A 264,142-nucleotide genomic window follows, 5' to 3' on the forward strand; every position below is an offset into this window, starting at 1 on the left:
AGTTCGATCCTCCTGTGCCTCCATTGCAAAAAGATTCTCTACGACGCTCCGTTCTCCGCTCAGTAGCTGAGTACTCCGAGACCAGCGGACCGTGCCTCCTTACGCCTCAACGGGATAACCTCCACCAGATCGACGCGGTGGATGGGCCAGCCGCATTCCTGGATATCCTGGCACCTCCGTACGATCCGGACGATGGACGGGATTGTCACTATTACAAAGTTCTGCAAATCCAGGTTGACCCAGGAACAGGTGAAAAGGGTAATCAGGAGCATCAGGAAGACCAGAAGGGGAGAGAAAATGAGATGTGGCTTTTAGAAATCTCTCAGCCAGAGGACTTCTGGTGTGGAGGAGAACCTTACCCAGGTCCTGTCGTCTCGGTTTGAAACCTCAAGACCGTTGGAACTATATGGTGATATCCTAAAGCACTGTAACTTACTCCTCAGCAGAAATTCAACTCAACTTCCTCAAGTGGCTTAGTAACAGATTATATCGTTATGTCGTTTTTGCTTGTAGACTATGTTGCCTTGTACAAACATGGGAATGTAATCAGCCGACTAGCAATTTGAAAATGTGACAGAATGGCGACAGAGGTGTATAAAAGCCAAAGAGTTTTGTAAATTGTGGTGGCGGTGGCTCAGGAGGTCAGAAACCGGAAGATTGGCGAGTCGATCCATCCTCACTCCCTCCACCCAGTCACTGTTGTTGTGCCACTGGGCAAGACTCTTAACCCACCTTGCCTCCAGTGCCACCTACACTGCTGTATGAATGCAAAGGAATGTTTAGTGGTGGTCTGAGAAGCCGTAGGTGCAAATTGGCAGCCATGTTTGCGTCACACTACACCAGGGCAGCTGTGACTACAGATGTAGATTACCACCACCAGTGTGTGTGACTGAGGAGTGAATGAATAATGGCTTCACTTCATTGTGAAGAGCTGCATAAATCTAATCCATTATTATTATTATTATTAAATGAATTAAGAGTATGATTGTAAGCATATTTAATCTATACCACATACCGAAAAATCAAAGCATTAGTCCACTGGACAAAAAACACACTCAAAGCCAAAGCTTTAAAATAAAATAGATGCAATTATTAGTATTAATGTAAGTTTTTTTCTCTTTACATTGTGTATTCCATTTGCTGTATTTCTATTATGTGGCATCGGCCAACAATAAACAAGTGTTTTAATTGCACCAGCAGTAACCTCTTTATCTCTCGTTAAAAAAACTAGTTAGAATATAGAACCAAAAAAAGCAGTTTTGTGTGTGTTAATGATCCGTTGTCAGGATCAGGCACAAACATAATGACATGAAGTGGCTCATCATGCACATCATGTGAGGAACACCGTCTTCACTCTAACATTATTCAGGACAACTCAATATTGTCAGCGTTATTCCAATTATTGTACGACATGACTTATATAATTCTGTGAGTTTCTTGTGTTTTTGTAGTCCTTGCTTTTTGGATGCGCAGTAGAATTAGTGTGACGGCTTGTCTGTCAGCTTTCACACAATGATGAGATTATATATCTGTGTTTTTTTTGTTAAAATATCAATGTATAACACCTTCAACTCTTCTTATGCACACGCTGTACACTGTGTTTACTTGCGTTAAATATTTGGCTGCAGCAGTAACATCGCTACATTTCCTTAGCATTCTACACTGTAAATATAACCATTAAAGTAAAGCTTTAAACCGGACTCAAGTTGTTGCGTTATTATTGTCATTGTGTTAAAGCCATCAGGGACTTTTTATGGTATTATACTGTAGAACCTTGGTTAGCGTCATTCATTTGGTCAGACCTTTAAACCATGACTTTATGATCACACCACACGGCAAATAAGTACAACATTTAAAACATATTTTTACATTTCACTTCTCTGCAACTGCAATTATAAGGTATTTTTCTATCATGCACATAAACATTATTCTTATAATGCGCAATAATAATAATAAATCCTGTGTATGAAGCATCCCTTTAATATATCTCCAACACACATTACAACACACTGCAGTATGTATGAGTTGTGTATTTACACACCATTTTTGTTGTTTTACAAGTCCACATGTACAGTATTTTATTCAACACAAGACAAAATGAGTACAAAAATAGAATGTCTTTACATATTAAAAGGAGAAATATACATTGCATTAGAAGCGTCCTTAAATGAGAAGACACAACAAGGCACTGAAGGGGGAAACGTGTGTTAGAAGCAACACCCTTAAATAACTTCAATTATATATTTTTTTTTGCCAAATGTTAATTCCCCTTTCTTTGTTAATGATTGGCTATTGTATGTTCAGTAGACTGTGCGGGCAAAGTGCAATTGTGACAGTCGTCCTGTCATTTTGGAGCAAGGGTTGTGCGCAATTACGCGCCTGAGTCTGAGCCGCGTGCGTTTGGCGAGAATAGTTTGATGACCGAACCGCTGATTTCTTGTTTAATTGGTCTGGTGAGGTAGTGCGTAAAATATCCCACCTAGGAACAAACCGCATTGGTTGCGCCGATGCCGCCTGCGCGCTCCAACGCCGAGTTCCCGCAGGAGGACGACGAGGAGGACACGGCAGAGGACTTTCTCTCCTTTTGCCTCAGGTGGATTTTCGTGTGCCTTTTCCGCTCGTCGCTACGCGCGAACTTGCGTCCGCAAAAGTCGCAGACAAACGGCTTCTCCCCCGTGTGCGTGCGTATGTGCGTGGTGAGGTGGTCGCTGCGGCTGAAGTTGCGCATGCATATCCGGCACTGGAAGGGCTTGTGTCCGGTGTGGATGCGAATGTGTCTGGTGAGCTCGTCGGAGCGGGAGAAGCGCCTGTCGCAGCCCTCCGCCGGACACGGGTACGGACGCTCGTGGATGGGCGTCTTGCTGGGTCTGTTCGGGTATTTTCTAGGGCGCAGAATGGGCCTCAGTGGCAGGTTTTGGGGGCTATATGCGGTGGGGAGCCTTGGTTGGGCTCCGGCTTCTGTGCTCGGACCACCTAGAGTGTAATTTCTGATCGTGTTCAGCGGGGTCAAGGGTGGCGGCACACGGAATGTATCGAGCGGACATGCGCCGAATGGTTTCCGGTCTTGGATGCTTGGAGCGTGCATGTCTCGCTGACAAGCCGGCTGGAAGAAGCCGGGGTAGTCGGGGATAATCGGGAAGAGTCCCGGCGCCTCTTGACCGCCGTGCGGCTTAGGGGAGGAGTACGGTGGCGGGTATGAAGTGGAGAGGAACGCCGATGGATCCTGGTACACTTCCCCGCAAGCGGAGGAGGAGTACGGCGGTGGAGGGGAGTAGAGCTGATGGTGCTCCATCTCGGCTTGGTTGTGGTGGGCCGCAGCCATGGTGCAACTTAAATTCCCGCCCGAAAAGTGACCGGGGGATCCAGCGGAAGCCGGGGAAGCGGACGACGAGGTGGATGGAGGAGGAGGAGGAGGAGGATGGGCGACGTTGAAGATACCCGAGACGATGTTGATGACTCCTTCGGGCTTCCAGTTTGTGGGATACTGGGAGTCGATGGAGAACTTCCCCATGTAGGTGAAAGTCTGGTTGCGGTGTGTGGAAGAAGAAGAAGTAGAAGAAGAAGAAGAAGGCTGAGGGAAGCCGCTGGCGTATGATGAGAGGTCCAAAGAACGCCTCTCTGCGCTCATTTCTGCGCTCATTAGGGAATCTGCGGACCAAATGAGGTCATTAGCGGAACATCTCGATGATGATGAATGACACCGGGAGAACTTTGAGGTGGTCTTACCTGCAGTCACGTTGATCTGGTCGTAATGGGCCCCCAAGTCAGAATTGGGAAACACAGCCACCGAAGTGGGCAATCCGGTGGTCATGTCCTCCACGGAGTACACGCTCTCGAACCCTCCGAGATTCAGAGGCACCTTCTCCAGAGTTTTAGCCGTCATCTTGGAGCAATTTTTTTTTTTGCTGTGACTTTAAGGACGCCGCTGCACGGCTCCGTGGATCTGACACCAAACTTGAAGACAAGTCCTATTATTATTGGGGACAGCCGGCCTGACTCCGGCGCGTATAAAAGGGAACCCTTTTCAATGTCCTCGCTACGTCATTTACCAAATTTGGAGTGGGCGTGGGGGGCGGGACTGCGGGTGCTGATTGGAAGGGAAGCTCCGTGACGATTGAGAATAAAAAGAGCCACTTCCACGTCCACGCAGGACGTTCCAGACAGCAAAATAAACACAATTAATACTTCATAGAAACCCACAGCGATTCATTGATTTATATATTACTTCTGAGTTCTTCTCCACAAGACACTCGGTAGCTCTAAAAAGTCCAATTCCGGTCCAGTGTTCAGCCCATAAAAGGTTAAATCCGTTGCGACGCCTCCCTATTTGGTTTCGATTCCGGACTGTCATCGTCGGAAAGTGACGAGTTCTGCCGAGTGGAGCGAGAGAGAAAGCCCGTCTAACCACAGTCAAATTAGACGGACACATGAATGGAACTTCTTGATGTTTGTGTCATCTGACAGGAAATAAAATGTATGCTGTTTTGTTTTTTTTGTAACCATAAATAGAGGGAGGGGTAGAGCTATTTATAGCTGATAACTGTGGCTTTCAACAGCGAGTATAGCACCGAGGTTACAATAATGTACTCATTTTCTGTAGTTTGGTTGTTGTTTTTCTAACTGATTTAATGATAAACTATTTGTACACACACACACATACACACACTTCACCCTGGTAAATTCCCTTAGTAGGTGGAGAAGCCACATATCACCATACAGAACGCAGTGTGGTGAGTGGTGTTGTTTCCATGTTGTGTTTGCGTACACTATGTTTGTGTCGGCCTCATTCCGCACATCAAGCTATTCAAACTGTTTGTTTGTGTCAAATTCACTTAGTTAGAACATCAAACTATTGTAACTAATTTGTTTCTTAAAAAAAGATAATAATAATATGCTTCCTTCCCTAAGAAAACCAACAAACAAAAGTTGAAAATGCTTAAATCCTGGTTTTGGCAGCCATGAAGTGTTCATGTAAATGACTGCTAGCACATTGGCCGGCCATATTAACAAAGGTGTCCCATTGTATTGATGGGCCAATGATGCTTCGCACCTGCAGGGGGCGCCAGAGAGCCTCCCACGTTGACAGACACCCAAGCCTACAAACACTATTCCTCTTTGGGACTTTTTAAAGGGAGCTGACAGAGTTTGAGGAATTACAATGGAGTCAAGAAAGGAAGCAAATGGGATGCAAAGTCTGCTTTGTTCATCTGCTCAATTTTCCTGGTAATTATGTTGTGTTATTATATGAACATTTATGGAATACTTTGATGTAAAATAATCTATTTTCAAACAATCATTAAAGTTTTCACTTTTGGAAACACTGTTTATCACACAGGGTTTCCAAAGGGCGACCCGAGGGCCATTTGTGTGTTTTAAAAAAATATATAATTTCAAACAAACAAAAAAACAATATAATGAGAATATAATAATAATGATATTATGAGAAACAAAGAAAACAAGAAATAAACATGCTTGGGGAAGTGGTTATAATTTAACGCAAATAAAGCAGAAACAGCAGGAATGGTGAAAAAATGCTGTAATTTTTATAAATCGTAATATTAAGAGAAACAAAAAAAATAGTTATAATTTTTGTAAAAGAGATCTAACATTATGGGAATAAAGTAGTGACGTATGTGACGTGAATACTAACATATGGATAATTCCGATAGCAGCTCTTCATGCTCTAACGGTGATCCTCAGTTTGATACCCAACAATTACATATTATTTGTTCAGATTTTTGTCATTTGTTATGCCAAGTTATGGACTGCACAAGAAGGGGACAAAGGTCAACCGAGCCTGATTGGTCTGTGGGAAGAACTCCAGTCATGGGAAACAATGAATAGATCAGCCTTGCTGTCATTGTACGACCTGGTACAATAAAAGGTACATTTGTTTGGACAGATATCATGATGATAACTAAAATAGCCCATAAGCGTTTAGTGGGTGTTTACATCAATAGCAATATACAGTAGCTTTGTACAGGAGATACAATCATGTTTGCATGAATGCAATGGTGCATGGGACCTGTTGTGAATAGTGTAGTACTTTGGCTTGACTGCAGCAATGACCATTGTTGCTCTGATTGTTCTTAGAATTCAAATACCGCAACACCTTACCTTGATACTGCGCCAACGAGGATAAGGGCTTGCCAAGTGGGAACCGTCCAAGATTCTTGACAGTCCAAACATACATAAGTCACTTTAATGACACAGGAGAGGTAAGTCTGTATTAATAGTAAGAACGCACTGCGCATTCTGTCCTTCTATGAACCATGGCAACACATCCGGTATTGTACTAAGCGGTCATCTACTGATGAAGTTCCATTTCTAAATGAAGAACAACCACCCAAATCCTTCACTGCGGATCCTTGATCCTTTTTTTCCCAGTCATCTGCAAACACTTTGATGTGAAGCTAAGATTTACAGCAAATGGCAGGTATTTCAATGTTCAACTTTCAAACCGTGGCACCCGTGACCTCAGAACACACATTTTGTACCCCCTTTATACCCCCCTTCAATACTGCTCCCAAATTCATAATACTTCCTTTTGAGTTGCTGTCCCGCCACCATGACTGTTAGCTTTGTGGCGTCACAGACCGACAGCTTTCATGGCTTACTGTCTGCCACATAAAAGCCAGGGAACCGCTCTGATATGGGTCCAAGATAGAGAAGATAAAAGAAGAGGGTGACGGGAGCCACGGCTACATGAGTGGGAATCTTCTCTTCTATAGACACATGCATTGTTTCGCATCGACTGAATAACAGGCGTCGCCTCATAATGGACGACTGTAACTTTTGCGGCTAAGGTCTTACGACAGGCGGCCTCGTGCACTTGATGTTGATGTTGTAAAACCTCAACCGGAAATTGTCAGACATGAGGATGCTGGCTGAAAATCTGAGAATTTCCTTGTGCTTTTGGTTGGAATTGTTTCTGAACGCTATACTCTACGGACTCTATGGACCTTTGAAATACTTGACTGAAGTCTGATGGCACATTGACCCAGGACCCTGTCTGGGCCCTTGGCCAGATTCATAGGGCATTGGTATTATTGGGTCGGGACAAAATAGAATTGAACAAAGAAGCAACAGCATCAAAAATTGCAGCAGCCGTTTTACATGACGGATGGATGGATGGATGACTGTAGGTCATGAATGGATGGATGGATGGATGACTGTAGGTCATGAATGGATGGATGGATGGATGACTGTAGGTCATGGATGGATGAATGGATGACTGTAGGTCATGGATGGATGGATGGATGACTGTAGGTCATGGATGGATGGATGGATGGATGACTGTAGGTCATGAATGGATGGATGGATGGATGACTGTAGGTCATGGATGGATGGATGGATGACTGTTGGTCATGGATGGATGGATGGATGACTGTAGGTCATGGATGGATGGATGGATGGATGACTGTAGGCCATGGATGGATGGATGGATGGATGGATGACTGTAGCCCATGGATGGATGGATGGATAGATGGATGACTGTAGGCCATGGATGGATGGATGGATGACTGTAGGCCATGGATGGATGGATGGATGGATGGATGACTGTAGGCCATGGATGGTTGGATGGATGGATGGATGGATGGATGGATAGATGGATGACTGTAGGCCATGGATGGATGGATGGTTGGATGACTGTAGGCCATGAATGGATGGATGACTGTAGGCCATGGATGGATGGATGGATGGATGGATGGATGACTGTCGGCCATGGATGGATGGATGGATGGATGGATGGATAGATGGATGACTGTAGGCCATGGATGGATGGATGGTTGGATGACTGTAGGCCATGGATGGATGGATGACTGTAGGCCATGGATGGATGGATGGATGGATGGATGGATGACTGTAGACCATGGATGGATGAATGGATGGATGGATGACTGTAGGCCATGGATGGATGGATGGATGGATGACTGTAGGCCATGGATGGTTGGATGGATGGATGGATGACTGTAGGCCATGGATGGATGGATGGATAGATGACTGTAGGCCATGGATGGATGGATGGATGGATGGATAGATGGATGACTGTAGGCCATGGATGGATGGATGGATGGATGGATGACTGTAGGCCATGAATGGATGGATGACTGTAGACCATGGATGGATGGATGACTGTAGGCCATGGATGGATGGCTGGATGGATGGATGACTGTAGGCCATGGATGGATGGATGGATGGATGGATGGATGACTAGGCCATGGATGGATGACTAGGCCATGGATGGATGACTAGGCCATGGATGGATGGATGGATGGATGAATGACTGTAGGCCATGGCTGGATGGATGGATGGATGACTAGGCCATGGATGGATGGATGGATGACTGTAGGCCATGGATGGATGGATGCATGGATGGATGACTAGGCCATGAATGGATGGATGGATGACTGTAGGCCATGGATGGATGGATGGATGGATGGATGGAAGGATGGATGACTGTAGGCCATGGATGGATGGATGGATGGATGGATGGAAAGATGGATGACTGTAGGCCAGCTATAGCTGGCCCTGTGAGGAAAATCTAAAATCTGATGGGTTTAAAGAAACAGAAACTTTGCTAATCGGGTTTCAATGACATGGGCCAGCACTTATGATTCTGAAGGCCCCCGGGCAGCACATAGAAACTGAAATCTGATTGGACAAAAAGTGAAACATACACATAGACTACTGCAGCAGTGCAGCCAGGAGACATGCTATGAAATGAAGATTATAGGATGAATACTACTGTCGGTAAAAGAACAAAACAATGTAGGTCAGTGCTTCTGATCGTGTTTGAGCCAGCAGAGAAGGCTTTGCTGGCCCGGACTGCACACCAACGACAAAGCTAGTGGTCGTCGGAGACTTTTTTCCAAGGCTCGCTACTGTTTGTTTATAAATTCTTGTCTGATTAAAAATAAAGCACGTGGGCAAAGAAGTTTCAGAATGAGTTGTCGGCGCTTTAAGGGTACAGTCATCGTCTCCATCACCATCCACCTCTGCTGCACACAAGACCACATCACTGCTCTGAATGACGCCGTATCATACCTTCGCTGCTCTACTGCGGAAATACTTCTTTTGTGTACTTCAGTCCTTCAGGCTAATGTACTTTAAATTGGGACGATACAAGAAGTGAGACTTGTGGGAGTTGTATCTGTGTAAGTCATTGTCTCAAGTTATGACACATTCGGTAGAACGCGTTTCAGGGTGGGAAAATGTAGCACATACACTTGTACTTTTATGCGACCCGGGGTCACTTTAATAATGAGTCCAACATTAATAATATATTTATTGTGTCTCCGCAATAAGATGAGTGTGAAATTTGAATGCGTTGAACGCCTCAGCTGGACATCACAGTTTGAATCCCAGTCTGTGAATAGCACTTAATTTGCATGGAATGATGTATATAATATTTCATACATACAGCTCTTGACCACAAAAGAAACTTAAAGTCGGGATAATGGAGTTGAATTCCTTTGTTGGTTGTTTTTTTCCTCCACAGTAGAAAGCATCACATGGTAAATACCGTGTACTGTACAATGTGTCATTGACGGCGGCGTGTTTAAATCACCACAGGCCCTGCTTAGTTAAAACATAGATGATGATTGTGTAATATCGCCGCCATCACAAAACTTTCCTCGGAACAATGACAGCGTTTGAAAAAGCCCAGCGTTAATAAGACTCATCTGCATGATTCACATTTTTTAGGAATGCTTCTTGCCCGCCTCCACAAACTCTGATGAGGAAATGGTTGGGCTTTGGGGACGTCCTCGGATAATGTGGGCTGTTTTTCTCTTGTCTCGCCCACGGATGCAAAAATGTTTGCACATTGTGGCGGAGAAGCGGGACATGAGTGAAAGCTCTGCATAAAAGACAGAAGAACGAGACGATGGGGTGCAAGAGGGGAAGGAGGGAGATGGAGAGACCAGAGAAGGAAAGACGATAAGAATTCACGGAGAGAAAGTCAGAAAAGGGAAGTGGAGAAGAAAATAGAAATGAAGAAGATGAAAAGAGATGCCTACAGATGGCAAAAATGACAATGGCGACAGATAAAGCACAGAATTCCAAGGTCAAAAAATCCTAATTTTGATCAACACAAACTTCCGCATTATGCAGTGTATCGACGTGAGTACGTACCGGGCAGTAATATTCACATTTTGGAAAACCCTGAAGGTGAGCCACATTAAAGGCCAAGGCAACAAAATGTCACATAAGGCAAGCATTTTTTAGGATTTGTGGAAATAATACAACATTCCGCATCTACCAACCAATGGTGAAAGTCTGCAAGTACTTGATACTCGATATTTATTTAGTCATTGGTGAGCTAATAAGTTGCTAATAGCCTTTCCCCACCACAATCAGTACCCAAGTTTTTAACAAACATGTAATGATCACATTTATTATCAACACCTATATGGACAAAATTAGAAACTGGGGTTCGGCAGCTGTCCGGAAGTCCTCGGGAGCCCTTCGGATTGTGACCAACCACAGCGAAATGGGTGTGCCTGGAGGGTAGTATCGATTTAAACAGAGCATTTTCCCGGGAAGCAGGAAATCCAAGGAAATTAAATTATTGAATAGGTGCAGATTCTGGAAGATCTAATAATCTTTCTACAATATGGATTTCCACAAAAAATGTAATATGTAGATTTTAATATGTATCATTTAAAAACTGCATTTTGTGTTCAGTTCATTGACTCATTTTTACATTTGAAACTTTGAAGTATGACAAACATGCAAAACAAAAAAAGAAATCAGGAAGAGGCAAACACTTTTTCCCACCACTGTATCACCCATGTTTTTTTTATATGACATCTTAAGTATCTATTAAATATGAAAACGGGCCTGAAGGGCACGTACTAAAATAGTTTCCTTTTTTTTGGAGAGGGGGGGTAGTACTCAAATGGAAATTGCACTTTTTTGTGCAATTTGTGCAGCATCCGCAATCCTTATGGGAGTCCTTATGTGACCTTTCACCTTTTTGTGTGCTCTATAAAAGAACAGGAAGCAGGAAATCCAAGGAAACACATTCTTGAATAGGTGCAGATTCTGGAAGATCTAATAATAATCTTTCTACAATATGGATTTCCACAAAAAATTTAATATGTATCATTTAAAAACTGCATTTTATGTTCAGTTCATTGACTCATTTTTAGATTTGAAACTTTGAAGTATAACAAACACGCAAAACAAAAAAAAAAAGAAATCAGGAAGAGGCAAACACTTTTTCCCACCACTGTATCATCCATGTTTTTTATATGACCTCTTAAGTATCTATTAAATATGAAAACAGGCGTGCAAAAGTCATGAAAAAAAGAAAGAAAGAGGAGCCGAAATAAAAATGTAAAGTGGAGTAAAAAGTGGAGCAAAGACAAAAAAAAAGCTGCCAATGAGGAAGTGAAGAGAATAGATTAGAGGACAGGAAAGGGATCTTGGGTGTTCTATGGGCTTTGATGGCCTAAACACACCCGGCACGCCTACACTATGCCGGCCGCTCGATTAGCAGTCTTGTATTTCAGTCATTCGGGGGCGGAAAGCAGCCGGGGCCACGCTCCCCTCCAGCTTCTTCATCACAAGATCAATCAACGTTTTTTTTCTGCTGCTAACACAATCCCTCAGTTGCTCTGCTCAGTTTAGCAAGAAATCTGCATGAGGGTTCAATTTATGTCGAAAATGTTTCATCTTTCAGTCTATGCGCCACTTGGGCTCGTAACGTTTCTGGATGGAAAACATGAAAACATGAAATTTTACTTTTGTATTTAATGGGGAACTCTGGGATGCAGGGCCGTGCAAAAGTATGCTCCCCCCTTGGATATTTAGCCTTCAATATGTCTTTTTGGACAATCATTTCCAAAAAGATCCTTTCATGAAGCGAAAAGAGATTTGGTGTCAATAAATTTGTCGTGTAAAAAAGTGACTGACCTTAAAAAAGTTTAATGTTAGTGCGGCCCGCGCAAGTTTGATATGGATGCTGTATGGTATCATGTACCCAGAAAAAATTATTACGTTTCATTAATGTTCATGTTAAAGGTTAAATAACTGTTAATAGTTATCCTCCATATCCGTGTGGATAGCGACCAAGACAATTATATCGGACACATTGTGCATGTTTGTGTGTCCAGAATGTGGACTCAACTTACAATGAACAAATATTATATTGCTATGGTAAATATGTCAATACCAGAAATTCTGGAAAATGGGCGCATTTGAATATAAGCCACACCCACTTACGACTGATGGAAATATGACTGAATTGAAGAAATAGCTCATAGGAAAACACCAATGTGGATCTCAAACACGCGGCCCGCGGGCCAAATGTGGCCCGCAGGACACTAGTTTGAGGCCCCCGCCTTGATATGAAAGTTTAATGTTAGTGCGGGCCCGCGCAAGTTTGATATGGATGCTGTATGGTATCATGTACCCAGAAAAAATTATTACGTTTGATTAATGTTCATGTTAAAGGTTAAATAACTGTTAATAGTTATCCTCCCTATCCGTGTGGAAGTGGTAAGTTTTTGGCTATTTAAGTTTAAAGGAAATAACTTGAAGGCTACCGTTTAGGTCGCTAGCTCTCTAGTTTGTGAGTTAGCATGTGTCTCAAGACCCTCCATTATTATTATTATATTTATTTATTTATTACTGATTGATTGATTTTCTTTATTCTTGATTTGTTTATTTATTTGTTTATTTATTTAATTAGAACCAAAGTGAAGTTTTTTTAATTTTTTTGTTTTTAATAAAATTTTTTTTTTTTTTTTTTGGAAAACCTGATGCGGCCCAGTCTCACCAAGACTTGAGCTCCAGTGGCCCCCAAGTAAATTGAGACCCCTGCTCTAGATTTTTCAAAATTTTCTAATATTACTAAATTTCTCTATATTTTGGCTTCTAAGGGCTTTGGTCTAAAAAGTTTGATCAGCTGATGAAGAGCCAGGTTGACTTGAATGCTGGTTTGCTTCCTGAGTTATGTGGTATATGTTTTATACCTACTTAGGTTATAGCAAGGCATCCGTATCTAGATGGGATTCAACATCTTCAACCAGTTGATAAAGCATCATGCATTTTTTGGGGTTAAAGTCATGATTTCAGGATATCGGATGTTGTGTCTGGACACGATGACGGTAGAAACATAAAAGGAGCAACACCAACATCTTTCCTTTCCTTCACATTCCCATTCATTGTCTGCGTGTCATTATGTCTCTCAGGGCCTGTCACCGTCCACCCACATGCTGTAGTTTTCACTGTCACCCCAAACTGCCAGGACCCCCCTCTCCCCACCGCCCCGCCCCCATCATCCCATCCCCCCTCTGCCGCTCCCTCCCCAATACGCACACACACTGACCATGTGGGAGATGACTGCCTGCTTGGCCAAGAGATTGTCTTTCTTCTTGTGGGCCGTGGGTGGTTTGTGTTTTTCTTGGTAATTTGGTGTAGGTGGATCTTTTCACTATTCAGGCTGATTGAGGCTGACCAATGCAGCCGTCTAACAGGCTGGACACTCCAAACAAATGAGAGGTAACAACTTTTGCAATGCTTTGGTTACGTGTTACCTGGCAGCTTGAAATCAACCTGAAATCTAGTGATACAATACTGTATATTTTGGAGGGGGAGGGGGGGGGGGGCTGTAGACACATAGAAAATGGATGGATGCATAAATGGGAGGATTTGTGTTTTTGTTAATATTACAATGACCTATTTTAATCCAACCTGAAGAAAATGGTATTGTCTATTCTAATGTCTGTTCTCCAGTATTTTTGGCAGGTCAATTCACAGCAATGGCATCAGCATTACATCAGCATTACATCAGCATTACATCAGCATTACATCATCATTACATCATCAGCATTACATCAGCATACAGAATATGATCCTGTTAATAATGATTAATTTCATTGCCATCATTCATTCATTCATTTTCTACTGCTTTTTCCTCACAAGGGTCGTGGGGAGGTGCTGGAGCCTATCCCAGTTGTCTTCGGGCGAGAAGCGGGGTACACCCTGGACTGGTGGCCAGGGTGTACCTAGCATCCTGGGAGTCCTTATGTGACTTTTCACCTTTTTGTGTGCTCTATAAAAGAACAGGAAGCAGGAAATCCAAGGAAACATATTCTTGAATAGGTGCAGATTCTGGAAGATCTACTAATCTTTCTACAATATGGATTTCCACAAAAATTTTTAATATGTATCATTTAAAAACTGCATTTTATGTTCAGTTCATTGACTCATTTTTACATTTGAAACTTTGAAGTATGACAAACACGCAAAACAAAAAAAGAAATCAGGAAGAGACAAACACTTTTTCCCACCAATGTTTTTTTTTATATGACCTCTTAAGTATCAAATATGAAAACGGGCCTGCAAAAGTCATGAAAAAAAGAAGGAAAGAGGGCCGAAATAAAAATGTACTCAAATACATCTTGGCTAACTATACATGGCTACATTTGTGTCCAAGTGGAAGTTATGCTTGAAATGTTTTTCTGCCTTTTTAGTTGAGAGCTGAAACTTACCTACATTATACTAAAGAATGATGAAAATGAGAGTGTAGCCTTTCTTTTGGTATAACATGCACACAGAGATGGCCGAGGGTGGAATTGAACCCTGGTCTCCTAGCTGTGAGGTCTGCGTGCTAACCACTCCACCACCGAATAGATGAGTTTAATTATGTTGAAAAGAAAAACATAGAAATTGAAATAAATTTCTCATCCAAAGCAGCCGTCTCCTCCTTATTTTTTTTTTTTTTGCAATGTTTTTTTCTATTTTCTTCTTAAGTCCGTCACAGCCCGGTTCTTCTGCGGGATGTGTGGTGGACCACAGGGGAGCAGCCAAAGAGCAGAAGGTCAGCATTAATTGGTTTACAGTCATTAAAGCAATGGCGAGTCCCAGTCATTAGACTGTGCCAGGCTCCATCGTTGACATTTGACTCGTGTACCATCATCAGCAACATTAATGCTAATGTCCTGCAACAGCAGAGTATTTCCAAATGCTGGCTAATACAGTGTAGTCATCATTAGCGGAGGGACGAAGATGTCGTATTTATCTGTTGCACACAAACGGAGCGTGGAGCGTGTGTATTTTGCTCTTTGTCTCTTTGCTCAGGTGGCTTTCATATTTTGTTCTTAAATGTTTGTGAATGCGGCGCTGTGCCGTGTACTTTTATTTTTTGATGTTATTCTCATTACGTGTTTGACATGAGGAATGGACTGCAAATGATGTACACTAATGCATGCAACCTTTCCACACTCATGTTATGTGACATCGTCACTTCACACTGTGTTCAAAGGATTCCACAGAGTGGGGAAAAAAGTGATGGCGTCTAGGCTGGAGATGTTCTGCTTGCTATATTTGTTTGAAATTTGAAAAGGAAGAAAAGGCCAAGCACCACAGAGCTCCGGCGTCTAATGTTTATTTTTGCTGGTGTAGTTGTTCCTGTAGCTGACTTAGCTTGGGATTAACTCTCATAACTCCCTGAAGGGGTTAATAAGAAATTTTTCCAAATACTAAGACTTCCTTCTACGTCCTCGAAACATGCAATTGAGGCTAGCTGGAGCCTCCAAATCCCCTCATAGCTGTATACCATATATTAGGGCGGCCAATGGAGTCAAATATTTAATCGCAATAATCACATTGTGTCCGTAATTAACTCAGAATTAATCACAGATAGACATTTTTAGCGATAATAAGCAGGGATTTTATTTTGGATCGGCAAAAGTTGGCAAAAACTGTGGAAACTCTCTTAGCAGCATAGTTTAGCAGAGCATGCTGGGATGAATGTAAGTTCGTGTAAGTGAGTGAATGTGTGAGTTAATTTTTAATAGAGTTGAAATATTAAAGAAAACACACATTTAAAATAATAATAAAATAATAAAAAATAGTTATTATAATAATAATTAAATGTGTGAGTTAATTTTTAATAGAGTTGAAATATTAAAGAAAACACACATTTAAAATAATAATAAAATAATTAAAAATAGTTATTATAATAATAATTAAATGTGTGAGTTAATTTTTAATAGAGTTGAAATTTTAAAGAAAACACACATTTAAAATATTAATAAAATAATTAAAAATAATTATTATAATAATAATTAAATGTGTGAGTTAATTTTTAATAGAGTTGAAATTTTAAAGAAAACACACATTTAAAATATTAATAAAATAATTAAAAATAATTATTATAATAATAATTAATTGTGTGAGTTAATTTTTAATAGAGTTGAAATTTTAAAGAAAACACACATTTAAAATATTAATAAAATAATTAAAAATAATTATTATAATAATAATTAAATGTGTGAGTTAATTTTTAATAGAGTTGAAATTTTAAAGAAAACACACATTTAAAATATTAATAAAATAATTAAAAAAAATAAAAATAAAAATAAAAATAAAAATAAAAATAAAAATAAAAATAAAAATAAAAATAAAAATAAAAATAAAAATAAAATTAAAATTAAAATTAAAATTAAAATTAAAATTAAAATTAAAATTAAAATTAAAATTAAAATTAAAATTACCGAACGAAGTTGGCATTATCAAACCGCCGCCATCTTGGCTGTGACGTCATGTCATAGACGCATAGAAGGTGTTTTTTCATAGCCAGTTCTTCGTACTTTTGCATCCTTCTTCTTTGTTGATGAGGTCCTTCATTTAGTGGGATGAACATTCCTCCATTTGCGCCTCAGTACTTCTAAGCTAGGAAGCAAATTGCATCATTAGATACAATCTTCACCTGTGGATCGCACATTTCTGAAGCTCTTCATTCATCTTCCAGGACCTCCCCAGACCCAGATCTGTGTCAGACAGTCCAACTAACGACCTGAACTCATCACTGTTACATTTGAATCCCTGCAGTCACGTCCAGACACGAGGGTTGGTGCAACTCGCCATCTTCTCCATGCCCGCTCCACGATGTTTAGCCATTAGCCTGTCAGTGCATTCATCACACAGCGAGGCTCTTCCTGCAATACGTTGCTGTCCATCAAATTAATTAACCACTATAGGAGTAATAATTAATGTCTCTCAGCCTTCCGTTCTCCCTCCACTGTGATTTATTGTTTTTGTAAGCTATTTTTTTTGTATTACAAAAAAAAAAACATGCCAAGCAACACAAAGGTTGAATAAAATCCAAGCTGTAGATACGATGGATGCGTCTCCACGTCGGTGACTTTAGAGAAGGTGGTGGAACAACACACACACACACACACACACATCATTGGCTGCATCACGGACAAATGGTTAGCGCGCAGACCTTACAGCTAGGAAACCAGGGTTCAATTCCACCAGTCCAGGGTGTACCCCGCCCCTTGCCTGAAGACAGCTGGGATAGGCTCCAGCACCCCCGCGACGATTGTGAGGATAAGCGGTAAAAAATGAATGAATGAATGAATAGTGGGGGAGGTGAGACGATAGACGAGATCTCTTACTCTTACTGTGAAAAATACTATAAAATGATATATTGCCATCTTGGCAGCACGGCGGTCGACTGGTTAGCGCAGACCTCACAGCCAGGAGACCTGAGTTCAATTCCACCCTCGGCTATCTCTGTGTGGAGTTTGCATGTTCTCCCCGTGCATGCGTGGGTTTTCTCCGGGTACTCCGGTTTCCTCCCACATTTTCCAAAAACATGCTAGGTTAATTGGCCACTCCAAATTGTCCATAGGTATGAATGTGAGTGTGAATGGTTGTTTGTCTATATGTGCCCTGTGATTGGCTGGCTTCTTGCCGGAAGACTGCTGGGATAGGCTCCAGCACCCAGCGACCCCCGTGAGGATAAGTGGTAGAAAATGAATATGCTAACCAAGGTTTCATTATATATTCTTCTCATCTGACTTCTCAATGCCTTTCACTTTGAAGTCCATTTTTCGATGCTGCCTCATCGGGAACCAGGACTGCGGCTGGAAAGTGGGAAACAGGGAAACAGGGAAGCCCTGCCAGTGAGTCAGTGTGACTTAGTGCTGGTTGATGCCATCGGCCAGCTGGAGCCAATGACACTCCCACGGCTGAAAAAGGCAAGAAACACGGTCTGATGCCACAAAGCAAACAGAGTGACCACTTGAAGGGAATCGCTATCCTCCACACTCCGGTGCAATCGTAGCCGGTTTGCATTGTTCCAGAGGAGCCTTGTGGCTGCAGGTTCTACTCCTCATGCTAACTCTGGCAAACCCAAACATGCACTCAAACTCTCTTTTGTCGACCTGCGTTCTTTTTATATTTCCTTTCTTATCCCAAGCTTTGTTTCCCAGCTTCATTCTTAATGTTTTAATGCATGAGGAAAGAGTCTGTAAGGATGGTCCATTGATCCTCCATCACTTAAGCCATGATACATGGGGAACATTTAAAGCCACTGTTGTTCCCTGCAGCCCAATATTTTACCCATATTGATTGAGTCATGGCATTAAAAAAAAAAAAACCTTTATACCTCGTCCCCGTCTCTTTGTCAGTCAACAGACAATGTTATGGTTGTCTGTGGACATACATATAGTATATAGTAGTATATTCCATCATGAACCTGTGGGCAAACACATAAACCTAGCATGTTATCAAATAAAGTTAAATTAGAAGCTGACTATTAGGATCATCAAAGGTAAGAATAAATGACTTATTGTCAATATTCTGGGTCATGTTGGTTTATATTTTCACCAGTCATGATGAAAAATGGATGATGGCATAAATGAAATATTTCTCCAATTCTCCATCCCTTTCCACCGAGGGTCCATTCATTCATTCATTTTCTACCGCTTTTCCTCACGAGGGTCGCGGGGGTGCTGGAGCCTATCCCAGCTGTCTTCGGGCGAGAGGCGGCGTACACCCCGGACTGGTGGCCAGCCAATCACAGGGCACATATAGACAAACAACCATTCACACTCACATTCATACCTATGGACAATTTGGAGTCGCCAAATTAACCTAGCATGTTTTTGGAATGTGGGAGGAAACCGGAAGAACCCGGAGAAAACCCACGCTTGCACGGGGAGAACATGCAAACTGATGGCCGAGGGTGGAATTGAACCCTTAGCTATTCATCTATTTACATTATTTACATTCTTGACTCTTTTGTCAACATTATTATTATTATTTTGGGCTGCAAATGGCCCTTGGGCCACACTTTGGACACCTCCAAATAAAATATGAATATGGAAACCTAAAAAAATGGACAAAAGCTTCCTGTCATTTTTTAAAATCATACTTAATTGCTACGTTATTCATATAAAAACATGAAAATCCAACTTCCGAGCTATTTTTTAGACACCACGTCATTTAATTGTCGACATTAATTGTCATGCAAGTATAATAAGTAAAATAGAACAACAATAAAAGAATAGGCGGCACGGCGTTCTAGTGGTTAGCGTGCAGACCTCACAGCTAGGAGACCAGGGTTCAATTCCACCTCGGCCATCTCTGTGTGGAGTTTGCATGTTCTCCCTGTGCATGCGTGGGTTTTCTCCGGGTACTCCGGTTTCCTCCCACATTCCAAAAACATGCTAGGTTAATTGGCCACTCCAAATTGTCCATAGGTATGAATGTGAGTGTGCATGGTTGTTTGTCTATATGTGCCCTGTGATTGGCTGGCCACCAGTCCAGGGTGTACCCCGCCTCTCGCCCAAAGACAGCTGGGATAGGCTCCAGCACCCCCGCGACCCTTGTGAGGATAAGCAGTAGAAAATGAATGAATGAATGAGTTCTCCTCCTATTTTGTGTGGAAGTGGTAACTTTTTGGCTTCTTATTTTGTCTTTCCCCACCGTCGGCCATCTCTGTGTGGAGTTTGCATGTTCTCCCCGTGCATGCGAGGGTTTTCCGAATACTCCGGTTTCCTCCCACATTCCAAAAACATGCTAGGTTAATTGGAAACTCCAAATTGTCCATAGGTATGAATGTGAGTGTGAATGGTTGTTTGTCTACACTTGAACTCGGGTGTAATAAACAAGACTGTCTTCTCTCCAGAAGACAGCTGGGATAGGCTCCAGCACCCCTGCGACCCTCGTGAGGAAAAACGGTAGAAAATGAATGAATGAATGAAATAAAAGAATACACCAACCTTTGAGACAAATGACGGAGGCGGAGTTAACCACGGAAGTTAACCACAGTTTTGCAAAGACGGAAAAATGCCGTTGTACCTTGCCTTGCAGCAAGGTATTCTGGGAGGTGACGCACGTCTATACTATAGTACACGTGTTACATGCTGTACAGCATCATGCTCACACTTCAAACATGCAAAAACAGGCTCTTCACCCCCACAAGTTTTATTCTCCGTGCCGTCACACACCTTTTTGGCCCCCCCATCCCTCCACAGTCTTCCTCCCATCCCGTCCTCTTTTGTCTCTGCCTACACTCGTCTTCTTTGAAAGGTCCACAAAGATAACTCAGGTGGTCCTGCAGGCACGGCACACTCATTTCCAAATGCATACACCCGTCCCACCCACGCTGCCTGGAGCTGACACTTCACTGTGATAAATGTGGAACCCCTGACCTCCAATACTCCTGACGCCCGGAATGAGGAACGAAGTTGCCCTTTAATTGCCCGTCTTGACATGCAAATAAGACGCACATCTATCACCATATGGATACATAGTTTATTACACCGAGACGTAAATATGCCAAAGTGAAAAAAAAAAGTTGACTTTAATAACTGCTGGTGCTGATGAATGTAATGTAACCCTAACTACCCCTCACTGATCACACACACACACACACACACACACTCTCATCATTGTCTTCATGACTAATTCCATTATGTCTACTGACTAATGATACTGGCGAGTCTCCTGTTTCCAGCTGGATAAAGTTGATTTGAAACCATACCTGCTTCTGAGCGTTAATGCTGTTAAAGCCGGCGTGGAGAATCTCATCCACGCCGTCTTCATTTGGCAAGGGGGATGTGTACAGGGGGGGGGGGGCAAGGAGAAGACTTCATCATCAGGCGTTAATATCAGATGGCCAATGTGGGAAGTTTAGATAACAGAGGAGCAGCGGGTGGGCGGGGTGGGCGGGTATTTTCGGCTACGGGGGTCTTAATGCTGCGACAACAGAGGAGGAGTCAATTAGAAAGGCCTGCAACCTCCACGCTGATAAAGCTGCTGCTAATTGAATGCCATTCAGTTGTGCTGACAGCGGTTAAACATCCGCTCAGGTGAGTCCACCAAGTCTACAAAAAATGGGGGCGGCTCAGACTCTGATACTCTACTGGGACCCTGTAGATGTTTCTAATCAGTCCCCTTCTTATGCTCCTTACCTGCAGCCAGCCGATGGTGGAGCCTTCACGCCATGGGGTCTCAAACTCAATTTACCTGGGGGCCACTGGAGCTAGGGTCTGGGCAAGGCTGGGGCGCATCAGGTTTTCCAAAAAAAAAAAAACAACTTTCCACTGTTCTCAAATATCTTAATTTTTATTTTTCTGCACAAAATAAGATGAAAAATAAATAAGAATAAAGAAAATCAATCAACCAGTAATAAATAAATATAATAATAATGATAAAACGGCAAATAATAAAAACTTAAGAAACCTCAAGAAAGCTCAAGTCTTGGTGAGACTGGGCCGCATCAGGTTTTCCAAAAAAAAAAAAAAAACATTTATTAAAAACAAAAAATTAAAAAAAACTTCATCAAGAATAAAGAAAATCAATCAATCAGTAATAAATAAATAAATATAATAATAATAATAAAACGGCAAATAATAAAAACTTAAGAAACCACATATAGTTGGTGGGTAGACAAATTATTTTTTTCAGATTAAAATGAACAAAGCATTATTAGAGCCCTGTAGACATGACAAAACACGACTATAGTCACATTTATACTCTTTTTATTTACAACATATTGCGCAACTGCAGGGTCTTGAGACACATGCTAACTCGCAAACTAGAGAGCTAGCGACCTAAACGGTAGCCTCCAAGTTATTTCCTTTAAACTTAAATAGCCAAAAACTTACCACTTCCACACGGATAGGGAGGATAACTATTAACAGTTATTTAACCTTTAACATGAACATTAATCAAACGTAATCATTTTTTCTGGGTACATGATACCATACAGCATCCATATCAAACTTGCGCGGGCCGCACTAACATTAAACTTTCATATCAAGGCAGGGGCCTCAAACTAGTGTCCTGCGGGCTACATTTGGCCCGCGGGCCGCGTGTTTGAGACCCCTGCTTCACGCCATGCGCTTCATAGTTCTCTGACACTTCCTCGGCCAACCTGCATTCCCGCAGCCAACGTTTGTGTTATCTTGCGTGCCAACAAAGAACGACGTATCACCTTGCACCCGCCATGCCCTGCCATGAAGGCAGCACAATTATGTCATCTATTAGATTCCCGCGCCCCTTTAGGGATGCCTGGAACACAACCCTGGCATTAAGTAGAACTTGATTTATGCTGCTTAGCACGTTTTAATTGGCGAGGAACACAAGAGAGGAGCGTGGCCAACACAATATTACAGGCATAAACCACCACAGCAGGGGATTGCTGAGATTTAATTACACTTCCTGTTGTTCCATTTACCTCCCCGTGCATCAATTAGCCATGAAAGGGGGGGGTGTCGGGTTTTTGGTTTCAGGCTCATCTGGGCCAGAGTTTACCCAGTCAAGTTCACATAACATCACACAATGGGAATGGATTTGACTAATGACAGGAAGGATAAATCCAAACTATTAGGGAAGCGCCTCGTGCTTCAGCTGATGGTGATAAAGTCCCGCTGAGATTGGATAGCGCTGATGATGTGCCACACTATCGGAATGTACTCTTAGATGAATTTCTTTTATTAGTTTTGCCCCGATTTCAACTTCCATCTTCCTTAACCAATAAGATTGTGCTTCCTCACATAGGCCTGATTTTGAATGAGTGATGAAGCGGGATATCGTTTACTCGCTCATATGGAAGTCCAAGGGATGGATGAACAATGTATTTCATCTCAATCCGCTCCAGGAAGGATGAGGGATTATTGTTGTTATTAAACACGTTGGATTCACTAATGGGGAGACTTTTCTGGAAGATGATCGAGGCTGTGGCGTCACTAGGGTCATTTTGGGAAAGGAAGCATTACGTCCCAAATGTGTCCAGAGCAAGAAGGGGCGTAACGAAATTGTAAAAAGTGAAAGGTAGCACACTCGTATAGGTCAAAGAAATATGAGAAATATGATCTCAGGGAAGAAGTACATTTGAAACACTTCTATGCTACGACTACGTTAAAAAGCCATAGCATTTCAGTATGTGGAATCAAACTATGGAATGGATTGAGTAAGGACCTCAAACAATGCACAACGATGAGCCAATTCAAGAAACAATACAAGCAGTTGATGTTTGCTAAATACAAGGATGAAGAGTCTTGAACCAGTCATGATGTGCTATATATATCACTATATTGACACTTACTATGGTACACATTATGTCATTGGATGCTCATATCACCTCGTACTTCGCTACGTGACAAAACATTTAATTTAATTTAATTTAATTTAATTTAATTTAATTTAATTTAATTTAATTTAATTTAATTTAATTTAATTTAATTTAATTTAATTTAATTTAATTTAATTTAATTTAATTTAATTTTATTTTATTTAAAAAACTCTAAACTATATTAGGAAAGCAGGAAGTGAACAAATGTAACAGTTACTGATTGTAAAAGTGCCAGATGGAGGGGTAGGATTTAATAAGCTTTGCTTCTTCCTACTCCTTTTGGACATGTGGAACTGTGAACCCCCCCACGACACTCCTCGCTCCCCACCTCTTCTTCATACTGCCTCATTGACATACACTCGTTGCGTTACATTAATGCTGAGTTTGGACTTTTATTTTGGAATAATAATCAGACCGTGCTTCCGGAATAACAAACAAAAAACAGACTGTGTATATATATTTATACTGTATATTTTGTATTTTCATTTTTAATACACCTGCTTCACCGAAATAAATTCCTAGTATGTGTTGGATTATACCTAACAATAAACAATTTCTGATTCTGAAAAAAATGTCTGAGCACACAGCAGACAGCACAGTTGTTAGGAGAGCACTGCTTCCTGTCTGGCTCCTATATGCCAGCTCCACCTGATTGCTAGTCAGGCACACCTGGATGGACCTTCCAGGTGTGTCACCACTCTGCAGAGGACAAGGGGGGTTGGGTACAGACCCAAAGCAGCCAACCCACTAAGCCACATGTGTCCACAGAGGGCTGAAGAACTGCAGCTTTTCTTTTTCCAAGCCGTTTCTCCAGCAGGTGATTTCAATGACGAGCTCCTCCCCTCAAACCAAAGGAGGGTTCATCAGTTCTTCATCCAAATCAGCTGCTTTAGTGACCGACTGGAAAGAAAACCTGGAGTGATTCGGCCCTCCGTGGCAGGAGTTTGACACCCCTGTTTCGGAATGTAACACAACATTCTGGTGTTGTTCATTCATTCATTCATTTTCTACCACTTATCCTCACGAGGATGCATGACTTGACTTGACTTGACTTGACTTGACTTGGCTTGGCTTGGCTTGGCTTGGCTTGGCTTGGCTTGGCTTGGCTTGGCTTGGCTTGATTTGATTTGATTTGATTTGATTTGATTTGATTTGATTTGATTTGATTTGATTTGATTTGATTTGACATGACTTCATTTGACTTGAAATTACGTGACTTGACGTGATTTGACTTGATTTGACTTGACGTGACGTGACTTGATTTGACTTCATTTGATGTGACTTGACTTGATTTGACTTGACGTGACTTGACGTGACTTCATTTGACGTGACTTTATTTGACGTGACTTGATGTGACTTGACATGACTTGATATGACTTGACTTGACTTGACTTGACTTGACTTGACTTGACTTGACTTGACTTGACTTGACTTGACGTGACTTGACCTGACTTGATTTGGTGTGACCTGACTTGACTTGACTTGACTTGACTTGACTTGACTTGATTTGACCTGACCTGACCTGACCTGACCTGACCTGACCTGACTTGACTTGATTTGACTTGACGTGATGTGACTTGACTTGACCTGACTTGACCTGACTTGACCTGGCTTGATTTGACATGACGTGACTTGACTTGATTTGACCTGACTTGACGTGATGTGACGTGACTTGACTCGAATTTACTTGAGTTGACTTGACTTGACTTGACTTGACTTGACCTGACCTGTATTGACGTGACGTGACCTGTATTGACGTGACGTGACCTGATTTGACTTGACTTGACTTGACCTGACCTGACCTGACCTGACCTGACCTGACCTGACGTGACTTGACTTGACTTGACTTGACTTGACCTGACTTGATTTGACGTGACTTGATTTGACTTGACATCACTTGACTTGACTTGAGTGTATATCAGTGAATAAAGTAGAAATATTACTGAATATCAACACAAGGCAACTTCAATTGCATTTATTTGCCCCATGCCCCCCCCATGGTGTATTTAAGTGATCATCAGACTTTGTTTTCCGTATGCAGTTCCCCATGTCACATGCAGATGGATGAAAACACTGTGGCGTTCTTTGCCTCTGTCCGCACCAAACAGGCCTGATCAATACCTCCCATAAGTTCATTCTAGCAGCCAATAGCCATTCAGTGAAGTCATGATGTGTCTTTGGGAGTCCATCATTTGAGACGGAAATCTCTGGGAGTTTTTGGAGGTTCCGTTTTGGGGGGGTTGATATTTTAAATCCTCATTTATTTGTTCCGCCTTGAATTATTCATGCTCAGGGCTCTGGTGAGTTTCTATCTTACGGTTGTAGCCGGAGTCACGCTGGATCGATATGCTGCTCATAATTTATCAGCAATCAATACAGCGTTACTTCTATGTTAACCTTTACCTTACCCTGCATGGATTCTGGATTTATTTGGCCCAACGCAGTCAATATGGGCTTTGTCCAAAGTGAAGACCAAGGACCATTTCCAACCCGTGGATTGTTTTTTAAGTATAAATATAATTCAACAAATAAAAACACAACATAAAATGGAGCAGGGCTGCACGGCGGTCGAGTGATTAGCACGCAGACCTCACAGCTAGGAAACCAGGGTTCAATTCCACCCTCGGGCATCTCTGTGTGGAGTTTGCATGTTCTCCTTGTGCATGCGTGGGTTTTTTCCAGGTACTCCGGTTTCCTCCCACATTCCAAAAACATGCTAGGTTAATTAGCGACTCCAAATTGTCCATAGGTATGAATGTGAGTGTGAATGGTTGTTTGTCTATATGTGCCCTGTGATTGGCTGGCCACCAGTCCAGGGTGTACCCGGCCTCTCGCCCGAAGACAGCTGGGATAGGCTCCAGCACCCCCGCGACCCTTGTGAGGATAAGCAGTAGAAAATGAATGAATGAATGAGTTCTCCTCCAATTTTGTGTGGAAGTGGTAACTTTTTGGCTTCTTATTTTGTCTTTCCCCACCGTCGGCCATCTTTGTGTGGAGTTTGCATGTTCTCCCCGTGCACGCGTGGGTTTTCCGAATACTCCGGTTTCCTCCCACATTCCAAAAACATGCTAGGTTAATTGGAAACTCCAAATTGTCCATAGGTATGAATGTGAGTGTGAATGGTTGTTTGTCTATATGTGCCCTGTGATTGGCTGGCCACCAGTCCAGGGTGTACCCCGCCTCTCGTCCGAAGACAGCTGGGATAGGCTCCAGCACACCCCGCGACCCTCGTGAAGATAAGCGGTAGAAAATGGATGAATGAATGAGTTCTCCTCCTATTTTGTGTGGAAGTGGTAACTTTTTGGCTTCTTATTTTGTCTTTATCCACCATCGGCCATCTCTGTGTGGAGTTTGCATGTTCTCCCCGTGCATGCGTGGGTTTTCCGGGTACTCCGGTTTCCTCCCACATTCCAAAAACATGCTAGGTTAATTGGAAACTCCAAATTGTCCGTAGGTATGAATGTGAGTGTGAATGGTTGTTTGTCTATATGTGCCCTGTGATTGGCTGGCCACCAGTCCAGGGTGTACCCCGCCTCTCGGATAGGCTCCAGCACCCCCAGAAAATGAATGAATGAATATTATATTATTATTATTATTAAGGGAGAAAAAAAATCTAAAGCTACATGGCTTTTGTTGTGGGGTCTTTTGTGACCTCTTGGATGAGTCGGCGCTGCGCTCTTGGGGTCATTTTGTTTGGATAATGGCTCTCATTGTGGTCCCAAAGCTTTAGAAACAGCTTTGAACTCGGGTGTAATAAACAAGACTGTCTTCTCTCCAGAAGACAGCTGGGATAGGCTCCAGCACCCCCGTGACCCTCGTAAGGATAAGCGGTAGAAAATGAATGAATGAATGAATGAAAATGAATGTTAAAAATGTTGGGGTAAAATAAATGTCATGGTGCAAAATAAAGTTAAAATATTCTACGAGTTGTCATTGAATAGGCACCCAAAGTCCTCCTAAGTCTAATCATTTATTCTCTAAATTTGTCAACAATGCCATCAATATCGGTATTGATCGATATTTGGCATTCAAAAAGTGATGTACTTGTGCTGAGTTCAGTGCCTTGCTTAATGTCAGTGGTCAGGAAGCAGACGAGCATCCCTGTGGTGTATTTTTGTCACACCGGGCTTCCGAAGCCCAAGCGAGGATGAGCAAGTGCTGTTCCCTTTTTTGCTTGCGTGGGTTTTGTTCCTGATGTCGTAGCGGCTGACTTGCCTTCCTCACAGGCAGCATTGGAGTCAGTTCCCACTCAGTGACGGTGAGAATGTGAAGTGTCTCGATATGTGCCCTGTGATTACTAGCCAGTACAATTGTTGTCCACCTTTCAACCAAAATTACAGTAGCTAGGGTAGGCTCCAGCTCAGCCGGGCGGGAAAAGGATAAACTATCCAATTAGTTCCACATGGAAGGCTTTGGGAACATGTTTGGATTTTTTTTCTCTGCAGCTCTGCACATCAGTAGACTACAGTTAAAAAGTACAGACACGGCCATTACGGCTGATGTGTTGTCGCTCCTGTCTTGTCCCCTTCAGAGAACAAAGACCCCCGGAGATGGACGGCCTGTGTGTGTCCCTCCTGAGATAGAGACGAGAAGACGACTCCCATCAGTGGATTCCAACAACCCCAAAATAAAATACAGTCTAAGGATTTGCAGTATACATTTGCACCCCTTAAAGTAGTTTACTTTAAACAAAAACAATTATTATTACAACATCATTATTGTTGCAGTTTTTACTTTTTATTAACGGGTCATCTATTGAACGTGTGGACAGTCATGGCCAAAAGTTTTGAGAATGACACAAATTGTCATCTGCTTCCATTTTTATAATGGCAATTTGCATATACTCCAAAATGGCAATTCAATGCAAAGTCCCATTTCCACTGCATTTCAGCCCTGCCACAAAAGAAGCAGCTGAAATTCTCTAGTTAACACAGGTTAGACTGATGACCGAGTGAGTGATTGAGTGAAAATAACAGATTTTAAAAATGGAATGGTGCTTGAACTCTTTGTTTTTCCTCAGTCAACCCATTACTTAGCATAAAAAGTGCTTAACAGGCAAGGATGCAGGGCTCCTAGTAGGATGTTACCTAACCAACCATTTATCAGATCATTAAGAACTTCAAGATTCAATTGTTGTGATGAAGGTTTCAGGGTGCCCAAGAAAGTCCAGCAAGTCTCCGAAAGCAGGCGTGAGTGCATCTGCTGGCACACAGCGCCCAAGACTTTTGGTGGATAGCCTGATGTCCACAAGGGTGCATTGATGCCACTTCTCCCCGGGAAAACCATCAGGGACGGACTGGTATTCTGTATTCTGGTATTCTATTCACGGGCTAGCTGCTCACTCCCAATTTGGCCTCAGAAGACAGCCATGATTAAAGAATGGTACCAAAACCGTCTCCCAACCATCCAAGAACCGTTTAGTGCCGAACAATGCTTTTTTCCATAGACAAAAGTCACATAGTAGCATCTGATCAAAATGTCTACAAATGGTTGATATCAGTGTTGATCTATGGCTGGTTGATATCAGTATTGATCAATGCATCCCTTACATCTATCAGCAAAGGGTCTGAGTCTATGAGGGTCCTGTATAATTCAAATTCAGTAAAGGAGCTGAGCATCAACAAACTTAAAGGTCCCGGCGGGGCAAAGCAGCCACAACTTTAATTATTTCCACCATGCTTCCTGTTCCGAGTTCTTGACAGGCCCCAATTCCTGGTCTGTATAAAACTACACGACAAGGTCATTTTGGCTGATGTGCCGTCATTCCTGTCTTGTCCCATCGAGACAGACAAAGACTGAAGGTCCTGTTGAACGGCTCTGTGATGATGCCACACCGGCAGCCTCCTGTCCTGCCTCAGCAGGGCCACAGGATGCAGCCGAGAGCCGGGGCTTCATTCATGCCCATTCACAGTGGAGGTCTGGGAGGGTTAGCCTGTTAATGTTCAACCACGGACAGGAACTGATGCAGTACTTCTGCCGGGGGAAAGATACGCCCTCTCATCATTATTCCGCATCTTCAGTTGGCTCAATGAACAGGGGTCATTTTGTATTTATTATGACGCCATTGAACAATAATAATAATAAAAATGTACGGTGGTCTCAGAGACCAGGGTTCAATTCCACCCTCGGCCATCTTTGTGTGGAGTTTGCATGTTTTCTCCGTGCATGCATGGGTTTTCTGCGGGTACTCCGGTTTCCTCCCACATTCCAAAAACATGCTAGCTTAATTGGCGACTCCAAATTGTCCATAGGTATGAATGTGAGTGTGAATGGTTGTTCGTCTATATGTGCCCTGTGATTGGCTGGCGACCAGTCCAGGGTGTACCCCGCCTCTCGCCCGAAGACAGCTGGGATAGGCTCCAGCAACCCAGTAGAAAATGAATGAATGAATGAATGGTTCTTGACACAACAGTAGTAAGTGAATTATTGTGGATAAAATTGCTCATTTTGGGGGGTCCCAAAACCCCCAAAACAACAAAAAATGTTATTTAATTCTATATATCTTTTGTCCCCGGGTCAATTCAACTTGTTCGTTTATTTCAGGTATGCAGTTCATGAGAATCATGATACATGTATTCTTGACAAAACTGAAATTGAGATGACGTTCTCCTGGGTTTTGACAAAGATGGCAAACACAAAAGAACACCAAAAGTACTTTTGGAGTACTTTGCTCTGCATCAAAGTATTCTTGGTATTGTCTTCTTACGGTAATAACATCTACCACACAAAGTCTTTAGTTTCACAAACCATTGCTATTATTTTAATTGCGCCAATGGTTGAAGACTTACGGTAGTTTATAAATAGGAAACTGCAAATCATGTCGCCGGAGACAGCTTTGGAGTTAAAGGGTTATAATTATAATTAGGGCTGTCGAAAAAAAATGCATTAACATCGGTAACTCGTTTGTGTGTCGATGTTTTTAGCTCGGTCTGAAATTTTATTTCAGTTACAGAAGGGGCGTCAAACTACTTTTACTTGTCAATATACATAATTTGCATATATGCATATGTGTGTAGACATTTTGATTGTAACGTTACTACTTTGCTCTTTTTCTCCCTCTTTTGGAATCATTGGTCCTGGCACAGCCATCCATCTTCCAGGAGGCTGTGAGTACGACGACACCGTACCCCCCCCCCCCATCCCCAGCTCGCAGATGATGTGTCCTGTGGCCCCCCTGCGTCTGCCTCAGCATGGAGATGCCTGTCTGATTGTCACTTGGCGAGCAGTCGGTGGAACCGTTCTTTCATGGTTTACTCAGGACAACAGGACCTCCAGACCCAAATGTGCAGCTTGATAAATGCCTATTTACGGTAAATATGGCATTCCTAACGTCTTTATTGACCACATGATTGAGGTGTTTTGAGATATGCGCTCAGCCAAATGCTACCAAACTCATGGCGCTTCACAGTACACAAATGAACTGAGCATACAGTACTTCAATGGAAGTTAATATTTCAACTTTGTTAGTAAAATTATATTTTCCTCATAATATTACAGACTCATTCTCGTAAAGTTAGGACTTTTTATTGTTGATTATAACCTTTTTTCTTAATTAAATTTAAATTTTTATTTTACAATTTTATACATGACATTTCAGATACATTTATTAAGACGTGCCAGAAAATGAGAATAAAATTGCAATGAGTAGGATGTTGTTGTGGGGTCTTTTGTGACCTCTTGGATGAGTTGCCACTGTGCTCTTAGTGTAATTTTGGTCGGCTGGCCCCTCCTGGGAATGTCCAACACTGTTCCATGTTTTTACTGTTTGTGGCTAATGGCTCTCACTGTGGTTGGCTGGAGTCCCAAAGCTTTACAAATGGCCTTTTTCAGACTGATGGAACTCAAATAATCTCACTTAAATTATGTTGTAACAAGGCGGACAATTTTTCACACAGAGACAGACATGTGTGGATTTTTTAGCCCTTAATGACGAAAAGTTTCATTGAAAAAGTGTGTTTTGTTTTGAAAAAGATGAAAGAAACAAAAAAAGAGTTGTGATTGATTAATGTTTACATTTCTTTGATGATGTGCAACATTTAAGCGATGCAAAGAAGAATAAATACTTTTTTCCACCAACCAGTCATGATGTGCTATACATATAACTATATTAGGAAAGCAGGAAGTGAACAAATGTAACAGTTACTGATTGTAAAAGTACCAGATGGATGGTGGCCCTCAGTGGAAAAAGTTTGGACACCCCAAAAGCAACTGTTTAAAGGAACTTGTTGTCACAATGACACAGTTAGCAAGCTGGAGCTCCATTCTTTAAAGAAAAACACTGCCCTCCACTCCCAAACACAATTGAACAAATTGACAACTTTCACCAGGATGTGGTCTTGGTGGACATTGGAATCCCTCTTGTGTGTGTGTGTATGTGTGTAGAAGGTGTGTGGGAGTGTTGTGTGGGCTTTCCCCTCACAGAAAGCCAAAAAAGGCCAACCTACACACTTGCCGCCATTCTCCCTGCTATGACATCCAGCTGGAGTCTGTCAGCAAAAGAGCCAACAAGGCACAAAGTATAGAAGACGAGGCCGACAAGAGAAGCCGAGGGGGACAACAAAGGCTGTGTGAAAAGTGGAAGTGTGAAGAAAAGGAAGCGCTTGTGAGCAAAAAAAAAGTGCGAGGTACTCTGATATGGAGATACTCTGTGTCGGTGGGACCATCCTGGTGTGCAGAATGGCCCCACTCCTACACTCGCATTCCTGAGCATCAGCAAAAGGACGTGCATGTCAGGTACCTGCGGGAAGCACCAGGAGATGTGTAGGAGGTCATGCTCTTTTCCAGGCCAAAAACATCCAACACAATTACAGGATTCTTTTTGGAAGATTTGGCCGCCACTCGATGGAGGTGACTCACATCCATGAAGAAAGTCTTTTTTAAGCAAGAAGACGGAATCTCGTTTATATGAGAACGTTAACGGCACTTTGTCTAACTAGAGCATAAAATTAGCGTGACTGAACATACGGACCGACCACAACAATATGATGGTGGCATCCTCTTCTCCATGACTGAGAACATCATCATATGCACTGGTGGTTAGCGTTTACATACACGGTACAGATACTTAATACAAGGATGCATACTTTGGTGTGAAAAAGTGTGTGAAAGAAATCCAAACCTACAAGGACCTCGGTGAAAACCAGACTCCTTTAAGTGAGATTATTTGACTTCCATCAGTCTGAAAAAGGTTCTAACGCCATCTGTAAAGCTTTGGGGCTCCAGCCAACCACAGTGAGAGCCATTAACCACAAACAGTAAAAAACATGCAACAGTGTTGGGCCTTCCCAGGAGGGGCTGGCTGACCAAAATTACACTAAGAGCGCAGTGGTAACTCATCCAAGAGGTCACAAAAGACCCCACAACAAAAGCTATGTAGCTTTGGATTTTTTTCTCTCCCTTAGTAATAATAATATAATATTCATTCATTTTCTACCGCTTATCCTCATGAGTGTCGCGGCACGTGCTGGAGCCTATCCCAGCTGTCTTCGAGCGAGAGGCGGGGTACACCCTGGACTGGTCGCTAGCCAACCACAATGAGAGCCATTATCCAAACAAAATGACCCCAAGAGCGCAGTGACGACTCATGCAAGAGGTCACAAAAGACCCCACAACAAAAGCTATGTAGCTTTGGATCTTTTTTTCCCTTAATAATAATAATAATATAATATTCATTCATTCATTCATTTTCTACCGCTTATCTTCACAAGGGTCGCGGGGGTGCTGGAGCCTATCCCAGCTGTCTTAGGGCGAGAGGCGGGGTACACCCTGGACTGGTGGCCAGCCAACCACAATGAGAGCCATTATCCAAACAAAATGACCCCAAGAGCGCAGTGACGACTCATCCAAGAAGTCACAAAAGACCCCACAACAAAAGCTATGTAGCTTTGGATTTTTTTCTCCCTTAATAATAATAATATAATATTTATTCATTCATTCATTTTCTACCCCTTATCTTCACGAGGGTCGCAGGGGGTGCTGGAGCCTATCCCAGCTGTCTTCGGGCAAAAGGCGGGGTACACCCTGGACCGGTGGCCAGCCAATCACAGGGCACATATAGACAAACAACCATTCACACTCACATTCATACCTATGGACAATTTGGAGTGGCCAATTAACCTAGCATGTTTTTGGAATGTGGGAGGAAACCGGAGTACCCGGAGAAAACCCACGCATGCACGGGGAGAACATGCAAACTCCACACAGAGATGGCCGAGGGTGGAATTGAACCCTGGTCTCCGAGCTGTGAGGCCTGCGCGCTAACCGCCGTGCAGCCAATAATATAATAAATAATAATAAAATGATTCCTTGAAAAACAGCATGTTGTGTTGAGTTGTGTTGTCATGGACAAATATTGACATTAGTTTGATGATCTGAAACATTGAAGTATGACATGGATATGGAAAATTATCTTATAGCCATTGTGATGGCCCTGATAACATTACCTTTATTTTTACTTTTAACACTTCATTACACCACCTGCATCACAAGTGATTTCCCAGTAAAACACACAATACATATCATGATAATAAATAATAATACATCATATTTTCAGGCAAGAACAAAGCATAAGTATAAGTAACGGTACTTACAACAGCAGGCGAAACTCCACCTACTCCTGTCAATGGGACAACACCGCCATCATGTGGCAGAAGTCGAAATGACACAATGGAGTGCCGGCCTTCTCCAACGTTTTCAGATCGGATGGACATCAAAATGACATTTTTTTTCCATTTGACTTCAGGACACATGTCGACAGACAGAATTTTTAATTAAAAAAAACAACTGAACATACATAAACATATACTTTACTTTCCCCAAAAAAGGGAACATTCACAAATAAAGCATGTCAATTATGACTTACAGGAGATACAAACCATTTATTTGGCACTCAACGTAAACAAAATGCATTCAAAGAAATGCATTAAATTCAATAAAAATGCATGAGCAGAAGTGATTTACATGGTGAATGATTCAAATTCAAACACATGTAAATGTACATTCAACAGAAGGCGCATTATGACTAGCATTTTCTAGGCTCAACAACAGACAGGCCTGGCTTATTGCACGTCCCGATGGCAGTAGCTGCTTCCTGACCACCACAATACATATTTACATCTGCACGTACACCAATTAGACCCCTTGTACATTCCTGAACATCAATCTATCATAATAACAACTTTGAAGTTTACAAAATGATTGAAGATGAAAAAAATCATTCAAATTTGAACATATGACATACAGTGGAACCTCCAAATTCTAATTCCCTATTAAATGACATTTTTAAAAAAAACATTAAAATATCAGTGTGGTCCTCTGTATCTTTTGATTTTTTTAGTATGAGAAAATGGGGCTGCACGGTGGACAAGTGGTTAGCGCGCAGACCTCACAGCTAGGAAACCAGGGTTCAATTCCACCCTCGGCCATCTCTGTGTGGAGTTTGCATGTTCTCCCCGTGGATTTTTTCCAAGTACTCCGGTTTCCTCCCACATTCCAAAAACATGCTAGGTTAATTAGCGACTCCAAATTGTCCATAGGTATGAATGTGAGTGTGAATGGTTGTTTGTCTATATGTGCCCTGTGATTGGCTGGCCACCAGTCCAGGGTGTACCCTGCCTCTCGTTCGAAGACAGCTGGGATAGGCTCCAGTACCCCCGCGACCCTCTTGAGGATAAGCGGTAGAAAATGAATGAATGAATATTATATTATTATTATTAAGGGGAATGTGAGTGTGAATGGTTGTTTGTCTATATGTGCCCTGTGATTGGCTGGCCACCAGTCCAGGGTGTACCCCGCCTCTGGCCCGAAGACAGCTGGGATAGGCTCCAGCACCCCCGCGACCCTCGTGAGGAAAAAGCGGTATGAATGAATAAATATTATATTATTATTATTAAGGGAGAAAAAAATCCAAAGCTACATAGCTTTTGTTGTGGGGTCTTTTGTGACCTCTTGGCTGAGTCGTCACCGCGCTCTTGGGGTCATTTTGTTTGGATAATGGCTCTCATTGTGATTGGCTGGCGACCTGTCCAGGGTGTACCCCGCCTCTCGCTCGAAGACAGCTGGGATAGGCTCCAGCACCCCCCATGACACTTGTGAGGATAAGCGGTAGAAAATGAATGAATGAATATTATATTATTATTATTATTAAGGGAGAAAAAATCCAAAGCTACATAGCTTTTGTTGTGGGGTCTTTTGTGACCTCTTGGATGAGTCGTCACCACGGTCATTTTGTTTGGAGAAAGTATGAGAAAATGCTTTTAAATTCACATAATTTGTGACACATGGTACAATGTTACACATTATAATAACTTCATATTCATTCCCATATTTCCTTCTGAAAGAAAACACTGAAAAACATGAAGACACTTGAGCTTACCTAGCGATGATCTGGCAATGTCTGATTTATAAAAGCCCGCCGAGGCTGAAAGGGATGAACTTCTGCGCCTGCTGGGCTCCAATCTCGGCCACGTACAACACCCCTGATTTGAGGTCCAAGTCGACCAGGTGCGGCTTGACGTCGTCGGCCATTTGAATCACACTGACCACCTTGCACTGGCCGATCAACCCCACCGGGGGCGCCTCAAGGAGTGAAATCTGATTGCTATTTAGCTGGACAACAACAAAGTACTTCTTATTCGGGGTCAGGCGGACTGAGTAAGGCGCATCCTCAGTGAAGCAGCTTCCCCAAGAGCCCAGCCAGTCCCCCGTAAGGGAGTTGAAGACCTGGATCCTCTTGTTACCCCGGTCAGCCACCCAGACCCTCTGAGCGGCGTCCACCGTTACACTATGGGGGATGTAGAACTGAGCGAGCCCTTGTCCTTTTTCTCCGTGCACCCACAACACTTCCTGGTCTTTAGACAATTTCAGGAGTCGATTGTTCATCCCGCCGTCACCGTCCACTATGTACATTTCTCCAGATTGGTGGATGAAGATCTCAGCTGGTTGGTCAAACTGCAAAGGGTTGAGCCCAGAGCCGGCTTTCCCGGGTGTACCGAGCACCTGACAAATACAAGAATTCATTTGACAAGACTTTCTGGACTTGGTGTATTTCAAAATAGATTTGATGAGATTGGGGGCTAGGGGGTCTGAAGCAAGTGGAAAAATGGCGCTAAATCTTCTCTAAGGGGACGCTGGCTGCCTTGATAGGGAGCTCACAGGATTGAAGGCGGGGCCACTAGCATACACTCAGAGTTTAGCCTTGCAAAGAGCAATGCAGGGTAACATAGTAGAAATTAAAACTAGTAGACTGTAATTATATTTGATATTTGATGTAATCTATTTATTCTCCACATTATTATTTATTATTTATTATTACACGAGAGCCCGGCAACAACATTTTGTTGGCAATTTCACTGCTGTGTTATTGTGCAATGACAATAAAGAAAGTCTATGTCTAATCCTGGTCCTAGTCCTGGGGTGTTGCTGGGGTGTCCGATGTTCCCACTCTTTTTGTTGTTTTGTCTTATGTAAGATTCTGTGATTATATGTGTGGAAAAAAAAACATTTATTGACTGAATAAGCTTTGCTTCTTCCTGCTCCTTTTCAGACACGTGTAGTAATGAGGTGTTGTGTATGTATGTGTGTGTGTATATATATATATATATATATATATATATATATATATGTGTGTGTATGTATGCTGCATGTATATATATACATATGTATGTATATATATATATATATATATATACATGCACTTGCTAATTAAGCCTATTGCCATATCCCATTGCTTTAATGTTGTTGTTTGATGCTTTTGTATTGTATGTATTGTACATATTTACTGTATTGATATTTGTAATTGTATATAACGTTGTTCTTATTTTCAGCACTCCCCTCTCCCGTTAAAATGCTTTTGCTCTTTGTTCAGGCTGCATTTGTATATAAGAATTTGTTCTTAAATTGCTTGTCTGGGTAAATAAAAGTATAATAATCCAAATTGTCCATAGGTATGAATGTGAGTGTGAATGGTTGTTTGTCTATATGTGCCCTGTGATTGGCTGGCGACCAGTCCAGGGTGTACCCCGCCTCTCGCCCGAAGACAGCTGGGATAGGCTCCAGCAACCCCCGCGGCCCTCGTGAGGAAAAAGCGGTAGAAAATGAATGAATAAATGAATGAATATATGTAAGTATATAAAGAGATATTGTAAGTGTATTGTATTGTAAGTGTATATGTGAGATACATTAATGTAACATAGTATGCATGTCTGAAAAAAATTAAGAAGATTTTGAAAATATTTTTTCGTTGTATTTTCTTTTGTCTCCACCCAATCTCGTGTATCGTGTTTCGTGTCACCCCCTGTGACCTACACAACAACAACAACAACAACAACAACAACAACAACAACAACAACAACAACAACAACAATGAAAGCATCCTGGGCAGAGAAGGGTATGGATTGATCACCTGCAGGAGCCTCCCCGATGGCGAGTACTGCTTGATGCTGTGACCATACGGCCCAGTCCCCACATCTGTGATCCAGATAGTCGGGTTTGACAAGGCATCTGCTAGAAATATACCATGGGGCATTTCTAGGGTGGTTGTGTTCCAGGACATGAGGAAGTCACCTTCTGATGAAAACACCAGCACCTTGGGCACATTATCACCTAAAAAGGAGCAAACAGCAGCACATTAATAATAATAATAATAATAATAAAAATAAATGAGGTAAATGTGTGTGTTTATGGTCAAGATGTACCTCTCTGTGCCACATAGACCACACCCGCATACTGGTTGACAGCCACTCCAAACACATTCCCAGTGAACATTTCAGGGTTTTTGGGCCAGTTCAGGTCCAGTTTGTACAACGGCCTACCAAGCAGCTGGTAGTCCTGACTGAGGATGGAACGGCTAGCCTGCTGGGGGCTAAAGACGCCGTAAAACACCATCATGAGGAAGACTACTGAGGCCAGACCTGTCATTATCAGACACGTATGGCTTCTAGTGCTCATTGATGCGGTGACGTTGCTACAGAAAACAATAAACTAAACACTGGATAACGATGCACAGTTTGCGTCGAAAAAAATAATCAAAGCGTTACATACACCGCGTAAAGATTTATGACCAATGTGATCGTTGGCGTGTATTTACAATTCACTTCCTGGTCAGTCCACGACGTAAACATACTAGCGTCAAGTTCACTAGGTTTTCATAAGCTATTTCCTCTAAAAAAACACAAAATACAGTGCCTTCACGAATACAAATATTCAATCCTCTCACATTTAATTTTTTATCCAGAGAAGGAAAGCACACATTTGAAGCACACATGTGAATATAAAGCCTCTCTGTAGACCCTGTACGTAAAAATACTGATTATGCATTATATTCGGCGTCTTATTTTCTTGGGGAAAATATTTCTACTTCCGATTTCCGTAACTATGACGTCGCGACGTCTTGACGCAGCCTCGTCGGTGGAGGCGACAGTGCCACCGACAGTAAATGTCTTATAGTTATTTTTTTACCCCCAGATTTCTGTCCCAATTCGAATGACAGTCCATGAGGGACAGGGACACCCTTCATGGAGTGAAAACCATCGAAGAATTGGCTGCATGGAGGTCGTTGACAGTCCGCTCAATCTGGTAAGTTTCGGTCATGATGTTGCAATAACATGCTAACGTTACTGTAGTTTGCAAAGGTAAGCTACATTAGCCTCCCTTCACAGGGCATTAGCGGGACTCTTGTTTATTGTCGTGTTTCATTGTATTGCTGTCTGCTGGCTTTGACTCTACAAAACATCCCTATATAATGGTATCGTCCTCCGCATTACGGGGGTTTTATCGTGCAGTTGTACGTACAATGCACAAGTTTTGACCACTGTGTTAGCCACGAGTACAAAAACTCAAAAACTGATAGCACCCCCACCCCTCAAAAAATATAAAAACTCCAAAACTGAATAAAACCCCGCTTTTATATGGCGTCTTCTGTCGCCACGGTTCCACCTGAAACAAAAGTGCAACTGATTGCATTGAACAGCTGCACCAGAAACAGCGATGCGTTTGTGTAAATATGTTAATCATTAGTCGCTAGCAGATTCGTCATTTTCGGGACAAATTAGTAAGGCTTCAGAAGGAGTTTAACCCTCAAGTCAAAATGAAATAATTAAGACACTACACAGTGTTTTAAAATAGCTATTCACCACGAAGTATTTTAACACATTGATAAAAGTGTAGATAAAGCAGTAAAATACGGTGGTGGTAGTGGCGCTGATGGTCTGGCGCTGTTTTGCTGCTTGCTGTGATAAATTGAAGCATGAATTCTACAACTTGGACTCACTCATATTGCAATTGATTATCTGCTTTATCTATGACTGTAGTTCACGTGCATGTACTGTGTATGTGCGTGTTTCTTCAGGCCCATCAGCAGTGCAGGAAGGCGGATCGCTTGCTTGCTGCTGGAAAGTATGAAGAGGCGATTTCTTGCCATGGGAAAGCAGCAGGTAGGTTCTGGGACTCATTTATGTCAGTGACAGGCTAGTAGCAAAATTCACTCACAAAGAGTGGTTGAGAATTGGTATACATTTCCTGTAGTTATTTTGAAGTACAGTAGTGTGTTGAGAATGCCTGCTCATGGTTAAGGCCAGGTGGGAGGAAGAATAAACGTGCCTGTCGTCATTATTTGACACAAAACGTGCACATTGTCAGTGAGCATCACGCTCTTTGCACTAACAGGCGGTAAAACACAATACTATGTAAACCAGTGGCGATTGTCCTAAGCCTGCAGAAGAAGCTCAGCTTCATCTTTAAAATGTCCACAAAAAGTGGCAAAATATGTACTGCTGTGTGTACATTTAATTGACTAAAGATGCACTGGAAAAATGTCTCTTGGCTTCTGCATGATGATTGGATGAAATTATATTCTAGCACTTTTAAGCCATAGAAACAGCCGGCAGGCGGCAGACGTGCGTTTGGTACGAGCCTAGCGTGGATTTTTTTACATATACTCCCTCAACAGCAGGATATAGCGTGCACGTAGCAATGTAGCGTATGTAGCGTGCATCAACAACGTCCCTGAGCTTGCCTCACTGTGTCATTGAACCTGCTTTGTCTCTTGTAGAACTTCTGACAGAAGCGATGAAGACAACAGACTGTAAGCAGGTGAGCCCCCTTTTAGTTGTTTTTCTTTATGTTTTTAGGAGTCAACACTATGTTGGGCTTTGGCCTCACTGCTTAGACCTGTCTGGACCGAGGACAGATCAGGACTTGGTTCTTATAGAACTGGACAGTGTGCACACCATACTCACGGTGGTGGTAAGTCACAGCAACAATAAATAATAATTAACGCAAATGTTCCTCAGATTAATTAGATTTTTGGGGGGCTGAAATAAATGTGCAAAATGAGTAAAAAGTTACCTCCAGAAGGGAATGGCTGACTGTGAAAAGGCTGACACACCAAAGTATAGCGGTCCATGGTCTTCAGCTACAGCCACTATTGACTGTAGTGTTGCTGTTTTGTGGCTGCAGGCTCGTGTGTCCATGGAGCTGCAGAGGGACAGTCATATTAAACAGCAGCATCTTATCCAAGAGCGCTGGAAGAGGGAAGCGCGTCGGGAGGCCACCAAAGCTCGACCTGAAACGGCAGCGCCATCGAGTAGCCCGACTGTCCTCACGCTGTCCCGGTCAGCGGGCCAGCGCCAGCCCCACGGCTCCTCGGCTGTAGAATGTGGAGGAGGGAGGGAGAGAGAATACGACACCCTACTTTACCAGCTTCAGACTCGACAGGCCGGAAGCCTCCAATCTTTGACACCCTGTCCTGGCTCTAAGACCACTAAAGATGACAAAACTCGCCTGGAAGAACAACAGACCACCATAGAAGACTTGAGGCGCCTGGTCAACCATCTGATGGATGAAAACCAGCGGCTCACCGCCGAGAACAAGAGGCTGCAATCGGAAAACGCCCGAATGCGAGCGGAGGGCGCAGACTTCGTGGAGCGCTCTGAGCTCTGGGTGCTCCCTCAAGCCGGGAGCCCCGTGGCGGCAGCGGGGGGCCAGCAGAGGAAAAGTACAGGAAAAGGAAAGGAGATAGCCATCCCGCAGCTGCCCCCGCTGGAGATGCCGGTTCAGGAGGATCTGTGCTTGGATGACCTGCCTCCTCTGGAGCTACCGGCAGACATCCAGCATGAACTACAGGAGCTGCTGGACAAAGATAAACTGTGATGAATACTTTTTTTTTTTTTCAACACATACATATAGATGCTGGGGCTTAACAAATGCTTCTTGGCTCGGATGCCAAACGACCCGACATTCAAAATGTACGATCAAAGAACAAAGGTAAAGCAAGTTGAAGTTCTACCACTGATGTGCAGCAGAACCTTCCGAGAACGCTGCTCCTTCATGTCGAGCACAAGAGAAGTCCTCGGTGTGCTCTGCATCTGCGCCCCTCAGGTAGACCACTGACGAGAACTTCACGTATATTTCATCGATGCCGATGCACATACTCTCACAGTACACCAGCTAAGCCGGGAGCCATGTTCCCCTCAGGATACTACTTACTGCGACTTTTCATTCTTATTTTCTCCACCTCGGTCATCACAACAGGGGGCCCCCAAAATGCATCGGTACTGATGTGGGGAGATCATCTACAACGTAATGAAGAATAACCTGATAAATCATGTTCCCTACCAGGTGGATGGAACAAATGTGAAGTATATGGGAATTTGCCTTTGACTGTATCGCATATTCCTATATATTGTCCTCGAGATTTGTGTCAAGAGATGAATAAAGTCATATTCGTATATGCTATGGAGCTTTACGGCGCTATGTTGAATGAAGTTCATATTGTAACCAACAACTTCACACCAAACATGCAAGGATCGTGTATGGTTTGGTCCTTTCAACCAGGCTGGAGTTTAGGTACTACTTCCCTAAAAACATGAAAGCTGGGGTTGTGTCTGTGTTGCTATGGTAACTGGAGGAACATCAGCTGAAAGTTAAAATCAGTTCAATGCCAAAATCAAACCAATGGTACCTGACCACTGGCACATGTTTGCAAAGGGGAGATCTTGTCTATCGGCTGGACTGGGAATGCTCCAGGAGCTGCTGAAAGGGAAATCTGGGATTCCCTTCTTAGGCTGCTGCTCCAGAGACCTGACCTTGGATAAGCACAAGATGGATGCATGGATGGTATTCTCAAAAGAACAAATGGTAACATGCAGTGAAATGTACATGCAAAGTAACACTAGAAATAATGGCCCACACCCAAAAAAATGATCATTATTGATTATCCAGCAGTGATGTCTTGTCAGGGCACACCTCCTCAGGTGAAGGAGATCAAGTATGTAGGGGTGTGAATTCAACATCTGGATTGACACAGTGTTTGCAGTAATGCAGCTGTACCAGACCAACGTGATGAAGAGCGAGAGTTCTGCATTTACTGGTCCATCTATGTTCCCACCCTGCCCTATGGTCATGAGCTTCTGGGTGTGGATCAAATGTGTATATTGCAGTCACTACTACAAGCTCGCCATCTGGTGGCGGCTTGTGGAAGTGACTGCAAAATACAAATTTCCTGTGAAAACAGACAACAACCAAACACAACAAGGTTTTTAGCAACAAATGAATCCTGCTGGAAATATGAGTGGATTTTGAAGATAGAAATACATGAAAAAAATAAATGTTTTTCACCTAACCATGTGTCATCCATTCCCAGTGAGGGGTTTTTTGGCGTTGAGGGCCAGTGTCCGGTTTGGTATTTTCCTTTTGAGGATGATGTGGTCCTGCTGGTTTCATCGGACCAGGATCTTCAGCTCTCACTGGATGAGAATCAGCAGCTCCAAGTTCTACCAGTCCACATTTTGGAGGTTAGTTACCTTGAGGGAGGGGTGGAATGTGACATCAAAAGGGGGGACAAGATCGCAGAGTTTTCTCAGTGGGGTGACTCCTCAAGAGTCAAACTGCTCGTCCGCATTAGAGGAGCTGGATGAGGTGCATGGACATCTTTGTTGTGTACATATGCTACATGACAATAGCATGTGATTACCACCACCAGGCTTTCAATAGATGACCTTTTAAGACAAAAAAAAACACAATGATACGAGTGCTGTTGCCACAGTAAATAGCCATCTTCATTTAATGACATTTACAATCAAGTAACAACAAAACAAGTCACCCCAACCCCATCCATGCTAGTCTACTTAAAGCTTTTGGTCTTTTGAGTGTCTTTAAGACACGATGACCACATGCAGTGTTTGGCTTGTTGTGACACCTCAGCAGAGTCCTTCGCATTTGGTTACACAATTCGCAGCGGAAGATGTAGACTCCTGCTTCTGGTGTATGAGCTGCACACAGCATATTTAAAGAAAAACTGGTAACCACTGCAAAAGCAGCAGGGTTCAAAGTTTTTTTTTTTAAGTAGTGGCTTATGCACCTGAAATGACGGTATTCTTAATAATATGTAAATATATTTTTAAATGCAGTCGTCCCTCATTTGTTCGTAGAAGCACATCTGGTTGTGTTGGTACACAACGTGGTCATTGGTATCCATCACGCTGTACTATACGATGAAGCTGTATTTTATAATTCACTATGCATAAAAACACTACAGTACAACTACTGCATTACAAATATAATATAGCACTAGCATTAAAAGTGACTACTCCCACTACCTTTGACCTTTAATTCACTGTCTTTGCTATCCTTCATTCATTCTTTCCCACAGCAGGTTGGTTAGATTTGTACTGGTTTCACTGGAGTGTCTTAGCAGTTAAAAGATCTATCAAGTATAGATAAGGCCATTCGGTGTCACCTACGTTTCATTACTTTAAAAAAAAAGTGAGATGACAAGCAAATAAAACAGTAGTAATAAAAGCTTTGGGATGAGATGCATACACAAAAAGAGCTAATACTACATAAAAACCCCTCTGATCCAAAGGATACAGACATGAAAAAAGAAGAATACATTAAGAAAAGCTTGTGACATAACAACCCGGAATGGATTATTTGCATTGAAATAAACTATAGGTTATCTTTGTGTTTGAATTGTAGAGTGGGGGTGTCCAAACCTTTTCCACCATACGGAAAAATCAAAGAATGTACTTGTGGGTCAACTTTTTGTTTCTAAGTCAATTCCTGTCACGACAACCGAGATTTTAACTTCATTTCTACTACGTTGCACTCTGTGTGTATGCTACTGGCCCCGCCTCCGCCCACCGAGAGACACTCAGTTGTATTTTCATTTTCAATACAACTTAACCACAACAAATTCCTAGTATGTGTATGATCATGCCTGGGAATAAAACTATTTCTGATTGTGATTGATGCCGTTGTTCTATGGAACAAACGTGCCAAAGTGCTGAAAGCAATGCAGTGAACCCTCCGGTTTGGAGACAACAGACCGGGGAACACAGACACACGTGCACACGGCAATCGTGCCAGGACGCGAGACATTTTCACTGGATGAGAAATCTCATCACATCTCACAAGACCTCGTGACACCCTTCAAAATTCGCATCAACAATCCCAATTTCCATCTTTTTGCTCTTTCCACCATATTTTTTTTATGTAATTGTATATTTGGAATGTGCTATAGGCCAATCAGGCATTCGTTGGACACCCCTACTTGAGACCACAGCACTATGTTCTCCCTCTTCATGCCTTCTTCATGACACCTTGTTGGCTTGGACTATTCCACATAAGTTGCCAGGTTGTGTCAGGCAGGAAGAGCATCCATAGAGCCGATACGTGGAGTCATTAAGATGTGGACTGCTAAAATATTGTCTTTAAAAATACACAAAAATGTGTCTTAGTTCATAGTGTTTGACATGTTAGTTGGTAACATCTTCTTTTTTCTTATAATAACAATTCAAATAATTATTTTGTGTCAAAAAAGACCTAAAAGAGACTCATTGGATTACTTAAAAAATGTAGTTCATCAACTGAAACTGACCAGCTACGTTGGATAATAACACTTTTAGGAAGCAACCTTATGAGAAGAATTAAAAAAAAGAGGAGTCTTCACATGCCGTAGTTGACAGAGCTCAATGCTGGCCTCTTCTTGCCTTTAATCTTCAGGGATCCATAACGAGCCTAGCGAGCAGACAGACAAATTAGGCACTTTTTGGTGGTGGTGACGTCTCCCTTCTTGGATCCAAAAGATGAGAAGACTTACATCTTTACGGACTCTGGACCGTGTTATCTTGACACTCTGAGATCGCCTCAGTCCTTTCTGAGAAACAGCCTCGTCTTCAGAGAAGGTGGGCTCAGCCTCGTCGTCGCTCCTGTCATCCTCGTCGTAAAAGTATTCTAAAAACGCAATAGCATAAAATATGAATTCAATGAGTTAATATCGCATTGTGGACCAGAACTAACAAAGGGACTACAATGATCTACCAAATGAAGTCATCCCTCAGCTAGAAACATCTGGTGATACAAGAATGGAAGTCGCCATAGTTTTACACTGCACACACATTCACTCCAAAGGTTACAACACACTAGGTGATCATTTCAACTACCGCAAAGCATGCTGGGAAACGTGTATTCTGACGATTCCACAGCTGCAAAACTGTGCCAGGTTTCAGATCTCATCGACTGGAGTGTTGAGAGCATGATGACAAAGCGGTTTACTGAACCCAACAATCCCGCCAAACAACCTTAGTCGTTCAACCTCTCCCCTTTCTGGGTTCAGCCAATCAGCAGTCAGGACACATCCACTGTTATTTATCAATGTTGGAATAAGGCTGTAACATCAAATGTTGAAACGGCGTGAAGATGTTCCAGATGCTGGTGATGGGAAGTCCGTCTCTTTTGGTTTGGCTCGATAAAACCAGGCAGCTGTTTTGGTTCCCTGCCATTCCTGTTGTTGCACAGTCCAGTACCAAAATTAAAATGACTACGGTTTCTCTTCCAAGAACCTCTGACCTATGTGAAATTGTTATCTTGCATACGTTACACTTGGCCTCTGTATTATTAATGCAGCTGAAAAACTTCCTGGAGTCTTTTATTTTCTTACCTTTCCAGTCTGTTGTCTCTCTATGTAACCACCCCCACCCTGTCCCTCCTGCTCAGTACCACACCAGTCAAGTAGTTGACAGTTGACCAATCACTAAACATGTAAACATGGGAAAAAGAAACACAGCACTCAGGCCTGGGTAGTAGCCAGCTCCGATGGCCGATGAGTCTGATCAATGAGCTGTTCCTGTCAAGACCAACACATCGCTAATCTCTGTCCTCTCCTCCCATCCGACCCCAAACGCCCTCACTATGACTCAGTGACTATGTCTGAGACACAGACAGCGGGAACGGAGCCAGAGTGTGTGTTTGACATTCTACCAGCATCCCACTCAGCCTCATCTCACCCCCTCCCGTCTGCTGGGAAGCCACACACTCCCACTATTGCACACACACAAGTCCACAAATTGCTTTCATTGAAATGCCAGCCGATGTGCAGGTCTCTGCATGCAAGCAAGGGAGCTTGGAAGGAAGCAAGAAAATAACACATTTATTTATTCTAAGTTTGTTTCTGTTGGCCACCTTTCACTTTTCACTGCCATGTTTATCTGCATTTTTATCAGTTGGTAGTGTCCATAATGCTAACGTTCAAATGTATTCTCAGGGCATCCATCACAACTGGATTGTTCGGGTTGTCTCAGAGGACGATTCGCCTCTTCCGATCCAGTGTATTTATCCTCGAAAGGTTTGTCCCCTTTGGCCCAAATAACAGTAATTCAGCCCAAAAATAACATTAGCACACATGATGAATCTATGTTAACTCCCGACAACAACTGTACGTTTGCCCCAAACATGAGGCAAAAACACAGCGGAGGAACTATCACCACCAATGACAGCTCACTCTATAGCAGGGGTCTCAAACACGCGGCCCGCGGGCCAAATGTGGCCCGCAGGACACTAGTTTGAGGCCCCCGCCTTGATATGAAAGTTTAATGTTAGTGCGGCCCGCGCAAGTTTGATATGGATGCTGTATGGTATCATGTACCCAGAAAAAATTATTACGTTTGATTAATGTTCATGTTAAAGGTTAAATAACTGTTAATAGTTATCCTCCCTATCCGTGTGGAAGTGGTACGTTTTTGGCTATTTAAGTTTAAAGGAAATAACTTGAAGGCTACCGTTTAGGTCGCTAGCTCTCTAGTTTGCGAGTTAGCATGTGTCTCAAGACCCTGCAGTTGCGCAATATGTTGTAAATAAAAAAAAGTATATATGTGACTATAGTCGTGTTTTGTCATGTCTACAGGGCTCTAATAATGCTTTGTTCATTTTAATCTGAAAAAAATAATTTGTCTACCCACCAATTATATGTGGTTTCTTAAATTTTTATTATTTGCCATTTTATTATTATTTATTATCATTTGTTTATTACTGATTGATTGATTTTCTTTATTCTTCATCTTATTTTGTGCAGAAAAATAAAAATTAAGATATTTGAGAACAGTGGAATGTTTTATCAGAGCTTTTATTGTAGAAAATCGGAACCAAAGCACTGAAAAAGTTTGTATATTTTTCTGTTTTTAATAAATGTGTTTTGTTTTTTTTGGGGAAAACCCAGCCTTGCCCAGACCCTAGCTCCAGTGGCCCCCAGGTAAATTGAGTTTGAAACCCCTGCTCTATAGACTAGTGGAGTTTGTGACAATTTTAGTAACAAGTCTGCCAGATACTCATCAAAGTGTAGTCACCCACGCCTGGGACCACACCTTTGTTTGTGTGCTTGTATACCTGGATCATCGGGGACATCGGCGCTCTGAGATCGTCTGATGGCGGGATTAGCGGCATGGGAGCTGAAGCGGTACAGCTGGTTTCCGCCGCCGTCTTGCTGACTGATCTGCGAGAGGTCATGCATGCTCAAACTCCGCAGCTTCTCTGTGATGGCACCCTGACCCTGAGACAAACAAGATGCACAGAACCACCCCCGTTTAGCATTGTGCCAGTCTATCAGGGATCAACACATTAATTTGGCCATTGCCACCTTTGTGACTAGTTGGTGTGTGTGTGTGTGTGTAGAAGCATTGGCACATACAGCCGGCTCATCATACTTGCTTTTTATTTGACATGGTATGATCTTGTCAGCAACCATACACTATCATTCCATTTCTTTGAATATGAATATACATGGAATGAACATTTTTCTGTCGTATGTGGGTGGTACTAAAACCAAGTGTTACAGTTCATACACAGAGGCTAAAATCATGCACATGAACAAACACAGACAGTGGATTTGTCAGTCTCCATGTTTGTTGCCATGCCCCGCCCACATCTAATGGAACAGCCTAAAATCCTCTGCAATACAACATCGCCCATCTGTCCAGTATCCATGATTTTCATTTGGGTCGCATTTGGTCTAAGTCCCTAGGACTAGTTCATTGAAATACAACTCAATATTGCAGTTAGAAACCGAAACGGTTGACGGTTGTTTTGGGACATGGGTTCTTGGGACTTGATTGAGGTCGCCACCAAATTTTGTGATGATCTGTGAAATTATTTTTTTTTCACCAAAACAATGACATGCATTCAAATTTTGCTGAGTTTTTGTGCATGGTAACATAAATGATTAAAAAATAATAACCAGTGACTTTACCATCTCTCACATCAGCACTTGAGTCGGGTATTGTTTCGATATTATCTGATTCGGTACTTTTGAAACAGTGATGGTGCTTAAAGCGTGCCTGAACCGGGACCTAAAAAAATGGAAGACCTACAAATTTTGTCTTAAGACAGAATTTTGTGACATGTAAGTTGAACAGAATAGTAATTTAAATACTTCAAGGATAAATGATCATCACTGAATCAAATATATATGAAATAAACGCCACAATGTATTATTAAAGCAAAACCAGCAGCAACACAGAACACAAAAAAATTGTACTTTAAGTGCATACATTCCTCACAATTTAGACAGAAAATCATCATTGATCTGCTATCCAGGCAATGTTAGCCTACCATTGCAGTGTTTACTCATCAAAGCTAGTTGAGTATCAATTGAGCAAAATTAAGTTAGTATCAATGTATGCTTGTGCTGTAATTGTTGTCACAGAAGAGCAAGTTTCAGTGGCAGATTACTATCCCTGTCCTGCTCCACCTAAGACTGAGCAGATCATTCTCTCCTGCTCCATAGTGGTAGCGGTAATTTACCGTGATCTGTTCCATATATGTTTGTTCTTACTCTATTTTCTTAACTGTCATGTCTTGTTTTATTTTGACATTAAGTGATGAAATTTGTGCAGAGTTGTTGGAAATGTCCATTTCTCTTGGAGATGAATAAAGTATCCATCTATAGTAGCTACTGTATCTGTTGTGGATGTTCACAATTCCAAGGTTTGTGAATGCACCTTGCATTGAAAGATGATCCTCTGTCGGAACGGTGTATTACCTACAAGAAATTACCTGCACAGGGTGGCTGATTCTGCATTATTTTAGCACCAATATACTACCATTGCTGGTATGATAGTTTTGGTACGCATCCTTAATGTGCCCATGAAGGATGGATAGATGTAGGACAGATATCAAGAATATCATTAAGAATATTGAAATGAGGACATATGGGAGTAATGCTTGTGTGAAATGATGGAAAAGATCGATCATGCAACTAAGAACTTTTTTTTTTACCTCCCTGAAGAGCCTGGTGAAGCACAGAAGTCCTAAGGAAAGAAGGACGTCAATACAGAGAGACAAGAAGATAGTTATCAAAGAGTTAGAGATGAAGTAGCTGCATGCAGTCTAACTTTGGAGTGTTTTTTTTTTTAAATCTGCATATGTACGGCCATTAGCAAGCAGAAGAAGCAGCGACAGACATCTTCAAGCCGTGCAGACACAGGTGTGTGTTCTAAGTTACCAGCTGCAGAATGAAGCCCTTTATTTGTATGCCAGGACCGCCAAGGACCAATGTGTGCGGTGTCTATAGCAATTAGTCACACACTTTGTGTCAGTGTCCCTCTCTCCGGTTGTCGTTCTCGTCACTTTTCTACATTTTCACGCAGCCTGATGTCAAACTGAAGTCAAATCCATTGCCGTTAACTTGAAAACTTCATCATATGCATTTCTTTGTGTGTTTTTTCCATGATCAGAGTCTGTGCATGAAGTGGAAAATGGCTGTTCCAACATCGCCGAGATATCACCAGATGAGAATGTGACCATAAATTAGCCACATCACTATGTAAGCCACAGAGTTCAAAACGTGAGACAAAAGTATCTGCTTATACAACAGAAAGCACAGCATTTGGCATCAAAATGGCCCCTATGACCCCAACAACCCCCACTGGATGTGGGTGCTGGTTCTATGTGAAGACCGATGAAACGGGGCATGTACCGTATGTACCGAATTCAGGATTCTGGCCTCGGCCACTCCACTGAAGATTGATCATGGATTGGTATTCCAGCATAACAATGATAAATTATTTCTAAAAAAAAAAGCCGCAGACCAATGAAAAATAAAACACGGGCCACAAATGGCCCCCGGGGCATTACTTTGGGAACACAACATCAACAAAATACTAAATAGAGTGCCAAATATCAGACTAAATGACCATGTTTAATGAAGGGTACTGTTACAAATGATCTTAATCAACTGAGTGAGGTGTTGCAGACAGGCAAATATCACAGGCAACAAAGTATGTATTTGCATGACCCCAGTACATCTGCATTGGCTGGGATTAATTAACACTACCGCACACATTAATCATTATAACACTTCTGCTATGTGATTAAATTATAGAGAAAGAACATTTGCTGACAATAGCTTGACTGAGCTCAGTAGCTGACCCTTCTCAGTCAAGCCAAACAAACATTGTCATAAATTCTCTTAAAAAGAATATATCAACACTTGCCTTGACAGCGGCAGTGACGGCAGCGGTGGCGGCAATGCTGAGTCCCTGCTTGCCAAAGTTCACCATGGTCTCATAACTTCGTTCTTTGGCCTGCACAATATAGTCGTCTATTTCCTAGAGGGAGAGAGAACCAACAGGACATTTGCTCCAGACAGTTCAATCAAGTAAAAAGCATTGCAAGTCTTGAATATGTCAATCACGATGCATGAGCTCACCCTCTCCCTGGAGGACAGCAAAGGGTGCAGACATTTCCTGTAAATTAAACTCGCTCCTCTTGTATATGGGGATAGGAGCCAGATCACAAATGCTACTTTCAGTTCATAGTACAAAGGGAACCTGGAAATACATACAGATACACAAATCAACAATTTGTCAATCTGAACAGATAGGGGTCAGCTTATGGCAACATGGCCTCTTGAATAAAAAAAATCCACCATGAGATGGAATTTTGCTCCACTATCCTTTACAGACATTTTCCACATCCTGACAGATTGAGGCTGTTGCATTTCAAACACAAGTGTATGTCCAAAATGTAACATTTTCATAATAATAGGAATAGGGGTATAGCAAATATTGACTTTTGTTTTCCAGTCTGTATCTGTATGTTAACTCACCACGCCAGTGTGAGGTCAGTGATGGTCTCCACCACAGTGTAGAGGGCAAAAACAATCCAATACATCATCCATCGGACCTACAAGAGCACAGAAGCAAAGGAAAAAAAACAACACTGTGATTCCCAAGTTAGATATCTAATATGCAATTCCAGAAAAAGGCTCCTGTGAAGTTAACATTGAAAATGGATGTTAAGTTCTCAAAAAGATGATGAGATGTGCATCTTTTTCCCAGCCGCTGTCGACAGGCACGGGGCCTGATCTCATCTTCCTTCCATGAGCTTCCTCTCATTCAAATGTAATCTTTTGGGCTCTTGAAGAAGATAAGAGTAACATCACCTTCACTGAGCATTTTCCATTAGTGTGAGCTGTATCAGCCAGGGGGCAGCAAAGCAATGCTGACTTTGGGGAATTAAACATTATTTGGTCATTATTTGCCACACCTTTCACTCCAGCTTCATGCTTTTGTCAAGATGAAAATGCACACAAAGTGTTTCTCCAGTCCATCTTCATGGCCCTGTGCTGTGGTTCCATTGTATTCATTATAGTATTTCATTATATTGCTTTTTCACTCCTCATTGTCTTGTTCTGCTTTAAGGGACGTTCCAATGATCCACCGATCCATCTATCTTGGGAGGTTCCGTAAGGACAGCGAGAAGGCAGTGCCGGCCGCACTAATAGCGACTATGGGGTCCTTGTGTGAAAATGGCAAGTATTTATTTATGACATGTATGCTAGATTGCAATCTTTTTTTAAATTTTTTGCACGGCCTTATTAGGTAAACATGAGGTCACTATTCGGTTCAGCTAAATTATTAGGGACAATTATGGTCAAATGATTAGGTTCACACAGCAGCCATGTTAGCTGTTAGCATGATAGATATTTATTAGCATTGTTGGTGTTGGCATAATAAGTGACGGTATACATAGAGCTAAACCTGCGTTTTCATACACTCCACGGTATTAGCATCTTTAGCATCTGCCTATATGATGCAAAATGATTATTGCAGCTTTTTCATGTTCTGTACTTAGCACTTGAAAACTGTTAGCATCCTACTAATGAAATCAAAACATGCAAGCACAAGCGTCCCTGCACAATTGCTCACTGGTTAATTTGTGACCTCAGCGAGAACTCTTTCACCCCCCCACACACACATAATGACTGATCATAATGATACATGAAACAGACAGCGAGAGTGAAATATAAATGACAAAATGATGAGAGGATTTATGTTTGACAGTCCACCTCTCCCTTCACATCTTCCTTTTCCATGACCTTTTTTTTTTTTTACTGAGTCCGAAAGCATTTTATTCTCTTGCCCGCCCTCTTTCACCTCATCAGCAAGATGGACATTAAGATGTGACCTCTGAAATATAGAGCCGCCATTTCGCCTTCTTGAGGCAAAAATGAGACAGTTACTAGCCCATCTGTGAATAATTGCTTTCTGTTAAAAGGGAAAGAAAAAAAAAAACACCTGACCTCAGCTCTTTAGATTGACCGGCAAATACCCTGTCACAGGAAAGTCAGCTCAAATGATGATCATTTGTTTCATTTAGAGATGTGGATTCCTTTTCTATCATTCATAACATTACAGTCAGGGAAAAGCTAAAAAAAAAAAAAAAACCCAAACCTCTCTGTCTGAACAACACTCAACACAAGACCAGAGGTGCAGACATCCTCCTAAGTCCACCTACTGAAAAGTAAAATGGTTCACTTTTAACAGTTGGAGCTTTCCATCAATGAGTGTGTGTGCAGACGTGTGAAATGGTCTTACATATTCCTTGACGTTTTTGGTCTTGACGGCTTTGTAGGAGTAGTATGCTGGATACAGGGTCCCAAATACAAGCCTACAGGGGAAACAGCATCAAGCATTATGTTACAGTGATAATGATAATAACAATAATAATAACAGGGGAAACAAGACAGTGGCATGAACATGATTATATCTTGCAAAAAGGGGTAGGCATTTATAAGCTTTTGCTTCAGCCTACTCCTTTTGGACTTGTGATCAGATAGGTGAATACAGATGTAAATACTGGACAGTTGTATTTTGATTGGTGTGGGAGATGCACTGTGGTGCTTCATGTATTTGCCCAAATAAATACAAAAAAATTAAAAAAATAAAATAAAAGTCATGGAATATTACAAGTCTTCTCAGGGCAGTAAGTCAATGGAATTTGGACTGTTCAGGTAATCTCTGAAGACGCTTCGCCTCCCATTCCAGCAGACTATGAAGTCTGCTCAAATGCAAGGTGGGTGACAAAGAGCAGTCAGACTACATAGCCATCTAGGTTCAATGCTGAGGAGGGCGATGCCACCCAAACGACCATCATTGGCAGGCGATGAACCCACTCCATTTGACCCCAACGGCAGTGAAACAAAAAAAAAACAAAACACTCATCTAATCTTGAACATTGGGACACCTCAGGGATGTGTCCTTTGTCCCCTCCTCTACTGCCTCTCCACTCAGACAACAGCTCTCCCTACAGCTGTTATTTGCCACACCCCAAATTTAAACTGTTTTTCCAGTTTGTTTTTGTCTCACACTTATCGCCTTATGGAGATTTTATTGTTATCAATGGCATTGTGAGCTACCCTAATATAAAGTATATTGAACAATTTCAGCCAACCTTTCCACATGGTGGAGTGGTTACTTCACACATTCTTCACACTAAACAGCGCTATCCTATATCCGTTTACATGTGTAGCAGGAAAACCAGTTACACAACATACCAGATAGTCATCAACCAAGGTACACTGCAGTGTGCTGTCACAGTGAAAGTCAAAGCTTTAGAAAGCGTAGAGACATTATCAACGTATGAACCCAACTATTGCAACATTGATCTGATGAGCTACTCACCTCTACCTCCATTGTAAAGAATTCACATTTTAAGACAATAACTAATGCAGTATCTTTGGTAACAAATTAGCACTGTTGGAGACTGTGAGGTCTGTGTCAATTTTCCTGGCTTGCTGGCATTGGACACCAATTACCTGATGGAAGTGATGGAAGTGGGGGTTGTACATCTTCTAGAAGCAATGCAGACTGTTACGAGCATACAGAACTGTTCAAACTTTTCTTGTGAGGAATGAGGAAATAATGAACATGAGATTATGGGAAATGTTTAAATACAAACCTAGTAAAAACAGGAATAAAATTAAAATAAGAAATCAAATATTGTCTTTTCTATACATCTGATATAACTTTAAGTGGTCGTAGATTTTACTTATGGAATACAGTTGCACTATGTTGTGGCTATCAAATAAAGCCTATTTTGCTAGTTTTGTAGTCAAGGAACATTTCTTTGGTTTTCTTCTTGAATATTTGTGCATATACTTATTTTTCAAAACATCCCCTACTATAACTACAAAATTGTAATTCATGCAACTTTCACTTAAGTCTCACAGCTGGAAAAAAAACAGCAGCTTCCATCGCAATTTTTGGGAAAAGCTTGTGAAAATCTCATAAAGAGCCTGTGAAATCCGGGAGGGAGTGGGAAATACCTTAGCTATTGAGGCTGAGCTACAAAGAGGACGAGGCCTACTATATTTTCCACCACTCCCCTATGCCCCCTCCAACACATTCCTGTTTGACAAAGTTATGAAACCACCAATTATGGATACGAAAAGGACAGACGTAAAGGTTGAAAGAAAAAAGCTGCTATAAGTCTGAGAAGTGTAAAAAAAAATAACATAATTGTGACATTTCTGGATATCATCATTTAGCAAGGCTTTGTTTTGACTAAATTGTTTTCAGTAATATTTACTTGTTCATTTATTAGGATATTTCCAGTACCCTGAGGGTGCGTGCAGTACTCTAGTTGGGACCAAAAATGACCATTGCATTCACAAGCAATGTCTCCTGGCAATGCAATCATCTAGTTGATATACACCATCACCTATGCTCATGATTTCTGGGTAATAACCAAAAGGACAAGATCACCATCACAAGTAGCTGAAATAACAATAAATAAGTTTAAGTTTAGGCGGCACGGCGGACTAGTGGTTAGTGTGCAGACCTCACAGCTAGGAGACCAGGGTTCAATTCCACCCTCGGGCATCTCTGTGTGGAGTTTGCATGTTCTCCCCGTGCATGCGTGGGTTTTCTCCGGGTAGTCCGGTTTCCTCCCACATTCCAAAAACATGGAAGGTTAATTGGCCACTCCAAATTGTCCATAGGTATGAATGTGAGTGTGAATGGTTGTTTGTCTATATGTGCCCCGTGATTGGCTGGCGACAGGTCCAGGGTGTACCCTGCCTCTCGCCCGAAGACAGCTGGGATAGGCTCCAGCACCCCCGCGACCCTTATGAGGATAAGCAGTAGAAAATGAATGAATGAAGTTTCAGTTTAATGACGTGGACCCTTTAAATAAGCTCTACTTCTTCTGATTCATGTCCAGACATGTTCACATTCACAAGATCTTTAAATCTCACACTCTACTGTTGACAAGATTTAGGAGTAGCATAAATAATAATCTTAAAACACACCAACCAACCACTTCCACATTATGTAAAACACCACCAAGAATTTTAAAAGTTGGAAGCATAGAGCAGGCTCCTTTGGCAGTTACCCAGGGTTGGTCTTGTACAGTATCTTCCAAATTCCAGCTGTACCTGGCACTCCCTAACGGCTCCACACGTAGCAACAGGAACAATTGCAGCTCAAGCAAAACAAGTTACATGATTGATGACTCACTGACAGCACAGATACTTCTTATTCCTAAACATGATAACTACCGATTTACAAGCACGTCATCGTACTTTGTAAAGCTAAAACTATTATTTAAAACGTCGCCTTGCATGGTAGTGTTGCGTGTTGGCGTTTAAAACGAGTGTACATTATAAATAACAACTGTAAAGGACTATAATTTCCTGTTTGAGCACAAAGACCGTGAGTAGTTAGCTAAATGTGCTAACACTCACATTAGCTGCCTTCGGAACCCGGGAAAGTGACTTTTATGTTTATACTTACACAACACTTCTCGCAATTATCCAGGACACCATTTTCTTTGTCTTTGAGGTGGAAGGTAAAGGCTGTGTGGAAGGTAGAAGACCAGCACGACGGCGGTGTTAGCCAAGCCGCAAGTAAGCTAGATCGGACTCAAACTTCAAGAGAGCCCCGTAATCTACTAGCGAGCTGTGCCTCGGCCCCTCGATATGCCTGAAAAAAACGTCCCCTCTCACACATCCATTGCTGCTGATCGTACTAATTTAATTCAGTATGTTAAGTCCACGGCGGTTTTGGTTGTTATTCGCGTCTTATTCCACAAGGTTTCTCCCTTCTTTCTCTGCGAGCTTCCCAATTTCTGGCAGCAAAATGACACTCAACCAAACACTGACGTCATAAGAAAAGACCCAACCCCTTTAAAGCTGCCATTGGTCAATCGAGTCTGTTTACAACATATAACAATTCTCATTGGTTTGTTAGGTTTGCTAAAGAGAACGTGACGCTTTATCGCGGAAGCGAAGCGATTTCACACGCTGATTGGTCTTTCTGCATTTCAAGCCAAATTCAACCAATGAGAGATGTCGATAGGAAATACAGCCTGTGGTGGTTGATCTCGCTGCCACATTGTGTCTTTGGGAACAGACATAACCTCAATGCTTAATATTGTTGAATTTGTGATAATATAAGCATGAATATAATATAAGCATGAGGCAGCTGACGCCACAGCAGAAGAATAAAAGAGCAGTCGGTTTGGTTTCTGAACGTTTCCAAATGATTTTTTTTGCTAAATTTAAATTACTATAATTCTTGAAGGATTGAAATAATTCAAGTGGTTTCTGTAGGGTCATTACGGCATTCATAAATTCATGAATTGCTGATTGTTCCCATCCTGTGTGTAGGGGCTGGTCCACCAATATATGTATATTATATACTATGTATATATATTTGACTCAATAAATAAACATTCATTTCAGTATGAAGATGCCTGAGAAAACTCCCATCTGTGTATGTAATTAGATCAGAGGTGGTATATACGAGTATGTACTGTAGGAGCCGTTACATAGTGTAGTTGCAGATGTGCATGTTTGCTTTGTGTACAATGAGGGTATGTATGTGTGCGGCTGATGGATTCATAGCTACTTGTTATTCATGAAAGAGGTTGCTGCAGTGTGCAGCCGTGCTATGGAGATTCCCAGTGGAGTGTCTCTGGTCACATAGCTTGTCTGGGACTGTATAAATAGATCACAATGAAGCCCAAATCAACTCTAAAGACTATCTGGCTTTTAACGACTAATATGACAGCACTGTATGATGTCACACACAGCACCAAAACATCCCCACATCATGACTTTAGGCATGTTTGATGCTTCTATGTGAGGTTTACTTGTATTTCACATTTACACTGGTGAATGAACTGGCTCAACCAAGGTTTCACATTGTGGCTAGGTTCCAAATAATGTTGTTTTAGTAGCATAAAGATGAAATATTAAAGAAAAACAATTATTAAAAAAGTAGTATACTGACAAAAAACAAAATATGACAAAGTTGCCATTTTTAAAAAAAATTAGGCTGAGCGGCTAGCTTTAAATATTGGGGGTATTAATTAATCGAGCGTTGTTGTTCATGTTTTTACATTGATGTTATTGGTATAACTATATATGTTTATATTGATTGTATATTCATACGAGGAAAACATTGAAAAATCAGACATTTCAAGAATATTTTTGCAAATTCCAGAGAAAATAAGTTATACATTTTTGCTTTATCCACGTAATTTTACAATAGAGTATTAAGGCTATGTTGAAGAAATATATATATTTTGAGAAAAACAGTCATAAATTTTCTTGTAAATTTATGATTTTATTCTTGTAATATTGCAAGTTTTGTCTTGTAAATTTACAAGGGCATTGTTGTCAATTTATGATTTAATTCTCAAAATTTCATATTATTTTAATACTCTGTATTAGTACTTTAGTCTTGATGTGTTGTGACCTTTTTTCTTGCAAATTTGGGACTTTTCTCTTCTAAATGTACATCTTTTTTCACGTAAATTTCTGACTATTTTCTTCTAATTCTTTTTCCAATGTGGCCTTAATACTCCATATTGTAGACATTTTTTGAAATTTTGCACTGCTGATTTCACTTTGCTCAAACAATTTTAGTAATTAAAGCAAATAGTTTATTTGTTATGACATTTTTATTTATATTCCTGTATTTGTATACTGTTAAATTGTAAAAAAAAAAAATCAAAAATTTCTAAAAATGTTGCCTTGTGTTTATTTGTGATTTAATCATGACAATGTTTTAAATTATCTTAAACAATTTCAAGCCAAAAGTATTGGTAATACTGGCCTTGTATTTGCTTTGCAGTGGGTGGAAACTAAAATTGCCAATATTGTCCACCCCTACTTCACTGTAGTTTGGAGGAAAATAGCGCCGTTTGAGCGGAGGGACATTGTCGTGTTGCGGTTTGTGAATGCCTTAGGATCCGGCGGATAAACACTAGCATGAATCGTAGCTGTGATGCGGTTCAACCAGGAGAAAAGACACTGACGCTGGAGCGGGTGGAGACTGCTACACATTTAAATCCCCCGGGTCCTTCGCCCGTTTTAGCAACGAATTACGCTCCGTTTTTATTTTATTTCTACCGCTGGAGTCCCGAAGAGCCGTTTTAATGTCGTAAATGACAGATCGGTAAGGGCGTCGTAGTTGGGAACTTTTTTTTTTTTTCCGAGGGAGGGTTTTTTCGACCAGCAAAAGGGCCATGGCATTCGAGGCTCGGCCGGAGCTGGTCGGGAAGAGGTTCCTCTGTGTCGGCGGGGACGAGCCGCCTGAAATCGGCGACATCGCTCGGTGGCAGTGGAGGTCCGGTGTCATACGAGCTGTCAACCATCGAGATAGCGACAATCTCGACTTGACGGTAATGGAAAAAAGCTGACTTTGTCCTCCCTGCTGGTGTGTTACATGCAAAGCAATTTGGGGGAAAATCTGCTTTGGTGGCTTGCCAGCGAGGCTTGGAGACCAGCGTTATTTTTGTGCCTGTTTTGACTTATTTCTTGTTCACTTGATTGTAACGCTTTGTTGTAATATTTCTAATCTTGTTCTCTGTGTGTGTGTGATGTGGAAGTTTGCATATCGGCTCACTTCAGAAAGCAAGTCAATGTGGGTTTGGCAACCCACCAGCAGGGGGTTATTAAAAACAAACCTACCCTGGTCTAGACAGCTACGGTACTATGCCCATTTTTACTGTTACATCAAAAAGTCCACTCGTGTCATTCGGCTCATTCCTTCCCTTCGTGTATTCATATGTAAAATCATATGTTAAATCAGGAAGTTCGGGTAGCTACTTTGTGTTATTAAGGACGGGTTCCCAAATCAAGTGCTATACTGGGGCTGTTCTATCATAATGTGGTCAGATAGCAGCTGCTTTTGCAAAGCATGTGAAGGAATTTGACTACCGAGCAGCTGAACGCTTTAATCTGCTGTGTGATGCAAATCAGCTGACAGGGGTTGGGTTAGCTTTCTAGATTTAGCCCTTATAACAACTTATAACAAGGGGGCAGGCATTCAAATCTTGTGGTTATTGGTTCAAATCTAACCGTTTTTTGAGCATGGTGTTCGACTACAACCCCCCTCCCTCTTTCCCCTGGTCTGCAAATGTTATTCTGGCGAACAAAAAAAAAAAACACCCCTTGCGACTTGGACAGGGACGCAGGAATGCTTGGACTCATAAAAACATAAAACTGTCTCCCTGCAAGCTGAACAATGGCCAGTTTGTTGTGGGCTAAATTTGCCTTATGGTTTTCTTGCCATCAGGTTTGGAGCTGTTGTGAGCAGATTATATGTGCACTGCTATGAAATTGTTGTTTTCAAACATGCATGAATTATCAGTCTTGATTTCTTTCTTCAACATATCATGTTAACGTCCCAAAAAAAAAACAGCTAACAATGAAATAGTTGCCCCTGGCAAGCCCCTTTTGGCGGGTGAAAGCACGGTAGTGTGTCACTGTACACGCCTGCTCCCTGCCTTCTTTTGTTCAGAGTCCATCTTTCTCTACATGCAGTACATTGGTCAATACCTGCTATTAATAACAAACTGACTATGTTACCGGATTACTGCGTACACAGGGTTGGATGTGGGTGCATTTTCCAATAATGAACATAATTTAGAGGTCGAAGAGGTCATGTTTTTTGTTTTACATGCTTGGGATTGTTTGTGTGGGACTCCACTTCAAGTTTGTTTTTGTTATGACTGCGTGGTATCCATCCAAGGATGTTTTTTTTTTTAAATGTAGACACATATTGATCATAAAACAATACTAATACTGTCACTTTCCAGCGGTAATTTGTATGTTTGTTTTCCTAATATTTTAGGAACTATGAATGGTAATGGTAATTGATCTTTCAAGGCACAATATTGTGTTCTATAGCTGTATAAAAATAGAAGCACCCAAATTAAAGATTAGGTTCTCGTCTTTTTTCATGACAAACAAAAAGCTGCTTTCTATCTTTTTCCCGTTCTTTAGTAATCAGCAGGAGAACATAGGTACCTTTCGGGAAAATATCAGTTCCCGACTATAAAGGGGAGAAAAACAGGTTTTTGTGAAAATATACGTCCCAAGCAAATCTAATACAATACAAATATAGTATCTAAACAATTAGACCGACGTAACGCCAAAAGTGCTGTTTTACATCAAAATAACCATTTATGTACAAAATACGACACCATAAACTATCTACTATTTTAACATTTGGAACTAAGCTACTGCATGCGTGTGTCTTAACATTTCCCTACAATGCGTAAACCTTCTGCACACTACTCTCATTTCCTTCTTCCTGTCGTGTGATGTTTCCGATCATATGATCCCTGCCGCGCACTTCTGCCACCTTGTGGCCGTTTTTATGGCTTAACATTGCTCAGAAGTGACGTGCATTAATGGAGAGTTGCATCATCACCTCGCTTGTATTTTTCATTCTTTTTTTAATAGATGTGTCTGCACCTACAATACCAAAACAAATTCCTAGTATGTGTTTGATCATACCTGGCAATAAACCCTTTTCTGATTCTGATTCTTTACGCCCCCCCCCACAAAAATGTGTTAATATGTTGAGAATGAGTTAACAGGACATTGGCAGCATTTGTAATATAACATGGAGCATCCATTTGGCGTGTTCAGATGCATGTACAGCATCGTGTCCGTCCAACCTCAGGCTGTGATTGCTTATCTTTTTACTGTTTGTTTGCTTCACCTTGTTTCTGGATGAAACTTGGCCATCTTTGTGTTTTAGGTCTTAGATTGCAGAAGTTCACGTGTGATGCATTTTTAAGCCTTGGCTTAGGTCTGTGTTGGTTTAGTTACTTGTGTTTGTTTGGTTTATTTTTTAAGCGGCTCTGCTTATTACTATTAAAGCATAGGTAAACGTAAGTTTGTAGTCAGGCGAGGCCTTTGTATGCCTTCTTTTATGCAATGTAGTGGGTGTTCACCACTTGTTTGTATCGTACACCAAATGCACGCCAGCTTTTCTAATTCCCTAGTAGAATTGGTTCCTCTGTGTGCCGCGGTGTAGACAGTGAGTAGTGTTCTGGTTTGATTCTATACAATGGGGCACAGTCTCATTAGCAAGGGGTTTAACTAGCTTAGTGAATACAGTGGAGGGGGGATTGGAGATTAGATTAGAAGAAGTGTGTCAAGCCAAGCTGTCGGGCCTTTTGTCAAGGGTCTGTGGTCAGATCGGCTCGTTGTGACAAGAATGTCGCTGCGTTAAAGTAAATTACAGTGGCTTATGAATGTGTGTCATTTACAATCCAAGTAAATTAAGGCATGAAGTGACGCCCACGAGTACCAGGGTGCCATTTAAATAAGATGAATAAACCAAAGCTTTTAGTTTGTGTAATAAAAGCACAAATTATAGACTTTTTCTTTTGCCAAGGTATCCTTAAATGACTTGTGTTATGCTGTGCTGCTGTATGGAAAATACAATTAACTTGACCTTCTGGGGTCATTGGAGAGGAGGCTGAGGGCAGCAGAAAGCCGACGACTCCTGCGGCAAAGGGGGGTGGGGGGGTGGCTATGATGCTGCAGTGTCCAGACCTGCAAAACTGCTAATCTGGAAAATACGCCAGGCTTCACTGTGTGTAGACGTAAGTATTGGGCTTCCCGTCATTCTCAATTTTTTAACACAAATGAGGCTGAATTTGTATCAAAATAGGCTAGTTATAACATAAAACAACAAAACATATGCTCAGAAGCAGCAGCGGGCGCCCCCATGCATTCATCATATAACATTTTCATATACATAATTGGTCTGCAAGAGTGATAGTTGAATCATACTCCACGGAATCGAATGGTTGAATATCCTAAGGCGCCCGTGCTAGCTACTAACTGTCCTAATGGTTTTGTTGGAGATTGTCTGGATGGTTGCACGTACAATCTTTTGTTCTTCCATAACGGTCCTCATTGTATGTTTGCGTGTGTATAGTAGCTATTCTGCTAGTTTGTTTTAATGGCCACGGCCCAAGGTTCATCGCTATGGCTAATCAGCAAAACATGTCAGGCCGGGATTAGAAGAGAACCTTCCACATACAAAATTCATGCAGGGTGCAGTGCAGCCGCGTAGAAACATTTCTCCGACGCGTATGAGCCCGTATTGGCTGGTGAATAGCAGCTTTGTTTGGAGAACAAACACACGGCAGTGTGACACATAATTGTCTAGCGCGATGCCTATCAGGTTAAAAGCAATTGCACATTGCTGTATATGTTAATCTGAAGAAACTGGTACATATATACTATGTTACACATAATGATTACAGGGTGTGAGTAAAAGTATATTGGTCTCACAGGGGGCAAGCGCTAATTAGTATTCAGTACAAAGACTGAGCAATTTTTGATTGCCAATCTTGCGGTATTAGATGTCTCTAATGTTTGTATTAGTTTAGTATTCTATGGAAGTCTCCGTGTCAATGGAGGCCTGAAAGGAGTTTGCTACTTGCAATCAACTGGCAGAGTGTGCAAGTCATTCAAGCCCGTCGAGTTTGTTCACTAAATAGGCTAAAGGAGAAATCCAATAGAACACATTCTGTGTTGTTAATGTCATGTTCAAGAATAAGAGACCGACGTTTGGTGCATAATCACTTTGTAGTAGAAAATACACTTATTAGATTTTAATACGCTTTCAAACGACATTTGTATATTGGGTGCTTTATTGCAGTCAATAGTGGCTTTGAGGTCTGATTGACCATCGGCTAAGGGTGATGGAAAAAAATTGGTATCGGCATCGGCCCCCAAAAAACCATATCGGTCGATCCCTACTATTAACAGGGTTCCTATGGAACATATGGAAAAATATGTAATATGATTTTTAAAAATAAATTCCAGGTCCAATTTCCAAGTATGGAAACTGGAAAACGATTAATGTTTCCAAGACTATTTTGCCAAGAAATTATTGATCTGGTTTTCTAAGGCACTTGTTAGGACAGCTAAGATGTGTTGGTGACACAACCCTGAAAACACTTGGGAAGATTGACAGTTCAATGGCCAGTTCAACTCTTTGTATGAGCTACACGACCTAGCTATAATATGCTGGGAATGATATGTTGACATAATGGCATAGATATTCAAAACAATCAATACAAATGATTATGACTGAGATTATTTTCTTAGTCGATTAAGCTGAAAGTGGTTGTTTGGATTTCCTCGGTCATTCATTCATTTTCTACCTCTTATCCTCACGAGGGTCACGGGGGTGCTGGAGCCTATCGCCAGCCAATCACAGGGCACATAAAGACAAACAACCATTCACACTCACATTCATACCTATGGACAATTTGGAGTGATCAATGTGGGAGGAAACCGGAGTACCCACGTATGCACGGGGAGAACATGCAAACTCCACACAGAGATGGCCGAAGCTGGTATTGAACCCTGGTCTCCTAGCTGTGAGGTCTGTGCGCTAACCACTAGACCGCCGTGCAGCCCGGATTGCCTTGTTAGGAATCGTAAACAAATTTGGCTTACATGCAAAGAAACGCTGCTAACATTGCTAACACCGTAAACAGAGAAGCAGATCTTGGGGACGGCAGAGAGTGTATCTGGCCTACAGTGCACGCCCGTATAAGGAGTGAAGCCAGTGAAAGCGAGCGTTCAGAGCCATACCAAACTTCTTTCATGTGCAAACCTCATAATCTGAAATTTTGGCATTGTGAACATGAAAATCCAATATTCTAACTGCATTTATAGGTCAGAAAAGTGGAAAAAAGCATGGCTTCCTCCTCATTGGCGCCAGTGAGCATCATTGCCCTGGTTGTCACTGCCCACAGCCGACATTTCCTGGTGGGGCCAAATTGTGTAGAGTTCTAATCTTCACATTAACATCCTGGAGAGGCCTAGACCATCTTTGGACCTTAATCCCATGGAAAATCTGTGGCGCTCGCTGAAACTTTGAGTTGCACATCGACAGCCTCAACGTCACCAGGATTTGGAGATATGTGAGGTCCTCGTCTGTTTCTATAAACCTACCATAAAAATTGTGGACAGTTCATATATTTGTAAGGGGGCCACTTTTATACAGTTGGATTTAGTTCACCTTTTACTCAGAATGGTACCGTCCTAATTTCCCTCCCTGTATCCTCGTAGTAGTTTGTTGGACTGAAGGAACTATGAATGGTAATAATAACAAAGTCAGGAAATTCAGGCAGAATAATTGATTTGCTCCTCTAACTTGGGTTTGGATTTAAAGCTGTGCATCAGAGGGTAAAATATGTTTGAGTGCAGGACCGTGCTTGTCAGACAACTCCGGTTACACAGGCTATTCTAATCATGTAGCAGCCATATACAGTATGGTAAACTATACAGGCGTCGCTGCAAACAATGGAAGATGAGCTCAATTAACGTCCAAATGAGTTACTCGCAGTGCATTCACTAGACATGTTACTTTGTCTGGCTCTGTGGGAAAACGGCAAACCCCCGTTTATCTAATCCTGTATCAAGTGTTGTATAATATCCATACAGTTCAACTTGTTTGTACAAATAACATTTCATTTGATTCATTCATTCATTCATGCATTCATTTCCTATGCTGCTTGTCCTCACCGGGGTCGCTGGGCTATGCTGGAGCCTAATGACTTTAGTAGAAAAGAAAAAAAAGTTAAAGAAAGACCTCCATTCAGTTGCCTTATTAGCATGTGACAGTTAACAGGATTGTATGCAACTCGCTCCAAATTCCATTTTTCAAAAAACATTAAATACAATAACACACTATACAAAGAGTCAATTTTTCACAATCACAAATAAACATTGTCTGAAATTTTTGTTCTGCTTGAATAAAAAATAAGAAAACGCTCACAGCTGTTGGTAATTTTTTGTACATGTTCCTGGCACGTAATATACATTCAATGGTAGCTCACATTGGTAGTTAAACTTTGCCAAATTGCTAACATTAGCGGCCAGGTGACGATGCAGACTGTGAGGCGTGTGATTGTTGGGCTATTGGAGTCTTCAGTTTGTGTATGATGTACAGCAGGGGTCTCAAACTCAATTTACCTGGGGGCCACTGGAGCTAGGGTCTGGGCAAGGCTGGGCTGCAACAGGTTTTCCCAAAAAAAAAAAAAAACGCATTTATTAAAAACAGAAAAATATACAAACTTTTTCAGTGCTTTGGTTCCGATTTTCTACAATAAAAGCTCTGATAAAACATTCCACTGTTCTCAAATATCTTAATTTTTATTTTTCTGCACAAAATAAGATGAAAAATAAATAAACAAATCAAGAATAAAGAAAATCAATCAATCAGTAATAAATAAATATAATAATAATAAAACAGCAAATAATAAAAACTTTAGAAACCACATATAGTTGGTGGGTAGACAAATTATTTTTTTCAGATTAAAATGAACAAAGCATTATTAGAGCCCTGTAGACATGACAAAACACGACTACAGTCACATTTATACTTTTTATATACAACATATTGCGCAACTGCAGGGTCTTGAGACACATGCTAACTCGCAAACTAGAGAGCTAGCGACCTAAACGGTAGCCTTCAAGTTATTTCCTTTAAACTTAAATAGCCAAAAACTTACCACTTCCACACGGATCGGGAGGATAACTATTAACAGTTAACATTAATCAAACGTAATAATTTTTTCTGGGTACATGATACCATACAGCATCCATATCAAACTTGCGCGGGCCGCACTAACATTAAACTTTCATATCAAGGTGGGGGCTTCAAACTAGTGTCCTGCAGGCCACATTTGGCCCACGGGCCACGTGTTTGAGACCCCTGATGTGCAGTCTACCTGGCCAATACCTTCTCCACTACTCTAACACGTCGATGACTTCCACCTGCAATAACTTTTAACCCTTTGTCTCTCTCGTAACCATTGTCAATAGTAACCAATGTCGCTAAGACGCGGAATAGTCAATGAGTGTCATAGTTGTTCCCTGATTTTAATCACTGGAAAACATTGCCCCCAGAGTTTCGATGCAGAACTTTGGAAGGTTCATGACGCGTCTGAAGGGGCAGCGCGCTGACTGCAAACCAAGCGTCGGTGTGTCCACTTCAAATGCCGCCTAGAGTGCTTTAGTGGTTTGTTTTCTTGTGCCTAAGGAAACATAATGTAATCTGAAGAATTGCCTGCCTGCCTGCTGAATGCACCCTCCCCCATCGCACTCTCACACATGCACGCACACACACAGCATTAAAGCTCCAACACATCACAGCACCACATAAGGCAGCCATAAAGTCTCCTATAGGTTCACAGGATAACCCTGGGAATACATTAGGCCGTACTACAGAACAGCTGTTGGTGTACTGCGCTGAACACTTTCTATTTTCATCACACCGCTGAGGCGGAATTTGCGTTATGCCTTCATGATTTCCTCGGAATCCACTAAATCACTGATCATTGAATCCTGAAATGAACTTAACCATGGAGTTAGGGAAGTAAAGCGTCCAGAACAGTCTTGTGTTAGCCGACAAAGGCTGGGTCTAATGATGCAAAATTATAAACATAACATGTTACTATGTTTGCATGCAGAAAAAAACCCTAATTACTGAGCGAGTTTGGTTGATTTGTACAAGCTGATATCTGGACTTTTTAACAATTGGATGAACATGTGTAGACTCACTTGGTGAGAATAAATGCACACATGGTTAATAAGTGGCGGAACATTACAGACGGACCACTTTTATTGTGTGACGTTACAGCTGAGCAAATCACCCTTGCAAACATATCTAACGGTATTTTGGTATCGAAATAGCATTAACATAGACAAATAATGGGTGTGTATTTTGTTGACGACAACAATAATGGCAGTAGATACAAATAATGTATCTACTAAAAACAGAAAAATTAATAAACTTTGCTTTGGTTTTGATTTTCTACAAGAAAAGCTCTGATAAAACATTCCACTGTTCTCAAATATCTTAATTTTTATTTTTCTACACAAAATAAGATGAAAAATAAATAAATAAATATAATAATAATAATAAAACGACAAATAATAAAAACTTAAGAAACCACATATAGTTGGTGGGTAGACAAATTATTTTTTTCAGATTAAAATGAACAAAGCATTATTAGAGCCCTGTAGACATGACAAAACACGACTATAGTCACATTTATACTCTTTTTATTTACAACATATTGCACAACTGCAGGGTCTTGAGACACATGCTAACTCGCAAACTAGAGAGCTAGTGACCTAAACGGTAGCCTTCAAGTTATTTCCTTTAAACTTAAATAGCCAAAAACTTACCACTTCCACACAAATAGAGAGGATAACTATTAACAGTTATTTAACCTTTAACATGAACATTAATCAAACGTAATAATTTTTTCTGGGTACATGATACCATACAGCATCCATATCAAACTTGCGTGGGCCACACTAACATTAAACTTTCATAAAAAAACAAAAAACTTTCATATTAAGGCCGGGGCCTCAAACTAGTGTCCTGCGGTCCACGTGTTTGAGACCCCTGGCCTAAATAGAGTCATTGCAAATATTCAATAGATAAACATATTTCAGTACAAGAGAAGAACATCCACAAGGTACTGGTACAAGGTAACTGTGCTTAATCAAGCTGTATTCAGTCTGGTGAGAATAGAATTCCCATATTCAATATCATAGACAACATCACTGACTTGAATACATTAAAAATAATTCACAGCATTGCAGAATTTTTTTCCAATAGCCAGCCAATGCAATCGGAATACATAGTATTAGTATTTCATCCACTCTACAATGTTGTATGTGTTACTTCCAGGCTTACTGTACTAGTAGGTAGTAGGTACGAGTAGGTTTAGGTTTAGTATGTTTTATTGTAGCCAATATACTTGAAAAGGTATTACTCATTTCAGCTTCTGTAGCTTTAATTTGCCTCCTTGTTAGTGTAAACATAGACTCCCTCCTTCTGGTCTCTCTTGTGATTTGAGTGTTATAAGAGCCGCCATGACACTCCAGAGACTGGCGAGGCTGGCACCTTTTTTATTTTACGTCAATCGGTTCTCTGGAGTACGGACGAAATTCAGTGTCTTTAAGAGTACAGAATTCGGTAAGTGTACTGATGGACGTCTACTCACATCCTGAATTTTGTCAGCTCTGTCTGTTTCCTTTTCCCACTGTGCCCTTGGTTCACCTCGGATCTAGTCCATCTCAAAGTAAAGGTCATTGCCGAGAAGGACTGTATTGGTTTTGGACACTCACCAAACAATGAACAGGACGCTCTCATAGCCATTTTCAAGCGTAAACGTGATAGGACCAGCCACACGATCGCTGTTCATCTAACTCGTGTTTGACCTTTTTTTCAGCAACTGACGTCCATACGAAATACAGCATAGGCTCATCCTGCTCTTCTCCCTCCCATTTGCCCCTTTCCTCATCCTCTACTTCCATCTGCTGCTGACATATCTCATCTCATCAGTAAATCCAAATCCCTGACCCACCATCCTGATTCACTTGGACTCACCTGGCAAAAGCTCTCCTTTTATGTATACTTTTTTTTTTGGTGTAGTTTGAAGCTGTTCTTTAAAACGTCGTTTAGCCATGTGTCTCAATGCATTTTGGGAGTCGAACACGGCACGGTAGTAGCATTGTGCTTATAAGCCAGGCATGTTGCGTTGTTTTTGCTGGTTCAAGAGAGAGCACAATGTGCTTGACAACATTGTCATATTTAAACTCATCAAAAGTGTAAAGAAAAAGCAAAAAAAACAACAAAAACACATATTTAACAGCGTAACGCGTACCAGTATGGGGCAGACTTATTTATCAGGACAAGCTGAGTGATGTGTGTGGTTACAAACCTTGCAATAATACACATTTGTAATTTAAACATTTCAAGCTGAAGCAATGTAACACAGGACTGTGTGAACACAGCGTGGAGGTGGGATTACAAGGTTTATAGTGTGTCAAGGCTGGACTACTGCTCGATGATGATGACTGCTCAAGCTAAAGGACTAGCAACAACCAAAGAGTGAGTGGGACGAAATAATTATGAGGTTTAATTCTGATGCCGGGCAGCACGGCGGTCTAGTGGTTAGCGCGCAGACCTCACAGCTAGGAGACCAGGGTTCAATTCCACCCTCGGCCATCTCTGTGTGGAGTTTGCATGTTCTCCCTGTGCATGCGTGGGTTTTCTCCGGGTACTCCGGTTTCCTCCCACATTCCAAAAACATGCTAGGTTAATTGGCCACTCCAAATTGTCCATAGGTATGAATGTGAGTGTGAATGGTTGTTTGTCTATATGTGCCCTGTGATTGGCTGGCCACCAGTCCAGGGTGTACCCTGCCTCTCGCCCAAAGACAGCTGGGATAGGCTCCAGCACCCTCCACGACCCTCGTGAGGAAAAAGCGGTAGAAAATGAATGACTGAATGAATTCTGATGCCGAGGAAAACGACTTTAGTGGTTTTAGTTCCCAGGAGGAGGATGAAGACGGCGATGAATGACTTTTCTGGAAGGCTATTTTTGAACAAGTCATTTTACACACACACTGTTCGATGCTGTTTGGGGAAACAAACATTTATTTAATCAAAAGCTCAAAAGCGTGTCAGGTAGACTTGTTCCTACCTGGTTGGACAGAGTCCGGGCCAATAGAATGTTGCCCTACCTGTTTATGCGACATGTCTTACTGCCATGCTCGTTGACACGAGTTGACTGTGAAGTCATTCACTTACGTTTGTCAACACAATACCACATTCCCACAGAAGCCAGTTTGGACTCTGCGATCGTACGATTGGATTGGATGACCACAGACTTTGAGCAAGATGCTTTAAGATGAATATTCCCTGAACATACTTGTGTGTGGAAAACCAATTCCAAGCGTTGTTTTTTTTTAACTGAACATTTCTTTGACCACATTTGTACACGGGGAACTTTATCTGAGATTGTTACTGGGATACTGAGATGCTCTTTCATACTTGCACACTGTCACTTTCTGTCTGGCCTTGTGCTTCAACAACTCACTGGCTGGCTTCCTGATAATAAAGATGAAAAGACGCCAAGAGAAGGATGTAGCAGGACAGAATGAGGAAGAGATTAAGCGAGGAGAGATTGATGTTTCATAGAGCCGAAGTTAAAAGAGAGTGAAGATTATGTGAAACACAGAGCGAAGGAGAGAGCGTTGTGTACTCATTATTCCTAGCTCTCTGGCAGAAGAAGGAGAGCGAGGGTAGAGGAGTGCAGTGCAGCAGAAGTAGAGGGAAAATGGGAATGTGGGAGAGAGACGGAGAGAGAGAGAGAGAGTTCTTTCACTTCTGTCTGGCCTCTCTCCCATAGCAACAGCAGCTTAGCCACGTGAAGGCCAGTTCCTTTGAGTTCACCCACTGCACAGAATTTAACCCCCACGCTGCTGGCTTGTAGCACAATACAGCAGTACAGCAGTACGGCAGTACAACATCAACTCTATAACTCTACTCAGGGTTTCTAATTTTCTAATTTCCCATTTATTCAGTGTGTTAAACATGATATCCGTGCAGTTATCTTCAGTATTCTGTCACTTGACTTCATCACAGTATGGATAGTTTAGTCAAGTGGGAACCCAGTCCGTCGAACCAAAGACCGGACCAAAAGCGATGCATCTTGGTCCACCTGCAAGCTTAGCATATCTTGACCTACATTGGATTGGTTTTAGCATCTTCAGTGTACACAATGTATCAGATGTATGGTCGTCCCTCGCTACGTTGCTGTTTTTCCGACATCCCTCCCTCTCTCTAGCACGATTTTTCCAAAAGAATAATGACTAACTGATGGCTGTTTTGTAGTTGCCTATGGTCTGTTATTAGTAAAAACACATTGAAAGACAAGTCATGTAGTATTTTGGTCACAACGTGTCGTTACCCTGCCATTACCTTACATTACATTACCGTAACACTTCACATGGAGTTGGCCGTGAATGTAGAATCCGGGATGACATTGTGAAGAATTTTCCCCCATTCTGTGTGGAAGTGGTACATTTTTAACATACATTGTTCTAACACATTGAAATACAACTCATGTAGTATTTTGGTCACAAGGTGTCGTTAACTTGCCATTACCTTACATTACATTACCGTAACACTTCACATGGAGTCAGCCGTGAATGTAGAATCCGGGATGACATTGTGAAGAATGTTCTCCCATTCTGTGTGGAAGTGGTACATTTTTAACATACATTTTTCTAACACATTGAAAGACAACTCATGTAGTATTTTGGTCACAAGGTGTCGTTACCTTGCCATTACCTTACATTACATTACCGTAAGACGTCACATGGAGTCGGCCGTGAATGTAGAATCCGGGATGACATTGTGAAGAATGTTCTCCCATTCTGTGTGGAAGTGGTACATTTTTAACATACATTTTTCTAACACATTGAAAGACAACTCATGTAGTATTTTGGTCACAACGTGTCATTACCTTGCCATTACCTTACATTACATTACCGTAACACTTCACATGGAGTCGGCCGTGAATGTAGAATCCGGGATGACATTGTGAAGAAAGTCCTCCCATTCTGTGTGGAAGTGGTACATTTTAACATACATTTTTCTAACACATTGAAAGACAAGTCGTGTAGTATTTTGGTCACAAGGTGTCGCTACCTTGCCATTACCTTACATTACATTACCGTAACACTTCACATGGAGTCGGCCGTGAATGTAGAATCCGGGATGACATTGTGAAGAATGTTCTCCCATTCTGTGTGGAAGTGGTACATTTTTAACATACATTTTTCTAATACATTGAAAGACAAGTCGTGTAGTATTTTGGTCACAAGGTGTCGTTACCTTGACATTACCTTTACATTACATTACCGTAACACTTCACATGGAGTTGGCCGTGAATGTAGAATCCGGGATGACATTGTGAAGAAAGTCCTCCCATTCTGTGTGGAAGTGGTACATTTTTAACATACATTTTTCTAACTCTTTGTTAAGTTTAGAGCAGATAAATCGGAGTAATTCTACTCAAAGCACTAAAGTTTGAAATAAAATGCTAGGTTGAGTACACAGTGCTGCAAATTGCTGTGCACCGTGGCCCCCTCAAAGGCTTGTGTTGCTCAAGCCACGAGCAGACTTGGTATTTGACATGCCTCAGCTGGAATGCTATCCGCAATCCAACAAGCTAACTCTTGTTGGAAAGAGCTAAAACTCATTCACTGCGTTTACAGACACACTGTCATTCACTGTCATACTGCGGGGGGTCTTTTTACTAAAAACTGTTAGATAAGTTTCCAGCTCTTTTGCATTAGCATGTCAATAATTTGGTTGGATTCTAACCAACATGGACACCGACTGAATAAATAGTTCCTTTGAGAAATAACGTAAATCCAATTATTCCCTTCCAATATTACCAGTTGATTCTCGTAAAATGTAAGACTGTTTCTCTTCATATTTTTGACTTTATTTTCATAACAGCTCAGTCAGGTGTTTGTAAAATTGTATTTCAACTTCATTCTGGTAAATTTTATCTTTATCCCTACAATATTTTCAATTTTTTTCCTCAAACACTGTAACCTTTGCAATAAAAAAATATTTATTTTTTTCATAATATTACTGCTTATAATTTTTTTCTCCATAAATAATTCAACTTTATGTCATCAAAATGAGATTTTTTTCCTCATATGGCCCCCATGGACACCCCTGTACTGCACACAAAGACCAGCGTATTTAGCAGGTATTCAGGTAAAAGTCAAACGTCCGCAGAAGGAGTGGTGTGTTCAGCTGCTAAACAATTTGGGGCAAAGGTTCTTTCTCTCCAGCAACATTTCCCCCCCCATGATGTATTTTTGGTGTTCAGCAGGTCTCGCGCCTTTTTTAGGGAGCGGGTTACTGAAGAATCAATAGAATCAATAACCAGGAGCACCAGCGAGCAAAGTGATCAATCTTAAAGGCCATAAATAATATGGAAGAGTAACTTGACACGGCTTGTCTCATGACTGACATACTTGTGGCTTTGTTGTGGCTTGTGCGTTTTCCAGCTCATGCACAGCTGTTGCCCTTATGGTGAATGTCAGCTCGGTCACAACAAACCTGACCCCCGTGCCCCCACGGCCCCCGCCACAGGTAGAATATGACTCTGGCGGGGAAATACTGAGGCGCAAACCGCTAAACAAACAGGCTTTTACTGCTACTTTCTTCTTAGTCTGCTCTTTTTTTTCCCCAAGGTGTGTTCTGCTAATATTATGATAATAATGCATTTGGAGATATAGCATGTACTATGTTATTTTGCACTATCTAGGCATTATAAATATGTTATATATTATGCAATATACTCTATACTGAAAATGTATTTTTTTCCCCAAATTGATATCAAACTGATATCAGCACTAATCATACATACTGGTATTACGTAGGTCCAAAATGGCTTCATAGGCAGTCAAGGGTACCCTGACTTGGAGGGGCATTGCGCACAGACTAGTGATTTTCAGCTCTAAACAAATACAAATGTTCTGCAAACACATTGAATAAACAGTCGGAAACGGTGTCAAGTATTTAGTTGAGGTCTGTTGTTTACAAAACAAGGTGAATTTCAGCCCAAAAGTGTGTCACAAAACGATGAAAGAAAATGGTGGAACTTAGGATTTAGCTGCTCTGAGTCTGTCACAATAATTCATTCATTAATTTATTTTCTACCGCTTTTCCTCATGAGGGTCGCGGGGGGTGCTGGAGCCTATCCCAGCTGTCTTCGGGCGAGACTGGTCGCCAGCCAATCACAGGGCACATATAGGCAAACAACCATTCACACTCACATTCATACCTATGGACAATTTGGAGTTGCCAATTAACCTAGCATGTTTTTGGAATGTGGGAGGAAACCGGAGTACCCGGAGAAAACCCACGCATGCACGGGGCGAACATGCAAACTCCACACAGACATGGCCGAGGGTGGAATTGAACCCTGGTCTCCGAGCTGTGAGGTCTGCGCGCTAACTACTCGACCACTGTGCCGCCTTGTCACAATAATCAATAAATCAATTATTTGTAGTTCTAAACGTAATTGACTTACTCACCAAGTTGTGCTTCTTTCCTACGGCATCTATAATGCACATTATATGTAAATAATATGCTAATTAGGCAACAGCTACTTTTCTACTTTTCAAGTTGGCAACAATGTATCCATCCACTTTCTATGCCGCTTATCCTCTCTAGTCACAGCTGACTTGACACAAATGCTTTGCTTGCGGCATAGAAAATGGATGGATCTATGGATCTTTGGATCTATGTGGATCTTTCATGATCCCTGCTGTGCAAACCCCCTAAAAGACGTATAAATACATTGTTGGGATTGGGCGTTCAGGCTTATAAAAACGTCCAACTCTGTGTTTGGTATTGAGTGAGTTAATGAAAAAACACGAACTAAAGATGTAACCCGAGCTAGTGGGCATGTGTGGCATCTCTTAGTGCTTGTGTGTTTGTGCCGAGAGTGGAATTGGGCGCCTGTGAAGTCCAAAGTTCTGTTGACACGACAGAAACATATTGTTACAGCTTGTCTTGTTTTGGCGCTGTTGACTCTGAAATGTCCATTGCATCACAGAGACGTCTCTTGGTTCTGTTCAAGAGTTTCTTCCTTAGAAGGCGTTTTAATTCATATTCAAGCGACTGTAGCTCTTTTTTCGCACTTGAACTCCAAGCCAGCCTTTCTGATGCCTCTGTAAGAATTTGATTTAGTGACTTTGGAGGCATCAGAGCCGTAACGGAGGCTGAGTGTTTGCTCCTGCCGGAGAGAGCAGTGTCTCCCACAGGGCTGGTGTCGGTGACTTTCAATGGATTTGCACAAAAAAAAAAAAAAAAACAAGATGTCATGGGCCGTAAATGGCCCTAGGGCCACACTTCAGACACCCCCCTGTTTTACCAAACAATGCACTACCACCAGTCATGACTCCAACTAATCAAAGTCGGGGCTGCCTGCAAATATGAACATTGTAAATAGTTCATATTTCATTAATCACTGTATTTGTAATAAACAAGGGTTATTTTCATGTAAAACCACCATTTTTTGTGTTGTTTAGGTTGTTGCGTCATTGTTTAGAGATTTTGGATAAATATACAGTATATGGCTATATTTGTGTCAAAGTGAAAGTTATGCTTGAAATGTGAGAAGTGGTAATTTGCCTATGTTCTACTGCTCATGACTAAAAACAGATAAAGGTAGAAACACTAGGTTTTTTTGTTCTGATGCGTTAGTTATATACGTAGCAGTAGGGGTAGCAGTATCAACAGAGTGTCCTGATCGGATATTGATATCGGGATGATATCAGCGAAAAATTGATTATATCGGCCTTTCTCAAACCCTCCGATACTGGCACAGAGCATGGAGTAGGCCTTTGCAGTTCAAGTCCTAAAAAAAAGATGTTGTAGCCGCGAGGGAAACTTGCCATGCACAAGTTTTCCCGTGATGGCATCGAACCGAACCAATGCGACCAAACTTGTATCGCATTTCAAGCAGCAGGTTTTCAAAAAAACCAAAAACAACGCATTTATTAAAAACAGAAAAATGAATAAACTTTGCTTTGGTTCCGATTTTCTACAAGAAAAGCTCTGATAAAACATTCCACTGTTCTCAAATATCTTAATTTTTATTTTTCTACACAAAATAAGATGAAAAATAAACAAATCAAGAATAAAGAAAATCAATCAATCAATTTTTTTCAGATTAAAATGAACAAAGCATGGAGACATGACAAAACATGACTATAGTCACATTTATACTCGCAAACTAGAGAACTAGCGACCTAAACAGTAGCCTTCAAGTTATTTCCTTTAAACTTAAATAGCCAAAAACTTACCACTTCCACACGGATAGGGAGGATAACTATTAACAGTTATTTAACCTTTAACATGAACATTAATCAAACGTAATATTTTTTTCTGGGTACATGATACCATACAGCATCCATATCAAACTTGCACATTAAACTTTCATATCAAGGCGGGGGCCTCAAACTAGTGTCCTGCAGGCCACATTTGGCCCGCGGGCTGCGTGTTTGAGACCCCTGCTTTAAAGGCTTTACTGAGCATCTGGAACCCCACTACATTGTGGATAAAACAAGTAAACGGTTGCTGATTATGGTTTTGTGTTTGAGTAATATCACTTCATAAAGGCTTTTCTAACATTCCGCAGTACAAAGTATCATAAAAGTAAGTGTTATTTGCACCGATACTGGATTGATATTGGCATCAGACAATTCAAGGCTGCAGTATAGGACCAGAAGTGAAAAAGGTGTACTGGGACACCCCTCCTAGTATGTGAAGTTTTTATTTAATTCAGCATTTTTTTTAAAAAATGGGCTTGTTTTGAGGAGCAAATATGCAGGAAGTTGAGAGACAAAAGGCCATTGTCAGTGTTAAATAATATTGCATGTATTCTTCTCTAACGTGATTTTAAAGGTTTGTGGGCCTTGAAGAAGGCAAGTTAGACCAGAGATGTAACACAAGACTTTTTCTTGAGGGCGAGGATCCCCCCCCCAACACCGTCACTCAAAGCTTGTGTTTGTCAGCATGTGTGTGTACATTAAGCCGTTTCTGGGTATGCGAGAAAGTGCGTGTGGAAAAAAACATACTGGTTCCTGTGTGTGTTCCAATTTTGTGTCTGCAGTTGTGCTTAATCATACTTATTACAATTACGTTATTACAATCGGCTTGTGTGGGTGCTAAGTGTTCTTTATGTGCGAATGTGTCCGCTAGTACAACAGATGACAGTAGGGAGGGGTGATCTGTTTGCTCCATTGATTGGTTCAGTACAAAGTGAAACTTGACCTTCACAGCAGATGTCTGCGAGGCTGCCAAAGACATGCATGTGTGTGTGCACGCTCACACACACGCATCAAGGACAGAATAAACAATTTAGAGCAAACCTGTTCATACTTATCTCTACTGCTGTTTTTCCATGTAGCCATCAACTGGAGCTGTCCGGCATCAAGTCATAGTTGCTTGATGCTTCTGCTCCTCCCCTCCGAGTCCTGCGGTCCTTACTGTATATTCAGTAACCTTACCTTGGTTGGCGTCATTAATCCTTTCCCTTCACGAATTTAAATTGACACCGTATTTATCTTTTCCAGAAAACGTCATTGTAGTTCTACAATCTTACATGCACTCCACATACTCTATTTATTTCTATAAAGAAGGTCTCCATTATCATATTCAAGGCGCATTAGACTCTTTCTATGTCTTTTATGCAATTTGTTTGAGGTTTGCGTCTGTTTGTCAACACCCCTGCACCCCCAAAAGTTGTAAACCTGAGGAAATGTTTGTGATGATGATGACGACGACTACGTAGTACGGTGTAATTATTGTCAATCAGTTACATTAGGGTCAATCAGTGGCGTCGCCGTTAATGATTGACGTAGATGACAGTCCAAAGATTGCATGAGCTGTGCCAGAGACGCTGGCCAATCACTGCTCAGTCCCACCGTGGTACAAGGCGGGACTTAAACAACTGTTGAGTGGAGGCGGGGCATGCATGCCCATACTCCTTGCTCAGCTAGCCCATGAGTTCACAGTACTTGTTGTTGTTTTTCAATAAAAAGTCATGAATAAGAATATGCAGAATATGCATGAGTAATATGCAGAGTGTGGTGTAGGAATCTCAGGTGATTTCATGAATGGAATATTTTAGTCATTCGAGAATAGAACAAAATAACATTTTTAGAGGCTGGGATAGGCTCCAGCACCCCTGCGACCCTTGTGAGGATAAGCGGTAGAAAATGAAAAATGACAATTTTTAGAGCCCTCTAGACATGAACTAACACCCCTATAGTCACTTGTTACACTCCTATTACCCATCATAGCAGACATAATAAGAGTAAATAAGCCATTTAAGACATAAATAAGACTTGTGCTTGTTTGTGTTGCTCTAAATGTGTTCCCTAGAGGAGCAAAGTAAGTGGCGGACATGAATTGACATTATCCTTATCAGGGTTGCGAGGGTATGCTGGAGCCTATCCCAGCTGACTTGGGGCGAGAGGCGGGGTACACCCTGGACTGGTGGCCAGCCAATTGCAGGGCACATATAAACAAACAACCATTCACACTCATATTCATACTAGGGGTGTGAATCTCAGCAATGAGGACAATTCAGTACACATCTCGATGCACTGCCAGCGATACGATACATGGAACTTTCTGGCGATACGATGTGATAATCATTTAATTCAAATCAATGCGAGCCGATATGATATGGTGTAATTTCTTGTGATATGATACAATTCAACATGATGCAAATAAGCAAAGTGAAAAAATTGAATTCAATATGGTCCTACAAAAATAATTTGGCTTTATTCCTTATAGGCACTTGGCAGTAAATTCTACTAAAGTGCTGTTTGTCTTTTTGTTTTTTTTTTCAAACTTGCGCGGGCCGCACGAACATTAAACTTTCATATCAAGGCGGGGGCCTCAAACTAGTGTCCTGCGGGCCACATTTGGCCCGCGGGCCACGTGTTTGAGACCCCTGGTCTACATACTTAGTGGCAAGCCCACCTTGACTTGATTTTTGTAGAATTCAGAGGGGGACGATCATGGAATTCATTTGCGTTGTCATTGAGTCAGTGTTTCAGTGTTGAATAAAAACAATAGACTTTCAATTAATAGGGTTCATGTTGTATCTGCTCTGAATGCAAATTCTACCTGCTGCTGCTGCTGCTACTACGTTACCATGTGACAAACACTCCAGATGTCCCTAAAGTACATCTCTGCTCATGCATACAGATGGTTGTACTGCTCTGCCCTGTGATGGACATTACGAACAGAACAGATTTCACAATATTAGTTCTGTGTCCTGAAGAAGAGGAACATGATATCAGGCTATCAGTTACAGAAGCGCCACGCTGCTCCCATGAGCCTTTTCCACACAGACCTGGATCAGCAGAACCTGGGGGGCGATCCCGTTTACTAAGTGAGTGCACCCCTCACCATTAATGAAGCATTTTATGATATCTTCTCCGGGATAAGATAATAGATATGAAAGTTGGTCAGGGTAATGCTTGTAAAGCAGTACAGACTGAATGTCCTCTGGCTAGGACCCAAGACACAGTCATTACACGGTCATTACTGCGTCTTGTCTGAATATCTGGCAACACAAATACACCCCACAGTGGACATGTCCAAGTTATGTCAATATAGTATAGAGTGTGTACCTTTGCGGCAGTAAATAACATGTCTCTTTTGTAATTAAATACATCATTAGCCAATTTAGCCCAGTATTTCAGATAAAATCGTCAACAAACTGTAATTCCTTTTTTTGTTGTTAAGGAAGACATAGTCTCCAATGCTATTCCAATCAACTCATTCATTCATTTTCTATTTTCACGAGGGTCGCGGGGGGTGCTGGAGCTGGGCGAGAGGCGGGGTACACCCTGGACTGGTGGCCAGCCAATCACAGGGCACATATAGACAAACAACCATTCACACTCACATTCATACCTATGGACAATTTGGATTCGCCAATTAACCTAGCATGTTTTTGGAATGTGGGAGGAAACCGGAGTACCCGGAGAAAACCCAACAACATGCAAACATGGCCAAGGGTGGAATCGAACCCTGGTCTAAGCTAACCACTCGACCGCCGTCCCCCAATCAACTCATTCACTACCAAAGTCGTATTTATACGTCTTTTACATGCAAAAAGATGTGATGAGGCAACTGCGAAATAGATGACATCACGTTCTCCCTCTTTTTTTGTCAGGGACTGATATTTTCCTGAAAAGTACCCATGTTCCATGATGTAAACACGTAAATGGGGGTCCCTTCGAGGATGCCCCACATGTGCTCAGTTGGCTTGAGATACGTAGACTCTCGGTCCCTCCATCACTTTCACCTTCAGCTGCCTCAGCAAGGCAGTTGTCATCCTGGGGGTGTGTTTGGGCTCGTTATCGTATTGGAAAACTGCCATGCGACCCACTTTCCCGAGTGACGGGATTATGCTTCTGCTTCAGAACGTGGCAGCACATGTTGGAATTCATCTTTGTTCAATACAGCACTCAGACGATGACACTTGACTGTAGGCAATACACAATTATCTTGCTAAACACTTGTGGTGCCAGCTATTTAGACAATAATGCTTGAGAGGATGTGCTGGAATAAAAAAACAGATGCTGAAACGTGACGGGTGTACTCACTTTTGTGAGGGTTTTACCGGGATCGGATGATTAGATGCATGTTGACATCCATGCATGCCTGTCATGTGATTTTAAACAATGTCAATACCAGTCTCGGGTGTTAACCCAGGCACAGCGGACTTAGCCTTGACACAGCCGCCATCCCACCTGTTTTGTCTCTGATGCAACCAATGAAGCCTGGACATTCGGGGCTTGACTTCGACCTGTCGACCATATTTTCTCCCACACTGACTAGCAAAACATGGAACAAGGCATAAAATCAAACGCTTTTATAGGCGTTTTAATGTAAAACAACATATTATATTATCAACGTTTTATCTCGTTGTGGTATTTTTTTCCATTTATGTATTACTTTATTATTGGTTGATAGTCTGTCTTTGTAAACCTACAATATCTGCAAGGGATTCAAGTTTCCTGCACTGTATAGCATTAATGTATGTCTGTGTTCGTTGAACAAAGCGTATGTGCTCCATATTTTCATGAAGCATGCTCACTGTGTGTGTGTGTGTGTGTGTGTGCACTGTTTTCGAGCCAGGAAACATGCAATTTGAAACGGTGGGAAGGTGGAATTTCAAGCCCACATGCTGCAGCAGGATATGGAGACGGGGGAAGGGGTGGCGAGCTAGAGACTGGGAGAGAGAGAGAGAGAGAGAGAGAGAGAGCAGAATGAATCAACTAAAGCACAGCATAGTATGATGCTGTGGGAGTCCTGTGTGTACCTCACAGCTCCTGTGTACATGATTCAAATCCCGGATGAGCTTCATCACCGTCTGGTGTCAAATTTACAATTATATTCACAATAAATTGTTCTTTAAGTTGGTTCAGATCAGGTTATTATTGTATGGACCATATTTTGTTTTTGTATAAGACCACCAGGGACAAACCGGTATTCTGCAAAAGATACCGGTATTGGACTCCTGTAGACTCAGGTTTGTCTGATTTGTTTGGGGCATCCGAAAAAACAGAAAAGGTGAGCACAACAATCAATCCAGATTCATGCCAACAGTGAATCGTCCTGCAATCATTCATGTGTGGTGTTGCTTCTCAGCCAAAGGAGTGGGCTCACTCAATTTTGCTTCAGAACACAGCCATGAATAAAGAATGGTACCAAAACAACTTCTGAAAGCAACTTCTCCCAACCGTCCAGGAACAGTTTAGTGACGATACCAAAGTTTCCAAAGACAAAAATGATAAGCAAGTGCCTTGGGGAACACCATACTGTAGGACAAAGGTCGGGAACCTTTTTGGCTAAGAGAGCCATGAAGGCCAGATATTTTAAAATGTGTATCTGTGAGAGCCATATACATTTTTTTAAACATTGAATGCAATAAAATGTGTGCATTTTTATGTAAGACCAACAGTTTTAGATATAATGGGCTCTAATTGTGTAGACCAGGCACACTACCCCACGCCAATGGGGTGTGGCCAGCACACTTTCGTGAGCAGCGCAGTGTCTAATAATAAATCAAATACTTGTTGCCGTTAATACAACTTCTGCTGCTGCATAATTTTGCACCATACTCAGTATATTTCATTCTTTTGGCCATCTTTGCCAGAAGGCTTGGTTCTGCAGACTATTTGACTAAAGGAGAAAAGTTTATATTTACATGTTGACATCTCAATGACCGAGGTAGACTACAGCATTACCCAGTAATAATCGAGTTTTGGTGTTTGACCTGGAAAATATCAGGAAAGATGGATATGGTCGGCCGTATTGCAGTAGAAAATAGATGGACGAATTAAAATGCATAAAAAAGTTGTTGATTTTTAATATTATTTTTTAACAGTCATTTCTGTGATGTTTACTTTAAAATGTTAGCAAAAATACATTTTTATTGTGGTAAGAAATGCTTGAGAGCCAGATACAGTCATCAAAAGAGCCCTACCTGGCTCCCGAGCCATAGGTTCCCTTACCTCTGCTGTAGGAACATCTGACAAAAGGCAGCAAACTTGGTGAAAACCAATGCTTACCAATCCTACTTTTGTCTTATTCTTCAATATGTGATTATTATGGTAGTGGTTTGCAGTACTGTACTCTAGCTGTTGGCTACTATAGGTTTATATAGTATATTTTGGTGACCTAATTTAGCTCCATGAGATAACGTGACTACTCACAGTTTCTTCATGTTGTTGCTGAAGGAAAGACTCCCTTCATAACTTGATTTTAGCCAGCTACTCATTCATTTTGCATGGATGCAGTGAGGCTGAGAGAATGGTTCAATGCTTCAACTTGAGACGCCCAGAGAACCGTTTGGGAGACTTAAAGTCGGCACTGACTCTCGGTTGACTTTGAGCTGAAAAAGGCACAGCGTGTTCCCGGCTTTAAGATATCGGTGGTTGGGTAAGCCCACCCCAGTTCCTTGCACAGTCCGTGTCATTCAATCATTGGACATTCATTCTGGCTTGTTAGGTGTCATCATGCTTGTCCACCCACGAGATCTTTTAGGCTGGTCCTAAGACTAAGACTGTAGTAGCATTCACATGAACCGGAAGAGAAAAGAACAGTCGAAGAAAGAAAAATGGTGAAAAGGCAATGCAACAGTTTTGTGTAACCAAGTGTAATTTTCCCATTACCCGGGTCCTTCCAGTCTGAAGTCTGATCACATAAATGCAGTACACATTGTTGATGCCAGCAAGTCATCCAGCCAAACAAAGAATGCATACACTCACTGGGTCTCATCACTAGAGACTGCAAGAAAAGCATTTTTTAAAAATCTCTAACTGGAATCGATGCTTTGTCATTGAAGCTAAACCACCAAATGATTAGATATTTCATGTTGGGAAAGTATATTTGTACTTTTCCTGGTTTTGCTTTGACTCAAAAGTAAACAGGCATGGGAAGAGAGAACCATTCTTAGATTTTTGGGGCACCAGAATTGAACTTTGAGGTTTGAGTGTTTTGTGCCGTGTAATTATGACGTGGCTAAATTTAAACTGGGCCGTGATTACTTTTAGCTGAAGGCTTGTGTGTGTGTGTTGTGTCTGTGCATTTTGGTAGGCTTCGCATTTTAATCGACGGCGGACCAGAGGAAAGCACCCTTACTCGTGGGTATTTCAGGAAGTCTATGGAGTCGTTGCACAAATTGTCATGTTACATATTATTACTTATTTTAACACTAAATGAGTAAATAATACATACTGCTATCTGCAAGCCACAATCAGTGCAGATTTTTAAGAATGGTCTAAAACAGGGATCTCAAACATGCGGCCGGACACTAGTTTGAGGCCCCCGCCTTGATATGAAAGTTTAATGTTAGTGCGGGCCCGCGCAAGTTTGATATGGATGCTGTATGGTATCATGTACCCAGAAAAAATTATTACGTTTGATTAATGTTCATGTTAAAGGTTAAATAACTGTTAATAGTTATCCTCCCTATCCGTGTGGAAGTGGTACATTTTTGGCTATTTAAGTTTAAAGGAAATAACTTGAAGGCTACCGTTTAGGTCGCTAGCTCTCCAGTTTGCGAGTTAGCATGTGTCTCAAGACCCTGCAGTTGCGCAATATGTTGTAAATAAAAGTATAAATGTGACTATAGTCGTGTTTTGTCATGTCTACAGGGCTCTAATAATGCTTTGTTCATTTTAATCTGAAAAAAATAATTTGTCTACCCACCAACTATATGTGGTTTCTTAAGTTTTTATTATTTGCCGTTTTATTATTATTATTATTATTAGTATATTTATTTATTACTGATTGATTTTCTTTATTCTTGATTTGTTTATTTATTTTTCATCTTATTTTGTGCAGAACAATAAAAACATTCCGTTAGGAAAGTTAGCCAAGCTACATCCCTTTCTGAATTAATGGGGCCCGTACACTCTCAGTATATTGTAAATATTCCTTAGCACGTTTCACCTCAACTACACACTTTTTGGAGCCATCAAGAGGTTTCTGGCATAATTCTGGCTGGATATTTAACCACTCTTCCTGGCATAATTGATAGTTTATTTTAAATTGGTTGGTTTCTTGGCATGGAAAGTTCAATAGAGTTGAGGTTTAGCTTTGGAAAAGCTATTCCTTGTCCATTCCAGAACCAGTTCTGATGTGTATTTGGGATCATTGTCTTGAACCCAATACAAAATTGTGTCCAAATTCCAGCTGTCTCTCTGAAGGTTTTGGATATCCACCTTTTTCATGATTCCATCCACTTTGTGCAGTCCACTGGCAGTGCTGGTAGAAACCAAACCCAGAGCATGATGCCACCATTCTCTGAGATTTGAAAACCTCAGTTGGACTCCTCCAAACGTACTTCTAGCACAGTCTTGTCTCCCCCAACCATAAAACCAAAAGGCATCTGGCTTGACTATGCGGATTGCTGCAAATTTTCCATTCGACTTGATGTTGTGACGATTTTAGAGCTGGGACTTATGGACAGTTACACCGGGGTTCCAGTTTACCGAAGACTCCCCTAGTCTCCATCTTCCCTGACTTCCTCGGACATTCCCACTGTTCGGAGTATTTGCTGATGCAATGAGCGCTGTCAAGCAAATTCTTTTGCATTTCCCAAGCGATATTATCAGATACAGCCAATGATGATCAAAACCGCAAATTTAATAGGGCTTGGCCTTGACATGTTAAGACATTCCAGAGCTGTCGGCACCACTTATTATGAGATTTATGTGACCGTATAAAACCCTGACCTGATGTAATGTAAAGAAAATGACAAATTCTGCTCCTAATTTTCTCTTTTTTAACTATGAAGATGTACATGATGTATGTAAACTCCTGACAGGAACGTATAAGACCACATAGTCTGCCACTGTGATGTCACGGGGTTCATTCATTCGGCCGGACTAATTCCTCCCCAGAGTCCCGGCCTGGCTGAGTGCAATCATTATCAGGCCCGGTCACTCAAACATGAGCAGAAAAAGACCTCACTGCAGCCGTGTAGGCCCCAATTACTAATGAAACCTCTAAGACTGAACGGGATCCTTTCCATGATACACTGATCGACATCCAATTTGTTCATACTTGATTATTGTTTCTGCCTGAAACATAAGTTTACTGCAAATCACTCCGGTATCAAACCATGCCATCATATAACCTATATTAACTGCACATTTTGAAATCACATTTTCACATTTCTGTCATACAAATATAAGAAGTAGTTAAAAGCAAGTATGACGATTACTGCTCGGGAGAAGAGACAATATTATATTTTTGTTATACCAGAGTACTCAGCTTGCCACAGAATGGTAAAATGTGCACTGAGTCTTCACGTTGATGCAGACTGACGAAGGAAATGACGGACGTTTAGGTCTCTGCATGTGGTTAGGAAGTGAGTTACTTCACATCAAGGTTAAAAAAAAAAGCCACAGAAAAATTGAAATATGCTTGTGGAGTAAAAATCTTTTCAATGCCGTCTGTGCTGAAATATTGCAAAATTATTCAAGGGCTTGCGGTCCGACTTTGAATTGTTGTGCAATTTCACAGGCATATTTTCCCACAAATTCGAGGGAATTTGACTTCAGAGGCTCCAGTGTAGCATAGTTCAGTTTAACTGGCCAACATGACTGAAACAAGCTCCAAATAACTGCCTGCTGGATGAGATGTTTGTGTTTTTTCATGCCAGTGCCATATTCATTGATCATCACTACAAAAAAAAAAAACCCTCCAGATAATATCAGATTTTTTTATTGAAACTATTTGAACATGTGACATATGGCCGTATCTCAAACGGACACGGCAAATTATTGATAAGCGAGAAACACCAAAGAATTCCGGAGGTGGGTGGATGCTGACTGTGTCTGCTTCACTGCTAAATGCTCAACGAGCCACGTGGTTGGTCACCATTTACTTCTACGGCCATCAAGTTAATCAAGCTAATTTGATGTGCATGCCATTATTTTACCAATGAGGAGTTCAGTGCTTAGCTTGGAACAGACAAAGGTGTGCCTTTTTGTTTTTTGGGGTGTTGAACTGACTTTTGCAGATGATCATATAGCTTTAACCATTCTAAATTTATTATAATATTAAAAATAAAGTCAAAATCTTGTGGGAATAAAGTCATAAAATAATATTCCAAATGATGATTATATCAGAAATAAGTTGAAATATGTGGATATATATTTAAAAAAAAAAAAAAACAGCAAAAATGGGGAATAAAGAGCAAAGACCCAAGTTCAGTTCACAACAGCAGTTACGTATCTCATGGCACTTTACACATGAAGGTCACATTCATAAATGAAAGCAGAGAACCAACTGAAACTCTCCATGAGCCAGCTCTTGGCGACGGAGGCATGGGGAAAAACTCCCTCTGGGTACGAAGCTTTTAACAGAAGCCAGAACCCACAACCCAGGCTGGGATACTAATAATACTCTTTCACAAACCTGTACTGTATATCATAACTGCAACATCGCAGTTCACGTATGCGGTCTTTTGCGCAATTTTGCTTTTTTATTTTTTAAAATAGCATATTATGGTCTGCATCCTTGTGGCGGCTCTTTGTTGTGTCTGTTATTGTATTTACAGCTGCTCCACAACAGGCCCGACTGGCTCAGGCAGAGCCATTTTGCCCATTGTGTTCTGCATTCTGATTGGCTGTTTCCTGTTGTATGCAACTAGAGATCTAACATGATGAATGAAAGCAGAAGTAATGCGGCTGTAAGGCGCCTGGAATACACTTTCTTGGGTTCAGGATTTAACAAGGATACAAAAACGCTACAGCTTTATGGTGCCAGGACAAGTGAATACGTGAGGCTTGTAATTTTTTGTCAGATCTCGTGAGTTGATCATTGAAATGTGAACTTTGAGAGTGTTTAAGAGAAATAAAAGTTACTAATGTTTGGGGACACTTTACTGTATACATGTTACGCGCTAACGATGGATCTGCGCGATCGATCGATAGCGCTGTGCCCGAGATGGATCCATCGTTCGCGCACAAATCGATTGATTTCTGCGCTCATGATCGATGTTATATTACTGCGCCTGGGAAGGATGTGTGTAGTTTGTTACTTACAAGAATAAACAAGAAGTCGATGCATGCAAATTTCAAATCTTTGATTAATTTTCAAGCATTTCACTTTACCGTTTTAGACATGTCATTGTATGCAATTAGCAGATCAACGATTATCATTATAATTCATGTTTTCACTTTAAACACTGTGTATGATGTGACCTTGTATCTCCGTTTTTAAAATAAATTTGATAATCTAATAAATAAAAGCAAAATATTACCCTAACTCCTAACCCTAAAGAAAGTATTCTATTATTATTAGCTTTCGAAGGCAATATATATTTTTAGAGACACAATAAAACAAACAACTACAAGTTAACAAATATCTATCTATTTCACAAACCAAAACAAACTCATGTATTTATGAGATACTTTTCTTTCAACGTTTCTTTTGTTGTGCAATCAAAGCTTCGTCCGCCGTCAGCGCAGTGTCAAAGCATCGGTCTCCAGCGCAAGGCAGTAATATCCATCGTGAGCGCAGAAATCGATCGATTTGTGCGCTAACGATGGATCCATCTCGGGCACAGCTCTATCAATCGATCACGCAGATCCATCGTTAGCGCGTAATATATAATATAGTTTGCCACTTTGCGGATTTCACTTATTGCAGGCTAATTTTGGTAGCCTACAGTATAAACACTGTACAACTACTTCTTAGCATAGTACAAAATATCAAAGTAGCCCTTTACGTTTCTGATCCCTGTCCAAAAGTTACAAATCAGTGTTCGCCGAGCCGTGTGCTGCCCGTGCATCTTCTCAGTTGTACTCACAGATACACGATCCCATTACGAGGAATACTTCTGTGTACCAACAAGCTGTTTCCTGTATTGTGAAATAAGGGGTTTTGTTCAAGCTCCACTTCCTCAATTTAAACACATCTGGAAGCAACGGACATTGTAGTGTATATAAAAGAAATGTAGGAAAAGATGATTAACCCCAAGATGTGGATGATGGCGTCTGTATGTGTGGACAGTACGGACCGTGCATCACCACAAGAATAATATGTTTGTTTCAGGTCAGATCCCAGATCTCAGATATTTTGGCAGTTTGCCTTATCATGACTAAAAATACTCAATACAAGACGTAGAGATAATTGGGAAGATTGTTGACGATGAAAGCTTTTAAGATTCAGGCCTGTGCATCATTTCTGCTGTGGCAATTTCTGCAGGTACTTTATGTGGTGTTCAACTTTGCTTATCCTTTTAGCAAATGGCTCGTACACAGCTGCTCTGGTGTATTTTTCCCAATTTGGAATTGAATTTTGCCAGCACGTTTGTATCTTTGTGCGCAGGATATGCAGCGAGGGCAATTTGATGCCCAATTGAAGGGGGGAAAATAAAACAACTTGCCCACCGATGAGGTATTTTCTATCACTCAAGTACTTTGTGCGACGAGGATAGGTTTTATCAGTTCTGTTAATTGAAATTATCATCACAACAGAGATTGAGTTTCTTAGAAGGCTTTCCTACTAACAACTCCGTACTTTTATTTCTACTTTATTTCATCACTGATAATTCCACTGCTGCATTAATGCAGTTTCCATGACTTTGTGGATTATTTCTTATTTGGTGATGCATTTCTGTTGGTTACATGTGAAAGGAGCGACCACATCTTTAAGAGAGAAATAGGAGGCAGTTGAGCCTTTTATGGACTGATGAATTTTTTAGGGTTATGTGTACTTTTTTAGCAAACTCTAGCCCGACAATTCTTATTCTTCTTGCGCACGAGCGGTGTACATGTTCATGTGTATCCTTGTACTTTGCCTCATGAAGTCTTCTATGATTGAGTAAGGACCTCAAGCAATGGATGTTTTGGGGATGTGGAAGGAAATCAAACCCATGCATCTCCACAAAGAGATGCCCGAGCGGCGATTCGAGCCCAGATCTTCCTGATGTCCTGACTGTGTGGCCAACATGCTAACCATTTGGCCCATGACCTGCGTTTTATATATGAATAAATCTCAATCTCATTATGAGCCAATTCAAGAAACAATACAAGCAGTTGATGTTTGCTAAATACAAGGATGAAGAGTCTTGAACCAGTCATGATGTGCTATATATATCACTATATTGACACTTACTATGGTACCTATTATGTCATTGGATGCTCATATCACCTTGTACTTCGGTACAAGGTACATTATTTAAAAAAAAAAACCTTAAACTGTATTATGGAAAGCAGGAAGTGAACAAATGTAACAGTTACTGATTGTAAAAGTACCAGATGGAGGGGTAGGATTTAATAAGCTTTGCTTCTTCCTACTCCTTTTGGACATGTGGAACTGTGAACTGATTATGGGATGCATTCAATTGTAATCTGATGCATGTTCAAATGAAATAAAACCATTACCATATGAAGAGTAGATAGTGATACCTTGTGTAGATTGTTTCTGGTGTCACCAACAGTTGTGTTGGGGTCTCTCTTCCTGTTTCTGTCACCAACTGCTGATGTTCCACGTCTCTTACTTTGTACACCAGGGCTTTCTTTCGTCTGCAGGTGGTTTTCGTTTGACTTTGATGTCAGCTGGCTGATGTCATGTGACATCCACATCTGGGTTACAGTATAATGGGATCCATAGTGCTGTCGAAAGTGAGCCCACTGTATCCCAGCGTTCCAGTACAGATACATGTATTGTTTAATTTCCCGGAGATACTTCCATCAGGAATCATTCTGCATTAACGACATTCTGCATTTTTATGACTCGTAGCAAATTGTTGTATTGTCTTACCTTCATATGGTCTGACGTGGACTTGTTTCAGTGGAGGTCTTGGGACGTTTTTGGATGGTGGAGGAGCAGCGGTACGTTGTGGAGAGATACGTGAATGGTGGCGCAGGTTAACTGGGTATGGTGGAGTTTGACAGTGCCCAGATACGTGGTAGAGGGAAGTTGTGTGTGAACAATGTCGTAGTTCTGCTTTTATGAGGTTCATTGCACACTTGGTTCAGATCATTTGAGTGTGACTTCTGTTCCAGTTCTTCTTCAATGAGGTCAAACTAAGGTCCACAGGATTTAGTCGAATGGCTAAATTGCAAGAAGGGCAAGTTTTACATGGACTCGTTCAATCCCAGCCATTTTCCAACAGGGAACCCCTTGAGCAGGGGTGTCCAATTGTTCCTCACTAATTTTTTTAATCGTCCCATGTAAATATGCAGAACGTTTTTTTTTTTTTAAATATACATAAAAAGAAAAAAAATCAAACGGACCATCCTAAAATGCTTTGCAATTTATTTCATTTGGGCTCATTTGGTCAAAATCCCAAAATTACCCAATTTTTTCCCATTTTTGCTTTTATTTGTTCTGGTTTCTTCTGTAATTGTGTTTTTAGAATGTGCCAATTAAAAAAAAAAACAAAACAAAAAAACAGCCGTTGGCTGTCAATGGTCCTCTGGCCCTAATGTTTACTTCCCTAGACTGCCTCACCAACGAAATGTTGATCTTGTTACCACAACTGTACTGTACCTCACCACAGCACGTGGCATTCCAGAAGTATTATGCCAGTTTTCCACGCACAGTACGCAGCCTCAGTTTTGTGTTTTGTACAGTCAGCTTTTCACTTCAAAATAGGCCTGCAGGAAACAAAAAAACAGGATACATGGAGACATCAGATATAACAAAACTCAAAAAATACTAAAATAATATGAATAAGCGTTTATTAATACCACGATAATCAAGAGCACACTGGTAGAGAACTGTGTAGTAAAACCCAGCAGCATCCAGAGTTCCAGTATTCGTTACACGGCTTTTCTGGGGAGCATATGCTGATACGGTCACATGACCGCCAATCCAAAATGTTTGTACCTTTTTAGTGAGTTCAGGTCATTAAGCAGCTTTTGGGACATTGAAAGTGTTGGTGACATGTGGCATAGCTTATGGGTTCAAGTCTCTCTTTCTGACATTTGTTATTCTTTTTTTTTTTTTTCATTTATTTGGGCAAATATATGAAACATTACAGTGCATTTCTTACATCAATCAAAAAATAATTTTCCATTATTTACATTTGTATTCAACTATCTGATAACAAGGCTGAAGCAAAAGCTTATAAATGCTTACCCCTTTTTGCAAGATATAATCATGTTCATGCCACTGTCTTGTTTTCCCCTGTTATTATTATCATTGTAATATTATTATTATCATTATTGTTACAATTTTTATCATTATAATCATCATTAATATTACCATTCATCATTATAGTTAACAATTTTTTAATTTTTTTTATTTTTAATATTCTCTCCCTGTTGTTCCTTGTTCCTAGTGTTTGACCCTCCCACGCACACGGGCACGCCGAGGCGCCAATCTTTGAGTCACATGAATGTGTAGTAGAAGCCACCCCTTTTCCCATGTTGTCCCCATAACACTACATCTCCTTCAAGTCATGGTCATCTGATGGTCTGCTCCCATTTCAGAATCACGCTATCTATCAGCTCGGAAACTCAATCGTGGCCTGACCTGACCGCTTTTGGGATGTTGAGTTTTTATTAGGGGGGGGTGTAAGTTGCTGGTCATTATCGCTGTGATAATGTTTTACCTCCTGATATTGTTTGTTTGCTGTTAGCCCTCAGCACATGAGCGTATCTGAAGCCTATTATGAAAAAAAACTGCTGATAAGACTGTGTTAGCGTGTTTATGTGTTTAAATTACGGAGCAGGTGGTAGGAGCTTACCTCCACCGCTGCTCAGGACCACCCAGGGCCTCTTCAGGGGGAAACGGCTCCCGGTGATTAGCAGACTGCTGAGCTGTTCAAGAATCACTATGCTTTGATTATTTTTATTCATCTCTAAAAGACGATAACAATACAACCAGTGACTGGCAATACCTGGTGGTCCTCGGGTTACGGTCAAGTTCCTTTTGTAGACTGATGGAAAGTGGAATTTATCCCTAAATGAATTCCTAAGGCACTCACACTGTCCACAGGACGCATGAATGGTAATGGTAATGGTTTTATTTCATTTGAACATGCATCAGATTACAATTGAGTACATCACATAATGTCATAGAAAATGACATTCATAAAAACATTCATAAACTAATCTTGGTCGTATTAAATGAGGGAAAGTATGTACACATAGGGGAATTTCCGAAGTTGAACTAAATCCATTCTACAACACTGGCGGACTAATTTTGATTGTATTAAAAAATCTACCTGGCAAATAATTAGATAATAAATAAGTCAATAAATAATTACAGGATGTTTCTTTCATAAAACACCAAGTAACACTCTAACTAGAGTTAGCTGATATTTGGTATGGATTCTTCCAATGATAAAATGACTTGATTTTTAAATGATTAATATAAGTAATAAACGTAAACAAGCCAAGTTGATGACTGCACACCGCAGCGGACATATAAGATGAATGCAATGCTGTCATGGTGTGGGCGGACCTCTCTGGTTGAAATGGCGATAAACGCCGGCGAAAGTTGCCTGAATCTCCTCTTGCAGAGCGCGACTGAAGCTAGCAGGGGTTAGCTAAGTGGCTGTGTATTTTGTAGCAATGTGTGTAAAGGCCATCCCATTAGAAAGGTTCGCCAGATTGTTGCCAATGAATACTACATGTGCTTTACAATTTGAGACAAGTGTATTTTATTGTTTGTAGCTTTCTATAGAAGACTCAGCTGAATTTTTATTTTGTATTGTTTTATATTGTCATATTGTAATACATCCCAAAAATAATGTCATATATGCTAAGGTCCATATCGTTCAACCGTAGTCGAAATCACGGACGTCAAGGACTGGGTGATGACAGATTCAAAGCACACACATGATAAAATCAACCATTGCTATTGACCAAGTAAAAAAGTGAAATGTAACCATTAAAAAATGTATGCTAAGGAAATAATACAATAATGTAGCTTTGTTAGCTAAAAATAATAGCATCTCATGCCAAAATTTTGGTTGGTTTGCAAATTGTGAGTGCATCACTGTGTAGTACATAGCGTCCATTTACAAGCAGCGACCTGTACCATTTTGAATAGAAAGTATTTCCTATTTTGATTGGATTGCTAGCATGCGCCGTAATCGGGTTCAGTTCACAGGCAGCCGTCCAGGCTGGAGGAGACTGGAGGGATTTTCCCATGCAGCCTCTGCAGCTGCTGGCCTAGATTCCACTCTCCGATTGTCTTGTTGTAACTCGGCTATTAATAGAGCTGTATTATCATGAGAGGAGGAGCCATGAAAATTAGAGGGAGAAAAAAAGAAGAATGTCTTGTTTGTGTCCTTGACTGACTCTTTCAATATGAAGTACTTGTCAGAACATCCTAATCCTACAGCACTCGGTGTTTGATGGATGGGAATCCTATTATTCACCGGAGTGATTGAATGTAGTAAATCTGCAAAAAGTCGACTATTGCCAGAGCTGCAGTAGTCGTTGTGTCGTTGTTTTTTGGATTTGTCTGTAGAGTTTCAAGATAATCATCTTGAATGAGACGGCGTCGGATTGAACGCAGTCATGTAGCCTGGAGGAGTTGGCCGTGAATACGCCGTAGCGCACCTTCCCAGATCTGGCGTCATGTTGTTCTCCTTTTAAACCGCAAACTAGTTGAGCCATCCACTTCGCACAATGAACACATTCTGAATAGTTCATTGATTCGTTGATTGTTATCCACATCCATTGTGTCAAAGCTCAACTAAATGTATTCCCAATCATTCATTCATTCATTCATTTTCTACCGCTTTTCCTCACGAGGGTCGCGGGGGTGCTGGAGCCTATCCCAGCTGTCTTCGGGCGAGAGGCGGGGTACACCCTGGACTGGTGGCCAGCCAATCACAGGGCACATATAGACAAACAACCATTCACACTCACATTCATACCTATGGACAATTTGGAGTCACCAATTAACCTAGCATGTTTTTGGAATGTGGGAGGAAACCGGAGTACCCGGAGAAAACCCACGCATGCACGGGGAGAACATGCAAACTCCACACAGAGATGGCCGAGGGTGGAATTGAACCCTGGTCTCCTAGCTGTGAGGTCTGCGCGCTAACCACTCAACCGCCGTGCTGCCCTATTCCCAATCATTGGTTCTATAAACATAGAACCATTTGTGTACTTGAGAATCACTTTGACATGCAGTTTCCCTTACATTACCCCCCCCAAAAAGATCAAGTTCTTTAGTTGTATCATTTCGTCATAACATTACAATAAATTAATTATTCTATTATTCTATTCACTTACATATAATTATTATATACACTATGTAATTGATTATACAGTTTATGCTGTATAGGGTGCACTATATGAGGAATTAACACATTCCTCACTAGATTCGGATGCAGGAGCCTATCCCAGCTGAGGTGGATACCCCTGAATGGCAGGGCACATATAGACAAACAACAAGGTCTGTCACAATCAAAAATTATGCTGCACTATAATTATATAATAATAAGCAGTGACATTTTGTAGGCTATTTTTGTCATGAATTGCAGTGGTATGAAAAAGTTTGGGCACCCCCCGATGAGTTTCCTTTGTAAATGAGATCAGCAATTTCATTGAAATATATCATATAGCAGACCAACACAGTGATAGATGAGAAGGGAAATTGTCTAGTATTTACAGAAAGTGTGCAATAATTGGGCGATCAAAAAACACAATTATTGAATTTTGATACGGCTGGGTACTAAAAGTCTTCCAATATATGTAGAAACAACACATACAAAATATTTTAGGGGTGCCACCATACATCTGTTTTTGTGGAATAAAGTGGTGAACAGTTCAATGGTCGCCATGGAGCAAGCATAACATCAACAACAGTAATATAGAGTAGACAGTATTACTGATGCCTCATATTTATTGAGAATAGTACTGTAGTCCTACATAATCTGATATACACTTGTCCATTTATTATTTTAGGCACTGTGCAGCAGGTCTTTGGTCTGGGCCCCCTTTGATAACCCTATAGAAAATGATGCTGTATAGAAGTTCATTGTACTCAACATTTCCACGTCAACTTTTTGGCAATTAGACTAGAAATTGCACATTTTCCAAAATTTTACAAAAGTTTATGTGTGAGGTGGCACCCTTAAGTCTCAATGGATTTCCTCAAAACTTTGCAAAAGACATTTTTATGTTCATTGGAAAAAAAATGGAATGCCAGCCAAATTGATATTATGAATTTAAAATTTCCCATTCAAATTTGATGCACCCTATTAACCATAATATATCGTGCATATTTTGTCATTGTGGAACCACTTAGAACTTTGTACCTTCTACTTTTGTTTCTTTGACATCCATTTCCCAAAATTCCCATTTTCCCCAAATTTTCTCCATTTTTGTGACGGTTCTATTTACTCATGATGTCCTTATTTGGTTAGGACAAATCTCCAGGTGCAGTTTGTCTAATCCACTTTTTAGGCTCTTACTTCCAGGTGTGAACAGACAAATCTACATTGAAAATAAGAGCTAAAAATAAATAGTTCTAGAAGGAGAAAGTGATCAATATAGATTGGAAACACGGTTATTTTCCCATTCGCTGTCTTGCATACGGAGGAGTGATAGCTTCTGTGGACAAATTCTGCGATGGTCTGTGAGATGTTCCTGCAGAGCATAGCCTAGGACGCAAATGTACCTAAAGAGGAGCGATCGCATTACAGTTGGCTATGCTGTTTGTGCCCCCCAGCTCCCAAAGCTGTAAACCTCAGGAAACACTGGTATGCTTTATCTTAGCTTGGCACACGTGTAGCGGGGGAAAGCATGAAGTGAATGCAAAGGATGGAGGACATGGAGAGAATGCCAGCCTGAAATGATCTCGGCCTGATTTTTGGAGACCCGTTTGAGTCGGTATTTTCCCAGGAATGCGTCTGAAACGACAGTGCTATTTTTGGATGTGCCTTTTCCTTCCCTTTCTTCCTCTCACCTCTCCCTCCCTCTTCTCTCCTGGGCCCACACATCCTTGGTATGGAGAAGATGAAGGAGCAATGGAGAGAGAAGGGGGCGGGGGGGGGGGGGGGGGGGGTGTTTACTTTGCCTCACTGTTACTCTCAATCCTGTTCTGTTTGTCTCTTTTCTCCGTCTGCCAAGTACTTTGTGTCTTCCTCCTCTCTCTTCTCCTCGCTCGTCGTGTCGCCCTGTTCCTGACATGACCTTGCAGGAGAGGGAACGTCTCTTCATGCTGTCATTGACAATTACTTCAGCTCATGTGCGCTCATTTTCTCTCTCTCTCTCTCTCTCTCTTTGCCCCACATTATTTACATCCCAGTAAACCTTCACAACAGCGCCTGCTCTAGTCCTTCTCTGTCCTCTTGCATGTTGTAGACTTAGCCCTCTCAGAACATTTCAGGCTTTGTAATCTTTTAATTCCACGCTGAAGCCAGTTGGACTGCAGGGAAAGGCGAGTGTAAAGGAGCACCGGAATACAGAGAAATTGAAAGCAAAGTGATGCAAAGGCTTTTCATTGAGACGTCACCGTGATTGTACGTATTTGACCCCGTTTTATTCTGGCTCAGGTGGTCAGCCTGGGTGTGGGTTCCATCCTTGATCCCATGTGGCTGTGTCTCTAATTTGCCTAATTGTCCATGGCGCGTCATGCATTCTGTTCAGCAGGAATCACGTTGTGACGGAGACTAGCCAAAAGCCAAAACAAGTGTGTTTAGAACGTTTGTGTCACAAACAGGACTAAGTCAGCGCTTGTATGTGTCCAAAGATTTTCAAATGCTTTTTTGCACTTTTCAGCAAATTAGTGGCTCTAGTGCAGGGGTCTCAAACATGCGGCGCGCAGGACACTAGTTTGAGGCCCCCGCCTTGATATGAAAGTTTAATGTTAGTGCCACCCGCGCAAGTTTGATATGGATGCTGTATGGTATCATGTACCCAGAAAAAATTATTACGTTTGATTAATGTTCATGTTAAAGGTTAAATAACTGTTAATAGTTATCCTCCCTATCCGTGTGGAAGTGGTACGTTTTTGGCTATTTAAGTTTAAAGGAAATAACTTGAAGGCTACCGTTTAGGTCGCTAGCTCTCTAGTTTGCGAGTTAGCATGTGTCTCAAGACCCTGCAGTTGCGCAATATGTTGTAAATAAAAAGAGTATAAATGTGACTATAGTCGTGTTTTGTCATGTCTACAGGGCTCTAATAATGCTTTGTTCATTTTAATCTGAAAAAAATAATTTGTCTACCCACCAACTATATGTGGTTTCTTAATTTTTTATTATTTGCCGTTTTATTATTATTATTATTATATTTATTACTGATTGATTTTCTTTACTCTTGATTTGTTTGTTTATTTTTCATCAAATTTTTTCACTAAACAATAAGATAAGAAACAAAACAATAAGATAAACCGCACAATGAAACTTCTTTGATATAATATTGAATATATATTATGATGGCTGCACGGTGACCAAGTGGTTAGCATGTTGTCACAAGATGGGGAACACCTGGTAAAAGGAGCTGCTGGGCCACACTTTGGACATCTTTGGTTAACAATGTTTCTTTTTAGTAAAAAGTCTGAATTATTATTTTATTTTTAGGAAATGGGAGGAGTTTAAAAGCGAGGGAAACCATCTACTTTAAAATTGAGAAGCCATCTATGAACAGAGGGAGAGGTCTGCAGATTCAATGGTTTATCCGGCCACCTTGGCTTCAGGCGTGTCATGATGATCATTGCATCTGAATGGAATGCTAACGAAGGTGACACCATTGACACCGCAAGAGCGAAAACATTCCCGTCTGGACATGCCTCCTCCTGCTTTTAGAGGATAAATACGCCGGCTCTCTCTCTGGGTTCTCAGACTGGACCTGTCCTATCTAATCTGACGGACTCGTGTTTGTCCCACCCAGTCTCACCCATCTCAGACAACTGAACAGTCCAGTTGCGATGCGTTGAATGACCTAAGAAAGTCCAGTACATACGTGTTCCCTCTGAGGATGCCAAGTATGTTACTGTCTAATAGTCATAGCAGAGTACAGTGCTAGCTGGATGTCCTTGTTTAAAGATCCTTAAAATATCCATAATATGACAACATTATGATTGATGACCTTACCGTGTCAACCATACAGTCGTCTTGTACGGCCATTCTCTCACTCTCCCACTCTCCCACTCCACACTGTGGACTTTCTCATGCTGATGTATTAACCAGTTCCTGCGCTTTGACCCTGTTACATTTACGAGAGCATGTCTGCAACAGTGCAGTGGTGTATAATCTGCCCATCACTAACGACTGCAGAGCGGCTTTCTGGCTGGCTGCACTACAGGCTCCTCGTAGCCAATGAACACGAGGCCTGAAAGCAAACATCCAATGCAGACAGAGCAGTAAAATGGGCCTTTTTAAATAGACAGAGAGAAACATGCCCCAGAATATAGATTTAAGAGATGCCTGCAATAGAGCTGTTACCGTAGTTCCATCTCTCTGTCTGCTGAAATCTCCATGATCAATTCCACACTTCATTCTGGTCGGAAACCCTGATTAAAATTAGGTGTGTATTAGTAGGATTCATATGTTCAATGTGAAGTCCCGGAATTCCATCCAAAATACCTTTTCTGTACGTGGTAGAGAAAGGTACAACATGAAATCAATGAAAAGCGTAATAGATAATAGACAGCATAGATTGTGTAATGGTAGTGATGGATCATCTGTTTTTTTTTTTATCACAGGATGTGATCTTACTGCTTTCCTCTCAAGTCACATTGTTCATATCAAATTCTCTCCTTTGTTCTCCCTGTCTCTCTTGTACCTGCTCACTATGGACGGACCATGCGTACTGATTCAGGAGTGTGTGTGTGTGTGTGTGTGAGAGTGATACGCTATTGCTCTCTGCTGCCTCCAGTTACTATAGCAACAGACTCAGTTTCTTCTTCTTGTTGCGTGTGCACGTCTTCTTAACTGGATGCAGGGTTTGTGTGACCAGTGAAAGCCCTCAAAGTGAAATGACTGCAACAAGGCGTGCCGAGCGAAGACTATATCAAGTCAATAAATCAATCCGAAAAATGACAGCATTCACGTTGCCTGTATGAAATGTCTGATATTTAGTTGTAACAATTACGAGATCATTCAGTGAGATGAGTGGCGGCACGGCGGTCTAGTGGTTAGCGTGCAGACCTCACAGCTAGGAGACCAGGGTTCAATTCCACCCTCTGCCATCTCTGTATGGAGTTTGCATATTCTCCCCGTGCATGCGTGGGTTCTCTCCGGGTACTCCGGTTTCCTCCCACATTCCAAAAACGTGCTAGGCAAATTGTCCATAGGTATGAATGTGAGTGTGAATGGTTGTTTGTCTATATTTGCCCTGTGATTGGCTGGCCACCAGTCAAGAGTGTACCCCGCCTCTCGCCCGAAGACAGCTGGGATAGGCTCCAGCACCCCCTGCGACCCTCGTGAAGAAAAAGCGGTAGAAAATGAATGAATGAATAAATGAATGAATGCATTACACAAGATCCCGCAAGATAAAAACCTGACATCTTGGCCTGGGACGTTAAGTTAAATGAATTAACTCGATAATTTCGGTATAGGATCAGTATATTTTCATATGTGTGTCTGTTCCAAAGAGGCAGGAAGAGCATCGTTTGTTCCATAGAACAACAGCATGAATGGAGTGAGAGCCCTTTTATCGGTCATACGTTGACTTTGGTTCGGCGGGTGGAGGCGGGGATGGCTTTATACACACACAGAGTGCAGAAGAGTGTAACGTAGTAGAAATGAGTAGACTGTAAGATATTGTCGTATATTTGATATGTTTCATTGTACTTTTCCTAAAAGTAATATTAATCTCATCTTGTAGAGCCAATATTTTGTATCGTAACACTCCCAAAAATGACACATTTGAAAAGACAAATTGGAACAGTATTGCAGTATTGCAGTTAGGGTGTCTGGTTTGGCTCGCTGTTGAGTAAAGTGCACAGTATTTGCTTTGTCAGATGTGAGGGTACAACTGCATTGGAGTTGTTTTTGTTGACATCCTTTTTAGATGTACATGAACTTGAACACACAAAGACTAGAAAGCAGTTTCCTCCCCAGAGCCATCATCTCCCTTCAATGACACTCTGTAACCAAGGCAACCAATCAATACATTTTTCTCTTGTGCAATGCTCTGACCATGTGCAGTATATTAGTAAGTATGGCAAGTATTCCTGTCCACTTCCTGTATATCTGCACTACTATATTTGTACTCCATGCTGTTCATTCTTCCCCTACAGTAACACACTGTTTACATGTACTATAATGTTATAATTCTTTGAATGTGGTATATTATTATATATTATATGTATTTTGTGTTACACTGTCTTCCACTGAAAAGGGAGAGGAGGAGTGTTGTTTACAGTGTGAAGTACTCAATAGTACAATCTCTTTTCGCAGTGTCAGGCTTATGTTGATCTGATAGACATGACACCTTACGGAGTGGACTTTACAAAACTATAAGGAATTCACCCTGAACTTTGAATACTGTATTGTAACGCTCAGCAAGCTGGTAATGAACGCAAACAAAGGACAGATGTTACCCAAACCTCTTGGGAATGAAAGAGGTGCGAAGATGGCTGATGGGTACTATCCATCCTTTGTTCATTAGTGGTAAAACTGGTAAACTACAGCATCTGTCTTGACTCTGTAACATGTTTTTGTTACGAGGGACAAGAGCCTAGCAGATGGGCCTTCTACCAGGTCGGAGGTTGTGGTCTCAATGGGATTACCGTCCTTGATGGAAATATTTATCGGTAATCTAAGTTAAAGGTTTGTGCAGTGATTTTCCTTACAAAGCATGGCTACAGTTCGAGTCTAAAGCTTACATACATTTGCTTTGGGCTTGAAACGCTTACTAATTTTGGATTTATATTATTGGTGCTTCTTCAGAAATGGAACAATACAACTTAGATGTATTGGTATTAATCTGGATTAGTCATACAAGTTATACATCATCTAAACAACCGCAGATTTCCAGCGCATCAGTTCAAATGTAGTATTTGGTTTTGTCACCACTTTGCTCTGCAAGAAGAACCGTACCTTACCATCTACATGAAAGGAAATCGGTTCGGATGCTCAGGAACAAACCAGGAAATGCCAATTGCTGTAGCCTGCCGTGAAGTTTAACATCAGCAGGAAGGAGGAGGACTACCTTCAAAACCTTCAACTTTTCTTCAAATGGCCAGCTACAATGAATATAACATTAATGGACTATGGTGAAAAGCTGTGTACGTGCCATTTAACTTACCAATGTTGGTGGTGAAACATCCAGCCGGAGTTATGCCAGTACAGTAGTAGTGTGGGCTTATGGATATAGAGTAATTCACTGTGCAATATCTGATATAATAATATCTATACCTCCATGTGCAATATTAAGGGCTCTAAATGCAATATACTAAGTTCTATGTGAAGTATTTCCATAATGCCTCATATTAACTCTCTAACAAGATCTCAGTGTATAGACTGGTCATATATCTCATCTCGTTTCATATTATCTACATACTGTATTGTATATAACTTGTATATAACTGAATTGATTTTGTTAATACTTGGGTTGTTTATATTGTTTATTTTCTATATTGTGTATTTTGTACTGCTTAACTGACTCTGTACTCTTGCTGCTGTGCAATACAAATTTCCCCACTGAGGGACGAATAAAGGCATATCTTAATCTTAATTTCTAGTATATACGCGCTACCTTTTTCTCACACGTAGAAGAACCCTGTGGTTTATACAGTGATGCGCCTAATTTGTGGCCTAATTTGTGACAACCGAGGACGGAGAGAGACTGCTGTGGTGTGGGAATTGAAGGGCGGTTTGGTTCCGACACAGAGGAAGTCGAATGGTTTTACTCCCCAAGAGGAGGAGAACAGCGTTGAATGACTTTCCTGATTAGCTACTTTTTAACTAGCCGTGTTGCACACACTGTTAGACATGGTTTGTGGGGAAAAAAAACATACCATTTATTAAAATATCAGGGCTCTACATTAAAAACAAAAATGACTTCCCCATGGGGAATCCTTAAGGTGAGAACTACTTGACCAAACTTGCCCCATGTAAAATGAAAAGACTGCCATAATGATATCATATATCAATATATGCTGATAATTCATCAGATAATAGTACTGATGCATTGTATTTGGAGGAATGTCTGAAAAATTTTGATGTATGTTAACATGGCATGCCATACTACCTTACACATCGTAGTCGTAGTAAACAGTGATATTCATAAGTTGTGCACCACAATGAAACATTATTGAATAGACACATTTGTGTACTAGTGAAGTGTTTTTAATCCAGAAAAAAATTTGTGAAGCAAAGGTGAGAAAAATACACAGAGAAATGGAAGCGCTAGATTTTGTAGCTTGTGCAAAATCAGCACTATTGGATCTAATCGGTGGTGTTTCATTGTGATTACTTCAAATTGTCACAGCAATGTGATTCACTCACCTGTGCCATCGTTTGATTGGCTGCCGCTAATAAAATACTTTGTTTAGGAGGCACTGTTTCATCACTTTTTGGTTTTTTCCTTCAGAAGTTGTTGAAGAATTAGACCATGTTGGCAGGGACGCCATGATAGATGTTTTTCCTAGTCAAACCATCGCTGATTGGTTGATCGCGAACAAGAACGGGTGTGGGTAAAACGCGGACTGTGGATTGCGGACCGCTAAATAAACGATTCTAATTGGTCAATTTCAAGATTTGCAAGGATTGGTTTGCAAATTACCACCGGAATTACGCAGTCTGTGTTTTACCAACACCCAACAAGAACCGCTTTTAAAAAAAACTCTTGGCAGTATGGCATTCCAAAGTGCAAAGTTGCCCGATGGGGAATATTATTATGTTTAGTTTTGGAAATTGCTGGATTAATTCTGATGAGTTGTTGCTATAAGGACCACAGACACACACACACACACACACGTACACAAAGGCATCCATCCCTCATGAATTAAGATCAGTGTATGTCCAGGTATTTACTAATGCAACTGAAACAAGAGAGTAATTCCTCGGTATTGGGCACAGATGGAGACGAAGGGTGTGATGTGCAGACCGACACGCAGTTGAAGGATAGATGAGTGTCGTGATAAACTGCGGGAGAGGTAGCGGCAATAATAAACAAAGGGACAGACTGAGCTTCTGTCTGCAGGCCCTAAGAGTGATCACTGCTTTGACTGCAGTAGTGCATTACAGCAGAGAGAGAGGGGGGGGGGGGGGGGTGACTGAGGAGAGATGCACCCGTTGATCCCTGCTGCAAGCTTCCTCTCTCTGCTGCTTATGGATGGGAGACATGGGGGAGGGGGAGAGTTATATAGGCCCATAAATGAGGGAACATGGAGTGACTGTGGGGAGGATCCAATGGCTTACAGGATCCAACTACAGAGACAGCTTTTGTACGGATTATACAGTACGGACAATAATATTGTATTGTGGCAATTACTTCAAAAAACTGCAAATAAACATGGACTGTTGGAAACTTCCTAAATCTGGTTATTATGTTAGTTGCTGAAGGGGCGGACAACATGTAGTAGCAATAGCGGTAGTACTTAAAAAAAAATGGTAATTTCAGAGTCGTAATGAGAGTCCTGTCTGTCATTGGCTTTCTTTATGAGGTCTTTAAGTTCTGAACCATGCCAATTGTTTTCCTTCTTATGTACATACAAACCGAGATGACGTGACTTGTTAAAGGAAAACTGCACTTTTTTGTGTAATTTTTGTCCATGACCACACGTGTCTTTCTCTTTTCTCCGTGTTCTAAAGAGAGAAAAACAGCTGTGGGTGGTTACAAAGCATGTGATGGGGCACACCTATTTTTGACTATAAAGTCTTTAAAAAAAAAAAACACCAAAAAACACCAACAATCTTTTAAATGGATAAAATAGATTTCTACGTTTATGGTCACAAATACTTTATTCCACCTGGTCTGATAACCCAGATGCATTTATGGCATTCTATAACATTTGCCATGAAACCGCTCCTCCACCAAAGTGCCTTTTTGTTGATTCTTCAGTTTCACCCCAGCATCCTCTTTTATGCTGTCAGTCATGCTGTTTTTGCATCATGTGACTTGAATGTTTACCAATGAAACACAGCAGCTACATGCAACCTTGACGACTCGTTACAATTTGTGTTGTGTTTCACAGGTATACGTGGAGTTTGATGACCAGGAATGGGAGAAGAGGGAGTGGGTGAAGGTCTATGAGGATTTCCAGCTGTTTCTACTTGAGCACCAGCTGGTCTGGGCCAAGAGGAAGGAAGGAACCGTAGCAGGAGGAACAGGAGCTGGTGGGGGAGCAGGAGGCCTGCTGCAGGGAACCAAGGCTAAGCACATACACTGGCCTGCCCTGGTAAGAACTCTGTTTGCTGGTTACGCGGTGTACTGTATATGCGGGTATGTTTACATGTAGAGAAATGTGAGAAGAGCTGCACTTGTGTTTCGCTTTAAAATGAGGGAAGTTTTAAATGTACTCATTGACTATAGAGGAGAATTTCACAATTGACATTGTTTACATTGTTAGGAGCTCAGTCAAGCAGTGAATCAAGTTTCTATATTGTTCAGATTATAAGTCACACTTTTTTATAGTTTGGATAGTCTTGTGATTTAACATGATTTGATATGTTAATTCATACCGGCTGGCATGAACCAAGGAATGAATATTGCCATCAACAGCTTGTGATAACTATTCATTGATGTTGAATGAGATTGAGAGCTCGGTGAACTTGCATGTGTCGTCCTTGTGGGACTCACCTGCTTGTTTTGTTCATTGAGACCAGGGGTCCCAAACACGCGGCCCGCGGGCCAAATGTGGCCCGCAGGACACTAGTTTCAGGCCCCCTGAAAGTTTAATCTTAGTGCGGGCCCGCGCAAGTTTGATATGGATGCTGTATGGTATCATGTACCCAGAAAAAATTATTACGTTTGATTAATGTTCATGTTAAAGGTTAAATAACTGTTAATAGTTATCCTCCCTATCCGTGTGGAAGTGGTAAGTTTTGGGCTTTTTTTAAGTTTAAAGGAAATAACTTGGAGGCTACCGTTTAGGTCGCTAGCTCTCTAGTTTGCGAGTTAGCATGTGTCTCAAGACCCTGCAGTTGCACAATATGTTGTAAATAAAAAGAGTATAAATGTGACTATAGTCGTGTTTTGTCATGTCTACAGGGCTCTAATAATGCTCTGTTCATTTTAATCTGAAAAAATAATTTGTCTACCCACCAACTATATGTGGTTTCTTAAGTTTTTATTATTATTATTTTATTATTATTATTATATTTATTTATTACTGATTGATTTTATTTATTCTACCTGAATGGGATTTACAGTCCAATGTGACTTTTATGTTTTTTTTCCTCTTCATGGCACTTTTTTTTTTTTACTGATGTGACTTATACTCTGGAGTGACTTACATATATTCTGGAAAATATAGTATGTATAATATAGTAATCCCTTGTTTGTCACATTTAATTGGCTCCTGACCCAATCGTTATAAGGGGCGATGTTTTTCCTCATACTATTACAACGCTATTTAGATGGCAGCTTCTTTCTTTAGGTATTTTGTTAAATTATATTCTTGGAATGTGCCGCGGGTCAATGTAAAAAAAAAAAAAAAATATGCGGGCTACAAATGGCCCCCGGGCCACACCCATTGTTGTGAATAAATAGCATAAGATTACAACACGGCTATAATGTAGACAGTGTATGTTTTGCTTCTACTTGGATGAAGCTTATTCTAATATCTGACACACATACAGTATCGTATCGTACGCTTGTGTGCTTTGCTGTGGTGACGTTGTGGTTGAAGTAGGACTATTAACGTCACATCTGTGCACGTGTTTTGAATGATATTCCGTGTTGCTGCTGTTGGTAGGGATGTATGGCTGATCTATGCGAGACCACGCTGGTGTTTGTGTCTTGGAACTCAATGATTAGGCTTTTGCGCTGATGATATTTTGTTCAGTCTGGGAAGTGTCCATGTTTTGGGTGTGTGTGTGTGTGTGTGTGTGTGTGTGCCTGACAGCGGCTGAGAGTGTCTGCATGGAAATGTGGCTCACTGTTTTGATTATGTAATAGCCGTGTGTACAGCGCCATCTGGTACATCCATTGGAGATAAGAGTTCAGAGTCTTACACACGTTTTTTTCCCCCTGCTTGTTTTCCTCTCCTCTGACTCCTTCACTTGGATTTGTTCTCTCTCGTTTGTTTGATCAGCGCCTTGGCGGTGTTGTTGCCATAGCAACAGCAAATCTCTAAACCATCGCAAATGCATTCACACCGGTAGATGGGAAATGAAGAAACTGAAGCTTTACTTAGTGTGTCCAAATTTTTAGCAGTACAGTCGTCCCTCATTCATCGCAGTTAATTGGTTCCAATTTCCGCAAAATAGGAGTCAATATTAATAAACGGAATATTTTCATACTAGGAGCCAAGAAAACCTGCTTAAAACCATATTTAGTAAACATTATTAGAATCTTCTAGACTTCTATAGGGACTTTTAGCTTTAGTATTACCCTATAGTTACCATAATAATAGATATCTCCGACATACTGTAAATAATAAACAGATACTGTGTGGCTATTGTATTGCTATTGAGACATTATGCATATTTTCCACCTGAAACATGCACGGGCTTTGAACCCTACTAACTATAGAAGAGTTCTCCCCAGGCAGGCAGACACAAAAAAACGCATGCAAACCCATGCAGATTGCTTGCTTGCTTATTTCTTTGTTGCATAACTAAACCCTTGTGATCCGTCGCACACACACACACACGAGTGTGACTTTGTTTTTTTATTATTGTACATGTTTATTTGGGAGGTATGTTGCCTGTTAATGAACATTTCTCGAATGAACACCAGATTCTAGCCTGATGATAATTTCCCTCCATAGTCCTTAAACATGTAGACTGATGGGAGTAATACACAAAAGTACACAAAACACAGTAAAAAAAAAAAAAATAAGGTTTTCAATTCAGTACTTTCAGACCTTTTTATATTTCTGCTACATACTACTATTAGTAGTACCATGTACTTTGTTTATGTCCATTGCCTAATGTGCCGCAGCAGGTAAAAGGTTGTCTTTGGGCCGAGGGGGAGTTGTCAGTCAAAAGTTTAAAATTCAGTTTTTTCCTCGGGTAGCATGATGCGGCTAATGCATCCAAGCGAAAGAACGTTTCTGAAAGTGTGTAGCAACGGTCAGTGTGTCTTGTCAGGGTGTCAGGGTTATTGTTATTTAACTAGCCCAGATTTGTCCAAAGGGCCGTTTGGAGCTTGTGGCTGTTTATTAGCTCGTGGCACATTCTAAATGTTTAATTTAACAAGAAAACTACAAAAACAACAGTAAAAATGAAAAGTTGAAATACTTAAAACGTAAAAATATTTTTTTTTCCTGAGAATAACATTGGAATATTAGGGAAAAAGTCAATGAGCTAACTAGTTGCTGTCAGAAAGGCAAAATGTGTAAACAGAGATGCCAGATAAGTGGAACTGCAATTAAAAGTGAGAGATCATACACTCTGGCATCGATAGGCATAGCCTGTGCCAAGCGGTCATCAATGGACTACTTTATGGACTCATCAGGAGCACGGTGTACCCCTCTTTAACGCAGTACGGGCACATACTTTTATGTGGTTGCACATGTGCTACTGCAAACAGGGTAGACGGATGATAGTGAAAGATTTTGAAGATATTTTGAAATTTCATTTAGAAGTAATTGTGGTCAATATGTATACGTATATAATAATAATAGGCTATACACTATATGTATCTATATAGCATTCACACATTGTTGTACTTTGAAAACAATGTTTTCATTTCATTTTTAAGATGTGATGGCTTTTGTCGGGATCAATTTACATGTGGCAGAAACCCTGAAATTATAGCACCGTGCATATTTTTTAATACTTCTCAGCTACCATACCAGTTACTGCAGAGCAAAACGTGAGAACAGAGTGTAATTCTGATTGTGTTGTGTTCCTACGTTGGCAGTGTTACCTTGAAAAGGCAACCAGCTGTGTGTGTTCTGGTAGCTGTACGTGTTGTATGTTTTGATCTAAGGTGACTACCAGAGAAATCGGTAGTACACTCTTGAATATTCATATACTACTACACCTATGAGCAGCCCCACAATGCATGCCCAGTAGAGTACAAAAGGGCGGTCAACCACAACAGAGAGCAAACAAACAGATGGCTGGTTGCGTACACGGAGTACTGGTATCACTGTGGCGCTGTCCTGGTCTACAAAACAAGCTCATAAGCTTCAAAGTAGGGCTGCAGCTAACGATTATTTTAATAACCCATTAATCATTCAATCAACCATTTGAATATGAATTAAATTTCCGCCTCTTTTATTCAGAAATAGAAGATTTGAACTGACATACATGTGCATACAAATATCATAATCATCTATGTTTTCTTAGTCTATTAATGTGAAGTATGTTTCAGTGAATGGAGTAATGGCTTCGGCCGTACATGAAGTAAAAACCTTTCATCTCAATTAGTGGTTGGGTCCATAACGTATCAGAAAAGAGGAAAAACTGCCTGTCTTTGTTTTTCAAAGTCCACGCTAATAAGTTTGAATGTCTTGTTTTGGCTAAAAGGCAAAGATAATAGGGTTGCTTTCATGGATGAATAAATAAATTAAATATTCACATTTGAGAGGCTGATATCAGAGGATATTAAAAAAAAAAAGATTAATTGATTACCAAAGGAGTTGTCGATTAATTGGGTTGGATTAAGCATTGAATTGTTGCAGCTCTATTTCCCAGCATCTTGTGTGGTGCAGCTTCACATGCAGGATGGTCTTGAACTTCCACGGTTCTGTGCCATCTCTGGGGACTTGTGCTTGTCTTTTTTGGGATCGCTCCTGCTGCTGTTGTGATCAGGAGTGCTGGACTGGTACGGACTGCTTGTACTTTATAATCCAGTGCTTTTTCCTGCTGATATCAGACTGATATCAATCCTTAGATAACAGTTTTAAAGCCATATCAGTCCAAATTGGACTGCTAAGAACCAAACAAACTATAAAGAATGCATGAGACTGAAAGAGCCAGATAAATAATGCATCCTCTGCATTGAAAAGGTTACCTGTGGTAGGTCTGAACTTGCTGTTGTCACACATGATGTAGTGGACTTTCATCACTAATCGCTAGAAAACGCCCAATGAAATGTCAGGCTTCTCGACTCCTCATCAACCCATCCGCCTGTGACTGGTCATTAAGATCCATGATGATATAGCAGTCAACGGCTCTGCTCTCATTACATTTGATTACATGAACGCAGTGTGTAGCATGTGTGTTGGTGTCGGGTGATGGGCGGCTTACAGTGTCATTTGTCTCTCTGTAGAATAACTCGCTCATGGAAAGCCCCTGTCAGCAAACACGCATGTAGTCAAGCACACACATGCAAAGCATTAACACAATGGAAAAGGTGAAATTGAAATGTGTGTGTGCATCTTGCTACTCAAGCAGGCATCTTTTATTAGAATAAAAATGGCTGCCGTGTCAATTAGAATCCTCACGGCTTTAAAAAAATAATGCAACCAACGTATTGCTGAATGGGCTTTATTACCCAGCATGACCAACATATCATTTGGCTTTTGGAACAAACCTCTCTGAGTCTGGGTCTTTATCCAGCAAAAGATAAAATCGGAAAAAATGAGCATGCAAAATGCTTTTAGGGGAAGAACTAATCATTTGACATGGTTATAGATCAATTTGTGTTTTTCATTCATTCATTCATTTTCTACCGCTTTTCCTCACGAGGGTCGCGGGGGGTGCTGGAGCCTATCCCAGCTGTCTTTGGGCGAGAGGCGGGGTACACCCTGGACTGGTCGCCAGCCAATCACAGGGCACATATAGACACTCACATTCATACCTATGGACAATTTGGAGTCGCCAATTAACCTAGCATGTTTTTGGAATGTGGGAGGAAACCGGAGTACCCGGAGAAAACCCATGCATGCACGGAGAGAACATGCAAACTCCACACAGAGATGGCCGAGGGTGGAATTGAACCCTGGTCTCCTAGCTGTGAGGTCTACGCACTAACCACTCGACCGCTGTGCCGCCCAATTTTTTTGTAACAGAAACTCTTCAGCACAATATAATTTATTGACAGTCCCTGGTCGGGTTGGGTAGTCATTTTTATATACTGGTATAAATAATTGCTGCCAGACATGGCGGTACTGCTGTAATATGGGAGTGGTTTGGTTTTGGTAGAGCAGATGTGGAGGAATGTAAAACACCTTTGCTTTACTACGACAAAAAACTCTTATCTGGTTATTTGACTGTTAGCTTAGCCACAGGGGCGTCTTTCGGCCTCCCTGACACCTTGTCATCAAACCTATGAAAAGCAAACTGACCGAATGACTCTATAGGGATGTTATTTTATCCACTGGAACCATCAAAACTGTACCAGTCTCTGTACTTGTGCGTTTCATTTCCACTTTTCGGTTCAAGACTATTTATAAAACATACATATTTAGCAATACTTCTCCTTTCAAGGCGAGTACTGCGCTTTAGTTAATCCACGGCGCTTTAGTTTGTAGCCAGAGTTGGCGAGAACTGTCTCTACACCACTTTCACTTTCCATTCTTGGGGGAGCAGTGTCATTACGTCACAGGGATTACACCTCCGATCAGGAATAACAAAAGGGAGATCAGTGTGAGCCACGCAATTAATTCATGTTTATGTTGTCTAATGTCTGGATGAAAAGCAACAAAATTCCCTGAGGCGCAGTTTAGGCTAGAGCTTTTTATTTAGAAGAGTCCTCATCTTCAACCATAATTTGGCAAACTGCCAGCCAACCAGTATAAAGAAAAACACTTTGAGCTATTATTGTAGTATTCAATAAAAAAATACAGCAGTATTTGTTCTTGAACGTTACCACAAAGCGGCCACCAAACACGCAGCAACAGTTCACAGTTGGTTGACATTAGAGCCCTTTAGACATGAACTAACACCCCTATAGTCACCTTTACACTTGTATTGTGTACATAATCAGAGACCATAAGCCATTTATGTTGCTATAAATGTAAATGTAATAAATACGATACCTTGGACAGAGTTTGGCATGGGTTACTGCAGTAATAGTACTAGTACAGTGGTAGCTTGTGTTTTTACTAGGGTTCATGGCTCCTGTTGTGAGATCATTGAACCATTACACAGAGTGACCAGTGTAGAATACTACATATCATTCACAGAGCCTTTGAATGCGTCTTCTGAATGCCTTGTATTTTTCTTCATCTAGCCATTTTCATGCTTATACATGATCATTATGAATTAATTCGATATGAATATTTCTGACTGATAATAGGGCATGTCCAACCACAATCCTGCATGATTTATCAAGATTATATTTTAAATATATATTTTTTTACAAAACGTGATAGTGAAGCCACAAAACTGTACGTCCCTCCATGCACCATAAATGAAGCATAAAAAGCAGGATCTAAATGTAATACAAGTGTGGATTAAAGCAATGAATTTGGAATAAAAAGTGAAGTTTTGCTTTTTTTGTCAGCTTGGTCTTGACCTTAGCCTTGAAGCCTGAAAGTCTGCATGTTCCGTACGCCAGCCTATTGTTCCCTCAACACCCACTGTGCTCACCCTAACCTTGTCTGCATGTGTGTGTGTGTGTGTGTGTGTGTGTGTTGGGTGGCAGGGGGGGGGGGGGTGGTTACATCTCTGATCCACACATTACATCATTTCACTCTGGGAACACGGAGCGCTGTCTGAACTCATTAAAGACGCTCAGTGTAGAATCCTGTCAAAGGCACAAATTGAATCCCAATGACCAGACACCCCCCCAAGGGCACAGGAGAGTATGTAGACGTGAAGGTAAAGAAAGAGGATGCCATGTATGGAAACACTAAGGACATGTAGTAGCGAAATTACTCAAATCTTTTGCTAAAAATAGTGCCAAGTGGGCGGCACGGCGGTCGAGTGGTTAGCGCGCAGACCTCACAGCTAGGAGGACCAGGGTTCGATTCCACCCTCGGCCATCTCTGTGTGGAGTTTGCATGTTCTCCCTGTGCATGCGTGCGTTTTCCTCCCACATTCCAAAAACACGACTCCAAATTGTCCATAGGTATGAATGTGAGTGTGAATGGTTGTTTGTCTACCCCGCCTCTCGCCCGAAGACAGCTGGGATAGGCTCCAGCACCCCCGCGACCCTCGTGAGGAAAAAGAGGTAGAAAATGAATGAATGAATGAATAGTGCCAAGTCCTTCTTTCACACAGATCACACAGACATGGTCTTGCTCACAAAACAAAAACAAACACTGAAAATGTTCTGTTGTAGTTCACCAATGTACAGTCATCCCTCGTTTATCACTGTTAATTGGTTATAGGAAAGTAGGATTCCATATTAATATGTTTTTAACATTATTGGAGACCTGTAGTGTTCTTGTTTTCCATTTCAGACCTTGCAAAGACTCTATTTGGTATACATATCTCCGCACATGGTATGGAGATGTAAATGCTGAATTGACTTGCATGCTACAGCAACCCACCTCTGTAGCCAAGGCAAATGGCATAGGGGGATTAAAACTAATGGGGCACTCTCTTTTTAGTTCACACACACACACACACACGTACTTACATGCTGTTTTGGCTGAGTGCCTCTCGCTGATACACACCAACCTTGTTTGGCAGAGTTCTCCCTTGTCCTATTTTCTGAGAGGCAGACAGGAGAGAGAAAGGAGCTGTAATTTCATGAATCCTGGTAGACAGTGTGAAAGCGATTATCAGAATTCTAATTTAGTTTTTCCTCTGTACCTGGCTGCACACACAGGTAGATATGCGGCCTTATTCTTTTGCTATTAATATCTCCTCCGAACAAGCACGACATTTTGATGATCAATGATTCATACGCTGCTTTTGTTCTTTCCTGTAGAGAATAAAAACACAATAGAAATGTGATTCTATGTTTGTTATTTTGCTGCATTTCCTCTGAATCTTTACCAGGAAATAAAGAAGGTGTGTGGAAAAACAAACAATGCTCAAACTAGTCTTAATGCTTTTCAGGCATGCCATAAATAAATGACATGTATGGGCACGGCGTGCAGGTATGAACGCCACTACAGGAGCTCAAACAGCACCAAACCATTATTATGCACGTAGAGCTAACAACATTATTAAAGCCCTCCTCTTTGCTTTTACGTACAGCATAAACAGACAAGTTGGAAGGAAGAATAGAAAATACACAAGTCATATGCATACGTGTCAATGTCACACGACACACCACTATGTTGCGTTCAATGACCAATGCCATACGAAGGGGCCACAACACCTGACAAAAACGCTGCACGTTTTATAAGGTTTAATAACCGCAGTTCACAGACATTCCTGGATTCTTTTTTTTTTTTTAAACTCTGTGAGGAGAACAATTCAAACAAATCATAGGTCAACGAGCATTCTGGAAAGCACTGTTTGACATTCCAGTGTAAGTGGAACTGAAACACGAACCCTTAATCTGGCATATTTAACTGCTGGTTGCCTCCATGATTCCATTTCTCCAAACACAAGTATGTTTCTGTGATCATGGCTTATGAAGCCAGCAGGCTGTGCAAGGTTAAGGATGAACACGTTTTGTTTGTGGAGAGAGTGCTTTGTATTGGAATTCGAACATTTGAAGCAAAAAGCACAGTTGTTGTATGGACAAAAAATTGTATAGTTTTAATGATGCAACAATGATACAGAGTTCAAAGTCCATCCTTGAATGATTGAGGTAACAGGAGTGTTATAATAAGAGTCTGTAAGGCGACCAACGCATGCCCAGTAAGTTTATTTTAGTAAAATATGTTGCTATTGGGGCGGCACGGTTGTCGAGTGGTTAACGTACAGACCTCACAGCTAGGAGACCAGGGTTCAATTCCACTCTCGGCCATCTCTGTGTGGAGTTTGTATGTTCTCCCCCGTGCATGGGTTTTCTCCGGGTACTCCGGTTTCCTCCCACATTCCAAAAACACGCTAGGTTAATTGGCCACTCCAAATTGTCCATAGGTATGAATGTGAGTGTGAATGGTTGTTTGTCTATATGTGCCCTGTGATTGGCTGGCCACCAGTCCAGGGTGTACCCTGCCTCTCGCCCGAAGACAGCTGGGATAGGCTCCTGCACCCCCACGACCCTCGTGAGGAAAAAGCGGTAGAAAATGAATGAATGAATGAATGAATGTTGCTATTGGGCGGCACGGCGGTCGAGCTAGGAGACCAGGGTTCAATTCCACCCTCGGCCATCTCTGTATGGAGTTTGCATATTCTCCCCTTGCATGCGTGGGTTTTCTCCGGGTACTCCGGTTTCCTCCCACATTCCAAAAACATGCTAGGTTAATTGGCGACTCCAAATTGTCCATAGGTATGAATGTGAGTGTGAATGGTTGTTTGTCTATATGTGCCCTGTGATTGGCTGGCCACCAGTCCAGGGTGTACCCCGCCTCTCGCCCAAAGACAGCTGGGATAGGCTCCAGGAAAAGCGGTAGAAAATGAATGAATGTTGCTATTGGACAGGGGTGGTTGGTCGTTTCTATACTGTACATTTTTGTTTTGGTCTCAATTCCTCTGTAAAGCTTTTAAAGGGAGGATTTGTAGAAGTGGTTTCATCACTGTGGCGACAACGAGAAAGGCAACATACAATGAAACAAATATAAAAAAAATGGGTGGAATGAATTACAGAATTATCCTTGGCTTCTCTTCTGTCTACAGACTTTGTTACCTAGCAACAGTGGCCTACTTTGCACAACCATGTAAGGCACATACACACACACAGAAGTAACAGCAGACATTCACACAACAGTCATCTGGTCACTTGCGGTTTGTGATATGAGAACAAAGTGTGTATGTTGCCTCCGTGATCACCATCTCGACCCTAACGTCTACTTCCGCCAGAAATTGCATTTTGACAGCTGGAAGCAGAGTTCACACAAACTATGAGACATTTCTTCACGCTATCCATAAGTAATATTTGATACAGTTATTGTATATCCAAATAAATGCTTATTGATGAATACTCACGCTGTTTCATTTTCAGTACCATAAATTTTGTGTCACACTTTGAACCCTGATGTGGCTAATTTATGGCTAAAAGAACATTTGAGTGCCGATTCAGGAAGTAGTGACTTTGTAGTCAATTGGACGCTAATACCAGTAGTAGTATCACATATTTTTGAAGTCTTATGCAGCCATGGTGTTTTGCTCTGACACATTTGAAGTCATATTGATCTTATACTATATATATTCTGTTGGACTGCACCAGATGTTGAACTCCAAAGGGTTGAAAAACTAAGCAAGTGAGTCTGGGAAGAGATTGTAAATATCCCATGTTTCATATCTTAAGTGCGGCCTATGTATGTACAGTTGGCGGCTGCGGTACAATTCACGGCAATTGTGGTTATCGTTATTAATTCGGCTAATAATCATAATCCCAGAGTGCAGGCTTATGCGACTGGCTGAATAAGGCGATAAACGGTGAGTTGAATTCTGCCTTATTCAGTGTGTTTTTCCCAAATATACTCACAATATACTTACAATATCCAAGCTTTATTGCTGTAATTTTTGCTTCCTGAGAAATGCTTAGTTAGTTAGTTAGTTAGTGGAAAACTGGGTCAACAAACGTTACAACACGTTCCACCTCCACCAAGCCAGCCTATGCTCTCTCCTTGTCTTGCTCCCACGACGCAGATGGAGCCTAGCGACTATAATCTCTTGCCTCCTGCTGATCTGTGCATGTTTAATTTTAGCTTACCTTTATTGCCGCAAGGACAAAACAAAAAGATTTGTCTCCCCCATGCAACCAAATTGGCCCTGGCCCGATCCACGCTTTGTGTCTTTTCTGTTATAAAAGGTCTGCATTCTTTTTGTTTTTGTTGTAAATGGAAAAAGGTCCAAAACACTGTACAGTTGTCGCTCGATTATTGTAAAAAAAAAAAAAATATTATTGTAATTAGTTCTATAGACATATTCTATTTTTAAATGAAGGTTTAAATGTAATGTGTACACACCTAGAAGAAAGGGACTCAAAGGTGATTAGACAAAGTGTACCTGTAGATTTGTCCCAACCAAAGATGACGTCACAATGAACGCAATTGCGACCAAAGTCGTATTTGCACATTTTTTTCCCAGACCAACTACTCTCTCCCTATAACATTTATAAGTATTTTGCTTTTTTTTTTGCTCGCGGCACAAAAAGGTGATGATGCAACTCTACAATAGAAGAGAGCGTGTTTGATGAACACCATCACAGGGAGTTAAAAGGCATCTCGCCGTGTTGGGCAAAGGATGTTACACATTGAAGGGACGTTTTAACGCATGCACACAAAGTTCAGTCGCAAATGTGAAAACATGGTGTCATGGTGTTTATATTAGTGATTCTTTAGCAGCGCAGGCATTTTCTTAGGCGTTCAAAACGCCGCTGGCGTTTCAAGCAGCTGATGAGGCATGGTGAGTTGAAGGTGGATGTTGCAGAATGCAGTATTTGGTGCAAATCTCACCTAAAGTGTCTTTCTTTGAAGCAATCAATATGTCCCCCACAATCCACGCTACGATTGTGTCGCTCAGACAGAACAGAAAAGGAGCGCTTGATTTGCTGTACTTTGCCGAGTAACACACACCACAGGACGGGCAATCTCAAGTCATTGGAGTGTTGTTTTTTTTTTTTTTTTAAATGAATGATTATAATAATGGATTAGATTTTATAGCGCTTTTCAAGGTAACCAAAGTGCTACACCATTATTCATTCACTCCTGTCAGTCACGCATGCATTATTTACATTTTGGCGGCTACCTGGCCAGAAAGAACCTTTGTGTTCTCCATTGCTGCCGTTGGTCTGGTTCCATCTGATACGTTCATTGCTGCAGCGTTTCGCAGTTTCCCATGTTGCTGTTTCTGAAATAGCGGAACTGCAGTCACTTGTGGTAGACTCAATTTCCTGTGACGCTGCAAAGGCTTGTGATAACTATTAGCTGGATTCATTGATGTTGAATGAGATTGAGAGCTCGGTGAACTTTCATGTGTCGTCCTTGTGGGAATCACCTGCTTGTTTTGTTCATTTAGGGGTCTCAAACACGCGGCCCGTGGGCCAAATGTGGCCCGCAGGACACTAGTTTGAGGCCCCCGCCTTGATATGAAAGTTTAATGTTAGTGCGGCCTGCCCAAGTTTGATATGGATGCTGTATGGTATCATGTACCCAGAAAAAATTATTACGTTTGATTAATTTTCATGTTAAAGGTTAAATAACTGTTAATAGTTATCCTCTCTATCTGTGTGGAAGTGGTAAGTTTTTGGCTATTTAAGTTTAAAGGAAATAACTTGAAGGCTACCGTTTAGGTCGCTAGCTCTCTAGTTTGCGAGTTAGCATGTGTCTCAAGACCCTGCAGTTGCGCAATATGTTGTAAATAAAAAGAGTATAAATGTGACTATAGTCGTGTTTTGTCATGTCGACAGGGCTCTAATAATGCTTTGTTCATTTTAATCTGAAAAAAAATAATTTGTCTACCCACCAGCATGTGGTTTCTTAAGTTTCTATTATTTGACGTTTTATTATTATTATTATTATATTTATTACTGATTGATTGATTTTCTTTATTCTTGATTTGTTTATTTATTTTTCATCTTATTTTGTGCAGAAAAATAAAAAGTAAGATATTTGAGAACAGTGGAATGTTTTATCAGAGCTTTTCTTGTAGAAAATTGGAACCAAAGCGAAGTTTTTTAAATTTTTTTTTTTTTAATAAATGCGTTTGTTTTTTTTGGGGGGGGGGGAAACCTGATGCGGCCCAGTCTTACCCAGACCCGAGCTCCAGTGGCCCCCCAAGTAAATTGAGTTTGAGACCCCTGATCTAAGCACATTGTTAGCATTAGACTGTCAGACATATCCTTATTAGTGTTGGTACCAGCCATGGTTGCGTCAGCAGGAGCAGGAATGCAATCACTGATAGTGTAGGGGGAAAGGCGAGTTGTGAAGGAGACCTTTATTGATTTATAGAGCTAAGAGGCAGTCGGACAAAATAAAAGAGAGTGAGTGAGTCGTAAAATTTGGAGATCAAGCCAGCAGCGCCCGGCGTTGGTCCCTCCCCCCACCTCCCTCTCGCTCTCATTCCCTCTCTTGCTTCTGCTCCTTGCCTCAGCAGCAGTTAAAATGTCGGCTGTGTAGCTCGTCCTCTGCTTTGCTTTCTCTCCCTCTTGGCCATCTGTCTGTTTTTCACCACAAGAGGAAACCACTTTTTTCCCCTCTTGCTTGCCTTTTATATCCTCATCACCCGTCTTGTGTTTCTGCTGGTCTTCCCCTTTGCTTGGTGGAAAAGGCTTTTGTTTTGGTTTCAAGGTTCTTTCTGCTCAACCATTCCTTTTTTGAGGTTTGAAGACGAAGGAGAGAGGTAATCTGCCAGCTTTTTGTTCTTTTGCTATCCATGACAGTGGAGAGCGTAAAGCCCGTTCTAGAATAGACTGGATGAAAGTAACCATGGCATTCGTGGTTGATGGTTTATGTATGCTGGGTTAGTGTGTGTACTGCTGCTCGCTCTGAAGATGTTGTACAGCAATCTGCTTCATCTATAGCCACTTGTGTGTCTACATCTCTGGTATTTTGTATTTCATTGTACTTCCATCGGACAGTATGGAGCGAGTTATTGAAACACAACTCTACAACCAGTCTTTTGCTTGTGGGTTCCATTTCTCTATTTCGGTTGTGTGGACAATGACATGCCGGTTTTGAAGTTTTGAGAAATTGTACAAAGCATATCCACTGTATATCATGGATTACGACATACAAGTAGCAATACGGTACTGGCTACTTGCTTTTCATTACGGTTTTGTATATTTGTTATGCCCATTTATAAAATGTGTCAAAATGTTAAACACATTTCACAGTTCTCTTACTCCTTTTGTGCAAATATAACCACGTGATGTTCCTTCATATTACTTATTAAGCATGCCTACAGCTAATATCAGCTAATACCATGTACCCACAACAGACATCGAGAAACATAGAGGTCGAGGTTCGTAACATAACATCAAGTCATGTGGAAAAAATGAGTACACCCCGTGGCTAAGGAACTCCAGTAACTCCTGAAGCGCTGCTCACCAAAAGGTGAAATATGGTAAAACCTTCACCTTACTGTGTTGCCTGTGGTCTGATATTAAAGCCAGTGGCATTTGGTACACCGCTTTAGTGGAATGACAAGCACATTTCTGGAAGATTGTAACCAAAACATCTTTTCAGGAGACTTGCCAACTAATGTGTTTATGTTTATTTGGATGGGACAGCGACGTATGTTCATGGGCATACAATAAATGGAAATGAATATGCCGCATTTACCGCATACAAAACATAAAACCATAGCATACAATGTAGTAAAATATTTTTTTGTGGCATGCATTGCAGATGCAAACAAATGGCGGACATGTTTGTTTACACCACACACAAAGGTCTCTCTGCAGGCTGCAATAGTGACATCCACAGATGATTGGGATCAGCAATGAAAGTACAGTAAAGTCTTGTTATATCGATATCGGTTAAAATGAATTACTACTTATTACGATACTATTTTCATTTCCCGGCAAATTTCTAGTCTTTTATGATATAATTAGCTCCGTTAGTACGATACACGGTTATTATGATAATCCGGTTACTACGATGCCCTTTTCATCTCCCGCCAGCCAATTTGGTCTGCTTATATCGATACAAAAGCAGCTTAAATCAATCTTTGCTTAAGGATTTCAATACCAAAAAAGAACACGGCGAACGGCTGCTTCCAGTCAACTTTATTTTTCACACTTCCACTACCAGAGTGCAGCACACACAGCGGAAAACACCCATCCCTCGCGCCTACCCCTCCGGGTGGCAACACCTTCCCTAACGATAGTTCCGGGGTGAATTATGTCCCGGTAACCGGTAATCACTACAGCGTAAGTTTATTTTTATTTACTGTAGTACAAAATTTATTGTAGTACAAAAGCATGCTAGATACGCAATCCATGAACTCAAGGAGAAAATTACATGCCATATCAAAGATCCGCCCACTTTTAATGCAGTTCGGCGCAGGATCGGATATATGGATAGTTCGGTTATATCGGTATTTTTTTCGACTCCCGAGAATATCGATATAATGAGACTTAACTGTATTGGCATATACCAATCACATATTTTTCCAAACATCTATCATCGCTATTTGTCTCACAAGATATATCTGTATTACATGTATGTTCTGGGGACATACTGTACATAAATAATGTACAGTTACGTGTGTTTGGAGATATCAGAGATGACTTACAATGTCATACAGTGATTGACCAAGGTTGGAAACCACAGAACCCCCAAGTTAATGGTTGATGAAGCCAGATACTTGCGAGTATCGTTCTTTTTTTTTACAGAATGTGGTACTAGGTTGTTAATTTGTCTGTGAATGAAGTAAAGTTCACCGTTGGTTATTTAACTGTGCTGCCTCTGTGGACTTTGTGTTCCTCGCCACTTGGTGAAGGGGGAGTTTTTAACGGTTGAGTGTAGCTCCTAGTTAAATGGATATGGTTGCATCTCCTTGCTTTCATGACTTACAGTACAGTATCACCCTGCTTATAGATGCCAAATGGTGTTGGTACCCATGGGACAGAATGGTTGCTTTGTTTTGGTGTGCCAGCGGAACATAACACACCAGGACTAATGCAATGGAGGGCCACAGCCACTGCATGTACTGTCTGTCACTCCGGCATGCCATCTCAGCATCGTATGTGCATGACGGTCTATGGGAGTTACAGTTAGTGGCCATTGATTACCTCGAGACCGAGAGAGTGGGGGCTTGGAAGGAGCAGCTGTGTTTTGACACCCCTGGTCATTTACTATCAGAGCAATAAGCAGATTACAGTCCAACCTGCCCGAGTGTGCATGAGTGTGCCATGTAAAGCAGCTGTTACTGTGACCCACTTAGGGAAGGCTTTTTGCAGTCTAACTATATCATGTTATCAAATGCTCAAGGGCAAATGTCTGGAAACCAATTTTTTACTTTCCGGCTTTTTCTTCTCGAACATGACACGTAACGTCTCCTCGCATAATAAGTGTGTCCGGCTTGCTATCCTGCGCATATGATCATAATTTCTCTCATTTTGGTGCTTGTGATTTAACTGATTTATTGTTTAATCTCACTTAAGAATCTCTGAGAAAAGTCCTCCTCTTGAAGTATGTCCACACGGAAACGTTCCTTTTTTTTTGGCATATTGAAAACATTGGCATTGGTGGGATTAGTGAATAGATGCATGCAGACAGGAACTTGTCACACTGTGAAAATGATGTAATACACAAGGCACACCTGTGACAGTGTAAACAGCCACGCTGATGAAACTGTGTGAGAGCAGAACGAAAGCATGCACATAAGTCGGTCATCTTGGGCTTGTTTAGACTGACAACAAAGGGGAATTACCTCTGCCAGTCATTTTGGAGTATAAAACAACCGTATATCAGGACGATATGACTTTGGTGTGTCATAGTCGGATATTATGTTGGCGTGTCAGCTTATGACGGTGACGGGGGGGCGCTGATGTCTGCATTTTCAGAAATGAACAACAAGCTGGTGTTTTCATATATTCCCGCTCCTCACCTTGCCCTCCCTACTCAACTGATAGCAGTCTAAACACAATGATGGCTAATTTTATGAGAATGCGGTGCAATGCCCGGCTTGCAGCAGTCAACTTGGTGAGCAACCAAAGACACTATTAACTATTCAGCTTGTTAGCTTCATTGGTTGCTAGTGACCAATAACGAGTTAAGAGAAAGTAGTATTGGAGTTGGAACCAATTTACCGTTAGAACGGTCACTTTTTCTTATGATGTGTTATTACAAGAGTGGATTTTGTTGGAAGGTATGCATCATTAAATTCTAGAGGGTTTGCAGAAGGAGCAACAAGATGTCGCCTCAACGCAAACAATGTCCAGAATGTCCAGTATGAGTTGAATGCTTTGATGCTAAAATGATTTGTATTGTTTGACAAATGTGGAAGGAGCTGATCACCGGAATAATGATACACACTATTTTTCCACCTAGTCTTTATATCTAGTTGGTGTAGATAAATCGCACACGTGTTTATTAAGCATATATTTTTCCAGTGCTCTCCTTCCTTTGTTAGAAAAATAACATATCCCACAAGGCCACAGCTCCTTGGAGTAAGGCCTGACTCAGAACACACGGAACCTTTGGGAGACTGACATCACCCTCAGGTACAGAGATGCTCTCCACCCGCAATGCGTAGTTACAAAACGAACTGTTTAAGGGGCAGATCTGTCACATCTGAATGTATCGCTGCAATGGGACAACCATCTCATTGAGGTGTTTGCGTTTATAGCAATCAAAGGCTCTGTGTGTGTGTGTTTTTTTTTTTGTTTGTATTCCGCTTGTGCGCTATGACATCTGACTACAGCGAATGACTCATCAAAACTGGAGTCGGTAAAAGGAATCAAGTTTCCCATCACTAATACACTGAGAGGTGTAATGGGACTGCTGCTTCTTCCCAAGCCTTGTCGCCGTGCAGTGTGCATATCAAGTTGCTACCGGAGGAAATTACCTCAATGAGTGCATTGTGTTGTGGTGTCAGTGTTTGAAGTCGAGTTCACATCTACGGTACGTTCCTCTTGGCATTGGTGGTGGTAGTGCCATGGTCTGGGGAGGCATGAAACATGAATGCACCGTGGCATTTTGAAGCAGCGCATCAATCCCCTCCCTCGGGAAACTGAGCCTCAAGGCAGTTTTTCCATGATAAACACCCCGAACACGCCTCCTAGGCATCTGAAGGTTGAGGCGATGGAGACTTCTAGTAGCCACTTTTGCTCTGCAATGTCAGAATGGAAGCGTGAAAGAGGATTTCAGTAACAACCTGACGTCCATGCCCACAAGTTCACTGACAAACATTTTAACCATCATGGCAGTATCACGGTATACTTCCATCCTAGCTGTACACTCGGTTTCATTTTGAAGGTCAATTTAATTATATAGCACATTACCAACACTTCAACTACCCAAAGTGCTGTACAGCGGCCAATAAAACACAAAATGACTAAAACAGTACAATCAATAATGATAGTTAGTCCAAGCGGCAAGTAATGGATGAACAAGTCAATACCATGTTCAAAGATGGCTAGGTAAGGTTTCACTTTCAATTGTCTCAACAGCACTCATCTGTCTACAATGTTTAAAAAACATGCCTTTAAAACATGCCAATGTTTTTTTTTACCTGTGCTTGGCAGTATGAGGATAATGGGCCCAGTACACTGTCAACAGCATCCAAAAGAGCTGGGTGCCAAAAATAAGAGTGTCTTGTATTTACAGTAGTCTTCCTGCTTGTTATGTGGCTGCCTGCTTTTGTGAGATGATGTTATGCATTCTTGTTTCCTTTGGAAAGCCCTATATAAATTCATCTTCTTGTTGTTATTATTTGTCTGAAACTTGCAAATCTAAGTAATTTCTCTGACATAAAGATTACACAATGAGTACACACACACACACAGGCCGGGCTTTGGATCTTTCGTGATAATCAAGATGTCATGATACTTCTTAGTTTTGACCATCTTTTGGTGTATTTGTTTGAATATTTTTTTGCTTAGAGGATTTCTTATTGTTTAGATCAGGGGTCTCAAACTTGCGGCCCACGGGCCAAATGCGGCCCGCGAGACGCTAGTTTGAGGCCCCCACCTTGATACCAAAGTTTAATGTTGAAATGACAGCTTAAAGCTGTGTGCACACCGGACACAATTAACATGATTTTGCCCCGCCCATACTGTTACCCTACCCAGTTACCCCGCGCTGTTTTGCTTTGGATTAGCAATGAAGCTAAAGGCTTATGACGCTGGGTACAAATAAATGCAGGAAATGATAAAGCATCTCATCAAACATGTTGTTAAAGTTACGACGCTGCTCCCAGATGGAACTGAGTACGATGCTAACTTGCTAATTGGGTAAAATTATTAAGTTTCATTCCTGTTCATGTTAAAGGTTAAATAACTGTTAATACTGTACATTTGAATCTGAAAAAAATAATTTCTCTACCAACTGTATGTGGTTTCTTACGTTTTTCTTATTTGCTGTTTTATTATTATTTTACGTATTTATTACTGATTGATTGATTTATTGTCTTTATTCTTAATTAGTTGTTTTTTTCATCTTATTTTGTGTATAGAAAAATAAAAAAATAATATATTTGAGAACAGTGAAATGTTTTATCAGATATTTTGGTGTGGAAAACCGGAACCAAAGTACTGAAAAAGTGTAGGGTATCGCAGAAGCAAAAGCATTGATTTTTTTTTTTCCAGTTTTTGGGTTTTTTTTTTTTTTTTTTTTTTGAAAACCGGCTTCACCCAGAACCTAGCTCCGGTGGCCCCCAGGTAAATTGAGTTTGAGACCCCTGGTTTAGATGATACTTTGCACAACAATTGAAGCAAGGATCAATCCGAGGTAGAATTGCGGTTTAAGTGTGGTTACACAGTGACGGCAGAATGCTTTTTCCTGGCAGTGCTCACAGATGAGTCGTAGTGAGTGCGTGACTGAGAACATGAACAACAGGAATGATTGCAAATCAGTTGTTGGCATACACTATGTACTGTACAGAAACCTTTCTATCCTGTCTTGGAGACTCATTTATCCATCCGTTCGTTTTCTATATACAGGCTTGTGGGTAGCCTATCCCAGCTGACTTTGAGCGAGAGGCGGGGGTATTATGGTCAGCGGTCAATGGCGGGGCATGCATAGACAACCAACCATTCATATACCCACATTCACACCCAATGGGTGCTGAGCCTAACACGCGTGGGTTTGGCACAGAAGGAAGCTGATTAACCCGGTAAACCGCACACCCAAAATGTGATTCAGTGTCAAACAAGACAATTTTTCTTTAAAACCTTGGATGACACCAGGTGTCATAAATTAGGAGTACAAGATTAAACATCACTGCTTGCGTTATTGCGTCTTCATTTAAAAAGACTAATGGGGGAAATTGACACTGTTAACCGTATCAAGAATACAATATTCATCAGTCACTGCAGGGCTACCAAGTACAATAGGTAGCATCTCTGGTTGGACATACGTACATCTCTTGACAGACAGAAATAGAACTGCAGACACACACACACACAACCTCCATGTTTTCCTTGCATACACAGTATGACACAGCCTCATGTGGGTGTTTGAAGGCGTGGTTACAGCGGTCATGTTTCCCACCTCTCATCTCGCCATCTGACTGACCTTGTTGTGTAAGCATAAATCACAGCATCCCCCACCCTCCCTCTTCACGCTCACAAATACTTGCCACTCCAATACGTGCCATGTTATTCTGAGGGAAAAAAAATCCAATTATGAAAAACAGCAAATGTATATGACTGACTCACAACACACATATAAATGTGAAGACCCAAAATGAAGATGCGACTGCTCCTTCCCTCTGATGGATGGATAGACTGCGTGTTTGCATTAAATATGCAGCATCAAAGTGGAGTGTACTGCCTTTGAACTGTCAGACTTACTCTTTTCATTAATTTATTCATCACGATGGAGCGCTTCTCTCCCTTTTCCTCAACCTTTCTTCTTGTGTGCCTCTCTTCGTTATGTTTCTACTTGTCGGTTTCTTCTTAGGTTTTGTATTAAGGTTGTCTTCTCGTCTTCATCTACATTGACTTTGACATTGACTGTGGTATTTTGAACACATAATAGTGCTATTGTTGACTAAAAGTTTCTTTGTGTGTGTGTGTGCAGGCGTTTAAACCAGTGGTGGGGAAGAGCCTGTTGTCATCAGTAACAGCGGTGGAATTCTTATTAGATCGACGGCTGGACTTCCTCTCCGATCAATCGTCCTACCAACCATACCAGGTAATTTATTCAAATGCAGCAGATACTGTTAGCGGACTGATTGTGTTGATAGCCTCACAGCGCTTGACAATGGAAATGCACAAAGAACACAATGTCTGCAACCGTACTGAACTGGAAATCACCTTGAATTTTAATATTTCAGCATTCCAATAAATCTTTAAATAGCTTTGGGAGCGTTTCAGCATTACGGCGGGGGTGTCAAGCTCCTCTTCACTGAGAGCCGTATTGCAAATGAATAACAATCACTCGAAACTGAAGCGTATTATTTTGTATTTGCAATTAGTGTAATGGACACATCCAGTACTTTGTCCAAATAGCGTACATTTAATGACGTCCATATTCTGCCCGTTGTGACCCAAGAAGTGTCGTTCTGTAACATTGCCGGATTAGCCATTATATTGTACTTTTTGTGTTGGATTAGTTCTATTATGAATGATAAGCCTAGCTTGCACTTGGCTTTCTTTTGTGCAATCAGAGCTTGTTTTCTGGAGTTGAACATCTTGTCGGACCCTTCCAAACGGAGGAATTAATATAGCAAGGAGTGATGCCTTGTGTTACAAGTGACACAGCGGGACCAAATAGAGGGGTCGTTTTGTGCCAGTGTGCACCATTTTTGATTACCAATTGCACACAAAGACTGGGCAAACTAGTCTTCACGCTTTTCAGGCGTGCCATAAAAACCAAAAATGCTACGCATTGCCAGGGCAAATTACGGGATAATGTGGAGGCAAATGTGTGTAAATGCCGCTTGAGGGTTATTGTGAAGTGCTTGTACGTACATGTATGCTGTTGTGGTGCTTTTGTGCAGTTGTAAAAGTGCTTTAGGACACTGTGTTTTTGCCCTTGGCATCAACTGCAGTATCCCCCCCAATGCCCTGCCCCATTTTACTATAGGACACGTACACATTATATCAAAATACTTTTCCACCCAACACAACCCAAACCTATAAGAGTATGATGTGATAGAAATGTTACTACCTGTTTTCCCCTGCCTGGTAATCATTTTAAACATATTCTAACATTTCCCATAAACCTTCATTCAAGTTTGAACATTGTTGTCTTCATATAAATGTTGAAGCCCTCCTTGAGTCCCTCACATCAGCAGTGACCGCAGGAACATGAAATTAAGGAAAGTGGGAGCCTCACTCTTTTCCTGACACATTCAGGCACACACACACACACACACACACACACACTTAAGCAGCAGGCTGGGTTGGCCCACTCAACAGTGACTTCATTGTACAGTCTATGCCAAACAGATTGTAGCCCCCTCCCTCGTCTTCCTCCCTCCAGTCTTCCTGACCAACTGGAAAAACAGAGAAGGGAGTGGCCACAGTTTCATTGCTGTGTGTGTGTGTGTGTGTGCATGCGTGCCTGACAGTGCGAGTGACTGTGAGAGTAGGACTGTTTTTACAGCTCTGATGAGTTCAAAGGTCTCTAATAGAATAGGCAGCTCTGTGTGGGGAGGGGTGATTTAGCAATGGAGGACTCGGTGTGTGTGTGTGTGTGTGTTGCGAGCAAATGGACAGGAGGGAGAAAATACAAATTCGTACTGCTGACTCAGGGGTTTAACCAACTACATCCACACACAGTTGAGAAACAGACCTTAAAGTACCCCCCCCCCCACCCAACCCCCACCCCTCTGTTTCTCACAGCTGTGTTCAATCAGTCAGTACACGACGAGCAACAACGTTAGCAGTAAAGGTCCATCTCATCTCTCGAACATCTGAACACATTTCAATATGACACCGCACGGTCTGTCCATTAGAAAACCATTACAGTCTAGGGTGTCTCCATGCCTGCAAACACACTCCACCTGGAAATGTCCTCACGTCCCTGCATGAATCACTGCAGCAAAGCAAAACATTGTCTATAAATGCAATCTCAGGTGCAAATAAGCCAATCGCGGAATATTATTCATAATAATAATAATAAATAAGTAATGATGTGGACTGGATGCAGGGTGAAAGTCAGCTGGGATAGGCTCCATCATACCCCCACGACGCTGTGTTTTGTGGTCAATCAGTTTCAAACTGAAATGTCCATCTCTGACATCCGAGACGGCGATGTAACATAGTTGTCTTCCAGTTCCAGTTGCCATTTTGTTAGCAAGCTAGTATGTTCACAAGGAGATTAGCAATACGGAAATATACAAAAATACGTAAAGGACACAGTTGGGTATCAATAACAAGACAATGAGGTAATTGCAGAATGCATGCAAACGGAGGTAAAATCCACCCATGCATCTTCTTCTGCTTATCCGAGTTGGGGTCGCGGAGGAAGTAACCTAAGCGGGGAAGCCCAGGCTTTCCTCTCCCCGGCTATTTGGTCCGGCTCCTCCCGGTGGTTTCCAAGGCGTTCCCAGGGAAGTTGACAGAGACTCTATTTGACCAAGGCAAAACTGTGACATTATTTTTTTTTTACATTTTACATTAACAACCGGGGTTCCAGTGTACAGAATAGAATTCCAATTTCGAACAGGAAATAAATAAATCCAGGAATATATGAGGGAGCAAATGGAGAACCACAAACGTTGTGCACTTAAAAAGAAGCTTTCAAATTAATTTCTACACATGTCACTCAAAATAGCCGCATCATTTCCCACCGGGAGATTGTTTATTTGAACTTGAACGTTTGTGACCACACTGTTATTATTATTATTTTTTATTACCATTCCTCTGCTTTATGCTTGCAACATATATGTGACAGAATTGTAGCGAATGCAATATCCTTGTGTTCTCCATGAATGTTTTGCTGTTTGATGTAATCTGTTATGATGATAATTTGATGGACTGATTTATTTAACAAAGGAGTCAGCTTGTATAGTTTCGAATCAGTGCGAGAGTTATGTTCTTTGCCAAGTTGTTGTTCATCCATGACAACGCTGGCGTAAAAAGTGGCAACGTCCCATTTTGTGTCGCAGAGCATTTATTGTGAGCCGTGGTGGAGATTGCACCGTTCAAGCTTCGAGCTGAGCAGGCACAAGTCATCCATGAATGTAAATCATTCATTTACTGAAACAGCTGAATGGACTGAGGGGGAACTTAGAGCAGCAGCACACTTCCACTTATTGCCACTGCATCGTAATAGATTCCAGCAGGATTCTTGTACTGTAGTTTGCTTTGCTGCGGTTATCATTTAGCCTTAGCATGTTGAAATTGGTAAACTGTAAGCCAGAATAGGCAAGGTCGTTGTATTTGTCAATATCACAAGCCATCAAAACTGTACAGTAAGGTCTTAAACAGTTTCACAGTTCATTATGGGACGTTGGTTGACCTCTGGTTGGTTGATGCTTCAAAAAAGGAACGGATAGAGAGAGTCAAAATGAAACCTTCAAACTACAGTAAAGTCTCGTTATATCGATATCGGTTAAAACGAATTACTACTTATTACGATACTATTTTCATTTCCCGGCAAATTTCTAGTCTTTTATGATATAATTAGCTCCGTTAGTACGATACACGGTTATTATGATAATCCGGTTACTAGGATGCCCTTTTCATCTCCCGCCAGCCAATTTGGTCTGCTTATATCGATACAAAAGCAGCTTAAATCAATCTTTGCTTAAGGATTTCAATACCAAAAAAGAACACGGCGAACGGCTGCTTCCAGTCAACTTTATTTTTCACACTTCCACCACCAGAGTGCAGCACACACAGCGGAAAACACCCGTCCCTCGGGCCTACCCCTCCGGGTGGCAACACCTTCCCTATCGATAGGGGTTCCGGGGTGAATTATGTTCCGGGGTGAATTATGTCCCGGTAACCGGTAATCACTACAGCGTAAGTTTATTTTTATTTACTGTAGTACAAAATGTATTGTAGTACAAAAGCATGCTAGATACGCAATCCATGAACTCAAGGAGAAAATTACATGCCATATCAAAGATCCTCCCACTTTTAATGCAGTTCGGCGCAGGATCGGATATATGGATAGTCCGGTTATATCGGTATTTTTTCCGACTCCCGAGAATATCGATATAACGAGACTTTACTGTACTTGAATTTGGTGTACAGAGTCTAAGGAAAAGTTTCTCTCCTGGATCGAGGTGTATGTGCAGAAGTACTGACCTTGCGGCTAATTTCCAAGCGTTCATTAATCGCGGGGACATGAACCAGCAGGGAGGGACTGCAAGTGTCCAATGTCAGCATGAGGTGCAAAGGGGGAGCGGCGGGGCTGCACAGTGGTGAGGTTTCATCGAAAATGCTTAAAAATTCAGTGCGGCTCACGTTCCAGTATATAATCTGTTCTAATTGCATTGCATTTTTTAACATTATTAGAGCCGTGTACACATGAGTAACATACCTAAAGTCACCTTTGCTAGTATTCAATGTTTACAATGCATTGCACAACTCTTATGCTGCAGGGACTCAAGACGACTGCTAGCTAGCGAGCTAAGCAGTTAGCCTTCATATGATTTCTTTAAACTTAAGAAGCTAAAAACTTACCACTTCCACACAGAATGGGAGGAGATCTTATTTTCCACTTTATCATGCCCGACATGCCGTAGCTGACTTTGTGACTTCATTCAGTGTTAAGGTAATGCGGCAAAGTTTTGTGTCATTACTGCCACCTAGTGACCAGAATACTACATATCACTTGTATTTCATATGTTTAAGTTAATAATAGGCCATAGTCAACCACAAAATGGAGAAAAACAGAACATGGTCACTGTAGGCATGCATCAGAAAGTCCACAAAGAATAGAAACAACATGGCAACACAAACAACAACTTGCCAAAACTCCAAAATTGGCCGCCTAATTTTGGATTAACATCAACAGTTCGATTATATAAACTGAATTTGCCGTGCTAGCCTTACCTGGTTTAAATGGTCCACTGGTGATTTTGTTAATGCATGGTAAATATCGGTCTTCTGTTAAACACACGTCATTTTACGCTTCTTTATTAGCTCAAATTAGGCTTATTTTGTATCAGAATTTATAAGAAAACATTCAGCCTAAAAATGTACACTCACTATGGTCACCACCCCATAGTCAAAATGGTACACATGATCACATGACATCCTGACGGCGAGATTAATCGTGGAATCAGTCCTCCGAACCGAATCGTCACATAGTGGACTACTCTAAGACCTAGTCTAGGACTCTCCTAGTTGATGCTGCATGAATGGCTTTAATTAGGGCAGGATGACAAAGTTAGTAACTGTCACTCACAGTGAAGCCCAGTGGTGAGATGATATTAATATACTGGCCTAGTGTGGAATGCTTCACTGCTAACGTGGAGATTAGTTTCAATGCTAGTCTGAATGAGATATCTATTTTAAAAGGCTGCATGAAAATTAATGGTAGTGACAGTGACGTGGCGTAATGGGCTAGCTTAAGTTGAAATATTCAGGCCGGGTACACCCTTGGACTGGTGGCCGGCCAATCACAGGGCACATATAGACAAACAACCATTCACACTCACATTCATACTTATGGACAATTTGGAGTCGCCAATTAACCTAGCATGTTTGCAAACTCCACACAGAGATGGCCAAGGTCGGGTCTCCTGGGCTGTGTGGCCTGCGCGCTAACCACTAGACCACTGTGCAGCCTCAGATTATAGTTTCAAATTGGCTCTCCTCTAATCATAAAAAGTTTCATTAATGTTCAGTTATGTTGTCATTGACTAATATTTAAATATATGCGGTATATTTAAGTTTGACAAAGATGCACTATACTGAGGCCATGCAATGTTCTCTGAGCTCTAACAAGATGGATCTCTATCTGGCTCTCTGTGGTCCCGTGGCTTCCTTGAGATCCTTAACAAGCTCCTCCTGTGTCATTCTATGCCGATCCCCCACCTTTCTCACAATCACTCTGACCCCATGAGGTGAGGTCTTGCATGGCGTCACCAAAGCGAGGGTGATGGTTATCTTCTATTTGCTCCATTTTCCATTTATCGCACCAAGAGTGGCCTCTTTGTCATCAAGCTTCTTTCTGCAGGAAAGGTCTAATCTGTGAGCTTCATGGGCACATCAGAAATCTTTCTGGTCGATCCGACAGGCAAGGGAGCCAATACTTATTTCATTTAATCAAATGTGTTGCAATAAACCTAGCATGATGTAATAAGAATAAGTCAAAGTATAAGATCATAAAGTCTATTTACATGATTGATCATTTTAAAGGCAAACACCCAAACTGCAAGAGTGTACAAAAAGTATGTATTTGCTGACCTCCACAGGGCTACATTCCAGCGTGCTATTTTGAGTGTGTATGCTGGTTTTAATTTAGAAAGTAGAACACTGCATAGGGAGAGAGAGAGACTTCAGGGTAAAATGAAAGCCAGACGTCACCTAATCTCTTCTTCCTGCCGGCTGCATACTCCATGCCTTGACTTGGATCCTACAGAAAACTATTTCACATACGTACCTTATTCCTTTCTCAAGACAAAAGCCTCACATCACCATCCAAAATCTATTCATTCTTTATGGAGTTTAACAATAAAAACACTACAATATCAGCATTGAGTGTAACTGTAAATATTTTTCCATCATGTGATTCACCTGTTCTTCATTACCCTCCACGCCTGTCCAAAGCAACCCCAAATGAACTGTGTGCACCAAGCAGAAACAAAATAAGAGTGCTCCCGATGTGGTGGCTGTGGTTAGCTTCACGCAGTGGCACAATGCACGGGATATTTCAATAACATGAATTGTTTTTAGAGTACTGCATTGATACAGCCGTGCAGTCCAAGTGGTAGTATCAGACGTTGTTTTAGGAAAGCTAACAAAACGCTGCTTGTTTAGAAAGAACGCTTTGAGTTATTTAGGCTGTCAAAAATAGCACCTTAATTGCAGCAACAAATTTATTTAATCAATTTTGTTAAAATGTTAATTTGTCAAATCCAACTGATCTCCAGGTGCAAACTACAGTTAAATCAACATTTAAAGGAATAATAGCTGCGGTGTATAGAAGTTGGCTTGTGCATCACTAAAAATAAAGATAGCATAAAAATGATGTTTTATTTGTACAAACATCAGCATGGGCTGAATAATTATTTCTAAACCGTGCGTTCTGTTGAATTTCAGGATGAGGTGGATGGTCAGAACCCAGTGTTGAGAGAGAATCCTCAGCTCCATGAGGAACTGAGGGGCTGGCTCAAAGACCAGAAAGTGCAGGAAATTTTTATGCAAGGTAAGTTTTTTTTTAGTATGGGACAATGAAATAAAAATATCCCAATGGGAAGTCATCACTAGATGATGAAAAGTCGAAATTATGAGATGAAAACTCATAATTATCAGGTTAAAAAGTCAAAGTTATGAGATGGGAAAAGTCTTGATTGAGATAAAAAAAATATCATAATCATATTTATTAGATAAAAGTCATAAGTATGAGATAAAAAGTCAAAATTGTGAGACACAAACGGTCTCATTTTTATCGTAATAATTATGACTCTAACCAGGGTTCAATTCCACCCTCGGCTATCTCTGTGTGGAGTTTGCATGTTCTCCCCGTGCATGCGTGGGTTTTCTCCGGGTACTCCGGTTTCCTCCCACATTCCAAAAACATGCTAGGTTAATTGGCCACTCCAAATTGTCCATAGGTATGAATGTGAGTGTGAATGGTTGTTTGTCTATATGTGCCCTGTGATTGGCTGGCGACCAGTCCAGGGTGTACCCCGCCTCTTGCCCGAAGACAGCTGGGATAGGCTCCAGCACCCCTGCGACCCTTGTGAGGAAAAGCGGTAGAAAAAATGAATGAATGAATGAATTTGGACATTAGATCTCAAAATGATGACTTTCTTAGCTTATAACTCCTGTATCTCGCAATTTTGACTTTTTATCTCATAATTTTGACTTCCCATTGGGATATTTTTTTCAGTGCAGAAACAGGCATCCATAGAAAAGTGATAGAATCTTTACCTTTGTTACATATGATCATTTGATGATATTTTTTTTGCATGAAGAATGATGGATATATTTTGGATGGCAGATTAAGAACTAAAGCAACTGTGCTGACTTCCAGGTCCCTATTCATTGAATGGCTACCGTGTGCGTGTGTACAGACAAGACTCGGCTACCCAGTGGTTCACTGGCATCATCACACATCACGACCTCTTTAGCCGAAACATGGTCGTTATGAATGACCAGGTACGTTATTCCACCAGAAAAAGCTCACCTGAGAAGTATGCGGCTTTCCACTGTCGGCTTATTCTGCTCCATTTTTAGGTGCTAGAGCCTCAAAATGTGGATCCATCCATGATCCAGATGACCTTTCTAGATGACGTGGTTCATTCTCTTTTGAAAGGAGAAAATATTGGCATCACCTCCAGACGAAGGTCGCGATCTAGCCAGAACAACAACTCTTCCCATGTGAGTACACATCTGTTGACATGTTTGTCGTGTTATTAGATAAATATTGATTGTGAACTGCTCCAGATGATGTAGTAGTGTTGATGTTTGGTGTTCTTTAGATATATTTAAGGTTTGTCTTTTTGTTGTGACACCATGCATTTGATGCATATTGTTCCTTTTGTTAATCTGCTCGTCTAAATATTTGATCACACTTTCCAAAAACCTTGAGCTAGAGCATCTCTGTTTTAGAATTTGATAGGAAAAAGCGCTTCCAGAGTGATTAGATGTATTTTCCCAGACAGAAGCATTCATTCATGGTGGTTACAATGTGCTCATTTCATGTGATGGCTAATATGATGAAGGCCCCGCAGCCAATCACAAATGCCTTCTTATTCAGTCCACTCTCACTCACTACGTTTATATGCACTAAAAGAAAGAAATGATCGGATGAATCCTGTTGAAACTAGATTGTGTTAAACTTTTTAAAGATCGAATCGACACGTGTTGACCCGATTTGGAAACCTGCATGGTTCCACTTCCACGGGCTTCCTACGAATGCGCCGTCCCCGAGATCCGGGCACATAACTAAGGAACTGCCTGTTGCTTTTCAGCCCGTCCTTTGTTTGTGGAAGTGGTATTGTAGGAGCAGTCAGCTGCCTCTGAGGAGCACCAGAACCACAAGAGCCAAAGCAGATGTTATTTTTACACACAGTAAAACGTTACCAACCACACATAGACAACTGTTTTCCATTTGACCAGTGACTCCTAGCATGGAGCACTCTCCTCCTCTATGAAGAACTCACACAGCTAAACAAGTCAAAGTGCTCAATGAGCGTCTTTGGCCAACCAATCGAATTAAAGCCAGTTCATGTAGACTGGGGGCTTCACAGAAGTGTGAACTCCAGTATAGCAGGAATCCCAGTGACGGTGCATGTAAACGTACTGACTGGGTCCTGACCTGCCCATCCGACTCTCAGCCAGCCCCGTCTGCTCCTTCGTTTTACTCATTTCACTCTTTTCTTTCTTTTTCTTTTTCTGCTTCATGTTCAAGATGGCGGGAGGGAGACCTGGCGGGACCACTGGCAACACTCAGGTACACCAACACCCCCCAGATGCCCTCCTCAAACTCGTTTCAAGCGCCGAACACTCACTCGCCACAATGTTGTATTAGTGTTAGTACTAGTACTAGTATTAGTATTTTGAGACTGTGTGATGTACTGTGGGGGAAAATCACCTACTGATTTCTTTAAGTCCATACTTGTGTGCTATGTTTATTTTGACAAAAGGAGCATCTTCAGAATAAGTACCATAGTTCTGGTGAGTTTTGAAGTCGATAAGAGCTGCACCTCCAGCAGAGGTAGCATTAATGGATAATTACAGGTGAACAAGCCCCTCCTCCCACCACATTCAAGCAGGAAGTAGATGTATCAGTAATCTTGAGTGTACCATGAAGCGAAGGCTTTCATAAGAACAGAGCGTTCACCACAACCTGCCAATCATTGAGCAGCATCACAACTGGAACATGAGTTGGCAAGCTTAACCCAGGTCAACTTGTACCGGGATGATGAGAGTATAGAGGAGACTCATGAACAGTAGAAGCTCCAAAGTTGGAGATACCGATGACTACACAGGCCATGTTTTTTAAGTTTTGAAGTATTTAAGCCAGACCATTTCAGAAGTCACAATAAGTTCATAGTGCTTCCATGCCTGTGATGGCCAGAAACACAAAAAGACAAAGCAAACAACGGTTGAGTTTAATACTGAAGATGCTCACTGAGCTGCTGATGGTTGGTTTGTGGTCATGTTGGTCCTCACTGTGTGTTCCATGCCTTTGCTAATTTCCTGCTCTCTTCCCTCTTCCAGAGTCATTACACACGAGCCCAAGCTAACAGCCCCCGTCCCATCATGACCTCATCAGGCCCCAATGCCAAGGCCTCCCAGGGGACCCTGGCCTCCCAGCAGCAGACTCAATCACAGCAAAGCCAGCAAACATCCAGCCAATCGCATCATTCTCCCAGTGGCAATGGACGGGAGCAGAGAGAGCAGCGGAACTGTCGCTCATCCCGGAGAAAAGGATCTGATAGTAGCGTTCCTGAGGAGGACCGGGACAGGAGAGAAGAACCGACAAGCAAAGGTAGGACACCTTCTTTCAGTGCTCCTTGGATAGTTAAGAACTGCAAAGACGGGTATGAATATATCATACAGCAGACCAACACAAGTTGGTGTGCAATCAATAGTTCAACAAAAAGGGACATCAATATTTAGTAGATCGTCCTCTTCCAGAAATAAATGTTTCCTATAGCTTCCAATGAGGGTCTGGATTCTGGTTGAAGGTATTTTGGACCATTCCTCTTTCCAAAACATCTCCAGTTGAGTCAGGTTTTGGTGGTTTCCAAGCATGGACAGCCTGCTTTAAATCACACCACAGAGATGGCCGCCATTCCACAACGTTGTACTTGTTCCTCTGCATGAATGCCTTAGTAGAATTGGAGCAGTGTTTAGGGTCATTGTCTTGTTGGAAGTATGCCATGCCACGATTTCCAGGACCTGCACTAGGCCACACGGGACCCACAGCATGATGGAACCACCACCAAATGTTACTGTGGGTAGCGAGTGTTTTTGACATTCTTGATATTTATGTAAATATGGCAGTCCCTTAGACAATCAGACACAACACGTGGGTTCTCCCTCAGCCAATCACAAGTTGAACTGCGATGTAGGGAGCAAACACTATACAAAATATCTCAGAGGTGCTCGCTGTAAAAAGTGTTGATGTCACAAAGTGTATGACATACAGTAGAGTATATAAAGTTGCTGATGTATTTCTTTGGATGTCCAAAAGCGAACACTGAGTCTCTCTTCTTCGCTCCTCCAGACTCCAAGTCCAAAGCGAAGCAGGCGGTCAGCAAACGCAGGAAGGGTGAGGAAGACGAGAAGAAGGCGGGTCTAAAGAGACTGAAGACGGATATAACATCTGACCTCTCCGAGAGCAGTGACTCTGAAAACCCCCACAAGAGGACGGCCCACTCGTCATGCTCTTCCTCCTCATCATCATCATCATCCTCCTCTTCCTCCTCTTCATCCTCGTCCTCGGAGCCGAACTCTGAAAATGAACTAAAAACTCGCAGCAGCGACGTGAAAGCGAGTGTTGTTTCAAAATTGGAGGAGGACAAGAAGACGGCCAAAGTCAATGAGTCCTCGTCACACATTGGCCGTCTGTCGCCGTGGGCGGAGCTTCAAGCTGCGGAAGACATGAAAAAGGGGGTTGTTAAGGAAACCAGCAAAATGATAACAAAAGAGGAGGAGGAATTGGTGGCAGTGACGCAGATCACTCAATCGTCACAGCAACAGATGCCCGTCATGTCTGACACGATACAGGGTACCGTGGTCGAGGGCAGCAAGAACACTGTGAAAGGTACTTTTCACCGATTCGTGTGCTTCATTATTACGACCTATTCATCATCCTGCTGCCATTTTTTTTTCTTTTAGCCTCATCTCGATGTCAGACGCCTTCGTTGTCGCACCTCCACGGCGGCGGCGTCATCGACATCACAGATGACGCGCAGGCCACGGTGCATCAGGAGAGTTCAGAGGCCGTGTCAGCTCTGCTCGCCTCACAGAAGGCAGAGTCCACGGCGCTCTCACCATACCTCACCCTTAATCCATCCCCCGTCTCATCGCCTCCTGTCCCGCCTTCACCTTCGCCATCGGAAGGGGGGCGAAGGACGGATATGGACCCTGCTGTGCAGCAGGCCGTAATGAGCGGTGGCGTGACAGCAGGCAGGAGTTTAAGCAGCAAGATGGAGTTTGCTTCTTCCGAGGTTATAAGGTCAGATAGAACGTGTGTTTGTATGTTGATGTGGAAGCACCTGATAGGATGACTGCTAAAATACATTCTGTGTACAGTACAGTGGAACCTCACAATCATATTGTATTATTCATCTAATCTTTATGAATAATACAGTAGACCTCTGCTTTTTGCTGGGGTTACATGCCAAGCGTTATTGATACTCCCATCAAAATGTCGATAGCTTAACATTGACGGCTCCCCTCCGATTTTGGATCAACATTTACAATAAAAGTGACTGTTGTCATCGTTACGTCCAAAGTGCGCTATATGTCTTTGGTATTGAATGAGTTGAAGAAAAAAAATATTTTTAAATTTTGTAATATTACGCAAAACAAAATAAAGTTGACATTTTTGGAAAAGTTTTAAATATTTGAAAATGTTAAAAAAAAAAAAAAGTTTATACCAATAATAGGCTTTTTCGCCTATTTCACGAAGCAGAATTCTTCATTGGGAGAATTCTCATCCTGAACTGTACAACTTCAGAGGTTCCACTGTGCTGTGGAAGGGTTAAAATAGGGACCCTAAATATTATATACAGTAAAGTCTCGTTATATCGATATCGGTTATAACAAATTACTACTTATTACGATACTATTTTCATTTCCCGACAAATTTCTAGTCTTTTATGATATAATTAGTTCCGTTAGTACGATACCCGGTTATTATGATAATCCGGTTACTACGATGCCCTTTTCATCTCCCGCCAGCCAATTTGGTCTGCTTATATCGATACAAAAGCAGCTTAAATCAATCTTTGCCCCGCCCCACATAGCTGGCCAAACACATGTATAGAATCTATACACATGAGAGAAACCACGAACGCAGTTGGTTCTTCTGTTGCAGGCATGTGTTTGGCCAGCTATGTGGGGCGGGTTGAGCATGACCTGTGAACCAGGAAGTGCAGGAATCGGTGTGTGTGCTGTGCTCTGGTGGTGGAAGTGTTCTATACTATAGAACAATGTCGAGTGCATTATTGCCCACTTTAAATGCAGTTCGGCGCAGGATCGGATATATGGATAGTCCGGTTATATCGATATTTTTTCAGACTCCCGACAATATCGATATAACGAGACTTTACTGTATAGTGATTTTTGTTGTCCAGTAGCGAAGAAATGTATGTAAAGGATTTCTTTCTTGTTTCCCCAGGCCGGTCACATCAATGGCAGATAATATGGTGCTGGTGGAGAAGGAGAAAACAGTCATTCCTCCATATTGTCTTCATCAACAACAGCAGCAGCAACACTACGCACCTGTCCAGTCTGGCATTAAGACCCCATCTTTATCCGAAGAGCAAAGCAAGCGGCCACAGACGCCCCCCCACAAGATGAACACTGACTTTGCTAAATCCAAAATCAACCCCAACCCAGCCCCTCTTGACTCTGTGAAACACAAACCCCAGCACCTTAACAATTCCCAGAGCCATCCCTACCCCAGCACGAGTCCAGCTGACCATATCAAGGCTAAGCCCCATCCAGGCTTAATGGACATCTCAAAACCTAAACCCAATACCTCTCCAGAGGTCTCTAAGCATAAAATCCCCCGATATTCGGATACTACCTCCCCCCCCTCAGGCCGCGTGTCCAGTAAAGTCGAAGCGACAGAGCCTCCGCGATCTGGTTTTAAGCCGGTGCCATCTCGGTCAGAGTCAGATAGCATCAGCAGCACCAAGAGCCCGCTGATTATCGATAAGAACGAGACATTCACTGTTTACAGAGATCCAGCTCTGGTCTGCTCCGACAACGAGAACTCTTCCTCCGCCACCGTCTCCTCTAACCACGTGGCGGCATATCTCCACCCGCACCTCCACACTCTCCACACCTCTCCCCACTCCCCTTGTCTCACCCCTGCGTCCCACCCACATGCTGCCTCTCACCTGCTCGCTCCTCCTCACACCTCTGCCTTACCTCACCCGCATCTACTACCCCCCGGGGTGCTTTCAGCCATGCCTCCCCCTCACTCGGCGTCTCTCCTGGGGGGCCACCCGCGGCTGGACTCCCCTGGAGGGTTGGGTCACCTCACTCTGCCTCACCCAGGAGCCCCACACCAGCAGCAGTTTCTACAGGTCAATCTCCACATTATTCAGATTACTTTGCAGATTTTTTTCAGCAGTCATCTAAACCTTTTTTTTGACTGTTTTCAGGGTCAGGGACCCCCTCCACCTGCCATCCTTGCCCAGCCGCATAGTGGAGCAGCAGGGCTGGGTCTCTACCCCATCATTTGGCAGTACCCCAATGGAACACCAACCTCCTACCAACCAGGAATCAACCTAAATCCCACGGCTAAATGGATTCACCCTGAAAATCCAGTGGCTGTTAATTCTGAGGCGTCTCTCCGAAGGGTAGGTGTACCGTAAATGCTGGCTACCCAGCACCGGTGACATGTTAGATGCTTTTTTATTCTGACTTCGACAGCTGCTGTGGTGAAGCTGTAGTAATGCTACATTTGATTAAACTTACTGAATATTTGTCAGATCAAAACATGATCACTGCAATATAGGACATACAGTATGACATATGAAATGTGCTACTTTATGGGAACCGGTTCTTGTCGCTGTAAATGAGCTGTATCATTGTTGAAGAGTTTAAAGTGTGTTTAGTCCAGAAATGATATAATATATATTGGTTACAGTTTTGAAAAAGAAAGGAAATGATGAGATGGCGGTAGTTCAACCTTACTTTGAGGGGGTTATGGAATTATTGACAGGCATACAATATATAAGCAACTGGAAATAAATAAAACAAATTTGAACTGCAAGGATAAAATAATAATAAATACCAACACCTACCTGAACATGATGGCTGCTTTCTTTCTTTTCTTTCAATAGATTTGTCTCTCTAGATTTGTAATATTACCCAATATTTGATACAGAGTTGATATAGAGTTTTTTTGGTGGTGACAATAGGTTTTACAGCCTCGCAGCAGCCTTTGAACGCATCCTGAGACCATAGTAGAGCTCTACATTATGCATGAAGTATTGATCCTGCTACTATTTTTGCAGCAGTCACATGAATAAATACCAGTGACCCACTTCCACTACCAGTTTTTACATGCTCAGCTTTTAACACTATCCACCTCTGGACGAGTTGACACACAGGACACTGCGAACTACAACGTAAACATGAAATACAGCTTTTATTCTATCCCGCTGGTCAGAAAAACATTTTACGGCTAGAAGTCGCAGGGTTTTCTTACCTCTGCTACTATGACCTGAGGACAGCCGAAAGGCTCTGTGGTTTAAAATGAAGCAACTAACACTCGTTAAGTGCTTGACTGATTTTCTGAAAGGGCATTGGAGTGTGATTCAGATCAGAGAGGGTGTGAAAAAAGCTTGCATGGAAACTTCTGCTGGGTGTGGTATAGTGGATGCATGGCAGACTTTAATTCTTGAAAACACACCAAAAATCCTGGCAAAAGAAATAAACAATACATATAAGAGAGATGGGAAATGTAATAGCTGGCCTACTGGCTGGGATATGGTACTTCCGCATATTTGAAATAGGCCTTGTTCTTTTAGCTCTAGCCAATATTTACATCGGGACTAAAGAGTTAGAACGTGGCAGTTCCTCATATTATGTGTATTATGTCCAGAACACAGCCAGTCCATGGTTGCACCAAGCTGCTTGCGGCGCCGGTGACAGTTTGGGTTTACTGAGTCACGTTCCTGTACGGCCGGCTAGTGCTGATCCCCATCGCCCCCCAATTAAGATCAACACACACGCAAGCCCACCGCTGTCCAAGACCAGCATAGACATTCACAAAGAGTAAGTCCTCCAATTTCGGTTTAAGAATCGTGTGTCCCGTCTTCCATTAGGAAGTTCACCATTCCATAATGTGTTAACATCCTTGACGTTTTGATTTGTCTGTAAATGTTTGATGTTTCCGTTTATAGAGATGCGGCTAAGCGAGGCTTTGTGGATCCAGTGAGGACTCTGACGTTGGCCCAGCTGAAACAGGAGCCTGTAGAGGCTAACAGGAATGTCGCGGGGAAAGATGCTCACCTACACCGCCTCTACTTGGACGGCCACAGCAAGGTGCGCCTGGCAAATACGCAGGTATACCACTCATCGATATACGATATACTCATCGGTATACCACACACCTGATCAGATTGATACAGGTTAGGGTTATGACAGAACATCTGGTTTGACAAGCCAGAGATGGCAGCCTCCTGTATCAATAAAAATCATCAAAATCATACACAAAGCTGCTATTAGTAGCTTAAGTCCGCACTTTTGTGTTTAACTGAAAAAGCACCCTTTAACAAAGAACGTGTTTTTTTGTTCCAAGGATGCTGTCCAGGTCGTGGACCAAGCCAATAAGTACAAAGAAGAGAATCGTCAGATCCTCAAGGAGAGCATCGAAGTCGCTCCTTTCACTGCCAAGATTCAACGCTCGAATGAATCCGGAAGTGACCGGGATCGAGAGAGAAGCCGTGATCCCACGTTCCCCATCAGGATACCAGCTCTTGCTTCCCCTAGCGCTAAGGCGGGCCACGCACATCCGCACATCATCCAGTCAGAAAAGAGCAACTATTTCACCACTTTGTCCAACAGTGTTGTAAACGAGCCCCCCAGACTGTACCCTTCCAAAGAGCTCAGCTCGTACTATGAGAAGGTATCAATTGGAGCTTCAGGGGTTGTGGCCAGTGTTGGAGCGGCTGTCTCTAGTCAGGGTGTTCTGTCGCTAGGCAACTACAACGCCAAAGTGTCCCTCTCTAAGCCACCTCCGCTAATTAAGCATCATCCAGAAGGAGGTGAGGGACTAGCGGGGAAAATCACGGAACAGCTTAGCCAGCAGGCCACGGTCCAGCACCACCACACGGTAGTAGATCGGATGGAGCGCTGCAGCCCGGCCATTTCTCCATCCTCCTCGTCGTGTTCCTCTTCAGCCTCCAACCACTACCCCCATCATCACCATCACCACCACCACCACCACCCGCAGCAACACAACCTCAGGGCAATGCCATCTCTTCACAGAGCGCCTGTCTTCCATCCACCCACCCAGCACGCGCTGGAACGCAAGGAGGCTGCAGAGCGAGAGCGGGAAAAGGAGCGAGAGAAGGACAGGGAGCGAGCCGGCTACGTCGGGCGTCTCTCTCCGCCGACACTCACTCCAATCCAGCCGGTTACCTTAGCAGCCGCCGGTTGCAAAACATCAGTCGAGCAGCAGAAGCCCCCCACGCTACTACCAGAACTCAGGGATGTCAAAGGTCATGGGAATACCGCCTCTGTTGCGTCCGCCGTCAGCGGGGAGAATATGACCACATCGGGTGTGTGGAGAGGTGGTGACATTAGTCAAGAGAGGGGGGCTCTTTTTGCAGGGGAGAAAGGAGTGTCAAGAGGCAAACCCCAAGCTGCAATGGCATCGGTCATTGTGTGCCCATCCACGTCTGTTAAGTTTGACAATCCTGCAAACAAATCTGGTGCTATGAGCCCAGACGAGTTGCCTTTGGGGAGGTTCTACTCGTCAAAGTTTCAAGGGGAATGTCAAAAAGCAGGAGAGAGCGTTAGAGATCACGGCGCCAATAGAGTCATCCAACCCAACTCCAACTTGGATGACATGTACATCCAGTATAAAAAGACCTCAATGCGTGGCCTGCAGGGGACCGTGGGAGCCACGACTGCAAACTCTGTCCACAGGACTGCGATATTATCAGCTTTGCAGAGTCGAAGCGAGCCGGCCACTCCCGAATTAGCCAACTCGGCTTCAGCTCGTGAAGTGCTGAGCCAATCGGTGTCCCGTACAACATCACCGGGGGGATCCTTGCCTCCTCCGAGTCCATCCGGTACACCACAGCCCAGCCCTAACCTCACTCCGAGACCTAGCTCCACTTCTGGTTCCAATCAGGCGTACGCCCCCTCTTTTGTTCACCTCAAGAAGCACAAAGCTGCCTTGGCAGCAGCCCAGTCCAAAAGCAGCCTTTGTACTGCTTCCATGTCTGTCACAACTGGAAGCTTGTCTCTAACTGCGGATCCCGTCGACAAAACGTACTGCTCCACTCCTCCGACCGCCTCCAGCCAAACGACATCCTCAGTGGATAGTAGCAGCAGCTCGGCAAGTGGCAGAACAACACCGGGAAAATCAAGTCCCCTGCACAATGGTCAGTCCGTTGGGCCTGCTTCAACAAGTAGCGGGCAGGCCAGTAACTACCACAAACTGAAGAAAGCTTGGTTGACTCGGCACTCTGAGGAGGATCGGAACACAACTGCCACTAAAAGCTCCGCTAGTACTAAGACGGAGAAACTACCCAGCACCAGCAGCACCACGACCATGTCAGAAATGATCAAACCATGCACCGTCAACCTCAGCGCCTCGACATCCAGTGAGGTTGACCTCAACAAGGACGCCGCTAACAAAGCCGAGAGAGAGAAGCTCTCAGAGGAGAAGACAGGTGGGCCAACCGAGGATAGGAAAGCATCCTCGTCGATGAGGCGGGCGAGCAAACGAACGTACGAGTCGGCTTCAGAGAGCGGGGGGGATGACTCTGACGCCAGTGAAAGCAAGCTGGAGGGCAGAGCCAAGCGTCAGCCCAAGCCGACGTACAAGAAGAAACAGAACGACATGGCCAAGAAGAAAGGAGACAATGACAAGGAGGACGACGACGTGAAGCCCAACGGCATCTTCAGATCAGCGAAAGAGAAGACCAAACTTAAACTGGCCAGCAGCAGTAAGTCATTCATTCCCAAGATGATAAATTGTCAATGATTGATTGGTGTTTTGTGGTTAGCCATGGCCTATTATTTGTCAAACAATATTATATATATAGTACTCTATACCAACTTTACCTTACATGATATTACCTGCACGGTGTCAGCCATGGATACTATTGAGCGCAACTGAATATAAGGTCATTCTACATTTGATTAAACTTACTTAAAATTTTTCAGATCAAAACACAATTGTTGCATAAGACTTGGAAACGAGTGGTTAGCAGCTAGGAGACCAGGGTTCAATTCCACCCTCGGCCATCTCTGTGTGGAGTTTGCATGTTCTCCCCGTGCATGCGTTGGTTTTCTCCGGGTACTCCGGTTTCCTCCCACATTCCAAAAAAACATGCTAGGTTAATTGGCTAACTCCAAATTGTCCATAGGTATGAATGTGAGTGTGAATGGTTGTTTGTCTATATGTGCCCTGTGATTGGCCGGCGACCAGTCCAGGGTGTACCCCGCCTGGGATAGGCTCCAGCACCCCCCGCGACCCTCGTGAGGAAAAGCGGTAGAAAATGAATGAATGAAGACTTGGAAACGTGTGATATTAGCTTCTCTAGTGGTAATGCACTGCTTTCCGTTTCAGCACCCCAAGCATCATGGCAACTGTAGTTCTCTTAGTCATAACTTTGCCAATAAATACCAATATGTCAGCTACCTGAAAAGAAAGGCTTGGTCTCTTTGAATGATGGCCACAAGTATTTTTAGGTCTTCCTCTCACAGTACAAAATCTGACATTACAATATACTAATATAATATATATTCTTTCCAGATGGGATACCACGCTCAGTCCTCAAGGACTGGCGGAAGGTGAAGAAGCTCAAGCAGACCGGAGAGTCTTTCCTTCAAGATGATTCCTGCTCCGAGATCGGACCCAATCTGCAGAAGTGTCGGGAGTGCAGGGTGATCCGCAGCAAGAAAGGCGAAGAACCAGCACATTCTCCTGTATTCTGCCGTTTCTACTATTTCAGAAGGTAGCGTTACGTCCAGATCAACTTCGTGCTTTTGCATTTCTACTTGCCTGCAGCGTGGACTATTTGTGATGTTTACATGTTTCTTCTTGCCGTCTCCTCATCCAGGCTTTCCTACAGTAAAAATGGAGTCATCCGGATGGATGGCTTCACCACTCCTGACCAGTTTGATGATGAGGCCCTCGCTTTGTGGATCCCTGGAGCGGTGGAGGAGAGCCACCTGGACCAAACCACGGCCAAGTACATCCTCAGCTTCATAGGAGACATGTTCTGTCAGATGGTCCTGATGGAGAATACTGCAGCCTCCTGGGTCAAGAAAGATGGTGTGTGGTCTTGAAAAAAATGTCCGACATTCCTATTACATAACTACACTTTTAAGTTGAACCACATTTGTGTGTTTTTCTCCAGCCAAGCTGGTGTGGAAACGTGCAGTTCGGGGCGTGAGGGAGATGTGTGACGCTTGCGAGGCGACACTTTTCAACATCCACTGGGTCTGTCAAAAATGTGGCTTTGTTGTGTGCCTGGACTGCTACAAGGCCAAGGAGAGACGGAGCTCCAAAGGTCAGTTGTAAATACTGTTGGACCGTGACAAGCCAGGTAAAAGGCCAAATGTGCTTACTTAACCAGGATTATTTCCTGGAATCCGCTAGAATCCTGGTTGAGACGTATTCATGTATGTCAGTCTTACACACCACAGGTCTAGTAACACATTTCACACTAATTCATGTAAATACTGTAGATTCCACCATCTCAGGGACTTAGCCTGCAGAGCAACCCAATTAAATATTTGTACAGTATGTGTTATCAGTAATGCAGTATTTATGGACTGTTTTTTTTTCTGTGTCAGATAAAGACCTGTACGCCTGGCTGAAGTGTGTGAAAGGCCAGCCTCATGATCACAAACATCTGATGCCAACGCAGATCATTCCTGGCACAGGTACAGCTTCTCCTGAGTAAATAATAGCGATAACCTTTGACTGACATTACCGAAGACGTAATCATTTAACAATATCTTGTAATATTGGAGTTTACTGGAACTGTATCATACTGAAAACTCCTTTAATATTTTGGTTACTTCATGACATAGTACTTTATAGTTTGGCCCCAAAAAATGAGTTATATGAATCTTTCTTGAAAGGTAGGGGTATGACCAGTTACGAGGACTCTGGTACGAGTAATATTAAAATATGGCGTCATCTCATTCCTGTGTTATTTACGAATATGCATCATTATTGTATCAATGTTGGAAAGTTATTGCAGCATTTAAACGCTTTTCCACTAGATGGCAGCAGACATACAGTATATATGTAGCTGACCTGTGTATCCAACTGTTGCAGTTTATATACAACATGGAATGGAATTGCCTTTATTGTCATTAAGATTACATTACATTAAGATGTACAACGAGATTGGAGAGCTTCTCCTTTCAGTGCAGTAGTCAAGTTAAAAAAAAAGTATATAAAAAGTAAAGTAAAAAAAAAAAGACAATCTAACAAGATATCCAAAATGTACACATAATATTGCACAGGAGCAGATATGTATTGCAGATATATTGATTTTAGTGCAATGATTAAATATCTTACAAAAAGTAATCTAATCTTATTTCATGTACAACTTCTCTTTTCTTTCTTTTACGTCAGTGTTAAGTGAACTAGTGGCATCCATGCATTCGCTGAGAGAAAAACACAACATCAAATCCCACTGTGCTTGCTCAAACAAGCAGAACCTCCTCAGCAAGCTTCCATCCACCAACGGAGTCTCCCAGGTAAATCATCTTTTCATACTGCTTGATTAATACGACTATAGACTTGGGATAGAGCTGGTCCGATACACGTTGGGTTGGATATCATGTATCTGAACCTGTTAGAAATAGTTTTTTAAAAAAAAGGAGTCAGTAATGAGTAGCTGTGCTATTCTTGTTAATCAGCCAATAATAGCTTAGGGCCTGCTAGATACCAGTATCTCCAGGTTAGTGGGAATGTTGATCCACGTGGTGAAGATGTCTTCACGGAGGGCATCCACTGTCTGGAACTGATGGTCCATTTGTGGAAACGTCCCACATATAGTTGGTGGGTTTGTTAAAATTAACAAAGCATTATTAGAGCCCTGTAGTCTACTTTATTTACAACATATTGCGCAACTGCAGGGTCTTGAGACACATGCTAACTCGCAAACAAGAGAGCTAGCGACTGAAACGGTAGCCTCCAAGTTATTTCCTTTAAACTTAAAACCAAAAACATACCACTTCCACACGGATAGGGAGGATAACTATTAACAGTTATTTAACCTTTAACATGAACATTAATCAAACATAATAATTTTTTCTGGGTACATGATACCATACAGCATCCATATCAAACTTTAAACATTAAACTTTCATATCAAGGCGGGGGCCTCAAAAATGCCGTGCCTTTCTTGTAAAGTGGTAATAATTGTATCTGCTTTTCTTCTCCCTTTGTCAGGTTCTACAGAATGTTCTCAATCACAGCAACAAACTGTCGCTGGTGAAGGCTGAGCCTCGCTGTCAGCAGATCTCAGACCAAGGAGGAACCAAAGTGGAGACCAACGGAGGAGGAGGAAGAAGTCCCGGCAGTGATGCGGGGAGTGCTTCGGTGACACCCCCGGAGTCGCAGTCGCCTCTGCATTTCCTGGCTGACCTGGCGGAGCAAAAATCCAGGGAGGAAAAGAAAGGCAAGAGTAATGTTCTTTGAAGATCTTACTGGAACGTCCCGACGTGGGTTTATACGTGACCGACTCTTTCCCAAACAGAAAATAAAGACTCGGTGTTGTTGGCTAAGTCAGTGACGGAAGACAAGGAAGGGAACAGCCTGGAGGTCCTGCAACAATGTAAAACCACAGCGTTGGTGGCCAACAGCACAGAGCAGGGCTCCACCCTCAGGGATCTGCTCACCACCACGGCGGGGAAGCTGAAGCTGGGATCCACTGATGCCGGGATCGCCTTTGCACCCGTGTACTCAACTGCTCCACAGGTACACACACACACACATTGTTTAGTCATCGCTAGAACATCAGGCTAATGGGAGTCTAAAGGTGACCCCCCCCCCCCCTTAGAAAACCAGATTAGGATGTATCATTCCTTGCCGTCGGCACAGAAGCTCAACTGTAGGAACTTGTGGAAAATGTTTCATAGTGTCGGAAATAGAGCGGCACGGCGGTCTTAATAGTGTTAATAGTTATCCTCCCTATTTGTGTGGAAGTGGTAAGTTTTTGACTATTTAAGTTTAAAGGAAATAACTTGAAGGCTGGCACAGCGAGGAGACCAGGGTTCAATTCCACCCTCGGCCATCTCTGTGTGGAGTTTGCATGTTCTCCCCGTGCATGCGTGGGTTTTCTCCGGGTACTCCGGTTTCCTCCCACATTCCAAAAACATGCTAGGTTAATTGGCCACTCCAAATTGTGAGTGAATGTGAGTGTGAATGGTTGTTTGTCTATATGTGCCCTGTGATTGGCTGGCCACCAGTCCAGTGTGTACCCCGCCTCTCTAACGAAGACAGCTGGGATAGGCTCCAGCACCCCCCCGCGACCCTTGAGGAAAAGCGGTAGAAAATGAATGAATGAATGAATGTCGGAAATAACCTTTCATTTTTCCTACTTCTTGTTTTTTTTTTTTCCAAGACTGGGAAAGGCGCGCGTACCATGCCCAACATCCTCGATGACATCATCGCGTCAGTCGTTGAGAACAAGATCCCCGCCAGCCGCCAGAGTATCGCCACTAAGCTCTCCATCAAGCAGGAGCCAGTCATCCCCGTCAACATCAGCAACCCGTCACATGTTCTCCCAGAAGACGCCAAAAGCGACAGGAAGAAGTCCATCCCCGTCACCGCCGTCATTCCTGAGGAATCATCCAATCGGTATCCTGATATTCCTCACTGCTGGCTGAATCACGGACGCCTACTGTGGCTCAAAGATCACCGTAATCACAATAACTGGAAGCTGTTTAGAGACTGCTGGAAGCAGGGACAGGTACATGTCATGTGTACTGGCAGCGCAGTACTGCAGTATTAATACTTCATCATGTGTGTAATATTTGTGTTTGTGTAGCCTGTGTTGGTGTCTGGGATCCACAAGCGACTGAATGCCACTCTGTGGAAAGCAGACTCCTTCAATCAGGAGTTTGCAGACCATCAGGGAGACCTTCTCAACTGTAAAGACCAGGTGGTCTCCAACTCAGGGATCAAGGAGTTCTGGGATGGATTTGAGGACATCACCAGTGAGTCCCGGTCTTGGTCTCCATATTGGTCATTGAGCTTTATTTACTGTTAATTCGGTATCTAACAGAATAACATTGAACTTGTCCAGAACGACTCAAGTCCAAGAATGGAGAACCTGTTGTTTACAGACTGAAAGACTGGCCTTCTGGAGAAGAATTCATGGCCCTCATGCCATCAAGGTTCATACTTGAAGTATTTACGTATCTGTGACGTGTTAGAGAAGGTTTGAAGACCACAACCCTCTTCCCTCTGCAGGTACGATGACTTGATGAAGAACTTGCCGCTGCCTGAGTACTCGGATCCGGAAGGCAACCTCAACCTGGCCTCCCATCTGCCATCCTTCTTCGTGAGGCCGGACTTGGGGCCCAGACTCTGCTGTGCTTATGGTACCAGTCTTTCTTGGATCTAAAGGTTACTGTGGAATTGGAAGAGGTGTTAGCAGTCCGGACTTTCCGACTGGACCCAGATAAACGGAAGAAAATCCATATGGATATTCCGTATTCTAATGTTTTATATACTTTAGCTACATTGTGGAAGCTTAATAAGCCACTGGCTGACACATTACTGGCACATTACTGCCGCCTAGTGGATGGAAGATGTTTTTACCGCACGTCTCATCCATAACACTCCTATCTCTGGAGTCTTCAGATGATAACTCATCCTCATATCCACAAGCTTTTCCCCCCTTCCTGGGAATGTCGTGCAGCATGAAGAGTAGAGTAAGAGTAAGAGTAGAAGTGTATCCTCCACTCCGGATGGCTGACCGGTTTTCCTTCCTGTAGGCGTGGCTGCATCTCAGGACCAGGACTTTGGGACGGCTAACCTCCACGTGGAAGTGTCAGACGTCGTGTCTATTCTCGTCTACGTGGGCGTGGCCAAAGGCAATGGGGTCTTGTCCAAAACCGGTAAAATGTCCATTCTCTCTCTGCGTTATGGGGGGGGGGGGGGGGGGTCCTTCACTAATAGTGTATGTATGGTAACCAGGCAGAACATTATTTATTACTATCATTATTATTGTTATTATTATTATCATTATTTTTATTATCATAATTATTACTATCAGTATTATTTATTATTATTATTATTGTTATTATTATTATCATTATTATTATTATCATTATCATTATTTTATTATCGTTATCGTTATTTTTATTATCATTATTATTATTATTATTATCAGCATTATTTTTATTATCATTATTATTATTACTATCAGTATTATTTATTATTATTTGTTATTATTATCGTTATTTTTATTATCATAATTATTACTATCAAAATTATTATTATTGTTATTATTATTATCATTTTTATTATCATTATTATTATCATTATTTTTATTATCATCATTATTATTATTATCAGCATTATTTTTATTATCATTATTATTATTATTACTATCAGTATTATTTATTATTATTATTGTTATTACTATCATTATTATCATTATTTTTATTATCATAATTATTATTACTATCAATATTATTATTATTATTGTTGTTATTATTATCATTATTATTATAGTTATTTTTATTATGATTATTATTTATATCAGTATTATTATTTATTAATATTATTGTTATTGTTATTATTTTTTTATCATTGTTACTATCAGTATTATTTATTATTGTTATTATCATTATTATCATAATTATTATTATTATTACTATCAGCATTATTATTTATTATTATTATTTTATTTTTGTATTATTATTATTTTATTTTTGTATTATTATTATTACTGTCAGTATTATTATTTATTAATATTATTGTTATTATTATTATTATCACCATCATGCCAAATCTGAATAGTTATGGAATGTCGTTGCGTGCCTGAAGGAGTCTTAAAGCGTCTGGAGGAGGACAACCTGGACGAGGGAGTTCGGCGAAGGCTGAAGGACTCCAGCGAGACACCGGGGGCGCTGTGGCACATCTACCTCAACAAAGACCTGGACAAGGTCAGAGCGTTCCTGCACAAGGTGAGCACCACCAGGATGGAAGGAGCATGCATGCAGTGGTCTCACACGGTCACCTTAAAACCTCGGCAGACCGCTTGAGATGGTCCAGATCTTTCTTCCATGACGCCTTTTTCTTCATAGTCATTGATCAGCTTCATAGGCAGGATACCCAGTGGGGTACATCGTGGTCATCTACGACCACGCATCCTAGTTTTGTTAGATGCCGACTTTCCTCATGATCTCCCTTTCCATCCTGCTCCTTCCCACCCCCCCACGCCAGCTCTGTAAGGAGCAGGGATTGGACGTATCGGTGGACCAGGATCCAATCAGAGAGCAGGGTTGGTACCTGAGCAAGAAGCAGCGCCAGCGGCTTTTGGATGAGCATGATGTTCAGGGCTGGACCGTGGTGCAGTTCTTGGGAGACTCTGTGCTGATCCCAGCCGGGTCCATGCACCAGGTATGCATCCACATCCCACACCGGTTATAGCGACTCCCACTTACCAGTCTCGTCTGCCAGGTCCAGAACCTTCACAGCTGCGTTCAGGTCATCAACGACTTTGTGTCTCCTGAGCATGTGGCCAACTCCTTCCACCTCACCCAGGAGCTCAGACCCAACCACGAGGAGGTCAACTACGAAGACAAACTACAGGTGATGGCGTCATGAAATGCCTAGCTGTCAAACGTTGCCAATGACGATGTGGGACGGGGAAGCCAAGTTATTTCCTTTAAACTTAAATAGCCAAAAACTTACCACTTCCACACGGATAGGGAGGATAACTATTAACAGTTATTTAACCTTTAACATGAACATTAATCAAACGTAATAATTTTTTCTGGGTACATGATACCATACAGCATCCATATCAAACTAACATTAAACTTTCATATCAAGGCGGGGGCCTCAAACTAGTGTCCTGCGGGCCACGTTTGGCCCGCGGGCCGCTTGTTTGAGACCCCTGATCTAAACAAACATAGCGACATGTTTACATGAAAATAACCAAATGTACGTTTTACAGTGTTGACATTGTAAGATGTGGAACTTGACCGTAACGCCTGCGACCATCTTGATTGACACGTTACCTTGTGCTCCTCAGGTGAAGAACATCTTGTACCACTGTATGAAAGAGGCGGTGAGCTCCTTGAAGAGGAGCGGCTCAGAGGAGGACGAGGAGGAGGAGAACTCATGACAGCCCCTCCGTCTTTGCGAGCACCTTTTCCTGCTTGGCAGCCCGATCGCCGCCCCCGCGAGGGTGTCGTACGTTCGCAGGAGGACACCCGAGGGGATGGGCTGCTATGTGGTGTGGGGACCCGATGGCACCCCGGGTTCCCTGAACCTTCGGAGCTCGAGAAGAAGCGGACTGGACCCGACTAATTGGCCCCGGGAAAGAGTGGCGTGCTGCTCGGGAGCCTTCTCATAGCCACTAGTTTGAACTTGCTGCTTCAGGCGGATGTTCATCCAATGCCGCCAGCCCCGCAGGTTCGAATCCCTGTCCGTGGCCAGATAGATCCCACACACGGCTTGAACGGATCCTTTGCCGATTCCAACAGCATCACCAGCAGCATCAGGATACAAACGGCATCAAAAAAAAAAATTGTGAAAAAATGAAAAACCTGAGGGGGAAAAATGCAAAAAAAGTGGTGTGGTTCCTTGGTTCCTTGGTTCCTTCCTTGTTGTCGTCTTTTTTCTATTCGTCTCTTGCTGATTTTTTTCTTTTCATGCGCTTTTCTCTGTGAAGATGTATGTATTTTATAGCTTTATGAAAATGTGATGTAAGCATACGTGTAAATGTGACTTGTACAGTTTGTCTGTTGTTCCTCCTTTTCGGCGCTACGTGCTTATCGGTTGCTATACGGCTCTACTGTGACGGGGGGACCGGGGGGGACACACGTGCACCAGCTGTTGCCTGAAACTTTGGGAAAATGCTCAAGTCCTCATGCCATAAATATTTCTTTTTCTTTGTTTTTTGTTTTTTTTTTGGAAGATGAACTGCCAAACTGTTGTAAAAACTGTCTCATGTTGTATGATGTAAAGTAAAAAAAACAACAAAATCGCTTATACACTTATGACAAAGTATTCCCTGTAAACCTGAGACTACAAAAAAGATGTAATTTATTTAAGAAAATAATTGTTTTATGAGTTTTTTTTGTTTTGTTAAGATTTACTATGGTGAAGTTTTGAAGTTAAAATATCAAATAATGAAACGACTAACTATAAAGTGTAAATACATTCATATATACGATGACTGAGATATTTTTATATAAAACATGGCTTGCTTCGATTTTCAAATTTTAAAGTGTTACAATGCTTTGTACATTGAAGTTAAAAGGGGTTTTACATTTTCCATTAAAATGGATTTATCAAACAATTCTTGTCTTTTTTTGTCCCTCACACAATAGGCAAGTCTTAATCTCTGAAAAAGATTAAAAATGCTGATTAATGAGCAAAAAGCTCAAAACTTATAAAAACCCGTTCCTAATAACGTACATTTTACAGAGAAGTTTGAACTTTGCAAAGCCTTGTATCGTCTAGTTCAAATGACTTGCAATGCTTGTTATGACCACTAGATGTTGGTGTTGTTCCATGTTGACTGTATTTCTCCAGCAAGGCCACACAATGAGGCTCCATCGTGAAGCTCACTTAGTCTAAGTCTAAGTCTTAGTCTTAGAGCAGCGGTGCCCCAGCGTGATGGACTGGAGGGCCACTGAATAGAAAAGAAGAAGAATACAAGGACTATTTTCATATTTTGTAAAGCAAAATATGTAGATATGCTAGAAATGTCAGCTTTGTGATATAGGTTTATTATTAGTATTGCTATTTTCCCCTCCATTTATGCTGTTATTTTTTTTAGTTTCCAATAATTACAGTTTAAATAATTTTCATAAAAATCTGACTTTATTCCCATAATATTATAAAATGTTTTCTCAAACAAATTTTCATAAAATCCCAACTTTAGTTTTGTTTGTTTAACTAAATGTATTTTTCTTTAATATTGACTCTCTATGCCAATAAATGATATTACATCTTCCTATAATATTACTAGTTTATTCTAATAAAATTACAGCTCCTTTTCCCATTTTTTTCAACTATTTAAACTTTTTTCTTGCCAATTTTTTTATCATAAGTAGGACTTTATTTCATTAATATTTAGATTTTTTTATATATAATTATAAATTCCGCAACCTCAATTTATAAAAATCCTACTTTATTCATTGTTTGGTTTCTCATATCAAAAAAATAAAACTATTTAAACTTTCAGCTACTAAAATGACGTTCTTTTTTCTCATATATTATGACAACATGATTCTCCTAAATTATGACTTTTTCTCTTAATATTCGACTTTATTCTAATAAAATGCCATCTGTTTTTTTCTGTTTCTGTGGTGTTTTTTTTTTACTATTATAGCTTTCATTGTGTAAATTGAGACAGATGTTCTGTGATAAAAAAATGTTTTATATGCTAACCGCCAAAATGAAACAATGTTCGCCTAAATGAAAAAAGTATACGCTAACTAAAGTATGAAAGTATTTCTAAGTACCCAGGCATGTACTACTACATAGGCACATTTCCCAGAAGATATTTTTCTTTTCAGACACAGCTAGCTGCCGTATTAGCGGCCCAAACAACAACAACCCCCCCCCCCCCCCCCCTTTTGTCGAGGTAAATAATTGGATAAATCACAAGACGAGTATTTTGTCTGCTTGGCTTTTGTATTTGTTGTGTTTGGGCTTCAGACGTGTGACGGAGGAGGACAAAGCCTTTGCAGACGTGGCAGCAGCAGGATGACATTCAGAACTAAAAGTTCCCCAACATTTGCTGGAAAATGAGCTTTTCGTGTGTGTGTGTGTGTGTGTGTGTGTGTGTGTGTGATGGGTTAACTGGAGTACATGGAGGCAGTAGTTCACCAGTGAGTTCAGGCAAAGGTCATTCTCTTTATCTCACTATCTTATTCCGCCTTCTCTCTCTAGTTTTCTCCGACTTTGACGTGTGTTTTTGTACCTTCCCTCTCTCTCTCTCTCTCTCTCTCGCTCGCTCGTTCGGTCTGTTTATTTCTGCTCTTTCTTTCCAATCTTGTCTTCTATATGGCCCATTTCTTTCTTTCTTTTTCCAGGCCCTCCTTATCATTCCTGAAATCCCCATGTCTCCGTGCTAATGGCTTTTTTACAGGATTGACTGTGTGTGTGTGTGTGTGTGTGTGTGTGTGTGTGTGTGTGTGTGTGTGTGTGTGTGTGTGTGTGTGTGTGCTTCCAAAATAAAGCCAGTGGAAGTGTTCAGGGTTCAGCCTCAGGTCGCTCGTATGTAACTCCGCCCCCAAACACATGTACTAATTTCAAGCTCTCCAGAGAAGAAAGGTGAGTATTGGCATGTTGAGTGCATGTAAAGGATGGATAGGAGTGGTGGAAAATAGGGGGGCACGTACCGGCGGGGGCAGGGCGGGACCGCCATCGGCGTGGTTGGATGATGTCGGACGTCGGAGTGACGTGGCAGCAGTGGTGTGTACAAACAGGAGCACCCCTTCAAAGACAGGCCAGGTGTCATAAATCGGGGGTGTTGACAGCGGGCAGCTTCCTTCTGCTCCTCCCCTGTCAAGCAGTGACAGACCAATGACCAGCAGTACAATACACACGTACCGCAGAACCGCCCGGACCACACACACACACACACACACACACACACACACACACACACACTCGACCACTTCTACAATCATGAACTTGAAAAGGGAAGATGTGAAAAAGTGTTTGCCCCCCTTCCTGATTTATTATTGTTTTTGTTTGTCACATGTAAATCTTCTCAATCGTCCATCCATCCATCCATCCATCCATGCCTCTATCTATCCGTTCGTCTGTCCATCCATCCATCCGTTAGTCTGTCCGTCCATCCATCCATCCATTCATGCCTCCATCTATCCGTTCATCTGTCCGTCTGTCTATCCGTCCATCCATCCATCCACCCATCCGTTCATCTGTCCATCCATCCATCCATCTGACCATCCATTCATCCATTTGCCCATCCGTCCATCCATCTGTCCATCCATTCATGCCTCCATCTATCCATTCATCTGTCCGTCTGTCTATCCGTCCATCCATTCATCCACCCATCATCCATCCGTTCGTCTGTCCATCCATCTATCCATCCATCCATCTCTGCCTCCATCCATGCCTCCATCTATCCGTTTGTCCGTCCATCCATCCATTCATCCATCCATCCTTCTGTCCATCCATTCATCCATTTGTCCATCCGTCCATCCATCTGTCCATCCATTCATCTGTCCATCCATCCGTTTGTCTGTCCATCCATCCATCCATCTGTCCGTCCATCCATCCATCCATCCATCCATGCCTCCATCTATCCGTTTGTCTGTCCATCCATCCATCTATTCATCCATCCATCCTTCTGTCCATCCATCTGTCCGTCCATTCATCCATTTGTCCATCCGTCCATCCATCTGTCCATCCATTCATCTGTCCATCCATCCGTTCGTCTGTCCATCCATCCATCCATCTGTCCGTCCATCCATCCATCCATCCATTCATGCCTCCATCTATCCGTTCGACTGTCCATTCGTCCATCTATCCTTCTGTCCATCCATTCATCCATTTGTCCATCCGTCCATCCATCTGTCCATCCATACATCCGTCCGTACTTTCGTCCATCCATCCATCCTTCCTTCCTTCCTTCCTTCTGTCCGTCCATCCGTCCGTCCGTCCATCCGTCCATCCATCTATTCATCCAGCCATGCATTCATCTGTCCATACATTCATCTGTCCATCCATTCATCCATCCTTCTGTTCATCAATCCATCTATCTATGTGTCCATCCATTCATCCATCCATCCATTTTCTATACTACTTTGTTCTCAATCAGAGAAATGTAAATATTAGTCAATGACCTGACCAGTCAATGTGGAAATGTGCTGGGATAGTCACTGGAAAGTCAAGTCAAGTCATGTCTGCTCGCCCATGCATGACCATCTCAACACATGGAAGGACCACATCTGATTGGTCCTCCTACAAAACTATAAAAGGACTATGGAGTAACAATAAATACACATTTGATGATTATTATTGGCTGGAATTCATTTGGGACAGAACCACACAGTCCTAAGGTTTGGCCTGGCAGGATTTTGGTTTTAGTGGTTTCGCCCCCCCCCCCCCCCTAACTACTGGAGACACCCGCTGCCAACTCGCTGGATTCCAGTTTTTTGGACTGGTTTTAGTCCAGCTTCTCCTTCACTATTGTGTCTCTTCTAAAATGGCTCCTGGAATAGAGTTCAACATCAGACACATGCTGGGCCCTTCCACCCTGCCTCCTCCGCTATCACATTGCAGTGTGCGGAGGTCGCGGCCCCCCCCGCTGTGTCCTCACCGTCATGAACTGGCTCCCAACAGCTGGTTGGAAGTGTGCGGGAATGACAACGAGAGCCAGCGTATGAGAGCGTATGCGGCAATCTTCCATTTGGTTGACGTGTTTGCACCTTGTAAAAGTCAACCACAGGTGCTCCTTGCTCAACTACTGACCCCCCCGAGACTTTTGACCTGGAACTCACAGTCGTGATTGTGTGCATGAAGTCATACACACACACACACACACACACAGAAGATACACCATAGGTCAGATTGATTCCATATCTCAAAGAGCTAGCATCTCACTTTTAGTTGTTGTTTACTTCCTTTCACCGAACAAAAGGTTCAACTATCACCCCCCCTGTATTGCCTTTGGACGATTACTACTCAAAACATATAAGTAATACTGTAGGTCAGGGGTCTCAAACTCAATTTACCTTGGGGGCCACTGGAGCTAGGGTCTGGGCAAGGCTGGGCCGCATCAGGTTTTCCAAAAAAAACCAAAACATTTTTCCTTTTTTCCCATTTTTAGATGCGCCAACGTACTCCTGATGATTCATACTGAATAAAAATATCTGAGGAATCTCCTGAGTTGTCAACATGCATCCAAAGACGTCATTAAGAATAATTAAAATGCTCGGTGGTGTGTGTGTTTATGTGTGTGTGTGTGTGTGTGTGGAGGTGTGGGAGGGTGATAGGTAATGAGGCAGCGGGTGTTGGATGGTGGGGGTTAGACTAGGTGGAGAGGGCTGGGGTAAGATTGGGGTGAGGGTTTAAGTTGAGGGCAGAGGGGAACAAGAGGAGAGGAGGCGTGTGTGTAAGTGTGTGTGTGGAGGGGGGGGGCGGTTTAAGTTGAGGGCAGACGAGAGACTGCCTGTGTGTTTCTGTCCTCTGAACGACCCCCCTACTTCTACACGTGAACGCAATACCCCGATCTTAGCGTAGTACATGTGTTCCATGCGTGTGAGAGACGGCAAAGCCAAACCGGTGATTCCAGGAATCACCCCTGGATGTCTCCTAGAACTCCCCTACAAAGCTGCTGTGCTAAAGATGAAGGGCGTACACGTACCTGCATTGGTCAGGATCAGCTGAAGTCAAGTAGATGAACATGAAACCTGATTTATGTCTCTTCCAACTGCACACACCAGCAGTATGACCTAAAGAGAAGAAAACAGCCAGCATGAGGCAACTAATGATGGACGTGATGGGAATCACCTTGTCCACCAATAAAGCCCTCGACAAAAACCCTCCAAAAAAGCAAACACAATGTGACCTGCATATTAACCAAGTACAGCAACACTGTTATTGTGCAATAATAACAATAATAATAATAATACTTTTATGTTGTAGTGACACACCTTACCCTAACGCCAACCGTATCCCATATTCCTAACCCTTACCCTAACCCCAAAGCATATTCCTAACCTAACTCCAACCCCAAATCCTACCCCTAACCTCTAACACCTAACCCTAATTCCTAACCTAACTCTTAACCCATATTCCTAACCCTATTACTTACCCGAACAGTAAGCCTAACGCTAACCCAACCCTAACCCCTTACCCTAAACTTTTCTCTAACCCAACCCAATACCCCTTACCCTATACCAACCCTAACCCTCTAACACTAAACCCTCTCTCTAACCCAACCCTAACCCACTAACACTAAACCCTCTCGCTAAACCAACCCTAACCCACAAACCCTAAACCCTAAACCCTCTCTCTAACCCAACCCTTAACCCAACCCTAACCTACTAACCCTAAACCCTCTCTCTAACCCAACCCTTAACCCAACCCTAACCTACTAACCCTAAACCCTCTTTTAAAACCAACCCTTAACCCAACCCTAACCCACTAACCCTAAACCCTCTCTCTAACCCAACCCTAACCCACTAACCCTAAACCCTCTCTCTAACTCAACCCTTAACCCAACCCTAACCTACTAACCCTAAACCCTCTTTTAAAACCAACCCTTAACCCAACCCTAACCCACTAACCCTAAACCCTCTCTCTAACCAAACCCTAACCCACTAACCCTAAACCCTCTCTCTAACCCAACCCTTAACCCAACCCTAACCCACTAACCCTAAACCCTCTCTCTAACCCAACCCTAACCCACTAACCCTAAACCCTCTCTCTAACTCAACCCTTAACCCAACACTAACCCAATTAACCTTAACCCAACCCTTAACCCAACCCTTAACCCAACCCTTAACCCAACCCTTAACCCAACCCTTAACCCACCCCTAACCCACTAACCCTAAATCCTGTCTCTAACCCAACTCTTAACCCAACCCTAACCCAACCCTTAACCCAACCCTTAACCCAACCCTAACCCAACTCTTAACCCAACCCTAACCCACTAACCCTTACCCTCTCTCTAACCCAACCCTTAACCCAACACTAACCCAACCCTTAACCCAACCCTAACCCACTAACCCTTACCCTCTCTCTAACCCAACCCTTAACCCAACACTAACCCAACCCTTAACCCAACACTAACCCAACCCTTAACCCAACCCTAACCCACTAACCCTAAATCCTGTCTCTAACCCAACCCTTAACCCAACCCTAACCCACTAACCCTTACCCTCTCTCTAACCCAACCCTTAACCCAACCCTAACCCACTAACCCTAAACCTTCTCTCCAACCCAACCCTTAACCCAACACTAACCCTAAAACCCTTTTTCGCACAGAGCCAAGTAGCTTTTTTTTAAAAAAAAAACTTCATTTTGTGTTAAGTTGTGTTGTCATTGACTAATATTTACATTTTTTGATGATCTGAAACAATTAAGAATGACAAACGTAAAAACAGTAAGAAATCAGGAAGAGGGCCAACACTATTTCCCACCCCTGTAGATGCCCTCATGGGGATTTGGAGAGGACAGTAAGTCCTGAGGTGAGGCTGCTTCTAGTCTGTGGAACACCGAGAGGGGAAGACGAGTATTTGAAGGCACCATGCCCCCTTGTATTTATACCATGCCGTATCGACTGGGCTCAGATTTGACAATAGTAAGACAAAGTTGGTGTTGTCGGCGTGTGACTGGCACACCAGCAGCCATCAGGGACGTCTGAGACAAGTGGCTGGATGTCTCACGTACAACCTGAGGTTGGGAAGTATTCACTCCCAACATTTAAAACTAAAATGAAGCGCATGGGAAGGTTAAGTCGCAGTTTCCTGCACCATCTGATGATGTCATTGGCCGACTTTCATACTATTATTGAGTGGTCTACTTGTCAATCATTGGAGATGTGTGAAGAACCTAGTGAATAATGTCATTGATTGACAAAAATCGAATAGAAACACCTCAAATGGTAACCCAAAAGAGGTTTATTTCCACACGGATAACTGGCTGACATGTTTATCTGTGTGACTTCCACTCGTCCGCCTGTCATGGCTCTCTCACAGTGGGATGTTTTGCCACAGCAGGCATGTTTTCATAGAAAAAACTGTCAAGAGGACACTGCTCACTCGCTTCTTCCGCACCAAACGACAAACATACAAAGTTAGCAACTAGCTGGTGAACACAGCCGACCATTTAGCAGCTAAATAATAATAATAACCCGAGGAGAGTCAACATTCATAATATCTATATTTTAAAAAAAGCAACAACCTGACACACACCTTCTAAAGTCCTCCCACACCTGCAGTGATTGGATGGATGCCGTGGAGCAGCTCGTCGCTTTTTCACATTCAACCACATTTTAATGCAACATTCTGCAGGAATACGAAACAGTCAGCGAGGCCAAGGAGGACAGGTGGGTAGAGTGTGTGTGTGTGTGTGTGTGTGTGTGTGTGTGTGTGTTAGGTTAACTGGAGTACATGGAGGCAGTAGTTCACCAGTGAGTTCAGGCAGAGGTCGATCTCTCTATCTATCTATTACTCCTACTCTGTGCCCTTCTTTATTTGGGTTACTCTTTCTCTCCGTGTCAATCCTGGCTCTGTCTTAATGGCTTTTTAACAGGATTCATTATTTACTTACTGCTTGTTTCAGTCTGTGTGCGTGTGCATGTGTGTGTGTGTGTGTGTTACAGAAAATTGAGGACAGACCTGTTCAGCATATGTGCACTCTCTAACGTTTGCTACACACTAATAATAATAAAACACATTTTTGGAGTGGGTGGTGTATGTATATTATGTTCTATACTTTCTTATTTTTTTAAAATACTGTACATTATTATAAAATATTTGACTGAAAAATAGGGGTGTCACAAGATCTTTGGAGGTTAAAATGTGACAAGATTTCTCATCCAGAAAAATCAGTCAAGATAATAAATAAATTAATAAATCACATCAAAAAGGAAAATAAGCCTTTGTTGTCCTCATCTTTTGTCTACAAACAGAGTGTTGAAATGCTCCAAATGTTTGACAGACAGTACAAATGCCTGTGAGAAAATACATGTCACAAACGCCAATTTCATTGCATTATTATGATATATTATTAGTATTATCATTACAATAGTGGTTTATTGATCGTTTAGCATCAATTTGGGCAAATGATTACAGTGAATCGGGGGTGCGGGGGATGCGGTGGGGTGGAGGAGGCGGAGTCATGTTCTGTGGCTGCAGCCTAGCCGGTGGAGGCAAGGTGAACTCTGTTTGACCGAGGAGGTGACTGAAGTTCACATGTTACATAATCTCAATGGGCTCCTGTAGACGCACCGCTACACACATTATGGTGGCGTTACACCACCGACACAATGTCGCCATTATACAGCCAACCTTTACAATTGTTTGAGCTACTGAGCTGTTAGGAGGAGGAAGATGCTAGTACACTTTTAAAACCCAGCCAGTCGCGCTTTTCCTCTCATCTCACCCATCCTACTCACTCTGGTAATAGAGTAAAAGTGTACAGCATAATCAAGTTTCTGATGCATACTTTAGGGCAGGGGTCTCAAACTCAATTTACCTAGGGGCCACTGGAGCTAGGGTCTGGGCAAGGCTGGGCCGCATCAGGTTTTCCAAAAAAAAATTAAAAAAATAACGCATTTATTAAAAACAGAAAAATATACAAACTTTTTCAGTGCTTTGGTTCCGATTTTCTACAATAAAAGCGCTGACAAAACATTGCACTGTTCTCAAATATCTTAATTTTTATTTTTCTGCACAAAATAAGATGAAAAATAAAAAAACAAATCAAGAATAAAGAAAATCAATCAATCAGTAATAAATAAATATCATAATAATAATAAAACGGCAAATAATAAAAACTTAAGAAACCACATATAGTTGGTGGGTAGATAAATTATTTTTTTCCGATTAAAATGAACAAAGCATTATTAGAGCCCTGTAGACATGACAAAACACGACTATGGTCACATTTATACTCTTTTTATTTACAACATATTGCGCAACTGCAGGGTCTTGAGACACATGCTAACTCGCAAACTAGAGAGCTAGCGACCTAAACGGTAGCCTTCAAGTTATTTCCTTTAAACTTAAATAGCCAAAAACTTACCACTTCCACACGGATAGGGAGGATAACTATTAACAGTTATTTAACCTTTAACATGAACATTAATCCAACGTAATAATTTTTTCTGGGTACATGATACCATACAGCATCCATATCAAACTTGCGCGGGCTGCACTAACATTAAACTTTCATATCAAGGCCTGGGCCTCAAACTAGTGTCCTGCGGGCCACATTTGGCCCGCGGGCCGCGTGTTTGAGACCCCTGCTTTAAAGCATCTGTTGTATGTTCTGGGGACTGGTAGCCTTGTAACAACCACAGTGATTCAGATTGTTAAGTCAATGTGAAGTCGGTGTGCAGCACAAACGGTCGTTCCTGCACTACAGAGTGTTTGACCCCATCGTCACCACACATCACTCATCACATCATCTGTTGGTCATCTCTGTTGCAAAGAAGCTCAAGTCACGTATAAAACTGGACATTAGTGTTATAATATTTTGTAGTAATATGTGGTAAAAGTAAGTCAACACTACCGATACTTTTTACTTGAAATGATTCGAGATGACAGTGATTTTACCTTTCATATCTTTAACGTATCCTTTAACGTTCAAGCATCTCATTAAAACAGCCGACTGCCAAAACTGTGTTGAAAAAATATAAAATATATAATCACGGCTGCACGGTGGTCGAGTGGTTAGCGCGCAGACCTCACAGCTAGGAGACCAGGGTTCAATTCCACCCTCGGCCATCTCTGTGTGGAGTTTGCATGTTCTCCCCGTGCATGCGTGGGTTTTCTCCGGGTACTCCGGGTTTCCTCCCACATTCCAAAAACATGCTAGGTTAATTGGTCACTCCAAATTGTCTATAGGTATGAATGTGAGTGTGAATGGTTGTTTGTCTATATGTGCCCTGTGATCGGCTCTCACCCGAAGACAGCTGGGATAGGCTCCAGCACCCCCCGCGACCCTCGTGAGGAAAAAGCGGTAGAAAATGAATAAATGAATGAATATTTAATCACATTTCATCCACAGTTAACTTGTAATTCTTCAGAATTAATCACAGAAAGAAAGACATTTTTGTCTACAATTAGAAGGTAAGTAAATGTTGTGGTAAGTGCATCGATACGCATCTATATAAAAAAGATAAAAAATAATAATCTAAATAAAAATATAAAAAAAATTATATAAAAAAGACAAAAAAAACAGAACCATTCCATTCTACATTGACATTTGTTGATGCAGACGTTAGTCTTACGTTATATTGTAAAGAAGCCAATTCTGTAGAAGTGGCACACTTTGGACACCCCTGGTGTACAATGTGAGTTTCTTAAGGTATTTTGTGTAGTTATTACCTTTGGAGTTTCACAACCTCATCTGTTGTAACCGGCATGGATCCACCCCTCACTGAGACGTGCACTTGGCAGCTTGGGGATCAGAAGCTGACAATGTTGCCAACCACATGCCAACCAAGAACGTCAAGGAGGTATTTTTCCATGACAAAGAACACAAACTGCACATTTTGTATTGATATTCTGCTGCCATTCTAGTCTTTCCAAACAACACGTTTTTTTTTCCCCAAATGTAACCAAATCCGAGTGCGGGGCCCAAACAATGAACTGCACAGCGGCCAAGTATTCGCTACATTATCACCTCCTAGCATCTGACTTGGGAATATAAAGGACCTATAAGAGGATGTGAGTGTGCATGCACACAAACAGGAGGTTGGAATGTGGATGTGATAATCATCCGGGGGTCACACGGGGGTTTTTCAGCAGGGAAGAGGTGGCGTCCTGCTGTGTTAATACACAATCACATACGCATGATGTGTAAGCACACGCATACAGACACAAAGACAACACAATTCTAAACGTAAAGACACAAAAATACACAAATAGCTGGATAAAAACCATGGAAGCCTGCAGCTAATCGCTGTCTCACACACACACACACACACACACACACACACACACGAGCCTACGCTGCATGCCTAACATACATAGCCCTGGACAAAGGTAACAGAGGGACAGAGGTAAACTAGAGGACAGAAGAAAGCAACAGATGGACGAATGGAGAACAGACGGATGAAATCAGAGGGAGGCAAAAGAAGAGGAGAGGATGAATGGAAAAAATGGAGAAGAAGAGAGAGGTCACACCGCACTCCTTCTTAGATGGAATCTAACGGTGTTGACGTCATGCGTGTCTTGAAGTAATGTGAACGTCTGTCAGCCGTCAATGACCTGCAGTACCCATCCGCTACTCCAGGAGGACCCACATTCTCATATCATTTTATTTTACACTGGATAACTTCTTTTTATACTTTTATGATAGCATGGATATTATCATGTATATCGGGGATGTTCAGCTATTATTATATCTACTATATACAATACAAGTACAGCCATTTAAAGCCGGCATTGCAATACATTTACGTAAAGACAATAGCCACTGCAGGAAGTATGCTGTCAAGAAAAAAACAAGTGAGTATGTTATCATATTTTTGTCTCATATGTCTAATTGTGTCTTATAATATCTACTATATTGGGTGATACAAATGTGAAGGTGACTATAGGGGTGTTATTTCATGTTTAGAGAGCTCTAACAATGTTAAAAAGTGTATTTAAGAAAACTGTAAACAGGTTTTCTATGCCATAACTAAGAAAATATTCCACATGATAAACAAGGGACTCAGCTTTTTTTTTTACATTGTGCCTTTTTGCTCTATTTTTGTTTTTTTTTTTATTATTATTTTGAGTTATTTTTGTTTTTCTTTTGTCCAGTTTGTTTATTTCTGCTTTGTTTTTTATATTTAATTTTACAATTCTACAATGTTCCTTAGGCCAAGATCTTATATCTGTTTTTATATCTTTAGAGCCAGTAACTTAACATAAACAAGGTACCATCATAGTGAAACTAGAAGATGGATGGCTAAGAAACAGATCTTCAGGAAACGGCCGCTACTTGTTGTGAGGTCCCTTTATCACGGCACCTCCAGCCTCCCCATCGTCCCCATCCTCCAAGCGCTGCACTTTAAGAGCCCATCACATGTGTGAAGGGCGTAAAATCACTTCCTGGGTTGGATTGGTTTTGACCCCCTTGTCTCGGTGGGAGGTGGGAGACTGAGGGCCCAGCCGTTCCCCGGGCTAAAAGGTGAGCGCTGTCTCGCGGAGACAGACGCCGACAGATGAGGATGAGGAGGACGGGCTGCTGATGGATCCAGCTGGAAAACCAGTCAGAAAAGAAGAATACAAAATTCTTCACATTTTAAAAAGGCACTTCGGGACAAAAAAAAAAGATTGTAAATACTTGATTGATTGCAGTGAGGTGACAACCGTCATGACCGCTGAATGTACACATGCACACCCCAACGTTGACCTGTACTCCAACCCCTGTCCTGCTAACCTGTATTTATTGCTCATTAAAGGCCAATAGTTCATTCTCATCCTGACAAGTCTGATTCATTGGCAGATTCAGCTAGCATCCTACTAGAGGACATGGATGGATGTGTAGATATATATAGAGATATATATAGATATATATATATATATAGATAGTATATATAGAGAGATGTATAGAGAGATACATACATATATACATATATACATGGACGGTTAGACGGTTAGACGGTTAGACGGTTAGACGGTTAGACGGTTAGACGGTTAGACGGTTAGACGGTTAGACGGTTCGACGGTTCGACGGTTCGACGGTTCGACGGTTCGACGGTTCGACGGTTCGACGGTTCGACGGTTCGACGGTTCGACGGTTCGACGGTTCGACGGTTCGACGGTTAGACGGTTAGACGGTTAGACGGTTAGACGGTTAGACGGTTAGACGGTTAGACGGTTAGACGGTTAGACGGTTAGACGGTTAGACGGTTAGACGGTTAGACGGTTAGACGGTTAGACGGTTAGACGGTTAGACGGTTAGACGGTTAGACGGTTAGACGGTTAGACGGTTCGACGGTTCGACGGTTCGACGGTTCGACGGTTCGACGGTTCGACGGTTCGACGGTTCGACGGTTCGACGGTTAGACGGTTAGACGGTTAGACGGTTAGACGGTTAGACGGTTCGACGGTTCGACGGTTCGACGGTTCGACGGTTCGACGGTTCGACGGTTCGACGGTTCGACGGTTAGACAGATAGACAGATAGACAGATAGACAGGGATATATAGAGAGATATATAGCTATATAGCAAGATATATGGAAAGATAGAGAGATACGTATATAGAGAGACATATAGATATATAGCTAGATACTATATAGCTGGATATATAGCTAGATAGACGTGCTGTGATAAATGGAAGCATGGATTCCGCTGTATAGGGTTTGGCCAATGAGGGATTTGTATCCAGTGCGTGCAAACAGGGAATTCACATAGAAGTGTGCAACATGGACATGAACATTAATGTGTGCATGTAAGCTCACACATTTTCAGAAAACATTTGGGCTGGAGGCACAGTAACCTTTCTCCACCCCCCCCCCCCCCCGATTTGTAGTTTACTTTCTCTGGTCTACATCAGTTGATGTGTGTGCTTTCCACTTCCCTTCCACTGGTGCAGTTCATGTTCACATTGTAAAAATTCCAAGCGTACCAAACCGCAACACGGCAAGCTACGTGACATTGCGCTCATCTCCAACTGGTCAGCAAGGCAGGAATGTGAACAAGAAGAATGTCAAAGGTGGAACACAACCTTGAGCAAAAGATGTGGTTTGTTGATAACCCAACATGACCTTATTTTACTCAGACAATTGTAGTAATACAAGGAAATGAGTAATAATAGTAATGTTATTATTTAGATGGTATTGTTACATTGTTTTATATTTGTATACAGTCATCTCAATTGGTTCCAGACTGATCAGCATATTTCCACTAAGTAGGATTCAATATTAATAAATGAAATCATTTCATAAAATATTTGCATTAAAACCTGTTTATGCTTTTCCCAATATGTTTTTTCAACTATTATTAGAGCCCTGTAGATTTGAAAAAATACCCCTATAGTCACACCATAACATGAAATAACACACCCTTACCACTTCCACATTGCATGGGAGGCAATGTTGCCACTGTCTTCATACTGTCAACCATATGTTAAAAACCTTGCTGTGGTTTTAGATGGTTCTTTTATATTCCTTTTTTTATATCAGATCAACACCAAAAGTTGTCGTATTGCTTACTTTCCTGAACTAGAAAGCTCAGTTTTCTATGTCGCTTATCCTCATTAGGGTCGCGAGTGTGCTGGAGAATAAAGCCCAATTATAACAACAAAAATCTAATGTTGGACTCTGATGAAAAACGGTCTTGTGCATCTAAGACCTGACTTTGACGGTGACGACAAGAAGATGGAGGATGGTACATAAAGCCTCATAAATATGATTGATCATGGGAATACACTATGTCAACCGAGCAAAAATGTGTTTACGCCAATGGGAATTTTTATATGTGGGTGGGTAGTTTCACACGTAGACGTTACTGTGCGTGTCCTGCTCAGACCCATGACTCCATGTTCAGACTGGGTACCACACAGCGGCTAAGTCAGCTCACACCTGACATCAGAATGTGTCTCCACTGAGTGCTTGTGGTTGGGTTTCCCTTCCTTGTCTACGGTGACGTAGTGTGGGAGGGGCAGAGGGGGCTGTAAAAATGTTGGGTGTGCAAAAACAATTGAAAAGAAAAACAAACAGTGAAAGTGCTGACAAATTTCAGAGCTGAAACTCCTGCCCCTACCTACTAGTAGCCATAATTTCATATACTGGATATAATCGTCATCATAGAATTACCTCTTATCTGTTATCTGTTGAATGAAAATTTCAGGAATTTGTTGGAAATGCGATATGGAGCGACTGAGTCCATTTTGGGGTTAATCTGGATCACCATCTGGATCCAGAATTTTTTTTTTTAAAGGATTCTTTAACATCTTTAAAGCTTTAAAGTCTTTGTCGGGCACCCATCAGTCAATGAAACCTCAAGTCTTTGTCGGGCACTCGAGAGTCAGTGAACCTCAAGTCTTTGTCGGGCACTCAAGAGTCAGTCAACCTCAAGTCTTTGTCGAGCACTCAAGAGTCAGTGAACCTCAAGTCTTTGTCGGGCACCCATGAGTCAGCGAACCTCAAGTCTTTTTCGGGCACTCGAGAGTCAGTGAACCTCAAGTCTTTGTCGGGCGCCCATGAGTCAGTGAACCTCAAGTCTTTGTCGGGCACCCATGAGTCAGCAAACCTCAAGTCTTTGTCGGGCACTCGAGAGTCAGTGATCCTCAAGTCTTTGTCGGGCACCCATGAGTCAGTGAACCTCAAGTCTTTGTCGGGCACTTGAGAGTCAGTGAACCCCAAGTCTTTGTCGAGCACTCAAGAGTCAGTGAACCTCAAGTCTTTGTCGGGCACCCATGAGTCAGTGAAACTCAAGTCTTTGTCGGGCACCCATGAGTCGGTGAACCTCAAGTCTTTGTCGGGCACCCATGAGTCGGTGAACCTCAAGTCTTTGTCGGGCACCCATCAGTCAATGAACCTCAAGTCTTTGTCGGGCACTCGAGAGTCAGTGAATCTCAAGTTTTTGTCAGGCACCCATGAGTTAGTGAACCTCAAGTCTTTGTCGGGCACCCATGAGTCAGTGAAACTCAAGTCTTTGTCGGGTACCCATGAGTCAGTGAACTTCAAGTCTTTGTCGGGCACTCGAGAATCAGTTAACCTCAAGTCTTTGTCGGGCACCCATGAGTCAGTGAACCTCAAGTCTTTGTCGGGCACCCATGAGTCAGTGAATGGTTTGTTGTGTCAAGCCTGTGACGCCGTTTGGGCAGGAAGGGGAAGAGAGGCAAGTAACAGGTCTGCTGCTTTTTCCATGAGGCAAATACTTTTATACAAAGTAACATTTGCAAGTAATACCAGTAATGCCACGTATTTATCTATAAACGACAAAGACCTGAAAGGTCACGAGGGCTGCAGTACCTCTCATCCTTCATTCAGCTGCACCTTTGCTGAACTGTAAACTTACACCGGACTTGTTTTCCATCTTAACAGTGTGTGTCTGTCAGTAGGTCCTTGTGGATGCTAACCTCAAAATGCATTCCATGCCTTGGCATTCTTTCACGCCTACTCTGTCTTTTCCTGCCTGCTTTCCTTACAACCAGTGGAGGTTCTGGTTTGAATGACACCTTTGTTGGATGGACGATGTAACCCCCCCTCGATATGTATTAAGTTATACATTGCCACAAAGGCTTAATTTTATATGAAACACAAAACGGAAGGGAAAAATATATTTTTGCCGTTCACAAATACTTCTTATTCTTAAATTGCATTTGACTTAAATCCACATTTACACCATTAAAACTCTCATTCAGGAAAACAAATGAACAGCAGTTAGTCTATAGCTACCATGTAATGTAAGCTAACATTACATGTGATCCTCTACATCCCATAATGTGGTGTACATCAAGTCATGCTATAGCGACATACCTTTATCTTTAGCACCTTTTTCATCTTCTTTCTAAATTGTGCACCTGATGGCTTTGACTTTGTCTTTTCAGTGTTTTGTTGACATAAATGAACAGCACTATTATCATCTCCTACCGTCACCCATCTAGCAGCCAAGGCTAAACCAACTCATACCCAGCCACAATTATTTCAACGTGAACTAGCATGTTAGAGGCTCTTGATCTGCAATATAATTAATATGATATGATATAAACATATAATACATCCATTCATTTTCTATGCTGCTTATCCTCAACAGGGTCACAAATACGCTGGAGCTTATCCCAGCTGTCTTTGGGCGACAGGTGAGGTACACCCTTTATTTTAGATTTATTTTAGAGCAATTACTGTTGTCATTTTTACCTTGTAATTAACCTGAAGGCTGAGGTCCAGCAGCACCCGGCCCCTTGCAAAAGGGCGGCTATCATCCACCTGTCTCAGTCCGGGTGTTTAAACTGCTTTGATGCAAACGGATCGATGCAGAACTCGAATGTGTGTGGAGATTTTGATCCTTTGTTAGTCTATCAGGCCCATGGACTGCAAAATTGGGGTAATCTCTGAGACAATGGGCTTTTTTTTCCTTTCTTGGGCTCACATCAAAGCTTTGAAATGTGACATGGACATGTTAGATCCTCTGGCCTCTCAGTGGCCTCATAGCGCGCCATCACATTATATGTGGATGTGAGTTTGGCGGCACTGAGTCAACTTCATGAAGACAGTAGAGCGTCTCCGCTGACCTATCAGGGTTTATGAGGCAGGGTGTGGCTTTTGGATGTAAATGACGTTGAGGAGACGTTAACAGCAGCAGACGACAAGTGTTGCCTGTGTCTTTTATTTCCTTTTTATTGTCTTTTAGATGTTTGACTGGGCCAGGGCTCAATAAAGCGAGGACACCTTGTAAATGTTCAGTGGCATGACCCCCACGACCTTATTCCCTGCTCAGACAAGTCCCCCAGTCTTTTCACAGCCATGATAACATTTTAAGTAGGCAAGAATCATCAATCAATATTATCCATACCAAGGGTAGTAGTAGTTTCACTTCTCTCCTGTGTTTATGTTCACAAATCGTATTGTTGACAATACTTGACATTGTTTACAAAGGAAAACATAGTAAGGCTTTGGGGGCCAAAAGCCAAATGGTTTGAATAAGAGCTAATATGAATTTTTGTTTCTTGCTGGTTTGCTTATTATGCTCTATTGACTTTATTTGTGCTCAAGCAATTGCATGTAATAATAACAATAAATACATTTATGATTTTGTTGTTATAGTCTTTCATATTTTAATATGTTTAATAATACTGTAATATACATATAATAGTAAATGTATATGTATATACATTTTTTACAAATAAATCTGTTGAGGCAATGTGCGTAATAATTGTACAAATGGTGTATTAGCTTTACAAATAAGGACTCCTACTTTGGAAAAAATTCACCTATTATGTTTGCGTCTGGAACCAATTAACCACGATAAATGAGGGATTACCGTAACTGGACTGTTCAGGTTGTTTTAGCCGAGCAGGCTTCACTAGATAGGACAGCCCTAGCCTGAGCGCTAAGACAGCTCTAGCTTGACTACGTAGGACAGCGCTAGCCTGACTAGATAGGACAGCCCTAGCCTGACTAGATAGGACATCTTTGGCCTGACTAGATAGGACAGCTCTGGCCTGACTGCGTAGGACAGCTCTGGCCTGACTACATACGTAGGATAGCACTAACCCTACTAGATAGGACAGCTCTAGCCCGACTAGATAGGACAGCGCTAGCCCGACTAGATAGGACAGCGCTAGCCCGACTAGATAGGACAGCGCTAGCCCGACTAGATAGGACAGCGCTAGCCTGACGAGATAGGACAGCGCTAGCCTGACGAGATATGCCAGCTTTAGCTTGACTAGATAGGACAGCGCTAGCCTGACTAGATAGGACAGCGCTAGCCTGACTAGATAGGACAGCCCTAGCCTGACTAGATAGGAGAGCGCTAGCCTGACTACATAGGACAGCTCTAGCTTCACTAGCTAGGACAGCTCTAGCCTGACTAGATAGGACAGCGCTAGCCTGACTAGATAGGACAGCGCTAGCCTGACTAGATAGGGCAGCTTTAGCCTGACTAGATAGGACAGCTCTGGCCTGACTACAGGAGAGCACTAGCCCGACTACACAGAACAGCTCTAGCTTGACTAGATAGGACAGCTCTAGCTTGACTACATAGGACAGCACTAGCCTGACTAGATAGGGCAGCTTTAGGATGACTAGATAGGACAGCTCTAGTAAAATGATAAAGCCCGCTTGGAATGGTTGCCTTTGTCAAGCAGTTTGACTTTTGAGAAAACGAGAAGGCTGCCAAGACATTAGCAAATGGTGAGTCATTTTGCACGTGTTTTCATTCAGTATGACCCTAATTTATTGTTCTCACTGCCTCTTTATCAACTCACTTGTGTCACCCTCACCTTGACCTGCTCTTCGGAACTACTGTTGTATACCAGGAACAGTGTGAGTTTAGGCCCGTGGTGAACTTTTGAACTTGGCAGAGTATGTTGGAGGGCAATAGGCAGTCAGGCAAATCTGCACACTGTAATCCCTACTGACTCTGACAGCGGTGACAAAGAGGATTTCCACAGACAACTGCCATTGTTCCACCAAGCTCCCGGTATAATGTGGCGTAAATGTGTAAATCCTCCCTGTACAAACAATGTCACGGCCATTAAGATATTTGCCAAAGATCATATGTTAAGTACATCAGCACAAACGTGTCACATTCAGTATCTGGCTTAAAGCAACATAAGTAGTATGTTTATCTTCAAATAACAGCTTCAAAATCGTTGAGCTGAGTTTCAGAGCCACAGCAATGCGGCTAATTTATGGCTAGATTCTAAGCTGGTGACATTTCCATCCATTTTCCTCTGCTTATCCGTGTCGGGGTCGCGGGGGGAGCAGTCTCAGTACAGAAGCCCAGACTTCCCGGTCCCCGGCCACCTCCTCCAGCTCCACCGGGAGGACACCAAGGCGTTCCCAGGCCCAGTTGTGAGACATGATCCCTTCCAGCGTGTCCTAGGTCGGACCCGGGGCCTTTTCCCGGCTGGGTATGCCCGGAACACCTCACCAGGGAGGCATCCGGGAGGCATCCGGACTAGATGCCCGAGCCTCGATGCGAAGGAGAAGCGGCTTTACACTGAGCCCCTCCCGGATGACCGAGCTCCTCACCCTCTTAGGGTGAGTTCAGCTACCCTATGGAGGAAACTCATTTCAGCCGCCTGTATCCACGATCTCATTCCTTCGGTCATGACCCAAAGCTCATGACCACAGTTGAGGGTGGGAACATAGATCGACCGCTAAATTGAGAGCTTTGCCGTCCGGCTCTCTTTTCACCCCGACGGTCCAGTACAGCAACCGCATTACTGCCGAGGGTGCGCCGATCCGTCTGTCAACCTCCCTCACTCGTGAACAAGACCCCGAGATACTTAAACTCCTCCACCTGGGGCAGGACCTCATTCCCAACCCGAAGGGAGCACTCCACCCTTTTCCGACTGAGAACCATGGCCTCTGATTTGGAGGTACTGAGTCTCATCCCAGACGCTTCACACTCAGATGCAAACCATCCCAGTAAACGCTGAGATGAGATCCTAAGGCCCTCGAATCGGACTCCCTCAACACCTTGACTGCACCCTCCGATCACCCCTCTCAATCCAAATGTACTGTTCCCGACTTCCACGCAATGTTGAAAAGACATGCCAGTGGTGACATTTCCTTTCATTTCAGTATAACAACATAACATTCTGACTCACAATGTCATCTTTAATAACGACACTGCCACCACTCGTAGCATGTGGTACTAGTTAGCATCTTCGGAACTTAAGAAAGTCTTTCAAATGGGGAGGAGAAGATGGACAAAGACGCCAAAAATGTACCACTTCCACACAGGATGGGAAGAGAACATTCTATCATGTCGAACGTGTCATGACTGACTTAAGTTAAAGTCGTGTAATGAAAGTCACAAACATTACTGACCAGAATCCTACATTTGTAGTCCGTTGTAATTCTATCATTCATTATGTTACATTTTATTGTGTAGTGAATCCATGCCAACCAGCGCAAGCACACCTCTCTGTTGTGACGGCGTCGTTCACACATAGTGGCAAATGGTGATTAACTGTGATTAATTTATTTGAAAACTGTGATTCATTTCATCACAATCATTGTTTGATAGCAAATGGTGTTTTATTGACATACACAAAAACAAGCCGAGCAGTAAAAAACACAACCTCCGTGCTTATCTAACTCGACCAAGGAAAGCAACTTGGCTTAATTTCAGTTTTGTCAGTGCATGTGTTGGTCACGCTATCTTCCTACGATAAGATGTTAAAAATGTGGGGCTGTTTCTGAACGAAAGAAGACTCGTATCTGATCAACAACAGAATCCTGACACTGATCAGCAGGGCGGCAACACTTTGAAGACCATAACTTCGTTTCAACACACTGACTCATATCAGCTGTGATCGCAGACACAGTGCCGTGCCCCTCATGCAAAGAAAGGAAAGCCGGGGTCAGTACTTTGGTAAATATACACAGAGAACACACAGCCACATGCTAATTAAGATCGTTAGAACGGTAACATCACAATAGCGCTTTACATTTGAACTTGATAAGGTGATGGTCAGTGCCAAGGAGGTGGAGGGGGATATGTCAACACAATGGACTTGGAAATAAGAAATGATCTAGATCTGAATCTGATCTGAAACTCCAGTTCAGTCACACTGGTTTCACTGGTTTTGACTGACATGCTTCAGCTTGGTGCCACTGGCGGTCATTGGCCGTTCTTAATAACACAGTCAATAGATTGGGAAGACCTGGGTTTGGATCATCTCTGTTTGGATGTCTCTGTGTGGAGTTTGGTTAGAGGAAAAAATATATAATATAAGAGAATAAAGTGGAAATATTATGGGAATAAAGTCATAATTTATGAGAAGGTTGAAATATCTTTTCTTTTTCGCCTTTATGACAAAGCTTCTTGAAATATACTGTATGTAACGTTGAAGCATATCTACATGTTACTACATAAAATATCAAAATTAGCAAAGCCAAGTTAACAATATGGGGAAATATGGTCGTGTTGATTAAAAAATATGCTAATTTTAAAATACAGTCCACGCAGATGAGGCCACAGTGGCAATTCTGTGATAAAGAAGCATTGGTATAAAAAAGAACCCCCCCCCAATGGTGCTGACCTCTAGCTGACCTGGTGAACTTGTCAACAGCCAACTCTCAGCTTTCCAATTATGAATAATCACAGTGAGACACTAACTACCATGCTAACGATCCCATTAGCATCTCTTATCGAGTGCTCCTATTAGTCCACAGCAGGTTCCAGGGAGGGCGAGCAGACACCCTCATGATGCGGTTTGGGGAATTAACGCTCCAATTGACTTAGAATGACTCCTCCATTACAGACACCAGAAGTTGATTGACTTTCGGTGGCCTTGGTCATCTGATAGGAAACTTTACATTGAATAAGCACCACCACTGAGGAGACAAACGAACCTTCACTTGATAAGATTGTCCCTGGTTTTCTTCAGACCGGTTGACAATGCTTGGTCAAATGACCACACATCCAGTTTAGGTCAAAATGATCCATCACTGGGCTCATTTTGCATTAGAGCAGGGGTCTTAAACACCCGCAGGACACTAGTTTGAGGCCCCCGCCTTGATATGAAAGTTTAATGTTAGTGCGGCCCGCGCAATTTTGATATGGATGCTGTATGGTATCATGTACCCAGAAAAAATTATTACGTTTGATTAATGTTCATGTTAAAGGTTAAATAACTGTTAATAGTTATCCTCCCTATCCGTGTGGAAGTGGTAAGTTTTGGCTATTTACATTTAAAGGAAATAACTTAAAGGTTACCGTTTAGGTCGCTAGCTCTCTAGTTTGCGAGTTAGCATGTGTCTCAAGACCCTGCAGTTGCGCAATATGTTGTAAATAAAAAGAGTATAAATGTGACTATAGTCGTGTTTTGTCATGTCTACAGGGCTCTAATAATGCTTTGCTCATTTTAATCTGAAAAAAATAATTTGTCTACCCACCAACTATATGTGGTTTCTTAAGTTTTTATTATTTGCCATTTTATTATTATTATTTTATTTATTTATTACTGATTGATTTTCTTTATTCTTGATTTGTTTATTTATTTTTCATCTTATTTTGTGTAGAAAAATAAAAATTAAGATATTTGAGAACAGTGGAATGTTTTATCAGAGCTTTTCTTGTAAAAAATCGAAACCAAAGCAAAGTTTATTCATTTTTCTGTTTTTAATAAATGTGGTTTTTTTTTTTGGAAAACCTGATGTGGCCCAGTCTCACCCAGACCCTAGCTCCAGTGGCCCCCAAGTAAATTGAGTTTGAGACCCCTGCATTAGAGTAATCCCTCATTTATCACCTTTAGTGATATAAAGCCAATTTCCACAAAGCATAAATGAAATATTTTTGTATTTAGACAAATACAAATATTAGAGCCCTCTACGCATGAAATAACACCCCTACTGCCACATTTAGATGTGTATTACCCAATATAGGATATAAAATACAACTCCTGCAACTCCTCACCAATGGATGAGGCTTGAGAGCAATTTTAATGCCATTATAAACAGCCCCCAGGGGGCAGAATTGCATCATGCCAATGTTGGCTTTCAATAACGACGTCTCTGAACAAGAATGTCTTCACCTGAGAAAAAACTGGACTGGTCCTTTTTTCTTTTCTTTTCTTGTGTGTGAGTGCTTCAACATAAAAACGGCGGGTTTAGTAACAATTAAAAAAACTATTTCACTTGCAATGCACTTACAATGATTTACTTTGGAGCATGTCCAGGACTTAGTGCTTAATTCACATGAAGATACTTCCAAGGCTCTTTCACACAATGTTGTAAATTCACTACAATAGTCACAAATTTTGACAAAAATGGCCTTGGCCCTGCAAATTTTTGTGTCCACCGGGTGATGAGGAACAATGGAAGGAAGCAGACTTTCTTTAGAGTGAGTGTTGGAGGCAAAGTTCAGAAAAGTTCATTCACATCATTCGAGGGCCGGACCACCAGGGATAGGATGGCTGGACATAAAGGTGTCAGCTGCAATTTACTATCACAATTTGGGCATTAGGCTGAAACTCTTATCCAGAATCACTTACAATAAGTACGAGAGTTCACCATCGGTGGATCCAATCATTGCAAAAAGCACAGTAATAAACAAGGGCCACGGACAAGAGCACAATGCTAGGTAGTCGTCATGGAGTGGAGGGAGGCTAGGCGTAAATCAGAATGGCACCAGAAAGAAAAACAACTTGAGAATGAGGCCAAAGTGAGGATGCCATTGGCCTGGATGGCTCTCTAGCCAACGGAGAGAGAATCTTTACAAATACAATAGTACTTAAGAAGGTGTATTTACCACGGTTGTATATACTGTACAAACATACAGTTCAGTATAGGAAGGCTTAGGACTTTAAGACCTCAACACTTGACCAGTTCATTAGTAGCATTTGAGGGATAAAAAGTGATCTTTATGTGATAGAAAGCCACCAGCACCTGATGCTAGCTCAGATACTGACGTCATGAAACCGGCCTTGTTCGTCTGTAGAGCAGAACGAAACAACTTGCTAGATGGACACAAAAACACGGCGGCATGCAGGGTTCAGGAAAAAAAGCGAATGGTACTATGAAAGTAGTATAGTAAAATAAAATAATAAAACAAAATAAAGTACGGGCAGAACAGTGGTCTAGTGGTTAGCGCACAGACCTCACAGCTAGGAGACCTGGGTTCAATTCCACCCTCGGCCATCTCTGGGTACTCCGGTTTCCTCCCACATTCCAAAAACATGCTAGGTTAATCGGCTACTCCAAATTGTCCATAGGTATGAATGTGAGTGTGAATGGTTGTTTGTCTATATGTGCCCTGTGATTGGCTGGCCACCGGTCCATGGTTTACCCCGCCTGTCGCCCGAAGACAGCTGGGATAGGCTCCAGCACATACCGCGACCCTCATGAGGAAAAAGCGGTAGAAAATGAATGAATGAATGAATGAAGGGATGTTGCTGTTTTGGTTCGAGCCCGCATTACATAGCCTGATGTACACTGTATATCCATGCTGCAGTCCACTGTCTGCTCTTCCACCGGAGGACTGTATTGGTTCAGTGGCCTGAAACTGAACGGATCAGCCTGAACTCTATTTCACCCTCTGTCTGCTCATCTGCCAGGGTCATCAGCCCCTCTGCTTTGCTTTGCCTCCTTCTATGGATTCCAGATTTCTCCCCTATTTTCTTTCTCCTCAACTTATTGATAATGGAATGTTTGGTGTTCGGACCACCCAACCTCCGGGCACATAGGTTAAATATCAAACATGGACTCGAGGTGATGTCAAACTATAACGTCAACGTCTGTCTTTAGGCATTCCATATGAGCTCCATTCAAGTCTGATTCCGATAAAAAAAGACTGTCTCGCCTATTATAGTCATTCTAGTCAAAAGACCACTACCACACAGAATGGGAGGAGAACTTTTGTGGCTCTATCAGGTCAGACATGGCTGACTTCCTGACTTCATGCAGTGTTAAGGTAATGTAATATAAGCTAATGTCTCAATGTATTCAATCATCACTGCCACCTAGTGACTAGAATACTTCATATCACTTGTATTTTTACAGATTTGGACAAATAATAGACAATAGTCTACTATAGACGGGCAGCCTTCTTTTATATACTTACTGTATGCAGCCAGGGAGCGATAATCCAACAGCAATATTGTGACTGGACTGTACCAACTTTTACAGGTCAACTTAATTCTTAATTTCACCTTCTCTAATCTTTTCAGTGCTGTTCTAACGCGTCCGAATTTCTCTTCGATGCGTAACCTCCTTTGCTCAACCACTTCCTGGTTGCCGTGCAACATGTATTTCAATGAGAAAGATGCAGGCCGAGTTCTTATAAAATACACTTCTGCCACCTTGTGGTTGTTTTTTTGGGGGGGGGGCTTAAAACTGCAACATTCTATTGAGGAGTTTCATCATTGTGGAAAAAACCCATCAAAAATAAAAATAAAAAAAACATTTACGATATAAATTTAAATCTGATAAATGTACACTGGAAGATTCGGGCCACATTTTTAAAAAAATCTTAGATTTCAAGGATGGGGGGGGCAATGTGACTTTTGGCCTTGGGCAAAGGTTATATTACAACTTTTCTTGTAAATTTACAACTTTCAATTTGTCCACATTGTCCACATTGCAACACGTTGGCAGCCTCACAATATCCATACTTTCCTGTTCATTGAATGTCGCTCATTTGCATGCTGTACAATCCTAATTTGAATCAGTGACACACTGTACACCTTTACACATAACTACCTGCGTTCATAACGAAATGCTGGAAAAAGTTTCTTAAAAAGTTAACCTTTTTGACAACGAGGCCAGATTTTTTCAGTGCAATATTAAATCAATTAACACTGTATAATTTAATTGAGCTCATTAATTTGTTTTCACTAATAAATCAAATCCACTCACAGTTTAACAAGCTAAGTTTAATGAATAAATAACATGACATTATGAAATGTGATTATCACTAAGATTATTAAATGTAGCTTACCTTTTGGTAATAATTCATTGAACAAATCAAGCAAGAAAAAATGTGAAGGCTTAAGTGAGGCATATTAATAAAGAAAAGACCAATATTTAGATCTTCCTTTTAAAGCGTCAGACCACTCCACACTCTGCCTCGATTCCTCCATTTACAAAGCCGTACTTGATGAAGTCAGGATTGTACTTACGTAAAAATGTAGTCTTTTTGGGGGGCGACTGGCACAACTTTTGTCTTCATTTTTTTCGTTTTAAAAAACTTCATTGTTAGTTGTAGTTGAATGTCTTCTTCTGATTTTTCTGTGAGCTTGTTAAACAACCGACTGACACATTACCGCCACCATCTGGTCGGAAGCTGTACTGCAACTGAGTGCCTCATAGATAACATACAATGGTTAAGAATCACTGATCTAAATAATTTAAAAACGTGTTTGAACAAAAGAAAATGAAAAATTTGTTCATAGATAATTGATGAGGAAGATGAAATGACATTTCCACAAAATGTTTTTTATTATTAAATTAAAATCCAACACAATATAGCACTTAAATAAGTTGAAGATAGAAAAGTTATATAAGCGACTCTACATATGTACAAGATCCTAAAGATACACCTCTGAACTGATTAGTGTTCCAACATCTGAATAGTGCCTCATGTTTAGTTTAATCTCATATTTAAAAAAAAAAAACTATGTACAAATCCACTGTATCAATAGAAAATATTCACAGTATGTACATATACATTTACAATGAGCAATCCAACCTTTGAGGGGGTTCCTAGGAACACGCGAGTGCTTCCAAAATTGTGGCTTTGAGGTAAAAAAAAAAAAAGAGATTATCTGCGTCTCAGCGACGACTACTCGTCTAGTTTTGAACATAGTGGGTAAACTTGGTTGGCAGATTGTCCACAGGATAAACGGTCGGTCCCGTTTTCATCATGGGGGGCCCGTTTAAAAGCGTACAGTGACACTTGGTGACCACTTCCACCAGGAAGATCTTCAGCAGGACCTTGGCGAACTCCTTCCCCACGCACATGCGTGAGCCCCCGCCGAAAGGGATGTACTGGAACCTGGATGAGTTGCTGGAGGATTTTGTCATGAAGCGTTCGGGCTGGAAGTCCTCCTTGTTGGGGAAGATATCGGCCACGTCGTGGGTGTCGCAGATACTGTAGATGACATTCCAGCCTTTGGGAATTTGATAACCCTGAAACGGAGAAATGGGATGAGGAGCCTGAGCGGACAAGTTTGGAGTTTCGATTTAACTTACGTTGAGTTCAAAAGTCTTCAGCGCTACTCTGAAACCTCCAGGGACAGGAGGGTTAATCCTTAGCGTCTCTTTAATGACACATCCAGTGTACTTCAGTTGCTCCAAAGACTCGATGTTCAGACTCTGGAGTTGCATTCCTTCCTCCTCCTGCACACAAAAAGGGGGTGGGACGAGTGTGAGAATGAAGAATGACACATGGTCCGATAATAAGGTGACCCTTCTACAACATTACCCTGTCGGTCAGCTCCTGCCGGAGTTTGTCCACCACTTCAGGGTTCAGGCCCAGGAACATAATAAGAGAGGTGGCCGTGCTGGCGGTGGTTTCATGGCCCCCAAACAGCAGTTCTGTAGCAGACTCCTTAATAGCCTGAGAAACGGTCATGTTAGCACGCTGTAGCGGTAGCAAAGCTAACCGTGACATGAATCAAGCGTTATTACCTGCATGCTGAAGGGGTCGCCGTTCTTCCTGCAGCTGTCTATGAGCTGCTGTAGAGCATCTCCATGTTTGGACTCCTTTTCCGAGTCTTGGATCTTCTTCTTGATGTTCTCCTCTATCTTGGAGTGGATGAAGTTTCTAGCTTTCAGACCCTGGAGGACAGAATAAGAGTTAGAATGAGCAGCCTCATCACCCTACAAGGTCACGGGACCGTGTTCTTCTTACCCTGTACAGGCCGCTGAAGGGGACATCGATCGGCAGCGAAAACAAATTCTTGATCATTTCCTCAAACGCTTCGACTAACTGCTGCTCGTCAGTTCGAATCTGCTCCGGTTCGAAGCCCAGCAGGATCCTCATGGCAATGCGGAACATCAGACGCTTCATTTCCGGGTAGACCAGCACACAGGAGTCCCTCGCCAGCCAGTCTTTGACTGCAGCTCTCACCTCCTCCTGGATGACCGGGATGTAGAGTTCAAGCGCTTCCCTGGAGAAGGCTCGCATGATGGCCTGGGGGACGCGGATGGAACGATGAGCACACCAAGTGATGAAGGGCAAGAAAAGCTTTCAATATTTTTGGATTAGGTCGGTTGAATAAGCTTACAGTACATCTGAAATGGTTCCTTCAACATCTGGACATGTCAAACTAAACTCATTTGTCTTCTTGAAGTCAAAAGTATGCAATGAATATAATATAATTTTACACACAATGATTGGCCAAAACGTTATTTGTCATATATTTATGTGATATTTAAAAACAATTCATGTTTCATTCATTTAGATTTTGTTTTCCAATGTATGCATGTATTTTACTTTTTTGTTTTTTTTACATTCAACTATTTTTTAAAAACTAAAAATAATGAGAAAAAAGTACGGTAAGATGGTTTTTAATTTTTTTTTAAGTAACAACAAAAATAAATTGTGAGTGAAAACTGTCCATTTATTTGAGTTGTGACTGTTAACCATTTCAAATAATATAATAATATAATACAGAATTACAAATTATCAATTTACCATTCCAGAAAGTAAAATATTAGAATAAATTAGGTTAAATTGGTTGAAAGTTAATAATTTGTATATTTTTAAACATGATATAATTCAGGTTAAAGTTAGAATAAATAACAATAATAATATTAATGTAATAAGGTTTCAAAATGAATAAATAAAAAAAATAGCGACTATCCGCCCCAACAGTACCTTTTTCTTGGTTTTGTGCTGCGCCCCGTGCACGTTTGACAGCGTGTCCGAGCCCAGGATGGTGCGCACAGACGCGGGCCACTGCACGGACACCAGCTTGTGCTCCCCCAGGAGAATCTGCCTGACATTGTCGCCTCCCGTGACGCGCACGGTGGGGTTCCCAAACAGGTGAGTCCGGTAAATGTAGCCGTACTTCTGGCGCTTCATGCGCAGAAACTTCCTCCTCTGCGCGCGGGCACCCGAGGAAGGCACAAGGGAACGTGAAGTGAGCGTCTCGGTGGTACGCATGCGTACTGATGGAAGGTTTGGTCTGTCGCTTACCTGCAGGATGAGTTGCAGCGTCTCCCCGAAGAAAGGCAAGCCCATGGATCCGGGAGGGAGCGGGCTGGGGCAGCTCGGGTCTCTGCCGCGGGTCATGTAAACTTCCCACAGCTTGACGGCCACCAGAAAGAGTAAGACGGGCAGCACTATGGTGCACAGGAAGGTGGCCAGCAGCGTGCTCAGAGCCATGTTGGAATATGCAGCGTCCTCCTTAGCAGCTCAGGTGGACGTCGGTCGACCAAAAGTGAGGGTCCTGGCTCCTCTTTCGGCGCCTTTTATAGGCCAACCGAGGACTCAGCCTGTCACCTTCTCCTCCCGCAGATAAATTAGTTCACGCAAAGTTCATCTTTAATTGTGGGTGTCGCTCGGACCCGCCCCCGGCCTGTCCTGGCTGGCTGGCTGGCTGGCGTCACCATTTGTTCCATCTTTTAATCCTTACCTCCTGTTGCACGCAGACAATCCTTGGCGGATTTTACTGAGAAAAGGTGATGATTCCCTGCGAGACTTCCCCCAAGACGTCCTTTTGTTGGAAATAAGGCAGCTAGTTTACACTCTCATTAGCTTGGCTTGAAGGCGAGGTGAGCTGCATTCAAGAGCAAAACGTCTTTTTGGAAACTTAACATGGAAACGAGGAGCTCTGTAGTGTTAAAAAAATATAGTTTAAAAAGTATAGCTTTGTCATAATATGCCCTAATTGCCCTCGGACTCATTAAATATATGAACAATTTCATGTTGCCATGTGGGTCGTATTATTGAGATGACAATATTGCTGTTACGTTACACACACAGTCATCATCCTGTCATATTGCAAGTCTTTGTATATTAACTCAATCAATAGCAGCCATTTTTAAAAGACAACCCCTTCAGTAGAGGATTTGGACTGATCTTTTAAGGCACACAGAATATTGTCTTCTCTGGCTATATAAACATGGAACTCACCAAAAGAAAGATTAAAAAAAATAACTTTGTTATTGCTTTAGTAATCAGCAGTAGAACATAGGTACGTTTCAGGAAAATATCAGTTCCCAACTAAAAACAGTAAAACAGTATTTTTGTGAAAAGATAACTTACTTTGACACAAATATTTAATGCTTTTGTGACAGCTCAACTATCTAGACAACTATACCAACATAAAATATTCCAAAAAGGGTTATACATCAAAATGCTTTATTTGGAAATATAACACCATGAACGACTTCAAATGTCTACATTTGGAACTAAACTACATGTGTGTTCACATGTGTTACAATTTCCATACATTCCTTAACCTGCACACTACACTCCTCCATGCTACCTCACTTCCTCCTTCCTCATGTGGGGTTTTACTGTCCACGTGATCAATGCCCAGATCTTAGCATAGCTCTTCTGCCACCTTGTGGTCGTTTTGTATGGCGTAAACTTGCTCTGAAGTGAAATGCATTGGTGGGGAGTCGCATTATCACCTCTTTGGGCGTCAAATATATATTTATATATATACATATATGTATATATGTGTGTGTATATGTATGTATGTATATATATATATATATATATATGACAGCGTGATGACTGCACAGATGTTCAATGGCGATGGCGCGAGTAAGATGGTCATGCAAGCGCTGGGGTCTTTTTTCAGCTTCCAGGAGTTGCGTATAGATCCTTGCAGCATGGGGCCGTGCATTACCATGCTGCAACATGGAGGTGATGGAGGTGATGGAGGTGATGGTGGATGACCGGCACGGGCAATGGGACTCAGGATCTCGTCATGTTACCGCCGTGCTAAGAAAACGCCGTCAATAAAATGCACCTGTGTGTGTTGTGAATGACATATACTACACAGTACATATTAACCCGACCTTATGTTCTAACAGAGATATAATAATAATTGCATAATTGTGTATAATTATATGTGTATAATTTCTTCCTAATCTTCAGAAAGACTTTAACTTTAACTATAAAATGATATCTCTTTTTGTGCGGGTTCAACCGTAGGTCAGTGGCGGCAGACACACGCTTGCATGCATGCACGCGAGTGGGGGGGGGCTATAACACCGCATGGAAGGTAAACAGGGGCACACAGAAAACCATCACATTCTCAGTCTGTATTTGGAATCACTTCTATTTATGATAATACCTGCATGAGTTCAGGCGTACTGTGTATGTGTGTGTGTGTGTGTGTGGGGGGGGGGGGGGGGGGGTAATCGGTCAGTGGTGAGACAGGCTGCTTTTACAATGACTCATTTCATGCATGGATCTGTCTGTTCTGGCACGCTGTGTGTTTTCATTGAAGGGGGTCACAGAGTGTGAAGGTGCGGCACACTCATTGGAGATTTAAGATATAAGCAAGAGGTCCATATGTTTTGCCACAGAGGACCGTATTGTGAAAATGAAAGGATACAAGCGCCATGTTGACATGTTGGAAAGCAACACGTGCAGATATGCTCAGATATCCATCCATTCATAGACTCCTAAAATTACCACTTTAATATTTGGCCTTTATTCTTGTAAAATTACTGCAGATTTTCCAATTTTTGCTTTTGTTCTTGCAAAATGATTTGTTGTCTTTAAAATATGCTATGGACAGCACTTTGGACCCCCCCCCCCCCAAGGGTGTGAGGCAAGGGGGTCCAAACATTTTCCACTAAGGGCTGCAAAAGATCAATTGATGCATGAGTCATATAGTGCATATTTTACATATATGGAAATATGCTTATTAGAAGTAGATACCAGATTGGAGGATTATGAGAAATGGTTTCCCAAAAGAAGCACATGCACTCACACCTGATCAGTACAGTATATAGTACAGTATATACCATTTGATACAATCAAAACTTTAAAATACTAGTTGAGGGGTTTTCAAAGTCTAACATTGTGCAACCAATATGGTTTTAAAACATTCAGCATTTTCTTCCTCTTAACTGAGTCAGTCATTATCTCTCAGCTGCTTGAGTACCACAAGCCATCCAAGGTCGGTGAGACTTTTTCAACTTGGCGGCCCCTCAAACCTCTGGTGTTCCACCATCTGGTTCAGGGTTTGCTACCATGACTGGCACAGACCAACCACTTTGCTACCACAGCACTGATTATGGCCCATTTGGACTTGATACCCCTGTCCTTCCCTTGCCCTTTGAGTTGAAAACTCGATGTGTGGTAGACACTGCCAAAGGTTCCCAGCACAACCTCACGATATGTTTGGGTCTGCCAGGTCTGTCCGGCATCCTCACCCGCCATCTCATCCAACTTATCAGTAGATGGGGGTCAGCTGATAGCTCAGCCCTTTTCTTCACCAGTGTGTCCAAAAACATGGTGACGTTCCATGTCCCAAGAACCGGATTTGGCCACCAAAGACCAGGTCGACCGCCCTCAGCCGCCACCCAACGTTTTGGGTACGGGTGGACCCCACGAGTGAAGGCCCAGTCACCGGGTGCTCACCTAAGTGCCCCTGCCCCAAGTCTTTCTCCAGGATGCGGTGTCCCACATGCGGTTTCTCTTGTGTGATTTTTCCTTAGCTATAATGTACTGTAGCTTGAGGGATTTTCAAAGTCTAATATTGGGACTTTTGCGTCATCAAACAGTCTTTGTCGCCATCCAGTGGACTGTAGATGTAGCCACAGGTTTCAATGTCTTATACTTGCCAAATACACCCCATCTTGTGCCCCCCCATGGTGCTCTGATTGGCCCCTTGCGAGGTGCGCTTCAGACTTCAAAATGGTTCGTCATAAAATAACAATTTTACCGATACTACTGCGGATTGTTTCGAGGGTTTCCAGCGGTGATGTTGTAGCTGCGGAGTTTTTCTCATCACAACGTGAACATGTGAAACGGGATTCTGCAGTTCCAGTGTGATAAAGCAGGAGAGAGGGAGGGGTGAAAGGGAGTTCAAGTGTAGAGCATAAAATTCGGTTGTGTTTACAGCTCCGTACTACAACATACCGCTTAGTAGCAGACTCACTGGGACACCTGAGGATAAAATCAACATTCGCTGTTGCTGTGGCCATAAAAACACAATTTAATTGCACGCGTAAGTCACGATTCAACATGATTTAAGAAAAATCTTGCTTTACCTGTTCAAATCACAGTATGCCATAAAAGAAAGTATGAAAAAAATGCATAAGCAAAGATAACATGCAAGGTGGATTGCACCTTGCTCATCAAGATATCGCACAATGCAGGAAAACAAAGACTTAAATAGAAGGAAATAACAATACCACCTCGCTCTTTTGGTCACTACTCACAGCCGGTAGGAACATAGATCAACCGGTAACATAAATGCCTCGACCAGAGTCTCAGCTCTTTCTTCACAACCCGATATAGCGACTGCATTACTGCATCCCTAGCTCGTGAACATGATCCCGATATATTTGATCTCCTTAACTGAGGAAAGACCTCACCCCCAATCCACCTTTTCTGATTGAGAACCATGGCCAACCATTTGGAGTTACTGAGTCTCATTCTGTTCCAGTAAAAGCTGAAGATCACAGCCAAAGTGAGGCCATCAGGACCATTTCATCTGCAAATAGCTGAGAGGGGATTCTAAGACGCAGACTGTACATCTTGGTTTGCCTAGAAAGACTGCCCATAAAAATATCGAACAGAACCGTTGGTAAAGGGCAACGTCAATTTGTGGGATGTGAACATTTCAAAACACACCTGCATTGTTTTGTGACTCAGTTAACTAAAAGTTTGTTTGTCATTGTACTTTTCTTCTTATAATAATCTTGTGTATAGTATCAAGAGTTCGGTGTCTAGAATCGTAGAAATCACACCTTAATATAAAGACCGAGATAGAAGCAGGACTTCAACCAGCAATCTCTGTGACACATTAGAAGTAACTACACTAGCCAGGTAATAATTCAACCGGAGAAACACCCAAGGCCTTGACAGGTCCACGCCTAATGAAGCCTCTCACACACACACACACAGCTGTTAAACGTGTTTACTGCCGCCAGCAAACCAACAGCCGCTCATTCATGCACACACAATCAGCACAAGAACCAATCAATGGCCGTGTGTATGCATGTTTGTAGTTTGTATCACCGCCCTCAGCTCCATGTGCTGCTGAACTGCTGGTGACCCTGACATTTATGTGAACTCTCAAACAAGTTCACTGTCCTTCTGTCTGGCTCTCGCTCTGTCACACACACACACACACACGGACACACACTTCAAAGTGCACTTCAGAACAATTACCTTACGGAGGAAGGTGATTACAATTCATCTATTCACTTTTCTCATATGTAAATAATAATCTAATAATAATAATCTATTTTGTATATTTCTGCTGTGGTATACTACTTTGGAAAATACTTTCAACAACGTTAGAAAAACACAGCAATCAGAACTTGAACTGTTTACACTTTCACTTTCAGGAATGGCCAATGTAACAGATACAGTAGTGTTTGCCCCCTTCCCGACGTCTAATTTGTTTGCATGTTTGTCACATTTAAATGCTTCAGATCATCAAACAAATGTAAATATTAGTCAAATAATACACTTTGTAAAGACACACAACCATTTAAACCATGTAAAAATGAGATGCTGCCTACAAATTAGCTGCACCACTGTATGTAACAAAGTAGCGGCTCATGCTGGAGCCTATCCCAGCTGTCTTCGGGCGAGAGGCGGGGTACACCCTGGACTGGTGGCCAGCCAATCACAGGGCACATATAGACAAACAACCATTCACACTCACATTCATACCTATGGACAATTTGGAGTGGCCAATTAACCTAGCATGTTTTTGGAATGTGGGAGGAAACCGGAGTACCCGGAGAAAACCCACGCATTCACAGGGAGAACATGCAAACTCCACACAGAGACGGCCGAGGGTGGTTCATATAGATCAGAACTTATCAATTATTTGAATTATTTCTGTCATACCCCCAAAGGGACAGAAATGTTTTCAATGCCATCCACTTTCTCCTCTTGTGACTGCAGAGTGTTGGGCTCCTGTTGCTCCCCTGAGACAACATCCAGTTCACCTCCATTTCTGTTCCTGACATCCTTGCATAAGACCTTCTTTTATCGCTTATTCTTTTGTTTACTTCAGTCTCTGTTGTCCCATGCAGCCCTGATTCCTGGGACTCCCTTTTTGATTCCTGGAGCCCTTCCTCCTGTTCACGAGCTTGTCTTCTCTTGCAAGGAATTCCGTTGTGCTGGTGATGGCTTTGATTCACTTGTTGTCTGGCTTGCTAGCGCCAGTTGTAAATCGTTGATTTTCAACAAAACAGTACCTCGACCCCAGCCGATTTTCAAGCCGAGTATAGCAGCAAGTGGCGACATAACTGGAAACAGGAAAAGCACCAAAATAATGCAAAACTCCAAAAACAGTTTGGAGCTGCAGTCACTTTGTGGCCTTTTGATGACAACCAGTCGGCATTAACGTTTTGAACACAGACATGATAATACCAGTAAGCAATGTTAACTTTGACATTACGAGTGCCCTCAGGGTGTGGTTCTAACTGTGAAAGAGGCAGAAACATCTCATCACAATATTACATAACTGCATTTGATTAGTACATATTTTTTCCAACAAGTCCAAACGGTGTTTGGAGGTCATCAGTTTTGGAAACCAGCAGAAAGCAGATAGTCGTGTGATCCAAATATGGTACATTTTATGTATCTTTTCTACTTAAAAGGGGAATTTGGCAAGAAGGATGAACCAAATATGTGTTGTGAATGCATGGTTGGCTTTAATTAGCCTGTTCTGCACATTTCAAAACAGGTTTACAAAGTTGTTATGGTCACTTCAAGTGGAGCTAAGTGTTGGCATGACGTGAATGTCATGTCAATGTTTCCCTGGTATCGTGATTTTATTTTATTTTTGGCCTTACATCACTATGAAATATCTTGAGAGCTGTTATTTTAAAAGGCTACATCAACATGAAATAGTTGGTGAGTGACCATCGGTATGATTCCCTCTGTATTAGTTGAACATACGATATGTTAACCATGTAATCCTATTCAGCTAAACATGTGGTTTTACTTTCCAAAGCTGCTCATAAAAAGCATCTGGCAACAACCTTCTTGTGGTATTGGAGATATTTGGATGCTCTGATGTGAAAGCACCGCACAGGAGTGGTTTCCTGAGAGCGAGCGCACACATCTCTCGTCTACTAGCTAGTTGGCTTCCTCAACCTTGAGTGAACAACAATGAAAGAGTGTTACTGGGCTTGAAACTGATGGTGGTGTTAAAACCATCACTTTTATGGTAAATGTTTTGTACACAAAGACACGCTGGACTGACATAATAGGTCCCGAGACAATGAGCATGTTCACAATGTATGTTCAATACAAACAATAACAATCATTTGATTAAAAATCACATTTTTAAAAGTTTGCATCCACAAATGTACAGTCGTGGCCTAACCTCTTGAGAATGAGACAAGTAGTTTTTTAGTTTTCACTCACTTTGTTGCTTCGGTGTCGTCAGATGTTACTGTATGTGCCCTTCTTGACACCAGGCCATTTCCCAAAAGTCTTTGCCAGATGCACTGAGGCCTGCCTGCCTGCCGGCTACCATTCCTGAGTACTGCACTGATGGTGCCCCTCATTCCCACAGCTAAATCAACTTTCAGAGTCAGTCCAGATGCTTGCATTTCATGAGCGCCCTGAAGCCTTCTTCACAACAGTCGAACCTCTCTCCCTGAAGTTCTTAATGATGTGATGAGCGGTTGGTTTAGGTGCCATCCTACTAGCACTAATATCCCCTCGCCTGTGAAGCCCCTACGTGATAATCAATGATGACTGCATGTGTTTCCTTGCAGGTAACCATGGCTAACAGAGGAAAATTAAAGATTTCAAGCACCATGCAAAAGTTATTCTCACTCAATCAGGATGCCAACACTCTCACCTACATTAACCAGAGAAAGACTAACACGATGTCAGCTGCTCCTTTTGTGGCAGGGCTGAAATGCAGTGGAAATGTTTTTTTGGGAGGAAGTTCATTTTCATAGCAAAGAGGAACTTTTATCTTATTTCTCTTCATAATATGCTGAAGTGTCTGCCAATTGCCAATGATAAAAAAATGAGGCAGTAGACTTTATGTAAATTAATATCTGTGTCATTCTTAAAACATATGGCCATGACTGTACTATAAATAGATACAAACTTGGCCATTTAATTCAACAAAGATTAAAAAAAAGACAGGCCCTTGTATGTTGCAAAAGTAAAAAGGCAAATGTTTAAATATCAAACCCTGAAGAGATAAGGATGTTATCATCGCCGTAGTTACATATATTCCAGCGAGACAACGACTCTAAGAAATATGAGATTAGATCAGCAATGATTATTATTGGAGACTTTCCTCTTGTATCCCTGAATGGTTCCAGAAACAAAGCAAAACATACAACTAAAAAGGACAGCTGTATTTAGTTACTTGTCAATCTGGTCCATTTAAGAGACAGAATAACCATCCTCATGGTGATGTGTTCGGTTACTGAAAAGCCTGTAAAATCCAACATGCTCAGTGGCTTTAGGGAAACAGTAACATCATTGTCCCGCTGGAGCTGGAGCTTTAATCATTGCACATCCACACATTTACAAAAAAAAGCTCATTTGTCTTATTATCACAGCCATTCAAAATTATTTGCAGATTTTTCACTGTTCCATTACACAGTTAATTTTTTTGTGCTCTGTATTATATTTACACAGAGTATTCAGTCATGTACAGTATAAGACAATTTGATGTTGCGTATGTTGTATTAGGAGTCTGTTCCCTGCACGCCTTGTAACATGTATTGCTGCGCATTTGTGCGTCGTATGTACAGGTATCATGCACACTTAGATTCAGCATTATTTGGACAGTTCGGAGTTTTTAGGATTCTGCAAATGGTCTTGATATGATATGGTCCAAATATAAAAAATATGGTTATGTACATTTTCCAAATACGATCGATCCCTTGAAAATTGAGGTACTAAACTTCAGTCATTCATAAATGGTAAACATCATATTTGGTGAGACCTCTTAAATTAAAGCCGTCCTTTTTTTTTTCAATGGTCAATTTCAAATCCATTGTGGTTATACAAACTCGGTAGCCATCCAAATAGCTCCGGGCCGTATTTGTATTGGTATGTCATTGGTTGGAAACGTTGGCCTGTATGGGCAGTTTCAGTGTGCTAGCCAGTCACACACGACCTTAGGAAGACATGCCACTGACCAGACTCCTCAGTTGTTTGACAACAGTCTCTATCAGCTTCTGTTTGTCTCTGTCGTTCTTCCTGAACTGAGAGAAGATGTTGTTCTTCTTACTGGTGTCCTTCATCCTTGGGAGAGCAAGAGGCAGAGGCAGTTGGTAAAAGGTTTCATTTGCTGGGTATTACAATCTGATTTTAATTTCTGTCCTTATCAATTATTATGCCTAGTTCAGCTTTAGGCTGTTTTTGGTGATAAATAAGACTTCACACAGGTGAATGTAGACTATTGAAACACAGTATGGTTAAAGAGCTGCACCTACCCTCTGTAAACTCTGGCAGCACAACAGAGAGGGAGAAAAGATACAGGATATAAGACGATTCACACAATCTTGTGGTGGCGATTGTGAGATTGCCATTTGAAATCTAATTAACTGAAATAAACAACGGATGACTGTATCTCACAAAGGTGAGTATACCCTTCACACTGTATACCAGCAAACTTTTTATGATATATTCTCAAGGGACAATACCTGGAAAAAAATTCAACATAAAGCCATAATTGCCTAGTATTGCCCCTAAAGAAGAAATGCTAAGATAAAATGGTTGCTGAAATGTGAAGGGTGTACTCCCTTTAGTGTCAGATGCACTCACTTCTCAAGTAAAGCCAGGGCTGTGGCCGGGTTCACTCGGAGGTACTTGGAGGTCGGCTGGCCGTAGTCTGCAAGGTAAGTTGACCAGTCCCATACCATGAACAAGTCCAGGAGCTAGACACACACAAAAAGGAAATTAATCACTGACATCTCCTGGAAGATGTCTGAAACAAACAAAACAGGAAGACAGAAGTACAGGAGTGTACATGGCTGACTTTTATGACGACGTGTGAATATGAGTGTGATTGCCTGGAGATCATGTAAAGTGAAGTCATGACAGTCCGATGATCGACGACAAGGAGTAGTCTCTGCAGCCAAGCTCCACCCACCATGTGTGGTGAAAACTCATGCTTCACATCATCCATCTGTTTCATGTACGCCTGAAAGTGCTTCAATAAATGACCCCAGAAGAGTGGACTGATGTGTGAGGCATGTAATTTGGAGGTACTTCCTGTTGCATAACCATAACCATCTCTTCACTGTGCCATCTTCATCATACACACCAAGTCTGGCCAAATGGAGTTTTGATTTGCTTAGCGTGTCATCAAAGTCTCCTCCAACATTTTACGGCACAACCTAAAATTTATCACGGGCCATCTGGCTAATCAGAGTACCTCTGATTCTGAATTGGACTCATTCGGGCAATTCTCTAAGTGGTGTTTGTTTTAATTCGCCCAAAGTGGTTGACTTCCTGTTTGATTTCGGGCGTGGGTAATACATATTTTTTGTGTGTACTATCATTCATTCATTCCACAGTCTGTTGGTGATGATCAACATCTGCAGCCAAAGCTACCCTGGGAAACAACGACGAAACGGCTACATCGCCCACCACCAAACACTCTTACTTGCCATATACATTTTGGAGGACATAAGACCATTTGGAGTCAATATAGTCCTATAGTCCACGTCAAAGCCCAAACCTTTGCCGCCAGTCCACTATCACCATGTGTTCTTTTCATGTCTATGGTTTGCAACTTACTCGTCAGTCTGTCTTACATAGGTTCTATGAAAGTGAAGCTGAACTGTAAAATCCCTTGGCAGGAGTTTAATGTACCATGCAAACATGTCACTTCCTGTCGCCACTGGGTAACGCTGTGGCTATTTAACATTGCCCATATTTCAAATTCCCTCAAGGAGTTTGTCAGAGTATCACTCCTGGATTTGGCCACTTCCAACAAAAACGTCATGTTCACGGAACTAGGAGGTTAGGAGTTCTGTTTCTACATGATGAGATTTAACAACATTTAAAATGACCCCCCCCCCCCATGACCCCTGGTTAACCTGGACTTCACCCCCTCCCAGCGTGCACCCACACACAGTGTATGCTAATGGTCATAGGGTGAAACAGCTGGGTGTTTGGCTAGTGAAAGAACAGCTTAGTGATAATAGCATTATTCAGCTGACTAAGTGAGGCTCTGCAACAATGCTATTATTCTCACCTGGAGCTAAATGATGAGCCACCGCAAGTCGGCTTGGAGAGGACGCTCTCAGTGAGCTCCGGACTCCAACCCTTTATGACTGATTTATAACAACATGGTTTATACAATTCTGTGCAGTACATTCAAATATGTATTGGTTCATAAGAGTTCCTTTAGCATAGCCACAGTAAAATCAGTCTATGAAACACTGGTTTGAACAGACTAACTCCGTCAACCAACAACTACGTACAGGGACATTTGGGAACACATTTCCCCGTAATGGACTAATATCGTGCAGGCTTGGGATAATGATCGTGACTCCCAAGAACACCATTCCCATTGTCAAACATGGAAGTGGAAACATTTTGCATTGGGGGTTTCTTTGCCAAGGGTACAGAAAGACTCACAGCATAAAGGGGGATGAACGGGGGCCATGTACTGCAGAGCCTTGGATGAGAAACTGATCGCCTTTCAGCATGACAATGGCTCCAATCATATGGGCAAGACAACAAAGGCGTGGCTGAAGAAAAAGTATATTAATATTCTGGAGGAGCATAGCCAGTCTCCAGACCTTAATCTCATGGAAAATCTGTGCAGGGAGCTCAAACTTGCAAGTTGCCAAGCAACAGCCTCAACTTATACAGTATTTGGTGACCATCAGTGGAGTGGATCACAATCCTTCCTGAGACGTGCACGACCCTGGTCACCAAAAACATCTTAACTGTGCTTCGCAACAAAGGTTTCTATACCAAGTAGTACGTCAAATGTCTAATACGATTACATTCATAGGGGTCAAACACCACTATGTCCATATATTGTACATGGAGGCTTATTTCTTAACTGAAGCGATAAGAAGCGCGTCCGATGAACCGCCATGACCCTCGTGACTAACATTCCCTCCTGTCAATTGGTCTGACAGACAACCCCAAAAGCAACAAGTTCAGAGCAATTTTGAGGGATTTTGTTGGGCAGGCTGAGTCATGAAATTGTAAACACTTGTGCTGTTGAATGAGATAGTTGAGATCAATTGATGTAGTTGCCAGCTGTCACCGTAGGGCACTGAATTCACTCAAGAAATCCTAAACAATCCTGGGATGAGATTTACAGGATTGAAGATTGTGGATCCAAGTGGTTGGAAGTGTTTTCCAAAACCATTGAGTTCCGAATTTTTCAGGGGCCCCCAGATGACCGAGCACCTCAAGCAGGTTCATCCTTAAAAGTTAAAGAAGTCAATTTAAGAAAAGGTTCTTCAAGCATTGAATGGTGAATGATGAATGGCACACCATATTTTATTGTCTCCAAGTGACTACCAAGTCAAACAAACACAGATGAATTGGAAAGAATGCTTTACTACAGGGGTCTCAAACATTCGGCCCGCGGGCCATATGTGGCCCGCAGGACACTAGTTTGAGGCCCCCGCCTTGATATGAAAGTTTAATGTTAGTGCAGCCCGCGCAAGTTTGATATGGATGCTGTATGGTATCATGTACCCAGAAAAAATTATTACGTTTGATTAATGTTCATGTTAAAGGTTAACTGTGTATAGTTATCCTCCCTATCCATGTGGAAGTGGTAAGTTTTTGGCTATTTAAGTTTAAAGGAAATAACTTGAAGGCTACCGTTTAGGTCGCTAGCTCTCTATTCTTATTCTTGATTTGTTTATTTATTTTTCATCTTATTTTGTGTAGAAAAATAAAAAATTAAGGTATTTGAGAACAGTGGAATGTTTTATCAGAGCTTTTCTTGTAGAAAATCATAACAAAAGCAAAGTTTATTCATTTTTCTGTTTTTAAAACTGCGTTTTTTTTGGTTTTTTTGGAAAACCTGATGCTGCCCAGCCTTGTCCAGACCCTAGCTCCAGTGGCCCCCAAATAAATTGAGTTTGAGACCCCTGCTTTACTATGAAGATAAATATTGTCCAGCACTCCATTACCAATACTGATATCGACCAATACCAGCACCAATATCAAAGTAATGTCAGCTAATAATGTAACAGCTTGTGTATTGAATGAACATGTGCTCCTTTTATTGTGATGCCACTGGATGCATTTTGCAAAAAACACTGCAAAACAAGACAAAGACATTAAACCCTCATTTACGTTAATTGGTTCTAGACCCAACTGCGATAGATGAAGTTCCACAATAAGATTTACATTTTGAAAAAGTCAGCAGTAGTCTTATACAGTGAAAGTTCACGGATGGCCTTTGTGTAACCCCAGCCTCTGGATGGCTCTCTACCCATTCCCCCTAGGCTAGGATTAACATGGCAAGCAAGCTTGTTAAAAAAAAAAAAAAAGGGGGGGGGGGTTCATGGACACTTTGTGTATAATTAGCTCCATCACAGGAAACTACACTGCAGATGAGGACAAAAAACAGTCGGTTAGGGCCACTGCTATTATCTAAGACAGGGGAATATCCTTGACGGATTTCATGTAAATTTGCACTCTGGAACCAAAAGTAATGTTTAAAAGGGAGGTGTCAGTGGCTCAGGATGTACAGCAGGTCATCCGATAACCAGATGGTTGAGGGAAACCAGCTCCCTTGATCCATTCCAATTACTCTGCCTTTGTGTGCTTGGACGGGACACTTCATTCACCTTGCCTCGATTGTCGCCCTCACTGTGTAAAAATGTGGTGGTCACCGTTGTGAGACTGTAGAGTCAGTGAATAATGGATGTGACACAAGTGCTTTGGATTGCTAGAAAAACACTATATGTGTAACTACAGCCCTGTATTTTGTTATTACTGTTATTTGAAGTAGTAGTATTGTTGAAGTCTAACTGAGGTCCTTTTGACAAGATTTTAATTGCACAACGTTTAACAACATCATGCCTGCTCCATTTCCAAGATTCTATATTCCAGAGACAGAAGATTTTCCATAGTATATTCATGCAATTCTGGCCCTGAAAGGTTGTGACCTGGACTGAATGAACAGCCAAGCCTCCACCTCGGGCCCAGATTAACAGGTCAACCCAGATAGAAGTTAATGAGACCCAGCAACACTTTACATACCACAAGTGTTTACAAAAAAAGCAAGCTGGAGAGATGATGTCTGTAAGTGGGGGAATCTGTGTTTTCCTGAGCAGGTGAAAGATAGGCCAGAGAAAAGTTGAAAAGGTCATACCAAAGCATAACACTGGAAAAGAAACAGCCAATGAAACACAACATAACTGCACTAAAATAATAATAATAAGGATAAAATGGTATTGTACTTGTAATGTACCTGGACTTTTTAAAAATGGCAAGGAGGTTTCTTTATCGCAAAACCAGGCCAAAACAACATCAGCAAACTCAGCTGCCCTCTCTTCAGGCAGCTGTCCTCATCAGTCCGCCCCCCCCATAAGACAAAAGTAGTCAGCAACAGTAGGTATAAGTACAACTCTTTCACTTGCTTGATGCAAGTTATGCCACAATAGGCATCATGTAGCGAGGTTCTACGGAACCCACGTCACTCACCAGCGACAAGAGCTGGCTCTTTTTCTTACAGCCAATGACTTTTTAGATGCAGGCCGATATGATCAGATTGTTTTTTGGGCTGATATCTGTATCAGATCAGGACACCTCTAATAATCAGTATATCTAATATACATAGTCACTTCATTGCAACACTGTACATATTCCTGTTATTATATATTGTCACATCCATACTGTGCATACTGTTTATAGTCTGTATAATCTGCAATAGCCACATTATAGTCATTTATATCCCTGTATATATCCTCACTGTATTATAGTCACAGTCTGTTATAGTTTGTACATAGATCTGTCCATTTACAGCTCTATTCTATGTCTACATTTACTTACTAATAAGGTACTTATAAAATTGCACTTCTGGTTGGATGCTAACTGCATTTTGCTGCTCTGTACAAGTGACATGAGCAATAACAATAAAGTTGAATCTAATCTAATCTAATAACATCGGACTAACAGCAAACTGCAATCTGTCCACATGTGGTGGAAGAATGAATACATTATTTGAAGCTACCATAAATCATAACATATAGGTAATGATTCACATTTTCAGTGTCTTTTTAACCACAACCAATTCAGATCCACCCATATGTTTAATTACTTAACATGACCTCACCCGGGGTGTTATACAAGGGCAGCAAGTTCTGATTCTGGGTTGCCTGTTGGAAGAGCAGCAATCAAGGACTGTTTGGAGAACTGGCCCCGAATGTCTCATCTCTCTTCTCTTCTGCCAAAGTCACCGGGCTGAGAAACCTTCTTATCAACTAAGTAAGCGAGCCAATTGAATTCAAATAGCAGAAGTCATTTTGCTGCTTGTTCAGTAGCCTGATGACTCAGGGATTCTGTAAATAGGAGTGGATCTAAATCCCTCCTGAGATGTCCAACCAATCATCACATTAAGGTGCCTACATGTATGTTGAAAAAACCTGGTTTCAACTTAGTCTTAGTTCAGTTTTCCCTGCAGTGCATGTAAAAGTACTGAGAGACACCTGTCCTTACCTGTCTCAAGTCGATAAAAGCCAATTGGAGTGTATCTCCTTGGAAACCTGGAACTGGCTCTGAGCTGGCAAACACTGGAAAAAAAGAACAATTAAACATGAACCTACAAGCCCATGTCATATCATATACGTATCTTCATCATACGTAAAAAATTGAGACAATACAGTGCTAAATTTTAAAAAACAACTACAGTTGGTGTGGGGTGTGTGATGTAATATCAAAATACCACAGAGTAAAATAAAACCATTTGGTACACGCAATACCATAAGATAACCAAGACAGTGTACGAGGTCAGAGCCAAAATGTTGTCGAAAAGTGAATCATATGTATATTCGGGGGCGTTTGACATTTCTTTATACTCACATTCGCATTGAATGACATCTAAGTTGAACTGCTGAATGGCCCCCATGCTGATCTGTTTCAGCTCGGTGTCCAGCAGCATCTGCATCAGTGATGTGGAGAGATGCTTGCAGGCTGACATACAAGCTGTTTGGGCCACTTTACCCTGCAGACAGAGCAAGAGTAGAAGGGGGAGAGAAGACCAAGCCGTGACAGAGAAAATAAGGATTGCGTAAGACAGATGGAGATGAGGTTACAGGGACGGTAAATGAGGACAGAAGTGGAGGATGAAAGGTAGTATGATGTCATTTGAAGGGGTGAACATGAATAGAGAGAATACATGATGGAGCATATTAGGGGGTCAGAAATTGGATAGTTGCATGACAGGAGGGGAGTGAGGGGGAGAAAGCAGGAAAACATTGGTACGAGGGATAAATAGATAAGAACACAGCATAGACAGAGAGACAGAAAGCAAGAAAGACAAAAAATAATGAAGGATTTTAATCATTCTGCTGGATTAAACTGTCTACTGTCATGTGCACAGACAGGGAACGTGTTGCCTTGTATATACAATTAAACAATGACTTTGTTGTCCACAATAAACAACATGAGCCGTAGTATAAATACTAGGTAAAGTAATAGTACACAACAATAACACACATGTGACAAATACAAAAAAAAAATACAGCAAATGGTGCAATATATAACAATGAAGATGCAAATAACGTATTGCGTATTGCTTCAAGGTGTCTTCATCATATCCGATGAACAAATTAAGGAATAAATGATGACGATCAAAGTTTGCCATCATTCCCCACGCACCTCCTCTGGCGCAGGCTAAATTAGTTGGCCATAAATTATTGCCCAGTTGTTTAGTATCTGTGATTGTCATTTGGGCTTGTTTGGTCAAAGTCCCGAAGGCTAGTTTGTTAAAGTATCACCTCTGTTTTTTTTCCCGAAAGTGTCCGCTTCAGATAAAAATGGCTGACTTCTTGTTTGTTTTGGAACATGGGATCTTTCATGATAGACTTCTCTACCAAATTTTGTGACAATCTCTGAAACTAATTGAAAAATTTTGTTTTTTTTTGCCTGGATTGACACACCCTGAAACACTTGTCATATTTTGTGCATGTCAAAAATGTGAGTAAAGTCTCGGAATAATAATACTAAGATTAAATGGGAGGGTCAAAGTCAACTTCCAGAGGTAGTGGAAGCCCAGGCTGAGGTGAGAAGTTCAACTCCCAACGCACATTTCCCCTGCCCTATTCTGTTGAAAGAAACAGACATCAACACACATCCGATTATCTGATCTGGGAGGACGAAATACTATGTGAAAGGGAATGTCCCACTATTGTGGGTTCAGTGCAAAGGAGAGTACGCTCGTAAATCCCTGATCTACTCTTTCCTGGATTCTAATTGTGAAAGAGATGACAGGCACACTACTGTTTATTTGTCTACTATTTAAAAATACATATTACATGACCTGAAGCCTGGACATGCCAGATGTTCACATGTCATGAAAATTATGACACAATTATTCAATGAGATGACTCAACATTCCTTGTCGTTGTTAGCATGCGGTCATACCTCGAGAGGAAAAAGAAGCAGAGACAATGATTCTACAAGAACCTACCTTAAATTAGTAAAGCATGCATCTATGAGAATGTAGACTAAATATGAGTGAGATGTAATTATCAAAGACTTTTTCTCAGATGGGCAGCAAAATAACTCATGGTAGTATGGAACTTCTGCAAAAGTATGTTTGACAACATCAAAGCTAAAATGTAAGGAAAAAATGTAACGTTGACACAGATTATAGTTACTGTCATGCTTGACATAGTGGCAAAAAAAATCAAAGCAGATCCTAAGGAGGTTGCAAAAAGAAGAAATAGGAGTGAGACAAAAAAAATGTGAGTATTTTTCCATGTCAGCGGAGAAGGCGCCACCAAGATCTGGGGTGCTTTTCCCTTCAATGGAACAATGAAGCTTCAGGCTGTGCTGGGTATGTGGAGATGTTGCAGGGGGCATCCCTCATGACTGAAGGCCTTCGTCCAGGTCTTAATGGCTGGCTTTTTCATACAGTTCACAATGCAGAGACTCTAGGCTCTTTTGGACCATCCCGCGTGTTCCTCTCATCTAAATCCAACTGAGAACATGTGGGGATGGATGGCAAGGGAAGTTTACAAAAATGGGGATCAGTTCCAGACAGTGATGCCCTCCATGAAGCCATCTTCCCCACCTGGATCAACATTACCACTAGCCTCCTGGACACACTGGCATCAAGCATGCTGAAACAAATGTTTGAGGTAATTAACAAGAATGGCGCAGTTACTAATTACTGAGTGCTTTTTGCTAAATGTTAAGTCAGGTTTTTTTTTTTAGCCTTAAAGTCTTTGTGTCTTAAACTTTTGAACTTAGTTATTTTTTCTGTCTCAATCACATTTCTGCATTTTGAACCTCCTTAAAATCCAACGATGATAATTGTAAATTCCAGCAATTTTTCAAGTGTTCTTATTTTTTTTAACTATTTTACTTTTCTCATTTGATTTGGAGATGATTCGTCATTTATTTTGGTATTGAGCATGACATATCTAAAACACACAGTCATGAGGACAAGTTCAAAAAGTGCACACAAGAACCCCATCAGATCTGGAGCAGTGGAGTCTTGGCCATCAAACACAAACACTGCTCGTGAAATGGCAGTACAGTGCAACAGCCAGCAGCGATACTCACCGACATCGACGGATGTTCATTGTTGTTATTCTGAGTAGACCCCAAACCAAAGCAAAATGGACGAGGAGTGAGGGGAAAAAAGGGAAAGAAATGTGGCAAGAATAAATGGACAGGAGGAGGTCAATTTGAAGTAGCGTAATAGCGCATGCTTAACAGAAGTCAAATTATCAGGGAATAAAGCAGGCAGGAAAAGGTTAATCACAGTGCTGTTCATTTCAAAGAATATGCTTGTGAAAGCAGGGGGAAATTCTCCCAACAATACAAATGAAACAATGAAATCAAGACATAAACGTGGATGTTTGGGGAACCTAGTCATCCTCACGATGCCAACAAAAAAAACCTGGCTTAGTTGCAGATGACATGCCAAAGCTGATAAGTAAATAAGACCATGGTTGCTATGAATATTGACCAATCACAAACATATTACATTTTCCATGACATGCAGTTGAAACCACACGTTTACATACACTGTGTAGAAAAACACATAAACCTTTAGCATATAGAAATAAACTTGATAACAGGAAATGACCTACAACCGGAGAAGTTTAGTCTGATTGAATTTCAGACAGTGAGAAAAAAAAGATGTATGTGTCTTTTTACACAGTCTTTGTAAACATCTGGTCTTAACTGTATATTCAACAAAGGTTTTCACAATTGAAGAACTTGTCGCAATAACCGTGTTAACAAAAATGCTTTCACCTTAGCAAAAAGGTCGTGCAGTCAAGAGAAAGACGTGCACACACTAACAAATGCGGCCAACTCACCGGGAGGTGTGTGAAGACTTGAAATGTGGATCGCAGGAAATTGATCAGGTCCATGAGATAACCGGAGGCCCGCCCATCTGACTCCGCCATGCCCCATTCATAATCTGCCAGCTGGATGAACTCATCGATTTTCTGGTTCAGTTTGGTGTAGATTTCTCCTTCTGCAGCATGACGGGCATCCTGGAAAACATCTTCCATCAGTTTGCATAAGGGAAAAAGACAACCACTGTGTGTGTGTGTCGTAAAATCTGAAAAAAAACCCTAAAGTTTAAAAAGTTATGAACCATTGTCAAACTGTCATGCATTATTCTGGAAGATCTAGAAAGCTTTTGGTGCAGGTCATCGTGAGCCCACAACTCAATCAATACACAGGGGTAAATGAGCATAATCAGTCCCCTTTAATTTCACTTTTGGCTTTTGTGTCTCTTTGCAACATATTTTCTGAAAGAAGACAGAAGAAGTGAGACGCAAGTGAAAAAAAGTGAATGAAGAGTGAATGAAAGTGTTTCTTTCACTTTCCTAGTTAACAACAGGGAAGTGGGCCTAAAACGAAAACTTTGGTGTTTACTAACAACAGTAATGTCTTACCTTGAAAGTAGACAGGCCATAAAGTCTTGTAGTGTGTACCGTTTCTGGGGACACATTGGTAATGTTTGTTATGAACTCCTCCAGATACCTGCAGGCTTGTTCCAGGTGGGTGGTGTTGATGATGATTTGAACCAGCTTAAGAGAGAGCAGACCATTCTCGCTCAGAGTAAATAAACAAAAATAAGCAGGGTTCAACGTTATTTGATAATACCTCAGTAAGCCCGATATGTGGCTTCTTGATGAGGTTTTGTAGACAACAGCTGAGTGTTCTTGTCAGAAGCAGGTTGGTTGACTTTCGCAACATGTCATCTATCTCTGTTGAACTGGACAAAACAGAACAAGAACTTGTGGAACACGATTATAAAAAAACTTACTGAGGGTACGTTGATTGATCATTGTTCAGAGTGACGTACCTGCGGTGTAGCGACTCAGAGAACTTGAGGCTGGCATAAATGAACTCTTTCACTTGCATATATATCTGTGGGACAGACTGGGACATCGGCAGCTTCTTTGGAAAGTCCTGCTACTCATACACAGAGCGACACGCACACAACATAGAGCATTCAATGAAAAGCCGATGTTTTTATTTTGCACTCCCAAGAAAATGACAATATTGTGGAACTACTTTGTTAGCATTTTTTCAGTTATTGGAACTTAACTGTCCTGCAAGTGAAAGTTCTGGCTATGGATCAAGGCTATACGTATCTACTATATTTTAAAGCAGGGGTCTCAAACACGCGGCCCGCGGGCCAAATGGGGCCCACAGGACACTAGTTTGAGGCCCCCGCCTTGATATGAAAGTTTAATGTTAGTGCAGCCCGCGCAAGTTTGATATGGATGCTGTATGGTATCATGTACCCAGAAAAAATTATTACGTTTGATTAATGTTCATGTTAAAGGTTAAATAACTGTTAATAGTTATCCTCCCTATCCGTGTGGAAGTGGTAAGTTTTTGGCTATTTAAGTTTAAAGGAAATAACTTGAAGGCTACCGTTTAGGTCGCTAGCTCTCTAGTTTGCGAGTTAGCATGTGTCTCAAGACCCTGCAGTTGCGCAATATGTTGTAAATAAAAAGAGTATAAATGTGACTATAGTCGTGTTTTGTCATGTCTACAGGGCTCTAATAATGCTTTGTTCATTTTAATCTGAAAAAAATAATTTGTCTACCCACCAACTATACGTGGTTTCTTAAGTTTTTACTATTTGCAGTTTTATTATTATTATTATATTTATTTATTACTGATTGATTGATTTTCTTTATTCTTGATTTGTTTATTTATTTTCATCTTATTTTGTACAGAAAAATAAAAATTAAGATATTTGAGAACAGTTGAATGTTTTATCAGAGCTTTTATTGTAGAAAATCGGAACAAAAGCACTGAAAAAGTTATATATTAGTATATAGTATATTTTTCTGTTTTTAATAAATGCGTTTGTTTTTTTTTTGGAAAACCTGATGCGGCCCAGCCTTGCCCAGACCCTAGCTCCAGTGGCCCCCATGTAAATTGAGTTTGATACCCCTGTTTTAAAGCATCTCATTGCATGCAACACTGCGGCACCTTATTACCTTCTCTATCTCAGCATCGTGGAAGGGGAAGCGGCCGACTACCAGTTTATACTCGTCCTCTGTTTCCACTGGTATGGGACTGTAGTTATCCAATTCGAAGATCTCCCTGCAGAGATACATATATACCCTTTGTTGATGATAGAAGATGTTAAAGGGACAGTGGAAGGTGGAACCATATCTTTTACGGAACAACTAATTATTTTCCCCACAGTATTTCTTGCTCTCAAAAAGAAGAAGAACAACAGACAGACATCATCAAATCCCACCTGAATACCAGTGCCCATTTCTTCAGCAGAGTTTCATTGTACTGGTCTCTGACCTCAAACAGCAGGTCGAATAGCCGATTCACAGGGAAGCCAAAACCCTTCATACATCAACAGAGAAACCCAAAAATGAGTCACATAATAAAGTTGACACTGAGTCTTAGTCATGAGAAAAATCAACAACCTGTAGGGTGTCAGCAAAAATAACAATAAGGTTCTTCAGCTCCAGGACCAGGTCTGGATCTTCACAGTAGGACTGAAAGAAAGACAAAAAATGGTTATAAATTAGGATTGCTGTGAAAATGGTGTCCAAACTATTTCCAGCAAGGACCACAGTGAAAAGAAAAAGGTCTTTGCTCTTTTTTTGTCCCATTTTTCTTTTCTTTTTTTTCTTCAATTTTCCAAATAATAGCTTCTTTATCTTTGTAAATGTTCTTTTTGTAATACTATGACTTTATTCCCATAATATTGGAACTTTTTCAACACACAGTTTCTTGAAAAGGATTTGTTTTAAAAAGGGGTGGGCCCAATGTGATTTCTTTCCAACTCACGGAGCCTAGAGTTTCTAGCGGCCCCCCCGATTAGAAGCATTATTCCTGTTGTTTTTTAGTCCTGCTGCCACGATAAGAGTTCTTGTCTTGAGCACCATGAAAGAAACGGTGGAGATTTTTTTGGAAAGATTTTGGAGAGGGTGACGTTACACAGAGTCCCTCCACTTTTCTAACATTGAGATTTATGAGCTTGGAGGTAGCACAGCTAAGCTCTGTAGCCCCCTGATTCAAGGATCCTGTCAAACACAGGAGTGTGTAAATCAACGACTAGAATAGACAAGAGCTTGAGATTTGACATGAAGCAGCACTGGCCCGCCTCTCTGTTTACTTGGACACAAAAACAAAGCAGCTGGAGAGTACAATTAGCAGCAGCAAGTCACAGCACCGCTACATGGTCAAGTATAGCAGGGATCGGACTCTCGTGTAAAGTCATCTTCCCAAGCCACCTGTACAGGGGTAAAAAATGAATGACAAAAGTCCTTCCTAATGAAGATACTACAAAGTGGCAGAAAATGAATTATATTTTCTAATATGAATCTCAGTCTTGCTTGACATACGTAGATATGATGGTTCAATTACTGCGGCTCATCTGCAGACCAAGGAAAGACTCCTTGTGGGCTTGCAATGTAATAATTGTAAATGTGGAGCTGCCTGTGTCATAGCCCAGAAAAGGGGCTTCCAGCCAGGGGGGGAGACCTGGGGCCTTTGTTAATCTCACCCCACACTGTGTGTCCCATTCTCTGGCCTGTTAGCATAATCCTCTCGGTCATTTACAAGTGACTGGAGCCCAGCGGTCAGGAATATGCCATCTTAATCTGCTGTTATTGTGGCAATCTGTCTCTCATTAAGGCTCCAATGACCTCCTCTTTGGCTGCAAGTGTAAGTGTGTTTTGACCCCTTCTCATCATTAGTGTGTTTGTGGGTGTGCTGACCTCTGCAGTGTTTTGTGTGTGCATGTGAATGCTAGTGAAAGAGGTACCTTCCAGGATAAAAAGCAGGCTCTATCATCTACATTAACTCTCCACAGGCTTATCTGCATTCACATACAACTCCCTGCTGGTGTGTGTGCATTCATGTAAGTGTGTGCGGAAGCCTACAGAGTGTGTGCGTAGCACAGCGATGATCTTGGAGAGGGCCATATTCCACAGTTCATCAGTGAACGCTCTAGTCACCAGCCCCTGTGTGGCATGGAGGATATGGTCCTCCACAACAAAGAACCTACGAACACAGAGAAGTCATCCTGAATAATTTTACTACGATTACAAAAGGCGTCTGCTTGAACAAACTCTGTTATCATAAGCCGATTTTTAAGTGAGTCAAGGAAAAATACCTTACCCAACAATCTGATTGAAGTAACGTCGGTAGCCCTCCACTGTTTCATGCTGTTAACACAGACAAGCAGATGATGATGTCAACACAGGTAACTGCAAGCACAGCTCTCCCTCACTACATCACCAATTCAGCGAGTTTTCAAAATTAATAAATCATGCTGTTTCGTGGTTGACGACTGCCGAGTATCAGTCCAAAGAAAGCACATTTCAGCGTATTCTTGGCCTAAATTAAGCATTTTCAAGCATGAAAATGTTCTAAAATAAAAATACAGTTAGGGCAATATGAAACTGTGACGAACTGCAGTCTATACTGGCCACTAGGTGTCACTCACTAATACCACGTACTAAAATGAAAATGCAGTATAAGCCATTAAGACCAATTTCTGACTGTAGTAGTCTTCATTGGTCTCTCGGTGTCAGTGACTGTTTGGCGAAACCTTCACCAAAGCGCCAGACTTTTAGGACCAGAACATTTTATTGTCTCAAAACAGACACAATAATAACAACATTATGATGTTTTCTTTTATTTCTTATTTTGTCTGATTATACCAACTAAATTGGGTAATACAAATGTAAAGGTGACTATAGGGGTGTCATTTCATGTCTTGGTGGCTCTAACAAATGTGAGAGGTTAACTACAAAAATATTCCATTTATGAAAAAGAAATTCACAGAAATTCACTTATCACAGTTGAGTCCAATTAATATTAAATTTGATAAACAAGGGATTACTGTACACAAGAAGTTCATGGTGAGGGACCATGCCATTTAAACTACCACTTGGCAGGTAAAGAGTCCATCCCTGTGTTTTTTGCTCTTACTTACCATATTAGCCTGTGGTTGCAGCACAAGCCTGGCCTGCTTTTTCCGCTGTTTCCGGTAATAATTTTCAAATGTTTCTCTGTCTCCCTGTGGACACACACACCTCATCATACATTAACATCCTGACATAAAGCTTGAACAGAAATTGAATTTTGAAACCTACCAGCACGGTATAAATGTGTAAACACCTGTAAACAGGTGAGAAGTCTACAAGGTCTTGAGCTGTAAGAATCTGTTCAAGATGAAAAGAAAATATTTTTTACCTTTAAATGCAGCTGTGCTGTTCCAAAAGTGGTGAACAATAATAAAAAACAACACTTTGCATAATAATCCAATGCTTGTTTATGAATAATAAACATAAGAGTACTTGAGAAGATTCTATTCATTCTATAACTCTGTGGCACAAATGACAAAACGTACCTCATCATCAGCATAGTCGTCATATTCTGAATCATCATCCATCGTGAGAGTGTTGTGCGTGTGTGTTTGCCCGTTGAGGGAGTACAAAGGCTTAGTGTAGTGGCCCACACCGGCCTGCCTCACTACGGCACTGTTAAAGGTCCTGTGTTGTTGTGCCTGGAGGGACACACACCATCATCTCAACGACCCCAACGTTGTTACACTGTTACGGGCAAAAATAAAAAGTACAAATCTACACACCTGTCTCATAGCAGTCTCTCCAACTTTGTCTGAATGTTTTCTTATGCTCTCCAGGAAGTCCTTCAGGTCAGACATGGAGATCTCTTTTATCTCATCCCTCAGCATGGGCAGGTTTTCAGCCATAATCTGACAAAATCTGTACTGGCTAACCCTGCGTTAGACACACCAGAGCAAAAAGGACGAAATCAAATGCAACACAGGGAGTCAATTTCATAAGCTGCTAACTTTGAACTCTGCGCCTTACAGAGTGGTGCGGCTAACTTAGGCACGGATGAATTTATGAGCTTCATATCTCGCCGACAGTTTCAGCAAGAGCCATAGGCATATACTGCATATCATACCGGGGTATGTAGACATTCTCCAGTTGTTCCATGGTTTTCAGTGCAGCGTAGTATCTGTGCAGACAAATGTATTGCTTATAAGTCTGTTAACATGAGAACAATCAGTCAATTACACGTTTAATAAACCATGCTCATTTACACGAATCCGTAGTAACACCTCTAATGCCTGCATTTATGCACGTTGTCTATAAATTCTGTGTTTCCGCAGAAACCACAAACATTCACATTTTTGTTTTTACACACACAAATGTCATTGTGGATGTTGGCTGTTTTCTAATAATCTGCTACAAGACGTGGTCTTTCGTAGTGTGCACAAATCAAAAGGGTTCAGGCTCAGGTCAGTGTGCTGAGCTCCCATCATTAGGCTGATAGGCAGGCTGTGAAGGATCTAATTGGTCGGTCAGTGAGTGTAAAATGTGTTGTACACACATAAACAGAAGACAGCCTCATAAACTCTTCAGTGAAAAGGTCTGTTAGAGTGCAGGGCACCAGGAAAGAGAACACAAAGGCAATAAGTGGCAGGACTGTGACCTGGCCAGTGATGACATCCGGTATAGATAATGACAATGACAGACATTTGAGCCATACAAGAGCTTCCCATTTCCCAAAGCAACGGTGTTACATCTCGTCATAGAACGATTCCCTCCCTAACACATACAGTATGTTAACACGATAAAAGACGTTAAACGTCTGATGGAAGAGCTGCTGCCATTATAGGTATGGCTTGATATTGGCATCAGTAATGAAATGCTGGACAATACCGGTTTATTGGCCGTCAGTAAAAAGCCAATATCGAGCATCTACATCTGTGTTACTTAAAATTGTATACCTTCTGGATTCCAGCTGTTCCTTTAGTTTGCTGTACATTTCTAGAACTGCATCAGGAAAAAAGAACAAACGATTACAAACAGGCTTCTGGTCATACAGCAAATAAGGTAACACTCAGACCTGCTGTGTAGTTATGTATAATCCTGATCAACATTTAAAAGCCAATTGAAACATTGCCAGAAAGTACTTTTTTACAGTTGTCACAATCCTTATGTGAGACATAAACACATAAATCATATGTGCGTTCCAAAGATACAGAATGCACATAATGTGGCACCCCTATTCCGCTTAGAACCGCCTTAATATCCAAAAGTGCCAAATGTCAATTCTTGCAGTTTTTCCAACTGGTCTTAACATTTGGATAAAAACCTATTTACTAGTTTCAAGTTACTTTGATCGGGTTATTTTAAGGTCAAATAACGACACTCTCATTTGAATGTGCTACCTGGTATACACAGCTGGAGTTTCTCCACAGTGGTGGTCATGTTCCTCTGCTGGATCCGACAGCGAATCACCTCCTCTGTCTGAGCTGTTACCTGACGGCAAGAATACAGGAACAATGAGAACAGGACAGTACAGTACACTGCATTACATTACATTACATTACATTGCATTGCATTGCATTGCATTGCATTGCATTGCATTACAGTACAGTATAGTACAGTACATTGCATTACATTACATTACAGTACAGTACAGTACATTGCATTACATTACATTACATTACAGTACAGTACAGTACATTGCATTACAGTATAGAACACAAGCTCTTACCTCCCTCCCAGCTTCTTGTAGTCTTCGATTAGTGTCTATCACTTGGGTCTTGAAAAAATAAACACAGAAAGTTAAAATTCAGTTACATTTTACCTGCCTAATTTTATTCTTTTGCTCACAATACCCAACCACCCATTCATCCATTTTCTACACCGCTTGACCTCACACCGCTTAATCAATAATGCGTCTTTACTAAGTCATGTATTGTTTTTAACAGACTTGAACACGTGTTTTAGACTATCCCTGAGTGCTGCCTGCAACTTTTACTTTTGACCACCGGGGGGAAATATTGCTGTGTTCGTTTATCAATTTTCACTTAAATTAACACATCAAAAAACAGTAAAAACACTTCCAGCAATGCAAGTATTGAACACTGAACACCTCCGTTAACCCCTCATCATGCACTATGTTTATGGTGCAGTTCATTGCTACTCGCTGGGCAAGGACATTTGTCAGGCTGTGTGGCAGGTTTCCTCATACGTGGTGTGTTGTCATCGCGTTTTGTTTGGCGGAGAGCTTTGCTACGGCTTTGCTAATGGCTAATGTCTTTGCTGCTTAATGTTAGCTGTGGCTGCACACAGGTGCTTCGCAGCGGTGCAATCGGAGCTTTTATAAAATATAAATATGCAATTCATTAGACCAACAACTCTCACATGCTCTTTTGTTTCCACGCCTCCTCTCGCTATTCACCTTGCCCTCCCAACTACAATGGGAGCCTATGAGCTGATGTTAAACAGCTAATCAATGTCACCTAAAAACTGACTTTTATGAACAGGCGACTTGCATATGGAATCTGTGACGTTTGAGATTCAAAGTTTGATTAACACAATTTTTAAAAGCACCAATTATGACTATAATGAATTAAATTGCAATCATGCCTTAATCTGACACCCCTAATGTTTTTAACTGTGCGAGGAACCCGGACCGGACTATGTGGAGTAATGATATCTTTAATAAGTCCGTATAGACAAGCAATCACTGTCTATCATTCTCTCGTCTGTGCATCTGCCCCTCCTCTTTGTGCCCTCTCTTTTCCCTCTCTACCACCCTTCCTGCAGCTGCTCAACCTTGTAATCAGCTCATTGTCCATGAAGGGGCAAGGACAAAAGCAGGCAAATTCAGATTAACCAGGCAGCGGGGACCTGAACCCATCAGCAGTCCACTGGGCCTTTCATGGAGTTTAATGGCTTGTGACAGGCTCTTTCTCACAGATTCAGTGACAAACTTCTCGATTCTGGATGGGGATTTTTGAACTATCTGCTCCTGTCACACGGCTGAGAGCCATGACCCAATTGACCAGTCGGCTTTTTATGCAATTCTTTCAACAAGGAAACTTTCCAACCAGCAGGGCAAACTATGTAATCACACCCCCCCCCCTCAGCTATGGCACAGCAGCAACATACTCAACCAACGGTTAGAGCAAAGGTATAATTACATTTTGAGGAACGGCTCCCACAAGACAGCAAGATAGCGTTGTCCTCATCCTGACCTATTACTTTTTCACTTTCCAAATTCTCTCCAACGTTTTCATATTTCAAATAAATAAGCTGATCCTCAGAATTTGGGATAGATACAGTACAGCCTTCTCTGTCAGAACTGAGACAGGTAAACTCTACTGACAACAATAAAATATTTACTAACTGAACTTTTCCTTCCTGTTGTTCTTGCTGTTGCTGGATGTTAACGGCTGCACGCTTACTTGCTTACCATAAGCTTCTCTGCATCCGTGCGGACTTTGAGAAGCTCTGTAATTGCATCTACAAAGCCTTGGTGGTGAAAGTTGCACATCTTTTCAATCTCACGGTCATGATTCCTTATCCTGGCATCCAACTTCTCCATGAAGCGCTTGTGTGCGTTTGGCTGGTCATTGTAGATTGATCTAGCAAAGAAATTTACAGTGAGGAGAAAACATGTTTAGAAGAGCAGAAGAATGATAAACATCAGTGGTTCTTAGCTGCATCGCGACCACTGACACAGTCAATACTGTAGATTTTTAAGTCAAATCTACATTTTCGTACGTACTATAACATACACAGTTGATTTCTTTTTTTTACTGAACACAAAATGCAGTTTTTAAATGAAACTTTGTATTAATCAAGGGAGAAAAAAAATCCAAAACATACACGTCTCTGCTAAAACATAACTTAACTGATATTAATTGAGATCAATCTACACTGGTACACTCTGGTTGTGCAGCAGGACAGTGATGCCAAACACACCAGCAAGTCCACAGGAACAGCCACTAACTGTGGATGAAATATAAAACAACAGCCCCATCTAGTGGTGGTTAAAATGACATGCTACATTGGCATATGCCATAGTCAAATATTGGAAATTGAAAAATTTTAGCATAACGCTCACATTGATGACCTGGCAAAATCCAGAACCACAGAAAGTTTGATTTATTCATCATCGTCTAAATTATCCCAACATGTACTAAACACTAAAGTCTGGGAGGAAACACTTATTATATACCATGTGAAAATTGGTGTTTTCTAAACACTGTACAGCAGGGATGGGCAAACTATGGCCCAGGGGCCAGATCCAGCCCGCCCGTTCTTTCCAAAGTATTTCATTGAAACTTAAAATACAACCTGGCATCGTGACTTGAGCCAACCTTTTGATGGTTTAGGTAGCTTTTTTTTTTAATCAATTTGGTTATTTGATGTGGTCTGCTGTTTATAAAGTGCTCCTGAAAAAAAGGGCACAAGCACATTGCAGGTTGCATGACACTTTTACAGTTACAATAATTCCAAGTGGACTGTTAGAATTATATGTGTAAAATATGTAGTCAATTTTGTTAAATAAATGCGGCCTGTGAGTCAAAAAGCTTGCCCACCCCTGGTGTACAGTATATAACAAATTTAACTACTTTTCAAGAAAATGACACTCTGGAATTAGAAAATGCATGTTTATATTGTCTAATTACACTGTGGTGTGATTATGATGCAAGTAAATAATGACTAACAATTATTTGAAATAGGTGCATTTGAAAAAATTTATAAATAATAATTATCAATACCAAGGGCATATCCGTATTGGAGCAATACTATAGTATTTTTTCTGTTCATATTCACAAACATTTGTTTTTCTGTTGTTCATATTATTACATTACATCAGTTTATTCGGCTCAAAGTAACATTTTTGCAAAGTTTAAGTTTGAATTGTGGCAAATACCGACATTTCTTTGTTCAATCTGTTCTTTTAAGATATGCTAGCCGCTGAGGTTTTTCTTACACCTTTTGGTAGCAGTATTGTCCACCGCTACTTAACACTTTTGGATACTTTTTAGGGCAGCAACCTTGTCTTGTGTGGCAACGCTGACTGGAAGGTGGAAGGGGAAGTGTTCAATTGAACGTAAAGCAAGGTTGTGAACACTTTTCAAATGGTTAAATTTAACGAAGAAGACAGCGAAAGACTAGCATAGCACTAGCAATAGCAATAAAACACCAATGTCCTTACTAGTCTATGCTTAGGCCCGGGAAAATCTGTCAACTAAACAGGGTGCTGACAGTTGTTAGCACCGTTAGCAGAGACCAGACAAGAACTAGAGACTGATAGCCACACCCACGCTATGTTTACATTTTGTCACTTCACCGGTGAAACATAAATTCACCCATTCTGCAAATACACACATAGCTGTGCTTTTCATTTAGATGTGTGCCTATTAAACCAAGGATTCCTCAATGTTACCATGCTAGCGAACAAGCCAACAATGCTTATTTTAAACACCATGTAGACGTTTGGCTAAAACAGGTTAGCAACCCCGGGGCAGCTAACGGATTCTATTTACGAAACAAAAGATCCAATGGATGAAACAAAACAAAACGCACTACCACCCTAAAGCACATTTGCTTCCTCAGAGGTCATATATTCTTACCGAAGCGTGGGGCCGACGCAAGCCGTGTCGGTACTCTCAATTTCCTGTAAAATCCGCTCGTGCTCCGTTATAGACTCCATGGTTATATTGTCCGCCATGATTGTTTTGTGTGTACGACTCTTGGCTGTCACTGCAGCTGCAGGGGGTTACAAGGAAGCGAAAGGTCTCGCCTGTAGGGGGCGTAAGATAGCCATGAATTTAGGGCCAGGCGCCTTTTGGTGGTTGATTTTCCCACGTCTCTTATTTGGAATCCTTCCTCGCTCCTCTATGTTTCTTCCGCCCTCTGGAGGAATCGAGGAAGCAGTGATGCATCCTTTGCGGAAGTCCTTTTGGTCCTCGACAGTGACGTAAGCAAATGGACGCATCCCAGTGGCATTGTGGGCGGAGTTAAAACACAAATCATTTTGTCATTTTTGCATTTATGTTTTGTTTCGCGGATTTTTTTATGATTCTTTTTACCCTGGTTTGTAAATCATTAATTGTAAATTATTTTTGTTGTGTTATTTCTAAAAATGACACATTAAGCACAAAACGTTTTCAATTTTATGTATTAAAACATTTTGGTAATTAAAATGCATACAGCGTACCACTACTGTATATGAGTCTATGTAGCTCTCTATAGCTTATTTTTAATAATCATTAAAATATATATAGGTATGTAATTTGCAGCTTAATATTATAAAAATACAAATAAACTAGTTTATTTTCATTTTTGTATTTAAATAAACGAAATATTTAAATATTTAGATATAATATATTGCCCATACATGATGTTTAAAGTCTGAAGTCAAACCAAGAACTACTTTCATTCACAGCCTGACATCAATGGTGTTGTGCCAATGTATGCTATTTTCCTAATTGTGTCCTCAATTGCATTTCCATACCTTAAAGTGGTTCCTAGAGGAAGATTCACAGATTCTAGTTCTGCAAAAATATTCCCAAAGACCTTCTTCTCCTCCTCTGCGTGATCATCTTGTCTTTGACTAGGGGGGTCAGGTAAAGCAGCATGGACCCTGTTATTAGCCATTTCTTGATTTAGGCTGTCTAAGTGAAGCATACAACCTAGACAGCAACATAAAGTATATGTGCTTTGGATTGTGTGTGTGTGGGGTATGTGTGTGTGTGTGTGGGGGGGGCACCTGCTACAGTCAGCATAAAATGAGCAACAGGAAAAAGAGACCTTGTGATTCATTGAACTTTGACTCCAACAAAACTACAATAGCATCTTACCTGTATAGATAGCAGCAGCGACTTGGAATGTATACTAGACAGTATGTCTCAAAAGCTTTATTGTCACCAGATATCACATATTTTCAATATTTTCACAGAAATATATATAAATATTTAAAATATTTGGCACCTGTCACAATGTTTGTATAGGTAAGCCACATTAGGGGTTCTGTAAAAACATAATATTGAAGCTGAATGGTTGTTGTAGAACTGCAACGCATGACTGAAGTAGCTTACACAACCACTTTCTATTTCCTGCTATTCTTTTCCAAAAAGTATTGGCCCATTCAGGGCGTAGATAATATGCATGTGTTGTTTTGAAAAATACGACTCCTCTGTGAGCCATCCTGTGACCATGTGTTCTTCCTTTCCATGGCTGCCAGCTTCCTGTCCGCTTCCTCTGTCTTTTCAGACCTCAGGCTCTGCTCTACAGCTGCTGACCTTTATTGTAAGTTACACTGCAAACACTGAAGAACATCCTGGATGAAGAAAGTGTCTGGCTTATAGGAGGCCGTTCCCAGAAGGTCAAACAGACATTTTCTTGCAACACAATGATATGCCATCACACAATAGTTATAGTACTAGAGTGATTCTTCTGCCATGGAGGCTTTTACATATTACAGGAAAAAAGCCGAAAGAAACAAACAAACATGTTCATGCTGCTGCTGAGTGTAAATTAGCCCATCCAGTGAAACATACCCAAACTTTTGGGTATGGAAAAATCAAAGAATGAGGCCAATTTGACATTTTCTAAAGCACCCCGTGTACATATGCAGATATATTTTTTATTAAAGAAAACACAGTCTGCATCTCATCTTTGTGTTTTGGTGACAAGCGTCATTATTATTATTATTATTATTATTATTATTATTATTATTATTATTATTATTATTATTATTATTATTATTATTATTATTATTATTATTATTATTATTATTATTATTATTATTATTATTATTATTATTACCTTTACGGCAGAGAACCAATAGTTGATTGCACTGTGACATATTTGTTGCATTAGACTTTATGTTTTCTTTTTTTCATGATTCATGGCAGATGCTTATTTTGGAAAGTTTACTTCATTTCAGCATTTGCCCATTTGAGTGATTATGGTTTAAATTGTTTTTGTTTTGTTTATGTTTTTACTTTTAGCCCACGTTCTTGTGTTGATGTTGATGTAAAGCACGTGTATATTATATATTATATATTATATATTATATATTATATATTATATATTATATATTATATATTATATATTATATATTATATATTATATATTATATATTATATATTATATATTATATATTATATATTATATATTATATATTATATATTATATATTATATATTATATATTATATATTACAGCCCATCTTTCCCCAGTAGAGGGGGCTAGAGGTTTAAAAAGGTTTATAAGGGCCTCTGTGTTCAAATCATTTTTCATTGCTTATTTCGACGGTATGTACACCAAATATATTATGTAAATACTTGAAGCATAAGGTGAACTGTGTATAACACCAGAGGATTTGGCCACAAACCAAACTCTGGACCATACTCGTCTGATTTGGTATATACTTTGGGTGGTTGTTATGCATGAAGGTGACATTTCCCTTCATGTTCAGGTTTCTAGTAGAAGAGGTTTTGTGACAACCGGCATCACATTTTTTTTTTTGGTGTGAAGAGAAAAAATGTGATGGTTTCTAGAAAATTGTATTGTGTATAAGTGTAAAAAGAAGCCAAGCTCAGAATGTGCTTTTATTCCACTGCAGAAAGAGCAAGGCAGAGACGAGAGCATCATAAATAATCATTTAAATAATTTAAATAATGGGCGGCCGGCGGTCTAGTGGTTAGCGTGCAGACCTCACAGCTAGGAGACCAGGGTTCAATTCCACCCTCGGCTATATCTATGTGGAGTTTGCATGTTCTCCCCGTGCATGCGTGGGTTTTCTCCGGGTACTCCGGTTTCCTCCCACATTCCAAAAACATGCTAGGTTAATTGACCACTCCAAATTGTCCATAGGTATGAATGTGAGTGTGAATGGTTGTTTGTCTATATGTGGATAGGCTCCAGGCTCCCCGCGACCCTCGTGAGAAAAAAGTGGTAGAAAATGAATGAATGAATGAATTTAAATAATGACACACACACTGCCAACATTTCTCTTCATCCTTCTTTGCCATCCTTTCATGGACATCTTTACCTTGAGGACATGCCCTGCCTCCCCTCCCGGTCAACCAACAACTGCCTGATCTGCAGCCAGTATCATGGCCTGTTCCTCCACCACGACGCCCTGGCCAGCAGCCAGTCCAACAACCTAATGGCTGACATCAACCACCAAAGACCAAGACTTCAAGTGATATGAATACATGGAAATAACCGTGTGATTTCATTTTAGAAACACCTTTTTTTTGTTCTGCTGGAAATGGTGTGTCCATATATGATTCTGCAAGTGTGGTCATTTTGCCTTGCAGTGAGTGTCTCTGTGAAGAGACGTTGTCAGCAGAACGAACTGCTCTCTTGGGTATTCAAGTGTTTCTGTCTCGTTTACTCAGCCATATTCATCCCTTGCATAGAACAGTCACATGCTGTAGAACACAAGCAGACTTTCTTGATCATACACAAACCTCTCAGAGGCAGTCAGCACTCTCATCTGTCTCCTTCAAGTGACAAGATGCAGACGAAGAACCAGTAGGAATGTGAATTTACTTTAGAACTTTCCAATTTGCAGCCAGTAATCTGATAGTGGCTCCCACAGCCAAACCAGTTGAGAAGCACTGGTTTACGGGAAGCAGCAGTTCAGGTCCCAGCATCAAGGGGGGCCGGAGAACTGCCTGTTGAGGCAGCAAGGTCCACCAGGTGTCATCTGATGTCATTCTTCAAATGGTAAAACTAGTTGAGACAACTTAAGCCCATTGTCCGTGGCGATGGTGTCAGGCACACCCCAAAAGGGCAAGCGGAGAGGAAAGGAAGTTCTTGACCACAATGACCATTTGAAATGGAGGTCATGGGCCACCTGGAGGAAGCTTATACAGCAGCGCAGCTAATTTATGGCTATGTTCTAATTTCCTGACTTTACTTCAGAACTAATCGTTTAAAAACCGCGAGGAAACGGTAGCCCTTTCTTGCAAACACAAGCTATAAGTCGACTCGTGACGAGCTTGTCAAATCGCAGGAGGTCATAAATCAATAGAACAGTCAGACTCACGGTGTCAACTTACAAAGAACGATGAAATCATCACACAGCAACTTAACACCCAAAAGCTATAGGTAAGAAATATACATGGCAAGTCCAAATGACATTTTAACATTTTTACTGTTACTCTGTGAAATCAATGCATCTGATGCATTCCTCCAATGTTTAAAATGATCAAAATGCAACCAAAAAATTAAAGTTGTGGATTTTTTTTGTGTACATTTTTGCTTTTTACAAATAGCTGTACTGTGTAGCGTCTATTTGTCATCCATTACTCCTATAGTTGCTGGAGTGAAGCCATAATAAAAAAAATAAAACTCAGACCTTTGCCAATGCTAAATTGCCAACAAATGTTTGTTTTAGACACAATAAGTCTGGTCTTCCATGTCAGAAAACAAGTTCCTTATGGAAGGACCGTATGAAATACCTCTTATCTATGGAAAGTGTGTTATCTTGCACAACAAGAACAACAGGATGCGTGCTTTTATCACTTCCGCCCAGTCCTTCTTTGTTCAGTTCTCCATCCCCGAGAGTAGAAAGTCAAGAAGGTGGAGAGAAACATAAAGAGCAGAAGAGGAAGTTGGGTGATGTGTGACCGAGTCTCTTGATTTGGTTCATTTTTCCTCCCACCCGTAGTGGAAACGCTCTGCTTTCAAATGCATTGATTACCTGATCTGACTGTACGTACTGTATGCTTTGTCCAATTAAAAACAGTAAGAGTGACAGCTTTGGTTTGGCATAATAGATCTGGTGCATTGTCAGATACCAAATAGGTAATAGGTAGGAAAAAAAAGGAAAATGGAAAACGGAATGTTGTGACATGCAAGTTGAACAGAATATACTATTCTGTTCAAGTATAATAATATCTCAATTATCGTAGTTAACTGGCTAAATGAATTTCTTTCAGCTGAGGTTATGTAATTTATTGGACCCATTTTTCTGTTTGTTTATATGTGTACAAAATAACTCGAAAGGTTCTGAATGGGTAGGGTTGATTTTCAGGAATTGTTGGAAATTCATGCCATTTTCACATACCAAGAATTCCCACTTTTCTTGACATTCCCCACATTTTTCAACTGATTCTGACCATTCCAAAGTCAAAATTTTCAACCTATATGGGACATGCTACTATGCTAATATTAACATGCTAACAACGCTAACACGGTAATGGTAGCATACAAGCGTTCTAAGCACTGTCATTATATGTGTCATGCTAAAATTAGCACTTTAGCATTAGTTAGCATGTTAACATTAGCATAGTGTCATTTTTAGCCATTGTCATAGATAGAAACATACAGTACATGAACCCTTATCACTATTATGCTAGGTGTTAGCATGCTAGCAATGCAAGCTTTTCTTTCAAGATGCATGCAACGCATACTTAGAACCTATTTGGACCTTCTAAATACGGGTTTTAACATTATTACATGTCACGTTCTTTTTTTTGTGTGTTCTGGTTTGTGGTGTCTGTGATTGAATCCTGTGTTATTGTTATAATGAATTGATTTAATAATTAATAATACATTATTTATAATAATGGTATTATTATTGTGCCTGTTGTGAGATCATTTAACCAGCAATGTATGCCTGACATCTTATCTCATCTGCTCCCAGCTTCAATACATTTTTCTCTGTCCCACATCCTCCTTTACCCTCAGCCAACATTCCTTCATCTATTAATGGCCTTTCCTGTCTCGATGGCCATCACTGTTTTTACAGTCTTTTTCCGGAAACCAAACAAATTAACACTCCATTGTTCTGGCCTGTTGCATTATGGCTGGAAACATCAGTGGAGCAATAGTTTCCTGAAACTCCACATTAACAAGCTGAGGCCATTGTGGAAAAGTGTGCACGGTATGAACAACTTTTGCAAGGACTAGAACCAGGCCCCTCGTCTAAGACACAAATTGTTTAGGTTTCTTTACACACTTTGAGGTACTGTTCTTTTAGAATAACTAATGTCATAATACCTGATATTCAGACACCAATTACAGCGATAAATAACCCGTTTTGTTAGGTCGTTAATTTGCATTTTCAGATGGAGCCAGCTTTAATGGGATTACTGTATCATCAAGTGTGGACCCAACCATTGTTTTTCACAGGTCAAGATGACTGTCTTGTTGGGGGATTGAGAAACAATCAAAGTCTCTGAACAAAAGAAGAAAAACAGGATAACCTCATTTTGTTCATTGGCAGGATACACGTTGCATGCTATAGCGCCAGGCCAAAGGCAAAAACAATTAGGGGTCAACGTCTCAAAGAACTAGCAGATGTCCAGGTGGGTTCGGGCGTACAGTACGAGATTTTAGATGTGCTGTTCTTGACATCCACCTTGCACGGAAGGAGCTACTTGCCTGCGTCGGAAAGTCGTGGAGTGAACAGTTCAAGTAGTCACACAGACTTGATTGGCGTCAAAGGCATGGCACAAATATACGGGCGACAACACACGTCATAATGTTGTTTTAGACAGTCGTTCTTTCACTTTGTGTAGGCATGGTGAAGGGGAAGCTGTCTTCACCACAACGGATCGATGCATCCGCATCACTGCAGACGCCGTACCAGTTTACCTGTTGATCCCGCCTTCCATCCGTCTTTCGCTCGTCAACACGACCCAGAAGTCATACCAGAAGTACACGTCCTGTCAGCGTAGTTTTGTTTCCAGATCTTTCCGAGACAATTTTGCATGAGGCTGTTATTATGAAGTAATTTTGTTCTGAGCCTGTTGGTATAATTATAGGTTATCACCAGACAAACCATGTGATGATCTTATTATCACATACTATTTAATCATGAGCTTATTATCACGTACCAGAAAATGTTCAGTTTATTACATGTATTATATCTAAACAGTGTAAACACAACAATTGCAAAAATATTTCAACAATAATATTTTATCAACAGTCTTATCTTATCAATGTCTGACAATTAATTAAGTTCCATTAATCAAGTTTGGATTTTTTGGTGACTGGAGAAGCACTAGGCACTAAGCACTCGTGCGCTGTTCTCTGATTGGTTGTTTCACGGGCACGATACCTGAGTGGACAGCTACGGGGGCTGATACTGGACGTAGTTAAACTCTATATTTTATCAGTATCACTGCCCTGGGCTTTGACACAGTATCATTTCGGCCTTTTCCCGTATCATTCATGGGCGCTTTCTAGGGTACAGAGCCAATTAATACTGTACAGTAAAGTCTCGTTATATCGATATTGTCGGGAGTCGGAAAAAATATCGATATAACCGGACTGTCGATATATCCGATCCTGCGCCGAACTGCATTAAAAGTGGGCAATAATGCACTCGACATTGTTCTATAGTATAGAACAATCTTTGCTTAAGGATTTCAATACCAAAACCAAACACGTGCCTGCAACAGAAGAACCAACTGCGTTCGTGGTTCGTGTGTATAGATTCTATACACACGAGAGAAACCACGAACGCCAGCATGTACATATGAAAAACAGTGATTATTGCAAGCGATAAAAAGATATCTGAATACAACACAATTAAATACATGTATTTGTACGCTTGTGTCTTCGTTGGAATAGGTGTGTATGCTATGTCAGTTGGTTCTTCTGTTGCAGGCATGTGTTTGGCCAGCTACGTGGGGCGGGTTGAGCATGACCTGTGAACCAGGAAGTGCGGGAATCGGTGTGTGTGCTGTGCTCTGGAAGTGGAAGTGTGAAAAATAAAGCAGCTGGAAGCAGCCGTTCGCCGTGTTCTTTTTTGGTATTGAAATCCTTAAGCAAAGATTGATTTAAGCTGCTTTTGTATCGATATAAGCAGACCAAATTGGCTGGCGGGAGATGAAAAGGGCATCGTAGTAACCGGATTATCATAATAACCGGGTATCGTACTAACGGAACTAATTATATCATAAAAGACTCGAAATTTGCCGGGAAATGAAAATAGTATCGTAATAAGCAGTAATTCGTTATAACTGATATCGATATAACGAGACTTTACTGTAGTATGTGATAATCAGTGGTATCATTCCATAAACCTGACAAACGTTTTCCTAACCCCCTTTCCGGTGGTGCAATTCCACACATGTAACATTTTTTCCCGACACCTAATAACACCAAGACTTGCATGCACCAAGTGGAGCAGAAAACCAGGACCCGACGTATAAACACTACCATGACAACATATTTGCTGCGTTGGGTTCAAACTCTATTGCCGTTTAATTAAGGCTACGTCACGTACCCGGACCAACGGATGAGTAGGCGGCCAGGTTTCAAACATGCTGTTAAATGATTAGGTTTGAGTAAGCAAAGTGTAAGGTAAATTGAACGCATCATTTTTACAGGCTGCAATATGTCACAAAAAAGTGTTGCATCCCGAAACGCTATCTGGAATTGATCTGGTGTACACCATATCAGTGAACACCCACATCCACACACATACAATCTGTTCAACACATTGTTGTGAACTAATGTCGTTTTACAAGGGGGGCCTGCTGTGTACACAAGCAGTAAAAATCAATGGCTTGCAATGGGAGTAACAGCACAGGCATGTCATAAAACAACTAGCGGATCGATAAGGGCTTATAACGGAATCATTTAGATAGTTTACCCCCGTGGATGGTTGATAACGGCTACCAGTTAACATTATCATAAGACACAATCGATTTATGTTACAGTTTTTACACATTCCTCTACTTGAGGGGTGCAACCACACTGAAATGAGGGGTACAAGTACTCCAAAAACATGCATGGTAGGTAAACTGGGTACTCCATAGGTGTGAATGGTTGTTTGTCCATATGTGCCTTGTGATTAACTGGTGGCTAGTTTAATTCTTGGTGGTGTAATTTCTTTCATGGCAGAGGACACAGGTTCGATTCCTGGCCAGGGTTGTGTCAGGAGGGGCAACCGGTGCAAAAACAAAGTCAAAACCATTCATGTCACCCACTGTAAGGATCCCTAATAGGAAAAAAGTGTAACTCTAACTGAAATTTTCCCCATTTAGAAATAATGGAAATCCAATTATCGCTCCTGAAACCAGAAAATGTTGACATAAAAGATGTTTATAATGTTACATGCAGAAAATTTTGAAATTCATATAAATCAATTTTGGCTTTTTATCTTGTAATTACCATTTCCCACTAGGAATTTTTTTCAGTGGTAAAAACGGGCTTCCATATTTACTGTACATGATGAATGAACGAGACAAATAAATATTTAAGGTCACTTTTACCTTCAGTGAAGATTTTTGATGAGACTGAAAACAGGAAGGCTGCACGGTGGTCTAGTGGTTAGCGCGCATACCTCACAGCTAGGAGACCCGAGTTCAATCCCACCCTCTGCAATCTTTGTGTGGAGTTTGCATGTTGTCCCCATGCATGCGTGGGTTTTCTCCGGGTACTCCGGTTTCCTCCCACATTCCAAAAACATGCTAGGTTAATTGGCCACTCCAAATTGTCCATAGGTATGAATGTGAGTGTGAATGGTTGTTTGTCTATATGTGCCCTGTGATTGCCCGAAGACAGCTGGGATAGGCTCCAGCACCCCTGCGACCCTTGTGAGGATAAATAGTAGAGAATGAATGAATGAAAACAGGAAGCAGGGGGTTTGATTTCGCTGCTACATGGTGTCTTTGGGAACTGTCACATCTTCTATGAAGGTAAAAATAACTGATTATAACTGATTATTCATCCCTTTTATTCGTCATTTACATACATTTCCATTGTAAAACTATAAAAAAAACGTGTTTCGTGTTGATGACATCATAGATGAGTGACATAAAGTAGCTCACTTCCGGTTCTGCTTGCTATATTGTTTAGCAAGGTACAAGGTATTAACAACACTTGCACGTGAAACCGGGGAAAAATTGTGGCATTAATTTTTTTAATTAACTAAAAAAACATGCTAACCAGGGCGTATAATAACCAAGGTTCCACTGAATGTATGTGTCTAGCTTTTTTTTAAATATCACATGTGACCCTATATCACCTTCATTCAGCTGGATGTTTGCAACATTAGCCAATCCGATTTATTATGCTTATGTGTACTCTAGCAGAGGAGCTTGTTTGAGCAGCTAATTGTTCAAATGGACCCGAACTAAATTGGAAGGTGAGGCAGAAAATCCTGTACTCCTTTAACTCGCATGTGAATACTTTTAAAACCCTCCCTATCTTCCATTTGGATATGGCCTAATTGAAAAGCAAATAGTACACTTGAATGCATCCATGACCCGGTGAGTGACGTCGCCTTAGCTGCCGCAGGAATGGATCACAGCTGCTTGGCCCCTGCTTAGCCCCCACCACCCATTTGTTTTGTTGCTTTAAAAGACCTTCCTTGGACATATTTGATATTGGAATCATATTTTATGTTACTCGACCACACCCTTAAACAGGATGTACTGTCTAGTAGCAGATTTTACTGTTGATGAGTGGACTTCACCTACCATTGAAGTTAAAGTTAGTGTGCTTTGATAAGGTAAGCAAATGTTTTCAGGAGTATTCCAGTCAATCACTTTATCTGAACTTTTATTAATAGAGCTTTTGTTCCGCGTTATCATGTAATGATTACAACAATAACATCCTCAGAGGCAACAGATTGGAGCATAGGAGGATTTGAAGGACTTTATGTAGTTCAGGAAATAGGAGAATCTGAGATCGGGAACACCTGGGTTGGAATCTCTGCTTGGGCATCTCTGTGTGGAGTTTGCATGTTCTCCGGTTTCCTCCCACATTCCAAAAACATGCTAGGTTAATTGGCGACTCCAAATTGTCCATAGGTATGAATGTGAGTGTGAATGGTTGTTTGTCTATATGTGCCCCGCCTCTCCTGTCTCCTGGAATAGGCTCCAGCATACCCCCGCGATACTATTCAGGCAAAGCGGCATAGAAAAAGGATGGATGGAGATGCAATTAGTGGTTAATGATAGTCATTAGTCATCAAACAGTCCTCAGAATGCTGTGCGGAACAGTGGGCCAGCCTTTAGGGAGCGTGATCCATTGTTTGCTCTCTTTCGACTTAAATCAGTACACGACCAATTTCACTTATGGATAATGGATAAAGGCTGCCAGTGTGGCAAACTAGTGTTTCTAGGAAAACCTGATGGGGTGTCTCGCACCCTTGTCAGCAGTCCTAAAATAGTCAAATGATACTGGAAGTTGACTCAAATCTGAATTAGAATTTCAAAACATTAAAAATATGTCTCCTCTTTATCAGTAAAAAAACATTCATTCATTCATTTTCTACCGCTTGTCCTCACGAGGGTCGCGGGGCGTGCTGGAGCCTATCCCAGCTGTCTTCGAGCGAGAGGTGCCAGCCAATCACAGGGCACATATACACAAACAAACATTCACACCCACAATTTTTTTTTAAATTACAAAACCCCCCCACAAAAACTGTATTTTGAAAGCAGGAAGTGAACAAATGTAACAGTTACTGATTGTAAAAGTACCAGATGGAGGGGTAGGATTTAATACGGAACTGTGATCTGATTATGGGATGCACTCAATTGTAATCTGATGCATGTTCAAATGAAATAAAACCATTACCATTACCATTACCATTACCATTACCATTACCATTACCATTACCATTACCATTACCATTACCATTACCATTACCATTACCATTACCATTACCATTACCATTACCATTACCATTACATTCATACCTATGGACAATTTGGAGTCGCCAATTAACCTAGCATGTTTTTGGAATGTGGGAGGAAACCGGAGTACCCGGAGAAAACCCACGCATGCACGGGGAGAACATGCAAACTACATACAGAGATGGCCGAGGGTGGGATTGAACTCAGGTCTCCTAGCTATAAAGTCTGCGCGCTAACCACTCGACCGCCGTGCAGCCCTCAGTCAAAAACATAAACAGAAATTTCCAAGAAAGAAAATTTTCATTTTCAAGGACGCGCCTGGAGGTGCTGGACGAAGTGGCTGGGGAGAGGGAAGTCTGGATCTCCATATTGGCCTCGAACAAGCAGGAGAAGATGGATGCCTGGATGGTAAACGGGACACACACATTCCAACATGTTCAACTTTTCTCTCCACGGAGTATTTCCTGAAGGTCTTGTGGATCATCGATATGTTTTCTGGGTAAATTGAGAGGGTAAACTCTGCCATGCAGGCCGTTTTTGCTCCTCAATCTTTCTTATGGTGGACTCATGAACACTGACCTTAAGTGAGGCCTGCAGTTCTTTGGATGTTGAGGTGGGGTCCATCATGTGATTCATATAGATCTGTCTCTCCGTGTCTGTGTCTCTGCCCCTCCCACCTCCCCATTCTGTCTCTGCGGCTGCTGGCGACACGAGTATCGATGCAAACAGTGCTTTCTCTCATTAATATATTAGCTCAGCAGCGGGGGCGAGATAATGGCTTCCATTTGGCCAAGGTCAACAATCAACACATTCCTCAGTTGTTCAAATGTAACCACACATTAACTTGTGTCCTCCAATACACACACACACACACACACACACACGACTCATAGATTCCTACTCAACTGTTCCAATACTGTCCCGAGGATTGTGTTAAACAGGTGATACAAAGTCACTAGTATTCACACTGAGTGAACATCAGAATTGTTCAGATGAAGCACCTGGTGTCACATCAAATCAAATCAACTTTATTTGTACAGCACTTTTCCTGCAAAGAAATGCAACACAAAGTGCTTTACAGAAATAACACAATTTCCACAATTAAAAGAAAAAAACAATGAAACAAAAGAAAGCCCCTCCTTCCCACCCTCCATACTAGACCCACACACACACACACACACACGCAAGCACACAATCACACACAGTAGGGAGACATGGCATGGCACTGAGGAACAAGGAAACGCCACCTTTGGGGCCCGTCCACACTGGGAGGAGCTGCAGGCCGTGCCATCGGAGGACCAGCACCCGGGCCCCCCCGACTCCGATAGACGGGCGGACGCCCACATTAAAGGGAGGAACCCCCAGCCGGCCGTGTCGAAGGGACCCAAGGATGGCACCCCCTCAGCAGACCCGAACAGCCCCCAGTGTGGAGGACCCCCCCCCGAGGAAACACTGGAGTTAGAAGCTGAAGACCAAGAGCATAAAATATGACTAAAAAGATAAAAACATAACACTGGAGTTAAAAGCTGAAGACCAAGAGCAAAAAATATGACTAAAAAGATAAAAACAAAACACTGGAGTTGAAAGCTGAAGACTAAGAGCAAAAAATATGACTAAAAAGATAAAAACAAAACACTGCAGTTAAAAGCTGAAGACTAAGAGCATAAAATAGGACTAAAAAGATAAAAACAAAACACTGGAATTAAAAGCTGAAGACCAAGAGCAAAAAATAGGACTAAAAAGATAAAAACAAAACACTGGAGTTAAAAGCTGAAGACTAAGAGCATAAAATAGGACTAAAAAGATAAAAACATAACACTGGAGTTAAAAGCTGAAGACCAAGAACAAAAAATATGACTAAAAAGATAAAAACATAACACTGGAGTTAAAAGCTGAAGAATAAGAGCATAAAATATGACTAAAAAGATAAAAACATAAGAAAAGCTTAAAAATATTACTTAAAACCCTGATTAAAAAGGTGCGTCTTTAATCTTTTTTTTTTTTTTGACCTCTTTTTTTATGACCTCTTTGGCAGATGAAAGGTTCCACAGAGGAAGAAGCGCCAATAGAACCTAATCTATTCAGTAAGCTATGGAACCGAATTTCAAAGGAAGAACTTCGGACAGTTTTCCTTCAATTGTGCTGTCGTATCCTGAAGTATGCTGCGAGTGAATAAGTGTGCTATTGAACATTTCACCCGTCAACCCTTCGTCCTCCGACTGTTGACTTTACCCTGAGAAATTTGTGAAGCATTACACAATACAGTGGCTATGATCGATGAGCATACTGTTGGTTTTGGAAGAACCATACGAGTGTGAGGCCATTGAACCTTCATAATAGAGCCAAAGGTATTGTGCAAATGCAATTATGACCTCAAAATTACCACACACTCCAAATATAGTCTCCGATTTCACAAAGACCACGACCCTCCTGTCCAAGTCCGTACTTGGGTTTTCATGATTTTTTTTTCAAGCTTTATAATCGAGCACTATGAGCACATATTGTATGATCAATCAGTGGTGCTGCTATCTGTCCCTGTTGTTCTGAGAGTTCACTAAATCATTAACCTAATCTGCTTACTGAAAAACTCCCACTCACAGTGTTTGCATGAGGCCTCGATGATAAGATATTTGAATGCGGTGATGGGACTAGCATTGACATGGACTCCACAGTTTGTTAATCTGTGGCCCATCCTTGATTTCTCAAAAAACGGTGCGACAGTGAATCAGATTAATATCATGCAAACATTTCTGTGTCTAACTCGTGGACTCAGTCTTGAGTCTAGTACAGGGGTGGGCAAACTTTTTGACTCGCGGGCCGCATTGATATGACAAAATTTACGGGGGGCAGACTATATATTTTACACGTAACAGTCCACCTGGTATTATTGTATCTGTAAAATTGTCATGCAATCTGCTATTATTATTTATTATTTTATATTTATATTTAAATATTTTAAAAATAATAAAATATTATAATAATTACAATAAAATTAAAATAATAATTATTATGTAAAATATGCAAATATAACAATAATATTATATATAATTGATATAATAATTAGCATTAATATAATAATTATAATAATCATAATAGTTCTAATAATAATTATAATAATCTAATAATAATAACAATTATTATTATTATTATGTGCTTGTGTCCCTTTTTTCAGGAGCATTTTGTAAACAACAGACCATGTCAAAAAACGAAATTGATAAAACCATCAAAAGGTTGGGTCAGGCCATGATGCCAGGTTGTATGTTGAGTTTAAATGAAATACTTTGGAAAGATTGGACGGGCCGTATTCCAACCCTATGGCGGGCCGGATGTGGCCCCCGGGCCGTAGTTTGCCCACCCCTGGTCTAGTACATCAGTCTTGAGTCACGTCGAGAAAAAGCATCTCAGAGAATTATTGTCACACCAGGAGGTGGAAGACTGCCTCGACTCTTATCTTGTATTTCTTCCATTATCGAATTATTGTGCCAACAATGGTGTCTTTCGCAACACGCTTCTTTGTAGGGTTGGTGGGATCAAACCAAAAGTCAGAGAACCAAATACAAATGAATCTCCAATCTACATTGTAATAAACCTGTAATAATAACAGCAGATTTTATGGCTCAAGATGGTATGCATCATAAAAAGAAAACTTAGCACAACAGCATAGCGACAATAAATTACTCTGAAAAAATTATGAATGGTGAATTTTCAATAAAACGGCATTCATTCATTCATTTTCTGCCGCTTATCCTCACGAGGGTCACGGGGGTGCTTGAGCCTATCCTAGCTGTCTTCGGGCGAGAGGCGGGGTACACCCTGGACTGGTGGCCAGCCAATCACTGGGCACATATAGACAAACAACCATTCACACTCACATTCATACCTATGGACAATTTGGAGTCGCTAATTAACCTAGCATGTTTTTGGAATGTGGGAGGGAACCGGACTTTCCAAACTCATATTGGTACAAGTTTGTATATTTGGCATATATACCTTTTTGAGTGTTAAGTTGCTGTGTGATGAGTTTAGTGTTCTTAGTGAGATGACACTGTCACTTTGACACTCTGACACTTTCCCATCCATCCAATTTCAATGCCGCATGAAGAGGAAAAAAAGTCTGTATTTTTTGTCTGTTTGTGTTTTATTACAGTAGCAACACCAGCTGGAAACTCATTAAATATATATTTTATGCTCTGATGAATGAATCCCACTGACAAGATGTCAAATTATTTACCCAAGCTCACCAGAGAGAGATCAGACTTTTACAACAAAGCATCAGATAGAGTAGTGCCTCACCAGCCATGAACCTCACCACATGTGACGTAGTATTTCAATTTTAATTTTATCGCTAATAAAGTTTTCCACACATTTTCCACACACAAAAAAAGAGTATAATAGAAATCACACTCATTGACACATGAACACGTTTACTTCATGATTCTTTACATTTAAAACAACATACAGAATAAGTTTCTAGTCTATTAATTGACAGTACCATGAGATACAGTAACAATCTTCTTATGTAACTTATGTACAAAATGTTGGCTCCCTGTTCACTGTGTTTGGACCATGTTTCATGTCAGGGAATAGAATGATCTGTCAGCGTCTCAGCATTGGTCCGAGTCCTCACGGTCTTCACACTCAAAGCTGGCGGTTCAAAGTATCCTCATGGTCTTCCTCAATGTCCAGCTCCAGGTCTGTGTCTTCTGAAAGATTTGATTCCGGCTCCGTGAGGGACTGTTGTGGTGACATTGATCGCACATTGTGGACCGCCAAAGTCATGCCGGGGGATGCAGTCCGTTTCTGCTCTGGACCCTGGACCCCGGACGGGTCGGATGTCCCTTCTCCTTTGGCACTACTGACATCCTCCTCTCTCTTCGTTGCTTGGGGATTTTCCTGACCCATTGAATATGAAATTAGAATCATGCATAAAGTAGCGTTTATCGTATGAAGTGAAGAGCACCAACCTGTTTGAGTCTTCGCCACTTTGCACGGCGATTTTGGAACCAGGTTTTAACCTGAAAAACAAAATGACCAAAATGTATTTACTCACCAAATCACCAAATATATTTTGGTTACATTGTCACAATTAGAAGCAAATCCCTTATCTGCTGCTAACGCTCACACTTCCGTCTGTATACTATGTACGCTATTCGGTTCCTAAGGGTACTACAGAGTACATGTACCAATACAAGTTAAAAAACATTTCATTTGGATGTGGATTCATTTGGATTTGGATGGCATGGCAATGTTGCCTTTGTCCACCAGAGGGAGCCGAAGGTGCCCAGAAATCAGAGGGAGGCTGATGTCATTGCAGCTTGTTAATGAATGTGTTGCTCAGGTGCAATACATTATGGGAAAAGTTTTAAATAGTTAGGAGGGGTTCAATTCAAACTCATATTGGTACAATTTTTTTATATTTGGCATATATACCTTTTTGAGTGTTAAGTTGCTGTGTGATGAGTTTAGTGTTCTTAGTGAGATTACACTGTGATTCAGACTGTTATGTTCTTACACTGTTACATAAAATGACCTCCTGCAATATCTAATGGGTTGACAAGCTCTGACTCGCGATTGATAGTACTTGATTGAGTACTACTGCCTCCTCTCACCTGTCGCTCGCTGAGCTGTAGCATCTTGGCCAGTCTTTTCCTCTCTGGCGGCGAAAGGTACTTCTGGATCTCAAATTTCTTCTCCAGTTCGATGGTTTGGTCGTTGGAAAAGCGAACCTGACCGCCTTTTCGCTTATGTAAGGGCCGCTGGATAAAGGGGGTCCACAACAGAGGTTTCCCTTTTAGACAAAGGCACAGATAGTCTTATTTAATACATATATAAAATACATACATACAATGAGCATGTGACATGATACAGTACACTGTGAGCACCCTGACCAATAAAACATACACAGGAGGATGCATATCTTTTTGAATTAAATACTGTATTAATGCAATAAAAAACCAAATGTGAATTGTTTGATTTCTTGTCTTACATTTTTAGGCCCAATTTTGGGACCCTTCATTAACTGTCAGGACATCCACCATATACATCTGGCTCACTATTGCCTTACTATGTTAAGTTATGGTTTCATGTTTTAATTTCTCTCGTTTTAAAACACACATATATATACACACATCAATACTGATACAAAATTGTGTTTTAAATTTGATAGAGAATCAACATATCTCAAAGGGATATCGAACTTGCTGACTTTTATAGACAAAGGACCAATGTATGCTAACTAAAGAGGCGCCATGCTGCACGAGGCAATACAACCACGTGATTTCTCACAACCAATCAGCAAGTCCTGCATAAATTAACGTTGCACATGCTAAAAGCATTAAATGGTGATTAAACACAATAACCTACACTCTGCAAACGACGTTAAAACATACATAAATGTAAAAATAACAAAAACAACAAATGATGACTCCAGCGTGTTTCTATAGGGACTTTGGTCTGTGCCTCACTATATTAAAATTGTACTTTGATTTAAATAAAAAGCTAAACTAAGCATGAGATATACATAGCAAGTGGATCCCACTTAATTATTCCATGTATATTTTCCGGAGCCGTATTAACAGTAATATGGTCCGCAGGCCGCCAACAATGAACACTTTCGCCCACAAAGTGGACTTTGATTGTGTAAATGAGAAGAGGACGTGCGTGTGTGTGTCGGTGGATGCCTTCGCCCATAATCACACCACAAAGCAGGAAGCACATGATGCGGATATTTGGCCATAGTTGAAGTCTCTGTCACGACCCTTCTCTCTTGCTATTGTTTGTTCCTCGCCATTAACTCGACAGGAAACCAGACTCGAAACCAGTAAAAACACTTCAAATGCAATTAATGCATCGAGGATGCAATTAGGACTACAAAAAAAAAACCTAATAAAACGGGACACGGTTTCCTTATTATGTAATATTACATTATACACTTTTATTTAACTGTATGTATATTTATATGTATAATATTTGTTGTATTAACTTCAAAATAAATATTTTTGAGACACCTGGTACAGCCAGCGTGATTTTAAAAACACATTTCCCGAAATTTAGGCCTAAAAATAACTTAAATATTTGATGTTTTAATTGAATTTATATAGTATCGTACAAATATTTTGTATTTATTGGACCGTTATGTATATTACATGTGTATATTATCTCCAGACTGACGACATATGGATGAAAATGTCCGTGTTGCATTCACGGCCTTGATGGCTTCCACGTTTGTAATCTAGCAAAGTCAGCCACATCCTCGCCGGTCCGTGCAGAGGAAGTGCAACAATATGTGAAAAACGGATCCCGGGCTATCAGAGGCCGAGTGTTTCCTGAATGTGTCTGTATTGAGGATGTCGATAAAATAATCAGCAGCGTGCAGCGGCCTGCCGAGGAAGCGGCTGGTCGGAGTGAGACAGGAAAACATTCAACAGCTTTTGGAGGCCAGATTTTACTCCAAGGGGCTTCCGTACAAGGGAACAAAAAAAAAAAAGCACCACCGGCACTTTAAGTCACATGACTTAAAAGAATTTCTATCAAGAATGCTACCAAACAATTCAAATCTCCAACACCCACGCATCACTAACAATATAGGATATAGACGCAATGAAAACATGGAGTCTGTCAGTTGGCTTTGACGCACAAGCACACGCAAAATCCTCTGATGTTTCCAGAACAATAGAAACCAGGAAGACGAGTCAAGGTTGCCACATAAGAAACACGCAAAAGCACACCATCAGCACGAAAAGCAGACTATTGAGTGGAGAGTCAGACTTGCACCCCTATTTCTGTGAAAATGATCCCTTCCACTTTGATACGCATGCACGCTCAAGCGTGATGCACATGTGCAAAACTACTGAAGCAAAGTCAGAAGAAGAGGCAGGACACCCCCCCCCCCCACAACAGTTGGAACGTTCTTTATGAAATATTGCATTTGTCACTTGTGTATGCCCTGCAGTGGGAGTCCATCTGTGTTGCCAGGTCCTGCAGTGCCACTGAGGGCCACATAATGAAAAATGGAAGGGGGGGGGCACTTTGATATTTCTTAAAGCAACACATGTAGATATGCAAATGAGTATAGCTCAAGAAAAAACTGCAACTGTTTTGTGATTTAGGTGGAAATGCATATTTTTACTACAAAAAATATGCACCAATTAATCTATGGTTAATCGAATAGCCAATTAATTAACTATTTTAGTCATCCAGTCATGTCATCCTCTGATTTCAGCCTCTGCAATGTGAATATTTTCTAATTTCCATTAATTGTCATCAACAAAAGCAGACATGATACATTTGTATTAGATAATCAATCGATTAATCGCTATTAAAATCATCATTAATTGTTCTTTTACATGATAGGACTTTATTCCCATCATATAATAACTTTTTCCCCCAAAATACAACTTATTTTGTTTTGTTTCCCATACTATTATGACTTAAAAATAAAATATGCTTTAATATTTCAACTCTGTGCTACTATTGGTCGGGCTGTCATGAGGAAAAATGAGAAATTAATTTTTTTTTCGTTCCATTTTCTGCTGTTGTATTTTTCTATTTCAACTTTCTTCTAACTTTTATTATTGTACTGATGACTTTACATTTTAACTGTATCATTATAACTTTTTTCCTTGAGCTTATTTTCCAAAAATGGCAACTTTTGTGGTTTATCTTTAATATTTCTACTAAAATATTATTTCTCTTTGTAACATTTCTTGTTAGATGACATGTCTCCTTATATTATGACTTTATTCATGTAAAATAATTGCATATTTTTGCATTTTTTGTGTTTTTTCCCTGGTCTTGTGAAATGCTATTTTTCAAAGGCCAACACAAAAACATGCAGGGGCCACAAATGACCCCCCGGGCTGCACTTTGGACACCTCTGCTATGTGTGCAAAGTGTGTACTATTTGCATTCACATGAAGATGTTTACTACTTTATTCTTCTTTCCCAGATTTGACAAGACACTGAATGGATGTGATCCGAATTGAAACACTCACCGAGTGGGTCGTGTCTTAGCAAGGCCTGGGCGTACTCCCCCACAGCTCGGTGGTGTTGCTGGTGGTGGAAGGGGTACATAGAGCCGGCGAAAGCCCCGGCAGAGGAAGCGTAGGAGGCCGTCAAAGCAGCAGCAGCCTGGTGGGTCAGCGCAGGGTGGATCGGCGTGGGTTCGTAAAGAGGAGTCCGGTAAGGTGAGATGAAACTTGTAAAGGAAGAGTTGGGTGACGGAAGGACCGGAGCAGTGGAGGAGCATGAGGAGGAGGAGGAGGTGTTCTTTCCTAGAATATCTTCAATGTAGAAGGGAGTCGGATGAGCTTGCTGGATTGGAGTCGGTGCGTAAAGGGGGACACTCATGGTGGCTGCGTTCCCTCAATCTTGACAAAATCTCACACGATTTCCAGCATAAAAAAAAAAACATTCGCTTTATCCGTTAAGTCAAAAATGTCAGTCAAGTGAGGAAGTTGTTTTGAGGAGTTCCTAAACGACTTGCTCCAACTGTTGGACCGCTATCTGTGCTACAGACGCAGAAGGGGGGCGATAAATGGACCGGCCCTTTCCTGCAGGTGACCGCGGACGCTTCTGATTGGCTCACAGATCGACCCAATGCACACTTGCACATGCAATCACACTTATTGAATCGACTCTAGCGTGATGAAATAGACATTTTTTCAATTTTTCTTATATATGTTTGTTTTCGCAGATATCTATTTTGGTCATTGTGGGCAAAAAACAAATGAAAATAGGTGTTTTTGTTTTAGTTTAATTACATATATTATATATATGTATATATACAGTGTATATATTATACACTGATAGTAAATGTGTGCATCTACTAAGCTGAAATGTCTGTTTCTCCTCCAAGGCAGCAACTAATCTTGTTGAACAGTTTTTGCTCTGATCGACCAATCAGGATTTGGGGGCCTGCAAGCTGGCCCTGAAAGGCAAATCAGAAGTCTGGTTAAAAACAACCAGGAAAAAACAGCCTCATTTTTAATTGTGTGTATTTGACATGAGCTGGATTGGAGAGATTCCATTCATAATGGGAACAATGGGAACAATGGGAAACTGAAATCTGATATCTGAATCTTGAATATCCAAAAATATCCAACATAGACTACATAAAGATCATATATTCTGAATGGGATGAATTAATAGTTCTATAATTTAAGTTTGAAATGCAAGTCAGTGGGCTGCACGGTGGACTAGTGGTTAGCGCGCAGACCTCACAGTGAGGAGTCTCTGTGTGGAGTTTGCATGTTCTCCCCGTGCATGCGTGGGTTTTCTCTGTGTACTCCGGTTTCCTCCCACATTCCAAAAACATGCTAGGTTAATTAGCGACTCCAAATTGTCCATAGGTATGAATGTGAGTGTGAATGGTTGTTTGTCTATATGTGCCCTGTGATTGGCTGGCCACCAGTCCAGGGTGTACCCCGCCTCTCGCCCGAAGACAGCTGGGATAGGCGCCAGCACCCCCCGTGAACCTTGTGAGGATAAGCGGTACAAAATGAATGAATGAATGCAAGTCAGTGCTTCTGGTCATGGTTAGGCCAGCAGAGAAGGCTTTGCTGGCCCTGACTTAAATACATGACAGAACAGAGAAACAGTGCTGTGTTAGAAAAGTGTTTGAATGTTTCCTCGATCATGTTTTCCTTTCAGCGCTAACATTTCCTACTTTATTTGATGACCCTTGAACGCACCACAAGTTATATGTAAAGTTTATACATATTAATGTACATGTACACACTTCTATACAGCTGTGCGGGTCCACACATATTTTCCATATGACTTTTAAAAAATAGGATTTTTGTTTTAATAATTTAAAGCTCGGCAGCACGGCGGTCTAGTGGTTAGCGCGCAGACCTCACAGCTAGGAGGCCAGGGTTCAATTCCACCCTCTGATACCTGGTTTTCTCCAGGTACTCCGGTTTCCTCCCACATTCCAAAAACATGCTAGGTTAATTGGCCACTCCAAATTGTCCATAGGTATGAATGTGAGTGTGAATGGTTGTTTGTCTATATGTGCCCTGTGATTGGCATGACAGAACAGAGAAACAGTGCTGTGTTAGAAAAGTGTTTGAATGTTTCCTCGATCATGTTTTCCTTTCAGCACTACAATTTCCTACTTTTTTGACGATCCTTGAATGCATCACAAGTTATATGTAAATTTTATACATATTACTGTTCATGTACACACTTCTATACAGCTGTGTGGGTCCATTTTCCATATGACTTTCAAAAAATAGGATTTTTGTTTTAATAATTTAAACTATAGGGCTGGAAGTGGCCCCCCAGCCGCAATTTGTACACCCCTCAGTGATTAACTCAGGATTTGAGTGTTTGCAACTGCCGAGATAGCAGTTGGCATCAGTTAAGGGGGGCATACAGTTAATTAAAATAGAAATTAATTTATCAACTTTCACAATAATTTTAAAAATAAAGTAATATTTCCCTGGCTCTACAGGCATATTTGTGACGTCATTGGAGAGGCAGCGCTTTGACTTGATGGGTGGGTGTCCACATCCACGGATGTCCAACCCACGATAGCTCGGTCGTCATGAATGAAACGGCCACACGTCACGTCGCGTGTGTTGCGTGGAAGACAAAACGCTTATCGACTGATAAATGAGCTCACTTATCGAATCCGATTGTTCCACTACACCCACTCCGCCCCCCCCACTACCACCACCACCAAAGCGCGCACCGCTAATTGCAACTTTCCAGCGGCAGTAATTTAGATAAAAAGAACCCTCGAGCAAACATGGATATGAAGAGCCTTGAAGACATGAAAGACAACACGAAACGGCCAATATTTGGACTGAGACAATCATTGCAACCCATTGATCCGGGGCAGCTTCCCGTGGCGTCAGACTCATGTCCACTAAAGATGGATGGCTGCTGTTCTGACAGGGGTTTACCATCAGAGTGGCCACGGTTTTGGACTTTTTTTTTGGTTCGAAAGCGTGAAATAAAAATGACAACTGTTGTCCAGTTGCTGTGATTGAACTCAGCTTGGATTGAAAACCTTTACAGATGTTTTTCCAGGCGAAAAGTTAGTATCCAATTCCGGTTTGGGCCCCTGTGACCGTACTTTGACCCTGCATCAACATGACAAGAACTTCAGTACTTCAGATTAAACACAATAATTCCATCAGTAGTGTTTACAATGAATTCTCAGACTGATACCAGTGCTCCTTCTTGCAGGCTATTGGTCATATTAGGGGGCACCCGTCATGACCGAAGGCCCTGCTTTTTACACTTTTTTTTTTTTTACCTATAAATGTTGTATTCTTGTGTTAAACGATGCCAAAGTTTCAGATAATTAGGTATGCGTATTTGGAAGTGAGGCATGAAAAAAGTTTGGGATGCTCTTAACGTTCCATTACAGAGAGCTTTTTCTAACGCTGGCTGACTGTGACATCACAGGGAGCCTGTAGGCCTGATATGCTGTCGGATGCCCCCCCCCCCACACACACAGCTCTGCTTATGCTATATTGTTAGCTAAGGTGAATGAAGGTAGGAGTGTGACCAATCACAGCGGCGGGGGCATGGGGCCGTGGGTGGAATAAATAAAAACAGACAAGGAAATACAGATGAAATATGTGCAGATCATGAAAGATCTAGAAAGTTTTCTATGAGTGTTATTGTGTGTAGCTGAGACAGACAATTTGCATAATCGTCCTCTAAACTTTCTATCAACTAATGAACAACCTATATTTCACTTTAATGCCCGTTTGAAATACATTGCTCATATTTTTTATATTCACTCCCATATCTTATTTTTGCATTGTGAAGCTGTACTTAGAACCTCACTGCAAAATGTGAATTATTGCCATTTTTCAACTGATCTCAAACTTTTAATCAGGAGTACATAGTGGACGGATGGACCACCCTGAACCCTGTGCACTGCTGGAGATGAAGCCTTCCATTCTAAAGAGTATAACGACCTTAAGGTTGCCTTGCTACCCAACTATTCAGCCCTTTAAAAATTCATTGGTTTATACTCGGCTTAGTAGAGTGTCTTCAATGTTATGGTTAACAATCGCTTGAAACTGATTTATGGTGAATTTGCACCCCCTTGTGGTAGAAACGGAGTGTTGCACCCTTTAAAAAATTAGCAATAGTGAAATAGCTCAGCTTGGCTCACAAAAATACCACCGGAATGAAAAAAAAATTGAATTGGAGATCATTTTTAAAGTTCATAATATTCATAGTCTTATTTCAAAACTCAATATTTTTCCTTTGCTGGCTCTGCTTGTCACGGCAAGGTACACCGGGTGATGCAAATAAGGAGGAAAAGAAAGAAAAGGTGTACACATTGTAGTTATGCATCTGCAAATGTTATTGCTGCATGTAAATTTAATGTCATGGTTTGAACTATTATTTTGAGAATACGCCAAGGGCCAATCATTTTGAAAAAAGCCTCCCCGGGTCGTATTTTGGACATCCTCAACTTAAAAATTCAGAGGTATTTGTATTACAAATAAAGGAGTTTAAAGAGAAAGAGCAACCTACGTGTATCCCCATATTTTGTGACTTTTTTTTTTTTTTATCCACGTACAATTTTGCAGTAAAAATAACTAAAGTAAATAAAGCTTCACATTCATTCAAGCAAACCATGAGGGACTGCCTGATGAAAGGAGTATTGGCACTTCCATTACAATGAAAAATATTGAAACAAAAATTGCAAGTACTACCAGTGGGCAAGTCACTGATGAAAGCTAATATTTCTATAAATAATGAATCCATTAAATGTGAAAATAACCATAATTCGCACATTATATAAAATTAAATACTATCCTGCTATTATCTTCCATGAAGGCCAATGACAGTGACTATGAAGAACCTGAATGTTACCCCACAGGGGAATTTATATCTTTACATGGTGTCTCAGGTGTTGCCACATTGTCCGGACACTGCAGCGATTTGGCAATATGTTCCAGTGTCCAGTGCTCTTCGTGTAATGCGTGATGCTCCAAGGTGAACTGGCCATGCTTGGTACGGATCAGCTCCTTGACGTGAGCACACGATGACAGCGCTGCAGCAGACACACAGAAAAATGTCAGCTGTTAGCGGGCATCGTTCTGCAAATTAAGAATTAGGAACACACCTTTTCCCAGGTCGTCCACCAGGCTTCTGACGTAAAATCCACCTCCGCATTCAATATCTGCCATGAATTAAAACATAAATAGGCTAACTTATGAACGATGTGACCTTACAAAGGACAAGACGGATGGTTCAACAAGTACACACCAAGAGTGAAGAGAGGGGGCTTGAACTCATGCAGCGTCAAGTTGTACACCGTGACAGGTCTTGCTGGTTTCGCCTCAACCTTGTGACCTTTCTTCAGGAGCACAGACAGCCGTTGGCCATCTTTTTTCAAAGCGGAGTATCTAAATGAATAAAAACACTAATAATGGAATCAATCAGCACACTTACCTCCTGCATCAGTAAAATCCCAAAATAACTCAATCTAGTTTAAAATGAAAAAGGTACACTCTGGGTCAGTGTTTTCATTGGCCCCTGAAGCTAATAAGTGGTTGGGCCGTATTTACCCAGTGTCTTTCTTATGGTGGACTCAGGAACACTGACCTTAACTGAGGCAAGTGAGGCCTGCAGTTCTTTGGATGTTGTTGTGGGGTCTTTTGTGACTTTTGCGCTCTTGGGGTGATTAGGTTGGCTGGCCACTTCTGGGAAGGTTCAGCACTGTTACATGTTTTTTGCCATTTGTGGATAAAGGCTCTCATGTCAGTTAAATTATGTTTTTAAATGTGACAAACATGAAAAAAAAATAAAAATCAGGAAGGGGGCCAATACTTTTTTCCCACTGCTGTATGTGTGTAGGGCTGCACGGCGGTCAAGTGGTTAGCGCGCAGACCTCACAGCTAGGAGTCCCGAGCTCAATCCCACCCTCGGCCATCTCTGTGTGGAGTTTGCATGTTCTCCCCGTGCATGCGTGGGTTTTCTCCGGGTACTCCGGTTTCCTCCCACATTCCAAAAACATGCTAGGTTAATTGGCCACTCCAAATTGTCCATAGGTATGAATGTGAGTGTGAATGGTTGTTTGTCTCCAGCAACCCCCGCAACCCTCGTGAGGATAAGCGGTAGAAAATGAATGAATGAATGTATGTGTGTACTTGTAAAAGGTACTTTGACAGATCAACTGTAGCTTCAGAAAGACAACAAAAACACCGTAATTTCATGTACTGGATTACATTTAGGCAGGGTTGAGTCTTACAGTGGCGGGACTTGCATGATATCACCAACAAAACTGTGCAGCTTCTCCTCCATGTCCAACCTGGTAATGTGCTCTGTATGAAAACAAAAACAAAAACCTACCATAAAACAGGCGAGGACAGACATTTTGCGGACTTCAATACGGATCGGTGGGCACTGTACATACTAAAGTCCTTCTCGAAAGTAACACTGCCGGTAGCATCAAGAGTGTCTGTTGCTTTTCCCAGCTCCCCGACAGCAGTGTATTTCTGCCAGAACAAGAACATTTCATACGGTATGATTTATCCTGAGCTCCCTTATGTAAAAAGAACAATTGGGATACATCATTAAGTGACAAGACATGCAATCAAGCCTATTAAAATGCTCATTGTGTGTACCGTCTACATGAGAGCATACACAGTAGGTAAAATGTAATTAATTCCAGCTAATAATAATTAGATCATCACTTCAGTGGGTATCAATTACTTGGACTCACCTTTGAACCGGACAACATTGTGCTTAGCATTTTTGTGCCGTTTCCAACACCAACAACTGAAAGGGAGAGAGGATTATTATTCTTGTATGACTATTAGAATATATTATTATTATTATTATTAGATATACAGTACATTAGCTTAAATGACTGACATATCACATTATCGATACTTGGATTTTAGAGTAAATATCTGGTATCACAGATGAAGATATTTCAGTATGTACATCACTACCAGTCACCACTTGGAGCATGTTGATTACAACATCCGGGTACTGACGTGCAATTGTAGTTCACTAAACATGCTAGTGCGTGGACTGAGACACTGCTTTACATTACTCATTATTCACTCCAAATTATGATGGCTAAACAGAGTTGAGTTCTGTAGAAAAAACCGTATCTTAATATATGCTAAGAATTTCGATTATACTCTTTTGTTTACACTTGATTTCCCCAAGAAAAATTGAACTGACCAGTGACGTCATCAGAAAGCGTCCTGCATGCTGATGACGCCTGTGATTGACACCCTTGAACAGTATCGCCTGAACGTAAAAAATGGTAAATAATACCTACCCAATACTCCTGTAGCAGCACTGTCGAGTGTTCCTCCGTGGCCCATCTTCAGATTCTGTTTTTTCCTCTTCCTGGGGTTCGTGTTGTTCACACCGGCTTCTATAAGACAAACTGAGCATCAGTGCTCGCCTACACAAATAAGATCTATTACTCGGTTCCTCTGCCTTACCCTTCAGTAAAACTTCTTTGAGTTTATTTAAGACATCTGCAGAGGTCGGTCCATGTTTTTTATAAATTGCAAATAGTCCATTCAGAGACTGAAGTTTGGATAGAGAACTGGTGAGTGACGGAGCAGTGTTGCTTCCAGCCATGCTTCTTGTGTCACTCTGTGAGGAAGCAACGATCTTTTTCTGCAATTCAATTACCGCCATCTGCTGGTAGCAAAGTGACACTGTATTACTTCGGGTCAAAGCGAGCAATGCGGAATGCAATGGGATTTTTTTTTTATCAAAATCATGCCTGAAATTAGGATTTATCCAACTGTGTTTACGATGTTTTTTTTCTACGTGTGAAAATAGCGTAATAAGGGGGTACGCCTTTAAGGACTACATTGACCAAAATGCTTCACGCCAAACTACACTTCCTGGTTACGCTTAGCTTCCTGCAACAGTAATAACTGTCTGAAAATTCTGTGGCTAAGGTAGGTTCTCATTATTTCCAACCAAATAGTTTGTAGTTTTTTGGAAACGTTCCTCAAAGTTGTCCTCTGTTCTCTCAAGCAAGAGAAGCTATCGTACACTAGCGTGTTCGTATCTTAATCAGATATTTCAGCCGGGCACATATAGGCTAACTACCATTCAGACTCACCCATACTTATGGACAATTTAGAGTCGCCAATTAACCTACCATGATAAATGTCAATACATTTTTCGATAAAGAAATGTATTTGAAAAATATTCTTACCTTCCATAATGCCAGTGACCTGTAATTATATATTACAAATCCACTGTTATGAGAAAGTAAACATGTAAACATATGGACTACCTGTGAATCCCCATTGTGATTTTTGTTCTTGATCTTGTTTTAAGGCTGTAAAATATGACTTATATATAAAGTATTCTTATGGACAAGAGATGGTGAAATACTAAAGATTCTTATTATGCATATGTTCTACAATTTGTATCTTTTTTTGGTGTGGAAGAAGACGTGGTGGGCGTCTCATGCAGAAAAGGAAAAAGGCCAGGGCGTCAAAATGGAGGCTTTCAGGCAGACGTACTTATGCCTGTGTAAGGAAGGAGCCGTGGAACCCCAGGAAAGCGTCATGGTGAAGTTGCAGGAGTGCAGAGCTTCCCGCCTGGATTTGAGCGGACTGAGTCTGTCCACAGAAACCTGCACAGTGCTTGGTCGGGCTTTTCAAAACGACACTTTCTTTTCTGATGTGTCTCTCAGTGACTGCATGCTCAGTGAGGAAGGTCAGTGAAAACACAATTTAATGTGACTTGAACTGATCCCTCGTTTATCTCAGTTAATTGGTTACAGAAGTGACCATTAAAAGTGAAGTTAAATTCCATATTTAGTAATGCAATGTTTTTGTAGTTTAAGCACAGCAACCCTGTTTACCACTATCTATATACAGTTTTTAACATTAGAGCTCTCTAGACACCCCTATAGTCACCTTTACACTTGTACACTTTATGTACACTTTACACATGTTCTTATTTGTACGGATGTGCAAATAAATATCAATTTTTGAATTCTTAACAGTATTTTCTTTCATGTTTATTGACTCATAGGTGCCAAAGTCTTCCTGACCGGCCTTTTTTATAACACAACCCTTAAAGTCCTGGATCTAAAGGTAACTCTTAACAAATGGAAATGCACTCAGATTAAGTTATTTGACGCAAAATGTTCTTCACAGGGAAACAACCTGAAATCAACAGGGGCTAAAGTGTTGGGAAAATTGTTGGCACGCAACAAGGCTCTTGTTAGGTGAGGACTAGTTTTGTCATGCACCACTCTGCAAGTAGCAACATTACTTTAAATGCAAATATAGTTGTGTGATTACAACTGCAATTTGATATATTTTGAAAAAAAATAGAGTTGAAATTGAACAACGCTACCTTCTAATTGATTGTTTACCTCATTGGGGCCAATAGTTAGAAACACAACGCCAACCACTGTGATATGTTTAAATGAAAAATGCAAATCTGTGCACAGGATAGTACTGGACTGGAATGCACTCGGCGTTTGGGATGAAGCCTTCACCGCCTTTTGTGAGGGTCTGAGCTCTAACTGTGTGCTCACACAGTTGGACCTGCGCAACAATCAAATAAACCACCACGGAACATTGGAGCTTGCTCAGGCTCTCAAACGCAACAGCACGCTGAAAGTGCTAGGTGAGACACACAACCCTTCTAACACGTATACTGTACGCAACTCTACAAATATATAGATATACGTATAGATATAGTGTTTATCTTGAATTATGGACTGTCTGGAAGCAAAGATTCATGTTTGACTCTCATTGTGGACAGATCTGAGGTGGAACAACATTGGTCTTCTGGGTGGCAGGTATCTTCTGTCCAATCTGCCGAGCAACCACAGTATAGAGCAGCTGGAGTTGGCAGGAAACAACATACCCAGCGACACACTCAAGGCACTTGGTATGTCTCCTTAAACACAGTTCTATTTTTCCTTAAACTGATGAAACGGTAGTATCTCCAGAGGTGGAAAGTGAAAAGGTAAAGTCTCAAAGTTGTCATTTTATTTCAAGAAAAACAACTAAACTATACAAACTTCAAAAAATACAAAATAATTATGGAGGTACTGTACCTTCAATTTTATATCATCTCAGATGAGATGTGAAACCAAATTAGAGAAGTACTATAATATGAAAAACAAGTTGTTTCCACACAATGACTGTGATCATTATGGGTGTGTAGTTTTGTGTATACACTCCTGATGAAAATTTTAAGACCAGCTGAAAAATTGCAGGAATTTACATTTTGCATTGATGTTCTATGCAGAGCTTTAAAATGCCAAAAGAAAGAAGGTGAGTGAGACAAAAGAACTGAATAAGCAATTTATTGCAAACAAGCATTCAAGTGAAATAGGCTGTTCATCAGCTGATCAGAAATGGACGTGGAGTCATTTTCTGTCATGGATTCAAACTGTCATGATCGCTTGGTGGCAAAGGCAAGAAAGCTTTCTGTCTTTGTACGCGGTGGGATTGTTGAACTGTATAAAATTGACAAAAAAGTCAAGTCCTAGGCCCCAAAAAAGTCATCCAATTGGCTGTCCGTCAAGACACGAGACCATCCTCGACCCAGACGAAGGTTGTTCCTGGTGCCGAGTGCAGTCCCGAACCATCAGACGGCATTTGCAAGAGAATGTTTAAGAAGAAAAAGGGTCTTCAAAGGCCTCGTCTGCAGTTTTTAACTGGTCTTAAAATTTGGATCAGGAGTGTATGTCACGTGTGTGGCAATGCACCAAGTGAAGATGGGCTTCCTGAAAACTCCTCACACTTGGGTTGTTTATCTCCTGTTTATCAGAGCAGATTGTAGGACGCAACACTGATCGACAGTCCACCTTAAGAGAGAGCCACAGCAGAAGCCAAGTCCTCACAAAGGAGATTCAGATCTTGAAGCAGGAGAAGGGACAACAGGTAGATCAAGCACAATTAATGCTTTTATGTAAATATAAACAAACAGCCATGGAAGTCATATAAAAGTGTTTGGAAAATGCAATTCTAGCTACTTCAAATAACAATAAATAATACATGTATTTAATAATGATTTTAGGTTAGCTATGAGGTGAATGTGGATTATTTTTTTTGCTTTTCCAAGTTCCAAAATTTGATGGGGACTATTGACAGGCAGAGAGAGGAGATGGGACGATCAAGCAGGTGAGAACATGCAGTTAGTTACCCTAACTCCTAATTCATAAACATGCCCACGAGAGTCAGTATATAAGCCTTAGCCAACAACTATGTAATATCATCTATAATATCAGGTTTTACTACATCAAATACATGACACTACATACGAAACAACATCTCTTCAAAATGATGATAATTGTTTTTTTGTTTTTGTTAGGTCCACTTCCATACAGATCAGTCAACTCCAGGAAGCACTAAATGGGAGGAAGTCGGCTGTAAACTCTCTCACCACCAAGTAATGGTGTTTTCTCTCCATATTCACTTTGTAGCGGTGTCCTGGTCCGCATTTTAGGTATTACAAAATTAGTAAACAAGACACATAGCTGTGATGCAGTCTGTGGACAATAAGTCAAGGCTGCAATAGCACATAAGCACATAAGAAAAAAAATAATGTCAACTGATTTTTGCAGCATAGAATGCACGTGTAGAGAGACCTTGTAGAAACACATGCAAGTCCCGTACAGTAAATACCTTATCTATATTTCCACAGTGCTAGCCATTGCTTTGATAATTGACCACTCTGAAACAGTTAGAATGCATGCTCCAATTGAGTTATTATAGGAATATCTTGCTTTTTGGTAGTGATTGACAGTAAACCCCAGGTTTTCATGTTAATACGGATAACGGATATTTTGCACATATGAATTCATGGTTTGACCCTGGAATACATTCAGTGTCTTTCAGCAGGATAAAATGCATCCCCTACATCAATTTGCCACAGTTGCATAATTGTACGATGTGCAGATTGCAGATGATGGAGGCTGCCCTCGCGCTCTCTGAGCAGAAAAATCACAACCTGGCTGAGCTGATAGCAAAACTGAAGGTTGAGAAAGAGCAGCAGTTGGAAGTGCGGAACAGAGAGAAGAAAAAAGAACACGAGGTATATAAACACATGCAAGGATAACAGGTGCATGTTCATTTTGACTTTCACATCAGTTACCTTTTGTTTAGTTCCTCTTCCATTTTCCCCACTGTATTTAAACCCTCATAATACATCTGGTAGTAGTACCATGGTAGTATTTCAGTACTGGTCATCTACATATACATAGTTACAGGTGACAAAGCAAATGAATGTAATATCTAGTTCACTGCTTCCTGCAGGACAGCATTTCCAGAGAGGGTAAGCTGCTCAGAGAGATCCAAAATCTGACAGAAATCAACGTCCAATTGAAAAGCACGGTAAGGCACAGCGATGATATCTTTTTAGAAATATGAATTCTGTTGTGACTCTGTGATAGCGCTCTTTATTTCTGTATCTATGAAGGTGGAAGAGGTGGAGTGTAGGTGCAAGACTCAGCAGCAGCAGCTTTTTGAGTTGAAGCAGGAACTTACCAACAACACGGCTGAGCTAAAGCTCAAGCTAGCACAGGCAGAAGGCAACAAACCATGCACAAATATTCACATTATTTCTCATTTGTACCACACAAAATCCAGAAAAGATGAAATCTGATTTTTCCTTTGACAGACCGCCTGGAAATAGCCAAGCGAATGTCCAAGCAAGCCCTCGAGGACCTAGATAATCGCAGACAGAGAGAGGTAATCTCGATATTAGGGGTGTCCAAAGTCCAGCCTTGGTCTGACTCACTCATCTTACACACAACACTAAATTCACCACACAGAAACTTAACATACAAAAGGTATAGATAATAAATAAATGAATAAATATATAAACACGTACTAAATACAAATTGGAAAAACTTGTATAAAGCTTTCCCATAATGCATTTCATTTTCTTACATACTACAGTATATGCAGGGCTGTGGCTGTTATTGTTTTGGTAAATGCATTTTTGGATGATAATTGATGTCTTACTAACGGGTAATATCTCTGCAGCTTGGCCATGTGAATCAGCATCGGGAGGAAAATGAGAAAGCCCTTCAGGAACGCATCCTCAAACTGGAAGGACAACGAATTCAGCTGGAAGAGGTCTTTGAGCTCCATTGGTGAATTCTTGAAGTCAGGGGTTGGCAACCCAAGAGCCGATGATTCGATGCTCCACTATCGGCATCTAGTAGCGTCGCATTTGCAACTTGCTTCTGCCACACATCCATGATTAATCCAAGACTAATTTAAAGCACACCCGTTCCCCACTAATTACATATATTTACATACAGTGGTGTGAAAGTGTTTATCCCTTCCTTGTTTCTTTTTTCCATGTTTGTTTAAATTAAATATTTCAGATCATCAAACACATTTATATATTAGTCAATGACAACACAACTGAACACAAAATGAAGTTAGTTTTTCAATGAAACTTTTTTATTATTAAGGGAGAAAACACATCCAAACCTGATGTCCCCCTAAAGCTAATAACTGGTTGGGTCACCCTTAGCCACAACAACTGCAATCAAGCATTTGCAATGAGTCTCTTAAAACGCTTACAACGTTTTTTCTTCAGCCATTCAGAGGTGGACTTGCCGGTGGGTTTTGGATCATTGTCCTGCTAATACATAACCTTACAATCTTTTAATCTTGCTCTTTAGAGGCACTTTTTAACTGTTTCTTCTGAAATACATTTAAAATGGCACTGACATCCTCTATACTGAAGTACAAGTCATCTTCACTCAATCTGGTGAGGTTTATTAAGTGGCCTGAGAGCATGGCTCATTTCCTCCATGAAATTAATGTCATAAAATAAATTGGGTTATTAGTGGTAAGAACACCAGCTTGGAATCTGATTGTTTTATTGCTATTATCGTCTCACCGTGCCTTTTCTCTTGTGTAGGATTTGAGTAGGACTAAGGCGGCATGTGTAGCGGAGAGATCCCTGGCGGAAGAGCAACTGGGAAAAGTTCGTGCTCAGGTGCGCCAGGAAGAGGTATAAATATATATTTTTTAACTGACATTTTTTTCTCTTTACTGTAACATAGGGCCTCTGTTATGCAGGCCGTCTTTCTTTTGGTGGAGTCACAAACACTGACCTTAACTGAGAAAAAATGAGGTCTGTAGTTCTTTGGATGTTGTTTCCGGGGTCTTTTGTGACTTCTGGGATGAGTTGTTGCTGCACTCTTGGGGTCATTTTGGTTGGCCGGCCACATTTAACTACATTTAAGTCAAGAAGGGGACAAACACCTTGTTTAAATTGGTCCTTAAGCTAAAAAAAAAAAAGTTTGTCAAACCCTATTACGTGACGAGGACCTTTTGTGATTGTCCTTCCCTTCCACTCCTCCTTCCTCTGAGCAGCAGGCACATGTGTCATCGTTGGAAGAGAAGCTTCGCTCAGTGCGCTCCTCCCTGCAGGAGGTCCAGCTGCAGTGTTCCCAGCAAAAACAGATCATCTCTGAGCAGCAGGCCAAAAACTGTCAGCAGACCATGGAGACAGACGGCCTGCGCCGCAGAATCGAGGAGCTCCAGCAGGTCTGGACACCCTCCATCCTTTTTAACACCCAACATGACAGCCTTGTCATTATTTGAGAAGTAACAGCTTCTGAAATACCCCTTATACAATTTTTATTTATAAGGTCAGATGTCCTTAAAAAATGTTCTGTGCTGTCATATGGGATACTAACATCTAATGATTGGACGTCTGAATGTGTACAATTGTGGTGATGTCATAGAGAGGTTTGCTGTTTCCTTCAGCTAAAAATATCTTCCCACAGCACTGAGAAAAGCTCTGTAAAGACTATATAAAGTGCAGCTCTGTGTACAGAATTCATTGTACATGTTGTGTTGCAGGAGCTGTCTGGAAAGGACCAGGAGAGGGTGGCTGAGGTGAGTCGAGTGAGAGTGGAGCTGCAGGAGCAGATCGGACACCTGGAGGCTGAAAGAACTGCACAAGGAGGACTAAAAGAGAAGATATGTGCTCTAGAGAGAGAAATTAAAGGTATTTCTCGCTGCTCCTCATCAGTTTGGAACTTCCTGGTTACAGTAGATAGATGAAATGCTGTCATATTGTGTCATGCAGTACTGACTAGTAACCACAGAGAAGCGCTTCTGGACAAAGAGAGTGAGACATCATCTCTGTTGGAAAAGCTGCGGCTAAAAGAGGTAGAGATCCAAAGGATGAGGGACGATGAAGCCCAGAGGGCTTCCTGCCTGCAGAACGCCATCCTCACCTATGTTAAAGGTTCTCCTCTGGGACAGTACAGCAGCCCTAAGACGTGATCGTCTGCACAGATGCCTTCAGTCTGATGACTTCAACTTTTTAGTGATCGATTTTTGTGTCCGTTTTATCTACAGTACCAAAAAAAAACCATCTGAAGTCCGTCAAATGATGCTAATTGAGAAGGGCAGCTGTGCTACTTCGTTGTCCGTTTACTCAGACTTTTACTATTTTTGCTACAATTTTTCTGACTTTCTGAAAGCCACATTATACAAGATGTTCTGAAGTTATGAATTAATAAATCCATTATGTGGATACTGATATATTTTTGTCAACAGAATCTTTTCAATTTATCTCAAAAAGTGTGTTGATTTATAATAATAGATCTACCATGCAACTGTTGATTATTATTATTTTTTTAATTATGTAATTTAATACTGTGAAACACTATTTGAACCCTTCCATTTACAACAACTGTTAGGAATTGGATCCCATCTTTTTTATCTTTACTAGTTTAGTTATTTTGAACAATTTAGTTAATGAAGTTTTCTCTTCATTAAAGGGAATCTTTTGTTATTATTTTTTGTTCTTATATAGTTATATTTTTAGATTGTTACATTTTCACAAATTTATATTTTCGTTTGCCTAAAATCTGTGTCCTGTATTTTATTTTAATTATAAACATGATCAACAAATTTTAAAAACCTATTAACAAATATGTTATTGTCGATACTATTCCAGTATTTACTGGTTCGGCTTGCCAACCTTTGCAGGAACGCCCCGCCCCTTCTTCTACGTTGACCACGCCTCTCGTTTCCGCTTGGAAGACAATCATTTGGTCGGCACATTCCGGAGCCGGTCGGCAATACTCGTCATCTCCCCTTTCACTGCAGCTCCTTCGCCGAGCGGACTGGCCCGCTGCTCTCATCCGAGTCTTCAGCGCAGCCTTTCGGATCTATTAAACGACCAGCCCCGGTTCTCCGGAAGCCTCCAGCTCCAGCACAAATGCAAGCTATCAAATGCGTCGTGGTCGGCGACGGGTAAGAGCGCCTTGGTAGATAAATAATTGTCCCGTAATTCAGTCATGGTCTACGGATGGATGATGGGAGGATGCTATGTGGAAGAAGGGGTTGAGGCTCACTGATCTGTCGATCTGCTCTATATTTGCACCCCCATTTTATGCCAGATTTTTGCGCTTATCTGCTTTTGTTTGCGCTCTCGTTGGCGGGCTCCAGCGTATCGTAAGGGTGGAAAGCTGCTATCTATCTCGGGATGCTATGCGGACCTCCTACACGCCTTGTAGGCCACCGGAGGCAGGCTGAAGTGCTGATGCACGCTGGTGAATGTGTGGCCCTGTTACTGGCAGCCAGGCAGGCAGGCAGGCAGGCAGGCCCCGCTGCCCTAATTCTTCATAGCATGCATCTTTGTCATGGTGATATCAATACTTCATTATGAAACCACCAGCAGGGAAGGTCAGTGGCACTTTGGAAGGCTGTGTGTTCATCTCAGGGTGCTTCTACGTGGCATTGAGTATTAAGCAGCACAGAAAAAAACAGAGTTAGCTGTTTAGGATAGTGACTGCCAATCATTGTGCTGTGAAGAATGTGTCCAAATTTGCTTTATTGGTGTGAAAATAGTTTTTCATCCTAGCTGCTATAATAATAATATGGCTGTAGCTTGGCTCATATAAAAGTCAGGTATGGAAATAGAGCGCAGTTTTTTTTTTGTGAGGGCTTCAGCGTCAAAATAGGTATTTCCCATAGGTATTTTTGGGAAAGAAATATGTGTTTATGTTTCACGTAAGGATTGGGAATGATTCCCAAAATTCCCCAAAAAGTGCAGTTCCCCTTTAACGTCCACTCTGGTTACCGCGTTTTTCCGTTAACATCCAGAATGTTTGCTTGGCTACGTTTGACTGCTTGTCTAGCGTCCGAAATATTGTCCGCCACCTTGGATCGTGTGACCCAGACGAAATTTCGCCATAATTTTACATGCTATACATTGTGGGCCGAGGGCGCCATTTTAGGGCAACAGTTTGTTTATAACGGAGTTGCTGTACCGCAACAAGGGTGTGCCATTGGTTATCATTTCAGATGTATGTAAATGTAACGGGAGGATGACACTGTGTTTCTACCGTAATCCATACTACCAGATCCATAACATTTACGTTAATGTATTTGTCTGATTTGCATTATTTTATATGGGAAAATTTGCTTTGGTTTAAGTTTGTTTTGGTTTGAGTCGGACCTTCTGAAACAGATGAATGATGTAAACCAAGTACAGTATACACTCTATGTATATGTGCATTATATCACAAAAGATAGGTCGAAAAACGATGGAAAAACAATTGAAAAGCCAGCATTTCCGGAAATGCTGCAAATGTTTCACTGCCGTGTCTCAAACCGCAAATACACACTTTTACAGAGTGAAAGATGACATTCATTCATTATCCTCACAAGGGTCGCGGGGGTGCTGGAGCCTATCCCAGCTGTCTTTGGCCGAAAGGCGAGGTACACCCAGCCAATCACAGGGCACATATAGACAAACAACCATTCACACTCACATTCATACCTATGGACAATTTGGAGTGGCCAATTAACCTAGCATGTTTTTGGAATGTGGGAGGAAACCGGAGTACCCGGAGAAAACCCACGCATGCACGGGTAGAACATGCAAACTCCACACAGAGATGGCCAAGGGTGGAATTGAACTTGGGTCTCCTAGCTGTGAGGCCTGTGCACCAACCACTTGAACACCGTGCAGCCCTGAAAGATGACATTCATTCATTCATTCATTTTCTACCGCTTTTCCTCACGAAGGTCGCGGGTAGCGCCGGAGCCCATCCCAGCCGCCCCGGGCGAGAGGCGGGGTACACCCCGGACTATTCGCCGGCCAATCACAGGGCACATATAGACAAACAACCATTCACACTCACATTCATACCTATGGACAATTTGGACTAAACCAATTAATCTAGCATGTTTTTGGAATGTGGGAGAAAACTCATGCATGCACGGGGAGAACATGCAAACTCCACACAGAGATGGCCAAGGGTGGAATTGAACACGGGTCTCCTAGCTGTGAGACCTGCAGGCTAACCACTCGCCCAACGTGCAGCCCTGAAAGATGACATATTAAAGGAAATATTGCATTATTATGACATGTAACCCCCAAATAAGACCCAAATATCTCCTCATAAAAGGCAATAAAATGTTTATTTTATTTTATCATTGATCTGCAAAAAGCATGAAAACACAGACACTAAGCCATACTCCATTGGATATGACCTACATCCTGTACTCTGTGCTGACCTCATCCTCAGTTTCCTGGCGCTCTAACACTTGTTGCCGCTGTATGTCACCATCGACACACACGTCTGTGGAGACGTATAGACGCAACACCTCCCGTGGGTGTCCTTGCACCACCTAGCGTTGTTTACCAGGAGGTGAGAGGTCAGTTCTGCCTACGATCACAAGTGCGTTTGTGTGCATGTGATGTGTGGTGGGTGGGCGGGCGTATCAGGGCGACCGTGCCCCTCGGGCAATGTGAATGTAGGCCAGTGTTAGTGTGGCACTGACTGAAAGGCGGTAACGTGCACACACACACATGTAGGACTTTTAACACTTTTTTTTATCATACATTTGTGTGTCTCTTGTGCCTCAGGGCTGTGGGTAAGACCTGTCTGCTGATTAGCTACACCACCAATGCGTTTCCTGGTGAATACATCCCCACCGTGTAAGTAACCACACTGTACTGTCATTGTGGATCTACTACAAATATTACATTCTCATGCCATAGTATGTGTGGAAATGGCGGAAATGACCTTTTATGTGCAGTATATCTAAGCATATCTAAGCATACATGGGGTTCTTGGTAAATATGCCAAAGCACTACTAATTAGGCATAGTAAACATAGTAAATAGTAAATAATAAACATAGTAAACATAGTAAACAATAATCATGGAGCGTTAAAACCTGGTGGCTGTCTTTATGGCAGGGGTCTCAAACTCAATTTACTTGGGGGCCACTGGAGCTAGGGTCTGGGTGAGACTGGGCCGCATCAGGTTTTCCAAAAAAAACAAACAAAAAACGCATTTATTAAAAACAGAAAAAATAATAAACTTTGCTTTTGTTTCGATTTTCTACAATAAAAGCTCTGATAAAACATTCCACTCTTCTCAAATATCTTAATTTTTATTTTTGTACACAAAATAAGATGAAAAATAAATAAACAAATCAAGAATAAAGAAATTCAATCAGTAATAAATAAATATAATAATAATAATAAAACACCAAATAATAAAAACTTAAGAAACCACATATAGTTGGTGGATAGACAAATTATTTTTTTCAGATTAAAATGAACAAAGCATTATTAGAGCCCTGTAGACATGACAAAACACGACTATAGTCACATTTATACTCTTTTTATTTACAACATATTGCGCAACTGCAGGGTCTTGAGACACATGCTAACTTGCAAACTAGAGAGCTAGCGACCTAAACGGTAGCCTTCAAGTTATTTCCTTTAAACTTAAATAGCCAAAAACTTACCACTTCCACACGGATAGGGAGGATAACTATTAACTATTTAACCTTTAACATGAACATTAATCAAACGTAATAATTTTTTTCTGGGTACATGATACCATACAGCATCCATATCAAACTTGCCGCACTAACATTAAACTTTCATATCAAGGAAGGGGCCTCAAACTAGTGTCCTGCGGGCCACATTTGGCCCGCGGGCCGCATGTTTGAGACCCCTGCTTTATGGCTTAAAAACATGAAATGCAAAAAGATGTGTGACTACTGACTATCCTCATTCATCCTTTCCTACAGCTTTGACAACTACTCTGCCAATGTTATGGTGGATGGGAAACCAGTCAATCTGGGCCTTTGGGATACAGCCGGACAGGAGGACTACGATAGGCTCAGACCACTATCTTACCCACAGACGGTATTCTAATGCGCTCCCACAAAAACTGCTAACCTCTACATGAGAGTGGCAATAATTTAGCATTTAGCATCAACTCTTTGTCAAAGCTGGCAAAGCAGTTTCGTACACACACACACACACACACACACACACAATGTTGCACTCAACTGGCCATCTCTCTGGTTCTCTCCCAGGATGTGTTCTTGATATGCTTCTCCCTGGTCAGTCCGGCCTCCTTTGAGAACGTCCGAGCTAAGGTCAGTACGCTGACTGATCGCCCGACTACCCCCCCCCCCAAACGCCGAGTCTGACCACAACGAGGCACATCTTTAGCTCCACCTGGCTTATCTTATCACACCTCTTCCCCACCTGTCCCGACCTCGGCTTACAACCCTGGGAATTTAGAACTGATTCCCCTGTGGGACAGAACAAGGGTTTGCAAGACGAGGTCAAACACTCTGCAGAGCGAGCGTGACGGCCCATCGGGGGTTTCATCTGCTGAGCGTCATGAGACGCTTTCATTTGAAATCACAGTCTTGCAAAGGCTGGAAGCTCGCTGTGCAGAATGTATGCCACCCTGGTCACATCGTGGTGGGACGCAACTGTAAATATCCACAGCACTTTACTCACACAAAAGGAACAGATTTTTGGCTTTTGGGTGAAATTTCAGCATGAACCTCAAATGGACTTGTGAACTTCATTTGACCTTCACCAAACTTTTGGAATGCACGTGTCCAGCTGTTCGTGGTTTCAGTTTCAGTACTTTATGCTAACTTGTTTAACAAGGAGCTGGATGGAAACTTTTCTAAGAACGCCAAAAAAAAAAAAAAAAAAAGAATTATGAGAAGAAAATTGACAAGAAGAAAGCTACATAGGAAATAAAAAAAAAACAGCAGAAATGAAAATACTGATGTAATTTTATGAGAATAAACTCATAATATTATGAGAAACAAAACAAAGAAAAATTGGGGGAAGTTATAAAATGATGGGAATAAATTCTAAATATTACAGGGAAGTCATAATATTACTGTTAAAAATGGAAGGGGGGGCAAAGAGAAGTTGATACAAATACTGTAATATGCTTTTTTTTTAATATTTCAACTCTTTGTTAGTAAAATTTCACAAGTTTCATAAGTTTTTTCATAAGTTTATTCTCGTAAAATTGGGACTTTTTTCCTCTTTAGAATAGAACTCTAAATATTTGGACTTTAATCTCATAGCATTACATACAACTTGAACAGAGAAGAAAGTGGAGGACTCCCCCCCCTCGTGAGGAAATACTGGAGTTAAAAGCTAAAGACTAAAATCATAAAATAGGACTAAAAAAGATAAAAACATAAGAAAAGTAAAAAAAATATTAGTTAAAAGCCTGATTAAAAAGGTGTGTCTTTAATCTTTTTTTTTTTTTAAATATCAACAGTCTCCGCAGTCCTGAGGCTGAGGGTTCCACAGGTGGGGGCCATAGTGGCTAAATGCTGCCTCACTGTGGGATTTTGTTGTGGGTTTTGGTATATCATGATTTGAGGATGCAGCAGTAGCCCATAAACAGCCCATTTCATTGTCATGCTTGTTTGCAATAAACTGCTAATTCCTCTAGAGGGCGACAAAACACCAGGAAAAATGGTCAGTATTAAACGTTGCCATTACTATTAAAAGCTTAAAATGTCAAAGCTCACATTGATTTAAATGTAAAGCAATGCCCATTTAATATTACTACACATAATAACAAATACAAGTTGTATATACGTCATTTATGTAGCGTTTGTATAGTTACTGCTTACATTTAAACTGTTGTATTTATAACTAAATACTGTTATCAATTACTCTCTCATTTGTAGGATTTTTATTTTATATTTCAGATTTTATTTGGTTAAACTGAATAACTATGTCATTGGATGAGTTGTTATCTTACAAATTAAAGTCAACAACAAAAATAAATAAAATCGACATTCAATTTTTTTCAATTAAGTTCATCGGTAAAGGTTAAAGTTCATTTTACCTTCATCCTGGAATTTCACCCAAAAGCCAAAATCTATTCCTTTTTGTCAGTAATTTATTAGAATAAGGAATGATAATAATAATCACGGAAAGGCGTTCAACATTCTACGTCTATGAAACTAACTGTTGTTCTTTTTCTCCTGTTACTGACTGCTATACATTTGTGCGGATGTGTGGGCGTGTGATTGTTTACGTGTCTGCGCGCGGGGCATCAGTGGTATCCTGAAGTGAGACACCATTGCCCCAACACACCCATCATTCTGGTGGGCACCAAGCTGGACCTGCGAGATGACAAGGACACCATTGAGAGGCTGCGGGACAAGAAGCTCTCCCCCATCACTTACCCCCAGGGTCTGGCCATGGCAAGAGAGATCGGTGAGGTCACATTTGAGTTGACGGAGCAAATATATACGTATAATACTGATAAATGGTATCATTTGCATAATTTGAAGACAGGAATTGAATCAATTTAAAGTAAATTAGTCAAAATTAAAGCAAAAAAATCCCTCGACCACCAAACCCTAGAACCTGGGGTATGCGTCCAACTAAGGTAAACGGGACACAGTTCCAACCACGGCAAAAAATAAAAAATCCCAAGAACGTTCTTGTGTGGATACAGCTTTAGCCATGCCGTGTTAGCATCGTCCAATCGGCGTTATGAGAGCTAGCGTAAGGCGACTTATTCCGACTGGGCTTTAAGATCTTTACAATCGGGTCAATTGATCTTGGGTTGAGCTGTTCAGTTCGGTTTTCGGGTGCCAGTGAAACCACCCAATTGACCTCCCCCTTACCAAGCATCATTGTCCCATAAAAGTGGTCCAAGATCCATCGCCAACTTCCTGTCGATACGTGACCACCGAGCAAATAGTTGTTTCGTACTTGTTGGGAATTTGACATAAGTGGTTGGCTAATCCGAGAACTTCCATGGTGTCCAGGAGTTTTTTTTTTCTGAAATTCTTAAAGGTCCCTTCCGGGGGCGGATCTTGGGGAGTCGGCTTTGGCTTTGCCCGCACCCACGGAGCCGGTGGATCTCTGGCGGTGATTCATTCGGTCTTCATTAGGGCTCGAGCACTGACAGTGCGAAATCCCTATTGTAATCGTAATGTTTGTTATTATTATTATTATTTTTCTCCCAAAATGATTGCGATTTTGAGGGCCTTAACATGCCCGAAACCTCACCAAATTTGGCGAGCGCATCAGGTCTGGCGAAAAATTGTATATTTTATGGGTTTCAAATATAATCTTCCAAAATTGACTCTCTAGCGCCACCTTGAAATTTAAAAAAAATTAGCCCCCGCCACCAGTTTCACCGATCGTCACGAAACTTGGTGGATACGTCTATCATGACAGGACGCACCAAAAAGTCTCAAGAACCCATATTGCAAAACCAACAGGAAGTCGGCCATTTTTGATGGTGTCGGCGATTTTCGGGCCAGAAGTAGGCGCCACAAGTACCTTCCGCGCGGTCCGATTGTCGCAAAATTTTTTAATGGAGGTTTGGGGCGTCAGACGGGACGTGGCCGCATACCCGCCTTGTCACCGGTGTCGCCCCCCCCGGTAGAAATTTGTAAGTCCTGTAACTCCCTTACAACTTATTCAATCACGCTGTTTTTTTGTACGGCATGTCCGCGTGCCCGTCCGGTCGCGTACCCTCGACTCGCGCGTCGGGGTGCTCGAGCCCCTCATCACTGCTTGCAGTTTTTTTACAAATTTCCCCACTGAGCGACGAATAAAGGCATATCTTTAATTATTATTATTATTATTATTCTCCCAAAATGATCGCGATTTTGAGGGCCTTAACATGCCCGAAAACTCACCAAATTTGGCGAGCGCATCACATACCCCCGAGGGTGCTCGATCCCGCTCATCACTGCTTGCAGATTTAATTGTTATTATTGCCACTGGTAAGTTTGACTGTTTCATTTCAGTGATATCATCTCCATTGTGACCCTTAGCCAAAGGTAAATAACCAATGTGGACTTCTTGGTCCTTAGGGGCCGTGAAGTACCTGGAGTGTTCGGCGCTGACCCAGCGAGGCCTGAAGACGGTGTTCGACGAAGCCATTCGAGCTGTGCTCTGCCCTCCGCCCGTGAAGAAGAGGGGGAAGAGGTGCACCGTGTTCTGAGATGAAGACACTGCTGAAAACATGTCACCATCGACAACAACCGCTCCATCGCTGACAGGATGGGGGAGAACGGGGGGGTACTGGGTTGAGTTAGTGTGCACTGCTGAGATTGCTTCCTTTATATTGATGTTTTTTTAACGCAATATTGGTATCAGGATCAATATTTTTTCTCTGATTGTTTTAACATTGCTGAATACGGTCAAAGACATTGACTGTACACCTGCTTTGTACTTTGTACTCATAGAACCACACCGAGTTCCCATGAGGGCTGATTTTGGTTTCTATTGCTCGTCTTTTGCAGCTTGGTCCTGTCTTTCTCAGTCATGCTTGCTTTTTGAGTGAATGCCGTGTTGACTTGCTAGAGAGTGAACGCTGAGGAAGTCTTAAGGTCAGATTGATCCTACTTTGTAGATTTGATTTATTACACACACATTTCATCTGAAGACACAAATGAGTTGAATGAGAATGAATTTGGTTCCCAAAAATGAAGAATCAAAAAGCTAAGCAGTATATACGATCAACGAAAAAAGAAAAATTATGATGTTTTAATTCAATAAATTTGTCAGGACATCACTCCGGGAATTAATGTAAACAATAACATCAATTACATTTATTTAAGGAAAATTCTGGTTCATTATACACCCAAAATATGAAGAAAAACACATTTCATACAGAATAATAATAATTTAGGCTGCACGGTGGTTAAGTGGTTAGAGCGCAGACCTCACAGCAAGGAGACCACGGTTCAATTCCACCCTCGGCCATCTCTGTGTGGAGTTTGCATGTTCTCCCCATGCATTAGTTTTCTCCATGCTAGGTTAATTGGTGACTCCAAATTGTCCATAGGTATGAATGTGAGTGTGAATGGTTGTTTGTCTGTATGTGCCCTGTGATTGGCTGGCCACCAGTCCAGGGTGTACCCCGCCTCTCTCCCGAAGACAGCTGGGATAGGCTCCAGCACCCTTGTGACCGTTGTGAGGATAAGCGGTAGAAAATGAATGAATATTCATTTTGACTTTATTATTGTAAAATGAGGCTGCACGGCGGTCGAGTGGTTAGCACATAGAGCTAGGAGCTCGGAGATGATGGTTCAATTCCACCCTCGGCCATCTCTGTGTGGAGTTTGCATGTTCTCCCCGTGCATGCGTGGGTTTTCTCCGGGTACTCCGGTTTCCTCCCACATTCCAAAAACATGCTAGGTTAATTAGCGACTCCAAATTGTCCATAGGTATGAATGTGAGTGTGAATGGTTGTTTGTCTATATGTGCCCTGTGATTGGCTGGCCACCAGTCCAGTGTGTACCCCGCCTCACGCCCCAAGACAGCTGGGATAGGCTCCAGCACCCCCGTGACCCTTGTGAGGAAAAGCGGTAGAAAATGAATGAATGAATAATAATAATAATAATAATAATACACATTTTAGGATTGCTTTTCACAAAGTTTGCTGATTCAGGGGTTCTCCATCTTGATGTCCGGTGTTCCTAAGTTGTTCCTCAAGCCACTTGGTTATCACTTTCTGAAAAGGCGATGTGCTTCGCTAAACTGTTCTGTCAGTTTACTGTATTTCATGACAAAAAGGGACCTTGCAGTTCATTTCCATTCATCTTATCACTTTTCCAAACATGCTGGAGTTTATGCAAATTGCCATACATGACTTTTTTAGCCGTCCAAACTAAAGAAGGCCAGAAATAGGCGTGGCTTACAGTATAATATGATGATTATCCAGACCTCCATTGCAGTTGACAGGTTTACACCCCCCCCTCCTCTGCTGAAATAGACTTAGTTCAATAGATGTGGTCAAAAGTGTACAACGAACCAGCACTTTCCTTAAAGAGACTAAAGACTGCATTAAAAATGCAGTTTTAAATCCTGGAGTCCTCCTCCAGACCTGGTCTCATCTGGACCAGCTTTAAGGTCCACTTTAAACAGTTTTACAAAAGTTTTGTTAGTATTTCCGGCGGGGGTCCAGGGGGTCCATCTTGAACTGTGAAAATGTCATGTGACAGACGAGACTAGCATGCCAGACGTGGGGGGCCCCCCCCAACCAGGGGTCCGCCCCTGAGGCTGGAGGAGTTTGCATGAGTCTTATAATATTCTGTCATTGTTTTAGTGTCGTCTGTGTGTGTGTGTGTGTGTGTGTGTGTGGAGGGGGGGGGGGGGGGCATTGTTTAATAGTTTGGAGAAACAACATTAAAACAGTATTATTTGAAGCCAAGTTTTTAGTGTCAGGTTTTTGGTACTATTTCATATGATACTGCAGTAATACACACGACTGTCAACATGAATGGAGTTCAAACGACACCTAGTGATGCACAAAATAATTCATAGGAACGGAATGCTTTACGAATACTTTCATGTACCTGATTATGTACTTATTATTACTCTGAAATGATGCAAAGTGATTCATGTTGAAGTTAGAAGTGTTGCTGATGTTAAAAAAAAAAAAAAAAACAAGTTAAAGGGGCTGATTTTAATGTTGCCGTTTATGAAATAAATGCATTTCTGTATGGTTGCAGGGCTTCAGTGTATCTTTCTCTCCCTGGTGGCCTGACGCTTATTTAGGTTGGCATAGCATACATGGTGTGTAGCCAGGACTAGCCAGGACAAACGCAGCACCGTTCCTTAATCTACTGCATGGAAATGATCTGGTTGTTTGAACACTGTAATTCTTAGATGAGTTTCCAATGCATCGGCCATGGATGTATGTAATGTAAGATGACTTGTATACTTGTTCCAATTGTATCTGGTTTTGTTTTTGTTTTTGTTTTTAA

The 264,142-nt window shown here is 41.5% G+C and overlaps 12 protein-coding genes across 18 annotated transcripts in view; 5 read left to right on the forward strand and 7 right to left on the reverse strand.

Annotated features, from left to right (window-relative positions):
- The window catches only part of adoa (2-aminoethanethiol (cysteamine) dioxygenase a), a 3,028-nt gene extending 1,729 nt beyond the window's left edge, over positions 1–1,299 (forward strand). Inside the window, exon 2 of the mRNA XM_058061690.2 lies at positions 1–1,299. This exon is cut by the window's left edge and continues 76 nt beyond it. Coding sequence (XP_057917673.2) covers positions 1–383 — 383 coding nt within the window. The 3' untranslated portion in view covers positions 384–1,299.
- A 664-nt stretch (positions 1,300–1,963) lies between these two features.
- egr2b (early growth response 2b) lies at positions 1,964–3,955 on the reverse strand. Its single transcript, XM_058061882.2, has 2 exons — positions 3,727–3,955; positions 1,964–3,648 (listed from the first exon to the last, which is right to left on the reverse strand). Exons 1-2 carry the CDS (start codon positions 3,881–3,883, stop codon positions 2,480–2,482), a joined length of 1,326 nt encoding a protein of 441 aa, XP_057917865.2. The 5' UTR covers positions 3,884–3,955; the 3' UTR covers positions 1,964–2,479.
- Positions 3,956–34,613: 30,658 nt separating this feature from the next.
- On the reverse strand, positions 34,614–38,503 carry LOC131109589 (NHL repeat-containing protein 3-like). Its single transcript, XM_058061748.2, has 3 exons — positions 38,086–38,503; positions 37,794–37,993; positions 34,614–36,388 (listed from the first exon to the last, which is right to left on the reverse strand). Exons 1-3 carry the CDS (start codon positions 38,336–38,338, stop codon positions 35,792–35,794), a joined length of 1,050 nt encoding a protein of 349 aa, XP_057917731.2. The 5' UTR covers positions 38,339–38,503; the 3' UTR covers positions 34,614–35,791.
- Positions 38,504–38,750: 247 nt separating this feature from the next.
- Positions 38,751–42,124, forward strand: nrbf2b (nuclear receptor binding factor 2b). Its single transcript, XM_058061746.2, has 4 exons — positions 38,751–38,965; positions 39,738–39,822; positions 40,440–40,480; positions 40,847–42,124. The coding sequence occupies exons 1-4, from the start codon at positions 38,873–38,875 to the stop codon at positions 41,537–41,539; spliced, it is 912 nt and encodes a 303-aa protein (XP_057917729.2). The 5' UTR covers positions 38,751–38,872; the 3' UTR covers positions 41,540–42,124.
- A 1,297-nt stretch (positions 42,125–43,421) lies between these two features.
- On the reverse strand, positions 43,422–57,103 carry reep3b (receptor accessory protein 3b). Its single transcript, XM_058061624.2, has 8 exons — positions 56,737–57,103; positions 53,539–53,611; positions 51,768–51,844; positions 51,369–51,489; positions 51,154–51,267; positions 48,050–48,212; positions 45,489–45,622; positions 43,422–45,406 (listed from the first exon to the last, which is right to left on the reverse strand). Exons 1-8 carry the CDS (start codon positions 56,766–56,768, stop codon positions 45,335–45,337), a joined length of 786 nt encoding a protein of 261 aa, XP_057917607.2. The 5' UTR covers positions 56,769–57,103; the 3' UTR covers positions 43,422–45,334.
- Positions 57,104–59,236: 2,133 nt separating this feature from the next.
- jmjd1cb (jumonji domain containing 1Cb) lies at positions 59,237–155,044 on the forward strand. 4 transcript variants are annotated; one of them, XM_058061615.2, is made up of 31 exons: positions 59,237–59,632; positions 105,294–105,497; positions 126,864–126,977; positions 134,012–134,117; positions 134,949–135,073; positions 135,152–135,295; positions 136,329–136,370; positions 137,141–137,411; positions 138,153–138,692; positions 138,767–139,106; positions 140,274–141,189; positions 141,268–141,465; positions 142,716–142,888; positions 143,017–143,179; positions 143,415–145,794; positions 146,607–146,808; positions 146,914–147,128; positions 147,214–147,366; positions 147,653–147,742; positions 148,446–148,570; positions 149,268–149,496; positions 149,575–149,795; positions 150,442–150,789; positions 150,868–151,036; positions 151,126–151,216; positions 151,293–151,423; positions 151,820–151,942; positions 152,877–153,016; positions 153,276–153,452; positions 153,513–153,644; positions 154,090–155,044. In XM_058061615.2, the coding sequence occupies exons 1-31, from the start codon at positions 59,477–59,479 to the stop codon at positions 154,180–154,182; spliced, it is 8,511 nt and encodes a 2,836-aa protein (XP_057917598.2). In that variant the 5' UTR covers positions 59,237–59,476; the 3' UTR covers positions 154,183–155,044. The 4 variants fall into 4 exon arrangements, 3 of the variants coding, with proteins under 3 accessions (XP_057917598.2, XP_057917599.2, XP_057917602.2); XM_058061616.2 differs by having other exon boundaries at positions 143,017–143,158; XM_058061619.2 differs by lacking the exons at positions 59,237–59,632; positions 105,294–105,497 and adding an exon at positions 119,003–119,514.
- A 27,341-nt stretch (positions 155,045–182,385) lies between these two features.
- cyp26a1 (cytochrome P450, family 26, subfamily A, polypeptide 1) lies at positions 182,386–185,566 on the reverse strand. Its single transcript, XM_058061623.2, has 7 exons — positions 185,042–185,566; positions 184,721–184,945; positions 183,752–184,033; positions 183,529–183,678; positions 183,323–183,457; positions 183,091–183,237; positions 182,386–183,027 (listed from the first exon to the last, which is right to left on the reverse strand). Exons 1-7 carry the CDS (start codon positions 185,228–185,230, stop codon positions 182,689–182,691), a joined length of 1,467 nt encoding a protein of 488 aa, XP_057917606.2. The 5' UTR covers positions 185,231–185,566; the 3' UTR covers positions 182,386–182,688.
- A 4,907-nt stretch (positions 185,567–190,473) lies between these two features.
- Positions 190,474–216,438, reverse strand: exoc6 (exocyst complex component 6). Of its 3 annotated transcripts, XM_058061620.2 has the most exons (24): positions 216,132–216,438; positions 213,959–214,130; positions 212,252–212,299; positions 211,923–212,013; positions 211,479–211,524; positions 210,650–210,703; positions 210,309–210,459; positions 210,069–210,224; positions 209,812–209,880; positions 209,652–209,735; positions 208,832–208,878; positions 208,594–208,714; positions 207,130–207,201; positions 206,949–207,046; positions 206,683–206,788; positions 205,530–205,639; positions 205,328–205,439; positions 205,117–205,251; positions 204,529–204,708; positions 203,765–203,794; positions 201,056–201,197; positions 200,693–200,766; positions 194,807–194,919; positions 190,474–194,284 (listed from the first exon to the last, which is right to left on the reverse strand). In XM_058061620.2, exons 1-24 carry the CDS (start codon positions 216,227–216,229, stop codon positions 194,158–194,160), a joined length of 2,436 nt encoding a protein of 811 aa, XP_057917603.2. In that variant the 5' UTR covers positions 216,230–216,438; the 3' UTR covers positions 190,474–194,157. The 3 variants fall into 3 exon arrangements, with proteins under 3 accessions (XP_057917603.2, XP_057917604.2, XP_057917605.2); XM_058061621.2 differs by lacking the exon at positions 203,765–203,794 and having other exon boundaries at positions 216,132–216,437; XM_058061622.2 differs by lacking the exons at positions 190,474–194,284; positions 194,807–194,919; positions 200,693–200,766; positions 201,056–201,197 and adding an exon at positions 201,204–202,298.
- A 15,813-nt stretch (positions 216,439–232,251) lies between these two features.
- Positions 232,252–237,610, reverse strand: hhex (hematopoietically expressed homeobox). Its single transcript, XM_058061890.2, has 4 exons — positions 237,112–237,610; positions 233,728–233,906; positions 233,083–233,133; positions 232,252–233,011 (listed from the first exon to the last, which is right to left on the reverse strand). Exons 1-4 carry the CDS (start codon positions 237,464–237,466, stop codon positions 232,757–232,759), a joined length of 840 nt encoding a protein of 279 aa, XP_057917873.2. The 5' UTR covers positions 237,467–237,610; the 3' UTR covers positions 232,252–232,756.
- A 3,788-nt stretch (positions 237,611–241,398) lies between these two features.
- On the reverse strand, positions 241,399–244,741 carry trub1 (TruB pseudouridine (psi) synthase family member 1). Its single transcript, XM_058061909.2, has 8 exons — positions 244,561–244,741; positions 244,392–244,490; positions 243,822–243,877; positions 243,513–243,594; positions 243,348–243,420; positions 242,363–242,502; positions 242,220–242,276; positions 241,399–242,147 (listed from the first exon to the last, which is right to left on the reverse strand). Exons 1-8 carry the CDS (start codon positions 244,700–244,702, stop codon positions 241,963–241,965), a joined length of 834 nt encoding a protein of 277 aa, XP_057917892.2. The 5' UTR covers positions 244,703–244,741; the 3' UTR covers positions 241,399–241,962.
- A 160-nt stretch (positions 244,742–244,901) lies between these two features.
- On the forward strand, positions 244,902–252,436 carry lrrc45 (leucine rich repeat containing 45). 2 transcript variants are annotated; one of them, XM_058061684.2, is made up of 18 exons: positions 244,902–245,031; positions 245,533–245,803; positions 246,125–246,186; positions 246,250–246,320; positions 246,549–246,727; positions 246,866–246,994; positions 247,883–247,995; positions 248,177–248,235; positions 248,426–248,503; positions 249,013–249,148; positions 249,370–249,447; positions 249,533–249,644; positions 249,734–249,804; positions 250,102–250,194; positions 250,994–251,086; positions 251,452–251,625; positions 251,944–252,091; positions 252,173–252,436. In XM_058061684.2, the coding sequence occupies exons 2-18, from the start codon at positions 245,584–245,586 to the stop codon at positions 252,370–252,372; spliced, it is 2,016 nt and encodes a 671-aa protein (XP_057917667.2). In that variant the 5' UTR covers positions 244,902–245,031; positions 245,533–245,583; the 3' UTR covers positions 252,373–252,436. The 2 variants fall into 2 exon arrangements, with proteins under 2 accessions (XP_057917667.2, XP_057917666.2); XM_058061683.2 differs by having other exon boundaries at positions 244,923–245,031; positions 245,536–245,803.
- A 714-nt stretch (positions 252,437–253,150) lies between these two features.
- rac3b (Rac family small GTPase 3b) lies at positions 253,151–263,825 on the forward strand. The gene is made up of 6 exons (XM_058061912.2): positions 253,151–253,350; positions 255,974–256,045; positions 257,153–257,270; positions 257,444–257,506; positions 259,463–259,622; positions 261,242–263,825. The coding sequence occupies exons 1-6, from the start codon at positions 253,316–253,318 to the stop codon at positions 261,370–261,372; spliced, it is 579 nt and encodes a 192-aa protein (XP_057917895.1). The 5' UTR covers positions 253,151–253,315; the 3' UTR covers positions 261,373–263,825.
- Positions 263,826–264,142: the final 317 nt, after the last annotated feature.

This window comes from Doryrhamphus excisus, linkage group LG2 (assembly GCF_037039965.1).
Source record: "Doryrhamphus excisus strain RoL-2023G ecotype Guam linkage group LG2, RoL_Dexc_Guam_v1.1, whole genome shotgun sequence".
Classification (NCBI taxonomy): Eukaryota; Metazoa; Chordata; class Actinopteri; order Syngnathiformes; family Syngnathidae; genus Doryrhamphus; species Doryrhamphus excisus.

Excerpts from the sequence above, each read along its gene's own strand:
- egr2b (XM_058061882.2), bottom strand. The coding sequence starts at position 3,883 with ATGACGGCTAAAACTCTGGAGAAGGTGCCTCTGAATCTCGGAGGGTTC. Across the intron at positions 3,649-3,726 it reads CCAGATCAACGTGACTGCAG|ATTCCCTAATGAGCGCAGAA; the intron begins GTAAGACCACCT and ends TTTGGTCCGCAG.
- LOC131109589 (XM_058061748.2), bottom strand. The coding sequence starts at position 38,338 with ATGAGCACTAGAAGCCATACGTGTCTGATAATGACAGGTCTGGCCTCA. Across the intron at positions 37,994-38,085 it reads GGTCTATGTGGCACAGAGAG|GTGATAATGTGCCCAAGGTG; the intron begins GTACATCTTGAC and ends GCTCCTTTTTAG. Across the intron at positions 36,389-37,793 it reads CATCGGGGAGGCTCCTGCAG|GTGCTCGGTACACCCGGGAA; the intron begins GTGATCAATCCA and ends TGTATTTGTCAG.
- nrbf2b (XM_058061746.2), top strand. The coding sequence starts at position 38,873 with ATGACAGTCCATGAGGGACAGGGACACCCTTCATGGAGTGAAAACCAT. Across the intron at positions 38,966-39,737 it reads TTGACAGTCCGCTCAATCTG|GCCCATCAGCAGTGCAGGAA; the intron begins GTAAGTTTCGGT and ends GTGTTTCTTCAG. Across the intron at positions 39,823-40,439 it reads TTGCCATGGGAAAGCAGCAG|AACTTCTGACAGAAGCGATG; the intron begins GTAGGTTCTGGG and ends TGTCTCTTGTAG.
- reep3b (XM_058061624.2), bottom strand. The coding sequence starts at position 56,768 with ATGGTGTCCTGGATAATTGCGAGAAGTGTTGT. Across the intron at positions 51,268-51,368 it reads TGCTGTCCTCCAGGGAGAGG|GAAATAGACGACTATATTGT; the intron begins GTGAGCTCATGC and ends CTCTCCCTCTAG. Across the intron at positions 45,623-48,049 it reads CGATGTCCCCGATGATCCAG|AATACTTTTACGACGAGGAT; the intron begins GTATACAAGCAC and ends TTGCGTTTTTAG.
- jmjd1cb (XM_058061615.2), top strand. The coding sequence starts at position 59,477 with ATGGCATTCGAGGCTCGGCCGGAGCTGGTCGGGAAGAGGTTCCTCTGT. Across the intron at positions 134,118-134,948 it reads GCAGGAAATTTTTATGCAAG|GTCCCTATTCATTGAATGGC; the intron begins GTAAGTTTTTTT and ends GCTGACTTCCAG. Across the intron at positions 151,217-151,292 it reads ATGGCCCTCATGCCATCAAG|GTACGATGACTTGATGAAGA; the intron begins GTTCATACTTGA and ends TTCCCTCTGCAG.
- cyp26a1 (XM_058061623.2), bottom strand. The coding sequence starts at position 185,230 with ATGGCTCTGAGCACGCTGCTGGCCACCTTCCTGTGCACCATAGTGCTG. Across the intron at positions 183,679-183,751 it reads CCTTCAGCGGCCTGTACAGG|GGTCTGAAAGCTAGAAACTT; the intron begins GTAAGAAGAACA and ends TCTGTCCTCCAG. Across the intron at positions 183,238-183,322 it reads GGCAGGAGCTGACCGACAGG|GAGGAGGAAGGAATGCAACT; the intron begins GTAATGTTGTAG and ends TTTTGTGTGCAG.
- exoc6 (XM_058061620.2), bottom strand. The coding sequence starts at position 216,229 with ATGGCGGACAATATAACCATGGAGTCTATAACGGAGCACGAGCGGATT. Across the intron at positions 210,704-211,478 it reads GAACAGCTGGAATCCAGAAG|ATACTACGCTGCACTGAAAA; the intron begins GTATACAATTTT and ends TTGTCTGCACAG. Across the intron at positions 208,715-208,831 it reads TACTTCAATCAGATTGTTGG|GTTCTTTGTTGTGGAGGACC; the intron begins GTAAGGTATTTT and ends CTGTGTTCGTAG.
- hhex (XM_058061890.2), bottom strand. The coding sequence starts at position 237,466 with ATGAGTGTCCCCCTTTACGCACCGACTCCAATCCAGCAAGCTCATCCG. Across the intron at positions 233,134-233,727 it reads TACAGCTCAGCGAGCGACAG|GTTAAAACCTGGTTCCAAAA; the intron begins GTGAGAGGAGGC and ends TTTGTTTTTCAG. Across the intron at positions 233,012-233,082 it reads AGTGGCGAAGACTCAAACAG|GAAAATCCCCAAGCAACGAA; the intron begins GTTGGTGCTCTT and ends TCAATGGGTCAG.
- trub1 (XM_058061909.2), bottom strand. The coding sequence starts at position 244,702 with ATGGCTGGAAGCAACACTGCTCCGTCACTCACCAGTTCTCTATCCAAA. Across the intron at positions 242,503-243,347 it reads ATCATGCAAGTCCCGCCACT|ATACTCCGCTTTGAAAAAAG; the intron begins GTAAGACTCAAC and ends TTATTCATTTAG. Across the intron at positions 242,277-242,362 it reads GCCCCCTCTCTTCACTCTTG|ATATTGAATGCGGAGGTGGA; the intron begins GTGTGTACTTGT and ends AATTCATGGCAG.
- lrrc45 (XM_058061684.2), top strand. The coding sequence starts at position 245,584 with ATGGAGGCTTTCAGGCAGACGTACTTATGCCTGTGTAAGGAAGGAGCC. Across the intron at positions 249,149-249,369 it reads AGAAGAAAAAAGAACACGAG|GACAGCATTTCCAGAGAGGG; the intron begins GTATATAAACAC and ends TGCTTCCTGCAG. Across the intron at positions 249,448-249,532 it reads ACGTCCAATTGAAAAGCACG|GTGGAAGAGGTGGAGTGTAG; the intron begins GTAAGGCACAGC and ends GTATCTATGAAG.
- rac3b (XM_058061912.2), top strand. The coding sequence starts at position 253,316 with ATGCAAGCTATCAAATGCGTCGTGGTCGGCGACGG. Across the intron at positions 256,046-257,152 it reads GGTGAATACATCCCCACCGT|CTTTGACAACTACTCTGCCA; the intron begins GTAAGTAACCAC and ends CCTTTCCTACAG. Across the intron at positions 257,271-257,443 it reads CACTATCTTACCCACAGACG|GATGTGTTCTTGATATGCTT; the intron begins GTATTCTAATGC and ends GTTCTCTCCCAG.